Consider the following 280096-nt stretch of genomic DNA (forward strand, 5'->3'; position numbering starts at 1 on the left):
TGTCCCTCTACTGACGCGTAAGTGGCCAATGTAAGTTGACCTATGCCGGCTCTGAATAAATTATAAATATGACTTATTTGTGGAATTTAATGCCGTCTGTTTTTAAATTTGAGCTTCTTGTTACCTTTCCACACCATTTCGCACTACAGGTGGACATCTTTAAGGCATCAAAATACCCTTTTCCAATTTTTTAGTGCGAAAAACACGCGCTGCTTTCGGGTCTGTTACTTGGTCGATACTGATCGGGCACGGCGAGCGCCCACGCTTATATCAGTGCAAATACTAGGAAGGCTGGCGACCGCGAGTCGTCTTGTAATGGATGTCTATAGGGGTTGGTCTGTGATGCGAATGAAAAGTCCCAACGCTGTGTCTCGCTCCAATGTATGACCAACGCTCACCGCTGTCGCGCTTAGACCAATGTCGTGGCTGAGCCGTTAATGTTGTTAGAAAAGGCAAAAAATATGAAATCCAAAGAAAATAATGAAATGTCAATGTCAAGATTTTGAAGTATTTTTTCCATCATGAATATCATAATAGATGTAAGGTAATACTTTGTGGAGGTTCTAATATATTTTGCTTAATAGAGTGTAGAGATTAGGAAAAGAATAGAAGTTTTTGTCTCAACTGGTTGCCATGTAAGAGTAAAAAGTTCCTTAGAGATAATTTCGTCGTATCAATATTAACTTTACTTGATATCCCGCGAGGGCGAATCCAAAAAACCGATCACTGTATATGATATAGAATGAGAGATAGATCATAGATAATCAGATACTATCTACATCACGTTGTTTACTATAGTTGCATATCTTGAAACGTGAGGTAAATTTACTATTCCTATTAACCTGATTCCCATCGGAACAGAAAAATAACAATATCTTCATGTTTGTTTTTACTTACCGCCTTATCGCAGTGACATCTTAGAAGCATAGTTCGAATACGACAGTGTCGGCAATGTACATTATTTGACATGGGACATAAAGCAGATATTGCAAACGAGAGTGATATAGTTTAATCGCAATGACTTGCCGGAGATTCGACTTTATTACTATCCATATTCTTACGCCCCGAGTAAAACACAATGGTATTCATCACTCATGCAAAAATAATATTTAAAAGATTAAAAAAAAAAGATAATTATTGTACCTAAACCTTTCATAACTCCCTAGAAAAAAAAAGCTTTTTCTATAATGCCCCCTACGCCTGCGTGCAATATCAAATGTACAAGGGGCAGTGATAAACAAAAATATTTTATCTTAGCGAACTAAGAATGAAATTCAGGTAGGTAAATAACCTGTAAGTCCAACTGACAGTAATAAAATCCAGCAAATGAATTATTCAGGACTACATCCGAAGTTGCCCTATACCTATTGCGAAGGTTCGTAACATGACCATGTATATTATACAGGATGGCATGCGAAATGTATCTCTTAACTAGACAATAATTTACTTAAAAGTAATTACAAATATTTTTCACCACACCAACTGGTAAAGGCTTTCTTTGCTATTCGAAAACAGATAGCAAAATTGTATTTTGCTATGTGTTTGTGTGTGTTATTGGGGCAAACGACGCAACGGAGCCACGCAGTTACGTCATCGCCCAAATCAATTGTTTAGTTTTAAACTTTATTGTTTGTTTTTTTTTTTCATGTTCTTACATACTGTTTTTTTCTCTTATGTTATCTAAGTTTCGTGACGCATTGGTTTTACTGTAATGTCATGTAAACATGTTTTTACTAATAAATAAATAAATAAATAAATAAATAAATAAATTTTATCCATGCACAAGGGTGCAAAGTAATTTCATACAAATTTTAACTCGATGACTTAATCTGGCTGCTAGATTTTACCTATAAATGATGATTTTGAATCATAAATATTGAATAATTTGATGGATTTGATATATTTTGATGTTTTATAGTCAGTATTTTGTTCGTGATGGTGTCGTGAAAAATTTTGTGTTTCACTCGGTGGCAAAGTTTGTTTAACCTTCGTGCCTTGATACCCTCGTAACGCTCAAGATTCTACTTTTTGAACCACTCGCTGCGCTCGCGGATCAATATTGGAATATTTCGCTTACTCAGGTATCAATATTGGCACAACTACTTTGCCCCCTTGTAAAACAAATAGCTATTATTTATTTTTTATTTGTACCAACCTATTTTTTCGAAATGTTCTCCAAAGAGCCTTTATATGCAAATTTAATAAAAAACAAGTCCTATTGAAGATATTACAGTAACTAGAAGCATCAATAGTAAAACTAGGGCCATTTTCTTCATAAATACCTAATTCTGTCACATTTATTAGATTATTCGTCTTAGGACTAACCATACATTAAATATCTGGCTGTAAATGTAAGAAGCGCCTGGCATCCGTTGGCTCGTTGGGTGGACGACATCCGAAAAACTGCGGGGCACTTCTGGATGAGATTAGCCCAGGACCGGGATGAGTGGCGTACACGAAGGGAGGCCTATGCTCAGCAGTGGGCGATTAATGGCTGAAATGATGATGATGATGATGAAATATCTGGCTTATATCTAACTAGCTCGCTGTATCCCAATGCTGAATGTGTTGTGTGAGGAAGACGCCGGCTCTTCGGTCACCAGGGAACGTAGCCGAATGGCACAAACGCTCACGAAACGCTCACGAAACGAAACGCTCGTAGATATCTATCTCTATCGCTCTTGCGTATTGGTGCGACAGAGCCAGACTACGCGTTTGCGTCGCAGAAATGCCATTCGGCTACGCCAGATACGTCAACCAGACACTTCGCGATTTCTACGAATAACTTGCGCGCTGGGAGTGGGACCCCATGGACCTAGCGTTTCAACGGCAAAAGTTATTATGCTTGTTCTGTCTGTATCTCTATCCCACAATGAACTTTGGAAATTTAAATTGTTAATTACCAATTATAATGCGTGCCACGCGTGAGATAACACCAAATTAAGCTTTGATGAATTTTCCACCGAAAATACCATTTTCATTAGTTTCCAACATATATTAGTTGTGAATTTAATTAAAGCATATGAATGTAATTTTGAATATATGAACTTAATTTTAAACTGGGTTAGTATAACAGTATCTAGACTGTCACGATTATGAGTAAAAGGCGTAGCGCCATCTAGACGACCGTAGGTTTATCTTGATGGTTCCGAAGTACGTTCTTTTCTTAGATTTTCACCTATTAATTTTTGCCTATGTGGTGACGGGTTTAAAATTTCACCATCACCTTTCTTCCCGTGGGTGTCGTAGAAGGCGACTGTGGGATATGGGTTAAATTGTGGCGTAGGCGAGAGGCTGGCAACCTGTCACTGCAATGTCACAGTTTCGTTTTCTTTCAACCCCTTATTTGCCAAGAGTGGCACTGAAGCTTTAGTAGTTTCCTGTGCTCTGGCTACCCCTTTATGGGATACAGGCGTATTATGTATGTATGTATTTTTACCTAGATGTAAGAAAAAATCTATACGGAGTTATATATTATGTCTTTGCTGAAATGAAAACTCATAGAGATCGTAAACCTTAACAATTAATTTATTTCCACATTACTGTTAATAAAGTACAGGGGGGCTACCATGAAGTGCTAAAGCCGTTCAGTTTAGGTTGAGAGAGAGGGACGGAGCTATGGAACTGCTGTAGCTTCGTCCCTTTCTCTCAACGTAAAGTGAATGGCTTTAGCACTTCATGGTAACTCCCCAGGGTCAAGATCATAGCAAGTCTCCTAATTGTGAGAGAACGAATTTTTTATGGACTCGTAAAACGCGTAATAAATCGTGAAAGTTCACTGCTCCGTAATTTGTTAACCAGTTTACGGCTGAACCATATTTTTGGCTTCATTATCGTTGTCGTTAAACGCAGTGTAACAGCTGTGTGTTATTAAACTATGATAGGTTATTGGTAGAGAGAAAATTACGTAGGTTATATTTTTAACCCCCGACGAAAAACCGCCGACGAGGGTGTATTTTGGAAATTACAGTCCAATCTGCAAAGTTCACGGCTCTAATTTCATTGCCTCCATTCCTTATTCATTTCCTTATATAAAATTGCAATTCCACAGATATGCAAAAGGGAACCAGTATTTAAATATTTCCTTCACGCCGCCGACGAATGGGGCCACGTCTTACATCCGCTATATAGGTCTTCTATTACACTGACACCAATTTTTACTGACCTCTACTTTGTTCCAAAGTATTCTTGATAATAGACTAAGATATACTGGATTTTACATACATTTCTAAGAACCGGCTTGATAAACCATTTTGTGTGTGAGCTCTTCCACAGTGTCGCTAGTATGTAATGAAGAGCCAAGCTTTAACTGGTTTGAGGCGGTTGGATAAGGGAATGGTGTTATGCAAAAGCGGCGCCAGCGGGGTAGTACGTGCTGGCGTTTTAATACTAGGCTACTATACATACCATGCAATAATTTATCCATATGCTAGACGTGTGGAAATCTACGTTATTGTTAATGGTATTTGATTTAAAATGTAAAATTTGATACAAAATTTTTGAATAGTTAACGTGATGGCTTTTAAAATTTGAACCATGGTGAATAATTTTGATAGAATTTCGGTTAACACGCACCAGTTAAAGTAACCAGCGCGGAGAGCCTAGCGGGCCTAGAGATGGGTAGGGGTGAGTAAATACTGAGTATTTACCCGTAATTTACTCAAAGCACCGAGTAAATACTCGTATTTACTCATTTGGGTGAGTATAAACTGTTACCTAAAAATAATTTAAAAAATGAGATTTAAGTACTTAGTCGTGTTTATTTTAACTGTGTGGACATGTTTAAATGAGATTTATATTATTAGAAGCTTATGGGAGTCTTAGTTTGTCGAAAAAAAGGTAATCTTTGTGAGAAAAAAATAGTGATAATGTTTAGTTAGCAGTTTTGTTTTAAGAAAGCAGGTATTTACAGTAAAAGTATGAGACTTCAATGAAATTGATGTTCTAGATAACGGCATGACGTTCGGAAGTGATTGTTAATGTGGCACTTACGACCTTTTATTAAGGGTTTTCTAAAGAAAACTCAAAAATGGCTCAGCTGGTGACGTTTAAAGTACTAGTTTTGTGTTTTGTATTATATGGCCAATAATTTGACGGTTTCTGGATATTTTTCCAACAACGAATTCGAAAGTTATAAAGGTATAAACATTATTTCGGCCTTAATTATCGTTTTATTCCAAAACTGTTCATATTATTAAAAAACTTTTTTAGAAACATTCAATTAATTTTTAAAGACCTATCAGATGATGTATAACACACTGGTAATTTCTGAATTTTATTTTTGTGAAAAATAGTTACATGTATGGAGAGCACGTCTTTAAAATAAAATTAATATAAATTTGATTACTTAACTTAGTAGTCGATAACAAAATACACCAATATTTCTAATTTGTATTTCCATTTCAGCACGCGAAATAGTTTATACCCATCAATTTGAGTAAAAACGAGTAAATACGGGTATTTTGAGTAAATACTGAGTATTTACTCGATATTTACTCTTGAGTATTTACTCACTACCCATCTCTAAGCGGGCCTATTAAGCTCATCGCGTCGGTCCTTGCTCCGTCGCACCATCTGTAAGTGCGAAAAGAATGCACCGACGCGATAAGCTATATATCACACTAGCGTGCTAGGCCTGTTGCTTTCCCTTTTCAATAATTATCAGTACGGGGCAGTTTCATGATGATCGTTTTAATATAACCTAACCACAAAATTAAAATTTAAAAAAAAAACCCCCGACCGCGACATAGTAGACCGATTTTGATGAAACATGGCAAAGAACACTCCCGACAAACTCAGATTTCAGACAAAAAAAAACTAAATCTAAATCGGTTCATCCGTTCAGGAGCTACGATGCCACAGACAGACACACACACAGACAGACAGACAAACAGACAGACAGACAGACAGACACGTCAAACTTATAACACCCCGTCGTTTTTGCGTCGGGGGTTAAAAACGCGAGCGTACAAGCCTTTTAGCGAACCCGATATACCTAGTAATTAAATTATTTATTAGGCAATGTTGTGAGTTGCCTAACTATCTCTGATTAAGAACACAAACTTGAAATCCTCATGTTAATATCTCTAATTAGTCTGATATGAGCAAACCTCGTATTTTGCGTATAATAAAATAACATATTAATAAAACACAATTAAACTTAAAAATAGAAAATTTGGCCCAGGTCTTGATCATTTATTATTAGGTAAGTTGCCCAGAAGACTGACCGCATAATTATAATTACTTCTATATATCCAATACTTATTATAAATTTATAACCTTTGTATCACATGTCTACATCAGTTCAGCAGGTTAAGCGTAAAAAGATAATAGTCAGAGTACATTAATGCAAAAGAAGTAAGTCCTTTTTGCTGTGTACTTAACACAGCAAAAGGGAATGTACAAGTTTCTAATGGGGTGGCAACGCGCATGTGACACTGTTTGAGTTGCAGGCGTCCATAGGTTACGGTGACCGCTTTACATCAGGCGGGCCGTATACTTGTTTGCCACCGACGTAGTATTAAAAAAAAAAAAAGACAATATATGAATTTGACTGCGTAGCTGATCAACCTTTTGTCTATTTTTCTCCATATAACAAACTTATTCAAACCAACACATTCACATTTCATCTAAAACATTCCTTAACGCCATTCTCCCGGATCATAATTGTCATTATTCACCCACCATCATAACAAGACCCCTCCTATTCCATTCACCATGCTAATATTCGAAGCCCGAAAAAGAAAAGCGACAGGTCTTCTAAAACTGGTCGGTTATGAACTTGTAGCTATATTTGGCGCGTTTCCAACAGCACAGTGCTGCCACAACACAATCTGGGGGCACGGCAGTGCCCCCGCCAAGTCGAGCGCGAAGCAAACACTGCCGTAACATCCTTTACTGGAACCATTTCGCCGCAGTTTCAGGCCCCTCTTTGAGAATCTCTGGATAAGACCGTAACGCAGAAATTTTCATGATCCAGTAAGCTTAATCACATACTTAAAATCCAAAATTTCAAGTCTGTAGATCATTTAGTTCCGAAGTGAAGCGAAAGCAAAGTTTCTTATTTATGAGAGACACTCACTCACTCACTCATGAATAGAACTAATACTTCCCATAAATTCAGAGTTATTTAGGGTTTAATGGCCACATAAAGGGAAAACTATAAAAAAACTAGGATAATCGAAGATCTGGAATACCTGGTGACCCTGACTAGAAAACACAAGAGCCCAACCAAACTGTTGGAGATCGACATACCGCCTTTAGAAAAAATATTCAACTTGGTGGGCCGCTTCATTTCATGCCCACGTTTCTACACTTTCTACAAGGTAGCGATACTCGCGAAAGATTGGTGCAACAGTGTCATGGAGCACCTGGTTTTGTACCCTTGTGTACCCTTCAGCGACCAATTCACATAACATTTAACTATATAATAAAGAAATCGCAGTAAGGAACCTTAGACTTGGCACGACCTTGTCTAGATTTCATTACTTTTTAGAGATAAACAAGCAGCTCCATCGAAACTTGGCTAGTTTTTTACAGAATGTTTTTGGTGGGATTTATTGTACGGAAAGGAAAGTACCGTCATTTATCCAGTAATTTGATATGATTGTTGGTGAGAAGTTGACAACATTCGTCGGTATTAGTTGGGTCGGTGCAAGGACCTTTTAGCCCGGATACATCTTACTTATTTTGACACAATACATTGACCTTGAAAGTTGCTTATTTTGACCTTGTCGGTAGAAAAGGCGACAAAGTTAAAACAGTAAGCGCAAAGAGTTTCTTGGAGAAAATTTTAACTTAGCGCCTTTTTTACTAAGTAACAAGTTCAATTAGTTAACTTACATTTCTTTTGAGAGGTAAGTACTTATTTTAAAGACCTGAATAAAAAAAATATATATAAATATTCATGATATTGTCTTCGGTTACCGCAATATTTACTCATGAAATAAAACTATGGAAACGGATTAATTCGCGTAAAATGAATTTACAATTCATCACGACGTTTCGAACACTTTACAGCATTTGTGGTCAACGGGTGACAGGAAAAATTACAATGTGCAAAAGCTACCCACATAGGCCACATACAATAAATATTAACGAACCATGACCACAAATAATATAGATTTTAAAGGCAGGTTCACACACTATTAATAAAGCTATTTACAATATTCAAAATATTTACCATTACTATGTTAAAAAAAAAACAATTAATCTACACAAAATTGCCAGAAAAAAAAAGTAGTTTTATTTTATGTACCTATAAATATTTACTTATCTTAGCAGTTTACTGAACCACGATGGATGGATTAGGTAATAGCAGCAGCGGCTGGTCCATAGAAGCCGATTCCCACCGGCTTGCCTAAAATTGATTACTACTAGTAAACTGCTAGTAAAGTATCTAATGTAAAGGTAGGTTTCTTTTTGGTCAGTGTTGCCTAGCAGAAATTTTCACCGTTAGGTAGGTAGGTACTGATATTTGTCTTGAATGTTTGGGTGATCTAGCGTGGTTCCATTTTCGTTTTTTTTTTTTTTAATTTAGCCTTTAATTTAAAAATAATAACTATGTTAGTAGTATGGTTCATTAAAATAAATATTCACTTATTTTCTATCTCTATGCAATTACTGAACTTATTTCTTGCTGAAACAATCTCGCCAAGACTTGGGTTTAAATCCGCCTAATGACCCGAGGGACGGTCTCTGCGTTTATTTTACAGCGCATTAGTTTCATTTTAACATTTATTTTTAAACTTTTTACTACGAATATTTACTTGGTCAAAATAATTATCTTTTTGTATAATATTGTCTTCGGCTTTTTGTAATTTTAGGTACGTATAAGTGTTTCGTATGGTAATTCTATTTTCCAAGTTTTCAAATTTCAATTGACTTTGCTCGCTATCTGGATCTTTCTTATCTTAAATGTGTATATTTCAAATGTCGTGAAATTCGATTAATATCTAGAGGTTGATCACTTTGACACGTTTTGTGTCGACCAACATTTTTTGACAGTGGACGGTACGAAAGCTACTCAGTGTCATTTTACTTGTTACGGTATTTTAAATTGGTAAGAAGCGCTGGTAGCTTAGCGGTAAGTACGTGCGACTTTCGTTCCGGAGGTCGCAGCTCCGAACCCCGGCTCGCACATTGAGTTTTTCGGAATTTATGTGCGAAAACATCGTGAGGAAACCGGACTAATTCCAATAAGATCTAGTTTTTACCCTTCGGGTTGGAAGGTCGAATGGCTGTCGCTTTCGTAAAACCTAGTGCCTACGCCAAATCTTGGGATTAGTTGTCAAAGCGGACCCCAGGCTCCCATGAGTACAGTACACCACGGCTCATAAATTAATTTACTGCACTAGTGAGACTAGTTCTTTACGCCCTTTAGCGAGTTTTCGTTTATAGCCACTCGTTTCGAATTTTCTCTTTCCCGTTCTTTTACCGTAATACACTAACCCCAGGGAGCGTACTTTTCATGCCGATGACATCAATCTGACGTCACGTTCCATATAGGGTGATCCCAAATAGTTTTATTGTAAATTATTAATCATTAGTCGTCAATCATTTTAATCGTGGAGAAATTACTGCAAATACAGTAGTCCATTTACATGTGGCATAAATAATGCCTACTTGAAATGTGAAACTTGAATAAAATTATATGATTTGTTTTTATACATAAATTTAATTAAATAATATTGTTAACAACACATTACAATAAATACGTAGAAAAGAGAATTCCTCTCTAACGTAAAGCACACCATCCTTCTTGCATTCATTACCATGCAAAGAAATTCATAACTTAAAGTGATTGATGACTAATGATTAATAATTTACAATAAAACAATTTGTGATCATCCTATATGGAACGTGACGTCAAATTGATGTCATCGGCACGAAAAGTACGCTCCCTGACTAACCCCCTTAATATCTCAAAAAAGTAAATAAAAGTCAAAAACAATTAAGTATTCAGAAAAAGGCCACATGGGCACTTAAAATTGACACGTCATAATTAAATTTAAAATTACAAACAAGCAAGTGTTTAAGAGTTATGATGCGTATCTAAGCCATCGCCTCCTTCAAGCGTCATTCGGGAAAGTAATTATTACAACAACATAACAACATACAACATACAATCACGCCTGTATCCCGTAAAGGGGTAGGCAGAGCACATGAAACTACTAAAGCTTCAGTGCCACTCTTGGCAAAATAAGGGGTTGAAAGAAAACGAAACTGTGGCATTGCAGTGACAGGTTGCCAGCCTCTCGCCTAGTAATGATTATTATTATTATTAGCCCACATTGTCCCACTGCTGGGCAAAGGCCTCCCTCTTACTCTTCCACGTATCCCTATCCTCGGAAGTCTCCCATCAGTGTGTCTCGAAGGCCTCGAGTTCGTCCCGCCATCTTTGACGTGGTCTACCCCTTGGCCTTGTAATTTGTGGCAACCAACGGGTGGCTGTTTTTGCCCACAGGTCATCCGGCATCCGGCAAACGTGTCCTGCCCAATTCCATATAAAGGGAAAGTAATATATTATTTATATACTAGCTTTTGCCCGCGGCTTCGCTCGCGTTAGAAAGAGACAAAAAGTAGCCTTTGTCACTCTCCATCCCTTCAACTATCTCCACTTAAAAAATCACGTCAATTCGTCGCTCCGTTTTGCCGTGAAAGACGGACAAACAAACAGACACACACACTTTCCAATTTATAATATTAGTATGGATTATATTAACTAATGCAAGTTCGTGTCGTATATTACACCGTAACGTCAAAGCAAAATTAATGAGCCTACATCCCTAATGAGGTATTAATAGATTCTTAGAGGGATATTACCTATTAAAAAGCTAAATTAAATTCGAAATATTTTGATGTTCCTATACTCTATGCTTTAAGGTAAGGTCGGGCAAATCTTGACTGGGGGGCAAATGTAACTGATTCATTATTTCCATTATTACATTATGATGTTGATTTCTACATGTATCCACTGAACACGCCTACCATACATAACCGGTGGACACTCTATTTAATAATGTAAACATAGTCAATAGACCAAATACAAAAAGCAAGCGGGTATGTCACTGAGTGATCTCTTTTTAACCTCCTTATTCGCTCGAGTAATCTTTCCATTTACCTTTTTGTTTACATAGATACAGGTAACCTTTTTATTAGGGTTCCGTAGTCAACTAGGAACCCTTATAGTTTCGCCATGTCTGTCTGTCCGTCCGTCCGTCCGTCCGTCCGCGGATAATCTCAGTAACCGTTAGCACTAGAAAGCTGAAATTTGGTACCAATATGTATATCAATCACGCCAACAAAGTGCAAAAATAAAAAATTGAAAAAAATGTTTTATTAGGGTACCCCCCCTACATGTAAAGTGGGGGCTGATATTTTTTTCATTCCAACCCCAACGTGTGGTATATTGTTGGATAGGTATTTAAAAATGAATAAGGGTTTTCTAAGATCGTTTTTTGATAATATTAATATTTTCGGAAATAATCGCTCCTAAAGGAAAAAAAAGTGCGTCCCCCCCCTCTAACTTTTGAACCATATGTTTAAAAAATATGAAAAAAATCACAAATGTAGAACTTTATAAAGACTTTCTAGGAAAATTGTTTTGAACTTGATAGGTTCAGTAGCTTTTGAGAAAAATACGGAAAACTACGGAACCCCACTGAGCGTGGCCCGACACGCTCTTGGCCGGTTTTTACATAGCTATAGGCTCTTTCCCACCAAAAGGGCTAATCGAGCCTAGGCCAAATTTCACAAGTTTCAAGCCCAAAACAGGTGCTACAGCCGAATGTCATTTCTGCGACGCGAAACGAAAACGAAACGCCGCGAAAAGTAGTCTGGCTCTGTCGCGCCAATACGCAAGAGCGATAGAGATAGATATCTACGATCGTTTCGTTTCGTGAGCATTTGTGCCATTCGGTTACGTAACCAGGACAGAATACTCAACTTTTATTTCGAAATTCTACTACTTAAATGGTAAATTCCAGTGCTAAAACTTTGTATGAGAGTGCGGTTTACCAGTTCTACTTTGTATCAGACCAATTCGTTTAGAGAGGAAACTTAGGCTTTAAACACCTGTTATTAAATTATACTTAAACTGAATATACTAAACCATACACTAAAGAAAAAGCGATCAAGTCCACTGGTGGCGAAGCCGAGAATCGAACCCGGGTCTCCAGCTAACGCGGCTGAACGTGGGCGGTCGGGGTGGTGTAGCGGTTTATCACATGAGTAGAAGCGTGCGACTTTTGATCCGTAGGTCGCGGGTTCGAACCCCGGCTCGTGCCAATGTTTTTCGGAACTTATATGCGAAATGTCATTTGGTATAGCAGTGGCTTTTCGGTGAAGAAAAAAATCGTGAGAAAACCAGACTAATGGTAATAAGGCTCAGTTACCCTTAGGGTTAAAAGGTCAGATGCCAGTCGCTTTCGTACAACTAGTGCCTACGCCAAATCTTGGGATTAGTTGTCAAAGTGGACCCCAGGCTCCCATGAGCCGTGGAAATTGCCAGCATAACGCAAAGAGGATGATAACCTAAAGATACAGATTGAACAGATAGGTACAAAAAATTCAAACAGAAAAAAGATTAGAGTAGTCTTGATTGTGATTGATTCGATCGCAAATCTAAGAATCCTTCACAAAATAAGAAATCTAAAGCTTTCTCTGTAATGCGACCTAAACATTTATCATGAATTGTATCTCCGCCAAAATGTGAGACATTGCCACTCACCGCTTTCTGGCTGGTTCCACTTGATTTCTTTTATTTTCGTTACGAATGCTATCTTCGGAACTGTTCGACATGCTTGACGAGACTTGTTTGCGTAGAATTCTTCTCAGCATATTCACGTCTACTCATCATCATACTCCTTGTCCTCCCGACACTCGCCACGGCACTAATGGGAACAGGAGATCCGCTTGAACAACTAATCTCAAGATTTGGCGTAATCACTAGTTTCACGAAAGCGACTGCCATATGACCTTCCAACCCGAAGGGTAACTAGGCCTTATTGGAATTTGTCCGGTTTCCTCACGATGTTTTCCTTCACCGAAAAGCGACTGGCAAATATCAAATGACATTTCGCACATATGATCCGAAAAACTCTTTGGTACGAGCCGGGGTTCAAACCCGCGACCTCCGGATCGAAAGTCGCACGCTCATACCACTAGGCTACCAGCGCTAATGTCTCTCTAGATAATTTTTAAACTGGTTTGACAGAGGCAAGTAATCCGTACAATAGTAACATCGCAGTTTTATGTATTCTAGGGCTCCAATCGTAAGCCAGGCAACAATTTTGACAATACGCAGTTATTGCTTTCTCTGAAATTGGTATTTTCTGTATCAAATATTTTTTTCAATAAAAACTGATTAAATGAGATTTGAGTCGAGGAATCCGAATTTAATTTGGTTCTATGTTGATTTTCTTCAGCTAAAAATAAGCTTTCTTGAATGAGATTATGATTTTTAATTTATAAGTCTATACGTAGGCACTTACTTTAAAATTACTCCAAACTGATTAATAAGGAAATGATTTGTATTGGCGTCGCATATTCTCACACACATTTGAAAAGGACGACACTACGATGCTGCCATTATTTAATTTCTACTCTTTTTAAGCAGATCTACTCCACAAAAGTTAACTGCCGTGTGGATATCCTCTGAGTCGTACCTACTCCGATGGTTTGTTAAATTTTGGACGAAATTTATGAATTAAGTGGTGGTACTCGACTCTTTATTTGTGAAAGAAACCTAACAAAAAACATAGACCATCTTTAAACAGGATCTAAAATAAACTTTTATCACCAAAGTTCCGAAAAACACCCAGATTACGTAACCAAATGCACAAACACTCACAATAATATCGTTGTCGTAGCTATCTATCTCTCGCTCTTCAGTATTGGCCCGACAGAAACAGACTGCGTTTCGATCGGCGTCTAACGTCAACGATTGCTACTTTAGATAGGCCGGCAGCCATCTAAAAACTTATGTCACCCTACTCGAAGAGCAAGATTCAACGTTCCAACGATTTACCAAGCACTTTAGAAGGAACCGGCGGCATAAAACACATTTTACTGTCCAACTTTCCTTGCTTAATCTAACTATGTGGCAAAGATAATAACTCCATATAAGATATGTAAGAGACTGAGCAAAATGTGGTTTAAGACACATTCTAGATAAATTTATTAGGTTCAAACAAGAATACATGTACAAAAATTACACTTCCAACCTTAAAATAAAACAGTACTTAACACTACTCCCATGCGAACTCCCACGAGACACATTTTATCACATTATATTTGACAATGAGAGAAAAACAAGAGTTTCACGACTTTACATGTGCCGTAGCCGAATGGCATTTCTGCGACGCAAAACTAAAACGCAAGAGCGATATAGGAGCGTTTCGTTTCGTAGGCGTTTCGTGAGCGTTTGTGTCATTCGGTTACGTACCCTGGATAGTATTCGATTAATTTCTGCCAAAATGTCATATGTACAATAGCTGATACAATACTGAACTAGCTAGAACAGAATTTTGAAAACAGACAAAGGAGGCGCTTTCGACTGCCCGAATGTCACCCATCTTTTCAAGATTGGCAGTCAATGCAAGCTACAAAATGTACACAAAGATTCTCTATCTCCATACTCTTTGGACAGTAAAGTATTGTTAATCCCGTCTAGTCACAATGTGTGGTTAGGAAACACCATTTTACTAGAAAGGTCGCAGTAACAATCCTGTTTTGCACTAATGGGTTTTGAGGAATTATGGTAAATAGGTGACTTGGGATACACGTATGGATTACTTATCTAATAAGTTGCCAAGCAGGCAATTATGGTCGCGCGATAAATGATAAAACATCAGGCCATCCCTATCGCACTTACAAATAGTGCGGTAAGGATGGCCCCGATGTTTTATCATTTATCGCGCGACCACGATTGCCCTTCTAGTTAAGGATATAACCTTTGTTAATTCAGTGGCCAAGCTACCAGCATCTTATATACTTAGTTTCTTTTAGCATTAGAGAGACCTGTCAAGAACGAGATATAAGGTTTTTTATCGGGCACACAGAACAGTCAACATAATTAATAAATATTTATCACGTATTTATTATCATGTTTTATTAATACACACATTATTCAGTGTTGTGAACAGATGAGAAACATAATTTGAGGTATATTCTAAGATGAAAAGCTAAGAATTATAATAAATTGTGTTTGCAATTTTTTACGGAAAAGCTGTACATTAAAAAACCTAAAGAGGCAGAGGTCTCAAACAATGATCTATTTTTAAATGTACATACGTTCTGAGAAATTCAGTGCTATTAGCCGAAATCGAAGAATGAAGCTTTATGACCACTGCTTCTTTACTTACCCGTTTGATAGATAATTCTAATCTTAAATGAAACGAAGTATAGATAGGTACTAGACCCTAAATAATCATAAAGTCTTGTTACTATGTACTATCGACCCAACTGATTCATGACCCACTTGGCAGGTAATTCGTTTGAATCTTTCAAACCTGTAAGCTCTATCGCTTAAAATGCACTTAGGTCGTTTTAAATACTAAGTAAATTATGTCGCTACATAGGTACATATCAATGTCTAAAATGGTAACAAGTTCGTAACCAAGGAGCTGAGGGTTATCTGCGAGCGAAGTTCGATTTACTTACATTAAGACGGTTTGGCAAAATGAGCTTATTAGCACGCCTAACGAGCACTTTTAATTGCCCAGGGGAAATAACTCGTGTATAATCGCATACTTTTTTTGTAGAGCATTTTATGAAGATTACTTGTGTTTTAGAAAAAAAAATTCTATGTGATACAGTTTAAAGAGCTATTCTCGAAAAACTAAAAAAGGGACCTTTACCCCCTCCACCCGTTATTTCCACCCCCACTCCTCAGTACTTTGAGTATGTGGATTAACACTTTCGAAACCGGGCTCTACGCGGCGCTACGACATTTTCGCTACATACGGGGAAACCCATGTAATCGGCTACGCTTCTACGAGCGGTGTGCCCGACAGTCGGGTTCTTGGTAGCGAAAGTGTTAAAACATCATTCCCTACAACTATGCCAAAATTCGCTTATACACGAGTTTTTTTCCGTTGAGGTATAGGCTTCGTTGAGTGAGTTATATGGTGGGTTGTTAGTTATTCAGTTGGTTCGATTGTATGATTGCCATAGCTCGACAAAGGCTGGGATCAGACAACGCACATGAAACACTGAAGTTGCGTACATCCCTATTATGCTTCGGTGACTACTTGTCATCAGAGGGCTTAGGACTTTTTATCGCATAACGTGGTTCTAAAATCCAGGGAGTCGCCATAATTATGAAAAATTTTTGAAGTCATCAAGTGGACCGTGTGCTATTTTAAGCTCTTTATTTACATGAACATATATGTACATAATTATATAAGAAACTAATAACTAAAACCGTGTGCTTAAATAGTTACCATAATACGTACTTAATTTTCCTACTGACTAGAATTCAGCTCACGAAAAAATATTTCAAACCGAAAATAGAATTAAATTGAATTGATTCGAATAGAACTGAAAACGTAAAATTAATTCCGAAACGAACTGTCATCTAATTTTATCACTCAACCGAATAACAACCTAACCCCTATCTTATTGAAACGGCCTTACTTATAGGAAAAGTTGTTTTCCAGCCCTAAGGATGGGCGCAGTAAAAAAGGCATAAAACCTGTTGACTTTGATAGGAAGTCAAGGGCGCGCAAGGTCAGCTTGCGGCTGGCAATAAACAGAGAAGACTTAAGGTTTTATGTGGGCAAGGACCCGGGAAATAAGTAATCATTTGGATTGCGAATATAATAAGACCAAAGAGGATCAAGTATATAGAGAATTACTGTAAAATATGTAGTCACAGGGCATACTGCCATCTCTCGACACGTTTGCACGCCCATATTTTTAACTTGATCTTAGCGCCATCTAGCCGAGAATCAAGCAAAGGTAGCATTTTTTTTTTCTCTTTATTTAGAAATTATTAGGGTTTTTTCAACATGACGTCCCTATGTCGCTTTGCGTATTTTGCCAACCCTAAATAGTCTAACGGAATAGTGCTGTAGGTACATTAATAATAACATTTGACCTTGAACCGCTGTCAAACATTGGTTTTGTAGGAAGTGTCCTTTCTGTACGCAAGTACATTATATAGGTTCAGTTCAGTCAGCGACCAAGCAATGTGATTACAAAGTGCCAATATGTACACACACCTTAATTTACAGGCAATAAAGTTCTGTAAACATATTTTTGACACTTCGGCTGTATTCGTAGCTTTGTTGCTGACTGTACTAAAATTTATTCTCTGCTCGTGGAACGTTGATTATTTCAAAATTTATAAAATTCCTTTTTTATTTATACTACGTCTGTGGCAAACAAGCGTACGGCCCGCTTGATGGAAAGCGGTCACCGTAACCTATCATATGGACGCCTGCAACTCAAAGAGTGTCACATGCGCGTTGCCACCCCATTAGAAACTTGTACATTCCCTTTTTCCTTGTTAATTAGAAATACACAGTAAAAAGGAGTGCACAAGTTCCAAGGAGGTTCGGGTTGCGGACGACTCAAAGGACAATTAAATAGACGGAATAAGTTAGTTCCGTAAGTCCTCCCGTCATCAGCACACCGCACCCTCGTTGAGCTCTGGCAGCCTTACTCACCGGCAGGAACACAACACTATGAGTAGGGTCTAGTGCTATTTGGCTGCGGTCTTCTAGAAGTAAGGCGGAGGTACATCCTCAGTTCCTCAATTTATTTTTAAATTAATTAGTAAACCTTGGATGTTGTTTGATCGTTACGACGTGGGCAGAAGTTAATACCTTTTTCTAATTGGATTAAAAACTTTATTTTCGGCCTTCGATTCAGTATCGACATTTTTCAGGAGGCGAAACCAAATATTTTTTTAACTTTATAAACTTACACTGTGCAATACTTAACTTCCGCCCCGCGTTGCGCAATGTACTACTTCTTTTTGCTGGCAGAAATCCGCAGTTTCTACTTAAGACGATACGATACAGGTCGATTCTCCATACAAAGGCTCTTGACTATTTCCTCCCTGGTTTTTGAAGACAGAGCAATGATTTTTTCAACACAGATTTTTTTTTATCTGTGTCGGACCCCGAATTTATAAAAACGGCCTTTTTCAATATGGCTCAAGAAAGGTGTGATACTCAAGATCGGTAACAATTAGCATAAAAATAGAAACGGTACGACACAGATTATTTCATTGTTATTCTGATTCTCAAATTTCGTTCAGTTTAAATAAGTTTTGAAGGAGGAATCTCGATTTTAAACATTTTTTCGCAATATCTTTTCACTGAGTTGTTCATGATATCCATTTTTTTTGGTAAATCTAGTTAATAACCATATAATACCCGCTTTTTATTGTAAGCCCTTTTATAATAATAATGAATAGAACCGTAGGTACTCTTAATAATTGTTACCATTACAATAAATAGTAATTATAATAAAAAATAATGTTTTGTTTTAAGTTTTTGTATTTGCTATATTTAACCCCCGACGCAAAAACGACGGGGTGTTTTAAGTTTGACGTGTCTGTCTGCCTGTCTGTCTCTGTGTGTGTCTGTATGTAGCATAGTAGCTCCCGAACGACTGAACCGAAATAGATTTAGAGATTCGTTTTTTTTTTGTTTAAAAGCTGAGATAGTCAGGAGTGTTATGTGTATTTGCAGAATAAATGATTTCTATTCTATCCTATTCATTGTAAATAATCTTTAACAAACCTTTTTCGAAACTTGAATAGACTCAAACATAAATAATCTCAGGATCACAGTTTTATCGCCACACTACATTACAATCCCTTTTAGGGCTAATAAAATATACATTTTATAACAAGATTACAGCCCTCATAATATCTATAGAGGCGTGTAACAACATGTCTCAAAGACAAAAAGCTTTGTCTCAAATAACATTACTAGAACAATGGCAGTTATTCAAGCTAAGTTGTGTTGTAGTCACTGGTCTCACCAAAAGCGAATGTGCGATAGGGTTGTCTATTGTTTGCCCGACAGTCATTTAAGAGCGCTATGACAAAAAAAGGCGATATATTGTAAAATGCACAATATTTATCGACAAAATTGTACACTTTACTCATACTAAAAGACAGTGAAAGTACTTGTTTCAGTTAGAACATCTTATTAACTGTCGGTTAAATAAAAAACATATGAAAAAAAAAAGCTTTTTCAATTAGTAATGATTGTTTTTCTGATGCTCGTTTAGGAAAAACCGCGTGAAGCACAGAATTCGGAGCTCTTATTATGTACAATTTGATAAGATCACTCTTATAAATGAGGTAAATTTAAGTTCCAAATATCTTGTACTTAAGGCCCATTAAACAATATTTATCATTTAATCCTTTGAAATTGAGAAATTGAAAGTAAAACGAACTCAATTTTGTCTTGAAAATACATCGAAACAAGTGATCATTTCTCCGAAAATCTACATGTTATCGAAGTTATTTTAGTATATAAATAATCTGCACAATGTGCTTAAACTGCTGTTATCCATTTGTCGTTATAATATTTTATCATGATTTTTTGCCAATTTTTTGAAAACTAGCCTTCCTGTCGCTATTTTACCGGCGACGGACGCCTGCGATTTCAGTGCCGCGCCGGAGCTCGAGCAGGTAAGACGTATGTCGCTTTGGTCTCCGAGTTTTCATCGCAAGAATATTTATTGTTGTGTGGGTCGGACGCCTTGTTTCTACACGGGCTATCCTCGCATTGTGTGTGTGTAAACAGCGACCAACGAATTTGATCCTAGATCCGTAAATATTTGCTTTTGTAATACTTTGTTATGTTTGAATGTTAATGTTTGAATGTTAAAGTATTACAACGTTGTGATGATAAAAATGTGAAAATTACAATACGGTCAAGATGATAAGACACATCAAGATGGTACTCGGGATCTGATGATGGAGCCAGAAGGTGGTCACCAGTACCAGTGAACCATGTAAGTAAACGACTTCGTGTTTAGGCTCGTTGGGTTCGTCTCAACAAGACCTTTGACAAGAGGTGGTACTCAGGGTCTGATGATGGAGCCAGATGGTGGTCACCAGTACCAATGAACCATATAACTAAACCCAGAGATGGGGAAATCGTAATCGATTCCGGATTACACGATTACTTGATTTTACTTTGTAATCTGACACTACTGGGTGTCAGATTACTTGTAATGTAATCAAGTGAAACGGTAAATTACCATTACATGTAAAGGAATCACTAATCATCTATACAATCATTACTATTACCAATAACTCGGAATCATAGTCGATTCAAAATAACTGAAATTATTGACTTGATTACTTTCAGATTACGAATATGTAGTACCTCAGATTGCCGACTGTCACTTTGACACAAAAGTCATCATGGGTGTCGTAAAATAGGTTTTAGGGGGTGCTGATTCCAAAATTAATGACCAATGTCCTGACATTGCTGACTGTCACTTTGACACAAAAGTCGTCATGGGTGTCGTAAAATAGGTTTTAGGGGGTGCTGATTCCAAAATTAATGACCAATGTTCAATCTGACATTGCCGACTGTCACTCTGACACAAAAGTCGTCATGGGTGTCGTAAAATAGGTTTTAGGGGGTGCTGATTACAAAATGAATGACCAATTTGGAATCTGACAGTGCTGACTGTCACTTTGACACAAAAGTCGTCATGGGTGTCGTAAAATAGGTTTTAGGGGGTGCTGATTCCAAAATTAATGACCAATGTGGAATCTGACATTGCTGACTGTCACTTTGACACAAAAGTCGTCATGGGTGTCGTAAAATAGGTTTTAGGAGGTGCTGATTCCAAAATTAATGACCAATGTTCAATCTGACATTGCTGACTGTCACTCTGACACAAAAGTCGTCATGGGTGTCGTAAAATAGGTTTTAGGGGGTGCTGATTCCAAAATTAATGACCAATTTGGAATCTGACATTGCTGACTGTCACTTTGACACAAAAGTCGTCATGGGTGTCGTAAAATAGGTTTTAGGGGGTGCTGATTCCAAAATTAATGACCAATGTGGAATCTGACATTGCTGACTGTCACTTTGACACAAAAGTCGTCATGGGTGTCGTAAAATAGGTTTTAGGGGGTGCTGATTCCAAAATTAATGACCAATGTGGAATCTGACATTGCTGACTGTCACTTTGACACAAAAGTCGTCATGGGTGTCGTAAAATAGGTTTTAGGGGTGCTGATTCCAAAATTAATGACCAATGTTCAATCTGACATTGCTGACTGTCACTCTGACACAAAAGTCGTCATGGGTGTCGTAAAATAGGTTTTAGGGGGTGCTGATTCCAAAATTAATGACCAATGTTCAATCTGACATTTCTGACTGTCACTTTGACACAAAATTCGTCATGGGTGTCGTAAAATAGGTTTTAGGGGTGCTGATTCCAAAATTAGTGACCAATTTGGAATCTGACATTGCTGACTGTCACTTTGACACAAAAGTCGTCATGGGTGTCGTAAAATAGGTTTTAGGGGTGCTGATTCCAAAATTAATGACCAATGTGGAATCTGACATTGCTGACTGTCACTTTGACACAAAAGTCGTCATGGGTGTCGTAAAATAGGTTTTAGGGGTGCTGATTCCAAAATTAATGACCAATGTTCAATCTGACATTGCTGACTGTCACTCTGACACAAAAGTCGTCATGGGTGTCGTAAAATAGGTTTTAGGGGTGCTGATTCCAAAATTAATGACCAATGTTCAATCTGACATTGCTGACTGTCACTCTGACACAAAAGTCGTCATGGGTGTCGTAAAATAGGTTTTAGGGGGTGCTGATTCCAAAATTAGTGACCAATTTGGAATCTGACATTGCTGACTGTCACTTTGACACAAAAGTCGTCATGGGTGTCGTAAAATAGGTTTTAGGGGGTGCTGATTCCAAAATTAATGACCAATGTGGAATCTGACATTGCTGACTGTCACTTTGACACAAAAGTCGTCATGGGTGTCGTAAAATAGGTTTTAGGGGGTGCTGATTCCAAAATTAATGACCAATGTTCAATCTGACATTGCTGACTGTCACTCTGACACAAAAGTCGTCATGGGTGTCGTAAAATAGGTTTTAGGGGGTGCTGATTCCAAAATTAATGACCAATGTGGAATCTGACATTGCTGACTGTCACTTTGACACAAAAGTCGTCATGTGTGTCGTAAAATAGGTTTTAGGGGTGCTGATTCCAAAATTAATGACCAATGTTCAATCTGACATTGCTGACTGTCACTCTGACACAAAAGTCGTCATGGGTGTCGTAAAATAGGTTTTAGGGGGTGCTGATTCCAAAATTAATGACCAATGTTCAATCTGACATTTCTGACTGTCACTTTGACACAAAAGTCGTCATGGGTGTCGTAAAATAGGTTTTAGGGGGTGCTGATTCCAAAATTAGTGACCAATTTGGAATCTGACATTGCTGACTGTCACTTTGACACAAAAGTCGTCATGGGTGTCGTCAAATAGGTATCCGGAGGTGTTTGAAAACTAATGACCAATTTGGAATCTGACACTGTTGACTGTCACTTTGACACAAAAGTGATCATGGGTGTCTTCAAATAGGTTTTCATGGGTACTAATCTCAATATTAATGATCAATTTGGAATCTGACATTGCTGACTGTCACTTTGACATAAAAGTCGTTATGGGTGTCGTCAAATAGGTTTCCAGGGGTACTGTGCAATGCAGGTTCCAAATCGGTCATAACTTTTTAAATCATTTCATTAATTTTGGTATCAGTACCCCCTAAAAACTATTTGACTACACCCATGATTCCTTTTGTGTCAAAATGACAATTAGCACTGTGAGATTCCAAAATAGTCGTTAATTTTGGAATCAGCACCCCCGGAAACCTTTTTGACGACACCCATGACGACTTTTGTGTCAAAGTGACAGTCAGCAATGTCAAGATTCCAAATCGGTCATTAATTTTCAAATCAGCACCTCCGAAACCTATTTGACGACACCCATGATGACTTTTGTGTCAAAGTGACAGTCAGCAATGTTAGATTCCACATTAGTCATTATTTTTGGAATCAGCACCCCCTAAAACCTATTTTACGACACCCATGATGACTTTTGTGTCAAAGTGACAGTCAGCAATGTCAGATTCCACATTGTTCATTAATTTTGGAATCAGCACCCCCGCAAACCTATTTGACGACACCCATGACGACTTTTGTGTCAAAGTGACAGTCAGCAATGTCAGATTCCACATTGGTCATTAATTTTGGAATCAGCACCCCTAAAACCTATTTTACGACACCCATGATGACTTTTGTGTCAAAGTGACAGTCAGCAATGTCAGATTCCAAATCGGTCATTAATTTTTAAATCAGCACACCCGAAAACCTATACTCGTGGTATATGCACTTGAAATGTGAAAGTGAAAATGCTAGAATGACATGTAAACCACGAAGTTGTATAGTCATATTGTTCATTGGTATTGGTGACCACCATCTGGCTCCATCATCAGACCCTGAGCACCACCTTGAAGTAATTAGAATTGTATTTGTCTTATTTTATCATCATATTAATACATATACTTTACTCTAATACTTATCATATAACAAAAGCAAATATTTGGGATGGGATCTACTTTTATAATTATTACTTTAATTTTTTAAATAAATTTTAACATAATTGATATTATTTCGCGCTATATTCTCGTATTTTCGTACAAAATAATGTTTATTAGAAACCAAAAGTTTATATCGAGATAGTAGATTGTGGTTGTTATCAAAATTCCATAGAAAGGATCAAGATTGTTTTGTCCATTATTGTAGTGCGAGCGAGTGATAAGACGTGCTAGAAAGGGTCGGCATATTGGGCTCGCGCGGCGGGTAAAATACCTAATTTCGCCCGACGCCGAAATGTTATAACGCTCTTAACATAATATTCATATGCCCGAATCTAACTTGCCTGAATTTCATTTGCCCGAATGATTTGTTTACCATAAAAATTGTATGACATACTGGTTGTTTATCCGAACATTACCTTCCATAATCATACAATGCCATACTATTTGTTAGCCATATTATTAAGTGCAATAATATGGTTTAATATAATATTCAAACGCCATAAGCAATTATTGCCATATTAATTGTTGCCCATATTATTACCTAACCTACTTTCTGATAGCAGTTTCATTTTCCAGGGGGTCATAGTTCTAACCTAACCTAACCTACTTTTCAAGCAGTTTCATTTTCCAGGGGGTCACAGTTCTAACCTAACCTAACCTACTTTCTGATAGCAGTTTCATTTTCCAGGGGGTCACAGTTCTAACCTAACCTAACCTACTTTTCAAGCAGTTTCATTTTCCAGGGGTCACAGTTCTAACCTAACCTAACCTACTTTCTGATAGCAGTTTCATTTTTCAGGGGTCACAGTTCTAACCTAACCTACTTTCTGATAGCAGTTTTATTTTCCAGGGGGTCATAGTTCTAACCTAACCCAACCTACTTTCTGATAGTAGTTTCATTTTCCAGGGGGTCACAGTTCTAACCTAACCTACTTTTCAAGCAGTTTCATTTTCCAGGGGGTCACAGTTCTAACCTAACCTACTTTCTGATAGCAGTTTCATTCTCTAGTGCTTCTAGTAGTGTCGTCGTCTCTGTGATAATTACGAATTTATGATTCATATTGATGATTCTGCCAAATCACATTATGGAAATTGACTTTTCTGGTCGCTAATTTGGATGACAAATGATGGTATGGAATGTGGTAATTACTGATTTCGATGATTCTGACAAATGACATTATGGAAACTGACTTTATGGGAAACAAAGTTTCTGGCACTTGATTAATATAGTAAACAATGATTATGGAATAAGATGTTATGAGAAACAATATTATGATTGTTGAATATGGTGGCAAATAAAATTATGGCAAATGAAATTCTGGCAAATGGGGGTATCCCGTGCGATAGCAATTACTGGAAAATTTCTCGAGAAAATTCCAATGCCAATTGCCAATGAGAACATTATCTTTAAGATTAGGATTTATTAAAGTAGGAAATAATTTACTAAACATGTAAAATCGGGTAACTCACGTAAGATTGTCGAAGGTCGCTTGACATGTTTCGCTCCGTAACGACGAGCATTTTCATTGAGCACGCGTGATGCCGATGGTATCCCGACGCAGACTTCATCCTCGTTACGGAGCGAAATATGTCGAGCGACCTTCGACAATTTTACGCGAGTTACCCGATTTTACATGTTTAATATGTCAGGTAGTTTTATTAGGAAATAATTTGGTTGGTTGATGTTTGTTTTTTTTTCAATCGTCGATAACTCATCGCTTAGAGTTAGCAATTTAGAGAGACTTACGCCGTGTCTTGCGTGGGCGACGGTCGCGCGTCATCTCATCGCATCGCATCGCAACTCATCACATCGTCTACTTCCATATCAATAAGGTTTGATTTCGCGTGACCATGCAAGCCATGGCTTTAGAGAGAGCGAGCGACTTATAGTTAGTTCATCGCTCGGTGACGAACTGTAACTCATCATCAGCGATTGTTACTCATCGTGCTATCATTGTTATAAGTTTTACGTGTCTGTGTCTGTCTGTCAGTCTGTTTCTCTGTCCGTCTGTGTGTGGCATCATAGCTCCCGAACGGATGAACCGATTTAGATTTCGTTTTTTTTCTGTTTGAAAGCTGAGTTAGTCGGGAGTGTTCTTAGCCATGTTTCATGAAAATCGGTCCACTATGTCGCGGACGGGGGTTTTTTCAAAATTTTAATTTTGTGGTTATACTAACTCGGGAGCTACTTTCTTTTGTTCGTTTCTATAAAAAAAAAATTCAAAATTATTTATTTGTATAAATTTTTTTTTTACAAAATCTTACAGTTGCTGGTGTCTCCTTGTAAGTTATTTGCGAAATAACCTGTGCTAGAGGCACCGCTCTTCATAACTATAACGTGAAACATACTTAATATAATTTTATTATCTTGTGACATTCTTATTTTCCAAATCAACATGTGTGTGTGTGTGTGTGTGTGTGTGTGTGTGTGTGTGTGTGTGTGTGTGTGTGTGTGTGTGTGTGTGTGTGTGTGTGTGTGTGTGTGTGTGTGTGTGTGTGTGTGTGTGTGTGTGTGTGTGTGTGTGTGTGTGTGTGTGTGTGTGTGTGTGTGTGTGTGTGTGTGTGTGTGTGTGTGTGTGTGTGAGTGTGTGTGTGTGTGTGTGTGTGTGTGTGTGTGTGTGTGTGTGTGTGTGTGTGTGTGAGTGTGTGTGTGTGTGTGTGTGTGTGTGTGTGTGTGTGTGTGTGTGTGTGTTTCTAAGTCAGGTTAAAATCTTAACAAATTCTCCACTTCATCATAGTTTTTTTCTTGTAACCAAATTGTTATTTTATTTTTATTTTATTTTATTTTTAGATCACCGCTTACTTGCTCTTGGTGGGACCAGTGCCTTATACTGATAGAGCCCTTAGAAACATGTATTGTGTTTATTTAAAAGCCTCTGCCATGTGTTGACATATAAGCTAACCACAAAATTAAAATTTTGAAAAAAACCCCGACCGCGACGTAGTGAATCGATTTTCATGAAACATGGCTAAGAACACTCCCGACTAACTCAGCTTTCAAACGAAAAAAATCTTAATCGAAATCGGTTCATCCGTTCGGGAGTTACAACGCCACAGAAAGACACACACACAGACAGACAGACACGTCAAACTTATAACACCCCGTCGTTTTTGCGTCGGGGGTTAAAAATCATCATTCCCAAAAAGTTTGTACCTACACCTACATTTGGATCATATCTTGGATATTGATAAAGATTGGTAGGCTGAGCAAGATCCACCTGGGGCCCATTTCTCGAAGCTACAAGTTACAATTTACAAGTAATTATTTTTAAATCGGGACTTAATCGCGTATAACTACATATTAAACTGACCTCCAACGTTTCAAGGACGGCGTTGTCCCCGTGGTCTCGGAGAAGACTGGCTTGAAATGACATCAACACCTTCTGACAGCCGCGCGAGTTTTCGAACTACCCGCACTTGGTTTTGATTATCAACTTGAACTGTTTGCGCACTAGGGATGTTACTCTGTCGACATACAACACTGACGAAAAATAATTATGTGTAATAATCGTGAAAGTTTAAATCAGAATTTACAAGTAGTTGTCAATGTCTTATATGACAAGTTGAAAAGAGACTTTCGCTTGTAACTTGTAACTTTCAGTTTTGAGAAATGGGCCCCTGGTTTCCCAAAACGTTCCAGATTGTATGAAAATATTTCCTTTTTCGTTGCCGAAAATGTATAGAAATCTGGTGACAAAAAAGAAAACTTTCATACAAAATTTGACGACCGGTCTGGCTCAGTCAGTATAGTGACCCTGTCTGCTAAGCCGCGGTCCTGGGTTCGAATTCCGATAAGGGCATTTATTTGTGTGATGAGCATATATTTGTTCCTGAGTCATGGATGTTTTCTACGTATATAAGTATGTATGTATTTATCTATAATTATAAGTAAGTATATCGTCGCCTAGTACGTAATACCCATAGTACAAGCATTGCTTAGTTTGGGGATAAGTTGATCTGTGTAAGGTGTCCCCAACATAAAAAAAATCCTGGGATGTTTGGTAAATCTGGATGGATCTATCTCTAAGTGCGTAGTCGACCTATGTAGGTATAATATGGATATACGTCTCTTTGATTAAAGGTTACTTCGGTCCAGACATACCACAGGCGACAATTTAATTCAAATAGTTTATTTATAGACGGGTTAACCCGTGCCTATCGTATACAGGTTGCGGTTAAACCCACAGTAATTATACAGGGTGAAAACCTTTGTACCTTTCAATAGGTGCAAATGGCGTATCTAATAGAAAAGGGGACATTACGTCGGTAGCAAACAAGCATACGGTCCGCCTAATGGAAAGCGGTCACCGTATACTATGGACGCCTGGATTTGTATCATACATATTATTTAGTTATGGTGCACTCTTTTAGTTTTTGACAAATGAGTGTACTACTTTGGGTGCCCGATTGATATTCCGAAATAAAATACGCCGATTTTCGTTACGCCGACAACGATTCGCCGACGTCTGTTTTGGCCGAATAACGATTGGAAGATTCTCATTTCGCATAATATTCGTTCGTAAACGGAGTCGGTAGGCAGAAATTTGATACGCCGATTTACTTTTCGACGAATAATCATTTAGTGATTGTAAAAATTGGCCGACACAAAATTGGTCGAAACACAATAGGTCGAGTGATCATTTGTTTTTTTTTTTAGTGAGTTGACTGGAGCCTGCAATTTGCGTACAAAGTAACGTAACGTTAAAGTGACAGCGATAGTTTGATTATTCGGCTAAATGGCATTCGGCGAATCGTTGTCGGCGAATCAATAATCGGCTAAAAAATTGTCGGAGAATCATTAGGTAGCCACTACTTTGTAATGGATCGGCAACGCGTGTGACACTTCTCAAGTTGCTGGCGTCCAAGAGAATGCACAATAACTTAATAATATTTATGATACAAATTATAGAAACATGATACATTTAAACGTTTAAAACGGTTAAAAATACACAAAAACGACACTCTTTCAAAAATAACACATTTAAATGGATACAACATTGCCCACCTGTTCGCGTTAGTTCATTCATATCTTGGCAATCTTGGCATGAATGAAAATACTATTTCTATTTATATCTATTCTAGTATTTCCGGCAGTCAAGGCAAAGATCGTGGTTAGGATATTTTTGAACTTTGTTACTAATTATAATAGATTCTGCTGCATTTTTTTTCGCGGGCGATGTTTTTTTTAATGATTAATTATATTATATGGGCTTACTGATAGCCACAGACTAGTGGCAGACGTGGCCTACGATGGAGCGAGCTCGCCCAGAAGATGCCTGTTCACCCTTGAAGCGTTGGTTAGGTGGGTTATGAATTAGACTTTTTTTTATCAGAGTGGCTGCAATCGTTTCCATGCATCGATGCAATGTGTTGTCAAACAATAGATGGCACTGAGTCGACGCTGCATATGGCATGTATTTTGTGATATGGCGTTAGTGCGGACGCACGCTACGCTCGCTCAGCCCGCTTGCACGCGTCGCCAATCGAGCGTCCACTCAGTCTGTACTGTGACTATAAACCAAACACATATCGTCACTACTTTGAAAAAATCTCGTATCTCACACTGCTCCTCAAAGTTAAAACGCAGTAAGTCTATATGCATTGCATACATACTTATTACATTTTTCTTTTCATTGACAGAAGAAGATACAAGTTTTTTTTAAAGAGTGACGATATGTAACTCCGTATGTCTATACATAAGAAAAAAAACGTACCTCAAAGCCAAAAGAGCGTTCCCCAAAGGTGTTTCGGGGAACGCTCGGCTAGATAGCGCTAATATTAATATTTGACATTTTATTACATATCAAGCTAAGAATATGGGCCAAACTGTGAGAACTGAGGTTCAAAAGTTCTAAGCTTGTGTCGAGAGATGGCATCAGTCTATGCACGGTGAAGGGGGTGAGAGTGACATAGGCTACTGTTTGTCCCTTTCTAAGGCCGTTTTCACATTATCCGATCCGATATCGGATGTCGGAAAGATTTCAATAGAAAAAATCCAAGATGGCGTCTGTAATGTATGGGATATCGGTCCGACATCCGATATCGGATCGGATAATGTGAAAATGCACTAACACGAGCAAAGTCGCGGGTAAAAGCTAGTATTTAATAAATATGACTGTTCCTCTTTGTATCCCAAAAGCTATACAAACTTACCATTCTTGTCAGCCATATTATTGTCATAAAATAAGTCATGAACATGACAAAGGGGTCATTGACCCCTAATAGTCATGTCAAACGAATGGACGTGGTAACGGCTGTTTTATAGAGTGTGCGAGTGCGTTGCATTCATAATGCTAGTTTTACGACACTCTTTGACCTTTGAGATCATTTTGATTGTTCAATCTGGAATGATTTCTATCTAGATATGCATATACGCTGCGTAGATGGTACGCCAATCGTAAACGCTAGGCTTGTGCCGTTTCGTTCGTTGATCGGAGCGCTCCGATCTCGTTCAATCGCTCCCACGAACTAGTTCGCTCTTTTAGGTCTTTTGCTCATTTAGTTCAGCCAGACCAGCGACCACTGCGGTCAGAAAGATCAGAACGAATGGGACCGAATAGTGTCAAAATGATACGAATAGTCTACAGATAGAAACTTTCCGGGCCGAAAGGTTGTAAGTAACCGAAGTTTAATATGAAAACTTGACTTTTTTTGTTGCTCTGCTAAGTAGCTCTCGCTCTCAGTCGGCGCAGTCACACATTCGTTCTCGATCCAAACCGCTCGCGCTCGCCGATCCTATACTGAACTAAATGAGCAAAGACCGATTCACAGACCACGGAAAGATTCAGTTCATTTCGGTCATTGATGGGATTTTATTCCTAACAGTTCATAGTTCGTGAACGACACAAGCCTAGTAAACGCCGCACGGTACAAGCAAACAGCCCACCTGATGGTAAACAGTCACCGTAGCCTATGTACGCAATTACAGTGTTACATGGGTGAAGTCGCGGGTAAAAGCTAGTAGTAGGCAAAAGCTATAATAACCCTTTTTAATCGAAGTGATGGAAGCAGAGAGTGAGATGTATTAGATTCTAAGACGTTAAAATTGGCTACTTGACCCTTTTTAGGGTTCCGTAGTCAACTAGGAACCCTTATAGTTTCGCCATGTCTGTCTGTCCGTCCGTCCGTCCGCGGATAATCTCAGTAACCGCGTAAGCACTAGAAAGCTGAAATTTGATACCAATAAGTACATCAATCACGCCAACAAAGTGCAAAAAAAAAATGAAAAAAAAAAATGTTTTATTAGGGTACCCCCCCTACATGTAAAGTGGGGGCTGATATTTTTTTTCATTCCTACCCCAACGTGTGATATATTGTTGGATAGGTATTTAAAAATAAATAAGGGTTTACTAAGATCGTTTTTGATAATATTAATATTTTCGGAAATAATCGCTCCTAAAGGAAAAAAAAGTGCGTCCCCCCCCTCTAACTTTTGAACCATATGTTTAAAAAAAATGAAAAAAATCACAAAAGTAGAACTTTATAAAGACTTTCTAGGAAAATTATTTTGAACTTGATAGGTTCAGTAGTTTTTGAGAAAAATACGAAAAACTACGGAACCCTACACTGAGCGTGGCCCGACACGCTCTTGGCCGGTTTTTTTAAAGTCTATCTTACATTATTAATTACTGTCTAGTTAACAAAAAAAAAAAACTACCATGTCCTATGACGTCACTACATGTCTGACAGCGTTTTCGGTGGCCATCAAAGTTAAAAAAAATATTACACACATTTTTAATCGAAAATACGTAGCCACAGTACACATTTAATACCCAAAATATATAGACATTAGTTTCTTATGTCAAATACTACAGGAAACAATCATTTCTTGTGGCAAATTCGATAAGAATCTACTAGCCTATGTATGTATATGGTTGCTTATTTATTTATTTTAATTCCATATTGTACGCTCGTAACGAGCAACTGTTGATACATTTAAAAAAAATATTGAACACCTTTATGTACACAGCTTACAATAAATAAATAACTTGCTTACTTACTTACTAATCCGAAAACTTAAACTATTTTCATGGCAAAAATATGTTCGCTGTTCTCATAAATAACAAGGAAAATGCAACGAAATGCATTAAGCGAGCTTTCTTTTTCGTGTCACCCGCACATTTCCCCTTGACAGTGTATTTTAATGCCGGAAAAGTGTTGATACAGAAAACAATGGAAATAAAATGAAAACACACAAAAATAAACTTTACATGAAGAGTGTAGGGAACTCTTGTCTGCAGATATATTTTGGCGCTCATCGGGAGTTTGATTTGATTTATAATAAAAATAACGTGTATATTATCTTCAATGTGTTTTCTCCGTCAATTCCATCTGTTAAAACGAATATAGTACATTACGATACAAGTGGGGAAAACAGGAAGTTTGGAACGAGTGGAGATAAATTAAAACACGAATGAAGGAAGTTGTAGTGAGAAAGGTGCAGCGCTATCTAGGCGACCATACATTTCTCATGATGGCTCCGAGGTTCTTTTTTCTTAGACTTATACGTAGTTATATTTACATAAATAATAAATATTATAGGATATTCTTACACAAATTGACCGAGTCCCACGGTAAGCTCAAGAAGGCGTTTTGTGAGTACTCATTTCATTTTGTTTATTTGCTTTAATAAGATACAAGTACCTATCGCTAAGGTATCGGTAAGGGCATTTATTTGTGTGATGAGCACAGATATTTGTTCCTGAGTCATGGATGTTTTCTATGTATATAAGTATTTATATATTATATATATCGTTGTCTGAGTACCTGCAACACAAGCCTTCTTGTGCTTACCGTGGGACTTAGTCAATCTGTGTAACAATGTCCTATAATATTTATTTATTATTTATTTATTTATTTTATCATGCAAAATTTTATGCAGTAAAATAAACTTAGCCTAAATCATGCATAACATTCAAAATGAAATCAAGGATATCATGAATTGACAAAAGGGTGACTCAGAAAATTATAGATAATATACAAATACATACAAATACATAGAAAGCATCCATGACTTAGGAACAGATATCTGTGCTCATCACACAAATAAATGCCTTACCGGGATTCGAAACCGGGACCACGGCGTAGCAGGCAGGGTCACTACACGCTAGGCCAGACCGGTCGTCAACATACATAATATCCGTTTTTGGATCTAAAAAGGAGCCCTCCGTTCAGTTTGGGAATTCTAGTTTACTATACTAAAGGTAATAATGGTATTCACATAAAAAGAGAACAACTCCGAAAAAATCTTTAAAATCGAGGGACCGCTCTCGACTGTTTCCTCCTTCAAAACAAAATCAATCGTAACGACATTTGAGAATCTGAATAACAATGAAATAATCTGTGTCGGACCCTTTAGTTTTTTTGGCTAATTGTCACCAATTTTGAACACCACACCTTTTTTTACGCCATAATCAATAACGCCGTTTTTGGATTTTTTTATGGGCTCTATTAGCGTCTGTAAAAATAAGAATATAAAAAAAATCAAAACGGTCCGACACAGATAAAAATAATAATAATCTGTGTTGAAGAAATCATTGCTCTATCTTCAAAAACCAGGGAGGAAATCGTCGAGAGCATTTGTATGGAGAAATAACCCTTCCTGTATCGTTCTAATACCAATATTCTATTCACAGAACTACACAGACTGAAACAGATTGTCTACTGTAACGCCGACGCATAAACACTTATTAAACCGATCGAGACATTCCCTGTAATGGAACATCGAACATGGACAGGAAAAGACAACCACCAATAGATTCCACAAGTACGATCATTGAGAGGCTCAGATGACAATTGAGTAGCTCGAAGGTTCCCAAGTAGCAGAATAACTATAGCTCCGGTCACTTGTTTATACTCTTTACTTTTAGTTACTTACATAAAAAATAATTTGTATATTTACGGGTGGGTAGTTAACTAAAACACTTTAATTTCTCGCGTTTTGTACACATTTTTTAAAGACACACGGGTTAAACGCGATAAAATAACAGTTTTTTCTCAAACATGGTATGAAATATTGATGTTTTGTGCCTTATAATTGGCAGCGAAGTATGACGTTGCAGGTGCGGCTAGGACGATTGATAGATAATGGAATTTCATACAAACCTTGCAGGCCAAGGCCGGCAAAGTCCCCTTTTTTAATTTCCAAACACAGATAATTGTGACATAACATCCAGGTATTTAGCCAATTAAAAAAAAAACTATAAGGGGCTTTATAGACGTGCCGACTGCAACTGGTACGGGCCCTAGACAATATTTGATTTTGGGTGCGTTTTCATACAAAAAAAATTTTTTTTGTTTTTTTTAACTTGTTTTTTATAAGCGTATACGGGGTACCAAAGGGAAACGAAAATTCAATTATTTTTGCGCTACGACGCACCGTTTAGGAGATACAGCCATCCAAAGTTACTATTTTCAGTAGACTTTATTTATTTCATACCATGTTTGAGAAAAGCACTATACATACCTCGGCGGGAAATGGGGTTGGCCGCCTCAGACCTATCCTATATGTCTTCGGCCGGCAACCCCCTTTGTCCCGGCCTCTGTAGTAATGTACTATACCTTTTATCCAACCTTTCAGAAAGGTTAAAAATTTAAAATATTATTTTATCGCGTTCGACCCGTGCGTGTCTTTAAAAAGGTAGTTATTACGTTTAATGGTTAACCAAACCTGCTTTTAACCTCCTTATTTTGTCGTGTAATGTTTTTATTTACATACTCACAACGGGCATAAGGAGCCTTTTGAGGATAGATTTTGATCATTAGCTATAAATTAAGCTTTCAAGATTGATGGTATCGTTTGGAGATGTTAGTACTTATTAAACAAAATTACTTACCATACGAGTAATACCACGTATCGCGAATCTTCTAATTCATCTCACATGTTCCGTCTATTTGTAAGCGATCTCTGAAACGAGCAAAGCATGCATTAGATGACGTCACGGTTGCTGACTAAATTCAAAGGCTATAATACGGCCACATTCCAACTTTAAGATATGTCAATCTAGATAGGATAGGTAAGTCTGAAATTAGAGTGTCAAATGTGTAGTTTTGTTTGAAGAAACGTCATTTTTGAAACTGACATTATCCAATATTAGTACAGATGTAGTGCGAAAAGGGTTACCTTCGATATTATTGCTTAAACGTTCGTATTTGTCATGCTAGTTCAGTCAATGTAAGTATATCTTGTACTGAGACTGACTGAAATAGCATGACACGTTCGTACGTTTCCGTAGCAATACGAAGGCAAATCTTTTCGCACTTCTGTAAATCACTTAAGTGTATAAGGTACGTAGCCGAATGCCACAAACGCTCACGAAACGAAACGCTCGTAGATAGTCTATCTCTATCGCTCTTGCGATTAACTTTCGCGGCGTTTCGTTTTCGTTTCGCGTCGGAGAAATGCGACTGTCCTACGGGGCCTGGGTGGCTAGCCGAATGGCACAATCGCTCACGAAACGCTCACGAAACGAAGCGCTAGTAGATATCTATCTCTATCGCGCTTGCGTATTGGCGCGACAGAGCCAGCGGCGTATCGCTTTCGTTTGGCGTCGGAGAAATGCCATTCGGCTACGGGGCCTGAGCAGCAGAACAACGGCCCAGCTACGACATTGATCTAAGCGCGGCAGCGGCGAGCGGCAGCCATACGTGCGAATGAAAAGTCCCATCGCTGTGTCTCGCTTCAATGTATGGCCGCCGCTCGCCGCTGTCGCGCTTAGACCAATGTCGTGGCTGAGCCGTTAGGCGTGCGTGCAGCGGGGCGGACAAGCGGGCGTACACCTTATGCAGCGTCGACTCAGGACACTTGTATGAGCTTCAATTGTTTGACATGATTGTACGCCGCACGCCCCGCCCCGGTGCACGCAATATGAGCGTGAACTTTAAGATCTTAGAGTTCGAATCAGGCCAACAGTTTTACTATTCTCTCAGAGGCATACTGTCTTCAGTTTACTTTAGACGATATGACGCCGTCAGATGTTCGGTGTACTCCTCAATGTAAGATCTTCTTATGAAGAATGAAGAACTCCAGGATAGTACTATTTTTCTTTTAATTAACTTAATAACTAGGTACAAGTAGTTTAGGTATTTTAATGAATCTATACAGATATATGTGTAGCCGCTTCGGCTGTAAGGTGCAGTCTAATGTAGGTACGCGGCGCGGGAGCCGTGACGTATGTGTGTGACGTCATGTGTCGTCAACCGGTCTTCGTACGAGTACTTGGGTAAACGTATATATATTGTGTTGTGTGAACATCCTCCCGCCTCTTAAAGCTTGGCTTTAAGCTTGGTCTTCATCAAGGAAGGGGCATATCCTGTTGATGGCTCGTCGAATCGTGCCCTTCGCGGTGAGTATGTCTGCGACTCTGCTTGCTCCATCACTACCAGGATACACTGCCTGTATTCGTCCCAATGGCCATTTCAGTGGTGATGTGGCCTCGTCTTTTATAAGGACCATTTGACCGGGCTTAATGTCGGGGCGCCGCTGCTGCCATCGGGTACGTTGCTGCAATTCGCAGATATATTCTTGGCTCCATCTCGACCAAAAGTGTTGCCTTGCCTGTTCAATCCTCGCATATCGATGAAGCCGACTAGGATTGACATCTTGCAAATCTGGTGCCGGTAGCGACACAAGGGGTCTTCCAATGAGGAAATGCCCAGGGGTTAGAGGGACTAAATCACTAGGAGAGGATGACATTGGACAGAGGGGTCTAGAATTAAGGACGGCCTCAATCTGTGCGAACAAAGATGTCAACTCTTCGAATGTTAAGTGAGTATTGCCTAACGCCCTTTTCATATGAAATTTCGCTGAGCGAACAGCTGCTTCGTAAAGGCCTCCAAAATTTGGCGCGTACGCAGGTGAAAAGTGAAAAACTATCTTATCGTCTACAAATGCATCTGACACAGAACTGGAAGCAGCATTGAGAAACTCGCCTATCTCACGATTGGCGCCTACGAAATTTCTCCCATTATCACAAAATATCTCTCGAGGCATTCCTCGTCGAGATATGAAGCGACGCAATGCTAAAATAAAATCTTCTGTGCTCAGAGAACTTACGAGTTCCAAATGAACTGCTTTTATTTTAAAATCTATAAAAACGCACAGGTAACTCTTAAGGAGTTTTGCACCACGGCCTTTCCTGTCACTCACAAGAAATGGACCAGCAAAATCAGTACCTACCACCTCAAACGCATGTCCAGGCGTAACCCGTTGAGCTGGCAAGTTTCCCATGATTTGCTGAGCTACTTCTCCTTTCATTCTTATGCAACGAGTGCAACTATTATAAGTACGTGCAGCAAGTACTCTGCCATTTAAAGGCCAATAATGTTCGCGAATAACTGACAGAAGAAGTTGTGGTGGCGCGTGTAAAAGTTTAAAATGAAAATATCGAAATAATAATTTGGTAAAATGATGTTTAGCATCCAAGAGTATAGGGTGTTTTTTATCGAAATCATAATCAGAATTATCTAATCTTCCCCCTACTCGAATCAACCCCGAGTCATCAATAAAAGGAGTTAATTTACTTGAGCCAACGATAGACTTTCCATTGTTGCTCTCATAATTAGGAAAGCTTTCTTTTTGTGACAAATAAGCTAACTTGGACTCTGCTTGCTCAAGCTCGTCCACGGTTATTGAACTGCTAGCTTCACCATTTTGTTTATGCAGCAAGCTATTGATGAATCGACACACGTATGCAAATATTCTCCTAAGTCTCAGAAAACTAGAATAATTTGACATATCGATTATCGGTTGTGTCGATTTTTCAACTCTTGCCGCACATACACGTAACTCAGGCAAACGCTTTTCTATCGCTTCAGTTTGCTCTGGCCACTGATCAATTGTATCCTGCAGAAATGCAGGTCCCTCCCACCACAGCGACAATGACTGCAGTTCATCTGGAAACACGCCTCGTGAGGCAAGATCGCAGGGGTTTTGAGCGGAAGGGACATACATCCATGCAGCATTCGAACACTTATCATTTATTTCAGCGACTCTGTGTGACACAAAAGTACATAACTTATTTGTAGGAATGCGTAACCAACCCAAAACAACTTTGCTGTCTGACCAAAAATATCTTTTTGTGATATTACAGCGCAAAGCTTGCACAACCTTTTCACATAAACGCGAAACTAGTAAAGCTGCACAAAGTTCCAATTTTGGGATAGTTGTGGCCTTCAAAGGTGTGACTTTGGTTTTAGCACACAAAAGCCGAACAGTACAATTTCCTAACTCATCTACTGATTTTAAATAAATACATCCTGCATATGCCTTTAAAGAGGCATCCGAAAATGCATGGATTTGAATTTCAACTGCGTTTCTACAGCTGGCGTGGCGTGGAATACTTATTTCTTTTAAATAATGAATGCTGTTGATAAATCTGGTCCAGATACAGTTTGGTGCCTGGGGTATCTCTTCATCCCAGTCCAATTTCTGTGACCACAACGATTGCAAAAAGATTTTGCATAGAATAACGCATACACTCAACAGCCCTAAAGGATCAAATATACTTGAAGCTACAGATAGGACGGCCCTTTTAGTGTATTTTACATGGTTATCTATCGCTGGAATTTTAGAGCATTTTATTAATATGCTGTCAGCATTTGGGTTCCACTCTACGCCTAACGTGTTACTTTGGTTAGATATTTTTAAATTATCCTGCTGAGAACTATTTGTCTCCATAACTTCACAAAGAAATCGCTCAGAGTTACTTTTTAACTTTCGCAAGTTAAAGTGAGCTGAACTCAACGTGTTGTTGACCCCTTGATAAAGTGTTAACAGTTGTCCTTCATCATCGGTACCAGTTATTAAATCATCTACGTAAAAATCATGGACAATTACTTGCTTTATCAAAGGATCACTACATTCATATCCCAGTTGGGCTAAACATCTCGTGCTTAAGAATGGCGCGCTTGACGTACCATACGTCAAAGTATTCAGGGCTAGATACTTCATGCGCTCGCCTTCATTTTCACGCCATAATATCATTTGAAGATGTCTCTGCGAAGGTTCCACGATAACTTGACGATACATTTTCTCTATGTCTCCTGTGAATATGAAAACGTGCTGACGAAATCTTATTAGAATAGAGAAAATGTCGTCTTGTACCGTGGCACCAACCATGAGAATGTCATTGAGTGAGTAGCCTGAATCAGTGCGGGCTGACGCGTCAAAAACGACTCTACACTTTGTAGATTCACTTTGCTCTTTTAAAATTGGGTGGTGGGGCAAAAAGTTGGCTTTTTCAGGCTTCTTGCTCTCTGACAAATGATTCAACTGAGCATATTCGTTGATAAAATCTACATACTGTGATTTTACATCAGGCTGCCTTCTAAATCGTTGCTCTAAAGAATCAAACCGTTTTCTTGCTAATCTATATGAATCACCTAGAACATCTGGTTGATCTTTCAAGGGCAGCGTGACGCAAAATCTGCCATCAGCTAAGCGTCGTGTGTTTTGCTTGAAGTGTTCTTCGCACGCCTCCTCTTCTGGGGACAACACTGGTACAGTTGGGACCTCCTCCAACTCCCAAAACTTACTTAGCTGATTGCGTATTTCTCTACTGAAACCACAATGCTCAGTTTTCGTTTTACTTGTGCTAATATTATTATTTAGCATCGTTTGTCCTACTACTAACCATCCAAATACAGAATTTTTCAATAGGGGTTTATTGGGCCCAAGCTTAATCTTGCCATTGGTGATTAAATCCCAAAATATCGCCCCGCCGACTAATATGTCTATTTCAGCAGGTTTGTACCAGCCTGGGTCTGCTAGTGTGATATTCTGAGGAATCTCAATGTTAGAAATATCTACTTCTTCTGCTGGCAAAGGTTTCATTATCCGAGAGAGAATGTAGGCATCAACACGCGCACAAGGTTTTTTGCTGTTACGCGCTTGAATGGCAACCTTGCAATGCTTTTGAACATCAAAGGATATTTCCTTAATAGCTGTAATGTTGGCATCTACATCCTCACCCTGCAAGCCTAACTTCTCCGCCAGCGCCTGAGAGATAAAATTAGATTGAGCACCACAGTCGAGAAAACAACGAGCCTCATGCATTGTATTTGTCTTTTCATTTTTAACTAAAACAATTGCAGTCGACAACAATACCTCAGTATCACTGCAGACTGTTAACGCTACGGGCGCAGACACAAACTCCTTCTCACCTCCGTCCTTCTGTTTATCTGACGTCATAGTCTTGTGCAAAAGGGTATTGTGTCTACGCTTGCAAATAACACATGGACTTGCCTTACACTGATGTGCAAAATGCCCGCCACGGAAACAATTAATGCACACCTTCAAAGTTTTTATCAATGCATTTCGCTCATCGACTGACATTTGATTTAATTTTTCACAGTTATAAATTAAATGATCCCCATTACATACGCGACAAACTCGCGTATTACTTATATTAGAATTGGTCGATGTGTTAGAATCGCTTGCCGCGGCAACAAATGATTTCTGCGCCTTATCCATTCGCTTATAATTAATCTGCTTATTATCTGTTTTCTCGCTAGCAGTAGTCGCCGAAATCATTTCCAACACATCGGCCCTCTGACGTAAAAACTCATAAAAATTGTCCAAAGTAGGATTCTCCGTTAAGCTATTCCTATATTCCTCCCACTTCGTACAAGTAGCAGTATCTAATTTACTTGCAAACATAAATATTATAAGTGTATCCCAGTTATCTGTTTTTTCACCTAAACTATTTAAAGCCCTCAAATGTTTCGAAACATGATCAATTAGAAACCGCAACGACTTATCAGTCTCCTTCCTGACAAAGACACATTAAAAAGTGACTTAAGGTGAGTATGAATAAGCTGGCGCTTGTTATCAAACCTATCGCATACTAATTTCCAAGCCGCGGTATAATTCGCCGCCGATATCTCTAACGATTGGATAACAGACGCTGCGTTTCCTAATAAGGATGCTTTTAAATATTGAAACTTACAAATATCACTGAGATTATCATTGTTGTGTACAATTGATATATACACATCGCGAAACTCTAACCATTTCGTGGTAGAACCATCAAAGCTAGGAAGACGTATAGTAGGCAGTCGCACGCCGCCCGCGTCCGCTCCGCTCCGGGACGAACGCGCGTCGTCGTCCGGGCCCCCGTCCAGCGAGGAGCGAGGCTCATTAGCCGCGATCAATTCCTGCGCCTGACTAATTGCACAAAAGAATAACTTTTCTGTATTTTCACGCTCACTAAAATCTGGCTCGCTGGTCGGTGGTCCGTCCTGCTTAACCTTGGATTCACTCACTTCAATGTTAGTCTGGATCTTATCGTATTCCTCAAACAACAAGTCCGCTTTCCGTAATCTTAATTTAATTTCATTTAAATTTGCCTTAGAAACCTGCTTTAATTTCTTAAACTCATCTATATAATTTCTAAACGTAGTTAATCGACCCTTAATCGATGCTCTCTTTGCCTTCAATTCTGTGTCAGTCATATTGTATACTAATTACAAATATAGGTCAAGCCGTTCAATAAAAGTGCAATAAATACCTTTATGTACGTTTTCCTTATACGAAACAGCTGTACGTCTCACCGGCTGATAACCAGGACAATAGAACTAGGTCAACTCGGCGCAGGCGATGGCAGGCCGGCGCGGGCGCAGGGCGGGTTATCCTGGAATATTCGGCCGAAATACTATAATTTACGTAAACAAACCTATTTGAAATAGCTAAATGAGCTAAGAGATGCAAGATAGTTAAGGATTCTACGATTATTAACTTTAATTTCATAAAATGAATGCAATATTTAAGCACAAAGGCGTAATGTAGGTAGGTATACCTATAACTCGATTTTAAATAGCTAATGCAATTGCAAATTATACCAATAATTTGTATTTCTAAATCTTACTTTTAGTTTACAGCAGATAGCAACGTAAATAAGGAAAATGTGCAATTAAATATGGTTTAACTGTGAGCTAGTGATTATTTTTTGTTGCTAAGTGCGTCGACCTTGAGTAGGTAAGCGAGTTTAATGATACTTTAGCTTTAAAATTATGCACTTAAATATAAATAAATGAGATCTGCTCGCACAAACGAAGCTTTACAGGGCTAACACAACAAATAAATAGGTAGGATAAGGAACGGGCTAACCTCCCTTTGTTCTAGAAGTCGGCTTCAGCACACGTCACTTTAGGTAATACTGGGCACTTAGGTATCACAATTTCTGGTAGGTATTTCACTTCCTCTTCTAGATCTCGGTGGTTACAATGCAGCTCCGTTTCTCCCGTCAATCCTTTGTGAAGTAGATTGCAGATTCGTGCTATGCGCCCGCATAGCAACAGTAACACGGTCGCCAAAATGTTCGATGTACTCCTCAATATAAGGTCTTCTTATGAAGAATGAAGAACTCCAGGATAGTACTATTTTTCTTTTAATTAACTTAATAACTAGGTACAAGTAGTTTAGGTATTTTAATGAATCTATAGAGATATATGTGTAGCCGCTTCGGCTGTAAGGTGCAGTCTAATGTAGGTACGCGGCGCGGGAGCCGTGACGTATGTGTGTGACGTCATGTGTCGTCAACCGGTCTTCGTACGAGTACTTGGGTAAACGTATATATATTGTGTTGTGTGAACAATAAAATGGAGAGAAATAATAATATACCTTTGTGGGCCCCCATCTTGGGGAGTCACAGCATACGCCTGCCGGAAATAGAATTGGTGACGTTTTATTAGACAAGTGTCCGGTTTTTTATCCCATAGCCCAGTATTTTTTTTCAAAGCTTGTACTATGGGTGCATAGCAACAATATACATACTTAAATAGATAAATAGGTACATACTTATATACAAAGAAAAACATCCATGACTCAGGAACAAATATCTGTGCTCATCACGCAAATAAATGCCCTTACCGGGATTCGAACCCACAGGACCGCGGCTTAGCAGGCAGGGTCACTACCGACTGAGCCAGAGCGGTCGTCGAAATTCAATCCATCAATTTAAGTTAACAGATTGTCTTCGGTTACCGCGATAGTTACTCATGAAATAAAACTATAGAAACGGATTAAATCGCGTATAATGAATTTAAACAGACAGTTAACAGATTAATCATTAATCGGACTATTCAGTACAAAAAGTTGTATTTAGAGGATACAGTGGCTGATTTCCGTTACGAGTGAAAATGACACTTGACATTGGTCCAGTTTTGGTCTCACTTTTGATATTGGACACTTCTTCTTAGTTATCCTATAAATCTATGGGTAAAATAGCCCACAGGAAACCAAAATGACCGGTCAACGGACCAGTAAAACTGAAAATCTCTCACAATAAAGTTTCTATGGTCTTACAAGATGAACTTTGGTTTATTGCGTCTTAAAACAGAACGGGAACGTTTCATTTGGTTCGCTTCCATTGCTATTTTTATTGAGTTTTTAAGATTAGTAAATACTTGTTGGTAACCTAGTCGGTAGATTATTGACAAGACATTGCAGTTTAGGACACAAAAATTAAATTGAGACATTTGTTTTTGGGCAATGGGCTTTAATATCACAGTCGCTTTCGTAAAACTAGTGCCTACGCCAAATCTTGGGATTAGCTGTCAAAGCGGACCCCAGGCTCCAATGGGCCGTGGCAAAATGCCAGGATAACGCAAGGAGGACGATGATGGGCTGTAATATCCTACTTCCAACCCCTTAATTTCTTAAACAGGTACTTGAGCATTTTGATGTGTTCTACCTTACCCTTTCGGAAATACATGCGAGTTTAAAGAACATAATAAAATATACCTACTTATCTCGTTTTCGATCGTACGCTGGTTTCAGGCCTAATTCTAATTACTTAAATAATTTCAAGTATCATTTATATTAGGATTCACAATCTTCATCCTAAGAATTGTAGCAAAATCTTTTAGCGCCACCTATAAATACTATCATAACTACACTGATGATGCCTACAATTTTTTTTTCAAAATGTGTAGGTATTGACGTGATATCATGATTTTAAAATAAAGAAATGTGTCATTTGTTCTTGTAAAACATAAAAACATGCAAAAATATTTGGGGAAAATATTATTTTGGCCACTTCCAGGCTGCGAACAGCGCCATCTAGTTCTAGGCCTAAAAGGCCCATTCATTTTTTACGCACAAAAGCTGTATCCATAGCTGGGCATTAACTCGTTAATCCGTTAATCGTTAATTAACGAAGTTAACATTTCGATTAACGGATTAACTTTTAAGTTAACTTTAAAAAATGTTAACGGATTCGTAAACTTCCGTTAAATTTCATAGAGTCCGTTAATCGTTAATCCAGCACCCCAAGCGGCTCGCTGCTCCGCGAAAACCACGTTCTTACTGCTACTGTATATAAAAGCCCGTAGTACGGCAAAACCTAGGTTTTCTCGGTAAAAGCAGATCCGTCGGTTATAAACAGTCTAAAGACCAAGTGGCGACTTATTCGAGATCTTCTAAATCTTATTAGGCGTGCTAGATCGATCACTAACCTGGGAATAGAGTCATCTCAAATCTCAATCTGAAGAACCGACCGTATGAATGACCCAATAATTACCAATCTGAATTCTGAAGTAAAACCTAGGATTTAGAGAACCAACGGCGGTAAAAGCCCGAAGAAATCGTAATTATTACATTTCGGTTTTTTACCAATTGGCGTCACAGGTTTTAATGGTTTTTGGTGGATACTTAGTAAATAGAAATACATGGATACTGTCATGGATGTACTGTGATGGATGGATGGATGGATCATGAGATTCATGAGGGATATGGGTTAAAGTGTGGCGTAGGCGAGAGGCTAGCAACCTGTCACTGCAATGTCACGCTTTCGTTTTCTATCGACCCCTTATTTGCCAAGAGTGGCACTGAAACTTGAGTAGTTTCATGTGCTCTGCCAACCCCTTCATGGGATACAGGCGTGATTGTATGTATGTATGTATGTAGAAATACATAATACCTACAGTGGAGTCCTATTTTTATGACGTGTTAACGGATTATCGATTAACTTTAACTTCCGTTAAATCTACCGAAATGTATCGCTTTAACGACTAACGAAGTTAACTTTTTAAGTAACGGATTAACGATTATCGAAGTTAACTATTTGATTAACGGTGCCCAGCTATGCTTGTATCGTAATGTACTATACTTGTCGGAACTTCTTAACATTACATTAAGTATTTCTTAAGCTTCTGTCAGCAAAAGCTCTGCAATCATGACTCCCCAGTGAGCACTCGGTTAACTAGCTCTTTAACCGCAACATTGTGTTTCATAATATATAAACCCCCTACAGAACGAGAACTGCCAAAGGGCTTAATTTAACTGCTTTGTAGTTTACACTAAACATAGACACACATCCATACTAATATACTAATATGTAAATGGGAAACAGTGTGTTTCTGTTTGTTTGTCCGTCTTTCACGGCAAAACAGAGCGATGAATTGACAGGATCTTTTAAGTGGAGATAGTTAAGGGATGGAGAGTGACGTAGGCTACTTTTTGTCTCTTCACCCCCTTTAATGGGGGGGGGGGAGTTTGAAGTATACTTTTACGTAATCGAGCAAAAACAACACAGTCATGTTAATCTATAGATTATCTATGCATCTGTGCATCAGGTCATTCTACGTTAAAGTTCAATATGTTAGTGATTGTTTTGACATGCAGTAAGGTTTGAATTTGATGACATCACTTCATCGCTGACAGCGTTTTCGGTGGCCAAAATAAATAAAAAAATTCCCACATTTTTAATCGAAAATACGTAGTCATCATACACTTTTAATACCCAAAATCTATAAATATTGTTTTTTATGTAAAATACTACAGAAGACAATCATTTATTGTGAAAAATTCGAATTGTCTAGTAGCCTATTTTAATTGTATGGAGCACGCAATTTCAGAATTTAAGTTAGTATCTTATAGCTATTTATCTATATACATATTTGTTCCTCTTTGATAATAATATAAGCCTCTTCAAAAGGAGAAATAGCAAAATGCTTAATTAAGCAACATAAGTGCTGTAGCCTAGTGTAGTGTAGTGTTTGTAGCCTGTGTGGTGACGGGTTAAGAATTTCACCACCTCCTTTCTTCCCGTGGGTGTCGTAGAAGGCGACTATGGGATATCGGTTAAATTGTGGCGTAGGCGAGAGGCTGGCAACCTGTCACTGCAATGTCACAGTTTCGTTTTCTTTCAACCCCTTATTTGCCAAGAGTGGCACTGAAGCTTTAGTAGTTTCATGTGTTCTGCCTACCCCTTTATGGGATACAGGCGTGATTGTATGTATGTATGTAAGTGCTTTGTAGTTTACAATTCATTGTACCTAATTATCCCATTCCGAGAAATACGTATACCGTGCTTGTTTTATCGGAACTATTACAATAATGATGTTAGATGTATAAAGGCTGTATAATATTGTGCTCGTGTTATTAGGGTGTCCCCTATTTGGGACTTCGAATGAACGTAACATACTTCTGAATCTAAACTGCATCATTAAGAGTTTTGAATGATTCACGGTTATTTTCATTAGACTTATATTGACCGGGATATAGACATCCCGCCTTCGTCAGTTTTCCGTGATCATGATGCATGCAACTGCGTCGAAATATCGGGAGCTCGACAAAAATCAGAAAGGTAATCACGGTGTATATCCCGGTCAATATAAATGCACCATTAAGGCCTATTAAAAGAAAAGAGCAATGAAACAGCCGCACACACACACAATGTAAACTCTTTTTCCACCTTTGATATTGACATTATGGAAAAAAAGTTGATGTATTAACCATATCAAAGACATATGTAACTCCGTATAGACAGTTACAGTCTAAGAAAAAAACGTACCTCAGAACCATAATAGAAATAAGTACGGTGGCCATCTACGTTACACCTTTGGGAAACGCTCGGTTAGATGGCGCTAATATTTATATTTGACATTTTAACACATATCAAGCTAAGAATATTGGCCAAATTGTCAAAACTGAGTTTTAAAAGTTTTAAGCTTGTGCCGAGAGATGGCAGTCTATGCACTGTAATTACATAAGTATTTTACTTTGACAGTAACTCTGTATAATTTTTGATAAACGTACTTACTCAATGGTCACAGACTAGCCTATGCAAATACGTGGCCTACGATGGAGCGAGCTCGCCCAGAAGGTCCTAAGTTCACCCTTCATTTGAGGGTTCCTGCGTGCGTAGCCAATGCACAAACGCTCACGAAACGCTCACGAAACGAAACGCTCGTAAATATCTATCTCTATCGCTCTTGCGTATTGGCGGAAAATATAGACGCGACAAAAAACTATGAACAAGAAATAGTTATCATAATAAAATTTTATTAATGATTTTCAAAACAAAATCAAAGGTATGGCACAGCACAGCGGATATCATCTCGCTCGAATCTAGAGCAGCGTCCAACTCTGGAACTACCTCCGCCTTACAGAAGACCAAAGCCAAATAGGACTAGACCCTACTCATAGTGTTGTGTTCCTGCCGGTGAGTTAGGCTGCCAGAGCTCAACGAGGGTGCGGTGTGCTGATGACGGAAGGACCTACGGGACTAATATGTTCCGTCTATTGTCCTTTGAGTCGTTGGCAACCCATAATAATTAAGGAATATTTTAAGGGAAAACCTTATAAAATGAGAGGCACCCTACTATTTCACATGCATGGCTGATATTGGTTTTCCGCCCTTCAAATAGCGGAATACATTTTACATAATGATGAAAGTGCTCCTTATTGCTAAAATACCTCTATTTTCTTGAATCACTTGAAATGAATGTAGTTACCTATTTTATATAAAACTATGAAACAAAAGTTCAAGAACCATTATAATTATATTAGTAGGTACTTATTTCATAACTTAGAAAGATAGTACGAATAAAGTTAACGAAATATACATTTGGGGGTATGTAACCATTTGGGGGCACTGCGCGCTGTTCATCTCTATACATTAATTGTAATTTTGCGCGATGCTAACCCTATAGAGTAACGTATTCTAAAATGTCAAAGCTCGTAGTAGAAGCTGTGGGGGTAAATTGACAGTTTTTGCGTAGGCGCCTACGCCTGTCAAACGCAGTGGCCATTGTATAAAGATTTCAGCAACATTTGATCGGAAATCGGGTTCAACTACATGGAAACGCCTACTCGGGTGCTAAACTGTATCTAAAACCGTTGACAAAAAAATAAGAAACATAATTATATTATCACAGTCAAGCTATGCGGTCAAGGAATTATTATTGTCCTGTAGCTAGGTAGTAAGTTTTCAACAAAATTTACGTTGTCATATGAAATTGGAATTAATCGTAAAATGGACCGACTAGTCTTATCCCCATATAATCGCTCTTAAATCCGAAGGCCTTTCTCGTGCAGTATAAAAACCTCTCTGATTATTTTTTTATTTATTTCAAATAACGTATTTTGTATTAGAAAGAAGACGCTTAAATAATTTCTAAAAATTAAAAGATAACAACATAGCACAACAAGATTAGTTTTTGCTACCTCATGATTGTGTGATTGAGAAAATAAAAGATTGTATAAAAAACCTTGCAACTAAATGAAAATTCGCACATTGTTTTTAAGTACCTAAGTAATATTTATAAAGCTGAATAGTGAAAATATATTTAAATAAATCTAGCCGTCAGCAAAAACCATCATTGTCCAATCAATCACCTGATATGGGTCCTATTTCACCAAGATAACTCGCGACTCGTGACAGTTTAATCAGTGCTCAAGTAGGCACTTTCCCGAATAAGGGCAAGAAATAAGATTCGAGTGACCTTGAACATTCTTAAGAGTAACGTCGTGGTTAAAGACTTTTCGTGGAAAGTTTCAAGAATGTTTGAATAGCTCTGCTGTGCTGTGAAGGAAATTTTATGTAAAACCTGACTATAAATGTAGGTTTATCATGACTATTGTCAGACGGACGCTGTTATTCTGACGTCACCTAGGCGGTGACAGTTCAGTATAATTTGGCACAATCAAAGAAAAAAACGTACCTCAGTACCATACAGAAAAAGGTACGGTGGCCTATATGGCATTACACCTTTGGGGTACGCTCAGCTAGATGGCGCTAATATTAATATTTTAACATATATCGAGCTAAGAATATGGACCAAATTGTCAAAACTGAGGTTCAAAAGTTTTAAGCCTATGCCTATGTCAAGAGATGGCAGTCTATGCACTGTGATTACACATTTTACTGCGACAGTAACTCTCTATAATCCTCGATCCTCTTTGGTACAATGAAGAAAATATATATTTTATACACGGTGAAATAAAAAGGACCGTACTTTGCATACTTAGTGATTTTTGAGTTCCAAATGAACAACTTTTATTATGGGACCAATACTGAAATCGCGAAAAAAAATTGTCTGTTTCAGAATACATTTTTGACTATCGTGGTGCCGCTCATTTCTATGAAACACTTTTTTTTTCGCGATTTCCTGATATTGTTCTTATAAAAGTTGTTCATTATGACCTCAAAAATCACTATGCAAAGTTTGAGCGGTCTTTTTTATTTCACCCTGTATCGCAAAATGTAGCCGGGCCGTAGCTATAGCCGGGGCAGAGGCAGGCCAAAGAAAAGATGGCGGGATGACCTGCAATGTTAGCACAACTTGCCTTGTCGCGCGCGAGTCCATACTTGAAGTGAAGTCCACGCTTGATGTATGAACTCGCGCGCGACAAGGCAAGTTGCGCTAAAGGGGCTGGACGCATTTTGCAGCGACTGGCCGGAGCAGTCGGCCAATCGTGATGGGTGGCGGAAGAAAGGGGAGACTTTTTCCCAGCAGTGGGACACAATTATAGGCTAGAAAAAAAATGCAAGATATATTTTTTTTCTTATTTTTACAAATCCCTAATTGGGATCAACTTAAACTTACCATCAATACCTTGTATTAATAATAGTTGCAAGCTAAGCTTTCATTAATACTAAATGGCGTCTCAAGTAATTATATTAATACAAAATAAATAGTTGTTATTTCTGCTCAACTTCATAAGCCGATTGTAATACAAATGCTGGGGTACAATTAATCTCGATTTCGCATTATTTTAGGGATCCAATAACAAATAGATCGTTATCCCATTTATTTTCAATTGAGACGTGGAGTTATTACTCAGATTTATCATTTATCACGTTCATAATTTTTGTAAATGGATAACATGTCACAATTTCGATTGGTTGAATAAAATATAATTTTATGAATCGTTACATTAAAATACATGTTCGCTCATCGAAGACGCGATGACGTCTGAGCCTGTTACAGTCAAGTGTAAAAATATGGGTGCGTACAACTTATCAAAAATATGTCCCATAGCACTTTATGTCGGCGGACGGAATAAGGTCTCGGTACATATTTTTGAGCGGATAAAATCGATACGTATTTTTGCACTTAACTGTACATGTTTTTGAGGATCTGGAATATATTTAAATAGGTTACGGATGGACCGAGGTGAGATGTGACAGGGGACAGTTGTGACAACGCCAAATTTTGGGGTCTTATTAACTAAGCTTTTGCCCGCGGCTTCGCTCGCGTTAAATTCTAAAATAGCATAATGCTCCCTACAAATGCCCACCCCCCATTTTATTGAAGTGGGGGATCAGAAAGGGAAAAAGTAGCCTACATCACTCTCCATCCCTTCAACAATCTCTATTTAAAAAATCACGTCAATCCGTCGCTCCGTTTTGCCGTAAAAGACGTACAAACAAACAGACACTTAAACTTTCTCAGTTATATTATACTTATAGATTTGGATCACGTCTTATTCAACGTTTGCACACAAGTGACACCCCTGATGTATAAAAAAAAAATATTATGGGACATTCTTACACAGATTGACTGAGTCCCACGGTAAGCTCAAGAAGGCTTGTGTTATGGCTACTCAAACAACGATATAATTATATATATTATACAAATACTTATAGTATACATAGAAAACATCCATGACTCAGGAACAAATATCTATGCTCATCACATAAATAATTTCCCTTACCGGGATTCGAACCCGGGACCGCGGCGTAGTAGGCAGGGTCACTTACCGACTAGGCTAATGCTAAACCGGTTGTCACGATGTTGCTTATTTCCATGGGCGACTATGACTGCTTTCCATTAGGCGGCTCGTCTGCTCGTTTGCAGCCTACATCATAAGAAATGGGGTGAATGGGGTGGGGAATGGGGGTGGAATCTCACCACCCCTTTTTTCCCGTGGGTGTCGTAGAAGCCGACTGTGGGATATGGGTTAAATTGCAGCGTAGGCGATAGGCTGGACTACCTGTCACCACAGAATATATAATAGTACAAGTACAGAAGGCTCACTCCTTTGATGTTCACAAAATTCCGCCATTCTAAATTCTTACCTACATTAACAAACGAACCGCACGCGAGCAGCCAACATTGAATTTTATTGCGCTGCGCGAAGGTCTTTGCCAATGAATGGGCCGCGAACTCGCGGCCGCTGACATGTACTTGTAGCGCGGCGATAGAATTGCGGAGTGAGCCGCCCCTGCTGTCACTGCAAAGTCACAATTTCATTTTCTTTCAACACTTTTTCGCTAAGAGTGGCACTGAAAGTTGAGCAGTTCATGTGCTCTGCCTACCCCTTTATACGATACAGACGTGATTTTATTGTACGGTCAACCAATTTGAATCATAGGCCACTCTAGAAGTCTGTCTTATTGACACCGTGCATATCCATAGAAGTCACTTTTCACGTTGACTGTGAAAAGGTTCTACGGTGGCCTAGGATACAAATTGGTTGACTGTATGTGTCATAAGAAAAGTAAAGTCGCTATTTAAGAGCGTTATAACATTTCGGCGTCGGGCGAAATTAGGTATTTTACCCGCCGCGCGAGCCCAATATGCCGACCCTTTCTAGCACGTCTTATCACTCGCTCGCACTACAATAATGGACAAAACAATCTTGATCCTTCCTATGGAATTTTGATAACAACCACAATCTACTATCTCGATATAAACTTTTGATTTCTAATAAACATTATTTTGTACGAAAAGATAGAATATAGCGCAAAATAATATTAATTACGTTAAAATTTATTTAAAAATTTAAAGTAATAATTATAAACTGTGATCATATTTAAGTAGATCCCATCCCAAATGTTTGCTTTTGTTATATGATAAGTATTAGAGTAAAGTATATATTAATATGATGATAAAATAAGTCAAATATAATTCTAATTACTTCAAGGTGTTACTCAAGGTCTGATGATGGAGAGAGATTGTGGTCACCAAAAATCAACTCGCATATTTGAATAACATAAAAAAACTAAGTGGTTCAGTTACATGGGTTTATTGGTACCGGTGACCACCATCTGGCTCCAACATCAGACCCTCAGTACCACCTCTTGTCAAAGGTCTTATTAAGAAGAAGTAAGAACCCAATGAGCCTGATTACTAAATGGTTTAGTTACATGGATCACTGGTACTGGTGACCACCATCTGGCTCCATCATCAGACCCTGAGTACCACCTCTTGTCAAAGGTCTTATTGAGACGATCCCAATGAGCCTAAAGACGATGTGGTTTAGTCATATGGTTCATTGGTACTGGTAACCACCATCTGTCTCCATCATCAGATCCCGAGTACCACCTCTTGTCAAAGGTTTTATTGAGACGATCCCATTGAGTGAGGTGTATGCGCCCGCGCCGCCCCCACCACCAGTCAGTAATAAACTAGCTTCGATTCATAACGGTTGTTTGTCATTGCGCACCCCAAGTACTTCCCACTGGCGACGGACGGACGTTTACTCGCGCGTGTGTGTTATTCTTGTTAAAATTTAATCATGTCAAATCTCCTCGGAAGTTTAACCGCATTTGACCACACTACCCAGGAATGGGAGATTTTTAAAAGCAGATTACAGCAATATATTAAGTTAAATGGGGTAGCGGCGGACAATAAGTGTGCTTTGCTCTTAACGCATTTAAGTGATGTGACATATCAGCTGGTGAGGAACTTAGTGCATCCTAAGAAGGTCGAGGATTCTAAGTTCGACGAGCTAGTAGCAGTGTTAGATAAACAATTAGCGCCGAAGCGCTGCGTTTTCGTCGAACGGGCGAAATTCTACGAGGCGACGCGTGACGTTGCAGAAAACATCGAACAATGGGCGGCTCGAATAAGTGGACTTGCGGTACGCTGCGAGTTTGGAGCCTCTATGGATGAGCTGCTGAGGGACAGATTCGTGCTGGGGCTGAGCGTAGGCCCGGAGCGCGACCGGCTGTTCGAGCAGGATGCTGCCACGTTATCGTTCGCGAAGGCCGTGGAGGTGGCCCAGAAGGCTGCGTATGCCAGGAGCGCGCGTACTACATCTGTTCCTACTGCCATCGTGCAAGTGAAGCAGGAGCCGGTGTACCGGGTTGGTACAAGTCGCCCAGGTACCGGGGAGTCCTCCGACTCCCGACGCTGCTCCGTGTGCGGCCTTAAGAGCCACGACGCAGCTAAATGTAAATATAAAAACTACCGCTGCCAGGTGTGTGGACAAAAAGGGCACCTCAAAAAGGTGTGCAACTCTGAGAAGGCGAAACAGTGTCGTGTCAACTGTATTCAAGCTGACCCTGAGGGATCAGCTGAGGTCTCTCAGAGTGCTGAAGGTTGCAAGGAGTGCGAGCTATTTAACTTAAGGTACGTGAATTATGCTCCTATATTATTGGACGTGAACATTAACGGTAAATTTCTATCAATGGAACTTGATTGTGGTTCAGGAAAAAGTGTGATAAGTGATAAATTATATTATAAAACCTTTTCGGACATTAAGTTAAACAAATGCGATATTAAAATGTGTTTTTACAATGGTCATCAAGTCACACCACTCGGCTATTTTACTACAAAAATAACATGTTTTGAACAAACTCACGAGATAGATATTTATGTAATGGAAAATGGTAGTAGCTTAGGTCTATTGGGCCGTGATTTTATGACCAAGTTTAATATGTATTTTGGTATTGGTAAACATAAAATTAATTTTGTTAGTTCGGAATCGTTTCAAACTGAGTTGCCGCGGTTACTTAGCGAATATTCGAGCCTTTTTAACGATGAATTAGGAAAATTTAACAAATTTCAGGTAGACTTGAGATTAAAAGAAAATGTTACACCTAAATTCTTTAAGCCTCGCACGGTTCCTTTTGCAATTAAAAATAGGGTAGAGGAAGAAATTGAGAGGCTCGTCAGTTTAGGTATATTGGTACCTGTAAATTTTTCTAAATATGCGACACCTATAGTGCCAGTCTTAAAGGATAATGGTAAAATAAAGATAGCGGGCGATTTTTCTGTAACGCTCAATAAAGATATGATTATAGATAAGTATCCTATGCCCCGCATTGAGGAGGTATTTGCGCGGCTCGGTGGCGGTAACCGTTATACGAAACTCGACCTTAGCAACGCGTATAACCAATTTGTTTTATCGGACGATTCACAAGAGCTCACAACTATAAACACATCAAAAGGATTGTATAAGTATACAAGACTTGTTTATGGACTAGCCAACGCGCCGGCTATTTTTCAACGTACCATGGAGACGTTACTAGTAGGTATAGAAGGAGTCAGCTGTTGGCTCGATGACGTGTGCGTAACGGGACCTACTGATGAAATACATTTATTACGATTAAAGGAGGTTTTAAAAAGGTTTCATGAGTCAGGTTTACGTTTGCAAAAGAGTAAGTGTGACTTTTTTAAAAACAGTGTAACATACCTAGGTTTTGTTATAGATAAAAATGGTTTACGCGCATGCCCTAAGAAAACCGAGGCTATCTTAAATGCACCTAAACCGGAAAATATTTTAGACGTGCAGCGGTTTTTGGGCATGGTGAATTATTACCGCGCTTTCGTGCCTAACGCGTCAGGCATGCTGAGCCCCCTACACGAATTATTGCGAAATGGGGCAAAATGGGAGTGGGGCCCACGACAACAAGAGGCTTTTGAAAAAGTAAAACTGGAATTGTGTTCCGATAGGGTACTGGGTCATTTTGACCCCGCGGCACAGTTGGTGTTATCGGTAGATGCTGGGCCTGGCCTTGGCGCTGTGCTGAGTCAGCGCGATCCACAAACGGGAGCGGAACGGCCGCTTGCTTTTGCCTCGCGATCGTTAACACCTAGTGAGCGAAATTATAGCCAAATTCAGAAGGAGGCTACTGCCTTAATATTTGGAGTAAAACGTTTTCACCAGTATTTATATGGTAGACAGGAGCCATTTATTTTAAAAACAGACCATCGACCCTTGTTATCAATATTTGGTAAAAAGGTAGGTATTTCAGTAATGGCGGCGTCTCGACTTCAACGTTACGCGATTATACTGTCGGCCTATAATTATGATGTTCAGTACATAAGTGGATCGAAAAATATAGTAGCAGATTTTTTTTCACGCGCGCCGCTTCCTGAATGTGATAATGAAGAGGAAGAGGAAAATATTTCCTTCGTAAAATTTTTAGACGCAAATGTGGCACCGGTAACATTTGACGATTTAAGGAAAGCTACCGAAGCCGATCCGACATTGCAAACTGTAATTAAGTATATGAGCCACGGGTGGCCACGGAAAATCGTGTGCAGTTCAGTTATGCCGTTTTTCAATTGCAAAGCTGATCTGGAAGTAGATAACGGTTGTTTATTCCGAGGTCATCGAGTAGTTATTCCGATGTCGTATCGTAATCAGATTTTACAGGACTTACACTCTGGACACTTAGGTATAGTGAAGACAAAAAGTATCGCGCGTAGTAAATTGTGGTGGCCAAAAATCGATTCCGATATCGAACAATGGATAGGATCATGCGCCGCCTGTGTGGCCGCGCGCCCCTCGCCGCCGCGCGCCGCGCCGCGCCCTGGCCTCGCCCTGTGGCAGCTTGGCATAGGATACATATCGACTATATGTCATTTGAGCAGCGCGTATACTTAATAGTTATAGATGCGTACAGCAAATGGCTCGAATGTTTGTTTATGAAAGCCGGCACGTCTACTCGAGCTCTAATAAACGAGTTGAAAGAATTGTTTTCTAGGTTTGGAGTGCCACATGTTATTGTATCAGATAACGATGTAAAAATTAAGTCAACAGAATTTGAGCATTTTTGTGCGATGAATGGCATTAGGTATATAACATCGCCTATATATCATCCGGCTAGCAATGGCCAAGTTGAAAATTGTGTTAGAACATGTAAGAAGATGTTGAAATGTATATTATCCACTGCCAATTCACATACTGATATACATAATAAGTTATTAGGATATCTATTTGAATATCGGAATACGACGCATTGTTCTACTGGTTTATCTCCCGCGAAAATTATGTTTGGCCGTAGTTTGAGGTCACGCTTAGATCTAGTTTTACCAGAACGGAAAAGATATTCCGATTTAAAAGACTCAAATGAAGGTATGCGTTGTAGACATTTTAAAAAGGGGGATAGAATATGGCTAAAGTGGTTTACAGCACGAAAACAATTTTGGACTTTAGGTTTAATACAAAATATAATTGGTAACAGAATGTATGAAATATATGTTGACGATTACAATGTTTTGTGCAAACGGCACGTTGATCAAATTATGAGATATACGGGGAGCACAAAAGTTGACAGTAGTGTAAAAAAAGGTGAGGACGATGACAAGTATACGTGGTCTACTCCGCCACCGCCTTCGGCATCGCCGCCACCTTCGCCCCCGTTATCACTTGTTCCGCCTCCCTCTCCAGAGACAGTCACTCAGCAGCATGATTCCGTATCCAGTGAATTAGGAAATGATGAGTGTAACACAGACTTACAGATGGAAAAGGAGGCAGACCAAGGTCAAACGCATGTTGAATCTGCACCCCCATCCGTCACGGTTAGCGCCCCCGCGCCTCCGGTACGGACTGGCCCAACCTTGAGGCCTAGAACTAAGAAAATAGATTATGCTGTGTAATACGTAGTAAATAACTTTTAGTTTAATCCTAGTCGTTTTCTTATTGTTGTCAGGTTTCAAAATTAAAGGGGAAGGAGTGAGGTGTATGCGCCCGCGCCGCCCCCACCACCAGTCAGTAATAAACTAGCTTCGATTCATATCGGTTGTTTGTCATTGCGCACCCCAAGTACTTCCCACGCATAACAAAATATTACAAAAGCAAATATTTACGGATCTAGGATCAAATTCGTTGGTCGCTGTTTACACACACACAATGCGAGGATAGCCCGTGTATAAACAAGGCGTCCGACCCACACAACGATAAATATTCTCGACGTTTGCGATGAAAACTCGGAGAGCGAAGCGACATACGTCTCACCTCCTCGAGCTCCGGCGCGGCACTGAAATCGCAGGCGTCCGTCGCCGGTAAAATAGCGACAGGAAGGCTAGTTTTCAAAAAATTGGCAAAAAATCATGATAAAATATTATAACGACAAATGGATAACAGCAATTTAAGCACATTGTGCAGATTATTTATATACTAAAATAACTTCGATAACATGTAGATTTTCGGAGAAATGATCACTTGTTTCGATGTATTTTCAAGACAAAATTGAGTTCGTTTTACTTTCAATTTCTCAATTTCAAAGGATTAAATGATAAATATTGTTTAATGGGCCTAAAGTACAAGATATTAGGAATTTAAATTTACCGCATTTATGAGAGTGAGCTTATCAAATTGTACATAATAAGAGCTCCGAAATCTGTGCTTCGCGCGGTTTTTCCTAAACGAGCATCAGAAAAAATCATTACTAATTGAAAAAGCTTTTTCTTCCATATGTTTTTTAATGAACCGACAGTTAATTAGATTTTCTAACTGAAACAAGTACTTTTACTGTCTTTTAGTATGAGTAAAGTGTACAATTTTGCCGATAAATATTGTACATTTTACAATATATCGCCTTTTTTTGTCATAGCGCTCTTAAAAGAAATGAAAAGTTACATCAAATTCATTTATAGTGTTTTTAATATTATTGCGTACTATTTAACTTAAATTCAAATAAATCCAAGGTAAATTATACCCAATATTATAAAAAAGCATATAATATATGTGTTTATAATAATTATTTATTTATTAATTAGCAACTAAGAAAGCAAGTTGACAGGCAAAACTCGTATGAAAATCGGTTCGCTCCGAGTCGTGCGATAATCGCACGTTCGAGTAAAAATGTCATACGAGAACCGGTTTAGACGAGTCGAGAAATGTTATGGAAATATCTCCCGAAAATTCTAATCTCCGTCTAAACTATTTCGCCTGGTGATTATCGCCTGGCGAGTCTCGCATACGATACTCGTATGCGAGTTTTTATTGCTCGCACTAATGTAAACGTTTTCGTACGATACTCGCCAGGCGATTATCGCATACGATAATGTCATACGAGTTTCTCGACCAAGACGGGCGAGAAACTCGTACCATCTAAATGGGGCTTAAAGCAAGTAAGCGCAACTTAAATCGAGCTAAAAATAATCCAACTACCGTCTTCAACTGAGTCTAAAAATAACTATCTAAACAAAGAAACGATTAAACTACAACGATAGGTCAGTTATATGTTTTCGTTGAGACATATGTCGTTTCAGGTATTAAGACAGCTAAGGAACCAATTTACCGTCTGTCCTAGGGTGTTATTAATGATACGTGGCGAGCTCTTCTAAAAATAGTAAAGTTATAGGTAGTCGGTAGTCACCCTGACTGCTAAGCCGCGGTCCTGGGTTCGAATCCCGGTAAGCCCCGGTATTTGCCACGGATCAAGGGAGCCTGGGGCCCGCTTTGAAAACTAACCCCATGATTTGTCGTGGGCACTAGATTTTACGAAAGTGACCATCCAACTTGACCTTGCCATCTGACCTTCCAACCCGAAGGATAACCTGGGTGGCTAGCCGAATGGCACAATCGCTCACGAAACGCTCACGAAACGAAGCGTTAGTAGATATCTATCTCTATCGCGCTTGCGTATTGGCGCGACAGAGCCAGCGGCGTATCGCTTTCGTTTGGCGTCGGAGAAATGCCATTCGGCTACGGGGCCAGGCCTTTTTGGAATTTGTCCGGTTTCCTCACGATGTTTTCCTTCACCGAAAAGCGACTGGTAAATATCAAATGACATTTCGCACATAAATTTTGAAAAATTCATTGGTGCGAGCCGATGTTCGAACCCGCGACCTCCGGAATGGAAGTCGCACGTAGTTACCGCTAGGCTACCAGCGCTTATCTCCTTCCTTCCTATATCTGTGATAATTCCTAATGATGGTGCAATTCGACTCAAAAAAACAGAGACAATACCTCGCCAAGTTTTCACTACACCGTGACAGCTTAATCTTTATCACTCGTAATTAAATCAGAATCCAATCAGCTTCAGACAGGGATCAATTAGCATTTCGTCCTCACTGACGCAAAGTTCCAACTGGCACACAGAGTGAGGCGCATAGGACCTTGTCACAGTGATTTGTATTGCTCCAGATGTGGCACTGAACAAACAGTGATGTTATGAAGGATTTTGAGAAGTAAATAAAGTTGAAATGTGAGTGTGTTTAGTAAAACGTCCCACTTTGTCGGTTACCATTAAGGCGAGATTTACTTGTACCTTCACTGAGAGAAAATACAACCAGTTTTCATGTTCGTTCAACAAGTTTTTTGGTTAAAATAGCGCCTACGTGCTCTTTGGTTCAAACAACAAGCTACTTGTCATTTGAATCGGCAATATATTTGAATCAACAAGTCGATTTTATAAAAACAACCTGACACATATTGTTTTAAACATACGTTTGGCTGATTCAAACGGATAAACCGCAACAAGTCGAACTTGTTAAATTCACAATGCAAATTTCTCTCAGTGTTTATACACCGTGTTTCACTTAACACTAAAAACCTGAAAACAGTTTGTTCAGAATCGAGAGTAGAATCGATTGAGCTATATCTTGATGGGGGTAATATTTTTATTTAAATTAGTATTATTAGTTATTTTTTACGTGCCCATTCTATTGTACTCGTAATACAACATTGTGTATATCGCATTGCTAGAGGTTGTTTACCTTTTTTCAGTATTTAGGGGTATTAATACTGGCCGGTTACTTGGACGATTATTTTTTCCGCTACTAGTTTGACGTTGTTTGTCAGTTTAATCTTAATGTTTATCATAAGTCATAACAAATTGAACTCGTACCTAATTACAACCTTGTCATTTTGAATATTGAGTTTATTTGCTTACTGCGATTACCTGTCCAACTTGAAGTTTACTGTGACAAAGCTTTAAAGTGTTTTACAGTGACATCTTAGCTGTCTATTGGTAAACCTTATGTCGTTGCAGTAACGTACACAAATAAATAGTCTTATGGTTTATGATGGTAGTTAGCAATTATTTTATTGAGTGTAGAGCTAAAAGTCAAGTAGAGCTGTACAGAAAATTAAAAATTCAATTAAGAAAAAAGTAACGATCAGATTAAAAGATGAATACTCTAGATGAGTTTAAAAAAATAAAAATCAGTTGGGGTGTCTGAGGTTTTGAGTGATACCGGAAACACCGTGTATGAATAAACTGACAAAGCGGCTTTATAGCAATCGACAAAGTGGGACGTTTTCCCGTGCACATTCACAAATAATTTGTTGAGATTGAGAGAAATAATACGTGCAAGCGGAGCAGAATTAAGACGCTACAGGAGCGAAAATGATAAAATGAAAAGCCTCTCTTTCAATTTGGGAATTTTAGTTAAATATTAGTGTTATTAACTAGATTTATCGAAAAAAAATATCCATTCAGAATAACTTAGTTAAAAGATATTGCGAAAAAATCTTTAAAATCGAGGTTCCGCTCTCGACTGTTTCCTCCTTCAAAACTTAATCAATAATAACGAAATTAAATTTGAGAATCTGAATAACAATAAAATAATTTGTGTAGGACCGTTAAGTTTTTTTGACTAATTGTTGCCAATTTTGAATGCCACACCTTTTTTTGCGCCATAATCAATAAGGCCATTTTTGGAAATTTTGGATGGGTTCTAGCGTCTTTAAAAATAAGAATTTCAAAAAAACGAAAACTGTCCGACAAAAATAAAAATAACACTAGGTATATCGACTTAATACGTGAGTAACCCGCTTAAAATATTTTCAAATATGTATGAGTTTCACAGGGAGTTTTATAGTTAAAATAATTCTATAGAACATCAGAATTGAAATATTGTAAACTACTTTACAAAAAATATTTCATGGCCTTAGTCGTTGTCCACAACTTAGTTGGTGTGGATTTATTATCTAAATCTAAAAAAATAATATTAGTATTTAAAAAACATCGTTTACCTTATTACTAAAATATTTAAAAAAATCACATACACCAAATAAGTAATATTATTATAGCGTAGCTCAGTGATATCCCCAATTCCCCATAACCATGAAACTGCGTGTAACAGCCAGTATGCTTATTGCTTACACTTTCGTACCATCGCATTTCAGCCCGCCAGTGATCGCCCGGCTTTCACGCAAGACGCGTCGCGCCAACGGCTGTCTTTTCGAATCTCGAACTTCGCCGTTCGAAATCCTGTTCCAAATTTGAAAATGACAATTCGCCAGTTGTATTTTATTAAGTGTGTAAAGTGATATTAAGTGACTTGGTAAATGTTAGTGATGGGACTTGTGTGAAACTTTTGCGGAAGGCGAAGATTAAAAAAGTTTTGCGAGTGAGTAGCTGGAAGTTTATTGTAGGCTTGATGACTTAGTTTTATTAAAAATGTTTTGCAGGATATTTGAATTACTATTACAGAAATGATAAATGAAGCAGTAATTAATGTTATCAATATTTACTTTAAGTACTTATAATGATATTGTCTTCGGCTACCGCGATAGCTACTCATGAAATAAATAAAAAAACTACAAAATACTACTCATAGTGATTAAAACGTTACTACAAAATAGGTTTTAAAGTTATAAAATTTCTTGTTACAATAGTCCTTGGTATAATTTTTTTTAAACAACTTTACTAAAAAAGGGTAGGTAAGTACCTACTCTTCGTATTTATGAAATTAGTAAATAACAAAATAAAACAGAATTTTTTGGGCCATGATAATCGGATAAGATAGTATATTAAATTTATACATTTTACATTCCATACTTAAACTTTATTGCCACATGTACCTACTCGTTTTAGCTTGACTTTGCCTGAATATAATATCATTTTCCCCTCACTAGCTCGGAAACACGTGTTTTGTCCTTTAATACCAGCGGGTAAAAACGCATTTTGTCCACTAGTGGGTAAAGTAATTTGACCTTGAATAAAGTAAATTTAACTGCTTTTAAATTGATAAAAGTAGGTGAATCTAGTAATAAAGATGATTTACCACCTGTGGAACTACTGGAAGCAGTGATAAACGCATTTTTTGCGTTGTAGTTTCCTCACTATAGTGAGGGGAAAAGTTTTGTGTTACACTCGGGTGCAAATGTATTTTACTTCTCGTGTGTTAAAAAACTCGCAAGTTCAGGATTCTATTCTCGAACCACTCGCTTCGCTCGTGGTTCAACTATAGAATCCTTCCACTTGCTCGTTTTTCAATTCCACACTCGGCGTTAAAATACAACTTTGCCCCCTTGTATAACAAATAACTATTTTGGAATTTTCCAGCCAACTACTTCTCTGTGAAATGATTTTACTCATCAAATATTTATACTTTACCACAGTAACTTATGGAATACCTACCATACTTAAACAGTGGTTTTATTAATATACTGTATTTTTTGGTTTGCTATATTTCCGAGCTCTATAGGTATTGTCTGTCGGTCTCTGTGTATGTTCGTGATAAATCCAAAAACTACTAAACGGATTTTCATAAGGTTGTCGCCTTTCAATAGAATGATTTGCACACTGTCTAAGAGTTTTTCGTCAACTGAAAAAAAATTGAGATAATTATTGATTGAGGTATAACAAAACGGTTTATTCCTCGTGAGAAGCCGGGTCGTATTTTATTAAAATATCTTACTGAAGTCTTACAGCAGTATTTGAAGTACGAGTATGTATTACCTAAAACTACCGCAATTAATTTACCAAATTCGACATGTTTAGTGTTGCTGCGTGGGCGAATGAATGAATGGAAACCACTATTGAGTCGTTCACGAGTGAATGTGCTTCAATCTCGATGGGACCTACGCGTAAATGGAAAACCGTTAGGTCTATCAGTCTGCGAGGGTAAATATGTTAGACATTGGGCGTTGGATGAAAGGCTAGCTTTTGATAAAAATCTGTTTAGTATTTTCTTAAATTCAATTGCATTTGTCTACTATTTCTAGGCTTTTCAGAGCGTTGTTAAGTCCCATAATTTTAGAACTAAACGGGACTTAACCAATCAAACGCCACAAGGCGTCCCAGACAATTTGAACTGTAATTAACAGATTGAAGATTATTAATTCAGTAACAAATTTTTGAAAACGGCGTTCCAGGGGTTAATCGCGTAAACACTTACATACATATATTTTTTGTCAGTACAGATGGTGTTTTTTTACGCACTAGTGCGAGAAGTGGTTCATTATATAACAGGTCGAAACTTCGGATGCTCATCTGTACTGAAAAACGTCGTACGATACACGTGCGAAAACTTCCTTTTTTACGCACTTGTATCGTAATGTACTATTATTATTTGGTCCGATGTTTCGAACATAACATTATGTTCGAGGAATTAATAATAAAATACAATGAACAATTAATGCGATTTACTGTCATGTTTTCGAGTTATGTTATCAATAGTCAATTATTTGTAGGCATCCCGATCCCGTAAAACAACAAACAATTACTAATAAACATACATCTTACGAAATTCTGTATTAAAATATTCTCAAGTTATTTAATACTACTACAACTACACACAAACTATTTCGTGTTGGAAAGCAACCCAATCCGAACTAATGTCGTCAAATTATTAGATTTTGATCAGATATGGATTCGGTAATGTGTCTGTAGTACTAGAGTTCTTAGCCAGCGGGATTTTGTCCGATTCGATTAGCAAATATTGTCATATTTCATCCAATTCATACAAAATCACTCCATCCTCCATCGTAGGCCACGTCTTTGCCTTTGGCTAGTTTGTGGCCAAGAGGAAGTCTATTTATAATAAAAATCTCAACAAATTATATATCTAAACATTTCCCAAGAATCAATTTGTGCCATTATCTGGGTAAAGGGAACTTATTATTGGTGGCATTTACGTCCCGCGGCGTTTATTTATTTATTTATATATTTATAGGTTGAAACCGCATGAAAATCGGTTCAGTAGTTTTGAGTTTATAGCGAACACACACACAGACATACAGACAGACGGGTAGGTCTTAATAAGCCACTCGTTGTAAATTTCTCATTATTACCACTTAAACCTATCATCATCATCATCAGCCCGCTGCAGTCCACTGCTGGACATAGGCCTCCCCCAAGGTACGCCACAGAGCCCGGTCTGCTGCTTTATGCATCCAGCTTCCGCCAGCCCCCCTATGCAAATCATCCCGCCATCTAGCCAGAGGGTGTCCCACACTACGTTTACCAAGACGCGGTCTCCACTCCAGAACACGCTTGCTCCAGCGGTTATCGGTTCTGCGACATATGTGGCCAGCCCATTGCCACTTCAACCTACTAACTTTCAGAGCTATGTCGGTGACCTTGGTTCTCTGGCGGATCACTTCGTTCCGAATTTTGTCCCTCAGAGACACTCCAAGCATAGCTCTTTCCATAGCACGTTGAGCGACTTTAAGCTTGTGGATTAGCCCCACAGTCAGAGTCCACGTCTCGCATCCGTACGTCATAACAGGAAGGACGCACTGGTCGAAAACTTTCGTCTTTAGGCTCTGTGGTATATCCGACGAAAATATGTGGTGTAACTTCCGAAACGCTGCCCAACCCAACTGGACCCTCCTATCGGCTTCCTTTTCGAAGTTGTATCTACCCAACTGCATTAACTGCCCAAGGTATACATATTCCTTGACAACTTCGAGAGGCGTGCCGTCGATGATTACTGGCTCCGGAATGACGAGATCATTAAACATGACCTTCGTCTTGTCCAGGTTCATCCGGAGACCAATTCGTTGGGAGGCTACATTTAGGCTGTGCAGCATTTCTTGGACTTCCTGCAGCGATTCTGCCATGATCACGATATCATCTGCAAACCTCAAGTGCGAGATGTATTCACCATTTATATTTATGCCCCGTCTGTTCCAGTTTAAAGTCTTAAAGATGTCTTCCAATACATTCGTAAACAGTACTTAAACCTATAAATAATTATTATTGAATTCCATTTGGTTGAATCCATTAATATTTCTGGGACTAAGACTAATTTATCCTGTCTGGCGATCAGATCGTAAATTTTACTCAGCTATAACTAACAAGCATAATGTAGAGGCCCCGCAACTAACATTATTTATAATTTACTAGCTTTTGCCCGCGGTTTCGCTCGCGTTAGAAAGAGACAAACAGTAGCCTATGTCATTATTCATCCCTTCAACTATCTCCACTTAAAAAACAAAATTCGTCGCTCCAATTGAAAGGCGGACAAACAAACAGCTCCATTTATAATTAAATGCCGTAAATATTAAGGCGGACAAACAGCTCAAGAAGGCTTGTGTTGTGGGTACTCAGATATACACACTTTATACCCATTTATTAGTAATATACGTAGTATGGATTTATGAGATAGGCAAACGAGCAGACAGATCGCCTGCTGGTAAGCGACCACCGCCGCCCACTGCACTGACACCTAAACACCAAAAAGGTTGACAGAGCGATGATGGCCTGGTGCATTCTTCGATCCAACATTTCAATTAGTTTTTCAAGATTAAATGGCTTCAGTCCATTATTGGGACTATTTCGCCAGTGTCAAGGTGAAATGATCTAATATCAATTAGTGATTTTGGTACGATAAGTACGACAGTGTACGGTGAGTTAGCACGTGAATTGATAGCTAGATTTTACAAGAGCACGTGGACTACCGGCCGTTGACGACAAAAAGAGGCAAAACGCGTTTCGAGATTAATTCTTCATCAGCTTCTCACTACAACATTAGTTTACTGCATAATAGCTATCGATATTACATTTTAAACAACATTAATGAGCAAAATAAAAAGAAATTATTCACGACACGAGAACGGTAAGATGGTGCTCGAACCGGAAGTCCCAACGTTTCAATTTCTAGTTTTTGGTTTAAACCCATTAATATTATAAAAATAAGTTACGTTCGACGATTTTTATTGACCATTTTTTTTTAATTCTGTGGCTCAAAAGAATGCTTTGCAATTGTAATTTAAAATGTCCAAAAGCATATTTCTAACACTTTGTCGTGTTTTTGAACTACCATACTTTTTGCTTCAAATTATACTTTCCCCATTTCGTTACCAACAATGTTTCCAAATAAATTTCAGAACTACGGAACAAGACAATTAAAATCTCATAGTCGAGTCGTTGCCAAAACTACAAAGAATAATAATAAAGACAGATAAGAAAATTATTTTATTACCTTCGAAAATTCACGTTGAGGCAAATATTTCATGAAACTTCATTCTATAGAATCTCTTGGCAACAACATACAGAATTTTGTTGTCAAATGTGAATTTCATTGCAATATTATGTCAATTCAATTCAATGGAGAGGTGGGAAATGAAAGAGATTTGGATGGAAAGATGAAATCACTGCTAGTTTATGAGATAAACTTAAGAAGTCATATTTTTAATTTAAACTGAAAATGATAATATTTGCACCAACCGCACAAATCAAAAGTCCTACTTTTTGGAACACCTATTCTATAATATTTAAAAATTAATCCATACTGTATTAATATTATAAATGGGAAAGTGTGTGTCTCTGTTTATTTGTCCGTCTTTCACGGCAAAACGGAGCGATGAATAACGTGATTTTTTAAGAGGAGATAGTTGAAATGGTGGAGAGTGACATAGGCTACATTTTTGTCTCTTTCTAACCCCCTACTTCCCTAAAATGGGGGGATGCAAATTTGTATGGAGCGTTCCGCAATTTTCGAATTTAACGCGAGCGAAGCCGCGGGCAAATGCTAGTCAATTAATAATTATAGTTTACTAGCGTTTGCCCGCGGCTTCGCACGCTTTAGAAAGAGACAAACAGTGGCTATGTCACTCTCCATCCCTTCAACTATCTCCATTTAAAAAATCAGTCAATTCGTCGCTCCGTTTTTCCGTGAAAGACGGACAAACAAACAGACACACACACATTCCCATTTATAATATTAGTATGGATACACAAACAAAAAACTAAATTCCGAATGTCCAACAACATCCAACACCAATGCAACATTACAGTCTTCGTGCATGACCTTTGTCAGGACGTAAGTATATCTATTACTGGTATGGATCCCAAGCCGGTGACAGAGTAAAGCCATATTCCCTATGAAATCATGGATATTATACATTCTTAGTATGTACCGTTTCTCCTTAACAATACAATGCTGATATCATTCGGTAATGTCAAATACACATTTCAGAATAAAGTTGGAGTGATATTTATTGCCAGCAATTTGGCCGCTGACAAAAGTAGCAAATAATGAAAAGGTAATGACGCAGAATATTGTGATACCCTTTTGTATTGAAAGAAACTGATATATAAAAACCTTTCTCATTTTTGTTCTTGTTAAATTAGATGTTAATGTTTAATGGTTGTTTTATCACAGCGTATAAATTAGACCAAACGTTTTTATTCTTTTTTATTTGAGATTAACTTCTACTTATAACGTACCCTCGTTTTTAGGGTTCAACTAGGAACCCTTATAATTTCACCATGTCTGTCTGTCCGTCCGTCCGTCCGTCCGTCCGTCCGTCCGTCCGTCCGCGGATAATCTCAGTTTTTTTTTCATTTCAAACACGACGATTGTCACAAGGAAGGATCACATGTAATTAAGTAGGTAATTAAACAGCAATATGTCTGACGTAATTATGAACAAGCTCTCTTTGGAGAGTAGGTATTTACCATTTGTTTTCTTTTTCATGAGGTTTGGAGGCAAACGAGCAGATTGCCGGATTTGGTTGGAGATGACCTTTAAGATCGGAGTAGGTATCTGAGATATTTTCTTGAAGGCTTGATAATTGAGGTTTGTCATTGATCAAAGTTTGATATAACTCCGTATAGATGGATAATGTCTATGAAAAAAACGGATCTCGGGACCATCAAGTAAAATGTAGAGTCGTCAGATGGCGCAATTTTTTTTTTAATACTACGTCGGTGGCAAACAAGCATACGGTCCGCCTGATGGAAAGCAGCCACCGTAACCTATGGACGCCTGCAACTCAACGAGTGTCACATGCGCGTTGCCACCCCATTAGAAACTTGTACATTCCCTTTTGCTGTGTTAAGTACACAGAAAAAGGAGTGTACAAGTTCTAAGGAGGGTTCGGGTTGCCGATGACTCAAAGGACAATAGACGGAACAAATTAGTTCCATCAGTCCTCCCGTATCAGCATACCGCACCCTCGTTGAGCTCTGGCAGCCTTACTCACCGGCAGAAACACAACGGCAGAAACACAACAATCACGCCTGTTTCCCAGAGGGGTAGGCAGAGATCACGGATTTCCATTTACTACGATACTTTGCTTCACACACTTTCATAACGTCATACACGCTCGGCAATTAAGCATATTAATTGGGCATAAAGGAGTATAATTCCCATTCCCACAATTTTGAACTTCATAAATATATCATTTACAGGTTTGAAACTTGACTAAATATTGACAATTAAGGGTTTAGAAAGAATAAGTTCCAAATTGTCAAAACTGAGATTCTAAAGTTTTAATAGTTCATCGAGAGATGGCAGTCAATGCATATGCACAGTGACTACACATTTTACTTCCCGTACATCCTTTTTGGAATCATCAAGACCTTCAATTCAATCCATTCGTTTTTAAATTCTATATTTAGTTTATAATTGACAAAAGAAGGTCAGCCCAATCGGCCCTTACTCGTGGTCCTTCAAAGCCTGATCAGCTGTCGGAACCCACTCGCTTTTAATTGTCAATTGGCTTTTCAGGAGAAAATGGGAAATAATTCAACTATACAAATTGGTTTATTGAGTTCCGATAATCGTACTTCGAGGTCAAGTAATATTACTACATCTGTTAAATTGCCGTTTTGTTCAGAATATCCTAGAATATTAAGACAACTACCTATTACTTTAAATTGAAATAAAAATGTTGTTCATACAAAATAATTCGGACCGCAATGGAAAGCAAACACACTCGCATTAAATCTGTCAAAAATATTTACAGTACATGGATTGATGATTGATTTTTTCAAAAAATATTTTTGGTGTGAAAATGAAGACTAGGTTTGTCGAAAACGTCTCTTCATTGATGATAACACTAATTAATTCTATTTCTGGTTTATTTTATCGCCCGAATAAAGCTTATTACACGCTGATAATGATTGTGATTAGAGATGGGCCGAATATTCGGTAAATATTCGGTATTCGGCATATTCGGAAAGTTTTTCAATGTTCGTATTCGGCCGAATAGTTCGGTTACATTGCCGAATATTTACCGAATAAACAAAGTAAATAAATAGCGTAAGTTGTTTCGTTTTTCATCGGATAATGATTAATGACATCCTATTCCAACATTTTAAGGAACCACCAAAGGGAGATAAAATGCGTTAAAATATAATTACCTACAATAATTATGTAAAAAAGTGAAAATTACGTAGTTTAAGAAACCAAAACCAAAATTTTCTTCTGCACTAAATTATAGGAACAATAAGAGCCTTAGTACCCATTAGGTATCAATCATTGAAAAGTTTTTAACTCCAAGCCAGGATTTAAAATATGGCGGAACCGAATATTCGGCCGAATGTTCGGTTCGGTAACAGCTGAACCGAATGTTCGACCGAATATTCGTATTCGGCAAAGTCCGTATTCGGCCCATCTCTAATTGTGATGGAATCACGATGGTAATTACGTAATAAATTTTGGTAGAATAAGTTCCGGTCCTTCCAATTATTCAATTTTTCTTGTAAATTACGCGATTGGTCTAACAACCCTTTAAGATATTCCGATTTAAATTACGCGAGTTATTAACCCCTTTTAAAATATTAAACATTCATATTTTAGAGTTTTCAGGGAGTGTAGTTAGGAAAATCACTCTATTGTCACAAGACTGAAAGTAGTTAAAGACGCTGAAACTTATCAGGGCATTACACTCTTCAACAAGTTGCCTACAGAGTTAAAATCCGTTCTAAACTCAAATTTATTTACAATTAAACTTAAGAAAATCCTGCTAAATCAATGCCTATACGCAGTAGAAGAATTTATGTATGATCCGAATTTATGACTACCAAATTTAGTATGATTATTAATTGTAATGTATTTCTGATTGATTATTAATTATTATAAGTTTCTTTAATTATGTTTTAATTAGGTTAAGTTATTTTTATTTTTATGTTTCCACTAATATATTCAATTTGTAATTTATATTAAATAGTAGGTTAAGGTGTAAATATTCAACACAATCTTGTATTGTTCTATGAATAAATAAATAATAATAAATAATAATAATAAAATTGTAATAATCATTAAAGTAAGGACGACAGGTCTGGCGGAGTCGGGTGTGACCCTGCCTGCCAAGCCGATGATCTTGTGTTCGAATCTCGGTAAGGGCATTTAATTTTGGTAATGAGCACCGATATTTGTTTCTGAATCATGGATGTCTTCTATGTATATGTATATCGTAGCTTAGCATCCATAGAACAAGTTTTGTTTAGTTTGGGTCTGGTTTGATATGTTTAAAGTGTGTCCTGATATTTATTTATTTAAGGAAACATAAAGTAGAACAGAAAATAATCACCTGCCGAACCACATTCTGTAGCTACATTTTACTTTAATATCCTAACCACAAACTTAAAATTTTGAAAAACCCCGACAAAGTGGACCGATTTTCATGAAACATGGCTAAAAACACTCCCGACTAATTCAGCTTTCAAACAAAACAAAAATCTAAATCGGTTCATCCGTTCGGGAGCTACGATACCACACACAGACACACACACACACACACAGAAACAGACAAACAGACAGACACGTCAAACTAACTTATAACACCCCGTCGTTTTTGTCGGAGGCTAAAAATACGAGTTTATAAGGTAAAATAAAATCTAGTCCCAGTTTACTCTGGGACGCGGCGGGCAAGCATTTTTTCTCACGGATTACAGCTTGAAAATAAGAATTTTCCTTGTATATGATATTAATGTCACCCGCTATTGTAAGTGCTTTTCATGGTAAGGCGTAATAATAGAAAATTTAAAAATGCAGGAAGAAAGGAATGTAGTCTATTTTTATTTTGCGCTGCCAGACTCTTGACACATTTTCTCGACAATATTACGTCATAAGTAGGTTCATTGCAAGACTAGATTATTTTTACGACTTTCTTCGAAAATTATAGTTATTTGGTTAAACAACAACTTTACCCGCTTTTTAACCGCACGTGCCAATATTGATTTATATTAGATATGTCTATAAAAACGACGGAGTCTTATAAGTAATAACTTTGACGTGTTTGTCTGTCTGTGGCATCGTAGCTCCCGAACGTTTGAAATGATTTAGATTTTTTTTTTATTAAGTTGAAACCTGAACTAGTCGGCGGTGTTATTTGCCATGTTTGATAGAAATTAGACCACTAACGGCCCAGCCACGACATTGGTCTAAGCGCGACAGCGGTGAGCGGCAGCCATACGTGCGAATGAAAAGTCCCATCGCTGTGTCTCGCTCTAATGTATGGCCGCCGCTCCCCGCTGTCGCGCTTAGCCCAATGTCGTGGCTGAGCCGTAAGTCGGGTTTTTTCCTTTTTTTTCAAAATTTAAATTTTGTGCTTAGGTTATTATAATCTAATCCCCGTGTGAAGCCGAGTGGGCCGCTAGTAATTATGAAAATCGCAAACCTGAATAGCGCTTATAAGCATTTAATCTTAACAGGAAGCTTTCTCTGACCCCGTGTCAAAAATTCTCGCTGAATTTTGACAACTTTTGAAGGTGACGGGAGTTTTGGCGGTCTTATGACATGATCTTCTTAATGGAAGAGATTTGCTTTCATTTTAAAACAGTTTATTGGTCAAAATTTATGCGTTCTCTTGTTTCTAGTCTTAAAAGATATTTTTTGTATCAGACAAAATTTAATTATTAATTTTTAAATCAAAAGAGACAAGAACCTGCAATTGATAGTATTAAGTATTAGGTATATAGACTTGCAAGGATAATCGAGCATATAGAGAAGAAATTACTGTCAAAGTAAAATGTTTAGTCACAGTCACGCCACAGTGCAAAGACCCATCTCTTTACACAGGATTAATTAGTACTTTTGAATCTCAGTTGTGTCAAATTAAGAACATATTCTTAACTTGACATGTCTGACCAGGTTCAACAAATCGTCGTCGTCAAATTGTGGTAGGTATTGGTTTGTATCATTAGCTCTTAGATAAAAGAAAACATTCTGTTTCATATGCGCATCATCGTTTGACGCATTATGACTCATAAGTTTCATAACTTGATTGATTACTACAATGTGAAAAAAGCGTCATTCACGTCTCATTCATTAAATTCACCCTACCTTTATACTACGTTTTCTATAAAACAACATTTGTATCAAATAAATCACGTAACGTTTTCAATGAAACCTGAAATCCCACAAGTCACCACGTCGCCATTAGATCGGGCAATTAATTTCACGCAAGTTGACGTTCCGACCGCACCGGCTAAATGCCAGGGTACAGTCAACCAATGGAACCCTAGGCCACTGTAGAACTATATCATAGTGACATTATAAATCAGATTGTAAGGAATCTCTTACTGCTTGTCATTTTGACATGGTTGTAGAGCGGCCTAGGGTTCCAATTGGTTGACTGTACGTAGCTAACGCTTACGACAATATCGTTGGGTGTGTAATGATTGGTATAACTTTTTTTGGTATAGTAACATTTGATGATAACAACATTTGGTATATATTTCAAGAATATAATCACTCATTTGACATAATTAACATTTGGTATAAGAACAAAATATCTACTTTTATTTTGTATAATTATTAGTTTGTATAACACTTATTTATAAAAACCGTCATATGATTAATTGAGTACAACCGTATTTCAATTAATTATTTGAATATGTCTCACGGAAGTTTAACGTTTATAACCGTCATATGGTATAACTATCTATTGATATACGACTAGTATAATATAACAAGCAAACAGTATAAACCATTTCATGAATTAATTTTATTCTTTTTTAAGGGATCACAGTTCTAACCTAACCTAACCTACTTTTCTGATAACAGTATATGTTTAAGGGTCACAGTTCTAACCTAACCTAACCTATTTTTCTGGTAGCAGTGCGTTGAGTGTAGGGGTCACAGTTCTAAGCTGATCTGATTTTCTGGTAAATGATGGATCTAATTTATTGTACCATTTTATTCTAACTGTGGTTTAGAAAGAATTTGTGTTATACAATTTATTTATTATAGGAAATAAGCATTATACTCAAAGTATGTTATAATAAATGTTATTCGAAAAAATTATCATTATATTAAATAAGAATTATACAATTTGTTAGTATATTATTTGTTGTTATATGATCCAATAATTATATCAAATGATCTTTATAACGACTAATAATATATCAAAAAAAGTTATATCGATCGATACGCACCCAATATCGTTATCGTAGCTAGCTAACTCTATCGCTCTTCTGTATTGGCGCGATCACTAGAAGAAACATGTTTATCTATTTGTATAGGGGCCGAGGGTATCAGATTTTGTACTGAAGTTGTTATTTGCCTGTGATTTTAAATATGTCTCAGGCCCTTGAGTGTTCATATTTTTCGTGTTGTTGCAATTAAATATCACGTAAGGAGGCATGTTTGTGTGAAATAAAAACTCTTTATTTACATGAACGTATTTACATAATTATACAAGAAACTAAGACTAAACTTAAAAGCTAGCTAATGTCTAAATTTGACTTCAACGTACTAAAATTGACGCCCGAAAGCTGCAAGCTCAGAATAGAATAGGTAGACATCTCAGTGGATTTTACTGGGTTAATTTGACACGCTAAGGAGATACGTTTGCTTGATCTAGAGGGCGCGACAAAGCTAGACTGCGTTTCGGTCAGCGGCGTCTAGCGTCCACGATTGTCATTTCATCTAGGCCGGCAGGACGGCTAGCCAAGAGATCGTTGATGCTACGCGGCGATCGAAATGCGTTTCGTTTCGACACTGCGGTGTCGTGGCTTTGTAACGCCGTGTCTTGCGTGGGCGACGGTCGCGCGACCGTCGCCGTCGCGTCTCATCGCATCGTCTACTTCCATATCGATAAGGTTTGATTTCGTATGCGTCGCATCGCCGTCACGCGACCATCGCGCGACCGTCGCCTACGCAAGCCACGGCGTAACGCCACTATACATGATGTAAACCTAGTACGCGCGAATCTCTTAACGGTGGTGAGTATAGGATAAAATAAATAAGATAACTTTTACTTAAAATTGAAATAATAATTTTATTCATACAAAGTAATTCGGCCCGCGATGTAATGCAAACACACTCGCATTAAACGCTCGTTGACAGTTGTCATTCCCTGTCATCGAAAGCAATGTTTACAGTACATTGCAGGTCATCGAATGTTGCGCGTGGATATGGCTCAGGGTTCAGCTCGTAGCCTCAGGAACGGGATCAGCAGCAAATAATGTAGACGACGCCTTTTATGATTTTATATGACTTTAATCTCAAGAAGTACATTAGGTACAGAAAAATATATTTGAAAAAAGAGTAGAATAAAAAAGGCACATATGCGTGCATCTAATTGTGAGGTCAGTAGCGAATGCCTGGCGTGGGGTCCGATCTCTTATCTCCTCTTCGTAGCAACACCCTGGACCAATCACAGGGCGCGTACATGACGTGATATGGGCGCTGATTGGCTCCCGATGATGCGATATGTGTACGGTAGGCTGCATAAGTTGCGCAGGTACACTCTCCCACATAAGTTGCATTGACATACTCCCGGCCTTGGAAACTGGTGGTTTACAAAACGTCTTGAATAGATGGAGCAGCGTGGCTAAGAGTCTGGCTGAAGAAGCGGACACAATTTGGAGAAAGCGCGCCTTACAGTTCCTCCTGAGGGCACCCTTACGTCGGCCACTCTCGAGACGCCGTCCTTGCCCGGATACGTTTTGGCGATGCGGCCTAAACTCCATTTAAGCGGGGAGTGTTGTCTTCTTTTATGATGACGAGCGTGTTTTCTTTGAGGTCATCAGACTGGAACCTCCATTTCGATCGGGTTTGTAACTCCGTCACGTACTCTCGGGACCAACGACTCCAGAAATGCTGGCGAAGCTGCTCGACTCTCTGGTAACGCGTTAGCCGATGCGCAGGAACGTCGCTCAGGCTAGCGCACACAGGTGCGGTTAGCGGACGACCAATCAAGAAATGCCCTGGACTAAGCGGTAAAAAATCGTTGGGATCCGATGACATAGGAGTAAGTGGCCTGGAATTAAGCAAGGCCTCGATTTCGATCAAGGTCGTGCTTAAATATTCGAAGGTCAAATGTGCGTTGCCTACAACGCGTCGCAAATGGTATTTACAACTTTTAATACCTGCTTCGTACATTCCACCAAAATGACTGGCATATGGAGGATTCATGCGAAATTTAATTTTTTGAGATATGGCGTACTCTTGTATATCGCCAGATATACTTGAAAGAAATTTTTCAAAATCATTCATTAGTCCGACAAAGTTTTTTCCGTTATCGCTTATTATTTCAATAGGTTTACCTCTACGCGATATAAAACGCTTTAATGCTAATAAGTAACCATCAGACGTGAGGTCACTGACCAGTTCAATGTGAATCGCGCGCGTCACTAAACATACGAATAAACAAATATATGATTTTATTAATTTCGCGCCCCTACCTTTGCGATTCAAAATAAGCACTGGACCACCGTAGTCCACGCCGCAGTATATGAACGGATACCCTGGTTCCAAACGCTCGCGAGGCAGATTACCCATGATAGGCGTCAACGTTTGACCTTGCATGCGCTTGCACGTGACGCAATCGTGCACAATCTTCCGAGCTAAGTTTCTAGCACCTACTGGCCACCAGGTTTCCTTTATGTTAAACAACAACAGCTGAGGCGGCGCGTGCAACAGTCGCTTGTGTTCATAACGAAATAATAACACGGCTAAATAATGTTTACATGAAATTAAAATGGGGTGTTTTTTCTGATAGGTAAACAGGCTAGCATTATCTAAACGGCCGCCTACTCTTAGCACATTCCTTTTGTCAAGAAATAAATTTAATTTAGTTAGGCTTGCACCGTGTTTATTAGTTAACATCTGTTCACGTAATAAGCAAGTAAACACGTCCCGGTATGACTCATACTGCGCCAGCCTGGCTAGCAACAGAACGGATTCATTCAATTCATCGATACTTAATGACCCAGTTTTTTTGTCAACTTTATTTCGCGCATTATAAATGAATCTCAAAACGTACGCCGCGGTGCGCTGTAAACGATTGAATTGAGAAAATCTATGGAAAGGAAAACATCCCTCATTCTCATTATTTTGTACACAAAAAAGTGTGACATTAGCCTTCAACTCCGGTAAATCGTCATTATTTTGATCACTTAGTGAATCAGAGTTAGGTACAAAATTAATATCGTGAAGAAAATCTGGGCCCTGTCCCCAAAATGTAGAAGACCACAGCGAATTTAATGGCCGAGATCGTGAAATCAAGTCCGCGGGGTTATCCTCACTTCACGTGGTGCCAGGGATGATTTTGCGTTAATTCTTGTATTTCGGCCACCCTATTTTGCACAAACGTTTTAAGTAAGTTAGGTGGAGTGCGTAACCAACCTAACACGATTGTCGAATCGGACCAAAATATGACTTTATTAAACCGACTGCGAAGTGAGCTATCTATTTTTGAATAAAGTCGTGCTCCAACTAGGGCTGCACATAATTCTAATTTTGGCAAGGTCACGGGTTTGATTGGAGTAACTTTCCCCTTCGCGCATAATAACCTGACTGTGACACTGTTGTCGTTATCAATAGTGCGAACATATGCGCAAGCACCGTACGCGGTTATGGAACTATCGCAGAATATATGTAACTCTAAATGCATAGGGTTGTCGCTTAATACGTAACGCGGAATACGAATTGATTTTAAATTCGAAAGATCAGCGACAAACCGTGTCCATTTTTTAGCGATGTCGCTTGGGACCGGGGTGTCCCATTCGACCTTCAAAAGCCACAATTTTTGTAAAAGCATTTTTGCGATCATAATAGTAGGACTGAGCAAGCCGAGCGGGTCATAGACTTGAGACGAAACCGATAAAATAATGCGCTTTGTTATCGGCTTTGAATTTGTTTCGATTCTAGTGTGATAAAATAATTCATCAGAGCGGTTATACCATCCTAACCCTAACGTTTTATTTTGTACGTTATCACCTAACGATAGCTCTTTCGACGAGTCTATCGATTCGGAAAATTCATCAAAATCGAAATTGAAAATCCATTTACGCAATGGAAAACAACCCGACTGCAACACCTTGACGACCTTTGTGCAGATTTGTTTTAATGTATCTTTATTAGGGTTGCCACAAATAAGGTCGTCAACGTAAAAATCTTCATTAATTACGCGGGCTATTTCAGGGTCACCACACTCTGACCCTAACTGCTTAAGGCACCTACAACTTAAAAACGGGGCGGAATTCGTGCCGTAAGTTACAGTTTTTAATTGATATACTTGTAGGGGGTCAGACGGATTTTCTCGCCAAAGAATTAATTGCAAGTCGCGTTGCTTTTCATCGATTAATACCTGGCGGTACATTTTTTCAATGTCCGCGCACGCCACGTACTTGTTTTCCCTAAAGCGCATAAGTATGGATAACAAATCACCCTGTATCGGAGCGCCTACACATTGCAAATCATTTAGTGAAAATCCCGATGTGGAAACACAACTACAGTCAAAAACCACTCTCAGACGTGTAGACTTTTTATAATTCGGATAACGTTCTAACCGTTTCTCTAATGCGTAAAATCTATTTTCGGCTTGTTTGCGCGAATCGCCTAAAATATCAGGTGATTTTTTAAAGGGAATGCATACACAGAACCTACCATCGTCGAGTCGTTTGGTGGTTTGCGTGAATAATTCCTCACAGATACGTTCTTCCTCACTGCGCGGTTTGTTAACCCGTTGACTTATCGGCGCGTCTTCGAGTTCCCAAAACTTACGTAACTGCTCATCTATAGAAACTTGCGGACTGTCTATAGTTTGCAAAAAATTACATACAACGTGAGTGTTATTTGTATTTTTGCGCGTATTGCAAGGATTGTGCGTACGCCCGGATACGAACCAGCCAAAATGCGAATTTTGCATGACCGCGCCGTTACCTAGGCGAATAATACCTTCTTGAACCACGTCCCAATACCTATCTGCACCTATGATTAGGTCTATCGGTTTCTTTTCATGGAAATTGGGATCCGCGAGTACGATTCCGTCCGGTATATCGAATTGTTCTTTGCGCATATTAACGTATGGCCGCGGGGGGGTTACGCGTGGTAATACCAAACACTTAACGCGCGTAGAAAAAGTGCTAGTTAAAGATTTGATGCTAATATCACAGAATCGACCCCATACAAGCTTCGAGTGGACTGTATAACGCGCGTATTTAATTTATCGCATAATGATTGAGATATAATGCACCGTTCGCTTCCATTATCGAGAAGCGCGCATGCCTTCGTAATTATACCTAAATCGTCGACTATTTCAATGAGAGCGGTTGTCAACAAAACCGGTTCATCGAAATCATCGACTGATGCCTGTGCGCATTGGACATCTGTGTTTAAAGATACATGACCGCTGTCAATGTGTGCGTGATTAGTTATGGAATAACTACTCGATTTACCTGTGGAGGTATGGGGCTCATTAGGCTTATTTTGGCTTGCCTTAGACGTGCCAGGACAGCTGTTCGTATTGATAACATTAACTTCGTCGCGATGAATAATTGAGTTATGTTTTTTGTCGCATTTCCTGCACGGCCCATACCTACACAAATCAGCTGTATGACCAGTTCGCAAGCAATTTTCGCAAAGATTTTTATCACTTACTAATTGCAAACGATCTTTCATATTCAGATCCAGAAACGATTGGCATGAATATAAAGGATGTTTCTCACTACACATCGGACATAATTTAAATTGTTTTTTAAATGGTGTTTTCACCTGCGGTTTTTCCGTCGCGACGTTGCAATGCACTTTTGGAGTATAATTGCTATTTGTATACTTTTTTGAGTCTTGCGAATTGGTCTTACTGTGCGTTACGATTAAAGTTTCAAGCATGTCTGCCCTGCCTCTTAAAAATGATAATAAATCGTCGATAGTTAATTTTGACTCAATTGAATCGGCGGACAAGGAACCTTTATGTTGCTCCCACTCTCGCTCAGTGGTGGAATCTAGTTTGGAAACGATCATATAAATTAATAAAGTGTCCCACGAGTCTACAGGCTCCTTTAGGGCTTTAAGAGCGCGAATGTTTTTCAACACGTTATCTATAAGTTTCCGTAGCAACACCGGTGATTCCTTTTGCAACGTTTGCATTGAGAATAAAGCCTTTACGTGATTATGAATAAGCAAGCGGTTATTATTATACCTATTCAACAATAACTCCCATGCGATATTGTAATTGTCGGTTGAAAATTCAATTGAGTCTATAACTAATTGCGCGCTTCCAGTAAGTGACGATTTAAGATAATGAAATTTTTGAATATCTGAAATTTCTTGCGAATTGTGTACTAATGACGAAAATGTATCTCGAAAGGCGATCCAGTGCTCATGTGAACCGTCAAAGCTAGGTAATGAAATTGTAGGTAATTTTACCGATTTTAATGCGTTTGAGGATTTATCGGAATCGATTTTAACCTCGTCTTTCACTAACTTTTCAGCTTGGGCCATTATACTATAATACTCGGCTTCAAACTCGTCTCGCGCGTCGAGTTGAGCGTCTAGATCGGTTTCGGGAAGAACATCTTCGATTTTAGATTGAATATTATTAAATTCCGTATATAAGCCCGTCGCGCCTTGAGTGCGTAGCCTAACTTCGGCCATTTGATTAACGGATAAACCTTTGTCGAACGTTTCTATATATTTTATAAATTTAGTGAGTCTACCTTTAACAGAACCTCTCTTTTTAATAAGATCTTTTAACACCTTATCTTCCGCCATGTCGGTAGAATGTAAGAAGCTAGGTACTTACAGTTATCCGGGTTAGGTGTTCTCGCCGCAGCTGCCAACGATGCAGCTACCAGCCTGGCGACCTTTGCGTGTGTAGGCAGATCACAAAGACGTTCGCGTTTAGGCACTGGAATTATTGAAATACGAACACGTGTATCACAACTATAATGAGACAGGGCCGCTAATCTTGATTGATTCGCCTCACCAGAGCACTGTGTAGCTGCCGATGGCTATCTTGCCGATTGCGTTACTCTGGCCAAGTATCCTGGAGTAGGTATGCCACGTCGCTGGTTGCATCCGGCTCGAAGGACCAAAATATGTTGCGCGTGGATATGGCTCAGGGTTCAGCTCGTAGCCTCAGGAACGGGATCAGCAGCAAATAATGTAGACGACGCCTTTTATGATTTTATATGACTTTAATCTCAAGAAGTACATTAGGTACAGAAAAATATATTTGAAAAAAGAGTAGAATAAAAAAGGCACGTATGCGTGCATCTAATTGTGAGGTCAGTAGCGAATGCCTGGCGTGGGGTCCGATCTCTTATCTCCTCTTCGTAGCAACACCCTGGACCAATCACAGGGCGCGTACATGACGTGATATGGGCGCTGATTGGCTCCCGATGATGCGATATGTGTACGGTAGGCTGCATAAGTTGCGCAGGTACACTCTCCCACATAAGTTGCATTGACATCGAATGTTTACAGTACATTGCAGCTAAGAATATTTTCAAAAATTAATTATGGGGTAAAAATTAAAAGTAACTCAAAAACACTTCTCAATTAATGATAACACTAATGAATTCTATGCCTAGTTTAATTTATCGCCCGTATTACGATAACACGCTATAGAAGAGCGATAAAGAGAGATAATACGATACGAAATGGGGCGTAAACGATTTTAGGTACTCTTGGCTAAATGTCAAGTGTCTGCAAACGCGTTAACCGGTCAATTCTGAGTTCAGTGATATATTGAATGTTGCATAGCAAAAATAACTACTATTGTAGGTATAGTATTAAATATAATTAAGTTGTTGTAGTCCTAAGGCACCCCAGAGGTGCAAAGGGCCTTCACAAGCTCGCGCCACGACTTCCTATCTTCAGCGATCCTTGTGGCCTCGCTCCAGCTCAAACCAGCCGCTCGTATAGCTCGTTTTCGACGGACCGCTTCCATGAGTGGACAGGGCGCCCGGGGCCACGGCTTTCTGCGGTTTCCAGTCGAAAGCAATGCTCGCGTTATTTCTTTCCCCTCTCCGAAGAGTGTGTAATTAAGTACAAGGTAATAAATATAATTGACTATCGTGACTTGACTGTGATAATGTCTTTAAGAACTAACAATAAGTATTTTTCAATTTTAAGTTTTCTAAGCATGCATGTCGCGAAGAGCAGCTCCTAGAGCCACCTAGTAGGCTAAGGTTGTCGATATAAATATTTTTGGCACGATGTCAATATTTTTTTTATACATTTATCTACGAAAAAAATATTAAATAAATTGTAAAATTCCAAAAAAAAATTTATCAATTTCCGCTACCTTAAGGTTGTCTGGAAGAAATCGCTCTTTAGCGATAAGACCGCCTGTTGTTTACCTTTGTTCGTGTTGCTTCCATGTTTTGTATTGTTGTATTTTATCAAGGTGTGCAATAAAGAGTATTGTATTGTATTGTGTAAAAAAAAAAACATTTTTCTACCTTGTTACTTGTGAATCACATTTCTTCTAGTAGTCTAGAAAAACATATCAAACAAAACGTTTAAAAATAATACATTATTTTTTGAGACATACAAAATTTAAAATTTCCAAGGCGATGAGCACCGGTTCTTGCAATTGAGATAAAACTAAGGAAACTTGGCGTATGAAATACATGATTATAATTGGTGAAACAATTGATTCTGATTTACGAGGGTCATGCCAAAAGAAATTAGATACTCAAAATTTACATACTTTATTATTTATTACAGCTATCTATTTTTTCGAAGTATTCACCGTGAACACGTATACACGTTTTCATCCGTCTAAACCACTTAGAAAATACCGATGACCACTCTTCTTTAGACACCTTAGAAATTTCGTAATTATACGCAGCCAACGCATCTTCTTTGTTCTCAAATCGCCTTCCTTTTAATTTTTCTTTAATTTTAAGAAAAAGATAAAAATCACAGGGGGCTAGGTCAGGGGAATATGGGGGGTGGGGCAGAATAGTCACGTTTTTTGAGCTGAAATAGTCAAGTGTTCTAGCGGAAGTGTGCGGGGCAGCGTTGTCGTGGTGCCAGAGCAGGTGCCGGGTTCCTGACTTCGGCCGCTTGTCACACCAAGCTGACAGAACTCTTGGGGACAAACTGTCACATACCATTCTGAATTAACTGTCTTTTGATCTTCTAGCACTATTGTAGCAATATGTCCCGTCTTGCAGAAAAATGAGGCAACCATTTGTTTTTTAACCGACTTCAAAAAAGGAGGAGGTTCTCAATTCGACTGAATTTTTTATTTATTATTTTTTTTTTTGTATGTATGTTACTCGATATCTCCGAGAATCGTGGACCGATTTTCAAAATTTTTTTTTTGATCGAACGGGTATAACCCCGAGATGGTCCCATTGGCACCAAGTCGGGGTCTGATGATGGGATCTTGGAGAAATCGAGGGAACTCTTCAAATGTTATAGGCACATGTAATGTTTTTAGTGTATTTTTCAAAGGTACACCAGTATTTACGCCTGATGGTAATAATTTTATGTGGCTGAGCTGATGATGGAAGGTCAACTCCTCAATGGTTAGGAGTTAAAGGATAATTCTTTCACTACTGTACATATATTCGGACTGATACATATAATATCACTAGGAACCACTAAAAATCAACAAATAAATTAACTTTTTAACAAAAAATAAAACCGTCTTCAAAAAAAGCGTGTTACAAAATACGGAGAAACTAAAAAGTCAAAAATAATAAACCTTCGAATTCAGATTTCTTATCGGATTGCAATAATCTAAACATCCAAATTATAAACAAATCAATTATTTTTGGAGTCGGGGCCAGCCTGCGTATGGTTGGGTGGGGCAAACAGGAAATAGCAAGGCGACGAACAGGTCTGGTACCGACTACAAAAATAATTGATTTGTTTATAATTTGGATGTTTAGATTATTGCAATCCGATAAGAAGTCTGAATTCGAAGGTTTATTATTTTTGACTTTTTAGTTTCTCCGTATTTTGTAACACGCTTTTTTTGAAGACGGTTTTATTTTTTGTGTGCTTCGGGTTCGGCGACATTTTGTTGGCGTCGGCTCATCTTCAAAACACCATACTGTGGACTGTCGCTTTGTTTCGGGATCGTAGTTATATAGCCATGTTTCGTCACCAGTAAGTATATCATATACGTTTTTGTTCTCGCCTGCGTCGAATTTATCTATCATAAATTTGCACCAATCCACGCGATGGTCTTTCTGTAAATCGGTGAGCTTGTGCGGCACCCATCTTGAACAACGCTTATGAAGAGACAGTTTACTATGTATTATAGTTTGCAATGCTGCTGATCCAATGCCCAGTTCACGCTCGAGCTCTACATATGTAATTCGTCGGTTCGAACAAATATTTTTTTCCACAGTCTTTATATTTTCTTCAGTGACTGCGGTTGGCGGCCGTCCGGTCTTCGCCTCATCTTCAAAGCTCTCCCGTCCTCTTTTAAATACAGCAAACCAATTGAAAACAGTTGCACGTGAACACGCAGACTCTCCAAAAGTCGAGACTCAAAGTTCAAAACACTCTTGAGGTGTTAAACCTTTTTTAAAGTCATAATATATCATAACACGAAAATCACGTCGAGTAAGCTCCATTGTTGCGGAAAATTCCCGCCAAAATTATTTAGAAAAAAAATAATTAAAAAAGGAATCCTAAGAATTTCCAAGTGTTCCATTTTTAAATTTATAAGCAGATAACCTACCTTTACATTGGTGTATAACTGGCCAGTATCAATCAAATGACCATGGAGTATCTAACTTCTTTTGGCATGACCCTCGTATTCCCATACAATCGTGGGCCTTGTACAGTCAACAACACAGCTGTGAATACAAAGTGCCAAAAATATGTATACAGAACTTTATTACCTGTATATTAAGGTGTGTATACATATTGGCACTTTATATTTACAGCTGTGTTGTTGACTGTACCTGACGAAATAATGAATGATCATTGTTTCTCGGAACCAATAAAGTTATAAACAACTCTATCCCGAACACATCTCACTAATCAAACAAGATCTCCGGAACTTGCCGCAACTTATCACCAATTAATACTTCTAATTAAGTAACTTACTTACACGTTCCGTAAAATAAGGTATGTACAACAAATTTGAACAATTCAATGTAATTTGCAGGGAAATTGTGGCATGACATAATAGGACACGTGTATCTTATTAGGTGCTCTGTGATACACCAAATTAAAAGATATGTATGTAGCGTATGTTGTGTGTTTTATCAGGGGCAGCTCACTCCGTGATTCTATCGCCGCGCTACAAGTACATGCTGGCGGCCGCGAGTTCGCGGCCTAATCAGGAGTGGCGCGCGTTCTCATGGAACGCACGTTCGCACTTTCAATTGTTACATTACGTAGCGAGTTTTTTTCAAGGTTCGTATGCGATGTCCACGTGTGGAATGGCTAATAATGCTTAGTTAAATAGACATCGTGAATAAAATAGGACAATCTTACACTGATCTTATTGATTAAGTCCCACGGAAAAGTTCAATAAGGCTTGTGATGCAGAAGGCTTAAACAAAAATATATAAATACTGTATATTTACCTAGAAAGTACCCAAGACTTGGATATTATAGTATAACATTTTATCTGAGAATTAATTCGTTTTAATCCATAGGCAACCCTATCATTCGACGCTGCGCACGTGCGGCTCGTTTCTTTGTTAGAATTTTGTAGGCATTTAAAAAGGCGGCATTTCGTGAACATCAAAGCAGTGGGCCTTCTGTACTTGTACTATTATATATTCTGTGGTTTTATGTAGGTACACAGAACATATTTTATTTTGATGACTTTAGCACTTACTATTTAACAGTAGTGGAAAATAATCTATATTATATTTTAACGCCCGACGCAAAAACGACGGAGTGTTATAAGTTTGACGTGTCTGTCTGTGTTTGTGTCTGTCTGTCTGTCTGTGTGCGTGTCTGTGGCATCGTAGCTCCCGAATGGATGAACCGATTTCGATTTATTTTTTTTTGTTTGAAAGCTGAGTTAGTCAGGAGTGTTCTTAGCCATGTTTTATGAAAATCGGTCCACTATGTCGCGGCCGGGGTTTTTTTCAAAATTTTAATTTTGTGTTTACGTTATTTCGGACCCATTTGCATACTTATTTCATTAATTTTTAAAAAACGGGAATTGCGATGTTAATGAAATTTATAATATATGTGCATATGAAATAGTATTTTATGCAACAGGCGTTTAAGTAGGTCAAAAAAGACGAGTAGCGTGGGTAACAATTTGAGGCGAAGCAATTTTAGCGACGCCACGAGTATTTCTTGACTCAGTTAAACGCCGGTGCATACAATACTTTTTCTACGAACATGCACTTAATTTTTAATAGTTTTCTAGAATAGCTCGTGAAATTCACACTGTTTCGCTGTACTTTGACGCAAAGATTTGCACTGTCACCGCAGCTGCCCAAAACCATCCCCCGCCGGCTTCCCGCGCACGCGCGGAGTATCGTTATAACAATGCGTTGCCATGGTTACAGAGCCAAACAATGCGTTTTATTTTTTTTAGTTACTGCGCGCATGCGCGGGAAGCAGGCGGAGGCTGGCTTTGGGGAATAGACTTTTATGTAGGGTTTTAAAGATCTATGCACGAACCTGTCAATGACGAACAGTTCGGGTTCAGTACCCTGCAGAACTCGTATGCCCGAGTTATGCAGGGTAGCCCTGTGGGCCTCAAACAGTAAAATAATGATGTGGTGTAATTTTCATACCATCGACTTCTGTAATTTTTTGCCGCTACTGTAATAGTTTTCTATTATAAAAGTCTTGAAATACATACTGTCTAAGTACTGGATTTTGACAGTTAGAAAGAATTACGTCGTTTATGGTTCAAAATGTTTTTTCTGCGTTGTTAAGTTGGTAGCAATGTAAAGTGGTAAATATTTGTAAACACGCGGTACTTATGTTCAACGATGCCAAAAAGTTTCATTTTTAGGGAATATACTGTAAAGGCTTTTCTTGACATCTATAAGGTAGGATTTTGAAGATGTGTGCACGACCCTGTAAATAACAAAATAAAAGTACGGGAGAACAAATACAAAATCAATGACCTTACCAAAATGGATGGGTAAAGCCAAGAATCATAACTTTTCGCACGTGCCACATACCTACTCGTAACAAAAGGCATTTGATGCGTGTATTTCACCAGAGCTCAATACAAAGCAGTCGGAATATTTATTTTGTAAAACATACATGACTTTTAGGTATCAGTCTTTAGCTGTTGATTTCCAAGTACAAAGCTTAGGTAAATATGATATTTGAATCATGTCATCACGTAGTCATATCAGCACATTTGAGCAAAATGAAATAAATGTCGATCTAATTCTATTGTTTTACCACCATACCTACCTAATTATGTGTCTTGTGCAAAAATGATCGAGCTGTAGTCACAGTGCATTAGAGTTGTGCCATTCCCGAGAACATTCTCCCGTTTGTATGGGAAATGTTCTCTCAAGAGAATATTCTCCATAATAAAATGAGAACGTTCTCGAGAACGGCACAACTCTACAGTGCATAGACTACCATCTCTCGACAGAAGAGATTGCCTATTGGCGCAGCATAGCTATGTCATTTATACATACATAGTTTTGTAGGTACAATATTCCGCCAAATTCATGGTTTAGAAGGCACGCGTTTTAAGGCTATTCTCTCTAGTCTTACTGCGTAGTTTTACCAGTTGAACCACTGGGAATTTTCTCCCCAATAGACTTACTGATAGTAAGGGCTAGGCAATAGGTAGATTAGGTTTGTTAGGTACCTATAGATGCGGGAAAGGCAAACAATCTAGAAATAGAAGCCCCGCGCAGCGGGGCTCCGTCGAAATCAATTGTCGCGTCTGGTTTCGTACAAAAAAGCAAAGTCTTACAATCAGTAAGTCTATTGGGAAGAAAATTCCCAATGGTTCAACTTAGCTGGGGAGTTTATTGAAAAACCTTAAATTTTTTGACCAAAGCATGAAACTTGGCACAGTTGTTCCTTATATCAAAATAAGCCGATTAAGATCGGGAGCCTTCGGGAGCCTCCCCCCTGGGGCCCGGGAAGGGGGGGTCAAAGTACCGCTTCACCCGGCTTGGTTTGAAAAATTCTAACTTACCCCGTTTAGTTAATAGGTCATGTTTGGTATCGTTTTCGAGTAAATCAATAACGTAGAATTCGTTTTTAGTACTAAAATTATCATGTAATGGTAAATAAAATAAAAAAAAAATAAAAAAATTGAAATTTTCATCCATGATTTACAAATTCAAGTCATCATAAATGATAAACTGTTTGCTTTTTCTATAAATAAAAAATATGACATGATAGCCTATTTAATATAGATTATAAAAAATATAACTTTTTTCCACCTTTACTAACGTTAAGTTCCACAAAAAAATTACTTTAAGACGCGCGGCGTCGGTACGCCGCGAGCGTAATTTTAAAATGCCTTTATTTTAGAAACTCTATTAGACCCCGTTTAGCTATTAGGTCATGTTTGATATCGTTTTCGAGTAAATCAATAACGTAGAATTCATTTTTGGTACTAAAATTATAATTTAATGGTAAGTAAAATTTAAAAAAAATTAAAAATTTGAAATTTTCATCCATGATTTACAAATTCAAGTCATCATACATGACAAACTGTTAGCTTTTTCTATAAATAAAAAATATGATATGAAAGCCTATTTAATATAGATTATAAAAAATATAACTTTTATCCACCTTCACAAACGTTAAGTTCCACAAACAAATTACTTTAAGACGCGCGGCGTCTTGACGCCGCGAGCGTAATTTTAAAATACCTCTATTATAAAAACTCTATTAGACCCGGTTTAGCTATTAGGTCATGTTTGATATAGTTTTCGAGTAAATTAATAACAAAGAATTTATTTTTGGTACTAAGGACTGTATCGTTAATTATAGGGACACAACAAACCTCGTCTAAATGTTGACATGTGCATAATTTTGTATTATTATGGTCCGAGAGTATGATCTGAAGGAATTGGTAAGTACTATTTGATATAAGAAGGTCTGATATTTTTTTTATTTTAGGGACTTTATGGTACTTTCATTAAGGTCTAGCAAATACATATCGGACAACCCCTAATCTGGCTTAATTTGAGAATATCTCAAAGACTTTTTGTACGATTTCGACAAACAAAGGTTAATATGCTGCCAAAATATATTTTTTAAGAGTCCTCTTCATGGTTGTTCCATTGGGTACTTGCAGAATAAATGCGGTGAATTTATATAATTAAAAAAAAACGCATTTTTGAGCAACGTTCCGGTTTGCCGTAAATTTTTGATACAAGCAGGATGAGAGAAATAGATAAAAAAAATTAGGCATAGGCCAATGTCTAATAGACATTCATGGTGTTTGAACAGTGCCTAAACCAGATCGATATAAACAGTGTATGATAGTTAAATTCGACATCAAAGTCGGAGTTAGCGTAAGCACCATGCCACATTCTCTAAATGGCCGCCATACACAGATCATGAACTTTATTTTTTTTAAATAACAGTGGCTAGACTATGTCTAGATATTCTGCTTTGTGGATCATGTGTCGTTGAGGTTCGCACTGTACAATTTTTTTTCGCAATTGTGTCGTGTTGTACGCACTTTGTGAATTTTCTAGTAGCATTTGTCCGAAATCGTAATTGGTACTCGGGAGGATTAAGTCAATGCTGTCTAAACCACATGCTTTACGTCGAGTTTCTAAGACAAAATGCGTACCTTATTATGTGCCTTATTAAGCCCATGTCTTGTTATAAGAAAAAAATATAATAGCAAATAAATACGGCTACTCAAAGTTGTCTCCATATTTAACGATACAGTCTTTACTATTATAATTTAATGGTAAATAAATAAAAAAAAACATCTATAATTTGCAAATTCAAGTCAACAAAAATGTCAACTGTTTGCTTTTTCTTTAAATAAAAAATATGATGTAAAAGCCTATGCGTATGTCACCAAACACCCAGACAAGTTTGGTGGAAACTTCCTTCACGAACTGCTTGGTGTCTGATGACCATGGTCCAAATGTTTCAAATGCAATTGCCGCAAATATGTACTTGTTTTTTAAAAATGCATATTTGCGCGTTTAAACTGGGCGTTTTGCAGCAGCAGCCCCTGGTTTCTGGGCCGAGCGTTAGACGTTGGACGGAGCCAAGGTATCCACACAGGTCACGCCCCACGCCAAGGGTCGTCCCAGAAACCAAGGCAAAAGCGAGCAACCATCAGGCCGCTTTCCGTCTGCTGCTGACAAGCCGACAGGTTCGAGGGTTGTCGGTATGTTCGCTGTGCCGAGAGCCTTGCGGATTAAATCGTTAAGTGCAGCGTGTCACAATCTTCGGCCAGCAATAGACTGGCAGTGGAGTCCGTGGTGTCCTAATGCGTCGGCAGCAAGGGTGTGGTTGGCATGTCTTTAGCCCCAGTCTTAGACAAATGGCAGTATATGATGAAGTAAGGCAGCCTCGGAAGGAGGTATGTTCTCCAAGTGTCGATCTTTTCTAGTAAAGAGGTTCTTCCGGCACTCATTCACTGTTGCGTAAGGACCCTTGATCTGAAACAATATGTGCATTGTCATTTTATTTAAACAGATTCTGCAACTATCAAATTACAACATTTTGGTGGATCACCTTCACTATTACACACTTACCTATCATGCAAAATAATTACAAACTTTAGTAGAATCTGATTAGCCTATCTATGATATTGCTCCATCTCGTAATAGTTTGAAGCCTTGAGTGGCCATGTTTCTCCCTTGTTGATCGTTTCAAGCTGCGTTTATCGTACCTATCCCATACTATATCTAATCTAGAAACGTTTTCTTTTGGCTTTGAAGCTTAGCCAGGTCACTCAAGGTGTCAAACTATTACAAGATGGAGCAATATCAGAGGCAAATCAGATTCTACTAAAGTTTGTAATAATTTTGTATGATACGTAACATAAGTGGGTAATACTGAAGGTTACGTGATCAACCAAAAAATTGTAATTTGATAGTTGCAGACTCTAAAATGATAATGCACATATTGTTTCAGACCAAGTCGTTGCGCAACGGTGAGTGAGTGGTCGAAGTACCTACCTCTTTAGGTACCAGAAAAGATCGACAATTGGAGAACATACCTCCTTCAGAGGCTGCCTTGCATCAGCATATACTGCGCACAGTGTACCAGGGGCCCATTTCTCGAAGCTACAAGTTACAATTTTCAACTGGTTGTCAATGTCTAATATGACAAGTTGGAAAGAGACTTCCGCTTGTAACTTGTAACTTTCAGTTTTGAGAAATGGGACTCAGGGCGTTCTTGTTTGGAGTCAGGCGTTGGTGCCACACCAAAATTTGCCAAGTCCGTCTTCTTGGGGATGGAAGGAAGAAGGAGACGAATGGGTACCACACCGGTCAGACAACACTGAAGTGGCCAGTATATGCTTAGAAGTTACAAGATGTAAATGTAAATCAGGTTGCAAAAACCGATGCAACTGCATAAAGAGGGTAGAGCCTTCTTTATGAAGTTCCATATGTACCCAGCTATGTCTCTGTGAAGGGAATGTATAGTATGAGTATGAGTAATCTGTCAATTAGGACACCACAGACTAAACTATAATTGCTAACTTTTCAGTGTTGGATACTCTATGGCAGTTCCGACTCAATTATAATAAGCTCATTATAATTGACTTTAGTTAACTATAATAATTTCAAAAATAGAACTTCATACAATTTCTATACTAATTTGCGATACCTGGCAAATTTTCCTGCACCTGAAACATATTTTTTTTATCTGTCGCGTTATCGGCCAATCAGAGACGGTTATTACAAACAATTGGCTGCTAGGTAATTCGATGTTGATACAACGGTGAACGACTCTATTGACATTAATTTTAACTTGCATGTGATATTTCCGTCCATTGATGATGAGGATGATGACTCGTAGAAAAAGTATTGTATACAATAGTGATATAATTAAGCTTTTCACTCTCGTACCGTACTACACATGGTACTCGACTGAAAAGTTTTGTATTATATCACGATTGTATAAATTACTATTATATAAATTTCTTTCAGGATTCACTACAATGAATAAATAACAGGTACAGTCGGTCTTTAGATCGTGTGGTCCGACCCGAGTGTTGCCGTTGTCGACACCGGAGTCAATAATAATGAATCTTTTTCTATTTATGCATTAACACAGCTCTGACACTGGCGATCAAATATATGAAAGAGGCACGTTCCCCGCACACAGTCTAAGCTCGCGTAGGTGAACGCGTACTATCCTTTGTGAATAGGCTTTAATATCATATTTTTATATTTATAGAAAAAGCAAACCGTTTGACATTTATGGTGACTTGAATTTGCAACTCACAGAAAATTATTTTTTTTTTTAAATTTCATTTAACATTAAATGGTCATTTTAGTACCAAAACTAAATTCTACGTTATTAATTTACTCGAAAACGATACTAAACACGACCTCATAGCTAAACGGGTTTTAATAGAGTTTTTTAAAATAAAGGCATTTTAAAATTACGCTCGCGGCGTCTCGACGCCGCGCGGCTTAATGTTTTTTTTATGAAACTTAACGTTAGTAAAGGTGGGTAAAAGTTATATTATTCGTAATCTATATTAAATAGGCTTTCATATCATATTTTTTATTTGTAGAAAAAGCAAACAGTTTGACATTTATGATGACTTGAATTTGTAAATCATAGATGAAAATTTAAAACTTTTATTTTTTTTATATTTTATTTACCATTAAATTATAATTTTAGTACCAAAAATGAATTCTACGTTATTGATTTACTCGAAAACGATACCAAACATGACCTATGAACTAAACGGGCTATGTTAGAATTTTTCAAAGCAAGCCGGGTGAAGCGGTACTTTGACCCCCCCTCCCGAGCCCCAGGGGGGAGGCTCCCGAAGGCTCCCGATCTTAATCGGCTTATTTTGATATAAGGAACAACTGTGCAAAGTTTCATGCTTTGGTCAAGAAAAAAAAGGTTTGGCCTCTTTTTGTCGATAAACGTCCCCACTAACTGGTAAAACTACGCGGTAAGACTACAGGGAACAGGTCACGTTTTATGAAGGCAATTAGTCGGTGAGCCATACATTTTGGTTGACAAGATTTGGTTGACCGTCTAATATATAATTATTTTTAAAATCGGGACTTAATCGCGTATGACTTACATATTAAACTGACCTCCAACGTTTCAGGGACGGCGTTGTCCCCGTGGTCTCGGAGAAGACTGGCTTGAAATGACATCAACACCTTCTGACAGCCGCGCGAGTTTTTCGAACTACCCGCACTCGGTGTTAATTATCAACTTGAACTGTTTGCGCACAAGGGATGTTACTCTGTCGACACACACACTGACGATATTCGATTTAACGACTGTCGATATTATTTTCCGCTTACACTTATTAATTTATTTATTTAATCAAAAAGTAACACAGCATTACAGTTTACACTAAGGCACTGTGAAACTACAAAATACAAAACAAGACATAAACGATTAGATTTGGGCGACGACGTAACAGCGTGTCTCCATTGCGTCGTCTGACTCGGTGTAGGATATTCCATTAATGACAGGATTCCATGTGGATGAGATCTTAAAACCTTCGTCCCGATTGAAATTGCGATGTTTTTTGAGTCTAATATATTTTTATAGGCTACGCTGTTTTTATCTAAGCTAAGTACACGACACATCATGTGTTGCTTTTTCAGACCCAGCTTTACGTGTTCGGTCTACGTTTTCTCTAAGTCATATCACGTTTAGGCTAAGGCACTACGCCGTACATTGAATAAACGTAACTCGAACGTAATGTAATGACTTTAATGCTTTGGAGAAAATGACATTTTCAATTCAATTATTTGAGAAGAGGTTTTTTTAAAGGCACTTTCTTTGATCAAAAAGTGCTTGCAGTAGAACGAAATGGATGTAAGATAAATGGATGGTGATAAGCAATAATGTGTCAACCCACACGCCAACCATTTTGAGAAAATGGCGTCTAAAGATTTTTTCTCATTTTTTTGTGTTTCTCTTAAAAAACATTGTTTTTTATATAGATTGTTGTGTTTTTCAGCTATAATACGTTCAGTAGTAGTGATTATTGTAGCTTAATTTCAAAACAAACTTCAATTTGACGAAATAATGCCCTTTTCTTTTATTGCGAATTGTTCGACGACGTCAAACTTTTTCAAGACTGTGTTATGATACTTAACCCACTTTTGCTAATTGTTTAAAAATATCTATGAGTCTTAAATAAACATGTTAAAGCACATAAATTGTTATTGTAAAATACTCTACCTATGCATATTTTTAACTTTATAAGTGTTAAGTAACATATATCAGTCATGGTCACTTATGTTATTAGGTATAAATAATAAAATAATAATAAATATTATAGGACATTCTTACACAGATTGACTGAGACCCACGGTAAGCTCAAGAAGGCTTGTGTTGTGGGTACTTAGGCAACGATATATATAATATATAAATACTTATATACATAGAAAACATCCATGACTCAGGAACAAATATCTGTGCTCATCACACAAATAAATGCCCTTACCGGGATTCGAACCCGGGACCGCGGCGTAGCAGGTAGGGTCACTACCGACTGCGCCAGACCGGTCGTCATGTAGGAATCAATACATTATTTATTAATCAAACCTTTTAATGATTTTTCTACTCCCGAACTGTTATTCGTCATTTACAGGATTGTGCGTATCGAAAAAACTGAAAACGCATTGTTTGGTTCTGTAATCATGGCAACGCATTGCATTAACGATACTGCGTGCGTGCGCGGGAAGGCTTTGGGCAGCTGAGCTGACAGTGCAAACCTTTGCAATACAGGAAACAGTGTGAATTTCGCGAGAATTATTTAAAAAAACTATTAAAAACTAAGTGCATGGTCGTTGTAAAAGTATTGTATGCAATGGTGTTTAACTGACTCCAAAATACTCGTGGAAAGTACGCCCCTCATATTTCTTGACCTCCTTTAAACGCCTGTTGAATAAAATACTATGAATTAACTATTAGAGTAATGATCATTTCTAGACACATATTTAAATTATCTGTGCTTTTTCAACAAAAAATCGTTACAAAAACCAAATAATCATCTTTAAAAAAAACAAACTACTTATCTAAAATATACAATAAAATATTTTTTTACGCTAAGAAATAGACTAAGTCATTTAAATTATGAATAACTCATGACTTGTACAAGAACAAAACATAAAATATCTTTAACAAAATAATAAACTACCATTCAGTAAGTATTCAAAAATCAAACAATATTTTTATGCATACATTAACACGTCTTAATGTAATTAGTAATTATAAAAAAATAGTAGCTTATATTAGATTTTTATATAAACACGTACTTGTAAAAAATGTTTGCAAATTATAATAACGAATATGTATATTCATGACTTAAAATGTTCAATTTCGTACTGAATTAACCATTCATGTGCAAAAATATACTAATGGACTAAGTCATAACTTATTTAAACATAAATTAATATGAACAGTTATATTTTACAATATAGTGTCATGGTACTTACACCAAAAACGAACAATTTATGACCCGAATATAATTTAACAATAATGACTTATGTTTTATAACACGGGTCGTAGCATAAAACAACGAATAAAATATCATTTTGCAATAATCATTCAAGTCTCATAGTGGGTAACTATGTCATTTTTTGCGTTTTGCAAGAATGAGTCAAGTGTAAAAAAATCGTTGAGTCAACCCTCATAACACATTATTGTAATTTAAATATGTCTGCTGCCAATTACTATAATAAGTTAAGGTTCTTGACATATTAATGCAAAACAGGCAACACACGATATAGGATTTGTGTTAACCTATTTTTTTACTTTTGGGATAGTAAAAATTTTCAAAATGAAAAGGTAATTTTTGCAAATAGAAGTTTAAAAATCCAGCTATAACATGGCATTAAAATCTCATTTTTTTAGTTTTTGTGGGTTGACACATTATTGCTTATCACCATCCAAATAATCATGGCAACACGTGGTGTCTTCAAAAGCTTTTTTGTTTACTTTCAGTCCCCTTTTCTGTGAAGTATTTTTTGGTTGTGAAGGCGACTGTGGGATATGGGTTAAATTGTGGCGCAGGCGAGAGGCTGGCAACCTGTCACTGCAATGTCACAGTTTCGTTTTCTGCCAACCCCTTATTTGCCAGAAGTGGCACTGAAACTTGGGTAGTTTCATGTGCTCTGCCTACCCCTTCATGGGATACAGGCGTGATTGTATGTGATGTATGTGTGATTTATTGTTTTTTAGCCATGTCAATTGGGTTTCTGATCGGAAAACAAAAATTCGCATCTTTGTGTACATAAGTCACTTCTTAATACAATAATAAATGTAAAATCAAGGACGATATAATACCGGGACAGACAGATCCCATACAAAAAAGCGTAGCCCTGAAATATATGGGCTTAAAACTAGATGGCGCTGTTTTGCAGCCTGGAAGTGGCCCTTTTTTTCCGTGTTTTTATTTTTTATAAGAACAAATGACATGCTTCTTTATTTTAATATCATGATAAATCACGTGTTTAATAGGTGGCGCTAAAAATGGAGGTATGGTTCTTAGTATGAAGCACATACGAAGATTGTAAATCCTATATTAATTTTCCTTGGTATTTATTATCATCAATGTGACTATAGCAGTACTAAAAGCTTAGTAAGCAGTCAGCAGTATTAAGAACCAATATTTTACCAAAAACATATCTCTTGTCGGACCATAACAATAAATCAACATCTCCAAATAGTCATTCCATACATAATAGACACGCGGGAAATGTGTCCCCAAAAAGAACATAAATAATATTTTGTACATACACTTTGATTGAAGTAAGTACTTCACTCTATTAGTTCACTAGTTCAGTTTAGTTCAGTAGCTCAATAAATCCATCTGTATCAACAGTGGTTGGTTTCAATTCTCTCACTCACTCTGTTAAAGTAAAGAACTAAATGAATTCAGCTGAACTAGTATGAAGGAGAATTACATCAAGTGAACTACTTCATTTGAATCCTTCATTCGCGAACTACTCATATCTTATACATCACCGTTTATCACATATCAGCAGTGCCCCAGCAACTCATATTACTTCAAACTGGAAAATCTTAACAATTTCGCTATTTATCCCACGCCATATTTTCCTTGCATCGCAAGCTCCGGGTGAGATGAGATTGCTGGTGAAACGGTACAAATTCTCATATATGACGGAAAAATTTGCATTTGACTTTAGAACTCTTAAGTTAATAATTTGTACCCAAGATTTAAAGTTTAATTTAGTCCAACTTTTTACATGCAGTTTTAATAATTTGTTTACGTTTTTATTCATGGTTGAATAACTTAATTATGAACAAGTTGAAAATGAGTTTAAGAAGTAAAGTACAGCGGGGCAAATCTCGACGGGGGGATAATTGTAACTAATCCATTTTTTTCCATTATTACATTATGATGTTGAGGTCTACATATTTTATCCACTGAACACGCCTATTATATAACCGGTGGATACTCTATTTAATAATGTGAACATTTTAAAACCTAAAAAATGGACTAGTTACACTGTACCTTAATAATAATAAATAAATAGCGAAGAGTCTCGACCAACATCTCGAGAGACTCTCGCTAGGTGGTTGGATCAAGGGTCAGATGCAGAAGGCAGATCTTGGACACGGCGCGGATAGTCCGACGGTTCCTCTCTCTGCAGCCCTAACCACCGGCAGCTTGGGCCCTGCCCCGCTGCTGGCGGCACCCTAGGTTAGGTTTTTTATAATGTGTTTATATATTTTGTATTGTTTTGTATGTGGTTTTGTATTTTACTTTTATAATCATATTATAAAAAACCTAGCCTAAGAATTAAAATGAATAAAGAGAATAAATAAATAGAAATTCTTAACAGACCGAATAAAATACAGCAAGGTTCTGAACCCGTACTGACCTTCATTTGTCATCATCCTCCTTGCGTTATCCCGGCATTTGTCACGGCTCATGGAAGCCAGGGGTCCACTTTGACGACTAATCCCAAGATTTGGCGCAAGCACTAGTTTTTTACGAAAGCGACTGCCATCTGACCTTCCAACCCGAAGGGTAAACTAGACTACAGTATAATAAAGAGTACTATCGTACAGTATGGCCACTCCCGCTCCCCGCTGAAAGTGGCGCCCATCCCCTCTCGGTTACCCCACGTTACCGCCTGTCAAAAACGCGAACATTCGACCTCGATATCTCACTCATACAAGCAAGGTACACGTTCACCTACACGACCTTAGAATGTGTGCTAGGAACGTGCCTCTTTCATATATTTCATAGCCAGTGTTCGAGATGTGATTATTGGAATTAGTCCCGTTTCCTCACGATGTTTTCCTTCACCGAAAAGCGACTGACAAATATCAAATGACATTTCGCACATAAATTCCGAAAAGCTCATTGGTGCGAGCCGGTGTTCGAACCCGCGACCTCCGGAACGAAAGTCGCACGTACTTACCGCTAGGCTTCCAGCGCTTTACTGATTTTTATTTGTAATAGACTGAAAAAAATATCCTAGTATTTACAAGGATAAATTACTTAAAGCGTACGATATAAAATCGCTAGAGTTTGTTAAACTCGTGATGTATCGTAGCGATATGTTAGTAGTGTTGGTTAAGGCGCAAGTTCTTTACGGCCAATAAATTCTTCAAGTCATAACCAGTGGCTTATTTCACCACAGTAAAAATTGTCGCTCGATAGTGACACTTTTTCTCGCTTTGGAACATATTCTTAACTTCTCTTCATTTCTTTATTAGCATTCACACCTATACAGTCTATACATAATATACAAGTACAGCACATGAAACCCCTTGAGGTGTAGTAAATGATAAAATTACAGAATAAATGAGTCAAGTGAGATTAAGTCAAAAAGAGAAGAAAAAAAAAATCATTTTGTGTTAAAATTGTAAATTTGTATATTAGCTTCAATCTAGCAAAGAATCAACCAAAGGTATCGCCATCCAGGCAACGGCACACTTCTTATGTACGGAAGTTAGGTATCTCATATACGGAATCCATACTAATATTATAAATGGGAAAGTGTGTGTGTCTGTTTGTTTGTCTGTCCGTATTTCACGGCAAAATGGAGCGACGAATTGACGTGATTTTTTAAGTGGATATGCCACTGGTCCCACCGCGAGCTAGAAAGCTATGAGCTATCGGCTATAAAAACAAACAAAAGATAATCACATCGGTGTAAATAAAAGAGACACGGCGATGTTTATAGTTACTCGCCCAGCGGTGAGCTATCAAAATCGCCGTGTCTCTTTTGTTTGCACGGGAGTGCTTATCTTTTGTTAGTTTTTATAGCCGATAGCTCATAGCTTACTAGCTCGCGGTGGGACCAGTGCCTATAGTTAAAGGCATACTTTCTCTCCCCACCTCCCTAAAATAGGGGGAGGAAGTTTGTGTGGAGCATTCCACAATCTTCGAATTTAACGCGAGCGAAGCCGCGGGCAAAAGCTAGTTATATATGTATCTTTGCAGGCGACATACAGTCGCAAAAGACAAGAACAATCAAGACTCGAAAATGAAAATAGCTTTGCATTTTTTAACCCCCGACGCAAAAACGAAGGGGTGTTATAAGTTTGACGTGTCGGTCTGTGTGTTTGTCTGTCTGCCTGTGTGTGTGTCTGTCTGTAGCATCGTAGCTTCTGAACGGATGAACCGATTTAGATTTAGTTTTTTTTGTCTGAAAGCTGAGTTAGTCGGGAGTGTTCTTAGCCATGTTTCATGAAAATCGGTCTACTATGTCGCGGTCGGGGGTTTTTACAAAATTTTATTTTATCATAGCAACACTTAACCGTACCAAAGTGCGTGTTCTCATATAAAAGTGTCAGAATAGTTGCCACATGCAAAAATGTTAAGATAGACGGTGGCGCCCCTATAATTTTCAACTCTTTTTTGCCAGACTGTAAAATCAACTCCTTGCTTACCGGGTGGCTCCCTGCCTTATATTATGGTCATGTACTACATATAACATACATACATTTATAATCACGCCTGTAGCCCATAAAGGGGTAGGCAGAGCACGTGAACTACTAAGTTTCAGTGCCACTCTTGGCAAAAAGGGGTTGAAAGAAATCCAAATTGTGACATGAATTGCAGTGAAGGGTTGCCAACCTCTACGCCACAATTTAACCCATATCCCACAGTCGACTTCTTCGACACTCACGCGAAGAAAAGGGGTGGTGAAATTCTTAACCCGTCACCACACGGGGTCACGTAAATACTTAGAGAAATAAATAAATAATGTTCGTATTTTTATTTGTAAGTCGAGTCCTAAATATTCGACTTTTTACTCGAGTCACCACCAACACTATGTGTTAGAAGCCGGCTCAGAAACGAGTTTATTATAAGGATTGCTGGATTACGCTGGAAACTAAGAAGAATTGCACACAACGTACGCGGTGGTATATTTTTTTAGATTACTAGCTCGCTTTGGCTTAACTTGTTTAGTCTAGAAAATGGAATGTTAATACTATTTACTTAACTTTTTACATTTATTCTACCTACTACGTTCACGCAATTTAACGACCGGATTGGCTGTGGTCCTGGGTTTGAATCCCGGAAAAGGCATTTATTTGCATGTCAACATTCTAAGGTTAGCTGGAAGTGATCCCTTAAAGGGATAAGCTCGCCTTTGTACATAACCATTATAATTATTCACTGTACTTGTAATTTGTTCTGTGCAATAAAGTGTTTACTATTACTATTACTACTACTAGTACCACTACTAGTACTACTACTACTACTACTCTGTTTCTGAGTCATGGATGTTTTCTATGTAGGTATTTAAGATATTTGTGTATTTATATATGTCGTTGTCTAAGTACCCACAACAAAAGTCTTCTTGAACACCTTTGGACTCAGTCAATCTGTGTAAGAAGAAGTCTTGTAATATTTATTTAAATTTCAAGATTTAGCCGATTTTCCAATTTGTATTGCAATTCCGTGCCCAACATTTCACATCACAATACCCCAAACGCTTCAAAAATTTGGCAAACACCTTGTCTCTTTTAAGTTCATGGGAAGGAAGGAGACACCAAATAATCGACAAGAATGGCCAAGTTAAGTGCAAAGCTAACAATAGTTGTCTTACATCGGTATTTGGGCATACAAACGCGGGTACCTATTCTCAAAATTAGAGTCGGATCGGGACTATCTGGAGTAGACTCCCCATTCTCTCTTTCGCACATTGTTCATTCTACAGTTCGTTCTATCGCTCACTCGTTCACTCCATTATTTACGTTCCAATCCGCGCATCCTACATCAATATTGAATTAAGTACATAAGTAGTTGCAGTAGTATTGAATTAAATAAGTGATTGTATGATGTTGATGACCTTATTGAATATTATTAAAAATAGGAGAGGAAAGATGATAGGCCACCTGCTACGACACGACCATTTCATCACAAACATAATAGTAGGGAAAGTAAATGGAAAGAGAGGAAGGGGAAGGCCAAGAAAGAGTTATATTAGCCAAGTCATTTAGTAAAGGAACATGTAAGGGCCGCGTCGTACCAGGACACTAATAGGCTGGCTTCGGATCGACCAAAGTGGAGACAACTTCATCAAGCTGCACCGACAAGAGCCCCGCTCTTAAATTGAATTAAATTGAATTGAATTGAATTGAAATTGTATAATGTATGTATGCCGGGATAACGCAAGGAGGAGGATGATGATGATGCATGTATGTACCTACATACCTAACACACCATCCACTTTTAGATGAGAAATTGTCTGTTAAATAGACATACCTAATATATTTTGAATGTTAAGATTTTTTTGCCATGACATTTTTACTTTATTTTTGTTTTGACAAATTGATGTTTGCTAAAAGTTGTATACTTACTGAAAATACTGTTGTAATTATCAGTCCAAAATTTTACATTTTTACAAGCTTACGAGTACTTCCACATGTACTGTTGTCTGTTTGCAATCAAAACTTGTAAGTTAAATTTGAATTTTGATCTACTTCCTGGTTTCGGATGAGCTGAAATTTTTAAATTAATCAATTTAATGTTAATTTAGGGTTTTCCTCTAGTTGGTCAAAATTCCACATATTGAATTACTCGCTACGCCTGCGTTTCAATGTTGGCATGAGAGGTTAAACAACAACTTCGCCCCCTTGTCAAATAAAATAGCTATTTCCGTGACGGTTTTGTTATCGAATAACATTACAAACTCATAATTATGAGGCATTATAGACGGTAGTCAGGAAATGCGTATGGTGGGAACAAGAAAGTCATGAAACAGAAGTTCTCTAAGAAGTCCTTACTTCGCGTTACCAATAATTAACTAACTTTCGGCGAACAAAAGGCATTGAAAAGTTAATTTAAGTTACAATACACACATGCTGCATAATGTGGTCGTATTAATAAAGTTTCACACATTGAGTTCGATTGTATTTAGAACATATACGAGTACAGTCACCGGCATAAATAAGTGATGATTTCTGTACCTTGTCACTTTAACGTCGTGTCTGAAATGTCATACGAAATTGTCAAACTATTTAAAGCGACAAGGTACAAAAATCATCACTAATTGTGTATGCCGGTGACTGTACATATAATATGGTGTCGATCTCGTTTTGTAACGGCCTTGAGTTGGCAAGCATCGCTGAGGTTTGAAAAATGTCCTGTCACGGTCGCCATGATTTTTATTACTAGGTGATAATTGGATGAAAGATATGTGTCCCAAATTAGCGCTACTATTCAAATCAGACTATATAAATGAAATTGCACTCATGTCCCCTACACACAAACGACAACTTTTGAGTAATTGGTTATAATTTATGCTCTTAACTAGGAGTTAAATATTAGTAATTCTCTGGGTTGTGGATCACAAAAATTCATCAGTAGACCAATTAAAGTTTTGAATGATTCACTGTTATTTTCATTAGGCTTCTATTGACCGGGACATAGACTGTAATTACCTTTTTGATGTTTGCCGAGCTCCCGATATTTCGACGCAGTTGCATGCATCATACATACAATCACGACTGTTTCCCAGAGGGGTAGGCAGAGATCACGGATTTCCATTTACTACGATCCTGACAAATCACTTTCGCTTCACACACTTTCATAACGTTTCTCATACGCGCTCGTCGGTTTCGAGTACTTCTGACCTGGCCTTTTTGCAAATCATGATCACGGAAAACAACCATGTCTAGCCTATTAGACCAATTTCCAAAAATAATGATCCAAAAATGTATGTGAGAACAAAACTGTATTTGATATTTGGTCCCGTCCCTCTTCTGTACATTCGTATGTGGGTTCCACGCGGCCGATCCTAATTTCGTGCCTACTGAACCCCGTCGCTCGCATCAACTCGTTTGGGTTGCTGTAATTGATTGTTTCGACTCATATGTGGTTTGTATGTGCGGAATATTGGATGGCTCCTGTTTTGTTTTCGTGGTAACTTATTATATTAAAGGGATAAGTTCGCCTCTGTCTGATCTTTACTGTAATTACTGTATTGTTTGTTCTTAATCCATAATCCATAATAATATTATAAATAGTGAAGTGTGTGTGTCTGTTTGTTTGTCCGTCTTTCACGGCCAAACGGACCGACGAATTGACGGGATTTTTTAAGTGGATACCTACAGGAGATACCTACTTGTTTGCCACCGACGTAGTATAAAAAAAAAGTGGAGATAGCTGAAGGGATGGAGAGTGACATAGGCTACTTTTTGTCTCTTTCTAATGCGTGCGAAGCCGCGCGCAAAAACTAGTTGTACAATAAAGAGTTTACTAAGTACTACTACTACTACTACTATATTACTTTGAATTATACTAAGAAGAAAAGAACTTGTATATCGAAATCCTTAAAGACCATTGATACGCCCAGTACAAGCGGATCCCCTAATTCTAGTGAAGCTACCGAAATTATTAATACTGCCGAAGCGTCTTACACCACTGAATCTTCAAAACCGATCGAACCCACAAATGGGTCTGACATTTCTACCATCGATACATACAATAAAATTGACATCACCACTATTTCTGACGTTAAAAATAATGCAGACGATGGAAATGGATCCGACATTACTACCATCGACACATACAATAAAAATGACATCACTACTATTCCTGACGATACCAATAATGCCAACGATGGAAATGATACTGACATCCTTAATATAAACTTACTAACAAAAGCTCAATCAAAGGAATCCTTACGGGAGTTTGACAGTGATGACGAATCAATCGATTCTCTTATGGAAGATATTTTGTCAAGAAGTGCGGATACGGTGTGCGAACCACCAGCAGCACATGATTTAAAAGCTCAAATGACTGATTTAACTTTAAAGTTTAGTAGCACGGAAAACGAATTAGAAAACGTTATAATAGAAAACAACGACATGAAGAGACAAATAAATAAGTTAACACAAGAGATACAGGCATTAAAAACAATTTGTACATCCCCACCTCTACAGAATCGAAGAACACCAAATAGGAAACGACGTTTAGATAGTCCATCTAGTAATTCAGCTAGTCCCAAGGTAAATGATCTTGAGGAAAGAATACAACTTCTCCAAACAAAACTGAGTGAAGCGAACGACGAAATTATAGTTTTGAATTTAAAGATTAAGGACTTGGAACAAACAATTCAACAAGCACAGTATGTTCCATTAGCAAGATCACAAGAAGAAATTACACACACAAGCCAATCGTCAAGCACCTTAGCCTTAGACATAACAAATAAAAGAAAAATGTACATTTTAAGCGCAAACAACAAAAATAAAATAACAAACATAGCTCTTAATATGTTTAATAATAGTTTCGATTTGTGCCACTTTATCACTCCGGGTGGAGGTGTTAAAGAATTATTAAGAAACATTAAAGAAAGAACCAAAAATCTATCCGATACGGACTATTGTACAATTTTTATAGGAGATAATGATTTCACATCTACATGCAACTACCACAATTTAATTGCATACATTCGCGAAAAACTTCAGGGTCTTACTCATACAAACTTTATTCTATGTGCTCCAACCTATAGGTCTGGAGACTTTTCAAACATTTTCAATACCAGAATTGAAGTTTTCAACAACATGTTACATTTAGATGTGATTACACATAAATATGCTTGGATCTTAGACTCTAACAGAAATCTAGATTACGACCAAACTATGTTTACAAGTCGTTTGGGTCTTATAAATAATAATGGTATGAGGACTATAATGAACGATCTAAGAAATTTCTTACAGGACATCGATATTAATTATTTAGTATATAATGTACATAGCAAGATTGAGGAAATTGAGGAGACGAAAGAACTTAATTTCAATACGAATAATTTAATTGACAACACACATGATGTTTCCTGCAACGCAAACAATCCAAATGATAAAATAAATGATGACACGTTTTTTCGTAACTAATCATATCAACATAATGCATCAAAACATTGATGGACTACTGAATAAATCTGACCTCTTAAGCCTAGCACTAGATGACCTTTCAAAGACTAATAAATCAATTGATGTTATCTGCATTTCTGAGCACAATATGATAAATAATGATCTTAACATGTTACAAATTTCAAATTATAAACTCTCGTCCAACTTTACTAGGGCTGTTCGACATGGAGGTGCCTGCATTTTAGTAAAAAATGGAATTAATTACAAAGTAATAGATACAGCCTCAAAATTTTGCATTTCATGTATATTTGAGTGTTGTGCTATCGAACTCACCGACTTCAACATAACTGTTTTCTGTATTTATAGGCCGCCTAGTAGGATAAGCAAACATTTTGACATATTTTTCAACAATCTTGATGACATTTTTAATCTATATAGCTACGATAAGCAGAAGAAATTAATTTTGTGTGGTGATTTTAATATAAACATTCTTGAAGATACTAAGTATAGTAAGGAATTTAGAAACATGGTACTTAGTTATAATATGAAGTTATCAGTAAATACACCTACACGTCAATGCAGCGGTACTTGCATTGATAATATAATTCATAATGTTCGTGGTTGCACCGTAGGTCTTTACGAATTCGCTTTATCTGATCATAATGCCCAAATATTAAAATGTCCCGTGAAGAAATATTGCAAACTAAAATACTGGTATACTTTTAAACGAGACTACTCTCAAGATAACATAGATAAATTCATTGGTTGTCTAAGCGAACTCCAATTTGGCGAAGTATATTCTGCATCTAATGCTAATGATTCATATAATAGGTTTTTTGAATCTTTTAAACTTTTTTATGATCTTTGTTTTCCCACTGTTAAAATTAAAATCTACACGACTAAAAAGCCGAAATGGATTACTCGTGGTATAAAACTATGTTGTAAGAACAAAAGGAAAATGTTGTGGACATAAAGGTCAACCAAAGAGGAAACACATAAAAATAAATATAAAGTATACTCTAAAAAATTGAGGCAAGTGATTGAACAAACAAAGAAATGCCAAAATAATTATGAAATTTTGACAGCTGAAAACAAAGTTAAAGCCACTTGGAAAATTATAAATAACAATGAGACAAATTTTCCAAAAGAAAATATCTCAGCTATTATTGCAGATGGGCAAAAGGTTTTTAATGCAAGTGAGATTGCTGAAAAATTCAACGACTTTTTTGTTCATCAGGTTAAAAGCAATTGCAACAAACCCATACACACAACCTTATCACGTACCCACAATAAACACAATTCGTTATTCATGAAACCTACCGATCCTTACGAAATTTTTGAAATAATTAGAAATCTTAAAAACACTACTAGCACGGGCTATGATACTGTTACAACAAAAGTATTTAAAGCAGTAGCAAACACAATTTCCCCGGTACTAAGTTTTATACTGAATAGGTGTATAGAAGAAGGATCTTTCCCTGACAGCCTTAAAATTACAATTATTAAGCCGTTATTCAAAAAGGGTGACAAGATGGACATGAATTCGTATAGACCTATAGCTCTGTTGACAATATTTTCTAAAATCTTCGAAAAGGCGATTTACAATCGGTTGTATACTTTTTTCGCATGTAATAAAATTTTGTGTGATGAACAAAAAGGTTTCAGGAAAAATCTGTCCATTACTACTGCCATACATGACTTTTTGCAAAAAATATACACGAGGATGGATGAGAGCCGTCCAGTTTATGCAGTCTATATAGATATGACTAAGGCCTTTGACTATGTTGACCACAAAATACTGCTGGACAAATTATACCTATATGGTGTAAGAGGTAATGTGCATAGTTTGATATAATCATACCTAACCGGTCGAACTCAACGCACAAACATAACCAGAATATCACATCTTACCAAGATTGAATCCGAGCATTTTTCTGATGACAGTTTGGTTACGTATGGAGTGCCCCAAGGCAGCATTTTAGGGCCTTTGCTCTTTTTAGCATATATTAACGACCTCCCAGGAGCTATCCCACATCCAACAGTGTTGTATGCTGATGACTGCACTATTGTGCTTAATGATAGGGATGAAATATCTGGTTGTTTAGATAGATTAGTACACTGGTTGGAAGAGAATAATTTGAAAATTAATTTGCAAAAAACAACAATTATGAGCTTTAGACAAAGAAAAACCGAAGACTTGACTAGTGTGACATTTAGAGATCATAATATAGCTATTACTCATTCTACAAAATTTCTAGGTTTATATATTGACGATAAAATGAATTGGAATACACACACTGACATTCTTTGTAATAAACTAGTTAAATACTCGTACAATTTATTTATGTTTAAATAAAGTCGTTAACCGTACTGCTATTATGTCCGCCTATCATGGCCATATTTCTTCAGCTTTAAGGTATGGAATTATCTTCTGGCCCCGTAGCCGAATGGCTTTTCTCCGACGCCAAACGAAAACGAAACGTAGTCTGGTTCTGTCGCGCCAATACGCAAGAGCGATAGGGATAGATATCTACTAGCGTTTCGTTTCGTGAGCGTTTCGTGAGCGTTTGTGCCATTCGGCTACGCACCCAGGGGGAACTCCAGCCATGCCACTGATGTCCATAAAGCTCAAAAACGGTGTATTAGATCCATTTGTAAGTTGAAACGCACTAACAGCTGTAGACCATATTTTAAGCAACTTAAAGTGTTAACTGTGTTTGATTTATATATTCTAGAAACAGCTATGTTTGTTAAAAGAAATATGCATCTGTTCAGGCACCTTACGGGGGCACGAAATTGTGACAAAATACATCCAGTACCTGGTAAATCGGCTCTTTTTCAAAAAAGTTTCTTTTCAATGGCGCCGAAAATATATAATTGTTTACCGAAATCGCTGAGGTTGACGGATAACGAAGTTGTCTTTAAGAAAAACCTGATTGAGTTTTTAAATGAGCACTGTTTCTACTCAGTAACAGATTTTCTTAACTTTAATAACTGCAATGACTGATCTCATGATCTAATATTAATAAATAAAAACGGTTAACACATGTTTGCTTACTGTTGTGACCATAGACAATCGGATTTTTAAATTTGACTCCCCTATTTAATTTTTTTTATTTCATGTTTCTGTTTTTTTTTTCCAATTCAAATTTTGATTTACCTATATTGTTTTTGTGTTAGTTTTATTTTGACATTGAATGTATAACCGTTCCGTTCTGCCTAGCTTTGTAACCATTAATACCTTTAATGTGAACCTACCCTATTTTTTGACATGATTTAAAATTTATTGTTTTGCAATTTCCGAAGGTAGGTTAGTTACATGTTGACATTTTATAACTTCAATTTTTAATCTGTTTAAGTATCTTTTGCATGCCTGTTGGTCGAATACACTGACGCTTCCCTAGTTTTAAGACCTATTATGTATTTACGTGTATTCTTGCAAAATAAAAAGTTTGAAGTTTGAAGTTTGAAGTTTGATTATACTGAAATTCCTGTACATACACAGATATGCGAGTGGAAATTAAAAGTTTTTTTTTTTCAATGTGCAAGTTTGGTTGCTGAGCGGTCTAATGTCTGAAACGGTCACCTAGAAGATAGGCTTTGCTTAGTGTAGGAATCAGCATAACCTAATGATAATAACGAAATGTTCCTACATAACTGTCACTTAGTTTTCAAGTATACTGTTCAAGTTATATTTTTTGTACTCGTCGACTTTAATCTGTCAATTAGGACACCACAATCTAAACTATAAGTGCTGACTTTTCAGTGTCGAATAGTCTTTGACACTTAGTCAACTATAATAATTATTTCATTACACTTCACTTTAGTTAACTAAAAAAATTTCAAAAATAGAACTTCATACAAGTTCTATACTAATTTGCGAAACCTGGCAAATTTTTCTGCATCTGAAACAATTTTTTTTTAATCTATCGCGTTATCGACCAATCAGAGACGGTTATTACAAACAATTGGTTGCCAGGTAATTCGATACAACGGTGAACGACACTATTAACATTAAATTTAACCTGAATGATGATATTCTTCGTCCATTGATGATGATGATGACTCATAGAAAAAGTATTGTATACAATTGTGATATAATTAAGCTTTTCACTCTCGTACCATACTATTAAACACGGTACTCGACTGAAAAGCTTTGTATTATATCACGATTGTATAAAATACTATTTTGTGTACAGTATGTATGTATGTATGTAAGTATATACCTACTTTTTACTTTACGTTACTTGTGTTACTGTTACTTTAATGTGAAAGTCGACTTCATACCCACCTACAGCTCTATTCTACATAAAAAAAAGTTCAATTTAACCTTACCGTGATATAAAAACTTTTCTCCTTTGGATATGCCTATCAGTCAATGTCAAAAACAGGACTCTTTTGTAGTTAAAGGAACATTTTTCACAGTAACCGACTGTCCTAAAAAAATCAGGTATAAGTTAGACGAAGGCGGATCGGATCACTGAAAGTCAGGTACTTTTATAAAATAATATAAACTGGATTATGTACTATTATTGGTAACTGAAATTTTATGTCGATTTCAGTACTGTAACATTTTGCTTCATCTTCTCGAAATATTTTATAAAATAATATAAACTGGATCATGTACCTACTACTATATCATAAACTGATATAAATGTGAAAATTCTATGAGTCGAGCTTGTTATCTATTTGCGGATTCTCAACGTTATTTCGTAAATTTTGATAGCGGGGCAATTTCGACTGGGGGCAAAATGCAACTGATCCATTTTTTTTTCCATGTTTTACAATGTGTCCACTGCTCGTCCACTGGTTATATACATAGCACGCGTGTTGGATACATGTGGAACTCAAATTAATAGAGTAATAATGGAAAAAACGGATCAGTTACAATTGTCCCCCAGTTGGGATTTGCCCTGCCGCTGTACCTTATCATGGATTTCCTTCCGCGCGTAACGCCTTATACTACCGATTATTTGAGAAAAAAATCATCAACGTTGACCATTTAACCCTTTTTTAGGGTTCCGTAGTCAACTAGGAACCCTTATAGTTTCGCCATGTCTGTCTGTCCGTCCGTCCGTCCGTCCGTCCGTCCGTCCGTCCGTCCGTCCGTCCGTCCGTCCGTCCGTCCGTCCGCGGATAATCTCAGTAACCGTTAGCACTAGAAAGTTGAAATTTGGTACCAATATGTATATCAATCACGCCAACAAAGTGCAAAAATAAAAAATGGAAAAAAATGTTTTATTAGGGTACCCCCCCCTACATGTAAAGTGGGGGCTGATATTTTTTTTAATTCCAACCCCAAGGTGTGATATATTGTTGGATAGGTATTTAAAAATGAATAAGGGTTTACTCAGATCGTTTTTTGATAATATTAATATTTTCGGAAATAATCGCTCCTAAAGGAAAAAAAAGTGCGTCCCCCCCCCTCTAACTTTTGAACCATATGTTTAAAAAATATGAAAAAAAAACACAAAAGTAGATATTTATAAAGACTTTCAAAGAAAATTGTTTTGAACTTGATAGGTTCAGTAGTTTTTGAGAAAAATACGGAAAACTACGGAACCCTACACTGAGCGTGGCCCGACACGCTCTTGGCCGGTTTTTTTTACATTGGGGAAATGCTTTTACGCATAGCATGCCACCCGGTCCGGCGGTACCTGGCGACAACGGACTGACCAGACTAGGACTACCGTTTGTAACAACCAACGAATTCCGTCTCCGGCTTGGGTGTTGTGCCGCAGGGTCACTGTGATCTTAATTTTTAGGGTTCCGTAGTCAACTAGGAACCCTTATAGTTTCGCCATGTCTGTCTGTCCGTCCGTCCGTCCGTCCGTCCGTCCGCGGATAATCTCAGTAACCGTTAGCACTAGAAAGCTGAAATTTGGTACCAATATGTATATCAATCACGCCAACAAAGTGAAAAAATAAAAAATGGAAAAAAATGTTTTATTAGGGTACCCCCCCTACATGTAAAGTGGGGGCTGATATTTTTTTTCATTCCAACCCCAACGTGTGATATATTGTTGGATAGGTATTTAAAAATTAATAAGGGTTTACTAAGATCGTTTTTTGATAGTATTAATATTTTCGGAAATAATCGCTCCTAAAGGAAAAAAAAGTGCGTCCCCCCCCCTCTAACTTTTGAACCATAAGTTTAAAAAATATGAAAAAAATCACAAAAGTAGAACTTTATAAAGACTTTCTAGGAAAATTATTTTGAACTTGATAGGTTCAGTAGTTTTTGAGAAAAATACGGAAAACTACGGAACCCTACACTGAGCGTGGCCCGACACGCTCTTGGCCGGTTTTTTATTTTATTATAGGACATTCTTACACAGATTGACTGAGGCTCACGGTAAGCTCAAGAAGGCTTATATGTTGTGTGTACTCAGACAACGATATATATAATATATAAATACTTATACATAGAAAACATCCATGACTCAGGAACAAATATCTGTGCTCATCACATAAATAAATGCCCTTACCGGGATTCGAACCCGCAGCAGCGCAGCAGCAGGCAGGGTCACTACCGACTGCGCCAGACCGGTCATCAATTCCGGCCAAAAAACTAACTTTTTGCAAAAAACCTTGGCATAAAACCCGACAAGTGTGTCTCTGTGATATATTTAATAACTCCGTGTCGTTTGTACGACTTAAAGCATCTTCGTAATAAGTGTAAATTAAGCCATGAAAGCAAAGCCGGCTGTAACAAGTTTGTAAACTAAAGTCGTTTGTAAGATGTAGTATCACGCTCTAGTAATTTACTTGGCTAAGTGCAATTTTATGTAAAATGAGCGCAGATAAGTACTTAGTTTATTAGTCCGTAAATATAGGGTGGGTGATGCTTATCCGGATATGTGATGTGCTGGTGCGTATTTAGTACTTAGTATGACGTAATGTAACAGTGAAAGCACCCTGTGTTGGTATTTTTTATTGAATAACAGGTATATTTAGGTATACCTATCCTAAATATCACTTGGATCAGTTACACAGAAATATTCCTTACGATTTTGCTTGTTTGTTTTAAAAAAAGTCGTATATCGAACCTTAGAAATCGCCATCCCAAAAGCAGTAAAATATTTTCATAACCTAGTACTTTACGAGAACGTGTATGCATTATTAAAGGCCACTGTTTGAAAATAATCGTACCTACCATTTCACACACGCCCGGCCTAATAACTTCAATGTCTTCAGTCAAAAAACTGTATAAAAAAGTGATCCGTAAAATTATCCGTAGGTACTCGTATCGTCTCTTTGTAGTATTTTTTCTCAAAATTATGATTTTAAACAGTTTTTTTTTTTTTTCATTTTTTGTGTTCAAGTATTCTTTTTACCACGATTTTCTAATACCTTAACCCCTGAGGCGCCTTGTTCCAGATCTGTCCCAGGCAATTTAAACTATAATTAACAGATATTTAAAATTGCAAACGGGGCTTAATCGCGTATTTACTATGTTTTAAACTGCACTAACCTCCAACGAGTCTGCTCCGCTCCGAGACCACGGGAACAATGCCGTCCTTGAAACGTCGGAGGTTAGTGTTTAAAACATAGTAAATACGCGATTAAGCCCCGTTTGCAATTTTAAATATGTGTAAAAATCGTGAAAGTTTAAATCAGTGTTTTGTATTAACAGATTGCAAGTTATTAATTCAGTAGCAAATTTTTGACAACGGCGTTCCAGGGGTTAATAAAGTCACTGTTACAAAATACTCGATATCTTTTCGACGCAGCGAGCTTGAACAAACGCGAATCGTGGCGTAAGTTGTTTCCCCTGAGCTTGTGTGTAAATACCACAATATCCGTAGGTACGTACGTATATTGTATAATTTCTGTTAAGTATTCTTAACATGGGCGGGAATTAGGACAATTCAAAGTTATTTCACTAAATAGGACTGTTTGGGTTTAGATAGTCAGTTTAGGAATAAGAGTTGGTATAGTATGAATTTTCTGAGATGTTTTTTTCCTTTTGCCGTAATCTGTTAAACAAAAGCCTTTGTTTCTATTATTTACGGCGGCTAGCTCCCGTCTCCACGGCACGCGCTAAAGTCTCAGTGTAGTTAAAAATCAACTACCAGACAGAATCACAAATTTCACGACTTTTACTCATTATAACTTACAAGGTCAGTCTTAACTTTATTTTAAGCGATAAAGTCCCGTGTTATAAAATTTTACAGTATCAAAAATAATCTAAGCCATTATCAAACCGTTGACTCACATATTTTGATTGTCTAACATAAGTTGTTGAAGTTGGTAAGCCTAGAGGGAATACTAAAGGAAATTCATAGAAAATTCTGCGCATTTTTTGTGGGAACCTATTTCTTATCTTCATTCCACGTAATGATATTCATAGCTGGTATGTACATGCTGTAAAACATTTTTCTTCTTACTAGTAAACAACGGTACAAAACTATTTTCCTTCAGTACTACATAGGTACTAATATTGTCTTCGGTTACCGCGATAGTTACTCAAGAAATATAACTATGGCCACAGATTAAATCGCGTATAGTGAATTTAAAATTCATCCCGACGTTTCAAACTCTTTACAGCGTTCGTGGTATTTTTCCTCAGTTACCCGTTGACCACGAACGCTGTAAAGAGTTCGAAGAGTAGGGATGAATTTTAAATTCATTATACGCGATTTAATCCGTTTCCATAGTTTTATTACATAGGTACTATTTATAAAATCTCTAAAAACGGCTGTGTAAAATGTATAAATTGCCCACAAACAGGCAAATTTATTTATCAAAGTATTGATTTAAAGCATTGTAAGCCAGCCATCCATCTCAGTAATAACCCGCCCAGATGCGAAGTCTGAAAAATGGCTCTTTAATGGTTCACAATAGAAATATAGACAGGTAGATATTCGCTGGTGTGTAAACAAACAGATAAATCAGATCCGATATCGGATGTCGGTCCGATACATTACAGACGCCATCTAGGATGCTTTCCATTGAAATCCATCCGACATCCAATATCGGATCGGATAATGTGAAAACGGACTAAGGCCGAAATATTTTAGTTTTGTACAGTTCTTTTTTTAGTATATGTACAACAAATCTAAATATATTACACTACAAAATAAAATTAAAGCAAAAACTAAATATAAAAAATGTCACCTAAAGAACCGACTTCTAGAAGAGAACCCAGGATGCTGACGGCTGCTTTAGTTTTTTTTTTCTACTCGGAGTCATGAGCTATTTCATATTGTCTCGTATATTTATTGCATACACCGTGTTTCACTTAACACTAAAAACCTGAAAACCGTTTGTTCAGAATCGAGAGTAGAATCGATTGAGCTATATCTTGATGGGGGTAATATTTTTTGTTTTAATTTGTATTATTAGTTATTGTTTACGTGCCCATTCTACAAATTCGTAATACAACATTGTGCATATCATATTGCTAGAGGTTGTATACCTTTTTCAGTATTTAGGGGTATTAATACTGGCTGGTTACTTGGACGATTATTTTTTCCTCTACGAGTTTGACGTTGTGCGTCACTTTAATTTTAAAGTTTATCATAAGTCATAACAAATTGAACTCTTACCTAATTATAACCTTGTCATTTTGAATGTTAGGTTTAAATTTGCTTACTGCGTCACCTGTCCAATTTGAAGTTACCTGTGACACAGTTTAACTTGCTTTACAGTGACATAGCTGTCTATTGGTAAACCTTATGTCGTTGCAGTAACGTACACAATTAATCAGTTTTAAGGTTTACGATGGTAGCTAGCAATTATTTTATTGAGTGTAGAGTTAAAAGTCGAGTAGAGCTGCACAGAAAATTAAATATTCAATTTAAAAAAATAATAATCATCAAATTAAAAAATTAATATTCTAGATACGTTTAAAAAAATAAAAATCAGTTGGGGTGTCTGAGGTTTTGAGTGATACCGGAAACACGGTGTATAGATATCTTAAAAGCTAATGATATAGTAAATTTCTTAAAAGCTGTCTAAAATTTTTCATCTTTTATGTAGGTACCTACAGAAAAGATAAATCAGATATTTTTTCGGTGTACGTACCCCTTGTAAATATAATTTGTACACGAAATTTAGTATTTTTAGGGTTCCGTACCAAAAAGGTACAACAGGAACCCTTATGGTGCGACTCTGTCCGTCTGTCACATTCCTAAATATCTCGAGAACTACTAATGCTATCAACTTGAAATTTGGAATAGTTGTGAACATTGTAAACCTCTACAAATAGAAAGTATAATTTTTTTAAATATATTAATTTTAATTGTAGAAAATGGCCAAAATGAAAGGGGGGCAAACTGTAAATTTCAAGTTATTTTTCTCTGATTCCTATAAACCTCTTCTATCCACCATACTAATCCATACTATTACATTATAAATGGGAATGTGTGTGTCTGTTTGTTTGTCCGTCCTTCACGGCTAAAAGGAGCGACCAATTAATGTGATTTTTAAGTGGAGATACTTAGATAAAGGGATGCAGAGTGATCGTTTCTTTATAACCCCTACTTCCCTAAAATGGGGGGCGAACGTTTAGAGAACGGTAACCTAGCGGTAAGTACGTGAGACTTTCGTTCCGGAGGTCGCGGATTCGAACCTCGGCTCACAAGGCAAGGAGGGTGATTATGAACGAGCAAATCCGCTGGCAAAAGCTGGTTTACTATAATTAATGTATTCAAATTTATATTAGATATACTTGCGTCTTTGCATTGACTTGCAAATGTACCAAATAAATTACAACTCAATTGGTTCAGTAATTTCCGAACAAACCGGCTGCGCCAGACAAATTGCTTCCTCCTTTCTGCGAACCCCTAACAATAAATAAAATAAATAATTGAGCCAATATAGTAATACGTCCCACTGTTGGGCACAGGCCTCTCACGCGTGAAGTCTCGGGCTACAGTCCCCATGCTACCTCAAAGTGGATATTGGGGATTTGACATACAGTTTTAAATTTCTCAGATTTCCTCACGATTATTTTCATTCACAGTAAAGCCAGTGGTAAATATCATGAAAGTATCATAATTTCTGAAAAATTCATTGATACAAGCCAGGATTTGAACCCGGGCATTTTCGCGAAAAAAGATTCAAAAACTTTTTTTTTTAATAGGTAAATTTAATGTTTTTCCTACTCACAATCACGAGCCCTTTATATCCTACTAGGTGAAAAAAAGCGTTGATTTAGACTAACACGATTTGCACTCATAATTCTAGAACAAAACGGGACTTAATCGCGTAAACATTTACATCTATATTTGGCCCGACGTTTCGAACATCAGAGCAATTCCCGTTTAGTTTGTACATTTGGATCACGTCTCCGATTTGGATAAAAATTGGTAGGCTGATAGAGTCCGTGATGCTGAGCAAGATCCACTAGGTTTCCCAAAATGTCCTATGTAGTTTGTATGAAACCTTCCTTTTTTGTTACCAGATTTCTATACATTTTCGGTAACAAAAAAGGAAAGTTTCATACAATCAACCTAGGACATTTTGGGAAACCTAGTGGATCTTGCTCAGCATCATGGACTCTATCAGCCTACCAATTTTTATCCAAATCGGAGACGTGATCCAAATGTACAAACTAAACTGGAATTGCTGATCACATTATGTTCGTGGTCACGGGTAGACTGGCGAGGAATTGCATCAACATCTTCTAGCCGCGCGAGTTTCTCGAACTACCCGCACTTGTTCTTGATTATTCACTTTTGCGCTAGGGTTGTCACTTTGCCTACACACAACACTCACGACATCAGCCGGTGTGTCCCTCGGTGTTTTTTCACGCTTACATTTGCTAATCACTGGATTCCATGAAGAAGAAGTTCCCTGTCCCTCATTTTGGTTGAAATTTCGATGCTTCCTAATTTCAATCGCTTCACGTACTTTTCTGCTGTAGAACCATTGAGGTATATGTACTACGTACTAGAGGCGACGTTGCCAAGCAAAAACACTGCACATGCTGACAAATGCGCGGGGTGCGGGGAGCGGTTATTTACGCGTAGAGTAGGGCTACCACCAGATGTGACACATTATTATATTCTGCCTAACGGGAATTTTACATTATAGTTAACGGATATTCTAGTCAAACTTATTTATTTATTTACAACTTAAACAATACAAATTAATACAAAATAAATGTGCTGTATTTATCTTCTTCTTTAAAATACACAATGAACATATATATGTGTGGTCAGTTGGTAACCAAGTTTCCTCAGCACGATTTTTTTGGACAAAGCGTATAAATTGTTCCATTTTTTCATGACCAGGCCGAAGAAAACTGCAAAAAGTGAGCTTGCTAAAAATACAATTTTACTCAAACACTATTAACTATATATATTAAAAAAATATTTTTTTTTAAATTATTTTAGTAACATAATTAATGAAATAGTAAGTAGTTACTTATTAATTTTCCAAATAGAAATATTTATATTTCGCAACTCTATTAGAGATGAAACACATTACATATGTAGTAGGAACAGTGTAAATGGCACATCTGCGCGGTTAACTTTTTATAGTCTATGATTGCGTCACCAAAATGGCGGCAGTGTCGCGCCTCGCGCCCGCTCGCGAGTTTGTAGAATATTCAATCTTAAAATATTATAGACGAGTTTTTTGTTTAATTTACCGATGAAATGTCACACCTTGGCTTTTATTTGATTTCCTCGAGTGATTAGTACAATTTTTAAACACACAAGAAGGCATTATTCACGTGGAAAGTAAATGCATCACGGCACGTCACTGCACCGCAAGGACCCGGTAAGGACTGACAACGTTGCGGTCCAGTGGACCGCAGTGCGTTGTGTAAAAATTCTCTTAGCAACGTCGCCTCTAGTACGTAGTACATATACCTCAATGTGTAGCACAGACGTTTCGTTGATAGAATTTTGGGACTATGGAGCTCGATCCAGTGGTTTGGTCCCGACTGTAGCAGATGTTCAGCTACCGCAGACTTATTAATTTGGCGGTTTCGGGCCAAATATAAATGTAAGTGTTTACGCGATTAAGTCCCGTTTTGTTCTAGAATTATTTTTCAAACACTTTGTACAGCCGTTACAAAGTGGAAAGTATGCAAAATAATAGAAAATTTTTGGACCATTTTTTGTCTCTGGTTTTTTGTTCTAGATCGAAAGGGCTCGTGGTTCTGAGTAGGAAAAACATACAAATTACCTGCCTTAGAAAAAATATTTTTTGTGATTCTTCTCGCGATAATGTCTACCCGCAAAATTGAAAGTCCAGTGTCTTTATTATCCACTCGGTCACCAGCGCTTCATTAATAGCAATCAAACAATCGCCCTAGCTTACAGTATCAATCAAATAAAAACTAATAGCCTTCATTCCTGCTTTTCAAATCAGCTTCTTTTTAAGAACTGTCCAAACGAATTTACACGATTTGCTAATATGGAATTTATAAAAAATCGTGTCAAGTGACGTCACAGTCAACTTATTTACTTTATATTATCTTTCTATCCAAATTATTAACATAGAAATTAGATTTAAAAATAACTTCTGTCTATGTTTTTCTTATAATTATCTGATGCTTAATGTCGTGCAGGAAGAACTTGCCTGTACCTACTTGAAGGTAATATTCAAGTAGGTACAGGCAAGTTCTTCCTTATTCAACTAAAAACAAATTGGCAAATAATAACTTAAAGCAAATTGCAAAAGACTTAAAAATAAACCAGGAATCCGACACAATCCCGCTTTTAGAATAGAATAGAATAGAATAGAATAGAATATAATAGAATAGAATAGAATAGAATAGAATAGAAAAGTTTTATTCGTAAACACACACAGACAATAAACAATATTTATGAATGACATAGGAGAATAAAGTGCCACGAAACGGCCTCACCTCAGCATATTGCTGGCGACTTCCAGCGCTGGTCTTCCGGTGAGACCATCACTTTTGAAGTCTTGATTAAATTTCAGGCAAAAATACTTTATTCTCTGGTTTTATCGCCTCTTTTTTATAACACTGTTATTATAATTAGGATTATCTTCGTTAGTTATTAAGGTTTGTATTTGATTATAATTATTATTTCAGTAAAAAAGACATCTGGCTACCCAACGACACAATTGCTAACTTTTCGTAGTTCTCCTAGCTATCGCTCTTCAGAATACGTAGTTAAATGCATAAACGATCACGATAATATAGTTATCGTAGCCACAGTATAATAAAGAGTACTGTCGTACAGTGTGGCCACTCCCGCTCCTCGCTGAAAGTGCCACCCACCCCCTCTCGGTTACCTCACAGTTACCGCCTGTCAAAAACGCCAACAGTCGACCTGTCATATCTCACTCACACAAGCATTGTACGCGTTTACCTACACGAGCTTAGACTGTGTGCTAGGAACGCGCCTCTGTCATATATTTGATCGCCAGTGTCCGAGATGTGTCGTAGCAAGATATCTCTGGCTCTCTTCCGTATTGGCGCGACAGAGCCTAATTGCGATTCGATCGGCATCTAGCGTCAACAATTTCATTCGGCTAGGCCGATTACGCGAGAACTAAACTGTTTCGATCGTCAACGATTGTCACTTCGGCTAGCCTCCTGAGTCCCGGGCCAATTTTTCCGATTTTGAATTTGGAACTTTCTTTTATTTGTTTAAGAGTTCAAAACTCGAATTTAATTTGTACTTGTACAAGTACGCGGGGACTCAGGAGGCTAGACCGGCTAAGATAATTTCAAGCAGGCCGGCGTCTTTTGTTGTTAATTTGTGTAATACTCTTTGCGAGAGGGTCGCGGCCTTGGGGTCTAATGGAGAATAATTAAAAGCACTTTCCGATGGATAGCCAGTAAACACTCACTTGTTTACTCTGTTATTTGTGATATAAATTATTAGTCCTGCACGGGAAGCATGGTCGCGCGATAAATGATAAAACATCTGGCCGTCCCTATCGCACTTACTAATAGTGCCACCATGCTTCCCGTGCTGGATAACCAACCTTCGTTCGGAATTCTATTTTGTTATAAAGGAAAACGCATTTGCGTTTCTTGGAAACTACGACTAAGCTAGATCGTTTTTTCGCCCCCGAAAACTCCTACATGACAAATTTCACCGACATCGTTAAAGCTGTTTCCGAGATCGCCACGCCAAATACTAACAAATAAATAAATAAATATTGGGGACACCTTACACAGATCAACCTAGCCCCAAACTAAGCAAAGCTTGTACTATGGTGCTAAGTGACGATACATATACTTAAATAGATAAATAAATACATAGAAAACATCAGTAATTCAGGAACAAATATCTGTGCTCATCACACAAATAAATTCCCTTACCGGGATTCGAACCCAGGACCGCGGCTTAGCAGGCAGGGTCACTACCGACTGAGCCAGACCGGTTGTCAACTACAAACACGACAAATACGAACGTTTCCGAGGAAATACGATGGAAAACAATTATGCACGGTAACTATAATTATATAGTTTGCTTTTAAGGGGCTCCACACGGTTTTCCTCGATTTTTGACAAGTTTTGTGTTGAAACTCCTACATTTGCACTACAGTAGGCCTAGCACATGATGGCCGCGGGAGTATGTCGCCGCGAGATAGATGCCACGTCTTCTTCTAACTGTATTAATGACATAAGGACGGGTAGTCTATCTCGCGGCGACATACTCCCGCGGCCATCATGTGCTAGGCCTACTGGTAGATAAGACCAACGACCGTCGGTACTTCAATCTTTTATCTCTATTCGTAACAGCCATATTTAAAAAAAAAACTTATTTTTATGAATATTTTAAACACACTTATCGAAATTTGATTTTAGTGAAGGGTGTTACATACATGAAATCGATGTGTTTGGATTAATCTTTGACTTTTCTAAAAATTCAAGAGAGATTTTAATTTTAAACAATAGTTATGACCAAAAAAATAGTTTTTGATCCTAAAATAGTTCAACTTTGATGCCAAATATCACAGAAACAATGAGCTGTAAAGGAATTATGAAATAGTTTTTTGTTTAAAGACGATGCTGTTGATATGATAGGCTTTAGAAACTATCATAATATCAATGGATTCAAATCGAAGGTCATTGGCGCAGGGAACGCCCTTAAGTTGAACCCTGAACGGGAAAACTGAGAACAAAGCCGTCTACCATCGACGTTGAACACAAATAAAGTGTTAAAAGGACATAGGTTTTAATTAAGCAGAGGGTTCCAAGCCGGACTCATTAGGCCGCCTCTCGGCCCATTTACCCGGGACTTATATATATACATTGGCTTCATTATTTACACTCAATATCCGGTAAATAGGACACAAAGACAAAGATAAGATACAGCCTGGTAAAAAAAGAGTAGAAAATAAATGTAGAAGCGCCATCGTCTATGTAAATCGTTTGGCATAAGGTACAGCGGGACAAATCTGGACTGGGGGCAAATATAACTGGTCCATTTTTTCTATGTTTTACAATGTTGGCATTATTAATATTGGTAGGCGTGTTCAGTGGATACATTTGTGATTTTTTTCATATTTTTTAAACATAATATGGTTCAAAAGTTAGAGGGGGGGGGACACAATTTTTTTTTCCTTTAGGAGCGATTATTTCCGAAAATATTAATATAATCAAAAATCGATTGTAGTAAACCCGTATTCATTTTCAAATACCTATCGAACAATATATAACACGTCGGGGTTGGAATGAAAAAAATTATCAGTCCCCACTTTACATGTAGCGGGGGTACCCTAATAAAACATTTTTTTCCACTTTTTATTTTTGCACTTTGTCGGCGTGATTGATATACATATTGGTACCAAATTTCAGCTTTCTAGTGCTAACGGTTACTGAGATTATCCGCGGACGGACGGACGGACGGACAGACACATGGCGAAACTATAAGGGTTCCTAGTTGACTACGGAACCCTAAAAATGGATCAGTTACAATTGTGACACACAGTCGAGATATGCCTCGCTTTACCTTATGGCAAATGGTAATTATTTATTGGACAAAAATAACACTAAATATTTTACAACCCATTATCCGCAACGCAGGCTTCGTCATGAGGTTACAGCCATAAATCAGCAACAGGCGTCGTCCTTACACACAAACAATAAAGCTATCCGCAACAGGCTTCGTCATTTACCCATATGTGGGTTATTGCAACAACAACATACGCGCAAACTAACTAGGACCCGCCCGAGTCGTACCGGGCCCAAAGGTTCCCATCACACTAGTAGCATTTCCACGCTGTATAGCCAATGAAATCCCCTGCACCAGATACGACCCGGAACGCGGATCGCAGCCCCTATCCCTAAGTCGGCGACCAAGTTCCCTAACAAAGGCTTTAGCCTCAGTTCCCCAGGGTCCCGCCGTCTCCACAGCAAGTGGCACAAATTTGTACATTGCTTCCAGGGCGCTGTACTTTGCGTGCTTGAGTCTAGCTGCAAACTCTGCAGCTGACCCAGCAGACTTAATTGTGAGGCCAAGGTGGGACGGAGCAAAAGTACTCACACACGTGGCGTCCCACAATAGGCACTGACCCTTCTGCCACGGAACCAACGTGAGTCCGTCTGGCCTCTTGCCGTCCGTGCGAGATAACCCTGGAGGTTCTAACACGCAAGGAATGTTGGCTGCCACCAAAGCCCGGCGAACCACGTCATTAATCGTGTGATGCCTAGAAAAACGCCCTGCGCACCTTTGGCAACTAAGCCCATGGTGACCATCCTCCTCGACAATGACGCCACAAATGCACCGGTGCGGCTCACACACCTTACAACCCAACCGCAAGGCCACCGCTATTCTCAAAGAATCGTTATCCAGCATGGTGCCTAGCTGAGGGGAAGGTAAAGCGTGGAGCCACGCTCCGGATTCAGGACTCGTTGCAGCTTTGAGACGCGCTAAGTCCGATCCTGCCGCGCTGCCCACCAAAGTTGTACAAACAGTTGTTGTTGTATGGCAAATTGAGTCACTTTTGTAATATTTACTATGAGAACAGTAGGTAAATATTGCCATGATAAAAAAAACTAAAAACTTAGTTGACTGACTGTGCGAGAGGGTCGTTCCGAAAGTTGTTAGCTGCTCAGGCTTAGATACTCATGCGATTTGAATATATGTACTATGTATTCTGTGGGATATTTCAAAAGAGATCTTATCCAAAAGAAATTATGAGACTATTGCAAATAATTAATTTATTATATTTTTTACCAAAAGTTGTTTTGTATGGAATTTTTGACTTCTTAGAAAAAATAGTTTTTTTTTTATAGTTTATCGTATTTGGTATAGAAATAGTTGTACAACATGCTTGCATGCCGCGGGATTGATCAGTTGTGTCTTTCTGCTATTTTCCATACATGCCGGTAGGGTTTATTTGATGTACTTATTTGTAAACATCAGGCCCCATAGCCGAATGGAATTTCTAGGACGTAAAACGAAAACGAAACGCCGCGAAAGGTAGTCTGGCTCCGTCACGCCAGTACGCAAGAGCGACAGAGATAGATATCTACGACTCTACGAGCGTTTCGTTTCGTGAGCGTTTGTGCCATTCGGCTGCGCACGCAGCACTGTTAACGTAATCAAGCGCAATTATACGTAAATAAGTTATAGTAAAGATACTCAATTGGATAGTACCACCTATAAATACAATAAATCTTGAAATAAAAAAATAATGTTAAATCACAGTACTAAAGAGCCTGATGAATTTGATCATAAAATGTTCGCGTTAGTTAGGCGTCGACGCGCTCTATACAAATATAAAAATAAACTAATCTCTTTCTAAACCCAAATCTATATCACCTTAGTCAATAATGCAAAATCCCTCAGATCAGTATAAGAAAAAAAATACAAATCGCATAAATACAACCGGAGAAGCTAAAAACTTTCGGAATAGCCCTCGTATTTACATCCTATCCGTCATGACGCCCAATATATTGTCAATTTATTCAAACGAGTATTTCTACGAAAAACTGAAAATTAAAGTTAAAAGAAATATTTTTTTTTCTTTTGCAAAGATAAGAGGATCAAATCGTTTCCTTTGATGTTTTGAAGGAATACAATGCTCTATAAAATACCGAAGGTTTTTTTCCATCGTAAACGTGTCACGGAGATTTGAAATACTCAAACATACAGTGTGTAAATTTAATAAGGGCGAATTTATTAACAGTGTTTAGTAAAGTAGTAGAGGTATTTGACATTTCACAGACCTCAGGAATTGTGACATCTTCTTCATGGGCTTGAATATTGTATAACTAGATTTATTAACAGTGGTGTGAACCAGCCTTAAAAATCTATATAATTTATGGTTCATTACTATTTCTTGTATGTGGGTAGTTATTGCACATTTTTCCTCAGTCACCAGTCACCACCCGTTGACGACCGCTGTAAAGTGTTCGAAACGTCGGGATCACTTTTATTGTAAATTCATTATACGCGATATAATCCGTTTCCATACTTTTATTTCATCAATATTTTATTGTTCAATATTCCAAAAATATTGTCTTCGGTTATCGCGATAGTTACTCATTAAATAAAACTATGGGAAACGAATTAAATCGCGTATAATGAAACGTTTCGAACACTTTACAGAGTTCGTGGTCAACGGGTGACTGAGGAAAAATTACAGTCACAGAAGCTAGTACATACAAGAAATATTAACGAACCATGACCACAAATAATATAGATGTCGAAGGCAGGTTCATACACTATAAATAAAACTAGTTATACAATATATTATAAAACCAGGGAGGATATAGTCGAGAGCGTTAGGATGGAGAGTTGACCCCTCCTGTATCATCTTAATTCTTGGCCACATTGAGAAATTCTATGCCTGGTTGAATTTATCGCCCGAATCATCAGTTCTCGGTAAGTTTGTGCAAAAAGTTGAATTTGTTTTTATTATTCCTTTCTTGTTATCATGGTTTATTTCAGGAATTGAAATTTTATTGAGTTTTATTTGGTCATTAAGGTTCTCTAGTATCTATATTTTCTTAATTCTAACAACTATCATGTACATAATTATATAAGAAACTAAGACTAAACTTAAAAGCTAGCTAATGTCTAAAATAGGTCCTTGAGGCATTGTACCAAGGATACTGGCGACATTTCCTCGCTGTATCGCAATGCTGATACGTTGTGCGAGGAAGTCGCCAGCTCTTCGGTCACCAGTTACCTCAACCAGACGCTTCGCGATTTCTGTGAACAACTTGTTCGCGCTGGGGCCCCATGGACCTAGAGTTTCTACACCAAAGTTTCCTGTACATACATTAAGAAAGTCAACTTATATCACTAAATGTTAGTAACAAAATAGGATCAATTAAAATTTTCTTACGTGGCTATGTACAAAGTTTACGGGAACTGCTCGTATAAGGCTTACACACTGTATATAAATAGGAATTTAGAAGCATGATTTTCCTGTTGAAACATTTCCTTTGAACCTTATATTATTTTTGTGTACTTTTCCCATTTACATGAATTTTCGTATTTGTTTTTGTTTCAATATAAATAACGGTAACACAAAGCTGTCATCGTCAAAAATCTCATAAACATACAAATTATACGACATGTCTATACATATTAGATTAATTATTTAATATAAATATTATGTCAATTTTAACACAAATTAAGGTGGCTCGCTTTCCATACAAAAAACATCTACCATTTATTTAGTCACCGCACACTACAACTAAATAAAAATATGCGCATACATCTACTATACATTATCCATCGTCGCAGTATTGAACGAAATACATTGTTTCATACAGAAATCATGGACAAATCCATGTGAATTTTTTATTAATTTTACGAAAATGTGTGTGCCAAATTTTGTGTACAGACACAGAGCCGTCATATTTCGCGCATTTTTAGTTGACATTGTCATCAGTGACACTTGGCTCTTGACAAGTAATTATTTAAAGATATTGGTTTACTTAACTCAAGCAGACTCAGAAATAATGACGCATTTTGTCAATAAAGATACATATCGTGTATTTCGACACTGCTAGTGTAAATCGAAATGGCGTCTCGGTCAAATGCATTGACTATGAAACAGGAGATCTCGAGTTCGATTCCGGGCTCTTTTTTAATAATTTGAACTTTTTTTGGATTTATTAAGTTTTATTTTTATTTTTTAATAAAATAAATATTCTATTAAAAAACCGGCCAAGAGCGTGTCGGGCCACGCTCAGTGTAGGGTTCCGTAGTTTTCCGTATTTTTCTCAAAAACTACTGAACCTATCAAGTTCAAAACAATTTTCCTAGAAAGTCTTTATAAAGTTCTACTTTTGTGATTTTTTTCATATTTTTTAAACATATGGTTCAAAAGTTAGAGGGGGGACGCACCTTTTTTTTCCTTTAGGAGCGATTATCTCCGAAAATATTAATATTATCAAAAAACGATCTTAGTAAACCCTTATTCATTTTTAAATACCTATCCAACAATATATCACACGTTGGGGTTGGAATGAAAAAAAATATCAGCCCCCACTTTACATGTAGGGGGGGTACCCTAATAAAACATTTTTTCCATTTTTTATTTTTGCACTTTGTTGGCGTGATTGATATACATATTGGTACCAAATTTCAGCTTTCTGGTGCTAACGGTTACTGAGATTATCCGCGGACGGACGGACGGACGGACGGACGGACGGACGGACGGACGGACAGACAGACATGGCGAAACTATAAGGGTTCCTAGTTGACTACGGAACCCTAAAAAGACTCTTACTATATTTCTTTCCTATTTTTTATTTTCATACAAAAATACATTACAATCTTTATTATGCCTTTGTTGATAAAATAAAATATTACACGTCAGGTCAGGTACATAGGTCATAGTGTGGCATAGTATTAGTATTAGTAATGTGCTGACTTCCTTACATTTACTGAGCTAGTTGACCTATGTTATTGTTGTGTGAATGTTTTTCTTTAACAACTAAATAGTTATATATATGAATATGTATGTAGGTATGTGGGTAGCTTTTGCACATTGTAATTTTTCCTCAGTCACCCGCTGAGCTCAGAGACCACGAACGCTGTAGTGTTCGAAACGTCGGGATAAATTGTAAATTCATTATACACGATTTAATCCGTTTTAATAGTTTTTATTTCATGAGTAACTATCGCGGTAACTGAAGACAATATTAACTAAATGGTTACAAATAATAATTATCATCAATATAATCTGGTCCAGGCAGGCAATTATGGTTGCGCGATAAATGATAAAACATCTGGCCGTCCCTATAATCGCACTTACTAATAGTGCGACAGGGACGGCCTGATATTTTATCGTCTATCGCGCGACCATGCTTCCCGTGCTGTACTAGCTTTAGCCCGCGGCTTCGCTTGCGTTAGAAAGAGACAAAAGTAGCATATGTCACTCTCCATCCCTTCAACTATCTCCACTTAAAAAACATGTCAATCCGTCGCTCCGTTTGGCCGTGAAAGACGGACAAACAAACAAACACAAATTATCGTTGGTGAAACAACGAATTCTTCCACTTCAGATTATAGAGTAACCAGCTTTTCCCATTTATAATAAACTAGCTTTTGACCGCGGCTTCGCTCGCGTAAGAAAGAGACAAAAAGTAGCCTATGTCACTCTCCATCCCTTCAACTAAATCCCCTTAAATAATCACGTCAATTCGTCGCTCCGGTTTTGCCGTGAAAGACGGACAAACAAACAGACACACACCCTTTCCCATTTGTAATATTAGTATGGATTTGACATTATTATTTATATTTAAATAATTATATATGAATAGCCCAATTTCGTCAGTAACAGCGTATGTAATGGCGTCGTTGGGGAACAATCGTCTGTCACGCCGTGAAGGTGCGTTCGATTCCCAGGATTAAGTATATAAACTTTTTGTATTTTTTTGGATATAAATTTCGTTTTTTTTATTGACTGAGCAAGAATGGAGAGCCGAAGGTATCAATTTTGTCTTAGAGAACATATTGATTTTTTTATTGTCATTTTGATTTTCTATTTATTAAGTTGAGATATAAAACACAACTTTTAATACCCTCGCTAAATATAATATTTTATCGAAATCACTCCTTAGATAAAAAACGTCCACTTGAGTTTTTAAAGCATTACGTTACTCAGTTAACTATTGCATTTTCATTTACTAATTTAAGATTTCAAAAGCGATTTGAATACCCTTGCTCCATCAAAAATAAACAATTAGAAAAAAAAATCATTCGGATCGTAGTTTAGAAACTAAAATTTATCTATACTTTTTGGATCTTTTTTTAAATATCAGATTAGGATAATTATGTTAGAAATTCTGAGTTCGACGAACAAAAAATAGTGTCACATAGTGTTGTGTTCCTGCCGGTGAGTAAGGCTGCCAGAGCTCAACGAGGGTGCGGGGTGCTGACGACGGGAGGACTTACGGAACTAATTTGTTCCGTCTATTGTCCTTTGAGTCGTCGGCAACCCAAACCCTCCTTTGAACTTGTACACTCCTTTTTGCTGTGCATACGCAGCAAAGGGGAGTGTACAAGTTTCTAATGGGGCGGCAACGCGCAAGCGACACTCTTCGAGTTGCAGGCGTCCATAGGTTACGGTGACCGCTTTCCATCAGGCGGACCGTATGCTTGTTTGCCACCGACGTAGTATTAAAAAAAAAAAAAGAGAAAAAGTCCTGGATTCGAACCCAGTACTTCCATGCAAATCATGCGATGGCACGTATTTACCGCAAGGCTATTTAAACAAGCTGTCGCCGCGTGAAATTATCGACTAGTCTGTCTAGTCGTACAGGCATTTATATACTTTCAATTATGCTTCGCGAACATTTAATATTAAAATTGACGTATTACAACAAACATTCAACTTCTCATTGTAACGTTAATCCCCTTAATGTAAATAAATTTACTATTTTACACTATTTTTAAATACCACTCACACATACAAACAGTGTTTTTGTATTCCTAAAACACTGTTTGTATGTGTGAGTGGTATTTAAAAATAGTGTAAAATAGTAAATTTATTTACATTAAGGGGATTAACGTTACAATGAGAAGTTGAATGTTTGTTGTAATACGTCAATTTTAATATTAAATGTTCGCGAAGCATAATTGAAAGTATATAAATGCCTGTACGACTCCACAAAAAAAATAAGACTGGTAATTTGCAGATTAACGCCATCTAACGCAGCCTGAGCTTCGGGTAACCTAGGCGAGCCACCTTAAGTTAATAATATGGCCCAAATTGTCAAAACTTAATTTCAAAAGTTTTAATACGAGATCTGGGAAGAGATTATAAATAGCTATTAAAACTGTACATTATACAAGGTGGGGCCTGTAACAAAAGCAAAAAATTAAACTGTAGGCTGTACTCCTTAAACTGACCAACATTTCTTCAGCGACTTTTAAAAATTATGAAGCCTTTAATTTTCTTATTTTTCATACAAAATAAATATTAGCTTCAATGGACGCCATTATTGTTGTCATTGACGTTGTCAGTCACACTTTAGACTTAACAGAATTCGCAATACATTACCTCTTAGGAAAAACTTTCAAGGGTGATAAATAACAAAATACAAGTTATTTTTAAAAGTCGCTGAACAAATGTTGGTCTGTGTAAGGAGTACAGCCTACAGTTTAATTTTTTTGCTTTTGTTACAGGCCCCACCCGGTATGACCTACTATTACATTAACAATGAGCATTAATTTGTTTTTTTTTAAATTTAACCTATGTCTGAGACTAATTAGAACTAATTAGATTCTATGTGGGTGTGTCTGTCATAGCTCTTGAACGGATGAACCGATTTAGATTTAGTTTATTTTTTGTTTGAAAGCTGAGTTAGTCGGGAGTTGTCTTAGCCATGTTTGATGAAAATCGGTCTACTATGTCGGGGTTTTTTTTTTTTTTCAAAATTAAAATTTTGTGGTTAGGTTATATTAAAGTATATTTGAATTTATCGTAAGGGTGAAAGTAAATGTCGGTGACCGAAATTCTACTTGAAGGTCCTAAGGTCTTGCGTTTCAAAGACATTTTCGGTTGAACACAGCTTTGGAATGTAGGCTTTGAGTTACTGTACTAAAGTCGCCGTCAATAGAATTTGTGAACAATGTAAACAAACCTTGTAGTCAAAATGTCTTTAATTTCCATTGTAACTCATCAGATACTGGCTAAATCCAGGTGTTATTTTAATCAATTCATCTCACATTATGATCCTCAACCTTTAAAATAATAAAATTGTGCTAAAATATTGCTACTTTATATGTAGCTTAATTTAGAATATATTTAGTTACTACCTTTTACCCGCGACTTCGCCCGTTTAATTCGAAAATTGCGGAATACTTCATACAAACTTCCACTATACATTTTAAGGAAGTGGGGATTAGGAAGACACAAAAAGTAGCCATGTCACTGTCCATACCTTCAACTAACTCCACTTAAAATATCACGTCAATTCGTAGCTCCGTTTAGCCGTGAAAGACGGACAAACAAACAGACACACACTTGCCCATTTATAATATTCCCATATACTAGTATAATATTTTAAAGAAAATACGAGACTTTTAAAGAAAATACGATCAGGGCCTATTTGGTAAAAATTAGTGTCTTCGCCAACTCCAAGGATTAGTTGCCAAACGTAAACCTATTCACATTCGCGAATTTCTGGTTTTCCCTTTGGTTGACTGGTAGAGAATGCTTTAAGTCCGCCATTGGTATATTGTTTAATTGTCCACTAAATATTAAATAAGTAAACAGATGGTTATAGAAATAACATACTAATATTTGGTTATGTGGCTGTTGCATAATGAGAATCATTAAAACACGTGTTTTTAAAATTATTATATGACATACTAAACTAGAAGAGATTCGCCCGTATTAGTATTACACACTGTATAGCCCAACATTATAAATTCAAAGGCAGAACACATACCCCTATAATTATGCTAATCTAAAAGGCTTTAGAACAGAATTATGTCATTAAGCCATAGCAAATTACCCCTGGAAAAGGCAGGCATTGTGCGCCAAAACGGGATGGTAATGAAGTCTTAATAACATATGTTGAACACCTTTGACACAACACTTCGTCACACAATGAGCTCCCTGTCGAGGTATTCCCGATGAACTACAGTATGGGGTTCTTCAAAATAGGAGTGTACAAGTTTCTAATGGGTCGGCAACGCGCATGTGAGACCCCTTGAGTTGCAGGCGTCCATAGGTTACGGTGACCGCTATCCATCAGGCGGGCCGTATACCTGTTTGCCACCGACGTGGTATAAAAAAAATTGCAGCTACAATTGAGTACATTTTAATAGGTATTTATTTATTTGACATACATACTCGTCATCACCATCAGGTTTATTTATTTATTTATTTATTTAAACTTTATTGCACATAAATAAAAAAAAAATGTACAAATGGCGGACTTAATGCCTAATGGCATTCTCTACCAGTCAACCATCGGGCCAAACAGAGACAAGTAAAAATGGTGCAAAGAGAATGAAAAATAACAGATTAGAATTAATCGAAAACAGCTGAAGTACAATACAAAATAGTGATAAAATACATAAATAAAAATATTATACATATATACTTAATAAACTTATTATATAATTAATACATACAACTATTTAAACTTTATTTAAAAAAAAACATTGTTTCAGGCAGAGCAAATATAATATTAGTACTCATAGTCATACTCACTTATTTGGTAGTATCATAATATACAAGGTGCTCGCGAGGAACCCATATAACTTTAACGGCATATTCTTGGTCACATTTTAAGACTAAAATGTCATATAAACTTTTCTAGATTTCGTCTAGTTTCAGAGTTATTGCCAATTAAAAAAAACATTTCCGTATTGTTACTCAGTAGAGAAGGTCTTCTTAACGGCGCTAATGCGCAATTGTGAAGCATAGTCTCACAGTCGTCATTGATAGATGTCAAAATGTGACAAGAAAAACTTCCAAAAATAGTACATTACATCAGAGGCCGGGAAAATGAGGATTTCCGGCCAAGTGGGTATATACGGCCGAGCGAGCGTGCGAGCGAGGCCGGATAGGGATACGAGGCCGGGAATCCGTTTTCACGCCGAGGCATGTATAGTGCTTTTCTCAAACATACAATGAAATAAAAAAAAAATGCTCTAAAGGACAATATATTTTATAAAAAAAAGTTACTTTGCAGGCCTAGGCCTAAAAAATAATATGAAATCCCTTTACAGTCCTCTCGAGTTGTTGCGCCCAAAAAGCGATACTTCCCAGCCCATTTTAAGGAACGTAAAGACAATATTTCATTGCATGTTTGAGAAAATTTGGTTTTTAGAAAAATAAATTAAGAAACTCATTTTAATTGCCAAATTTATGGATAAAAATTACTTTTTATGTCCAAAACTTTTTATGTCTTTATACGTCCAAAAAAGTAAAAAAAAAAAAACAAAAAAAATTTTATTTTTTTCGCGAAAAAATTTCGAATTCGTATCATTTTTTCTTTCTTTTGGCCTCAGAAACGCGTGGTTCAAGTTATGCGGGTTCCTCGCGAGCATCTTGTATATAACAGTAACAGTAAGCCATATTAGTAGTATATTATTGCACAAAAGAAATATTATAGTACAGATGGTGGACTTAATACCGAAAGGCATTCTCTACCAGTCAACATTAAGGCCAAGCAGAGAGATTAAACTTATTTACTGGGATATAGCCCGTGACCCGTGACTATCGTTTTGATTTTTTGTCGATATTTTGACTCAGTTACACGCATCAGGATCACGGAAAACTGTGTGAAAATCAAATAGCTCCGTATCTTAAAGTTAATATTTTTAAGATTACTAATTTTATTTCAAAAAGTTATTAATATAATTTCACTAAGTAAAGCGTTGGTAGCCTAGCGGTAAGTGCGTGAACAAAGCGCTGGTAGATTAGCGGTAAGTGCATGCGACTTTGGTTCCGGAGGTCGCGGGTTCGAACCCCGGCTCGCACCAATGAGTTTTTCGGAACTTATGTACGAAATGTCATTTGATATTTGCCAGTTGCTATTCGGTGAAGGAAAACATCGTGAGGAAACCGGACTAATTCCAATAATAGACCAGGAAAAATAGCTTGACCTGGACATAATTCGATAACCGTAATTTTCTTTTTCTGTCGTATAAAGTATCATTAGTGATAGTTAAAATACAAATTATTAATCAAATTAGGGTTCTGATTCAATTTAAAAAAAAATAAAAACGAACTTTGAATATTTTTTGATTTTATAACTAAAGTATTAAATGTAATCCGGAAAAAGTGCTTGTATTATGTTGTGACACCTGCATTTCATATAAAAACATCTAATTTTTATAAATAATTCATACAGAACTATCATTTATAAAGAAGGTTTAGTAAGTTACACATTTTCAGGCGTATTTCACTAGAAAATATTGTTAACCGTAATCCTGCAATTTATTATGAATATAATATTACGTGTGTTGATAAATTATTAAAACTTATACCAATACTTTTGGCGCTTGTTCAAAATCTTAAATATTGATAATTTTAGGAAAGGAAAAATACCTAACTAAATTGAAAGATGGTAAATTTTGCCGTTAATATATTCTTAGTACTATACGAAATCAATTAAACAACAAATATGTAAGATTCATTACTTAATTGATATTTTTCTTACTTGCGCTTTAATATGAACGTTATTACCTGCAGAATAAGGTCGTGCACAGAGTAGGTATAGCTAGTATAGTAGTAGCGGGAACGGGCGGCGAGTCGTCAACACGTGTTTCGCTCGGTGATATCAAGGGCGCCGCGTTTTCAAAACGCTTCGATAACAAATATTTCACCGTCCAGTATAAGAGAGCTCCCTTATTACAAGTGACAAAAGTCATACAAATCAATTAGTCCGATAGGTCACGTTAAACTGGTCAAGTCGTTAGCTCAATAATAGTACCTATCGAGCTTGACGAGATGCTTGGATCACAACAACGTAATATGTATGAAAGCTTGCGGCGCTTAAGACTGTATTCTTTCGAGTCGTGTGTAACGTATTTTGGCGAGACAAATTTGAAGCACAGTGCGTGTCTGTCTCACTCACTCTTACGGTAAACCTAATGAACTGTTTCACTTTCAGAGGATTTTTGAAGTAATTTGGGTAATGTGACATTGTCGCGGTGAGGTCTTTCCGGTACAAATTTATCGGTGGATCTTTTCGGATTTCTGGACGATGAGCCGATGCGATGTCGCTTCATTTTGAAGTGTCGACTCTCGCGAGGGAGTTCTTAGAGGACCGCGAGGAGCGCGTGTGACTGTTGAGTTTTTGAATGATTTGAAGTTTGTGAATGATTTTATTTTGTGTGTATTTGTGTGGGCATGAGGTGTTTGTGTTGCGAGAGTCAAATCAATAATATGAGTGGTACAAATTTTATTAGTGGGCCTCATGTGTGAGAAACTCAACACTCGAATGCTGCGTAACAATGCGAGCCGAAATCGCCTAATCGGAAGTGTCCGACTTGGTATCGACTAATCTATACACGTTGTAACATGAGAAACCAGAAATCAAAACCTGGTTTCTGGTATCTGGTACCCGGTAACCGGTAACCGGTAACCGGTATCCGGTATCCTGTATCCTGTATCCGGTATCCGGTATCCGGTAACCGGTATCCGGTAACCGGTATCCGGTAACCGGTAACCGGTAACCGGTATCCGGTAACCGGTAACCGGTAACCGGTAACCGGTATCCGGTAACCGGTATCCGGTAACCGTTAACCGGTGACCGGTGACAGGTCTCCGGTATTCGGTGACCGGTAACCGGTAACCAGTAACCAATGACCGTTAACCGGTATCCGGTAAACGGTGACCGGTAGACGGTAACCGGTATCCGGTAAACGGTAGACAGTAACCGGTAACCAGTATCCGATATACGGTATCCGATATCCGGTTTCCCGTGTTCGGTTTCCCGTTTCTGGTTTGGTTTTGGTTTTGGTTTTAGTTTTAGTTCTGTTAGTTTAAACAAAAACAAAACTGAAAACGAAAACGAAAACCGAAACGGGAATGGAAACGAAAACCGAAATCGAACCCGAAACCGACACCGAAACCTACACCAAAACCGACACCGAAACCAAGACCAAAACCGAAACCGAAAAAAATATTTAAGTTCCTAGAAGTAAAGAGTGACAGAGATAGCACTATAATCATTTAAGTTCCTGGTAGTAAAGAGTGACAGAGATAGCACTCATGTTAGTCAAACTCGTAGTATGTGCACTTCCCGCACACAGTACCTAAAGAGTGACAGAGATAGCACTATAATCATTTAAGTTCCTGGTAGTAAAGAGTGACAGAGATAGCACTGTAATAATAAAATTTATGTTCCTGGTAGTAAAGAGTGACAGAGATAGCACTATCATAATTAAAGTTCCTGGTAGTAAAGAGTGATAGAGATAGCACTCATGTTAGTCAAACTCGTGGTATGTGCACTTCCCGCACACAGTAAAGAGTGACAGAGATAGCACTATAATAATTTAAGGTCCTGGTAGTAAAGAGTGACAGAGATAGCACTATAACAATTTAAGTTCCTGATAGTAAAGAGTGACAGAGAATAGAGATAGCACTATAATAATTTAAGTTCCTGGTAGTAAAGAGTGACAGAGATAGCATTTTTGTTATTTAAATTTCTGTTAGTAAAGAGTGACAGAGATAGCACTATTGTTATTTAAATTTCTGTTAGTAAAGACGTAAAGAGTGACAGAGATATCACTCACGTTGGTCAAAGACGTGGTTTATGGACTACTATTTGGGCCCCCCAATGTCACGCTTTTTTAAGGCTGCTTTAAAAAAAAAACGTCAAAATAATGTAAAATTGATAGTTTTAGTCGGTGAAATACTACACTTTCCGTTATCCAATAGATTTATTTAATTCAAGTTCCAGTTAGAGCATCTTATTATCTTGATTTTTATAAGACTGGATTTTTGAAAACTAACTCACTAAATTAATTATGAATTTTTCTCTAATGCATGTTTAGAAAAACGCACGTATAGAGCTGAATCAGTCGATCTTATTTGTAAAATGTGGACAATTTTGAATATTAAAACGGGTAAATTTATAATTCGTATATCCTGTACCACAATCATTTCAGACTAGATTTTTATTTTAAGTTTTTGAAAAAGAGTAAACTAGCCTAAGGCGAATTCAATTTTTTTCAGAAATTACCTAAAATTAAGTGACAATTTCTTTGAAAATCTACATCACATCGAAGTAAGTTTTGTACTAAATTAATCTGCAACGTTTGCTTAAATTGCTGTTATGCCTTAGTGATTATAAATTGCTATTATTGATTTTTGCCAATTTTTTGAAAACGAGCCTTCACCAGTACAATTATTACCAGTTTTGGACATTTTCTCATATTTTGTTAGACCAAGTAGAAAAAGTCCTATAATGTGATATATTATATTTATAAACTACTCGCAAAGCCCTTTAATTTGATACCACACACGGTATGATCGAGCGCTCGGTTGCGATTTCACTATTTTTAACACGAAAGCCCTCTTAATCCTTTAACATGGATTGTCACATTTAGTATGACGTAATATATGAATGACGCCTAAAGATTGAGAGAGACAGCAATATTGTTCTTCAAATTCGTGGTAGTGAGAACAGGGTGCGTAGCCGAATGGCACAAACGCTCACGAAACGAAACGCTAGTGGATATCTATCTCTATCGCTCTTGCGTATTGGCGCGACAGAGCCAGACTGCGTTTCGTTTTCGTTTCGCGTCGGAGAAATGGCATTCGGCTACGGGGCCTGAACAGAGACAGCACTATGTATCGCGCGGCCGCCGACTACGCAAGTCACCGCGTAATTACGAATAATAACCGTTCGGCTCCTTTTTAGATCGTGTACAGTCAACAACACAGCTGGCAAGACAAAGTGCCAAAAATATGTATAGAGTATTTTATTTCTTGTACAAGTGTTGGTACTTGGTACATTAAGGTGTGTGTATACATATATTTGGCACTTTATCTGTATTCACAGCTGAGTTGCTGACTGTACCAATAACGATCAACTATGAACTTTTGTGGTTTGTTTTAAATAGTTCTATGCAGATATAGATTAGAATACCTATTCTATCGGTACTTTTTGTATAGGTTATTATAATAACTGGACAAAATAATTATAATCAGTGCCGGCGCACTCCGCGATCACGATTCTTTCGCCGAGCTACAAGGCCTTGATATATAGGATGTATTATTTTATCAGCAACAAAAATATGTGATGATATTGAATTAAGGCAAAACAAGACATATAAACGCTCTCCATTATTTCCTCCCTGGTTTATGAAGCTAGAACAATGATTTTTAACGCATACGAAATTCGTACACTGAAACAAAGTGATGATACTATAAATATACTCGACATTCAAAGTCGATAATCTAGTGACGTGAGAAGTTATTGATATAACAGAATTTTGCACAAAATAGGCTCACCCTTTGATGTTGAAAATGCCGCCACTCTATAAAACAAACAGACCGCACACGAGCAGCCGACATTAAATTATATTGCACAGCGCGAAGGTCGAAAGCCGCGCCCGCACCTGGGCGTAGGTAGCGAGATCGGGTGCACGTGCGCTTACCTTTGAAATCGCCGACACGCAGGTGTCGCTGTTCGCCCTCTCTTTTCATTTATGTTTCTGTTTCAATCGGTTAGCCGTTTGCCGGCCGGCAATAAAGGTTGTTTTTTTAACCGACTTCAAAAAAAGTAGGAGGTTCTCAATTCGACTGAATGTTTTTTAGGGTTCCGTAGTCAACTAGGAATCCTTATAGTTTCCCCCTGTCTGTCTGTCTGTCCGTCCGTCCGCGGATAATCTCAGTAACCGTAAGCACTAGAAAGCTGAAATTTGGTACCAATGTATCAATCACGCCAACAAAGTGCAAAAATAAAAAATGGAAAAAAATGTTTTATTAGGGTAAAGTGGGGGCTGATTTTTTTTTTCATTCCAACCCCAACGTATGATATATTGTTGGATAGGTATTTAAAAATGAATAAGGGTTTACTTTTACTAAGATCGTTTTTAGGGTTCCGTAGTCAACTAGGAACCCTTATAGTTTCGCCATGTCTGTCTGTCCGTCCGTCCGTCCGTCCGTCCGCGGATAATCTCAGTAACCGTTAGCACTAGAAAGCTGAAATTTGGTACCAATATGTATATCAATCACGCCAACAAAGTGCAAAAATAAAAAATGGAAAAAAATGTTTTATTAGGGTACCCCCCCTACATGTAAAGTGGGGGCTGATATTTTTTTTCATTCTAACCCCAACATGTGATATATTGTTGGATAGGTATTTAAAAATGAATAAGGGTTTACTGAGATCGTTTTTTGATAATATTAATATTTTCGGAAATAATCGCTCCTAAAGAAAAAAAAGTGCGTCTAACTTTTGAACCATATGTTTAAAAAATATGAAAAAAATCACAAAAGTAGAACTTTATAAAGACTTTCTAGAAAAATTGTTTTGAACTTGATAGGTTCAGTAGTTTTTGAGAAAAATACTGAAAACTACGGAACCCTACACTGAGCGTGGCCCGACACGCTCTTGGCCGGTTTTTGATCATATTAATATTTTCGAAAATAATCGCTCCTAAAGGAAAAAAAGTGCGTCCCCCCCCCCTCTATTTTTTGAACCTTATGTTTAAAAAAATATGAAAAAAGATCAAAAAAGTAGAACTTTATAAAGACTTTCTAGGAAAATTGTTTTGAACTTGATAGGTTCAGTAGTTTTTGAGAAAAATACTGAAAACTACGGAACCCTACACTGAGCGTGGCCCGACACGCTCTTGGCCGGTTTTTGATCATATTAATATTTTCGAAAATAATCGCTCCTAAAGGAAAAAAAGTGCGTCCCCCCCCCCCCTCTATATTTTGAACCTTATGTTTAAAAAAATATGAAAAAAGATCAAAAAAGTAGAACTTTATAAAGACTTTCTAGGAAAATTGTTTTGAGAAAAATACGGAAAACTACGGAACCCTACACTGAGCGTGGACCGACACGCTCTTGGCCGGTTTTTTTGTATGTATGTTACTCGATATCTCCGAGAATCGTGGACCGATTTTCAAATTATTTTTTTTAATCGAACGGGTATAACCCCGAGATGGTCCTATTGGCACCAAGTCGGGGTCTGATGATGGGATCTTGGAGAAATCGAGGGAACTCTTCAAATGTTATAGGCACATGTAATGTTTTTAGTGTATTTTTAATAGGTACACCAATATTTACGATTGATGGTAAAAATTTTAATGTCGCTGAGCTGATGATGGAAGGTCAACTCCTCAATGGTTAGGAGTTAAAGGATAATTCTTTCACTACTGTACGTATATAATATCAATAGGAACCACTAAAATCAATAAATAAATACATTTTTCTTTAATATAAAACCGCCTTCAAAAATAAGCGCGTTACAAAACACGGAGAAACTAAAACGCAAAAAATAATAAACCTTTGAATTCAGATTTCTTATCGTATTGCAATAATCTAAACATCCAAATTATAAACAAATCAATTATTTTTGGAGTCGGGGCCAGCCTGGGTATGGTTGGGTGGGGCAAACAGGCATGAGGGATAAGAAATCTGAATTCAAAGGTTTATTATTTGCATTTTTATTTGACATTTTATAAACTGTACGAAAAAGATCCGGATATTCATGCAACTTTTCCATGGTTTCGAAATATCTGTAATGTTCGGATAATTTTCGCATAGGGTGAACCCAATATCTCCTGTGCCTCTGCATATTGAGAATTTGCAGCAAGGCAAACGCATCTTCATCATCGGACGAGGAAGACGTTTCCGCAACGAAATCAGCCTGTATAATGACGCATCGAGCCGTGTTTTCACCTCTTGTGTGTAATTTAGATTGCGTCCGCGCCCCGTCCGCGCCTCGTCCTCGCCACGCCCGCGCCACGCCACGTCCGTTGTGTTTATTTTAGACGTAAGACGCGCCCCCAGGCGGCGCGGCGCGCGCCACGCCGCCGCCACGCCGCCTGGGGCGCGTCTTACGTCCTTCCTATACAAAATGTACTGAGGAGCCGATTTTTGAATTACACTCAGGTGGCGTGGCGCGGACGTCCGTTGCGCGCCCCGAGACACGCGACGCTCTGGTGTGGCCGGTACCTTACGTCCCTAACCTATTAACCGATCCGCCGCGGTGACGCGGCCGGTGCGCGGCGCGCTCTCCCAGGCCCGCGCCCCGCGCGCTCCCCCGCCCCGCGACAGCCGCTCTACGACAACTTTGCACCCTTTTAAATTACTGACATTTACAGTTTCTTAAGCGCGACCTTCACAGTATTAATTTTGATAAAATCATGATTATAGTACACAAAAACCTGGTCTTAAGCAAAAAAATCTCAGTTACAATTTATACCTACTGAGAAATTCATGTTTATTTAAGCGTTAAAAATATATGTTTAAGATCGGTGTTAAATGTCTATATATACTTAATACAATGCAAATTGATATATATATCATGGTCACCATTTTTACCTACCTAGATATTCACATTAAATGAAAACGGTAAAAAAAAGTACACAATCAGATTTATTTTCTGTGTAATATCGCTAATAACTGATCGCATCTGAGTGCACCACAAAGTTAATCTAACAAAGTTTTCGGTTAACTATTTTGCTGTTAGCGAAAAGTGGGATAATGTACTTTATCTCATGATTTTTATAAGATATGAATACGATCGTCTTTTTTTTTATCTATGTACATAATTACTATTTGATGCTTAATAATAATACCCAATAAAATATCAAAAAGGACGAGTTATTGAATTATGTCCAGGGTACCTTACTTTTACTCCACTATAAGGTCTAGTTACCCTTCGGGTTGGAAGGTCAGATGGCAGTCGCTTTCGTAAAACTAGTGCCTACGCCAAATCTTGGGATAGTTGTCAAAGCGGACCCCAGGCTCCCATGGGCCGTGGCAAATGCCGGGATAACGCAAGAGGATGATGATATTAATATATTTCACTCATTGAGTAACGCTCTTTCGATGTAAAGTGGAAGTTTCTTAATATCAATTATTACGTAATTATCGCCTGACTAGACTCAACTTTTACACCCTGTATATTAATTAATTTTAAACTTCAGACAGTAAAAATCTTGAAAGTATTTGAGAGATGTAAAAGTTAAGTCCTATGATGAAATGGATCGTATTATTCATAATGAACGAAGTTGGAAATCATAATTTTTAACTTTCAGCTGGTCATTATACCTTTGACATTGACTTGTAAGTAAACGCTTATATAAAATTATGTTTTTTTAAAGTTCTTTGAATCTCTTTGAATCTTTAATTGTAAGTAATTTATTAAATATGACGTTACTATGACAATATTATGTGGTAATCAAGTCGACGTCGAAGGCATGGATAAATTCGCACAGATTCAGCAGGCCTCCGTGGCGCAGTTGGGAGCGAGGCTGGCTCCGGCAAAGCCAGAGGTCGCAGGTTCGAATCCTGCCGTAGGTGTGAATTTTTCCATTTCTCCTTTAAGTTAAAAATATGAAATATCGCTTGCAGACGTTTCAGCGTGATAAAAAACATTTTTTTTTATATTGGGCAGCAATGTATTGCGTGCTCCTAAGTATTTTCCATCTCGAAGACGCGAAACTAATTGTGTCGCTTAACTTCATACTGGGGTAAATCCATTCTGCTATAAAGTTGATTCTTTTTCGGATTATATATATTTTTATATTTAAGCAACCTTAAAGCAGAATGGATTTACCCGAGTTTGAAGTTAAGCGACACAATTGACAATTCGTACGTCAAGTCAGCTAACAAAAATATAATTTTCATTACGTGCTGAATTATTTTGTATAAAAAAATAAAAGTATTATTTGTAATTAAATCATATTATTATGAAAATATGTTAGTAGGGCTTATTTTATACTACGTCGGTGGCAAAGAAGCACACGGTCCGCCTGATAAAAAGCGGTCACCGTCACCTATAGACGCCCAATTCACCTATAGAAACCCATTAGATACTTGTGTGTTAAGTACACAAAAAAGGAGTGTACAAGTTCCACGGAGGAGGATACTAATAAACCTTTAAATATGAGGTAATATCAAAAATACAGCCTGTAGCTCTGGTAGCCTAGCGGTAAATACGTGCGACTTTCGTTCCGGAGGTCGCGGGTTCGAACCCCGGCTCACACCAATGAGTTTTTCGGAATTTATGTACGACGAAATGTCATTTGATATTTGCCAGTCGCTTTTCGGTGAAGGAAAACATCGTGAGGAAACCGGACTAATTCCAATAAGGTCTAGTTACCGTTCGGGTTGGGAGGTCAGGATGGCAATTGATTTCGTAAAACTAGTGCCTATGCCTGGGATTGTCAAAGCGGACCCCAATCTTGGGATTAGACGTCCGTCGTAAAACGACCGCGACCGCGACCTATCAGTGTGCACGGCTCAAGGCCACGTCCGCGTCCGTCGACCATGAGCCGTCACGACGGACGTCCGCGTAGTGTGTTCCTAGCTTGAGCCGTGGCAAATGCCGGGATAACGCCAGCCTGTATATCGGGTCGCTACAATAATGAGGAAGTTTCGGCATTCCATATAAATAAATCCTTATTACTCAAGTCTAAGGACCCTTAGTTGGAAAGTCTCAAATTGTTTTATTGACAAACAACATAATTAGATGAACAAACAATCTTAAAGAAGATCCATACTATACACCCTGTTTTTATTGAATTCCGTTAACTTTGAGGGAAGGTTCTTTAGATCAAATACAATTAATTTCTCTAAGAAACGATCGTAGTGGTCATATACATTAATATAAATCTTAAACATCCACCATATTCATATACATATGAAAGTCAACATTCCATCATAATATTTCCTACACCGGTGAATTTATCGTCAAAATAAATTTAAAACATTTTCTAGAAAATGAACTATATGAATCTTTCATTTATCGGAACTACGAATAGGTGAATTTTTCAATAAATCGCATTATTTCCTCGATATATAACCTTTATTGGACCTCCCGTGCCAACTGCGGACTAATGTTCGGAAAATGCAAATATATTGGACGCAGCTGCTGCAGACATTAAAAGTCGATTTCTAAAAAAACTGGTGAAGTTCGAGTTCGATTCGCGACTTACGGCTCAGCCACGACATTGGTCTAAGCGCGACAGCGGCGAGCGGCGGCCATACATTGAAGCGAGACACAGCGATGGGACTTTTCATTCGCACGTATGGCTGTCGCTCGCCGCTGCCGCGCTTAGACCAATGTCGTGGCTGGGCCGTTAGTATTAGGCCTGAGTGGACGCTCGAAGCGTAGCGTTCGGCGTGGCGTGCAGCGGGGCGAGCGAGCGTGCGTCCACCTATGCGTCGACTCAGGACACTTGTACGAGCTTCAATAGTTTGACATGCACGCTACACGCCCATTATGAGCGTGCACTCATATTAGGCGTGCAGCGTGCGTGGGATTTCCAATACGTGAGACGACTAAAAAAAACTATTTAGTCCGTCAGATAGATTATCAAAAAATTTGGGACACCTATCATTTCAAAAAGGAAATTCGTAATTCAACGCTAATCGCCACTCGTTTCGAAAATCCTCTTTCCCGCACTTGTATCGTACGACGTTTTTCAGTAGGTACATATGGCCCTTTTAAGTTTATGTTGAACCACTTCTCACACTAGTGCGTAAATAACCTAACCACAAAATTAAAATTTTGAAAAAACCCGCGACCGCGACATAGTGGACCGATTTTCATGAAACATGGCTAAGAACACTCCCGACTAACTCAGCTTTCAGACAAAAAAAACTAAATCAAAATCGGTTCATCCGTTCGAGAGCTACGATGCCACAGACAGACACACACACACAGACAGACAGACAGACAGACAGACAGACAGTCGGACGGACGGACGGACGGACGGACGGACGGACGGACGGACGGACGGACGGACGGACGGACGGACGGACGGACGGACGGACGGACGGACGGACGGACGGACGGACGGATGGACGGACGGACGGACGGACGGACGGACGGACGGACGGACGGACGGACGGACGGATGGACGGACGAACGGACGGACGGACGGACGGACAGACGGACAGACGGACAGACAGACAGACAGACACGTCAAACTTATAACACCCCGTCGTTTTTGCGTCGGGGGTTAAAAAGCACCATTGTTTTAACATAAAAAGGAAATATTTTATTTAACTGTGACTATTTTGATTTTCATATTTAACTTTCATTTTAAACTTTCTCTTTCTCTCTCTCTCTCTTTATTCATTTAAAGTCTTAACTTACATACTTATTATTACGGCTAGATTGTTCTCTAAAACTTAAAGAAAAATGATAGGGTTCCGTTTATCATCCTCCTCCTACGGAACCATAAGAAGCGCACCGTACGTGACTTGTAAATTTAAATTCTAGACTCCACTGAGAACCAATTGATGTGGAAAATTTAATAATACCGACTTAAGTTCACGTCGTTTTTACCCGATACGCTTTTGTTTTTATTTACTAGTTTCGTGCTCATCCAAGTGTTTTGAGATAAGGAGTCTTTAGATTCTGTTTGGATCACAGAACTATATTAAGAAATCCAAACTAAGTAATGTAACAAATTGGAAAGTGTGTGTGTCTGTTTGTTTGTCCGTCTTTCACGGCAAAACGGAGCGACGAATTGACGTGATTTTTTAAGTGGAGATAGTTGAAGGGATGTAGAGTGACATAGGCTACTTTTTGTCTCTTTCTAACGCGAGCGAAGCCGCGGGCAAAAGCTTGTGAGTTTATATAATATTTGTATAGGGGCCAAGCGTGTCATGTTTTAACTAGGTACCTAATAGTTAGGTAACTACTAGTAGTTTACCTTTGGTAAAATTTTTGATTTACTTATTCTTAAATCAACTTCACAAATACAACTTCTGCCTAAATCAAAAATTTTTGAAGTACTCTTTTTGAAGGAACAATTAAAAGCATTTTTTCTCAAACATGCAATGAAATATTGTCTTTACGTTCCTTAAAATGGGCTGGGAAGTATCGCTTTTTGGGCGCAACAACTCGAGAGGACTGTAAAGGGATTTCATATTACTTTTTAGGCCTAGGCCTGCAAAGTAACTTTTTTAAGTAAGCTGTCAGTACTGTCATGTCACTTTTTTTTTAATTTTTGTGTGACCTGGATACTTGTCACACTTGACGTTTGAGTGTATTTGTATTTTGTCACTTAATAAATAAAATATTGTCCTTCAGATCATTTTTTTTTATTTCATTGTATGTTTGAGAAAAGCACTATACATGTATACCTAAAATGCCTCGGCGTGAAAACGGATTCCCGGCCTCGTATCCTTATCCGGCCTCGCTCGCACGCTCGCTCGGCCGTATATACCCACTTGGCCGGAAATCCTCATTTTCCCGGCCTCTGATGTAATGTACTATTGTTCAGAACTTGCAAGATATGAAACGACTTTCCCTTGCACTATGATAAGGGGTTTTTCATAAAGTAGGTATTTGGGCCATTTTTTTCAAAGTTGTTCACCCCACTTTTTTTGTAACATGGGTATTCTTTTTTACGCGATTCTTACTCATGTAATGTGGTAATTAACCACTTTCATTGTTTAACAGTAACACTTTGGTTTACTGTAACATAAATGCATATTGCTTGTATCAGCGATAAAATCATATGTATATATAGGCATCTATTATTGAATAAATGGGATTATTCCAACTGAATTCGTTGCACTCTCATTCTGCTCCGCTCCAGACACCCGTAATATCCACTAATATTACATGGCGACCCTTGCCTTAACGAACCAGTAAAGAAACTTCGAATCGCGAGCTCTTTCGATCCTGATAAGAGAAAAAATGTCCCAAGATTTCTATACATTTTTCATACCTTCCATTCCGTTACCGCCATACAAAATGTATGAAAAAATGGTAACGGAATGGGAAAAATCCTTGGGACACTTTTTTAAAGTTCTCAAACTCATTCTAAATAATTTTTATTTTTTTTAAAGTTCTCACTCATTTAAAGTTCTCTAAGTTCGACAACGCATAAGTGGCTCCCCTGATGTTGCTAATATCCATGGGCTGTCATGACTGTTTCCCATCAGGCGGCTATTCTGCTGCCGATTATAAAAAAAATCTTAATCAAAATCGAGTAGGTATCTATCTTAACCGATAGTTTTTCACCAACCTTCCAGACGTATAAAATCAGGTGTGAACTTTAAGCAAACTTCATTTACTTACGTGCCATAGATTGTCACCGGCGAATGGTCGATCCCGACGTCTGATAACGCTCGAGGGTCTCATCTCATCTGTGAAAACCGATTCCGATTTAGAAATTTGTCATACTTTTAACCTGGTTTTGATACGAAGTTGGTAATTGACTTTTTGAGTGGCTTAGTTTTTGCAGAACTTTATTTGAATGTGAAATTAGATTATAATAATTGTTACTTTGCTTACGTACCGCGAAAATAAAACAATACATGTTAGTAAATGAGTATTATAGCTTGTATCTTTAGATAGGTATTTAATTAAATAAATGTAAACACTTGACGGTAAATGAAAACATCACTCGACCCAATAAGAAGGTTATTTAACAGGTCGCTCAGTGACAGATCCACTTGTGTCGCTTAACTTCAAACCTGGGTAAATCCATTCTGCTTTAAGGTTAAATATATTAAAAAAAAAATATGATCTGAAAGATAATCAACCTTATAGCAGAATGGATTTACCCAGTTTTGAAGTTAAGCGACACACTTGGTTTTGTATTTGATTTGATAACCGATAAAATGTTGCAACTACACATAAATGTACAAATTATTAGTTTACCTTTTTTAAAAATTAAATTATTCTCTCATAGATAATATTATAATTTGTATTTTTTTTAAGTAGTCCCACTACTATTATACTATAATTATGTAAACATAAATTATTTTATCCGTCCAGCTCAGATAATTATTAAGAAAATAATTATAGCATCCAACAATAATACAAAACTCGACACGTGTTTCGTAATAGGAATCCTCAGGAGATGTTGGAGATGACGGCCTGACGTCCCACGACTGATTTCAATCAAACGGGGCCGCTGTGGGTTGAATCGGTATATAAAAGAATATTACTAACGAGAGTAAGTTAAATCGCGACGGCTTGCCGAAGCGATATAAAGACTCGAGTTAGTAATATTCATACTCCCCGAGTAACATACAATGTTTTTCATCACACTCGCAATGTAAAAAATATGTAAATATATGTAAAAAAGTTAAGTACGGTACAAGAAATTTCATTATTCCCTTGAGAGAACGATTTTTCTATAACTCACGCTCCGCCTGCGTGCAATTGCACATTTAAAGTGCGGATGTGATGAAAAATATATTATTACCAAGTCTTTAATTAGACAGTTCTTGAGTACAGTCAGGGTATTCAAATATAGATTCCCAAAGTGCTAAAAGTTTTGTATACACGACTATTTAATTGCTTTTACATACGTTAAGGTTGATATATATTTTTAGCACTTAGTCTGTATCTATATTTCATAGCTTGACTGGACATTTTTTTTAGTTTGATTATGTTTATATAGTTATGTTTTTATTTAGACTACTTCCAATAAGGTCTAGTTACCCTTCGGGTTGGAAGGTCAGATGGCAGTCGCTTTCGTAAAACTAGTGCCTACGCAAAAACTTGGAATTGCTCCCATGAGCCGTGGCAAATGCGGGGATAACGCAAGAAGGATGATGAATTATGTTTATATTATACAGTTTCTAGAACATATAATAAAACTTAAGCCGTTTCATTAAAAAAATCTGCAAAATCTATCGTCACACGTCATTAATTTAGTCGCAGATGCGACTTCTCATTTACTACAAAAGTGTCATTTTTCTCAAGAAATATATCATAATTTGTTCATCAAATATATTTTCTTCAAAGAGGTCTTGACAAGTTAGCTTAGGGCTTCATCTATCTCGAAATTGATGTTACTTTATGAGAGAAACTTGAAGCCCGATTCATTATTTAGCTGTCATTTTACTAGAATCCATTTAATTGTTATTACGGCTTTTCTAAATCGGTTAAGAAATTATTGAGTAATAAAAATATCCGCTGAAGTAAGATTATAAAATTAACGTCTTAAGCAAATTACTTTAATAATAATATTGCTTTTACATAAAAAGGGGAAACTGTTTCATAATAGTCTGTATGGATAAAAACTCAATCTTTCTAGAGGGTTTTATTGAGATAAATATAATATAACCTAACCACAAAATTAAAATTTTTAAAAAAACCCCCGACCGCGACATAGTATGCCGCTTTTCATGAAACATGGCTAAGAACACTCCCGACTAACTCAGCTTTCAAACAAAAAAAATCGATATCGGTTCATCCGTTCGGGAGCTACGATGCCACAGACAGACACACACACAGACAGACAGACAAACATACAAAAACAGACAGACAGACAGACAGACAGAAAGACACGTCAAACTTATAACACCCCGTCGTTTTTGCGTCGGGGGTTAAAAACAAAAATCAATTTCAAATTTATAACAATTAGTATATTCAAATCAGACTATCACGACCTCTGCTCCGATACTACATTGACAATGCCGTCCTTGAAACTTCGGTGATTGATAGTTTCTAATTTTAAGTAAAATCCCTGGATTGACGGGCGTATCAAAACCGTACCAAATTATAAAATTTGAATAAATCTCTTTATGTTCTGTGTTGTGTTAATAATGTTAGTCTAATAAGCACGCCTTGTTGCAGATACACTGACAAGATGTGACATCGCCATGGAGGAGTGGGATTGTACGGAATGCGCCTTCAATGGCTCGGTCAACAATGGCACCAATGTCACGTTTATCAACAAATTCTATTTCTATCAGGTAAGTTCATAAAATTAATTCATCCTATAAAACGGTGGTCACACCTAAGTAACATCACAGAATTATAATACTTAGTACAAGTACAGAAGGCCCACTGCTTTGATGTTCATGAAAGGCCGCCTTTTTAATTGCCTACAAAATTCTTACAAAGAAACGAGCCGCACGTGTGCGGCGTCCGGTGATAGGGTAGCCTAGCCTAGGGATTAAAACGAATTAATACTCAGATAAATGTTATACTATTATATTCAAGTCTTGGGTAATTTCTAGGTATATAATATAGTATATTTATATATTTTGTTTAAGTTCCAACATCACAAACCTTATTGAATTTTTCTCTGGGACTTAATCAATAGTAGATCTGTGTAAGAATGTCCTATGGTATTTATTTTATTCGTGATGTCTATATAACTAAGCATTATTAGCCATTCCACACGCGGGCATCGCATATGAACCTTAAAAAAATCTCGACGAAAAGTAACAATAGAAAGTGCAAACGTGCGCTCCGTGACAACGCGCGCCACCCCTTGATTAGGCCGATGCTGGATAAGGTGGACGCACGCTCGCCCGCCACGCTCCACGCCCCGCCGAACGCTCTGCTCCGAACGTCCACTCAGGCCTTACGAGTACCTTATCTTAGTGTAACGGCCCAGCCACGACATTGGTCTAAGCGCGACAGCGGTGAGCGGCAGCCATACGTGCGAATGAAAAGTCCCATCGCTGTGTCTCGCTCCAATGTATGGCCGCCGCTCACCGCTGTCGCGCTTAGACCAATGTCGTGGCTGGGCCGTAAAGCCTGAGTGCACGCTCATATTGGGCGATCGAAATATCATTTGATATTTGCCAGTGGCTTTTCGGTGAAGGAAAACATCGTACGGAAACCGGACTAATCCCAATATAGCCTAGTTACCATTCGAGTAGGAAGGTCAGATAACAATCGCTTTCGTAAAACTAGTGTCTACGCCAAATCCTGGAATAAGTTATCAAAACGAACCTCAAGCTCTTCAACTGTAGCAAATGCCGGGACAACGCAAGGAGGATAAAGCTCATATAAGTGTCCTGAGTCGACGCTGCATAGAATTTTCGCACGTTTGCCCGGCCCGCTGCACGCTCCACCGAACGCTCCGCTCCTACCGTCCACTCAGGCCTTACACAGTGCTTGTAACTCACTCAAAAACTCATCAGTAACAGTTGCTTATTTATATTCTTTATACGCCTCTGGAAACATGCGTAAGCCTCGTTCAGACCCAGTTAAGTATACATTACGCGCCAGTGATTAAGCCACGAGGATTATACACGGTGACATGAGGAAACCGAATAATATTAACATTCGTGTTAAATTTACTTAAAAAATAAACAACTTAATTATTCCTTAGTACGAAATGTTATTTTGGGGTGCTATGAAAATGACGACATTATGGGGTAATCTAACTATCCTGGTTGACAGATATCTAAAAGTGACAAGTATCAAACAAAAACAATACTTAATACTTACCTACTTACTTTGTTGGCGCGACGACCCAAAGTGAGTCTTGGCCTCCAACACAAGAGCACGCCACTTACGCGGTCCAGAGCGACATCACGCCAGCCCTCGCCGACGCCGACTTCACGGAGATCTGCCTCTACTCTATCTGTCCAACGATATTTAAGACAAAAAATGATCGAAAGCAACTTAAAATGTAAAACAATTTTTTTGGAAAATGAACTATGTATTTTATTTTTCTACCTATTTTTTATTTTTACCTCTGAAATATGTGACTCTTTCGGTTTTCTCATGTAACACCGTGTATATTAGCCAGACAGCCTAGTATAAGTAATGATATCTAATATGGAGCTTAACGATGAATAATAATTGAGGGATTAAAACGACAAAATAATTTTGTCACGTCGCAACTTAGGCATAATTATATATGCTTTTGAAGGCACATCATTTATTTAAAGGCGGGATAGTATGTAAGAGGTAATATTCTGTGGGAGGTAAAATAAATCCTAATTTAAATACAAGCGGTCCTCACTTTAAGTATTTAATTAACCATGTAGTATTTACAGTTTTATATCATTTATATTCCTATCCTATCATTTTAACTAGAAGTCCTCCATCCTTTTTTAAACGTTTTATAGTACTTAGTCGTTTAAAAATTATACATTTTTAGACATTATTTTTCAACAAAGCAGTAAGAACGTTCAACTACCATTTTTTAAATAGAAAAAGCATATTCTTTTTTAACCGACTTCAAAAAAGGAGGAGGTTCTCAATTCGACTGAATGTTTTTTTTTTTTTTTTTGTATGTATGTTACTCGATATCTCCGAGAATCGTGGACCGATTTTCAAAATTTTTTTTTTGATCGAACCGGTATAACCCCGAGATGGTCCCATTGGCACCAAGTCAGGGTCTGATGATGGGATCCTGGAGAAATCGAGGGAACTCTTCAAATGTTATAGGCACATGTAATGTTTTTAGTCTATTTTTCAAAGGTACACCAGTATTTACGTCTGATGGTAATAATTTTATGTGGCTGAGCTGATGATGGAAGGTCAACTCCTCAATGGTTAGGAGTTTAAGGATAATTCTTTCACTACTGTACATGTATTCGGACTGATACATATAATATCACTAGGAACCACTAAAAATCAACTGAGCTGATGATGGAAGGTCAACTCCTCAATGGTTAGGAGTTAAAGGATAATTCTTTCACTACTGTACATGTATTCGGACTGATACATATAATATCACTAGGAACCACTAAAAATCAATAAATAAATAAACTTTTTAACAAAAAATAAAACCGCCTTCAAAAATAAGCGCGTTACAAAACACGGAGAAACTAAAAAGCCAAAAATAATAAACCTTTCAATTCAGATTTCTTATCGTATTGCAATCAGCTAAACATCCAAATTATAAACAAATCAATTATTTTTGGAGTCGGTACCAGCCTGTGTATGGTTGGGTGGGGCAAACAGGCAATAGCAAGGCGACGAACAGGTCTGGTACCGACTACAAAAATAATTGATTTGTTTATAATTTGGATGTTTAGCTGATTGCAATACGATAAGAAATCTGAATTGAAAGGTTTATTATTTTTGGCTTTTTAGTTTCTCCGTGTTTTGTAACGCGCTTATTTTTGAAGGCGGTTTTATTTTTTAACAGAAAACTCGTCTCATCTAAGTCATTTTCCACAATATTTTAGTCACGTTCTTCAAACCAAACTAAAAATCACATCTCATGAAAGCCGCGTTTACCTTTAGGCTTTTCTAGTACTTACCCATCTATTCGGTAGCTTTACACAAAAGGTCCTAAGCGCCTGGCTTGGCTGAAGAAGTTAGGTCCTTTTTAAATCAGTCTATCTTTGAATTGGCCACACGGGTATCCTTTATCCTTTATTAGTCCTTTATTAGTTTGGGTCTTCATTTACCTATGAAGGGAATTCTATCGGTGTTGCTGAGGTAATATTGAGTGTCGGCTTACAGGGAGAATGTCCAGCGTTGGACAGTCCGTAACTCCATAGTATCAAATTAAATACCGGACAAAATATAAAGCTTCATAATTTGATACTTATACATGGTGCTCGTGAACATTGCGAGAGATTATAACCACGCATGTCTGAGACCAAAAGAAAGTTTTTTTTTAAATACAGCATAGGAAATTTTGCCAAAAATTTTTTTTTGTATTTTTGAATGTATTTTCACATAAAAAGTAAATGTTATTCATAAAACTGGCACTTAAAAAGAGTTTAACGTTTATTTTTCTAAAAACCTCACCTTTGAAAGGTTTTATTTGTCACTTTTTGACTTCTATCAATGAGGATAGTGAGACTATTCTCCATAATGACATCAACACCGTTAAAAAAGCCTTTTGTATTAAGCAACAAAAAAAAAAGTATATTTTTTTCAATTGGTAATAACTTTGAAACCAGACGAAATCCAAAAAAGTTTATATGACATTTTAGTCTTAAAATGAGATCAGGAATATGCTATTAAAATCTCTTGCAATGCTCACGAACACCGTGTATAGTTAGCAACAGTAGTGGATGAAACGTCGCACTAAAAGTATCTGATAAACTAAATATTTTTTTCAAAATGTAGACAAATCAGGTGCCGTAGCCGAAATGCATCGCATTTCTATGACGCGAAACAAAAACGAAACGCTGCGAAAGGTAGTCTGGCTCTGTCCCGCGAATACGCAAGAGCGATAGAGATAGATATCTACGACCGTTTCGTTTCGTGAGCGTTTGTGCCATTCGGTTACACTACCCTGTGCAGTTAATGGTCAGAAGTGTGATTGTCTAATATACAATAGATTCACGTATATTTCTGATTCATCATCGTCCTTGCGTTATCCCGGCATTTGCCACGGCTCATGGGAGCCTGGGGTCCGCTGTGACAACTAATCCCAAGATTTGGCGTAGGCCTTGACCTTCCAACCTCAAGGGTAACTAGGCCTTATCGGAATTAGTCCGGTTTCCTCACGATGTTTTCCTTCACCGAAAAGCGACTGGCAGATATCAAATGACATTTCGACCATACATTCCGAAAAACTCATTGGTACGAGCCGGGGTTCGAACCCGCGACCTCCGGATTGAAAGCCGCACTGTTACCGTTAGGCCACCAGCGCTTCTCTAGGCCACCAGCGCAAGTAGGCTGCCGGAGGTGTGAATTTTTAAATCTTTCCTTTGAAATTAAACTATGGAAACGGATTAAATCGCGTATAATGAACCCCCGTCACCCGTTGACCACGAACGCTGTAAAGTGTTCGAAACGTCGGGATGAATTTTAAATTCATTATACGCGATTTAATCCGTTTCCGTAGTTTTATTTCATGAGTAACTATCGCGGTAACCGAAGACAATCCTTCCTTTGATTTAAAAATATGTATGATCGCTCGCAGACGTTTCTGCATGATAAATAAGAATCATATTTTTTTTGTTTCAGACTGCACAAGTGGCCGTCCTCTGGATCCTGCTAGTGGCGATAGTGGCCGGCAACGCCACGGTGGTTCTCGCCCTCCTGCTCACTAAGTCCAGAAAGAGCAGGATGAACTTCTTCATCATGCAGCTTGCTATAGCTGGTAAGTTCATAATCATTATCCTTACCATCATGACATATATGGCCTATTTACAAAACAAGGTGGTGCAGTGTCACCTAGCTGTATGCATTGAGTTCAACATTATCAAATATCAAATATTTAATAATTCTATGAATTAATTTGTGAATGATAATGTGTACCAACCTATATTTCTGACGATCATAATATGTATTCATTTTAATATTCGGTTGTAATAAAAAACATGTAATACTTATTAAGAAATAAATGAATCTGAATCTCAGATCTGAATCTGATTGCTGTTTCTATAGCTGCTGGTAAAAATAGTTACTGGCCACGCCATGTTATTTTTTGGTCTCTTACTTTAAAAATCTAGCAGGACGGACATTTTTTATAATGCAGCTGGCTATTGCTGGTAAGTTCACAAAGAAAGTGATTACAGTCTCCCCCCAATTTAGAACATAAGGGAGAGGCGTATAGGAGTTCACGCGACGGCTAGACTCCGCAAACTGAATCCGTATGTCGGCGAGACTGGAAGGAATGTCTCCACGAGGTTGTCGGAACACATACGAAGCGTGAAGAACATGGACACCAGGAATTCCGCAGTGGCAGAGCACGCGTACGATACCGGCGCGTCCCATTTTATACGCTTCGATAGAGCAAGGTTGTTGGTACGGGAGAAATGTTTTGTACCACGCAAAGTTCTCGAGCCCATTGAAATCGGACGCCGCCCTAATTTCAATCGGGACGGAGGCTGGATGTTGCCACCAGCATGGAAACCGGTTATACCTAATGTGAAGCAGAAAATGTGTTTTGACAATCGTGTGGACACAGTGAGTGCAGTGTGCTTACCTCCATCGGTCGACACAGCCGCGCTACCAGAACTCTACACAACAACTACAGCAGCAGACTGCTCTGCGCCCCCCTCCCCCGTCCTATCAGCGCGCGCGCAGCGGGCGGAGCGGCGAGCGGCGCGTTCAGTTTGCGGAATCTAGCCGTCGCGTATACGCCTGAAGAGGGGCCTCCAAATTGGCCCGAAACATGTCGCAGCAATAGCGATATAATAACGTGAGTACAACCGTATTTCAATTAATTATTTGAATATGTCTCACGGAAGTTTAACGTGTATAAGGGAGAGGGGCTGCGATCCTCGTTCTGGGTCGTATCTGGTCCAACAGGTCTCCATTGCCGTCCAGCGAGGTAATGCAGCGGGAATAATGGGGACTTTTGAGCCAGGTACGATCCAGGGAGGAATATTTTAGTTTTAGTGTATGACCTACCTGATTTATATTGATTTAATTTAATTTTACATTTTAATTTAATTTGATTGTATATATTATAAATTGATTTCGAACATTCATGGCATGTTAACAAAAGAAGGTGTCCTCTCTGTCTGGATTGACTTCAACATTGATTACTGCTTCTATGGCTGCTAGTAGCTATAATTGCTGGCAACGCCTCTTCTTGGTCTCTTACTTTAAAAATCCAGGAATAACACAAACAAAGGTGTTACAGCTGGACCGCTTCCATGAGTGGACAGGGCGCCCGGGGCCACGGCTTGCATTTTGCGGTTTCCAGCCGAAAGCAATGTTTGCGTTATTTTTTCCCCTCTCCAAAGAGTGTGTCCAATCAATCTCCATGGTCTTATACTGTGCCAAAGCCTTCTAAAGCCAGTGTACTTACAGTTAAGTTTAATTGTTAGAATCCCTCGAATTAGACTTTTTCCTTAAGTAGGTACTGAACTTTTATTCTCGCGTGTAAGGTTTGGATCGGATTCAGATTTCAACAGTATTACTGTATAAATATAAAAAAAAAACAAGGAATTATTCCAATATTTCTTTTTTCACTACCCCTTTCCTCCCGTGGTCGTAGGAGTCGACTGTGGGATATGGGTTAAATTGCAGCGTATTGAGAGGTCAACCTTTCTCTGCAATGTCACAATTTTGTATACTTTCGACCCCTTGATTGCAAAGAGTGGCACTTGAGCACCCCTATTATGGGTTACAGGCTTGTTTGTAGATATAATATGTATTAAATTTCTGTCTTGAGCAACAATTTCGGCCATAACTCGGCCCAGTCATGTTTCAGTCTTCTGACAATCCAGCCCTTTAGAAAACGTAAAAAGATCATTTTAACACATTTACCTATCTATAGTAATTTTGCCATTTGTGCATTTTCACGAAAAAAGATTCAAAAACTTTTTTTTTCTAAAATAGGTAAATTTTATGTTTTTCCTACTCAGAATCACCAGCCCTTTCCATCCTACTTAGGCGAAAAACAGCGTCCCAAATTAAATTTTTCCACTTTGTTACTATTTTTCAAACACTTTTTACAGCAGTTACAAAGTGGAAAGTATGCAAAATAATAGAAAATTTTGGGACCATTTTTTTGTCTCTTGTTTTTTATCCTAGATCGAAAGGGCTCGTAATTTTGAGTAGGAAAAAGATAAAATTTACCTACCTTAGGAAAAAAAAAATTGTGATTGTTCTCGCGAAAATGCAATTTAATGCAGTAATGCAGCCGGCTACAGGAGCACGACTTTTTACTACTATTCGAAATGCAAAAGGTAAAAGGTTTTCAGCCAGATATTTGACATTTGGATCAGCAGCTACTCATACTACTCATACTCATAGTGTTGTGTTCCTGCCGGCGAGTAAGGCTGCCAGAGCTCAACGAGGGTGCGGTGTGCTGATGACGGGAGGACTTACGGAACTGACTTTTTCCGTCTAGAGTCGTTCAGTCCAGTTATATTCCATGACATTTGCCACCGACGTAGTATAAAAAAAAAGCAGCAGTGCTATATTCAACCAAAAATGCTGTTGCAGTCTAAATCCGGTGGGTACCTTAAGAGGTTTTCCTGTAGAAAGTTTTATTCTCCCGAGTGAGGTTTGGGCGAGCGTGACAAGATTAACAATTTGGATGCAAAGTGTTTTGTCCAGTTGTTTTTGTGCAAATGAGGCGAAAGTTGAGTTTTTATAATATTATCATTACATTTTTAAGAGAATTTCATAATGTACGAGTAACTGGAAGTAAATAAATATTGTAGTTATTTATTTCAGTACAGATGGTGAGTTTTACCCGCACTAGTACGCAAAGTGGTCATTTTTTGTAAGGTCGAAACTTCAGACTAGGGCCAATCCATCTGCACTGAAAAACGTCGTACGATACAAGTGCAAAAAGGAAATTCGTATATTGTGTCGATTTAAAACATTCCCTTCGGGCGCGTTTTTAACCCCCGACGCAAAAACGACGGGGTGTTATAAGTTTGACGTATCTGTCTGTCGGTCCGTCTGTCTGTCTGTTTGTCTGTCTGTCTGTGTGTGTGTCTGTCTGTGGCATCGTAGCTCCCGAATGGATGAACCTATTTAGATTTAGTTTTTTTGTCTGAAAGCTGACTTAGTCGGGAGTGTTCTTAGCTATGTTTCATAAAAATCGGTCTACTATATCGCGGTCGGGGGTTTTTTCAAAATTTTGATTTTGTTGTTAAGTTATTATTTATCGCCACTCATTTCGACCTTCCTCTTTGCCGTAACGTAATATTTATGTGACTGGTGCATAATGAAAGGCAATTAAAACACGAGTGTCGTTTTATGAATTGAGCCGAAAGGCGAGTATGCCCGAAGTTAATTTTAGCGACTTTTTCCTGTCTGTAACCAATCATTTTTGTTCCAGATTTATGGGTGGGCCTAATAAGCGTGTTGCCAGACCTGGTGCAGAGGATGACCATCTCGTGGCTGGCGGGCTCGGTGGCTTGCAAACTGGTCAAATATTTACAGGTGAATCACATTTTATACTTCTGTGAGAAAGACTCAATCGCGTATAACTTTTATAACTAACCTTTGACGTTTCAAGGTCGGCATTGTCCTATGATCTTGGAGCAGATTGATCTATTATCTGATCAGGGTTCGTAGCCAAATGCACAAATGCTCACGAAACACTCACGATAATATCTCTTTCAGTATTCAGTATTCAGTTCTTTATTTGCTAATATAGACACGAAAGCCATGCAAATACAATTATACATTATAAATAGTCAACAATAAAAAGGTAAGTAACAAAACAATAACAACAAACAAAGAGATAATGAAATAATAATTTAATAAAATTTCGTAGCTATCAAGAGCCAGATTGCATTTCTGCGGCGTATGGCGTCGCAGAAATGCCATTCGGCTACGGAGTCAGAGTACGTAGCCAAATGCACAAACGCTTATGATAAAGTTGTTATCTATCTCCACCGCTCTTCCGTATTAGCGCGACAGAGCCAGACTGCGTTTCGTTCGGCGTCTAGCGTCAACGATTGTCATTGGGCTAGGGGACAATGCCGTCCTTAGAAACGTTTTCAAGCATTCGGCTCGGCGTGCAGCGGGGTGGGCTCGCCCGCGCGTACGCTACGCAGCGTCGACTCAGGACACTTGTATGAGCTTCAATTGTTTGATATGCACGCCCCGCTCCGCTGCACGCCCATAATGAGCGTGCACTCAGGCCTTATAACGTGTGTGTTTACTTAAAATATTAAACGTGTATACGTTTTAAGTAGTCAAATAGAAGCGCTGGTGGGCGTTTTCCAAATTAAATCTCGAATATCGAATTTCACCAGATACGGACGTGTTTGGACTCATTCTTCTCAGAATAACGAGCTGATTCGATCCCGATGATAAACAAATGTGTCCCAAATTTTCCATACAAAATTCGAGCTTCCAATACGCCACGCTCGTAGTAAGTTCATAATAAAATCGTGACGTAAAAAACAAAAATAGGACACATTTTTTTATCGTCGGGATCGAATCAGCTCGTGATTCTGAGAAGAATGAGCCCAGACACGTCCAGATCTGGTGAAATTCGATTTTCGATATTTATTTTGGAAAATGCCCTGGTAGCCTAGCGGTAAGTGCGTGCAACTTTCGTTCTGGAGGTCGTGGGTTCGGACCCCGGCTCGCACCAATGAGTTTTTCACTTCTGTGCAAAATGTCATTTTATATTTGCCAGTCGCTTTTCGGTGAAGGAAAACATCGTGAGGAAACCGGACTAATTCCAATAAGGTCTAGTTACCAGTAGTTGGCAGTCGCTTTTGTAAAACTAGTGCCTACGCCCAATGTTGGGATTAGTTGTCAAAGCGGACCCCAGGCTCCCGTGAGCCGTGGCAAATGCCGGGATAACGCAAGGAGGATGATGATGTTTTAAGTAGTCAAATGTAACATAATCATAGCTACTTACTTCCCAGAAATCAGACTCACAAGTTAACTTTTCTGTTAACAATCACAAAGGAAAATTGAAATTATATAACAAACAGACTTAGTTGAATGAAATTGAAATACTAAATACAAATACGAACTTATTGCATTCCGCGAAAATCCGCTAAACATACAAAGGTCGTATTGTACAGTTGCGACAAATTAAAATATATTTTTGAAATAACACTAGGGAAACGGATTAAATCGAGTATAATGAATTTACAATTCATCCCGACGTGACCACCCACCCGTTGACCACGAACGCTGTAAAGTGTTCGAAACGTCGGGATGAATTGTAAATTCATTAAGTATACGCGATTTAATCCATTTCCATAATTTTATATCATGAGTAACTATCGCGGTAACCGAAGAAAATATATTTTTCAGTACAGATCTTATTTTTTACGCACGAGATGCGAGATGTGCACACAAGCATTATATGACAGGTCGAAACTTGGAGGGCCATCTGTACTGTAAAAACGTCGTTCGATACACGTGCGAAGAGGAAATTCGTCTAAAAATTCGTGTCGATTTAAAACCGTTCCCTTCGGTCGAAATGTTTTAATCTATCGCCACTCGTTTAGAACTTCCTCTTTTACGCAAACATATCGAAATGTACTATTTTATTAAATCTTATGACCAAGGCTCTTAGAGACGAAAATGTGCACACATAGATATTTGTGTTGCTGTACGAAACTCAAATTTAGACTCCAAATTTAATCAGTTTCTAAAATAATATATTTGTTTGTACCGTTGTCAAGCAAAGGCATTTGAAACAGAAACGTAACGACGCTTTAACAGGGTTTTCGAAGAACTTCTAATTCGACTTCCAACTGATAGCGTTAAACGCGTTAAACGCGGCGGGGCGTGAAGCGGGCCGGGTGAGCGTACTCCCCTATGCGTCCTATAGCGTCGACTCCGAACACTTGTACGAACTTCAATTGTTTGATATACACGTCGCACGCCCCGCTCCGCTGCACGCCTAATATAAGCATGCACTCAGGCCTTACACTAATGGAACACGCGGGCCATTTTTTTTCAAAGTTGTCCACCCCACTTTTTTTGTAACATGGGTATTTTTTACGCGAGTATGAATATACTCAGAATCGAGAGCTCTTTCGATCCTGGTAGGAGAAAAAAAATGTCCCATTATTTCCATACATTTTTTCGACCCTTCCATTCACCAAAGCTGTTCAATCTATACATGAACGAGCTAATCGAGGGACTCAGCAGTACTTATGTCGGATGTCACGTGGACGGGGTATGTGTTAATAACCTCAGTTACGCAGATGACATGGTGTTGCTGAGCCCTTCGGTTGGCGCACTACAGAGATTAGTGGGAATATGTGAAACATATGCAATTGCCCATGGGTTAAGATACAATACTTCAAAAAGCGAGGTAATGCAATTTAAAGCTGGGACAAAATCATACAAAATGACACCTGTTACGCTTTGTGGTACTGCTTTAAAAGTTGTACAAAAGTTTAAGTATCTTGGCCACTGGGTAACCGAAAACATGTCAGATAATGATGATATCGAGAGGGAGCGCAGGGCGTTGTGTGTTCGGAGCAACATGTTGGCTCGCAGATTTGCTCGTTGCAGTAATGAAGTAAAGCTAACGCTTTTTAAAGCATACTGCCAAACATTCTACACGTGCAATCTGTGGGTAAATTTTACGCAACGGGCATACAGCGCACTGCGTGTGCAATATAATAACGCGTTTAGGGTGTTGTTTGGGCTGCCGCGGTACTGTGGTGCGTCAACTATGTTTGCTGAGGCGCGCACTGATGGTTTTGACGCAATAGTTAGAAAAAGGTGCGCGTCACTGCTCAGTCGTCTCCGTGACAGCCCAAACAGTATCCTAAGTGTGCTGGCGCAGCGCTGGGACTCGCCTTTGTTTGCGCGGTGGGTCCGGCTGCACGCGCCGCCAATCGCCACTCCACGTCGTTATTAAATTTATTTATATATAAGGTCCTAATTTATTAGTTGCAGATATTTTTACAGCTGATAGTACTCGGTCTCTGGAGTATATTAAACCGTGAAATATTATAGCTTTTACGATGTTTTTTTGGAGAAAACGGAAAAACAAATTTGCTACGTAAAAACACCCTGTTTAATGTGATTATTAAATGAAAACTCATTGAACAGATTCTAGTACCTCTTTTACGTACCACTTAACTGTAACTGGCCACTTCAATGACATGTGCAGTTTTCCCGCCGAACCTTTACGAGTTACGACATTTACAACAAACAATTGTTGACATGATAGACAGTGTTATTGTGACATGTGATAATGCACATGATGATTTTTTTTAGACGAAATTATAATTATTTTTTTGTTAGGAAAATGAAATCAAAAAAGTTACATGAAAAGATTTCTTAATTTATATTTAAAGTTAATTATTTTAATGTAAAGTATCATGTGTTAAAATATCTGCAACTAATAAATTTGGACCTTATATAGTCAATAGGTATTAAGTTAGTTTTAGTACTAACATAGTTTTAAGGATTTGTGATATTTACTAACACTCTATGGATTTTTAATTTTCGAAATAAATATATTGAATTGAATTGAATTGAATTCCGTTACCGCCATACAAAATGTATGAAAATATGGTAACGGAATGGGAAAAAAAATCTTGGGACACTTTTTTTCTCCTATCAGGATTGAAAGAGCTCGCGATTCTGAATGAAAAAACACATAAAAATTTCCAAATCCAAAAAAAGTGGGGTGGACAACTTTGAAAAAAAAATGGCCCACGCATGCGAGTTCTCGCACTGTGTAAATGGGCCCCTAATCTGTCTTAAGGAAGTGTAAATAGACATTGTCCTATATGTAGTTAGAACTGTGTCGAACAAGGAAAACCTCCACGGAGCTTTGTTATAGCGAACACTAAGTAAATTGTTTGATGATAAATGTACTTTTGGAAGTTTCGGTTAAGGAAAATAAAGATTGTCAATCAATTATACGGCATTAATTATGTACTTAGAATAAGGGAGTTACAAAAGTAATTAAGGTAAACTTTATAAATTTCCAATTAATCGTTAAAACTACTCTCATGTATATAATAAGTTTTTTACAACAGATTATAGTACTTTTCGACTGGGATGAGCTCTGTGACACTTGAAACTTTCCGAATTACCTACGCGTACGTACTATGTTCGTAAAATATTTTTGAAAAAATACTTAGATAAATATTTGGCAGAATTTCCGATCCCTGGTCATGTGTCATTCCACGCGTAAAAGCCCTTACAGAGGTAGGCCGTTTTCACATTATCCGGTCCGATATCGGATGTCGGACCGATATCCCATACATTACAGGCGCCATCTTGGATTTTTTCTATTGATATCTTCCGACATCCGATATCGGATCGGATAATGTGAAAACGGCCGTAGGCGGTACTTACGACATCGCTACTCGATGTAGGCGCCAACCGTCGAAATGTATCTTTAGCGTGATATGATACTTAAGTGTAAGGCCTGAGTGGACGCTCAGAGCGGAGCGTTCGGCGTGGCGTGCAGCGGGGCGGGTGAGCGTGCGTCCACTCTATGCAGCGTCGACTCAGGACACTTGTATGAGCTTCAATTGTTTACATGCACGCCGCACGCCCCGCCCCGTTGAACGCCCAATATCAGCGTGCACCACAGATGTCATATATACCATAGATCAAGCAAACGCATCTTCTTAGCGTGTCAAATGAACTCAGTGAAATCCACTGAGTTGTCCGTCTTTACTCGCAGCTTGCAGCTTTCGGGCGTCAATTTTTGTAAGTTGAAGTCAACCAAAACAAAAAATGCCTCGTTACGTAATATTCAATTGCAACAACACAAAAATTATGAACAATCAAGAGCCTGAGACATATTTAAAATTACAGGCCCCGTAGCCGAATGGCATTTCTCCGACGCCAAACGAAAGCGATACGCCGCTGGCTCTGTCGCGCCAATACGCAAGCGCGATAGAGATAGATATCTACTAGCGCTTCGTTTCGTGAGCGTTTCGTGAGCGATTGTGACATTCGGCTAGCCACCCAGGCTAGAATCAACTTCAGTACAAAATTTGACACGTTCGGCCCCTATACAAATATATGAATTTGTTTCTTCTATCTAAATTAAGTTCTGTGGCGTGCACTTACTCAGGACTTACACTTAGGATAATCTCATTTTTAACCCCCGACGCAAAAAAGATGGGGTGTTATAAGTTTGACGTGTCTGTCTGTGACATCCCAGCTTTCGAATGGATGAACCGATTTAGATTCGTTTTTTTGTTTGAAAGCTGAATTTATCAGGAGTATTCTTAGCCATGTACCAAATTAAACGACGAATTTGACGACCAGTCTGGCGCAGTCGGTAGTGACCCTGCCTGCTGCGCCGCGGTCCCGGGTTCGAATCCCGGTAAGGGCATTCATTTGTGTGATGAGCACAGATATTTGTTCCTGAGTCATGGATGTCTTCTATGTATATAAGTATTTATATATTATATATGTCGCAGTAAGATAGATAAAGCCGTTATATAGTTATAACCCTAGGAATATAATTATACGTCGTAACATAGTTAAACGAAAGCGATTAATTGCTATCTTACTAGGAATGTAACTATAATACTAAACTAGTTTAGTCATATAGTTATATGACTGGATCCAGTTTAGTGAAATGATTGTAGGCAGGAGTGCGGCGGTGCGGCGGAGGTATAGTTATAACCCTAGGGATATAATTATATGCCGTAACATAGCTAAACGAAAGCGATTCCTTACCATCTTACTAGGAATATAATTATAATACGTTACTAGTTTAGTTATATAATTATATCACTGGATTAAACTTAGTCTAGGGATATAATTATAATACGTCTCTAGTTAAGTAATATAGTTATACACCGTGTTTCACTTAACACTAAAAACCTGAAATCAGTTTGTTCAGAATCGAGAGTAGAATCGATTGAGCTATATCTTGAAGGGGATAATATTTTTTGTTTAATTTGTATTATTAGTTATTTTTTACGTGCCCATTCTATTGTATTCGTAATGCGACATTGTGTATATCGCATTGCTAGAGGTTGCTTACCTTTTTCAGTATTTAGGGGTATTAATACTGGCTGGTTACTTAGACGATACTTTTTCCGTTACGAGTTTGACGTTGTTTGTCGTCATAACAAATTGAACTCGTAACTAATTACAACCTTGTCATTTTGAATGTTGGGTTTAAATTTGCTTACCGCGATTAAATTACCGGGATTTCCCGGGAAATCAAGAACCGGGAAATACCGGGAGCATGCCCTAACTGTTACGTTTTAACTAATATAGCTTGGATTCGTTTGTTTAGTAACCAAACCTTGTGTACTATATTCGGATCGATACAAAATAAACTTTGTTCTAACGTCAGTGACGGTGTTGTTATTCCAAATCGTCCCGCTATACGTATTATAAAACACTGATTTAAACTTTCACGATTTTTACACATATTTAAAATTGCAAACGGGACTTAATACATAGTACCTAATACGCGATTAAGTCCCGTTTGCAATTTTAAATACCGTATTATAATTATATTCCTAGTAAGATGGTTCTGAATCGCTCCCTTATATCCCTAGGGTTATAACTATACCTCCGCCGCATCGCTGCACTCCTGCCTACAATCATTTCACTAAACTGAATCCAGTCATATAACTATATGACTAAACTAGTTTAGTATTATAGTTATATTCCTAGTAAGATAGCAATTAATCGCTTTCGTTTAACTATGTTACGACGTATAATTATATTCCTAGGGTTATAACTATATAACGGCTTTATCTATCTTACTGCGACATATATATCGTTGTCTGAGTACCCATAACACAAGCCTTCTTGAGCTTACCGTGGGGCTCAGTCAATCTGTGTAAGAATGTCCTATAATATTTATTATTGGGATGGGGATGTTATAAGTTTGACGTGTCTGTCTGTCGCATCCCAGCTTTCGAACGGATGAACCGATTTAGATTCGTTTTTTTGTTTGAAAGCTGAATTTGTCAGGAGTGTTCTTAGCCATTTTTGATGATAAACCTAACTACAAAATGAAAATTTTGGATAAACCCCCGACATAGTGGGCTGATTTTCATGAAACATGAAAAAAAAAAAAAAATTGAAATATTTATTTTTCAAGTAGGCATATTACAATGCGCATATGAACGTCAAATAAAAATGAAATATTTATCAAACAAAAAAAAAACACATTTTCAAGTAGGCATATTACAATGCGCTATAGTGAACGTCAAATAAGGGGTTGAAAGAAAAGCTACAGTAATTCAGCTATAACCCAAACAAACAAAAAAAAAAAAAAAAAAAATCGGTTCATACGTTCGGGAGCACAGACAGACAGACAGACAGACAGACAGACGTCAAACTTATAACACCCCGTCGTTTTTGCGTCGTGGGTTCAAAATGTAAATTTTGCATCGTGGTTATAAGAAATGTTTTGTCCACAGGGTGTAGTAACATATTCCTCAACCTACGTGTTGGTGGCGCTGAGTATAGACAGATGTGACGCCATTACGCATCCCATGAATTTCACAGGGAGCTGTAAGTATTCATTCGTCCATACTATAGTTATTTGTTATACAAGGGGGCAAAGTTGTATTTTAACGCCGAGTGTTGAATTTAAAATCGAGCAAGTGAAAGGATTCTATTGTTGAACCACGAGCCAAGCGAGTGGTTCGAGAATAGAATCCTAAACTTGCGAGTTTTTTAACACACGAGAAGTAAAATACATTTGCACCCGAGTGTAACACAAAACTTTTCCCCTCACTATAGCGAGGAAACTACAATGCAAAAAATGCGTTTATCACTACTTCCAGTAGTTCCACAGGTGGTAAATCATCTTTATTACTAGATTCACCTACTTTTATCAATTTTAAAGCAGTTAATTTCATTTCATTCAAGGTCAAACTACTTTACCTACTAGTGGATTAAATGCGTTTTTACCCGCTGGTATTAAAGTACAAAACACGTGTTTCCGAGCTAGTGAGGGGAAAAGATTATAAATGAAAGTGTATGTCTGTTTATTTGTCTATCTTTCACGGCAAAACGGAGCGACGAATTGACGTGATTCTTTAGGTGAAGATAGTTGAAGGGATGGAGAGTGACATAGGCTACTTTTTGTGTCTTTCTAACGCGAGCGAAGCCGTAAGCAAAAGCTAGTACATTAGAATGAGAAGAGGAAATTCGAAATGAGTGGCGATAATGCCGATAAAAACACGAGCGAAGAATCAGGCAGCAACAGGATCTAGTTTCATGTGCTCTGTCGCTCTGCGTGATAGTTACGGTATGTTTATATGTGTATGGATCGCATCTCATGCGTTCAACACTGTAAACAGCTCGCGCTTAAATTGGCGCAATTTTTCACGTTAATCTAATTCCGTCATCAGGGAACGTAGCCAAATGCACAAACGCTCACGATAATATCTGTTTCGTAGCTATGTGTCTCTATCGTTCTTGCATATTGGCGCGACAGAGCCAGACTGCGGTATTAGAAACTGTCAGATGTTCCCACGATGTTCCGCTTCAATTTAATTCAATTCAATTTTAACTTTTTTCCGCTACGATTTATCGAGCAGGTACCTACACATAAACTGCATTTCAACAAATTATATAATATATTACTTTCAGAAAATGGGATTTATTTCGAAATAAATTATCAATGTTGGACTTATTGGAACGTATTAGAATTTTCGGGAAAATCTTGCGGACTGGAACATAGTCAAGATTTTCTCAATTTAGGACATAGTTTTAGTTTGTTTTGAATCTATATGACGTTATTTCCCTCTCTCTCATCAATAGGATCGTTTCCCAAAAACTGAAAAATAATAATAAAATATTGGTGGTGTATAAGGCCGTGTACTTCACGCAAAATTCAAAACTCTACACATTTTTTTCATGCTCAGAATCGCGCATCATGAACAAAATAAATAGAAATCCAAATCGGGGGTGGACAATACTTAGGAAATGGTTAGCTCCATCCTTAGGCCTCGTCTTTGCCTCGACAACTAGCCTGTAGCAATTCGGCATTCGTAGTAATAAAAAACTGGAATGAAGTTGTTTAGCATGCATGCATTTAGTTCGCAACATCATAATAAATAGACCTAAACTTATATTATGTAAATAAATCGTGTTTTCTTTTTTGCCAGGGAGAAGAGCGCGGGCCCTAATAATAGGAGCCTGGCTGGTCAGCTTCCTCTTTTGCATTCCAATGCTCATCCTATTCGACGAAGACGAAATACAAGGTAATAATACACCGCGTTGTTTTTGGTTCTCCGTTAAATTCGACAAGTCGTTAGGTTATTAGCAGAGATCGGACAACTGGGCATCATTCTAACAACATTTAAGGTGCATTACCTATTCCGAAAACGTCATACATATTTATGACTGCCCGTCCTCTGGTTATCAGGAACCATCTGATAAATAAGACTCGTAAGTATTCAAATACATATTTGTAATGATGATCCAATAGTTGTTTACTTTTTTTATTTTTTTATGAATGGGCTTACTCTTGACCACCGACTAAGCCAAAGGCAAAGACGTGGCCTACGATGGAGTGAGCTCGCCCAGAAGATGAATGTTCACCCTTGATTTTAAGGTTGCTTACTTGATACAAAAGTCTAATTTTAATAATATTCGACTTATTGTTTTCGCAAGTTTTCGATCAATAATCAGTATGATAGATTTTCCGCTACTGTATCTCATTAATTATTACATTTATGGACTTTATGGTTGAGATACAAAGCTAATAATTGGTTATTAATTATTAAGTTAACATGTTTCTATCTCAAACGCCCAGCCTCTCTAATTAATCAACTAAGGACGTCAGGAAGGGTTCTGACGATGATAAATGTTACTTAATTTTGAATCTCAAGTTCAAGAGCATAAGATATAAGCATAATATATTTGTAAGAAGTAGTTATTCCCCGATTATGGGTTTAGGCCGAATACCCAATGTTCGGCTTTTTCGTTCGCCGAATATTTGGATTATCATTCGGATATTTTGTACCATATTTATTAGGAAAACTGCTCAGAAGTAAGGAACGTAGCTAGCAGCAGCGGCTGATCCATACAAGCCGATTCCCACCGGCTTGCCTAAAATCGGTTACTAGTAAAGTACCCAATGTAAAAGTAGGTTTCTTTTTGCTCAGTGTTGCCTAGCAGAAATGTTCACCAGCCGCCACTGGTAGCTAGAGTAGGATAAATCAAATAGAACCTATGATAAAAATATAATTAAGTGTTTCAAATCAATAATTGCTCATGAGTTTTCGTATACAACTTTCCAAAAATACGATGATTTTTGTACCTTGTCACTTAAACGTCTTGTTTGAAATGTCATACGAAATTGTCAAACGATTAAAAGTGACAAGGTACACAAATCATCACTTATTTATGCCGGTGGCTGTACTGTCTTAAGGTAACAGTAATTTATCTGGTTACAGATGTAGTGCATAAAAGTTTTCCACCGTAGGTATTTTCTCGGAAACGATCGTATGCTGGTTTAGACATGGCCAGTAAGTCTTGTACTGAGTCTGACTGAAATAGCATGACACGTTCGTGCGTAGCCGAATGTAACAAATTATAATAATTTGGCACAAACGCTCACGAAACGCTCACGAAACGAAACGCTAGTAGATATCTATCTCTATCGCTCTTGCGTATTGGCACGACGGAGCCAGACTACCTTTCGCGGCGTTTCGTTTTCGTTTCGCGTCGAAGAAATGCGGGGCTACGTAAGTAAGCAGTACGGCAGTAAGCATTAAGCAAATATGCGGCCGAATAGCGAACGATTCGACATTTGGCAAAACTGCCGAATAATTTATCGCCGGATATTCGTAGCATCTCTAGTGAAAAGGCACCTGATTGTGAAAGATAATAACGGGCCGGCAGTTCTGCATTTTGTTTGGATGATAAACGAGGAACCAAACCTTTGAGTATCCCTTAAGATTAATGAAGTTTTAAACTCATAGATTTTGTATCGAGTCCGTAGAAGGGTCATTTGGACAATGTCTGTCAAGTTTTTGTTCAGTGATTGGGGTAAAGGTTAGTCTATTTTCAACCACTATTTTGTTACCTAAGAACGAATGAAATAATTTACTATTGAGATATTTTAAAATGCTTTAAAAGTGGTCTCACTGCTTTATAAAATCTTACCTTGCTAAGGCACTGGTCCCACCGCGAGCTAATAAACTATGAGCTATCCGCTGTAAAAACGATCAAAAGATAAGCACTCCGGTGCAAATAAAAGAGACACGGCGATATTGATAGTTCTCCGCTGGGCGAGTAACTATAAACATCGCCGTGTGTCTTTTATTTACACAGAAGTGATTATCTTTTGTTTCATTTTTAACCCCCGACGCAAAAAACGACGGGGTGTTATAAGTTTGACGTGTCTGTCTGTCGGTCTGTTTGTTTGTATGTCTTTCTGTCTGTGTGTGTGTGTGTGTGTGTGTGTGTGTGTGTGTGTGTGTGTGTGTGTGTGTGTGTGTGTGTGTTTGTGGCATCGTAGCTCCCGAACGCATGAACCGATTTAGATTTAGTTTTTTTTTGTTTGAAAGCTGAATTAGTCGGGAGTGTTCTTAGCCATGGTTCATGAAAATCGGTCCACTATGTCGAGGGTTTTTCAAAATTTTAATTTTGTGCTTAGGCACAGTATAAAGCAGTAATAACTCTTCTAACAAACTTCACTCCGCGCGGTGTGTCGAAAACTACTCTCCATATGCACCGAATACATGCGAAACTGGTAAGTATTGGGCTGGACAGTCGGGGCCGCGTTCGCGCGCTGTGTTGACGTGTTGAGTTCGGGAGAAAATGACGTCAGCACCGAAGACATATTTTCGTTACTGTAGTGCTTATGGGTGTATGGAGAACAGTTCTCAAAATGCGGAAATGTCAGAATGTTCTTTAGAATTCCTAGACACCCAGAAAAATAAGTGGTTGTTATATTTTTGCAGTGTTAGGTACATTATTGCTTACGTAAATGGCGTAAAAGTGAGATTTAAAGCTAGAATGACACATTAAAATCAATAAGGATTTATCTGTAACGACATTTAGGTAGATGCTGCGATCTATCTAGCTCGAAAGTTTGGTACCTACTTAAATATTGTGCAAACATATATTCAAACATTTTATGTAAATACGATTTCGTCAGTATTTAAGAAAGAAACACGTACTTGAATCTTTATTAGATAAAAAGGTAGAAAGAGCGTTGGTACTAGCATAGCGCCATACACAGTTACTACGAGTAGGACAGTAGCACAGGTACAACCCTGCGTGACCTTGCGCAGTAGTAACGACCGCGTCGCCGCTGCCGGAGATTAACTACTGATTTATCCTTATACTGTGGCTTAGGTTATTATAGCCGATAGCTCATAGTTTACTAGCTCGCAGTCGGACCAGTGCCTACGTTTGGTGGATTGGGGCGCCAAAGCCTTTATAAAATTGACATGATTCTTGGAAGTTTCAATACATGTCACCTTGAATTGATCATAGATGGCTGAGCGGCCTAGGTATCAGTCGCGTAAATGTAAGGTCTGAGTGGACGCTTAGAGCGGGGCATTCAGCGGGACGTGGAGCGGTGCGGGCGAGCGCGCGTCCAGCCTATGCGTCGACTCAGGACACTTGTATGAGCTTCAATTGTTTGACATGCACGCCTCACGCCCCGCCCCGCTATACGCCAGTATGAACATGCACTCAGGCCTTACACAAAAAAATTACACTAAAAGCCTTGAAACGTTTTCCTTTGTATATATAGTATGAATTTTTTGAAACGAACGTTTCTAAACAAAGGTATTGTTCCTTTTGTGTTGAGCGGGAGCTTCTGTATTTGCACGCGCTAAGACAACAAGAAGCAACTGTATCCTGATAATTGTAAGGTTCAAATCTGTACAGCAGCAAATTTGAGATAGATTATTTTGGAAATGCGAAGCGATAGACCACACCGCTATAGGTGCGAAAATACAGCGCTTCTAATACTTTGATACTTGATGGTGTAAGTATAGTACATATAGTTATAATAATCATCGGTAATATGTCAGTCTGTATAATAAAAATAACACGTTTAAACAGCGAAACTGCCAGATTAAAAGGTTGATAAGCACCTGGCACCTTAAGGTGTCATCGCAAAGTGACAATAAACACTGATAAGGTTTTTCAATCTGACCGCCATTGTTATGTTTTGTTATAAATACGGTTTACGGTTTGTTTAGTTATTTATGTTATTTTATATATCAAGACTTGTACCTAATATTTATGTAATTACTATTTATATATTGCTATATACAATTGGTGATTGTTAACAAAATCATTAATAAAAAATAACAGTGATAATATACGTGTTTCATTACTTACAGCACCACCACCAAGTATCAAAGTATTAGAAGCGCTGTATTTTCGCACCTATAGCGGTGTGGTCTATCGCTTCACATTTCCAAAATAATCTATCTCAAATTTGCTGCTGTACAGATTTGAACCTTACAATTATGAGGATACAGTCGCTTCTTGTTGTCTTAGCGCGTGCAAATACAGAAGCTCCCGCTCAACACAAAAGGAACAATACCTTTGTTTAGAAACGTTCGTTTCAAAAAATTCATACTATAACATACAGGGTGTTTCGATGAATGTAATACAAAACATGTTTTTCAAACACGACTTCCTATTGTTAAAATACCCTGTTAGGTCGCGTGTTGTTAAACTAGTTAATAATCATTAATAACAAATCAACCTTAAAACACGTATTCGGTCACTTTTACTGAATACTAAAAACTAAACTGCGACAATTGACAGATAAAACACACATGAACATAACAGACAGACACAACCGCATATGCACATACACTACCTACATACACTTCACATACACGCACACACACGCGCACACACTCACACATTACATTATGCAAGCCAACAAGCCATACCTAGATTTATGTACTTTAGTATTGCCTAAGTGCCTACTTCATAAGCAGCAGCGTTTTTTGTTTTTGTTTTTTTTTTGTCTTCATTCCTTACTAAATTTGTATTTTTCTTTTGTTACCACTTAGTTTTTGCATGTTTATTGTAGGTATACCTACTTGTAGACATCTGTTATTGGCTATGTTAATGGTTCCTTATGCCATAATTTTTTTTTAATTGGCTAAATACCTGGATGTTATGTCACAATTATCTGTGTTTAGAAATTAAAAAACTGGCCAAGAGCGTGTCGGGCCACGCTCAGTGTAGGGTTCCGTAGTTTTCCGTATTTTTCTCATAAAATAATGAACCTATCAAGTTCAAAACAATTTTCCTAGAAAGTCTTTATAAAGTTCTACTTTTGTGATTTTTTTCATATTTTTTAAACATTATGGTTCAAAAGTTAGAGGGGGGGGGACGCACTTTTTTTTCCTTTAGGAGCGATTATTTCCGAAAATATTAATATTATCAAAAAACGATCTTAGTAAACCCTTATTCATTTTTAAATACCTATCCAACAATATATCACATGTTGGGGTTGGAATGAGAAAAAATATCAGCCCCCACTTTACATGTAGGGGGGTACCCTAATAAAACATTTTTTTCCATTTTTTATTTTTGCACTTTGTTGGCGTGATTGATATACATATTGGTACCAAATTTCAGCTTTCTAGTGCTAACGGTTACTGAGATTATCCGCGGACGGACGGACGGACGGACGGACGGACGGACGGACGGACGGACGGACGGACGGACGGACGGACGGACGGACGGACGGACGGACGGACGGACGGACGGACGGACGGACGGACGGACGGACGGACAGACAGACATGGCGAAACTATAAGGGTTCCTAGTTGACTACGGAACCCTAAAAAGAGGACTTTGCCGGCCTTGGCCTGCAAGGTTTGTATGAAATTCCATTATCTATCAATCGTCCTAGCCGCACCTGCAACGTCATACTTCGCTGCCAATTATAAGGCACATAACATCAATATTTCATACCATGTTTGAGAAAATTTATTTTTTGTATTGCTGTTGATGACCCAAAAAAAACATTGTTTTCCTAAATCCTGTTATTATGGTCACAACATGCTTGCACTACCTGGGTTGTAAAGAGAAAATAGTTCGAATCTAGTTTTACCTGTCACAATAATCAACACCTTGATAACTGATAAGACACCTACAACTGACGTCATGCCTTCATCATCATCATCATCATCATCATCTGAGGCATTACAGCCGCGGGTGGGCCTTAGCCTGGTCAAGCAGGTCTCTCCAGTCCGATCTATTTGTGGCCTTCCTTCTCCAACTTTTCACTCCTAGGGTCCTGATGTCCTGGTATACGCCGTCTAACCATCTGAGCTTGGGCTTGCCTCTACCTCTGCTGCCCTCCGGTCGGCCATCTAAAAGGCGTTTGGGTACTCTGGCCTCGTCCATTCTAATCACGTGTCCTGCCCATCGCAGGCGTCCGATTTTTATGGTCTTAATGACGTTAGGCTCATTGTACATTTGATATAGCTCATGATTATAACGCGTTCTCCATCTCTCATCCTCCATCACAGCTCCGAAAATGCGTCTTAGGATTTTGCGCTCCAATACCAACAAGGAATTTTGACGTCACAATCAACACCGTGATAACTGATAAGACACCTACAACTGACGTCATGCCTTGACGTCACAATTAGTGACCACACTTCAAGAATTATATCTATTTATTATGTTAGAAAATTAGCAAAATTTAATTACGTAGAATTTTAAGACCTGGAACGTGCATTACATTCTTTGTCGTTAATAGAGCTGGAATCACTTATTTTGTATTACTTCCATTGAAACACCCTGTATATTTTGAATCACTCGCCTGTATAAGATAAGTGATAAGGATCCTTTTGCATTTCAATAAGGTTTTTACGGCTCCATTCGGGATCGAGGTTTTGTGGGGTTTTTATTTTACCACATGCTCAAAAATTATAAATGCACATAAAATTAAAACTTCCAGTGATTTAATTCTATCGGAATATTCAACAAAAAATAAAATGGAACTCTTATCAATATTTATTCATTCATATTTCGACGACCGCTCTGGCCTAGTGGTTAGTAATCCTGCCTGCAAAACCGCGGTCCTTTCGTTTGAATCCCGGTAAGGCAGCCATACTCAAAGTGTGCTCCGCGGATCCCTAGGGCTCCGCAAAGCCTCTCTAGGGGCTCCGTGTGAATTTTGGTTACCTGATATGCAACTTCAACTCTCTTCCATAAAACCAAATAGTCACCAATTGTTAAAAATAAAAAACAGTTTCATGTACTTAATCAGATATTTTGCTTTCTGAAAGGGTTCCATGGGAAAATAAGTTTGAGAACCGCTGCGGTAAGGGTATTTATTTGTGTAATGAGAAGTTGAGCACAGATACTTGTTCCTGAGTCGTGCATGTTTTGTATCTGTAAGTACATTTAATAAGCAGATTAAAACACTCCTGTTACCTTCTTATGAATTCCTCGCCTTTCGGCTCGTCTCATAATACAGCACTTGTGTTTTAATACCATTCTTTATGCATCAGTCACATATAATTATGTAAAAATCATAAAATATCAAGCGTTTTCTAGAGAAACGGTTCCGGGCTCGGGCTCGCAAATATAGGATTTGCGTTTTATTTTAAAATAGTACGTATGTAACAGAACTTTCATCACACCTATACAGATAAACAAACAAACAATTCTCCCCCAGGAACCCTCCAATGCTGGTCCAGCATCAGCAAGCTCCAATGGCGGATATGGATGACCAGCGTGTTCGTCTCCCTCTTCGTGGCTCCAGCCTTAACCATCTCCGCCTGTTACGGAGTCATCGTCATCACTATACGGCAGAAGAGCACAAGAGTTTTAGGAAAAAGAACTACTGCGTGTAGACAAAGTAAGGTCCTGTTTTCCTCCATCTCTTTCTAAGCATAACAGAAATCTTGTCATCACCTTACGACAGAAGGTAGCTAGAACTTATGCTAATAAAAGGAGGGCAACAGCTCCCTTTGTTTTTTTTTATACTACGTCGGTGGCAAACAGGTTTACGGTCTGCTTGATGGAAAGCGGTCACCGTAACCTATGGACGCCTGCAACTCAAGGAGTGTTACATGCGCGTTGCCAACCCATTAGAAACCTGTACACTCCCTTTTGCTGTGTTAAGTTCCGTAGGTTCTTTTACTTTTAATTCTTCATCGTCATCACTTTACCGCAAGATAACTCTCCTGTTCTTGGCAAGAGAGAAACTGCTTGTAGAAAATTTACCAACTTGTTTTCTGTATTTCCTGTTTTGGTCAGAAACCTTAGTTTCGTTTGTTCTATCTTTTTATTCTAAATGGCATCTTCATGAATACTTGCTAGTGTGTTTGTCTCCTCTTCGTGGCACCAGCCCTGACCATCTCCGCCTGCTATGGATTAATCGTCATCAGAGCATAACGCAAGAGCAGGAGAGTTCTTAGGAAAAAAGCTACTAGAAAAAATACGTTAAAATTTCTTTTTTAGGGTTCCGTAGTCAACTAGGAACCCTTATAGTTTCGCCATATCTGTCTGTCCGTCCGTCCGCGGATAAGCTCAGTAACCGTTAGCACTAGAAAGCTGAAATTTGGTACCAATATGTATATCAATCATGCCAACAAAGTGCAAAAATAAAAAATAGAAAAAAATGTGTTATTAGGGACCCCCCCTACATTTAAAGTGGGAGCTGATATTTTTTTTCATTCTAACCCCATGTATCACATACATTGTTGGATAGGTATTTAAAAATGAATAAGGGTTTACTAAGATCGTTTTTTGATAATATTAATATTTTCGGAAATAATCGCTCCTAAAGGAAGAAAAAGTGCGTCCCCCCCTCTAACTTTTGAACCATATATTTAAAAAATATGAAAGTAGAACTTTATAAAGACTCTCTAGGAAAATTATTTTGAACTTGATAGGTTCAGTAGTTTTTGAGAAAAATACGGAGAACTACGGAACCCTACACTGAGCGTGGGCCGACACGCTCTTGGCCGGTTTTTTTTTTATCTGGTTACCATCGTCCGTACCCGTACCTAATGGTATCAGCTTGCTACCTAGTAATTATTATCATTACTATACCGGTCATTACGATACGACAAAGAACAGGCCCCGTAGCCGAATGGCATTTCTGCGACGCGAAACGAAATCAAAACGCCGCAGAAAGGTAGTCAGCGTGCGTCGGCTACGCAATGCACAAACGCTCACGAAACGAAACGCTCGTAGATATCTATCTCTAACGCTCTTGCGTATTGGCGCGACAGAGTCAGACTACCTTTCGCGGCGTTTCGTTTTCGTTTCGCGTCGTAGAAATGCCATTCGGCCTGGAAAATGGCATTGGGGCCTGGCTCTGTCGCGCCAATACGCAAGAGCGATAGAGATAGATAGCTACGAAAGAGATATTGTCATGAGCGTTTCGTGAGCGGTTATGCATTCGGCTCCGCACACAGGAGAGTTTTCAAAAAGATAGGCATTGCCTGAAGTACATTACTTTACTTGTGTTTATTTATTTCGTGCTTTGTCGTCAAAAGCTTTAGTTCTTTTTCCGCCGTGCGTCGTTTCTTCGTCATCGCGTAACGGCAGCAAAGTAATCGAAAGAGCTATGGTAAGCAAACAGTGCTGTACGTATCTACCGTCATCAAAACAAAGTATCGTTTAATATATCTATGTTTAGTAACAAAATATTTTTAGTTTCATAAATTTCCATGAAACTCTTACGCAAGTGAACCAAATTGTTTCTCATGAAATCCACAACTGACTTAAAGCCTAATTTATGTTTACCCGGTCAACATCAAAGAATCGTAAAACTCCCGTAATAACCAACAATCAGTTTTCAGATACTAAAGCATGAAGTACGCAGTAAAAATGGTAAAAAACATAAACAAAAGACGGGAAAACAACCACGTCATACAATGAGGAAGAGTTTTAAGAATAGTTTGGTGATTATTTTATTTTGGGAAATTATATCGTCACTACTTTGAAAATACTTGTATCTTCTTCTGTCAATGAAAAGAAAAATGTAATAAGTATGTATGCAATGCATATAGACATACTGCGTTTTAACTTTGAGAAGCAGTGTGAGATACGAGATTTTTTCAAAGTAGTGACGATATGGGTCAGTGAAATCTAATATCGTGTCGATGATGAAGTAAAATAAAATACCGACGTTTTAAATAATATTTTGGGCTTGTATGTTTTGGCTCAATACTTACATTTGAAACAATGAAAAACGAAATTAACACACTTAACTTTTACTGTTTGACGACCGTTTGGCTCAGTCGGTAGTGACCCTGCCTGCTAAACCGCGGTCCTGGGTTCGAATCCCGGTAAGGGCCTTTATTTGTGTGATGAGCACAGATATTTGTTCCCGAGTCATGGATGTTTTCTATGTATATATGTATGTACTTATCTATTTAAGTTAATATTGTACAAATGTAAACGGAGTTAAGTGTGAAAATATTAACATAACCGTCATATTTTCATATAAATAAAACATTAATTTCATTATGCAACAAGTTGTCAACTAGTCAGGTTTTCATTGCATTGAAATAGGAATGAAAGACATCGCATTAAACAGATGCAAAGGCAAATAAATATATTCGTTATTCGCATACAAACATGGTTCAAATGTCAGACAAATGGAAAACAAACACAGACGTTAGTATTGACAGCTTTGCGAAGAAAACTAATATTTGTTGGCATAGTGGAGTGCAGATTGTATCGTGGCCTTTCAATATACGAAAATAGACATCGTAAATATAAATGTCATAAATGATAATGTATGTCTAGTCCTTAATATATGACATTATAGTGTGTACAGTTAGTTGAAATAATGAATGAATTCATAAAGTCACCATGCACTTTTGCAGCTCACTTTACTTACCGTGTAGGGGCTTTTTTGTAAAAAAATAATCGTAGTAATATTTAAAATTTGCCACGACCTCAATATACAAAAAACAAATGAAAAATTACACAATTTTTCGGTAGTGTAGAGTAAAAAACTAAAACTACAGAGATATTTCTTAATAAATATATATTTTTACGCTAGATTATTTAAAAATGGACCAATGGTAATTTTTACTACGACTCCAACCTCTAAATTACAAAACAAAACTCTTTTCCATGAAACGGTAACAAAATGATATATAAAACTAAAAAAAAATTCGGGAGTGATTCCATAATAAAAGTTGTTGAGATTGGACCTTAAATTATTGCAGGTACGAGCACCTAAAAACGCCTGTTTTCAAAACGTTCGCAACTTTATAATGTTCGTGATCCCGTATCAAATCCATTGTTGGAAGTGCTTTTCTCAAACCGTATGAAATAAATAAAGTCTACTGGTAACTTTGGAATCTCCTAAACGGTGCGTCGTAGCGCAAAAATAATCGGATTTTCGTTCCCCTTCAGCTTTACACAAAGTATAACTGACATGATTTAGCTCAAATGTTAATATTTGACCGCTCCGTCCAAACATAACGCAATATTAAAAGAAAATACTTCTCTCGACTCGCAACGTCAACGAAATTGATGGGGAGAAAAACTAAAACGGGAATCAGAGAAAATTAAATGAAACGTGCCTCGAGACGACGGCTGTTCGGGTGAAATATGAGTAGATTAGGAAGCTGCGATTTTATGTGGAGACGTGGGGAAAATTTCTATGAGAGCATGGGTTTTTTAAGACGATACGGTAGGGGTCAATTCTCCATACAAACGCTCTCGACTATTTCCTCCCTGGTTTTTGATCGTAGAGCAATGATTTTTTCAACACAGATTGTTATTATTTTTATCTGTGTCGGACCGTTTTGATTTTTTTGATATTCTGCTTTTTAAAGATTCTAGAGCCAATCAAAAATTTCCAAAACCGGCCTTTTTCATTGTGGCGCAAAAAAAGGTGTGATACTCAAGATTGGTAACAATTAACCAAAAAAGCTAAACGGTCCGACATAGATTATTTCATTGTTATTCAGATTCTCAAATTTCGTTCCGATTGAGTAAGTTTTGAAGGAGGAAAGAGTCGAGAGCGGAACCTCGATTTTAAAGATTTTTTTGAAATATCTTTTTACTGAGTTGTTCTTAATGGACAATTTTTTTTCGATAAATCTAGTTAATAACACTTGTATATTTAACTAAAATTCCCAAGTTGAAAGGGGGGCTCCTTTCCATTTTAGCATTTTCGCTACCGTATCCTCTTAAGAGTCGTGCTTTGTTTGTATATTGAAGCAAGCGCTGGTGGCCTAGCGGTAGGAGCACGGTAAGAGCGTGTGACTTTGAAGTTTTTCAGAATTACCAATGAGTTTTTCGGAACTTATTATGCGAAATGTCATTTGATATTTTGCCTTTCGCTTTTCAGTGAATCTGGACTAATCTCAATAAGGCCTAGTTACCCTTCGGGTTGGAAGGTCAGATGGCAGTTTATATATATTATATATATATTTTTAAATTTTTGCTGAATTATGTTTTTAACTTTTTGGCAAGCAAAAACGTCTGCAATCGATTTTATTGACCTATTATGGTGGAAAATTTCGCTGACTTGGTTGAAGTCTTGGTGGCTCAGTTGGCAGAGGACTGGAACATCGATCCTGAGGCCGTGAGTTCAAGACTCAAGACAGATAATGATTTTTAAATTTATTCTAGAACGATAATAACAAATGTAGATAAAAACAATGTTCTAGCTAGATATACTTAGCACAACAACGAAATTTTTAATACGAACATGATATTTTCGAAGATCAAGTTACGCGACATTAAATGTGACAAACTTGATCTAAGAAAGCGGACAGGCGTCCTTTCGTTCTTTCAATGTGTCCCCTTCTTCACGAACCGTGTCGAGTTGGCTTCGGTCAAGCCACTTACGTATGTGGGTCATGCATCGGCGGGCTAAAAATCAAAGTTTGCTCTTTTCCCGAAGTTGGGGATAGGGTTGAATTCTGGCTTTGACGTGTAAATAGAACCCTTGATTATGTGTTTGTGCATACTCATGGATATACCTACATACATATAACTGTAGGATCTGAGTGGACATTCGGAGCGGAGCGTTCGGCGTGGCGTGCAGCGGGGCGGGCGAGCGTGCGTCCACGCTATGCAGCGTCGACTCAGGACACTTGTACGAGCTTCAATAGTTTGACATGCACGCTGCACGCCCAATATTATATGAGCGTGCACTAGGGTGGAGCGAAAAAACACTTTTCTGGAATTAGCAAATCTAATAGTTATCAATCAATGCCCCTTAGTCTATGAAGCCTTTGTGCAAATTTTCAGCTTTTTAAATCAACATCTTCAGCCTCCGCATTAGGTTTGAAATTTTGAAAAACTCATACAAACCTGAAAATTCAACTTTCAGATAAAAAAAATTTTTCGACAGTATTATGTTCAGTATACATTATTGATACATATTATTACAAGAAATTACCAAAAGTTGCGAAAATAGCGTCAAAAATCGCCAAAGTTTGCCTAGTTTCAGTACATTGGCCAAAATAGCCGCTAAAATACTGAAAATTGGCGATTTTTAACGCTATTTTCGCAACTTTTGGTAGTTTCTTGTAATAATATGTATCAATAATGTATACTGAACATAATGTTGCCGAAAAAAAATTTTTATCTGGAAGTTGAATTTTCAGGTTTGTATGAGATTTTCAAAATTTCAAACCTAATGCGGAGGCTGAAGATGTTGATTTAAAAAGCAGAAATTTTGCACATAGGTTTCATAGACTAAGGGGCATTGAATGATAACTATTAGGTTTGCTAATTCCAGAAAAGTGTTTTTTCGCTCCACCCTAGCGTGCACTCAGACCTTACACACACGAGTTTAGCGATGGATGTCTATCAATAGGCCTAGCACATGATGGCCGCGAGAGTATGTCGCCGCGAGATAGATGACACCTCTTCTTCTAACTGTATTAATGACATAAGGACGGGTAGTCTGTCTCGCGGCGACATACTCTCGCGGCCATCATGTACTAGGCCTACTGTTCACTGGACATCGAAGTTTTTATTTCTATCTGACAGATATTTCACTTTCGCCGGACAACAAGGCTAGCACATGATTGGCGCGACATTATCGTCGCGATTACCCGTTCTTATGTCATCATACGCCCCGAGTCAAGGTTTCCATAACTAATCGCCTCCCGCACGATACTTCGTATAGTGGTTAAAGTGTCTTCTGTGTTTTATAACTCGATTGTACAAAAACCAAACAGCAAGAATCACCTGCCAGCAAGTTCTGAATAAGTTTTGTTTCTATTTTATCGACGAATAGGAACTGCTCTCACCTTAACGTTCGAATGTGAAATGAACGCGAGACGAAAGGCACGCGGGGCGTCGTGCTACGCAGCTCCGGACGGAAGTGCGTAAAAAACTCGGACGTTGGTGCGTTTTCCCCGCATGCGAGTCCGTCTGTCAACCGTCTTAGTAGGGGTTGCGTTGACTTTTGTCGCGGTGAGATACTTTCGCGCAAATCATATGCTATTTAGCCCCGATAGTCAGCCGCCCCTCGAAATACTGAAAACCATATAAATGTAAAATGAGACACTAAACAAACTAAAATGTTAGGACCTTTAGAAGATAGAAATCGATAGGGTATCTGAGGATACATTACGAGTAAAGGCCAGTTTAAATATTTATCAAAGTTTTGGGTCCATCCGATGAATATTAACTATTATAGGTGATTTAGTTACACAAATAATACGGGACTAAACATTTTTTGTATATTTTAACGACCGGTTTGACCTATTGGATAGGGGCATTATATGCCCGCTAAGGCAATGTTCCTAAGTTCAAAAAGTCCTATAAAACTTACTTATTAAATTGTAACTTTTAAATTCTCGCATTTTGTATACATTTTTAAAGTAACACATAGTTCGGACGCGATAAAATAACGATAAGTTATTTTTCCCCTCACTAGCTCGGAAACACGTGTTTTGTCCTTTAATACCAGCGAATAAAAACGCATTTTATCCACTAGTGGGTAAAGTAATTTGACCTTGAATAAAGTCAAATTAACTGCTTTAAAATTTATAAAAATAGGTGAATCTAGTATGAAGATGATTTACCACCTGTGGAACTACTGGAAGCAGTGATAAACACATTTTTTGCGTTGTAGTTTCCTCGCTATAGTGAGGGAAAAAGTTTTGTGTTACACTCGGGTGCAAATGTATTTTACTTCTCGTGTGTTAAAAAACTCACAGGTTCAAGATTCTATTCTAGAACCACTCGCTTCGATCGTGGTTCAACTACAGAATCCTTTCGCTTGCTCGTTTTTCAATTCCACACTCGGCGTTAAAATACAACTTTGCCCCCTTGTATAACAAATAACTATTACATTTTTTCGGTGTTTCGGCCTAGTTGCACTAGCCGTGGTCGCAGAAGACTGGGTACGTAGCCGAATGGCACAAACGCTCACGAAAGGAAACGCTCGTAGATATCTATCTCTATCGCTCTTGCATATTGGCGCGACAGAGCCAGACTACCTTTCGTGGCGTTTCGTTTTCGTTTCACGTCGCAGAAGTGACATTCGGCTACGGCACCTGATCTCCAACAAAGTGTCAACGGAGATGCAAACAATTCGGAGACTAATAAAATTGATCAACCCGTATTTGTTCAATGTCTGATCTCTGAAATAACCAAAAATATTTATGTATTTACTTGACAGACTATCCTAACCTATGTTTTTTTTTTCAGACAGCGATGACTTGGACTCCCGGCGCGCGAGCAGCCGCGGCATCATTCCCAAGGCGAAGATCAAAACTGTCAAAATGACATTTGTCATCGTCTTTGGTAAGTGTAAAGTGACAAGTGACAAGTGCAAAGTACCTGGGCGGCCGAGCTTCGCTCGGAGTTCTTCTTTATTATATCTGCTTTATTTTTAGATAATCCATACTAATATTATAAATGGGAAAGTGTGTGTCTGATTGTTTGTCTGTCTTTCACGGCAAAACGGAGCGACGAATCGACGTGATTTTTTAAGTGGAGGTAGTTGAAGGCATGGAGAGTGACATAGGCTACCTTTTGTCTCATTGTAACCCCTCCACTTTCCCAAAATGGGGGATGAAAGTTTGTATGGAAAATTCCGCAATTTTCGAATTTAACGCGAGCGAAGCCGCGGGCAAAAGCTAATATATAATATATAATGCAAATTTTATGTTTAATAATGCGAAAAAAGGCATAAAAACTCAAATATTCTCGTTTCCGCAGACAAAATAATTACGGGAGTGTAAAAAATATAGTTATCGATATAACCATAAATTAAATATAACAAGATCATACCATCCCATTACATTAAAATGCGACCGCCTAAGACCGCGCTTACACTCCACCACACATAGATGGCGCCACAAAAAAAATGTCTTGTAGCTTTCATTTATACTTGTAGATGGCGTTAAGTGTCATTTTTGACATAGATTTACGGCTCGGAATTGACACTTAATGCCAATCTACAAATAATCGGTGGCAACATAGTACATTACATCAGAGGCCGGGAAAATGAGGATTTCCGGCCTAGTGGGTATATACGGCCGAGCGAGCGTGCGAGCGAGGCCGGATAGGGATACGAGGCCGGGAATCCGTTTTCACGCCGAGGCATGTATAGTGCTTTTCTCAAACATACAATGAAATAAAAAAAAAAATGCTACTAATACTTTGCAGGCCTAGGCCTAAAAAATAATATGAAATCCCTTTACAGTCCTCTCGAGTTGTTGCGCCCAAAAAGCGATACTTCCCAGCCCATTTTAAGGAACGTAAAGACAATATTTCATTGCATGTTTGAGAAAAGGTATTTTTTTGTGGCGCCATCTATGTGTGGTGGAGTGTAAGCGCGTTCATAGGCGGTCGCATTTTAATGTATGGGATAGTATGATCTTTATATTTAATTTATGATATAACTTAAAATTTCCCAGATGTCCTGTCCTTAAAACTGTCTTGCCATTTCTCAAATACCTGGTCTGTTTGCGTCAATAAAAATGTTAAATTTTCCTATATTTCTAAAACCCCGTCTCTTGCCAACTTTTCGGACAAGCTTTTAGCGGTGACATGTTTTTCCTTGATTTAAAACTTGCCAAAGAAAACAAGAGCAAAATGTCGTGTTAGAATTTTGGAGATGTTAATCCATTCCTGAAATATATTGAAAAAAGATGGATTAGGACACAAAAAGTTAAAATCACTTTTGCTTTCGCTGACAGTGTATTTGCTGTCACTGATAATAGTTGTAGGTAATAGATAATTACAGATGTAGTAGATTTTCCTTCGTATTTTTCCGAAAACGTTCGTATTTATTACGCTAGTTCAAACAGTGTCAGTACATCAAGATGTACATTAAGATGTACTGACACTGTTTGATCTGATGCACTGACAAATACTTACGTCGACAGGCAAAACCTTGTACTGAGACTGACTGAAATAGCGTGACACGTTCGTGACACGTTCGTACGTTTCCGTAAGAATACAAAGGAAACTCTTTTCGCACTACATATGTATACGTGTATGTCTTTTCGGTGGCAGTCCTTCGACTATCGATGTATGTCAGCGAGTGGGTTAAAAAAGTACATTTTCTCAAACATGCAATGAAATATTGTCTTTACGTTTCTAAAATGGGCTGGGAAGTATCGCTTTTTGGGCGCAACAACTCGAGAGGACTGTAAAGGGATTTCATATTATTTTTTAGGCCTAGGCCTGCAAAGTGACTTTTTTTTGTAAAATATTGTCCTTTAGAGCATTTTTTTTTATTTCATTGTATGTTTGAGAAAAGCAGTATACATGCCTCGGCGTGAAAACGGATTCCCGGCCTCGTATCCCTATCTATACCTTTATACGATTTAAAATGACATGAAGATTAATGGTAATAAAGATTTATCGCGACCTGCCACGATGGAAGTTAATTTCGGTGTTTAGGCATATGATTAATCGAGTGACATGCAATAATGTTGAGTTGAGTATTATTTATTGTGAATTAATACGGTTTATGATTTTGCTAGTTATTTTAATTTTTATTTCGTTGGCAAATTGGTAAATTGACAAACTAAGTTTGAAAAAATTTCACTCTTTCTCAGAGGAATTAAAAATAATTTACAAAACAATAAAAAAAACTAGGTATGTTTTTATGACATCCGTTTAGTATGACGTCATAATGAACTACTTTAATTACCTATGGGACTAAAGCTGAAATCGGGAAAAAAATATGGCTTCATACATTTTTGTTAGGTTCATTCTTAGGTTCCATACATTTTTGACTTCAAAAGTCACTGTGCAATGTGTGGCTGGTCTTCTTTATTACACCCTGCATAAAATTAAAATTTTGGACTGCCAAAATATTAATGGTCTTGCTAATTTTAGATTATTAAGATGTTGATTTATGTTAAAATTGACGGCGCTTTTGCACTTTACTGTGATTTTACGGCATTTTCCTTATTTTTAAAGAGGGGAACGTAAGCCCCTGGATACGAGCCATGGTAATAAAATATGTTATATACCTACGTGTATGCAAATCAATCCATTCAGAAATATGGATCGACCCAGTGGCCTCTTTCACCATAGTGACAATGTCGCCAGACACTGACAGTTTGCCGTTCATTGCCTGTTCAACAAAAAAATATTGACGCTCTGAGCAATAATATAAATAATATTAAGATAGAGAGGCCAAGGCGGTGGTTCAAGAAAGGCGTGAAAGGATCTTGTGGGGGCCCTATAGGGGAAAGAAACAAAAAGTAGTCTATTTCACTCTCCATCCCTTCAACTATCTCCACTTCAAAAATCACGACAATTTGTCGCTCCGTTTTGCCGTAAAAGACGGACAAACAAACAGACACACAGACTTTCCTATTTATAATATTAGTATGCTTACCGTGGTGCTCAGTCAATCTGTGTAAGAATGCCCAGTATAATATTTATATTTATTAAGGGAGGAATAACCCAACTATTTGATACTAAATAGGCTTATAAAAAGACCGTCGCAATATATATTAAGTTGACTGTACTAGACGTCCCATAACGGTGTCGTTGACCGAACTTTGAATGGAAGTCCCATGAAACTTTATCGGATGGGCCATAAACACTGTTTAGATAAAAGGTTAGACGCGTTAAAACGTCGGGTTTGCTCAAATCTGTCAGCTTTGCATAAATAGAGGCGACCTTTTTGGTGAGATTTTAGACTATAAATTGAAATAGATATCATACAGAAAAGAAAAACCGGCCAAGAGCGTGTCGGCTCGGGCCACGATCAGTGTAGGGTTCCATATGGTTAAAAAGTTAAAGGGGGGGACACCCTTTTTTTTCCTTTAGGAGCGATTATTTCCGAAAATATTAATATTATCAAATAACGAATTTAGTAAACCCTTATTCATTTTTAAATACCTATCCAACAATATATCACACGTTAAGGTTAGAATGAAAAAAAAATCAGTCCCCACTTTACATGTAGGGAGGATAGGTACCTTAACAAAACATTTTTTTTTCACTTTTTATTTTACCACTTTGTCGGCGTGATTGATATACATATTGGTACCAAATTTTAGCTTTCTAGTGCAAACAGTTACTGAGATTATCCGCGGACGGACGGACGGACGGATAGACAGACATGGCGAAACTATAAGGGTTCCTAGTTGACTACGGAACTCTAAAAACGACAAGGCCCATTGATGGCCCAGCCGAGAATCGAACCCGGGTCTTCAGCTTACGCGGCTTACGTCATTACCACTAGACCACACGCCCGCCGTGATCCCGATGAAATTTCTTTAGTGTATGTTATCTCTGATAAGGCTAGCCGTCTTTTTGACCAACTCTAAGGGCGAGTTAGAGGATTCCGGTAGGTATAGCAAGAGCGAGAGAGATGGTGCTGCCATCTATAATTTAACTAGGGAACATATCAAATTATTTTATTGAATATTTTTTGATTTGTTGTTTTTCAAGTAGTCACACTACTATATATAAGTTATAAATTGAAATAGATACACGAAAGAAAAAATATTCAATAAAATATATGCAACAATAGTTTGATTGATGTATTCCCTTTTTGTAGATTTTAGAGTTTTATTAAGAACCATATTAATATATCTTAAACACACGTTTACAAAAGCCAACGCAACCCTGTATAATAAAGAGTACTATCGTACAGTATGGCCACTCCCGCTCCCCCCTAAAAGCGCCGCCCACCCCCTCTCGGTTACCTCACAGTTACCGCCTGTCAAAAACGCGAACAGTCGACCTGTCATATTTCACTCATACAAGCATGGTACGCGTTCACCTACACGAGCTTAGAATGTGTGCTAGGAACGCGCCTCTTTCATATATTTGATCGCTAGTGTCCGAGGTGTGACTAACTCCTATTTCAGGGATAGTACATCGTAATGTTTCACCCGGTATAACTCCGTATCAGACAGATGAAGTCTAAGAAAAAACGTATCTTAGAACCAATAAGAAAAATGTGATAGCGCTATTATTAATATTACACAATTTTAACACATACCAAGTTAAGAATATAGGCCCAATGGTCAGAACAGGACTGAATTTTAACAATTTTAATCCTGTATTGCTGTAACTAGGCCATTTTTTTTTTCAAAGTGGCCATTTTTTTTTGTAACATGGGTAGTGGATTCATACTCAAAAAAATGTCCCAAGATTTCGATTCGAATTCTTTCCATTTCGTTACCGGCGTACAAAATGTATGGAAAATGGTAACGGAATGGGAAAACCTTAGGACACTTTTTTTCTCCTATTAAGATTAAAAGAGCTCGCGATTCTGATTGGAAACCTCATACAACGCAAAAAAAAACTTAAAAAAAAAATGGCCCAACTACACATTTTACTTTGATAATAATTAATTCTCCATATACCCAATCCTCTGTGTACGTACCTATACCTACTAATGTCATGTAATAAATGAAACGTCCGAAAAACTAAATGGGTGTCTTGTCCAGGTAATTTATGGTTTCCCATTTAGTATTCTAGCTCAGTTGGTATTTTCGTTCGTCCAAATAGTGGTTAGTGTAATTGCTGAGAGAAATCTAAGATGGCGAACATAACAATATATTTACGAGAAAAATAATGTCGAAGGGTCATTTATTATGATTTTTATGGTTTCGGGACTTGACTCATGGAAATATCGACGTACTTAATATATTTTGCTGTTAGATGGAAAAATAATAATGCATGCAATGTTTTATTATAAAAATACATGCGTTGTCAAGTAAACTTTCTTGCAGCGGAAACATAGTCTCATTTTTAGGGTTCCGTAGTCAACTAGGAACCCTTATAGTTTCGCCATGTCTGTCTGTCTGTCCGTCCGTCCGTCCGTCCGTCCGTCCGTCCGTCCGTCCGTCCGTCCGTCCGTCCGTCCGCGGATAATGTCAGTAACCGTAAGCACTACTAGAAAGCTGAAATTTGGTATTAATATGTATGTCAATCACGCCAACAAAGTACAAAAATAAAAAATGGAAAAAATGTTTTTATGAGGTACCCCCCTACATGTAAAGTGGGGGCTGATTTTTTTTTTCATTCTAACCCCAACGTGTGATATATTGTTGGATAGGTATTTAAAAATGAATAAGGGTTTACTGAGATCGTTTTTTGATAATATTAATATTTTCGGAAATAATCGCTCCTAAAGGAAAAAAAAGTGCGTCCCCCCCCTCTAACTTTTGAACCATAAAAAATATGAAAAAAATCACAAATAATGTAGAACTTTATAAAGATTTTCTAGGAAAATTGTTTTGAACTTGATAGGTTCAGTAGTTTTTGAGAAAAATACGGAAAACTACGGAACCCTACACTGAGCGTGGCCCGACACGCTCTTGGCCGGTTTTTGTCACCTGTCTCGTCATTCGTTACTTCCCCATCACTTTTACAAACTGTTGCTTACTATGATCAAAAATACATAGGTAGGTACAATATCCGTAACATTTACGCTATTCTAATACTTAAAAGCCGAATATCTTAACCCTACTGTTTTTTGATTCGAGTTAAAAACAAACTTCATCGGCAAACACAAACAGGCTCATCTCAAAATGCATTTAGTAACAATAAATTGTTAACTTTTGACAGTTATGACTCTAAACTTGAAAACCTTCATAGTTTGTGCACCTTTCATGCCTCATAGAACTTATAGTTAATATTTCACGTTAAACTTGGATGGGACGGGATGTATTGCTATTGCTAAAGTATCACGATTATTATCAATATAACATTACTGAATCTTAGTCGAGTAGTTGTATCGAGCAATCGTGAAGAAAATAATATCACAATATACAGAAATATGGTTTCATAGAAAGCGCGGAAGCGCCAGTTTGTCTCTACGGAGTTATATATAAATAAATAAATAAAATAAATAAATAAATAAATATTGGGGACACCTTACACAGATCAACTTAGCCCCAAACTAAGCAAAGCTTGTACTATGGGTGCTAAGCGACGATATACATACTTAAATAGATAAATACATACTTATATACATAGAAAACATCCATGACTCAGGAACAAATATCAGTGCTCATCACACAAATAAATGCCCTTACCGGGATTCGAACCCAGGACCGCGGCTTAGCAGGCAGGGTCACTACCGAGTTATCGAGGAGTGAGTACCTACCTTATCATTATTTAATTGATTTAGCCTACACGTAAGTTCCTATAGTATGTATGTAATTATGTAAATAGGTTAAGATATACAATTTAAGATTGTTTAAAAAATGAGCGCATCTTGCCATTAAACGTAACAGTTTGGCAAGTTAATTCATGTACAAAATTAGTTTAAGTTGTTTTTTTTTTTTTCAATAAAAAAAAAAAAAAAAACCGACTGAGCCAGACCGGTCGTCTTTGTTAATAACTAATCTAAGAATATTTCCTCAGTGTTCGTGCTCTGCTGGTCTCCATACATGATCTTTGACCTGCTGCAAGTGTATGACTACGTGCCCGACACGCAGGCCAACGTGGCCATCGCGTCGCTCATCCAGAGTCTGGCGCCGCTCAACTCCGCAGCCAACCCCGTCATCTACTTCATATTCTCCAACAGGATATTCCTCAGTTTAAGGTAAGTTTTTTCTATACTTGTCTTGTTTTTCAATAATAGTATCATTACTATTATATCTGTTCATAGCTGCACCGTTATCATCCAAAGTTTTTCGCCACTCAACTCCGCGGCCAACCTCGTCATCTACTTACTTCATATTCTCCGATAGGATATTCCTCAGTTTAAGGTGACGAATAGAAAATCATCTATACTTTCTATCATTACTATTATAATTATTACAAAATCTCTCTCTCTCTGTCTCTGTGGCTAACTTCGTCATCTACTTGATAGTCTACAACAGAATATTTTATCGTTTAAGAACTTTATTCTCAAAAATAATTTACATAAATTCGCTTACTTGAGAACACAATAATTGTTTCAATATATCTTACAACTAACGTGCAGGCAGTGATAAATAAATTATCATAACAAAATATTAACTACATATTTACAAAGTGGGTAGAAGTAGGTATGTTACTTATTTTGTGGTAGAAGTATGCTATTTTTCAGTTAAAGATAAATTACCTCTTCTATTAGAACTTTTATTAATAGTTCCTAGAAAACCTACTTTTATATTTTTGTTATCTGTTTCATCTTTTGAGAGACCGTTTAATTTGTATGTCTATTTGATGAGTTATACATGTATATGTCTTTGTTTTTACTATTACAGTGGTAAAGGTCATTTGTACATGTCGTCCACACACGCCCAACTTAATTGGTCTTGACGTCACAAAGAGCAAAAACGATTTGCAGTTTATAAAGCCTTATGACAAAAACTGTGGAACTGAATTTATACAGCGTGGCTTAATTTTTGACCGCATTCCAACGAATTAGGTCATAACACTTAAACACATTTTGCATTGGGGACAACTTAACCAAGGGTGTAAATCATTTATGTTCTTTTATTAAAGATGAAAAAACCATTTTATGCCAGGTTTAATATTAATATTTACGTCTAAATTGAAAATAAATAAAAAAAAAAACAATAAAAAGTTTTTGGCGAAATTTACTTTAATTATAACGTAACATATTTTATTTTCTTTTTACCTCAGAGCTGCATGGGAAGAGTATTTCGGGTTACATAGTGTATTAACTTTTGACGTCAGTTAAAGTTGTCCCAGATTAACCTATTTATATCAAACATTATGAACAAACTCACAGAGTACGCGCATAATTACACGTAACAAAATTATTCTGTTTCATAACACGTGACGTAAACCTCAACTTGGAAGCACCCTTTGAGTAATTAGCGATCCAGCAGTTATCCATAATTCATGATTATTCGTTTAAGAATATTAATGATACCAGAGACTAGTGAATATTCAGGACTAACAACCTTTTGAATACGGCACTGATGGCATAACTTTTTAATGTTTTTTTTTCTTCAATTTTAGCTGACTTCTAAATGTAATATTATACCTATACATTGCATGTACATATAAAAAGTACTAGGAAAGAAGTAAAAACGGAAAATAATAATTTCACAGTAAACACTTGCCAAACCATTACGTTTAATGGGAAAAATTTGGTCATTTGATTTACTCGCATGAACAAATTTATATTGAATCTGAACCTATTTAAATAGGTTATTTTGTACTTTTCTTAAGATCTCTTTAAACTCCTTATTAATGTTTGCCTTAATTCTAAATGCTGTCAGAAATCCTGAGCAACAATTTTTCTACAAAAATTACTGGGAACAAAGAATTATAATTATATTTTAATTTTAAACCTACAATATTGTTTTATTTAGTCTGCTTTTCTTCTTCCGCTGTAATTTACAAATGAATTATTAATTCAAGATTTAACCCCTGAAACGACTAGCTCTTTCCGCTTTCTCTAGAAGTTGCTAAACATTTTGTTTTGCAATTTCATTAATTATGACTTTAAATTTATTGACTTGAATACAAAATATTAATAACGCTTTTAGAATTTATCTGATAAACAACTCCATTTAAACAAACTTGGAATAATTCAGTTGATCCGGAATTTATCAACAAATGTATACCTAAAGAGAATTTCGTTTCCTTACAATTCTTGTTTGCCACGAGTGGCACTGAAACTTGAGTAGTTTCATGTGTTCTGCCTAACCCTTTACGGGGTACCGGCGTGATTGTATGTAATGTAAAATACCTTATAATGGACGGTGATACCATTATGGACAAAAAAAACACAAATCCTTGAAAATAAGTATCTAAAATTATTTTCTTAAAACTGACGGCATTGTACCATAAACAAGATTCATAGAGCTGCTTAATTTTGAAGTATCATTTAATTCAGTTATTTCTGAAGGATTTGGCGGCAAGACAAAAGCCATTTGTTTACTGAAGAAATATCAGTACAAATACTTAAGTAGTACTGTTGCTGTTGTTAAGAGAGTCGAGTTCTATGTATAAAATAATAAATAAATAATACTCGGTGTAAACTTGAATGAGTTTTACTTACTGCATTAACCATGAGATAAGGTATAAAACATACTAGTTTGTTGGTCCAAAGATATAAATAAATAGTGTTATTTTGCGAGTGTCCCTGGAACCGGAAAACTGCATAACTCCTATGATGGACAAGGAACAGTTTACAATAACAAAATATACAAGAAAAATCCTATGTTAAAATAACGCAAACTATGTTTATTTGGGGTATATAAAATTGACTCAGTTGGCTTTAAAAGTAAAATTTCAAATTTATTTCACTGTCCATAATGGAAGATCCATTACTGGAGAACTGACGTCCAAGACGAAAAAAAACACCTCGTTTTAATTTGTCAACTATGATGAGACCAATAGCAGTATCTATTCTGCAATACACTTGAAATTTAAAAGAAGGACAGGACTTTCAATTTTTAACACGCTTAGCGGAAGAATTTTTACATGTATCAGTGAAATATCAAAAAGAGGCAATATTTCATCTTAAGCTGTCCATGATTGGGTCCGTTACCTTATGTATTTATTTTTTGAACGTCTGGGAAGATTTTACCTGCATGTTGCCGAACCTTTTTTACAAAGAGGTACGTCACAGATCTGTGGATACATGACTAAACTCTTTTACCACGATTGGCGTATCATTTAAGAATGATGAATAGGGTACCATTTGCCCTATTACACACATTATCGCTTTGCTCGTGACCCGAAATATATATTTAATGGGTTATCTTCAGCTATTCGGTCCCTATAATTAATCATTTCGTCTCATTTATGCCACAAATGCTTTAATATTGTATGATGTTATGTTCTGTAGTAAGACCTTAATAACTTTTAATATTTTGGATACAAATTATTATTTATTAAGGTTTTCTTTTAAATTATTGTCCCTTATGATGTTAAAAATCGTCTCTCTTCCTACTAGAAAGAATGATTGAGGCAGCGCTTGTTAATTGATGTGACCGTTTTGCTCAAATTGTTATTGCCTTTTTATTTCATCAGGCGTTACCTAAAGTACTAATTCTACATGTCCCCGTGTGTTGACGTTGACGGGTTTAGAATTTTCCATCCCCTTTCTTGCTGTGGGTGTCGTAGAAGTCGACTGTGGGATATGTGTATGGGCTAAACTGTGGCGTAGACGAGAGGCCGGCAATTTGTTACCACTGTTTCGTGTTCTTTCAATATCTTAATTACCAAGAGTGGCACTGACACTTGAGTAGTTTCATGGTGCTCTGCCTACCCCTTTATAGGATATATGTAATTCTTTAACATACAAAGTCGCAGGTAAAAGCTATAATTGAAGTGAGTAACGTAACATGTATTATTAATGAAATAAAACTATGGAAACGGATTATATCGCTTATAATGAATTTACACTTCATTTGACGACCGGTTTGGCTCAGTCGGCAGTGACCCTGCCTGCTGAGCTGCGGTCCTGGGTTTGAATCCCGGTAAGGTCATTTATTTGTGTGATACGCACAGATATTTGTTCCTGAGTCATGGACGTTTTCTATGTCAGTATAATATAAGTATTTGTATATTATATATATCGTTGTCTGAGTACCCACAATACAAGCCTTCTTGAGTTTACCGTGGGGCTCAGTAAATCTGTGTAAGAATGTCCTATAATATTTATTTATTTTATTGTATGTGGGTAGCTTTTGAACATTGTAATTTTTTTCCTCATTCACCCGTTGACCACGAATGCTGTAAAGTGTTCGAAACGTCGGGATGAATTGTAAATTCATTATACGCAATATAATCCTTTTCCATAGTTTTATTTCATGAGAAACTATCGCGGTAACCGAAGACAATATATTATTATGTAGTGAGTGTATGAGAACGAAACTTGTTGAACACTAATTTGACTTAAGAGGATACGGTAGCGAAAATGCTAAAATGGAAAGGAGCCCCCCTTTCAACTTGGGAATTTTAGTTAAATATACAAGTCTTATTAACTAGATTTATCGAAAAAAAATTGTCCATTAAGAACAACTCAGTCAAAAGATATTTCAAAAAAATCTTTAAAATCGAGGTTCCGCTCTCGACTCTTTCCTCTTTCAAAACTTAATCAATCGAAACGAAGTTTGAGAATCTGAATAACAATGAAATAATCTATATCGGACCGTTTAGCTTTTTTTGTTAATTGTTACCAATTTTGAGTATCACACCTTTTTTTGCGCCACAATGAAAAAGGCCGTTTTTGCAGCAGAATATTAAAAAAATCAAAACGGTCCGACACAGATAAAAATAATAACAATCTGTGTTGAAAAAATCATTGCTCTATCTTCAAAAACCAGGAGGAAATAGTCGAGAGCGTTTGTATGGAGAATTGACCCCTACCGTATCGTCTTAAGGGGCTGACAACACCCAATTGCGCAAAATTGGTGTTACTTGCGCAGTTTTTTACTAACTATTAGTTTTAGTAAAGCAAGTAAATTATATGTTATTATTCATTATAATTTCAACGAACATAGACGTACTCGATACACGATTTAATGAAATCGGCTCGATAGAAAAAAAATTGCAAAGATTGGTCTCGAGTTCGTCATTAAACGGTTCTATGTCGTTCAATTATTCACTTAGTTGTCTTTAATTAAAATCACAATAACAGAAATATACACATCTAAAACACTAACGAAACATATTACACAAATAATGCATTCTTTCTATTTTATTTTAATATTTTTCCGTACTTTTCGTACCTAGCCGCCCTCTTTTAGTGACATCGCGCTCTCACTTACTCCCATACGAATAGACAGTGTACGCTAGCGTCAAGGTCATTGGCTGTTGTCAGCGTCTTAATGAAAGTCTAATTAGTATTCAACAAGTTTCGTTCTTACATTCAGATATTTATAATCTTTCTCAGATGAAAAAGTTTTTGAATAAAGTTGTTGTCATACGTGTCTCCGGTTACTTAGTAACTTTAAATTGTCGAATACGTTATAATGGAATGAAATTTGTTCTTCTTTGAAGAGTTTCTCAAAATTTCCATGCTTCTCGTTAACGTGCACAAAGTTAGTAAGCAGGTAAATAACACTTTTTATTGGAGATTTTTCTCTTTTCACTTTCGGAAAAGTTCATCAAAGGAGAGGAGAAGGAGAGGATTCTTCGTCTGAATGCTTTGAAGATTAAAATGTACCTATCTAAAAATAACTTCTGACATACGTTTTTATTCATTTAAAACATGTTTTTCTTTTCGTTGAAATAATTTCAAGAAAATACACATCGTGAGTAGTATCGTATTAGTATATTTCATAATTCTTGTTGTAAAAAAAATGATCCGTGATTTTATAAATATTTTTGTTATTCGGCTGTGGTTCCGACGATCTACAGCTCAGAGAGCCACTTACCAGTATTACAATAATCCAGTATATACCTTGGTGGCCTTGTAGTGATCCTGCCTGCTAAGCCGCGGTCCTTGGGTTCGAATCGTGGTGAATCCCTTTATTTGTGATAATCGCAGATAAATGTGTACCTGCCCCTCTAGCACAACTTGCCTTGTCGCGGGCGAGTTTATAATTGAAGTCGCGCTTGATGTATGGACTCGCGCGCGACAAGACAAGTTGTGCTAAAGGGTCTGAGTGATGGATGTCTTCTATGCATATAAGTCATTATCATCCTCCTTGCGTTATCCACTTTGCCACGGCTCTTGCGAGCCTGGGGTCCGCCTTGAGAACTAATCCCAAAATTTAGTGTAGGCGCTATTTTTTACGAAAGCAACAGTATGTAAGTATTTGTATATTATATATGAATATCGTTGTCTGAGTACCTACCTACCAACACACCTTAAGATTACCATGTGACAATCTGTGTAAGAATGACAAGAATGTTATATATTGTTAATGTTCCTCGGAGCCCCATATAAACGCCAGTAAAAGTATTCTAGTAAGGAGATAAGTAAGAGCTGGTTTATGATCCTTGAAGTGCCTCATAGCTAAAGTGCTTAATACTGCCGAGCTGCCCTAGGGACCGCAATTAGTGCGAGAACAGCGTTTTTAGTGGCAAAGTTCACTTTTCTATCGCTATTTTAATCTTATGTACACTTGTACAGCATTTAAACCTATCGGAGCGGCCATGATGCTCACATATATCAAGACACACCATGATCCGAACCGTCCAGTAATCTGGTAATAATATGGAGATGCAACTGATCATTTCATTGAAATGAAAGACTTTTGTTTTTCCTTGTGTAATTTACCATGTAGATGGTAAATTGGATGGCATAAATGCGTCCAAATTTACCATCAAATCACTATCAGATAAAATTCTGACTAAATCACAGGTCAAAAAAAGATGGCTAAAAAACTAGATAACATAAAAATATGAAAAATATGGAGTAAGCGGCGTGTGCCAGCAACAGTGGATATTTGTTAATGTATTGTAACTGTGTGTGTGTTCCCCGTGTGGTGAGGTTGGCAACCTGTCACGTGGGTGCAGTGTCGACTGTGGGAATGTGTTTTCAACCTGTCACAATTTTTTTTTTCAACCCCTTTTTGCCAAGACTAAAACTTGAGTAGGTACCTAGTTCATCTGCTCTGCCTATCCTTTTATGGGATACATACGTATGTAAAGTCAGCGGCATAAATAAGTGATGATTTCTGTACCTTGTCACTTTAACGTCGTGTCTTAAATGCCATACGAAATTGTCAAACGATTTAAAGCGACAAGGTACAAAAATCATCACTTATTTATGCGTGACTGTACTACTGTAAAAATAAGGTCTTAAAATAATGATTGTTTCAGAAACATCCCCCCATACAAATGGTTGTGGTGCTGGGTCCGAGCCAGCGACAGTCCAATTGGCAACGAGTCTCGCGCACACACGGAGCTGCTCACGTCATCACACAGGCGGACCAGGCGTGACCTCACTGTCAGGGTACGTGTATACTGTTAGTGGGCATTTCTATTTAAACTTGTACCATGACTCATTTGAGAAGTTGAAAATAAAATTGGCATTATTTGGTATTTTGTCGTGTTATCCTGTTAGAAAATATATTCTAGTTTACGAAACACTGAAGAGAATCGCAATATTTTTAGGATAAACTAGTTAAAATGAATTTTTATTATGATGGGAGAGGTTTTTTGTGGTCCGTTTGGTTACAAATGTTTTTTAGTGTAGGAAATAAAAGACATACTTGAACCAAAGGTTTTAATGTTTAATAGATATAATTCGTATTAAACAAAGTAAAAACAATCATCATTTAATAATACTAATGAAACTTTTTTTATAAAACCGTATTTTAGGTGGTTTGGTTACGGCATGGTCCCAAACCGTACCTTATTTTTAGTTTTATTAAGTAACTACGGGCATTATTGACATATAATGTATAACAATCAATAGAATTAACGAAACTTGTAATTATTAGCATTAAAACCTAAGAGTTATAGCTTCTATACTTTAATTAAACAATAAAAAACACTTTTTTAACAAGGGGACAATTTCCAAATGGACACCTATGTAACTTAACGGACAAAGTAAGGACGAGATCACAATAAGCAAAAATTTCACTCAAATGCTTGCTCAGTAAAAAAACACAGTACGTAGGTACTTGAAATATCAGAACTTATAATATCAATACTTATTAAAAATATATATCACTATTATAATGGCTTTTTATGAAATATACCTAATATCTAATCTCACTTTGGGTAGAGTTTAGTTCTACTAAACATCTGTGGTATCAAATGCGTATTAATCACAGTTAAAAATAATAATATTAAAATTAATATTTCTTATCAAAATGAATTTAAGTAATAGTATATTAAGTAGAAAACACATTAAAACGGAGTATTTTCTTAAGTAATGGGAAATATCTTCTATTTAGTAACAAAAATTATCTTATTATTATATAAGGTCATATTTTGTGTCCATGAGATCTGCAAATTAGTATGAATATTACCAAAAACTAAGCATGGACAAAGTCACGGCAAAAAACTAGCTATTCTCAATGTGCACGCAACTTTACCGTGTCAGTTTGGTTACATTTGACTGTCCGGCAATATGTTACGCTGCAAATTGTTTCCAAACGGACGTAACGATTTGTCTAGACCAGAATTAAATCGATTGAAAATAATACAAAACTAACAGCAATATTTAACTTATTTACTTGAGAAATAACTGTATGAGGCATTGATTCATTTAACATCAACAGTTCTTTACTTACCTAACAGTTTAGTTACGTAAAAATTAGAACAAAACGGACCAAACATAGTGGTAAACTTACCTGTCACATGCCAGCACTCCTTGTCGGTCGCGGTTTGGCTGTTTTATTAACCAAAGTGAAGTTAGACAAGGTTTGTCTATGGTCACAGGTTTGCCAGGATTAAAATAAACCTTAAATGTTGGTAAAAAATATTTTGCTACTTAGTTAAAACTGCGTAACCAAACGGACGATCTCGAAACTGGACATTTCGAGGGGACAACGTTTTTATCGAAATTATACCCTGTTACTGTTGATTTTAAAGTTCTTTTTCGTCAAAAATACGTTTTCTACTACTTAAACTATGTAAAAAACCGGCCAAGTGCGAGTCGGACTCGCCCACCGAGGGTTCCGTACAAACTTTCAATGGTTAAAATAATCATACTACACTCATACTCATATTCATTTATTCATATTTGTAACGCCATTTTACACGTCAGAATTGATTTAAAAAAATAATATTCATACAACCATAATACTTATTAGAGAATAAATAGACAGAAGATTGAAATTACAAAAAGTTAGGCAATATTCACATAAAAAATGCACAAAAATATTTTTCTAATTAGGTAATATAAAAATTGTCATAAGTGTAGAACGGGTGCTCGACCAGCTAATTTTTTTAAGCGATAGGTACTTAAAGTTCGACACACTAGGCGCTTCAACCACATATTGCGGCAATTTATTACAGACGGCAGGGTCCATCACATGTGTTAATTTGACCGTAAATTGGATTTCGCCAATTTACGGTCGATACCTACTAACTTTCCGGCATTTCGAATGTTGTACTTGGAACACATGTTGTTAGTTTTGTCACAGAATATATGTATAATAGTACAAGTACAGAAGGCTCACTCCTTTGATGTTCACAAAATGACGCCATTCTAAATTCTTACCTACATTAACAAACGGACCGCACGCGAGCAGCCAACATTGAATTTTTCCCCTCACTAGCTCGGTAACACGTGTTTTGTCCTTTAATACCAGCGGGTAAAAACGCATTTTATCCACTAGTGGGTAAAGTAATTTGACCTTGAATAAAGTCAAATTAATTGCTTTAAAATTGATAAAAGTAGGTGAATCTAGTAATAAAGATCATTTACCACCTGTGGAACTACTGGAAGCAGTGATAAACGCATTTTTTGCGTTATAGTTTCCTCGCTACAGTGAGGGGAAAAGTTTTGTGTTACACTCGGGTGCAAAAATGTATTTTACTTCTCGTGTGTTAAAAAACTCGCAAGTTCAGGATTCTATAAATAACTCGCAAGTTCATGATTCTATAAATAACTATTATACAAATAAATATTATTGCGCCGCGCGAAGGTCGTCGCCAATGAATGGGCCGCGAACTCGCGGCCGCTGACATGTACTTGTAGCGCGGCGATAGAATCGCGGAGTGAGCCGCCCCTGGTTTTGTATGCTGCCAAGTTCTCTCTTACATAAATGGCTACCTGCATGATAACTATTGCAGGCAGTGTAATGAGTGTAAGGATTCTTATTTTTTAAAGAGTTCTTTGGCCGGAGTGTCTACTGTCTACAGGTTCCTGAGCAACGATCCTGACAGCTCGTTTCTGAAAGCGAAAGACCCTCTCCCATTCAGCACAACGTCCCCAGAGCTCCGCACCGTACTGTATTAATGAATGGACAGTGGCGAAATAGCATGTCCGGGCTACTACTGGAGCCACAGACTTTGCAACTCGACCTAAGGCAAAGCACGCACTGCCCCGACTACCACACGGTTTATCTACTTGCTGGTCCCATTTTAAGCCCTGATCAATCTTTAAACCTAGGAAAGTAGTCGTGGATGCCTGTTCAAGTATTTTCCCATTAATTATGAACTATCAACGGCGTGGTCATGCGGCCCGAAAGATTAAAATGCACAAAGTGAGTCTTTTTGAGATTTAAAGCTAAGCCATTCCATGCGAACCATTGAGACAGCTGAGTTGTCGTTTCATTCAAGGCTCGCTGAAGACTTTCAGACGTTGGTGCAGTAACTATGGCAGCAACATCATCGGCGTACATTAAAATGTTGGCAGCCTGTATCGCAACCGGTAGGTCGTTAAGGAGAAGTGAAAAAAGTATGTTAAATACTGACGATTTCTTGCGCTACGCCCATATTACTTGCCTCTGAAGGGATCTGATCTTATTTTTTCACTATCCCCTACCACAATTGGTACTCATATAAGACTTGTCTAGAAGCACAGTATAATAAAGAGTACTATCGTACAGTATGGCCACCCCCACTCCCCGCTGAAAGTGCCGCCAACCCCCTCTCGGTTACCTCACAGTTACCGCCTGTCAATAACACGAACAGTCGACCTGTCATATTAAATTTCACGCATACAAGCATAGTACGTTCACCTACACGATCTAAGACTGTGTGCTAGGAATGCGCCTCTTTCAAATATTTGATCCCCAGTGTCCGAGGTGTGCTAAGAAGCAAAGAAGATCGAGTATTATAGAGTTAGAATCAAAGTAAAATGTGTAATCACAGTGCATAGACTGCCATCTCTCGACGTAGGCTTAAGACTTTTGAACCTCAGTTTTGACAATTTGGCCCATATTCTTAGCTTAATATGTTTTAAAATTTCAAATATTAATATTAGCGCCATCTAGCTGAGCCCTTCTTCTGTGTGGTACTGAGGTAAGTAAGTTTTATTCTTAGACTTTATCTGTCTATACGGAGTTATATATGTCTTTGACTAGAAGTATAGGTACTCTAATGAGTATTATTGTATTTAGCGCCGTCTCTCGGCAAAATTTACTAAGTAATTTACGCGACTTGAGACTTGTGCGAACCTTTAGGCATGGAAAGTCACATGAAAAGTTGTCGAAACTAATAATAGATGGCGCTGCATTTGAATTTCTTGACTGATAACTCTAATACTAAATTGAATATACTCTAAGGTAGAGCAGAGTCTAACTGGGGAATTACCTCCGCTTTACAAAAGACCGCAGTCAAGTAGCACTAGACTTTACTCATTGTTGTGTTCCTGCCGGTGAGTAAGGCAGCCAGAGCTCAACGAGGGTGCGGTATGCTGACGACTGGAGGACCTACGGAAGTAATTAGGACAATAGATCCTTCCTCCTTCCTCCTTCCTTCCTTCCTTCCTCCTCCTTCCTTCGGTCCTTTGAGTCGTCAGCACCCAGGCCCCTTCTAAGTACAGGTTTGTACAAGTTTCTAATGAGTCGAGTCGGCAACGCACATGTGCCACTCCTTGAGTGGCAGGCGTCCATATGTAACAGTGACCGCTTTCCATCAGGCGGACCGTATGCATGTTTGCCACCTACGTGGTACAAAAAAAAACTCTCGACGAATTCACCTTAAACATTAAAAACTAAATCAAAATCGATTGATTCGTTCGGGAGTATGATGCCAGACAGACATGTCAAGCGTCAAACCTATTATTATTATAACACTCCGTCGTTTTTGCGTTGGTAGTTAAAAACATGAAACCTCCTTCAAAACTATAATAAAACACAACTTTCTATGAAAATCGGTCAAGTGCGAGTCGGATTTCGACATTTCCATACAAAAAGGTCATGAGCGCCTGACGACATGTGATAGCAACGTACACTAGATTTGTACTTTCAAAAATTTGCGTACATTTTGGAAACTATAAGAGATAGAGCAAATAGACTTCAGATTTTGGTTGTCGGTGGCACAATTTTTTTGTTTTCGTATATATACACCATTTTTGGACCTATTAGGGCAATATTATGGTCAGTGCAGTTCTAAACAGTCTTAAGCGCCTCTTTTTTACTAGGAACTTAAGTCATTTTGGCAAATGATTAAAATTTTTAACAATTTCTAAACAGAAATGAATTTCTTTCTATCTGTCCATGGCGCTCACAAAATTTCAAAACATTTAGTAAGTACTTGCAGCGGCAGTGAGTGAAAATCTCAATTTGAGTTTTTTTCTCTTAAGTCCGACTTACGCTTGACTGTAGATTTCTAATAGGTTTTCCTGTAATCTACAGGTAGAGGGCTATCTCGTGTATTTTTTTGAAAATTTTACGCTAAGTAGTTTCGGAGATAAGGGGGGGGGAATGGTCATTTTTTGCTTATTTTCTTAAATTACTTCTAAATTACCAAAATAAAAACTATAAAAAAAATATATTTTAGATGCTTATAAAATGCTCTTTCATTTGATATGTAACACAATATAGTTCTAATAACTTTGATCTTTAATTTTCAATTTTACCCCCCAAAAGTGCCCCCTATGATTAAATTTCGTTTAATTTCATTTAATTATATTACATGTCCGTCTTTGGGCCACAGGTTTACATACGTGTGCCAAATTTCAAGTAAATCGGTAGTTTCGGAGAAATCGGCTGTGACAGAGGGACAGACAGACACGCGAGTGATCCTATAAGGGTTCCGTTTTTCCTCTTTGAGGTACGGAACCCTAAAAATGGATTTATTATGCATTTTACTTGATAAATGATGCGTCTACTTAATATATTTCAATAAAAACCAACATTTACCCAGTTAAAACTTCAATCTTAAGAGTAAATCGCAAAAAATGTTTGTACAACGACCGGTAGTAAACACTGGCAGTGTTTGACGACCGGTCTGGCCTAGTCGGTAGTGACCCTGCCTGCTACGCCGCGGTCCCGGGTTCGAATCCCGGTAAAGGCATTTATTTGTGTGATGAACACAGATATTTGTTCCCGAGTCATGGATGTCTTCTATGTACGAGTATATAAGTATGTATTTATCTATTTAAGTATGTATATCGTCGCTTAGCACCCATAGTACAAGCTTTGCTTAGTTTGGGGCTAGGTTGATCTGTGTAAGGTGTTCCCCAATATATTTTTTTTATTAAAATTTCCTTGTTGATCAGGAGAAGTGTCACTGTCCGGCAACAAATGTCACTATTGTGAATTAGGCTACTGAATATCAAATATTACTCATTTTTAACTCCCGACGTATGTCTGTCTGTTTGTGTGTGTGTCTGTCTGTGGCATCGTAGCTCCCGAACAGATGAACCGATTTAGATTTAGTTTGTTTTTGTCTGAAAGCTGAGTTAGTCGGGGGTGTTCTTAGCCATGATTCATGAAAATCGGTCTACTATGTCGCAGTCGGGGTTTTTTCAAAATTTTAATTTTTATATTTATTTCACTGAGCATGCGTAGTTATCATATTCATAAAATAAATTAACCAAACACTAAAAAGTGCAAAGTACAAAAACTTCGTATCTGGCGTCAGGGTGTCGCGAATACTCTCCATTATTTTACATACGGAAAATAAATCGCAGAGAGTGCTCACTGGAAGGTCATTCATCCAGCTAAGCACGTATCTACTAAATAAATCAAGGCATTGGCAAGCTGTGGAATGCAACGTTTTGTGTTTTATGGCTAGTTAGTTCGCAAACTGACTTTTTTTTTTTAATAAAACTGCAACTATTTTTGTCATGTATGTCTTTTTTTGAAACTGTAGATCCTAAACGTAAACAATTCGGAAATTGTCAGGTAGTTTAAATATTTGTCAGTTAACCAGTCAAACACAAAACTAAGTGGATCTGTCGAACTTCCGTTTCGAGCGCCATCATAGCGGTCTCGTATCTTCAATAATTTCTTTTTCTTTTGCTAAATTAGTGTTGTTTGGAAATTAATATCGATAGCTTATTATCAGTAAATAATTTGTGAGAAGCTGATGAAGAATTAATTGAAAATCCCTTTTTTAGTCAACGGCCGAACACTTGTAAAAAGCTATCAATTTACAAGTGGACCGTCCACTGCTTCACGTGCAAAATACACCTCGGAAAAAAGACCAAGGAGTAAAAGCCATTAAAAAAAGTGGATTTGTCATCTGGCGACCTGTTTTTAACCTTATTATTTGGTCATCTTTTTTTTTTACTTAATTTGAGAGTTTTTATTTAATTAAAGATTCATACTAACAATCCACCTTTTCCCCAGGTAAAGGAAGACAGCCTAAAGTTCCCTAAACACCGTCTCAACCAGTGCAGCACCCGCAAGGTGAGGCTCCATCTACCGGAGCATCAGAACAACAACTGCCACCCACGGCGAGAGGACACCTTCTTATAGACTTAACTCGTAATAAGATTCAGTATAGTTGTACAATTTGCATATGTTTTGCAACTGAGTGTACGCTTATTCAGCAGGGTTAGCACGTGTTTGACGCGAGAGTATGTGGCCGCGAGAAATACTACCCATCCTTACGTCACTAATACATCATCATCATCCTCCTTGCGTTATCACGGCATTTGCCACGGCTCACGGGGGTCTGGGGTTCGCTTTGACAACTATTTTACAACTAATCCCAAGATTTGGCGTAGGCACTAGTTTTTACGAAAGCGACTGCCATCTGCCCTACCAACCCGAAGGGTAAACTACCTAGACCTTATTGGAATTAGTTCGGTTTCCTCACGATGTTTTCCTTCGCCGAATACAATCAGAAGATGTCGTGTCATCTATCTCGCGGCGACAAAATCTCGCGCTAATCATGTACTAACCCTTCTGAGCGTGCCGCACGGGTTCGGCGTGCAAGTCAAACAATTGACAACATTTCATATTTTTGAGTAGTACATTTTTTTTTTGTATGAATAGGTATACGTTTGACCACGCACCTGATCAAACAATTGACAACATTGAGATCTATTTACTCTCGCTTTAAAGAGACCTGGACTGTACTCATGCGGAAACACAGATTTATTGATTGGTTTGAAAGAACTCAATATTAAAAGATACACGTATTTTTTTATTTTTCAAAAAACACTGATATTTGAATGCAAAAATCCTCTTTTAGTACTACTTCGAGCAGAAAGAGCGTAAGTTACAAACATCAAGAATTAACTAAATGACTTCACATGTGTTGTTTCATACACCTAATAAAATGACAAAATCATTCCTAAAAAAAGTTTTAACAGTCAGCTTAAACAGTCCGAGATGTCTAACTGTCAACTGTCACTGTCAACAAATATTGAATAACTACGAGCCATAGACTAAGACATGAAATTCTATTATCTTTGCTACATGCGGTGATAAGTGTCGCTGCCAAAATCAAGTGTCATTCCAACCGGAAGATTCTGAATCAGCTATGTGACGTCACTTCCCCTTTAAACTATTTTAAAGATTTAAAAAAAAAAGTATGGCAAAAAAAATATTAAAAAATATATTTTTGTGATCTACAGGCGTATATCTCGAATAGATTTTCGATTTAGGGACATTGAAAATTTTGAAACGTTGTCAATTGAAGGTCATACAATTGTCCTGAGTCGACGTATCATAGGGTGGACGCACGCTCGCCCGCCTCGTTGAACGCTTCGCTCCGGAGCGTCCACTCAGGTGGCTAGCCGAATGGCACAATCGCTCACGAAACGCTCACGAAACGAAGCGCTAGTAGATATCTACCACCTCATCGCACTTGCGTATTGGCGCGACAGAGCCAGCGGCGTATCGCTTTCGTTTGGTGTCGGAGAAATGCCATTCGGCTACGGGGCCAGGTCTTAGGCCGTTTTCACATTATCCGATCCGATATCGGACCTTTTTTGAGTAAATAAATTAAAAAAAAAATAGACAAAATCCAAGATGGCCCCTGTAATGTATGGGATATTGGTCTGACATCCGATATCGGATCGGATAATGTGAAAACGCACTTACACTTAAAGGAAGGACACACAAATGGGCCAACCCCTTTTTTTGGATTTGGAAATTTTTATGTGGATTCCACTCAGAATCGCGAGCTATTTCAATCCTAATAGGAGGAAAAAAAGTGTCCCAAGGTTTTTTTCCTATTCCGTAATCATATTTTCATACTTTTGTATGGCGGTAACGGAATAGAATGGAAATCTTGGGACATTTTTTTTGCTCCTGTCAGGATCGAAAGACCTCGCGATTCTGAGTATGAATGGCGTAAAAAATATCCATGTTACAAAAAAGTGGGGTGGATAACTTTGAAAAAAAAAAAAAAGCCCCAAATATTGTGTGAATTGAAGATGATATTTTAGTTTCTTTCTCCTGTTACGGAGGACACCTTTTAGACTTATTAGCAATGCAATAAGGTTCAGTTTATGTTGCTGATATTTTGTTACTTAAGGGAAGGACATACAAAATTTTGTGAATTGACGATGACATTCAAGTTTCTACAGTTACCAACAGAGAACACCTTCTTAAAGACTTAACTCCTAATACCATTATGATAAGGTCCAATTTCTCCAAATACCGCCTTAAGACGCTACAGGAGCGATAATGCTAAAATGGAAAGGCCCCCTTTCAATTTGGGAATTTTAGTTCAATATAGTGTGTATTAATTAGATTTATAGAAAAAAATTGACCATTCAGAACGACTCAGTTAAAAGATGTTGCGAAAGTCTTTAAAATCGAGGTTTCGCTCTCGACTGTTTCCTCCTTCAAAACTTAATCAATCGTAACAAAATTTGAGAATCTGAATAACAATGAAATAATTTGTCGAACCGTTTAGTTTTTTTTTGATAATTGTTACCAATGTTGAATACCACACCTTTTTTTGCGCCATAATCAATAAGGCCCTTTTTGGTTTTCGATGGGCTCTAGCGTCTTTAAAAATAAGAATGTCAAAAAAATCAAAACAGTCCGGCACAGATGAAAATAATAATAATCTGTGTTTAAAAATCATTGCTCTAAAATTTCAATAAGGTTTGTCTCGATACCTATTCCATTCCGCGGTAGATGTTATACAATGCAACAATCATATAATTTAAATCATATATTTAAAAACCAGGGAGGAAATAGTCGAGAGCGTTTGTATGGAAAATTGACCCCTCCTGTATCGTCTTAACATTTACCAGTGCAGCATAACAAAACTGAAAACCAATCATTTATAAAAGTCTTACAAAGAATTAGAAATACGGAAAAGCCAAAAAGTTTTTATATTACCTACGTGAATGCCGCAGTAATAATGTCGTGAAGCCATTATTGTGATTGAAGCCACATAACGTTATTGATCAAATATTTTTCCTTTGTTGACAAAGTAATAATTGAAATCATGATGATGCATTTTTAATAACAATAATTGCATCAATTTTTAATATACACAGAAATATATTACACTTCGACGACCGGTCTGGCGCAGTCGGTAGTGACTCTGCCTGCTACGCCGCGGTCCCGGGTTCGAATCCCGGTAAGGGAATTTATTTGTGTGATGAGCACAGGATATTGAAAATGAAAATGAAAATGATTTATTTTTTGCATATTTGCGCTGTCAAATAAAGTAAGCTATTTGTTCCTGGATGGATTTTTCTATGTATATAAGTATTTATATATTATATATATCGTTTTCTGAGTACCCACAATACAAGCCTTCTTTGAGCTTACCGTGGGACTCAGTCAATCTGTGTAAGAATGTCCTATAATATTTATTATTTATTATATTATTTATACAGTACTAGCTTTTGCCCGCGGCTTCGCTCGCGTTAGAAAGAGACAAAAAGTAGCCTATGTCACTCTCCATCCCTTCAACTATCTCCACTTAAAAAATCATGTCAATTCGTCGCTGCGTTTTGCCGTGAAAGACGGACAAACAAACAGACACACACACTTTCCCATTTATAATATTAGTATGGATGTTACCACCATACAGGCAATTATAAAAATTGATAACAATTATTTGAATAACTATTATGATCCGTTACCAATATTTTGCGTATAATATTATCAGCACATCATAGTTATTTAAATTAACTGCAACATCAATTTTCGAAATACGCACCTTCATATTTACTACGTGCACTAATTGGTATTTTTTGCTTATAAGGGAAGAAATAAAAATGAGGCGGCATCGCGTTAGTCGGAATGTAGATAGATAGATAGATGATTTATTTCACGAAAAAAATTACAATATAAGTTATTGTACAAAAATATAACATGCATGATCGTCATAAAATTAAAAACTTAGAGATAACAGGAATAATATTAATAATAAATCATCATATTGTGTCCCCCAATAAGGATCGTCATTTTCCAAAATTTAACAATAAAAACAAATTAATTGTAAGTAACAACTTTTTTTTTGGCGATTTCTTCATTGGTCGTTAACACATACACCCTGTTTTTATTGAATTCCGTTAATTAAAACCGAAATAAATTACACATATGAAAGAAAAAGTGACCAAGTCCTCTGGTGCCTGAGGCTGGAATCGAACCAGCGTACTTTCCAATCGCGGCTAGCGGCGAGCTGTGTCGAAACCAACCTGAGTTTGGTTTACACGGGGGGCAAGAACCATACCGTTCTGCCCTAGGGGTGGACAGAGGGCGCTACGAGTCCTTGTATAGATTACTCATATGAGAGATAATTTCGACCTCGACAGCTGTGACCTGGGTGGCCGAGCGGATTAAGAGGCATTTCCCGCGATTGGAAAGTACGCTGGTTCGATTCCAGCCTCAGGCACCAGAGGACTTGGTCACTTTTTCTTTCATATGTGTAATTTATTTCGGTTTTAATTTATATACATAGTAGTGTGACTACTTTAAGACAGCACAAGTTGAAATATTTTCAATAGATTATAATTTAACTTGTGTTCATTAGAATTCCGTTAAATTCAAGGGAAGATTCTTTAGTTCAAATACAATCAATTTCTCTAAGAAACTAGCCTCTTAACTCTTACGGTTATCGAATGATTAAAAATAATAATTTAATTACTGAACACGTGTGTGGCATCCCTTACCACTTCCTAATGTTATTTGTTTTGACATGTGCCGTCAAACACTTGACAATGACTTCAATATTATGATTAAGGTCCTCTCACACTAATTACTTCATTTATTATGTATGGAAACGAAATTTTTTATTTTTATTTAACAAAAAGCGATATACAGGGTGGTTCCTGATGATGAACCTAACTGCGTGACGAATTTAACGGAAAACAAAAAAACACTATGTATATTAAAAGTTGTTCATTTTGACCTTAAAAAAGTCACTATGCGAAGTATGACTGGTCCTTTTTATTTCAACGTCTTTCTTATCACGGAAACCATAGAGTATTCCGGACTGAGAGGCCTGCACGGAGCCGAAGCCAACACGTAGAGGCACTTTTGACACTTTAAATAAATGTAAGGGATACACGGGATACACCCAGAGGCTAGTGCCCTTGCCTGTGACATGGGACGCATGCAGGCAACCTGTAAGATACAGCGGTGCAACTCTCGACTGGGGGGCAATTGCAACTAATCCATTTTTTCCATTATTACACTATAACGTTGAGTTCTACATGTATCTACTGAATACGCCTACCATTTATATAACCGGTGGACACTCTATTTAATAATGCAAACATTGTAAAACATGGAAAAAAATGGACTAGTTACATTTGCCCCCCAGTCGAGATTTGCCCCTATGTACCTTATATATAATTATTATGTATCATTCTCAATAAAATCATAAATACCCGTATCAATAAAATCATAAAATCATAAATAATAAAGATACGACCCGGTTTCTGTCTTTTGAAAATAATTGAAGAAAATTGTGTTCAACATTCACATTTTGTAATCGATGAATTTTTCGCTTTCCAGCTTAATTTTTCCTGAATAGAATTTCATCAAGAGAAAGTTTTCCTTGAACACGAATGAAGAAATGTAATGTTCATTAATAAATACTTTTTTGTATCGTTTTTGTGTCGTAATTTAGATGGGTGGAAAATTGGGTAATTCGCTTGGGTAATTTCGCTGAATTGAATTTTATTAATAATCTGTTTTCCTTGTACACAATATAGTATTTTATGCAACAGGCGTTTAAAGGAGGTCAAAAAAGACGAGTGGCGTGGGTAACAATTTGAGGCGAAGCCGAAAATTGTTATTAAGACGCCACGAGTATTTTTTGACTCAGTTAAACACCGTTGCATACAATACTTTTTCTACGACCATGCACATACTTTTGAATAGTTTTCTAGAATAACTTTCGTGAAATTCGCACTGTTTCCTACAAGTATTTTGACTTGTCCTCTGCAATGTTTCTGCACTCAACCTGTCGCTCGCACTCCCCCGCGCCGCCGCCCGCCCCCGGCCGGCGCCCCGCGGCCCGCTATATCCCTTAACGGCTACCTAACAATGCTGTAAGAGCTATATCGTATGCGTGGGTACGCGGGGCGCCGGCCGGGGGCGGGCATCTTTTATGTAGGGTTTTAACGATCTATGCACGACACGGTAAATGACGAATAACAACACGGGAGTAGAAAAAGGAAATTAATGACTAAAAACTCTTTTTGATCATTTGGCGATCAAATGAAGCACAAGGCAGAACCGAGCAAACCAAGTTGAAGTACAATCGTGTTGGATTTATTACACAATTATGATCAACAAATGATTAGTCGAAGACTTAAATTATTGAAACAAAGCAACAAATTCTAGAAACAAATAAGATGACGCATAAAAAACTCAAAAAATGAGACAAAATGGCAATACCTCTCGTAACCTCTTCCACTGTATTGAAAGACAAAGATAATTTTTGTTTAAGACCTGAGTTATTTGTGACAGAGGCGAGTTGAGACAACGTCGATTTTTGACAACTATCAACGAGTTCGCAATAGTACGCATTTGCTAGCCCAAGATTTGTACTAAGTACTGTTGCTAATCTAAATATATAAAAGAAGAAGCTGACTGACTGACTGACTGACATATCAACGCACAGCCGAAACCGCTGATCCTAGAGATTTCAAATTTGGCACGTAGGTTCCTTATGTAGTGTAGAGGAGCACTAAGAAAGGATTTTCCAAAATTCACCTCCTAAGGGGGTCAAATGGGGGTTCAAAGTTTGTATGGGGAAACAAGATTAGTTTGACTATTTTATTCGAAACTTCACAGGAAGATTCCTTAAGACATATGACTGAATACGTGTTTCAGGTTTTTTGAAAATTTAACCCTTAAAAGGGTGAAAAGGGGGTGATAAAGTCAAAAAATCAATATGGGTATCGTTTTTATGGTTTATCGGGTCGCTGATCACGATAAATACAACGTTTTTAAAATCTAACGAGGCGGAAGTGAAATACCCTCTCCCCTGTTGTGGTGCAATGGGGTTTAAATATCAAAAATATATATAAAAGAAGATATTAACTGACTGACTGACATATCAACGCACAGCCGAAACCGCTGGCCCTAAGAGATGTCAAATTTGGCACATAGGTTCCTTATATAGTGTAGAGGAGCACTAAGAAAGGATTTTTCAAAATTCGCCTCCTAAGGGGCTCAAATGGGGGTTTGGGGGTTCAAAGTTTGTATGGGGAAACAAGATTAGTTTGACTATTTTATACGAAACTTCACAGGAGGATTCCTAAAGACATATGACTAAATACATGTTTCAGGTTTTTGAAAATTTGACCCCTAAAGGGGTGCAAAGGGGGTAAAGTCAAAAACACAATATGGGTATCGTTTTTATGGTTTATCGAGTCGCTGATCGCGATAAATACAACGATTTTAAAATCTAATGAGGTGGAAAAGAAATTTTCTCCCCTGTTGTAGTGCAATAGGGTTAAAATATCCAAAATAGCCATAAGAGGAGCACTAAGAAAGGATTTTTCAAAGTTCACCTCCTAGCATGATAATTTGACAGGGGCAAGGACAGGGACAGGGATAGGGACAGGGACAGGAACGGGATAGGGTTACGGTTAGGGTTAGGGATAGGGATAGGGATAGAAATAGGAATAGGGGACGGGGACGGGGATAGGGATAGGGGAGGGACGGGGATAGGGATAGGGATAGAAATAGGGATAGGAATAGGGGACGGAGACGGGGATAGGGATAGGGGAGGGACGGGGATAGGGATAGGGATAGAAATAGGGATAGAAATAGGAATAGGGGACGGGGACGGGGATAGAGATAGGGACGGGGATAAGAATAGGGATTGGGGTCGGAATAATCGGTCGGCAATCGATATCTAGGCAGTGTAAAATGCAGGTGGCTCAGTGGTAAGGGATTAAGTACGTAGGCATCGGCGAGTATCCTGCATCCGTGATAACTATTATATTCAATGTGCCGTAAGAAGATCGTTGTTTGCTTGCCTTTTATATGTTTACGTTTGCAATAAATATAAGCAAAATGGAAAAAATTGTAAGCGATAATGCAAGGAAGTACTTTTTACCCTACCGACCATAGCGTCGAGATACTGGCTATGTGGGTTGTATGAAGTTTCCCCAGTATAAATATTTATATAGGTAAAATACATACATATTCGTACCTACTACCTACGCTGTGGTCGCTGTGTAACAATTCTACAATCATTGCAAGAATTTCTTTTAAAACAATAGTAATATGTGTAAGGTACAGTCAGCCAAAAAGCAGTATAAGGTTCTTGGCTGACCGTACAGCAAATAGATCAGTTACAATGGCCCCCCAGTCGAGAATTGCCCCGCTTTACCTTAATCGAAATAATCGCGGACAGATGTACCTACAAAGAAACCTACGGATCCAAATGAAAATCTTATTTTTTGTAAACGTTTCAATAAGAATACTTTTATTACGCGGGCGAAGCCGCGGGTTAAAGCTAGTAGTTAATAAGTTCACAAAAATCAATGTTGTTACAATTCTCCTCTGTCACAACTCACCTCGCTCTCATTTTAGACACACCATGCCGATAGCATGGTCAAGTCACAAACATCAGGCCGTCCCTATCGCTCTAACTAATAATACGAAAGGGACGGCCTGATGTTATATCATTTATCGCAAGACCATGATTGCCTGCCTGGGTGCGAAAGCTCACGAAACGAAATGCTCGTAGATATCTATCCCTATCGCTCGCGCGTATTGACGTGACAGAGCCAGACTACCTTTCGTTTTCGTTTTGCTTCGCAGATATGCCATTCGACTACGGCATCAGGTCTCATTCCTTTACCAAGAAAAGGTTCAAATTAGGGTAATTTACCACCATCGCAAGACAAACAAAACAGTATCGCATTCCTGCCAGGAGCACATTTGCATCGCTATTTGGGGGGACGTTTAATAAAGTGACAGTCATCCGTTTTGTGCCAAGGGATAGGAAGATACAGGGTAAACTGTTAAAAGGGCCAAATTATAAGACATATGGAACAGCTTTGAACATAATAATACTAATCTAAATAATACTAATCTGACCTTAGATACTTGTATTGAAATAAGTGATTGAAACAGTAATCAAATACTTGTAATTGCCTGAAAGTGGGAGGTTGTTTATTTAAGAAGTTTGCAGAAAATTATTATTTTCTGTTGTTTAGTGTTTATTTGACCAACAACGGATTGTTTACTTTTAGTCCAAATGTATAGTTCTGTAGGTATTATTTCGTTTTTACGTTTTAACAAGAGATTTGTTCATTGATTCCTAAACGTTCACTAAATTCAATATTATTTTAAAACATGATTTCTTCATAATTTTATTCCTTGCTGGCAAATACCCAGTCTGCGATTGGGATAGGTAAAAAAAACTCACTGACTGGGTATTTGCCAATCCTGGGTATCCCAATCGCAAAATAGTTGGTTTTGAAACTTGCTTTTATCAATTATTCTTGTAACTCTGACGTGGCATCTAAAAATGAATAACCTACTTATTCACAGCTTACTTCCCAGGTACAGTCTGGCAAAAAAAGAGTAAAAATTAATGGGGACGCGTCTGTGTAAATAACCTAACCAAAAAATTAAAATTTTGAAAAAACGTGGCTAAGAATTACACTCCCGACTAACTCAGCTTTCAGACAAAAAAACTAAATCTAAATCGGTTCATCCGTTCGGGAGCTACGACGCCACAGACAGACACACACACAGACAGACAGACAGACAGACAAACAGACCGACAGACACGTCAAACTTATAACACCCCGTCGTTTTTGCGTCGGGGGTTAAAAAACGCTTTGAATGTGGCAACTATTGAGCCACTGTTGTAAGAAAAGAGTAAAATTAGACTTATATTGACCGGGATATAGACCGTGATTACCTTTTTGATTTTTGTCGAGCTCCCGATATTTCGACGCCCACCCTTAACATCCACCCGCCTTCGTCAGTTTTCCGTGATCATGATGCATGCAACTGCGTCGAAAATAGTTCCATATCAATTATTTTTTGTCAGGCTGTTCTGTACCTGCTGCTTTTTTCACCCTGTATAAAAGTGGCCATTTGTAATTTTCCTGTTTGTTCGTCATGTGATGAAATAGACAATGCCATTAGGCTACCGAGTCCGACAATGGCGCCCATAAAAGTTTTGCAGTTACATAAACGTGTGATATATTGTTGGATTGGTATTTAAAAATGAATAAGGGTTTACTAAGATCGTTTTTTGATAATATTGATATTTTCGGAAATATTCGCTCCTAATGGAAAAAAAAGCGCGTCCCTCCCCCTCTAACTTTTGAACCATATATTTAAAAAATATGAAAAAAATCACAAAAATAGAACTTTATAAAGACTTTCTAGGAAAATTATTTTGAACTTGATAGGTTTAGTAGTTTTTGAGAAAAATACGGAAAACTACGGAATCCTACACTGCGTGGCCCGACACGCTCTTGGCCGGTTTTTTAATGACGATGAATATTTTAAGGTTCCGAGTATTTATCACATTTAGGGCTGATTTAGAAAATAACGGATGATAACAAACAAATGAGAATGATAAATTTGCAGCACTAAAAAAATCAGGATTTAATTTACGATTACGATCACCATTACCCTGTTACTTATTTGCAGTACAAAATAATACACAAAAGAACCTGTTACATAACTTTTTCGTCTGCTAATAAATACATCAAGGTCAGTGCGGGCAAGACCGGCATACTTTATTTGAAATAAAGTTTGAGTGGATAAAACTAGACAATTAAAGTAGTCTGAAGTAATCACTAGCTCGGAAACACGTGTTTTGTCCTTTAATACCAGCGGGTAAAAACGCATTTTATCCACTAGTGGATAAAGTAATTTGACCTTGAATAAAATCAAATTAACTGCTTTAAAATTGATAAAAGTAAGTGAATCTAGTAATTAAGATGATTTACCACCTGTGGAACTACTGGAAGCAATGATAAACCCATTTTTTTGCGTTGTAGTTTCCTCGTTATAGTGAGGGGAAAAGTTTTGTGTTACACTCGGGTTTTACTTCTCGTGTGTTAAAAAACTCGCAAGTTCAGGATTCTATTCTTCAACTATAGAATCGTTTCACTTGCTCGTTTTTCAATTCCACACTCGGCGTTAAAATACAACTTTGCCCCCTTGTATAACAAATAACTATTTTTGAGGCTCGGCGAGTTCACCGTCCCCCCGCGCTTAGTAAGGCAAGACCGTCTAGTGCTCGTTGTCGCGTAATTTCATATGGGTTCTAAAATGAATACTGGCAACATTGAAAAAAAAATGTGAACTAGAAGTTCTGAGGAAGAAAAAAAAAATCCATAAAGAAAAAAAAATCGAAATTTACAAAATAAAAACACGAATATGTAGTTTCCTGCTTTCCGCACTTGTATCGCACTTTCCGGCCTGTATTGAATTTACAATCAGTATCAATGTCAGTCTATTCCAATCCCAAAATTGAGTGGTTACACTCCACTTGAGTGGATACTCAATATGATAAGGTTAAAACACTGATATTTTTCGTAAAAGCTATTGATAACTCAGCCAAGATTATAAACGTTTTATCATGTACAGTGGGCTGCAAAAGTCCATTGCGAATTTATCAATGAATTCATGCATAATTTGTCCATGCAATTTTGCAGCCCACAGTACATACAATTGTTTAGTAATGAGTCTCGTACATTGACGACCGGTCTGGCCTAGCGCGTAGTAACCCTGCCTGCTACGCCGCGGTCCCGGATTCGAATACCGGTAAGTGCATTTCTTTGTGTGATGAACACAGATATTTGTTTCTGAGTCATGGATGTTTTCAATGTATTTGTATACGAGTATTATATAATATATCGTTGTCTGAGTACCTGGAACACAGCCTTGAGCTTACCGTGGGACTCAGTCAATCTGTGTAAGAATGTCCTATAATATTTATATTTTATTTATTATTTTATTTTCTATTTTATTGTGAACGGAAATTGAACAGTAAGTTAAATTGTGACGGCCCGCCGGAGCGATACAAATATCGACGAACGTGTCATGCGATTTCAGTCAGTCTCAGTACAAGATGTACTGACATTGACTGAACTAGCATGACAAATACGAACGTTACCGGAAAAGTACGAAGGAAACCCTGTTCGCACTACATCTGTACTGTGTATGAGTGTACCGCGTAGCGCTACGAATACGTTGACAGTGATATTATTGAGTTCGCCCCGTCCGTACATACCATGCTACGAAATAACCCTGTATGTAGAGTATCGCTACGCCGCCGTAGCAGAGTGAGGTTTGTAAACTAAATCTTATCCCAATAATTCGCTATACATTTTTGCGATTCGATTCGCCGAGCCTAGTGGACGTTAGCGTTAAGAATAAAATCAGAAAAACAAAAGAAACTTTTTGTTAACATTACTTTTATATTAGACTTAGATAGTCAAACTTATATAATTTTGAGCGAAACTTCTTAAAGTGAGATGATTATTCAGTGTCCAACTGTCAAGAAAAACTAAAAACAAAAATGATGTTATTAAATGTTTCGAATTCTTAGACACTTAAAGCAATAAATTTAGCCAATGTGGCATACAATGCCGTCAGTTAGTTGATCGGAAAAAATAGCATTGTATTTTATTTTATTTATTTTATTTTATTTATTTATTTAAACTTTATTGCACAAAAGAACAACTTAATGTACAAAAGGCGAACTTAATGCCATGAGGCATTCTCTACCAGTCAACCTTTGGGCAAAGCAGAGAAGATTGTAGGCGGTGCATTAAGAGACCAATTTTGAAATATCAATCAAAAGCTTAGACATATAATATATTAACGTACATACAATTACATACTATTTTACATAAATAACGATAGGTTATATAATACATAGGTACTCATATATATAAATTATATATATATATATATATATATATAAATATTACTAACCTGTCAGAAAAATAACATTCAATTCTACCTTAAGCTGCCAGCAAAGAAGTCGCGCACAGATTTTTTAAAAACGTATTTGTTGGGTAATTTCCTAATGTTAGGTGGTAGACCGTTCCAGAGGCGGATGACCTGAATGGCGAAAGAGTATGACATGAAGCCCGTACGGTGAAGAGGAATAGAAAGAGTGAGATTGCCGGTAGAGCGAAACTGACGGACCCGCGAAGCATCAGAAAAATTAAAAAGAGATTTTAGATATCCAGGGGAGTGTGGATCATTAAGAATAGAATAAAGAGTGCAGAGCATGCGAATATTACGCCGTTGACGAATGGGAAGCCAGCCGAGCTGTGAGCGAAATGCGGACACGTGATCAAATTTTCGAAGACAGAAGATGAATCGGATACAATTGTTAAGGAGTCGGTCCAATTTGTCAAGAAGCTCCTCGTTCAAGTCAGGACAGCATACATCACCATAGTCGATAATGGGTAAAATCAGGGTGTTAACTAGCAGTGTTTTAGTTTTGACTGGCAAGAAGTGTTTGAGCTTGTTGAGTGCGTGAAGAGTGCCCGTAACCTTCCGACTGATTTCGGCAATCTGCGGTCTCCAGCTTAAAGTGCTATCCAAGTGCACTCCCAGATCCTTAACGCACGAGCTGAAAGGAATAGGAGTGCCATTGAAGTGCACTGGACCTATCGTCTGTAGATCTAGCTTGGCAAGTTGTTTAGAGCTACCGATGATAATGGCCTGGCACTTTGCGGGATTTACAAACAGGCCAAACTTTCCCGACCATTGCTGTATATGAGAGAGGTCCCCGTTTAACTTCTCTATGGTAGCCAACACATCGGTCACTTTGCACTGGTCGTAGAGCTGTAGATCATCGGCGTAAAGATGGTATGCGCAACGAAACTCTGGGGTAATAAAGTTAATAAAAGTGGAGAATAGAAGTGGAGAGAGAATACCTCCTTGGGGTACACCAGTGGCCAGATCGCACCAGTCTGACGAAGTCCGACCGACACGCACCGCTTGCTTGCGGCCCCCAAGATATGCAGAGAACCAACTAAGAGCTGAAGACGATATGTTAAGGTGATTCAAAAGAGCAAGGAGGATGTCATGATCGACAGTATTAAAAGCATTTGTGAAATCGATCAAGACAAGTACTGTGACCAATTGATCCGCCATGCCACGTCTGATGTCTTCAGTAACTTTGATTAATGCAGTGCAAGTACTGTGGCTTGGTCGAAAACCAGACTGAAACGGGCTCAACAGTTTGTTGGAGAAAATAAAATCAGAAAGTTGTCTGTGGGCAACAGCTTCAGCGATTTTCGACAAGAAAGGGAGAATTGAGATGGGTCTAAAATTACTAAGTAGAGTGGGGTTATTAGTTTTCGGAAGAGGTATTACAAAAGCTTTCCGCCAGAGTGCAGGAAATTCGCCATTTACTAAAGAGAAATTGATGATATGAGTAATCACAGGAAGCGCAGAATCAAGAATCGAGGCTATCATGTAACGACTCACATCATCACACCCAACGGCTTTTGACTTGATGGCTCGAACAATATTTTTTATTTCTGTTTGAGAAGTTGGAAAAAAAGAGAAAAAAACAGATAAAGATGAGGGTAAGGACGAAATAAATGAGAGGGTATTTGTCTTAATATCGTCAGTTACGGAAAGAGCAGAAGAAAAGTGTTTATTGAGCTCATCAAGTGTAAAGGGAGTGCCATCGTATCCTTTTGTTTGTTTTCCTAGGCCCAGTGTTTTGAGGAATTTCCAAACGTCGGCCATAGAGGAAGAAGAAACATTGTGGTGAATGAACCGACGCTTCGCTGCACGCACCATCTGATTACACCGATTGCGGGCTCGCTTAAACAATAAAAAGTTATTTTCGGTACGGTCGCGCTTATACACTCTGAAGGCTCGGTCCCTTCTCCTCATGGCCATACGAACGCCTTCGGTGATCCAAGGTGCCGGGGGTCGCCTGACACGAACAGTACGCATTGGTGCATGTTTATCAAAAAGTCCTAATACGGCGGCGTTAAAAAGTGAAACCTTATCGTCAACAGAGGAAGCCGAAAACACTGGTGCCCAGTCAATAGCTGCTGCATCACGGGACAGAGCATCGGGGTCTAATTTGGTGAAACAGCGCATAGTTATGAGTGCAGGCTTGCATTTTGGTGGTTTAATTTTATAACATGCATATATCAAATCGTGATGAGAAAAACCAGGAGCCAGATGCTGCCCGTGCTTTACGACGAGGTCAGGACAGGACACCAAAATGACATCCAACCAAGTGTCAGAAGAGCTAGTGTGATGAGTTGGGGCCAGTGGAAGAAGAGAGAAATTAACAGATTGGAGAAGTGTTTTCAATTTACGGCTGTGAAGCGAGTCTTTACACAGGTCAGTATTGAGGTCACCCATTATCAAGTGATGTGAGTACTCCGTGCTCAAGGACTCAAGAATTTGTTCTAAGTTTGAAAAATAGTCAATTGTTGGAGGACAGTAAATTACCCCCAGAACGGCCTTGACCCCTTTAACATTCACCTCAAGAAAAATCCACTCCGCAGACCCGGTGTAGTGAGAATTTGTACAGTTTAAGATTCTATACGGAATGGTGCTCCTGAGGTAAATTGCCACACCGCCGCCACCCTTTCCAGTACGGTCATTTCGTATTAAAACATATCCAGGTAGGGCGTAAGAAGTCGAGTCGAGTGAAGGCTTTAGCCAGCTCTCAGAAACCAGAACTGCATGTATATGATCTGTTTGAAATGTGTCAATTAGGTCTGTATAATGGGACGGGATGCTTTGGGCGTTGATGTGGCAAACGTTAAAGGAACAAGAATCGAGATCCTTAGTTAAAATTTGGTTTAAAGAGTATGAATTGTTAAGTGAATTAATTGATAGAAAAGCCGAACTATCATTGCTGGCAGAATAAAATGTATCATCTTCGGACATGAAATACAGTAAATATAGATAAATATATCAAATACTAAAAAATCCTATAATAACAGCACAATATAAATACATTAACAGCACAAAACAGTCATACAATCCTTGCTTATCCTGCCGGTTCACCTGTTAGAGATTACAAATAATGCAGTACAGAGTAGAAAAAATCGCAATTAAACATGACAACCAGTCAATTAAACATAGTGAAATAAAAATAAAAAAACAAAACAAGTGATTTAAAATAAAACAAAACAAGTGATTTAAAATATGTCTCAAACAATATCATTGCAAACTGTGACTCAAATGAATGACAGTAGTAAGATTTGACAGCTGACACTGACAGTTTGACGTTAAAAGAAACGTGACGTGTTTTATTATATTAAATAAAAGTAAATTTAGAGGGTAATGAAATATTGAGCCAAAGTTAAGAAATTGCGATATGAGACTGCAAAGTTTGCAGTGCAAATATATGTAAACAGAAATTTTGGACCTACAGAATCTACACATTAAGTTTCGATACGTTTACCTAGTAACAGAAACACTATAACATACTAGTAATGCGACACTGGTTTAACTGCACGTCGAGCTCGGCCAAGCTGGCCGCTGGGGTCAGCAGCAGCAGCGGCGTCCTCCTCTCCAATTGGCTCCGGTGTAGACGTCAATTGCGGCCGGCCCTCGCCTTCTGCAGACTTCAGCCGAATGATGTCGTCCTCGGACTCAATGAGTTCGCGTTTACCAGTACGCAGCTTGGTTGGGGTGTAGGAAAGGGTGGCCGTACCTGGGACTTAGAAAAATTTTGACCAAAATTTTTTTTATTTATTTTCCATTGTAATCATATTTTATATGTCGAAAAAACCATATTATTTCAAATAAACTTTTTTCTACGAGCCACCATTACGAAGTTATCACAGTATGAAGGGCGCAGGACTTAGAAAAAATTTGATGTATGTGGTGTCATTATGACCATTAGGGCCCCAGAGTAAGGTTAGGTTAGGTTGGTTAGGTTTCTTCCAAAATGCGCGAAGCGCATAACCACCCAGAATAGAAGCCCCCGCGCAGCGGGGGCTTCGTCGACCCTGTCACGGAATTTACTATCGGGTTCTATTGACAATTTTCCGATAGATTACAATCTGACTAGTAAAATTATAATCTAACGGTTTTTACAATCTTGCGGTGACATATATATTTCATTCATCCAAAATAGGTGTTATAATGACACCGTTCAGCGTGAAAATTTTCTAAGTGTTGAAATGTATAAAACTTTGTGTCGCTATATTTCGGCCATTTCTCAATTTAGAGAAAAAAAGTTCCAGTAAAAGATGCTTATTTTTACATATTCTTTAATGTTCTGATCAAAAAAGTAGTAAAAACGAGCAAAAAAAAAAAATTAAAATTTTTCTAAGTCCTATATATGGGCCACCCTTTGCTACACTCTGACCCGCAGCTTGACGTGAATGTTGCCGTCCAGAGACCAACAGTTCCTCATGCCAAACGCCTTACGTCCCTCAATAAAAAGAGCCTGCCGCTGCGGAGTCAGGAACTCGGCAAGAGAGTATGGGGATCCCTTGAAGGCCGTCTTCTTTTTCCAGACTGATGTTTTTAGTCTGATGTCGGCGAAACGCACCAGAACTGGTCTGCAACGACCTTCAGCGGCCTTACCTAGCCTATGACATACCCTGAGACTAGGCGATGAGACATCCTGGATTTTCAGATGTTCGCAGATGATACTGGAGACTTTGTCGCTTACATTTTCAGCGGCTTCCTCTGGTATACCGTTGAATAACAGAAACTTTCGCCTGTGCCTCATCTCCAACATCTCCTGGGTTTTACTGAGTGCATTGATTTGCTCTCCCATGATTTTGAGCAATGCCAGCGTCTGCTCCTTAAACACCGAAAGTTCCTGGCTGACACTGACAATCGTCGCCTTGGCAGCTGGGGAAACGTTAAGCTTCTGCTCAAAACCAGAGAGCATCCTGCGGACACTGCTCTCCAGGCTCTTTTGCGACTCAATAATTTTCATGAAGTTAGACATAGTGTTTCTTTGTTGAATTTGGAGGTTATCTTTAAGTGTCAAATCACCAGCAGGATTAAGCAGTTAAAATTTACTGTGATTTAGTTCATCTACAGTGCTGCTAGTATTGATTCCTAATATTTTGTAGAAGAATGGAATTTTGATAGTGCCAAATGTAAATATTGTAAGTAATGTATTTTCTAATTTATTACATATATTCTACAAGAGTGATGTCTTACTGTTTTTAATTCTACCGCCCAAAAAAAAGCTTTTATGTTGTAGGAGGCAAACTAGTAAACTGACAGTAAGAGAACACTGCCATCCATGGATACCCGAAACACCAGAAGGGTTGTAGGTGCGTTACAGTGTGTTGGGTTTAATGTTTCCAAATCGCTACCAAAGCGCACCTCGGACACTGGGGATCAAATATATGAAAGAGGCGCGTTCCTAGCACACAGTCTAAGCTCGTGTAGGTGACGCGTGTTGGAAAAATCAGCATGCTTTGTAAACCAAAGAAAATGTTAGGTAACCACATAAACGCACTTAGAACATAATTTAAATATTTGAATAAAAAGTCAGATGAATGTTCTGGTGCGTTGGGAATTCATTCTTGTTTCGATCCTACTACTATTAACATCCTAAATTGTATCAGTGTCTTCCGTTCTCCGTTCATGTAATAAACCATCTTCATAACCATGTCATCGTTTCCTTCTATCAGGTTATGGGCCCAGAACCCTTCCACTACTATGCTTGTTTTAGTGAAATATGACAGGTCGACTGTTCACGTTTTTGACAGGCGGTAACTGTGAGGTAACCGAGAGGGGGTGGAGGACACTTTCAGCGGGGAGCGGGACTATTTATTATACTGTGACCAAAGGGTCAGATCTAAGATGAGACGTGTTTATAACTACATAACTATAAAAATAATATAACCTTTACAGTATTAAAGGGTATACGTAACCTTCAACAGAACCCATGCCGAATGTGACCGACGCCAATTCTGTTTCGAAAGAATTGACAACATTTCATATTTTTGAGTACTACTTTTTAGGGTTCCGTAGTCAACTAGGAACCCTTATAGTTTCGCCATGTCTGTCTGTCCGTCCGTCCGTCCGTCCGTCCGTCCGTCCGTCCGTCCGCGGATAATCTTAGTAACCGTTAGCACTAGAAAGCTGAAATTTGGTACCAATATGTATATCAATCACGCCAACAAAGTGCAAAAATAAAAAATCGAAAAAAATGTTTTATTAGGGTACCCCCCCTACATGTAAAGTGGGGGCTGATATTTTTTTTAATTCCAACCCCAACGTGTGATATTCTTTTATTCTTTATTCGTATTGCAGTCATGTTCATAATACATTAGGTGTTACACATTAAAGAGGTAGGTACATGACACCCTGTAAGGGTATTCAATATTTCTTAGGTCTAGGTGCATGCATTTTTTACTTAATAAATATAGCTAATTATAGCAATAAGTATATAAAGTTAATTGGAAACATTAGAACAATTTTGAATAAATATTATGGTTATGTCAAGGTTAATTCCAAGGTCAGATATTTTAGGAAGAGTATGTTCGTCACTAATTATTACAGGAGCGATAACAATATAGGTAGGTTTTAAAAGGAGGGACAATTTAATTCATGTATGTAGAGGTACTATAGGTAATATTATTCCAGTGTTTGGTCATTTAGGAATTCGTCTATTGTATAGTACGCTTTCTCTAAAAGAAGTTTTTTAAGATTATTTTTAAATTTTGTATCATTCGGTTCTTGTTTTAATCTATCTGGGAGTTTATTTGTAATTTTGATACATTGGTAATGAGGACCCTTTCTGCACATAGCTAGTTTAGTATTTGGTACGGATAGCTGGTTTTTTGATCTACTATTAGTGTTACATACTTCTCCTTTGGTTTTGAATAATTCCGAATGGTTTCTAACAAAAAGTGCCGATTCCAGTATATATATACACGGTAATGTAAGTAATTTATATTTTACAAAATGAGGACGGGAGCTGTTCGGTATTTGAGTATTTGTCAAAATGCGTACACATTTCTTTTGCATAATAAATAGATCATCGGCGTCAGTACTTGAGCACCACAAGATCACACCATATCGGAGCCATGCGTGGGCATATGCATAGTATGCTGTTAGCGCAGTCTCAAAACTATAATTTCGTTTTTATGTTTTGGATATGGTTTTTCCAGTTAACACTAGTATCTACTGTTATGCCTAATAGTTTGAACTCGTCAACTTCTTCTATAGACTGACCGTTTATTTCTAGTTTAAGATCCAAAGGTTGTTTTTGATGTGGTTTAATCAATCAATCAATCAATCAATCAAATATTTTATTTCTTAGAATGTGGTACATTGTAGGTTGGTAATACATTTTTGATCAGCACATCCTGCCACATACGGCATAGAAATATTGATGCATGCATGTCATAAAATCAAGTCACTTGCTTATATAAAAATTATTCTTTAAATATCATAATTATTAATTTTAAATAAAGTGTAATTATATTCAGGTTTCATAAAAAAAAAAAAAAAAAAAAAAAAACATTTATAATTAGTTCATATTCATATTATTTACAATTAGGCGGCATCTAAGAACTCTTTAATGGAGTAAAAACGTTTTTCAATTAAATATGCAACCAATTGCTTTTTAAATTGATGAAATTGAAGGTTTCTTATTTCAGACGGTATTTTATTGAATATCCTGGGTGCCATTCCAAAGAAGCTATTTCGCATTAATGCTGTTTTCATGAGTGGAACATACAACTGACCCTCATATTGAGGACGTATAAATTGAATGATTTTAGTTTTTTTTAGATTCATCTGTAAATTGTGGTCTTTAAGCCAATTTGTGACATTTTCAAGTGTTTTCCGTAGTTGGTCGGTGCATTCCGTACTGTTTGAAGCCTTTAACAGTATTGACACGTCGTCAGCAAACATAATACATGTTGTATCTATAATTTTTGGCAGGTCATTAATATATGCAATAAACAACAGACAAGAAATTACTGATCCTTGAGGGACAGAACAAGTGGTTCGTCGCAATTCCGATTTAATTAAGCGGACTTCGTTCGATTCTCTATGGTAGTGTTCAATCTGCACTTGTTGGTATCGGTTGTGTAAGTACGACTTTATCCACTGAACCCCTGATTCCCATAGCGTACAATTTGTCTAATAGGATAGGGTGGGACACCCTATCATACGCCTTGGACATATATTTTTGGATAGGTATTTAAAAATGAATAAGGGTTTACTAAGATCGTTTTTTGATAATATTAATATTTTCGGAAATAATCGCTCCTAAAGGAAAAAAAAGTGCGTCCCCCCCCTCTAACTTTTGAACCATATGTTTAAAAAATATGAAAAAAATCACAAAAGTAGAACTTTATAAAGACTTTCTAGGAAAATTGTTTTGAACTTGATGGGTTTAGTAGTTTTTGAGAAAAATATGAAAAACTACGGAACCCTACACTGAGCGTGGCCCGACACGCTCTTGGCCGGTTTTTATTGTTTGGTTTGAAAGAACTCAATATTAAATTTTTCAAAACAACTACTATTTTAATGCGAAAATCCCTTTTTATTATAAGTACTACTTCGAGCAGAAAGAACGCAAGTTACAAACATCAAGAATCAACTTAAGTGACGTCACATGTGTTGTTTCATACACCTAAAAAAACGACAAAATCATTCCTAAAAAAAAGTCAGCTTAAATAGTCCGAAATACTGAATAACTACGAGCTAAGGAATGTAGAAATATAAGAAAAGAAATCTGTCGAAGTAGAACAGTCGAAAAATAGACTCTCAAACTGACTAAATCATATCGAAACGTAAAGTAAGTTGAAATCTGAATCGTGCTCCACACTTGTTACTTTTGTATTATATATGGGAATGTGGAAATCTTTTGAGGTCTTTGTATTGTGAGATGTGAAGATACTCAACAAAACACACTATTGTATGTTTTCCCTTACCTTTTAGAACACGGTGGATGTTGATGGAATTTTTTTACGTTCTGTTTGTTTAAATTTACTATTTGATAAAATAGGTGTAAGGAATATTTTCTGTACTGTTTTTGTTTCTGCTTGACATACTTATCGTCACTACTTTTAAAAAATCTCGTATCTCACGCTGTTCCTCAAAGTTAAAACGCAGTAAGTCTATATGCATTCAATACATACTTACTACAATTTTCTTTTCATTGACAGACGAAGATACAAGTTTTTTTAAAAGTAGTGACGTTATGTTTGTTTTAATAGGGATGACGGTTACATAAAAAAATGGCATTCTGTTTAGTACGTCAGTTAGATCGTCCAAAAATACTGAACACTATTTTTGGCTTTATCTAATTAATGAAAAAATACAAAGATAATATAGAACCTCAAAGTTCCGGAGTGGGGGCTTGTGACGTCACTTCTAAGTAAAAATTGTACCTAGGCGTGACGTCACGCGAAACTTCAACACACTGTACAGTCGCCATTTTTCGTTTACGAGAAAAAAATGCGTGTCTAAAATTCTTCGATAATCTAACTGACGGACTAATTAGTTTTTTTTAGTCGTCTCGCCTATTGCCAAAAATATTTACTTTGTTTTCTTTGTACATATCTTTTATCAATACATATACATACATATAATCACGCTTGCATCCCATAAAGGGGTAGCCAGAGCACATGAACTCTCTTTTATCAATATTTCAACGAATCTAAATTGTAAAGGCCGATTTACACTGTGTAAGAACTCGCATGCGAGTTTCATTACATTGAGGTTTTTACCTTTCGTACGCGTCTGACAAAAATTGTCATTCAATGAAAATGAAAATGAAATATTTATTTTTCAAGTAGGCATATTACAATGCGCATATGAACGTCAAATAAAGCTACAGCTGCTCAAGTATCCAATACCTAAATACATGTTAAAGTTGAAATACATGAAACGAATGCTTCTAAGCATGCGAAAGGTTAATTGGTGTGCTAAATTGTATATAACCTCAAGAGTCCGCAATGTAATTAAAATCGCATGCGAGTTTGATGCGCCGTGTAAATGGCCCTTAAACAGTATTAGGGAAAATATAACATAATTTTGTAAATTTCTAATATCTGTTAAACCAGAATTTTGTAATAGAATCTTGGTAGCAATTCTCAAAATTATACCGCTTAGGAAAATATCCCAATGCACCTCGGGTTTTTTTATATATTTTTTATAACTGATTTAGGCAACGTAAGTATGTATATACATAATATAAAATTAATCTGTACTTAATGGATATGATAATGTAATATTGTCACTGAAGTTACGACATGAACTATGAGAACAAGGACGTTTTTCTGATTAACCATAGATGTCCCTGTTTTCATTATTTAAGGCTATATTAATATTTTTTTATTAAAATAGCGATGAAGATTTCATTTTAAATAATTGAACACTACACATTTTTAAAAATTAAAAGGTAAAACGATTACGTTATTTTTTTCCAAGAATAAAATTATGATATACCATTTCTTTAAAACAAAGAAAAAAATCATACAAAATTATCATGAACATTTAGTTCCTAGTATTCCTCTATATGAAATCATATTATATTTTCGTAATTTGTATGACTTCGAGAACTTTTTTATTAAAATTGGAACGTGTCGTGATTCTAAGTAAAAAAGTACAGTCTGGCAAACAGAGTAAAAGTTAATAGGGGCGCCACCGTCTATGCAAACCGTTATGCATGTGGCGACTATTGAGTCACTTTTGTGTGAGAACAGGTAAGTGTTACTATGATAAAAAATATAGTTTCATGTCTACCTTTTTTGCCAGGTTGTAAATAAAAATGGTGTAGTGTACAATTTGAAGTAAAATGGACCTAATACGAAATACAGGGATTATTTAGATGGCTGCTTTGTAAGTCTACATTTTGTACGGATAGATCTCTTAACTTACCAAATATAGTAGATAGCGTTGGTTTCTTATATATCTGAAAAAGAATAAAAGTAAGTTAAGTTATTCATAAGTGAACATTTAAACTTATTGTTAAAAGTTTGTACTTGTTATTAAAGTTAATCAAACATTGCATAAGGGCTTATTTACACGATGCTTGAGCTCCTATAATTAATATGAGTCCGTAATGTACCTAACTGAAATCTTATGCGAGTTCGCGCGCGTGTAAATAAGCCATAAATAAATGTTAACTTTAATTATCGTCATATTTTATAAGATATTTATTTTACAACTGTTTGGATTTTTGGCGTTCAAAAAGCTAGAAAGAGAAAAAAAATAGTACGTAGGGATTATGTTTGTATGAATTAAAGTGTAATAGACCACATTTCTTTTAGGCGCCTGTCTGAGTTGGCCACGTGTTTTCTCGGATACTAAAATGCTTGTTTGGTCGGACCATTGGAGTCAGAAAAAAATTGTCCAGTTTTTCTATCATTTTTTCTTAAAATTACAGATTGGTTAGATAAATTGAGGCAATTGTGTTTTAATTCAAGTATTATAGGATAAAAATAAAAAATGTATTTTGTTAAACAGAATGACACAAAAACCCAAACTATTTTTTTTATTTTAATGTCTGTTACATTACAAAATATGCTCCCTATCGACAGTGTGTCACAGTAAAAAAGTGTCCCATTAATTAACTTTTTAGTGCCAAAAAGCCAAGGTCAAACCTTGACTAAATTTTAATAATAGAATTATTTCAGTTTAATGCTACTTAATTTAACTATATAATAATTATAATGTGTAGTATTTATGTGTAAATTGTAATATCAATATCAAATGAGATTAAATAAAATGTGCAATGAAAAGTTTTTTTTTATTTATCTTACAATGTTTTCAATGGTAATTTTGTAAATATTTGAATTGTTTACATTGACTTTGTTTCATTTTGCATTGGTCAAGTAAATTTTATAAATTAAAAAAAAAAGTACTAAATAACTTATCCAAAGGCAAGATCATAATTGACTATTTAATTTTGACGGACCAGTAAGTTATTTAATAAAAAAATATGACTACTAGCCACTGACTGATTTAGGGTCTCCCCAAAAACCAACCATTTTAATTATAAACTTGGACTAAAAGTTCCATTAGACACAGTTGGGCCCATAATTAATGATCTGTCCGCTGACCAAATTACACTTCTTTGAAAACTTGGCCCCAGAGTACACTTCCTTATTCGGATTTAGAATATGCACTGCTAAAGTAAAGCCTGGCGTATAAGCATGGTCGCGCGGTAAATGATAAAACATCAGGCCAGGCCCCGTAGCCGAATGGCATTTCTCCGACGCCAAACGAAAGCGATACGCCGCTGGCTCTGTCGCGCCAATACGCAAGCGCGATAGAGATAGATATCTACTAGCGCTTCGTTTCGTGAGCGTTTCGTGAGCGATTGTGCCATTCGGCTAGCCACCCAGGCAGGCAAGTAGGTACTTACAAATAGTACGCTAGAGAAAAAATAATATATAATTATGATCGCAAAATATATGATTCTAAACGCGAATGTTATAAATTATCTAGATTTTTTGTGAAGTTTGTGAAATTTTTATTTAGCTACATGCTATGTAAGTATCTACCTACCCTACATTTTACACTAAATATTAAAATTATTTAACAGTACAAAATAGTTGATACCTAATTACAAAAGTTTATGTTCGTACCGTCAGCTGATCACGTTTGGTTAAATATTTGAATAGATCTTGAGTTCGTCTAGGATTATAATTATCACTCGTGTCTCGGTGTCTAAAAGAATTATTATGGAGGTACTTTTTTTAATAATGTTATTACAATCCGGGAATACATAAAATATAGTATTTATTTAGACGACATAACTTTTTCGTCCGTTTTAAATTCAAAGAAAAATATTTTTTTGCATTAACAAACAATACCTATTTTCAAACATTTTTCCAACCTCGGATAAAGAAAAACCGACTTCCTTTACCTAAGATTAATGACGAATTCCTCGTTTTTGGCAATTAATTCCCGTCATCCGCAAAGATATGAAAAATGCCAAGTCTTCGCGATAACGTTACAAATTTTTGCAATTATTTCTGTCGGCTCATAATTGAGTTGTGAAGAATGCGGTCTAGACGAAGTTGTTAATTTTATTGAGCCTAAATAATTTCATAATAATTGGTTTAAACTACTGATGTGCCGACGGAAACTTTCCAAAATTCTGAAATTTTCACATAGGAAAACTTCGGAAACTTTCCATACGTTGTATGGACAATTGTATGAATCGAAATTTTCCATTTCATAAATTTAAATTCCCTTTATTTTTCGTGAAACTTTCGTGAATTTTTCTTGAAATTTAAGATTTTTTGGAAAGTTTCCGCAACTTGCACATCACTAGTTTAAACTTTCACGATAATTACAAATAATTACTTTTCAACCGGGACTTAATCGCGTATGAACCTACATGTTGAACTGACCTCCAAAGTTTCAGGGACGGCGTTGTCCTCGTGGTCTGAGGTCTGAGGCCACCATCCATAATAATTATTATTGTTTCGACGTTAAATGCAAAATTTCTATCTAGGGGTCAGCAATTCCCGTCAACTTTGTACAATGCCACGTCAGCAAATTTTAATTGATCCTATTTTGTTACGACTTTCGTAAGATATATACAGGATAATTGTTATAATTAAGAAAATATAGATACTAGAGAACCTTAATGACGAAATAAAACTTAATAAAATCTCAATTCATCAACAAAATCTTGGTAACAAAATAGGAATTAATAAAAACAAATTTAACTTTTCCCTTAATTTTTGTACAAAGTTGACGGGAATTGCTGGGGTACAGTTGCAGTAGTGCCCCCGACAAGACTAGCCAAGCTAAACTCAACTGCACTACTTACCTTTTCTCGAAGTGATTCGTCGTTGTTTTAACCCCCGACGCAAAAACGACGGGGTGTTATAAGTTTGACGTGTCTGTCTGTCTGTTTGTCTGTCTGTCTGTGTGTGTCTGTCTGTGGCATCGTAGCTTCCGAACGGATGAACCAATTTCGATTTAGTTTTTTTGTTCGAAAGCTGAGTTAGTCGGGAGTGTTCTTAGCCATGTTTCATGAAAATCGGTCCACTATGTCGCGGTAGGGGGTTCTTTCAAAAATTTAATTTTGTGGTTATGAATGAATTTGACCGGCTAGAGCTTTTTGAAGCAGATCTGTAACGGAATTGTCACGTTTTAGTTATATGTCGTCACTTACGTAGACATTACATAGGTACAAATATACATACAATATACTTAGTAGATATTACGCACAGTTGCTTGATAGCACTATTAAAATAATAATTATTCATTTCATTTCATTTCATTTTCATTTATTTATTTAAATCAAGCAACATGGCTCATACAATGGGTGACAAAATAACTAAGTACCTATACAATTTAGAAATTAAAATAAACATCAAATAACGCACAATAACAATAAAGCATTAATTAAATTATGGGAAACATGTCAAAAATTATAAAAAATAAGTAAATTATTTAATAATAAAATAATAATAATTATGAAGAGCGATAATAAAACTTCCATTTCCTAACGATTTTAATGAAATTTTCTAACCTCTTTTCTTTTGAGGGAGAATATTTTATATTCGCTCAAAGGTTGAATGGAAGAGATCCCTTATAGGGATAAGTTCGCCTTTGTACACCATAACTATACTGTATTTCTATGTCCTAACTTGTCTTATGTACAATAAAGTGTTTACATACATACATTTTTTTTGTTATTTTTGAGTTACTAACCCAGTTTCAATATTTTAATAGACTGTTAAATGTGTATCTTGGGTGCGTTTATTTTGAAATGAGATACATAAATTGACTCATGATCCTCCTATGTAAGGAAATAATACATAGGTAATTTAGCTTTTAAGATACAGAACTTCCACGTGTATGCCTCTCCACCTTATCACGAGTAACCTGAATTCTTAAGTGTTTATATACTTATATTATATCCGTTTTAATGAAATAAACGTCTGAGCGAAAACCGAACGTCCTGTGTTTTACTACTTTCCCCGGGTTCCAACAATACTCGTACAATTTATGAGGGCTTTCATGTGAAAAACAGTGAAATCGCAACCGAGCGCTTGGTCATACCGTGTGTGGTATCAAATTAAAGGGCTTTGCGAGAAGTTTACAAATATATAATCACATTATCGGACTTTTTCTACTTGGTCTAACAAAATATGAGAAAATGTCCAAAAGTGGTAATAATTGTACCGGTGAAGGCTCGTTTTCAAAAAATTGCCAAAAATAAATAATAGCAATTTATAATCACTAAGGTAAAACAGAAATTTAAGAGAACGTTACAGATTAATTAAGTACAAAAATTACTTCGATGTAATGTAGATTTTCAAAGAAATTGTCACTTAATTTTAAGTTATTTCTGAAAAAAATTGAATTCGTCTTAGCCTCGTTTACTCCTTTTCCAAACCTTATAATAAAAATGTAGTCTTAGAAAATTGTAGTACAGGATATACGAATTATAAATTTACCTGTTTTAGTATTCAAAATTGTCAAAATTTTACAAATATGATCGACTAATTCAGCTCTATACGTGAGTTTTTCTAAACGTGCATTAGAGAAAAATACATAATTAATTCAGTGAGTTAGTTTTTAAAAATCCAGTCTTATAACAATTAAGATAATAAGATGCTCTAACTGAAACTTGAATTAAATAAATCTATTGGATAACGGAAAGTGTAGTATTTCACCGAGTAAAACTATCAATTTTACATTCTTTTGACGTTTTTGTTTGAAAGCACCAATACAATACAATGCGATCAGTTTTCCGTGATCATGATGCATGCAACTGCGTCGAAATATCGGGAGCTCGACAAAAGTCAAAAAGGTAATCACGGTCTATATCCCGGTCAATATAAGTCTAATGAAAATAACCGTGAATCATTCAAAACTCTTAATACAATACAATCCCTTAAGTGTAAACCTGAGTGGATGCTCCGAGCGAGCGTGCGTCCACCCTAGCAAAGTCGACTCAAGACACTTAGTATCAGCTTCAATTTTATTGTTTGACATGCACGCCCCGCTGCACGTACAAATATGAGCGTGCACCTTCGCACGGAAGGCACAGCAAATCAAGGTCAACTTTCTAAAGGTCAACACTCTCAGATAAAAAGACAACAGCGTCCCTCGGGCCGCCACATATCAGCAGCCATTACTCAACGCCCCCGCATATATCATATCCTGCAGACTACACCGCGTAAATCATGCTACTTCCACAATATCTCACTTTACATGCTCATGTGCAGCTCAGGACAACATTTTGGCAACCATTCTATATTACAAAGAGGTTAATTTTTTTTAAAACTTATTTAATAGACGATGGGCCGACGAAAACTAACCTAACCACAAAATTAAAACTTTGAAAAAACCCCCGACCGCGTCATAGTAGACCGATTTTCATGAAACATAGCTCTAGAACACTCCCGATTAACTCAGCTTTCAGACAAAAAAAATGAAATCTAAATCGGTTCATCCGTTTGGGAGCTACGATGCCACAGACAGACACACACACACACAGACAGACAGACACGTCAAACTTATAACACCCCGTCGTTTTTGCGTCGGGGGTTAAAAATGAAGTTGAATACCTACAAAAAAAATTAGTACAACAGTGTATCCATAAATTTGTCCTGAAGTGTATCAGCAATAGATAACTGCTCAACATTGAATCTTATGTCACCTCAATAGAGTGTTCGAAACGTCAACTGACAGGCTCAATGGTCGATGTAACACCAACTCTTTTATAGAGAGATAAGATCGTTTTTACCTCACTAGTTTTGAAGAGAGAAAAATAGTGATTTATGCGTTAGTTTTGTTTATGTGATTGTGGTGTCGAGTGCGCAAGTTTAGTTGTATGGAAACGTGAATATTGAATGTGTTTTTCACCACACCAACTGGTAAAGGCTTGATACTTCAACGAATGACAAAGTTGCATTTTATCCACAGGAGTGTGAAATTTCAGACAAGGTACAATTGACGTTTTAATAATGATTTATCAATGATTGATGATGATTATCTAAGTGTGGTGGCGGGTCCCCCGTGTGGTGACGGGTTAAGAATTTCACTACCCCCTTTCTTCTCGTGGGTGTCGTAGAATTCGACTGTGGGATATGGGTTAAATTATGGCGTAGGCGAGAGGCTGGCAACCTGTCACTGCAATGTCACAATTTGGATTTCTTTCAACCCCTTTTTGCTAAGAGTGGCACTGAAACTTAGTAGTTCCCGTGCTCTGCCTATTCCTTTATGGGATACAGGCGTGATTATATGTATATGTGTGTATGTATCTAAACTCTACATAAAACAGGCCCGTTCCAGCATTACCGACCAAGAATGCTGGCGACGTTTCGTTGAATCGCAATTCTGATACGTCGTTGTCCGATAAAGTCGCAAAGTTACAATTCCTCAAGGGCCTGTTTTAGATATAAGCTAGCTATCAATAAAACCTACTTTAAAAATACAATTTAATATGCTTGATTTACATAATTATATAAGAAACTATATAATTATATGATTATATAACCTCCTTAGTTTTTTAAGCCCCGACGCAAAAACGAAGGGGTGTTATAAGTTTGACGTGTCTGTCTGTCTGTCTGTCTATCTGTCCATCTGTCCATCTGTCTGTCTGTCTGTCTGTCTGTCTGTCTGTCTGTCTGTCTGTCTGCCTGTCTGTTTGTCTGTTTGTCTGTGGGTGTGTTTGTCTGTGGCATCGTAGCTAACGAACGGATGAACCGATTTAGATTTAGTTTTTTTTGTCTGAAAGCTGAGTTTGTCGGGAGTGTTCTTAGCCATGTTTCATGAAAATCGGTCTAACTATGTCGCGGTCGGGGGTTTTTTCAAAATTTTAATTTTGTGATTAAATATTACATGTAAACTTGTTCTCATAAATAAATTCTCAAACCAGACTACATTGTAAGTAGTATACAAGCTACTTATGTAAACAGAATGCACTTTTATAAAACTCCAGCAATAGCCAAGAACAACAGCTATAACGCGCAATTTGACACATTGCCGGCCCGTTCCGTTCCGGTCCCGTATCGGAAATACATAACTGCCGTATAAAGGCGAGTTCACACACGCGGTTCAGCTACCACGAGTCACTGACGCTGTCTGTGGCTTGCGTGGACGACGACGGGACGTGCATTTTTCTCGTACTAATGTAAGCGAGATGTATGTACCTACCAGTAATTATGTTCACTTATTTCAGCATCAAAAATATTAGGCTATATTGTTTATAAAGTGGAGGTTGACCTCCGTGAGCTCGGCGTCGGCGAAAGCTGGCGCGATACCGCCCAAGATCGAGTAAAGTGGCGTGCTCTTGTGTTGGAGGCCAAAACTCATTTTGGGTTATCGCGCCAGCCAAGTAAGTCGCCGTGTGCCTGCTATACGGTCACAATTCAAAAAACCATTTTTTCGAGAAATCGCGTCTCAAAGTTTTGAGAGTATAGTTCAGGCTGTTAAATAGGATCTTACTTCTTGAGTTTTAGGTCTATGAATTTGAAATTTAGCTTTATTTACTCAGAATGATATAACCCTTCATAATATCACGCCACTTTTCACTAAAAAAAAATTTTTTTTAAGATACAAGGCCTGAAAGACAGGTATTTAGAGTTATGGCTGTATTGCAGAAACATTTTTTAAGATTTTGAGATGCGTCCAAAATTAAACGAGATTATTGGATAAAGGTATCATGCAAATATATATGAAAAAACACCATATAGTTAAAATAATTTTATTTATGAACTTTTCCAGTACCGATAGTAATAATTATGTGTAACTAGCTTATATTCATCAACATTATATTACGTCATTACCAAATATTATTAATAATTTAAAATTGAAACAAATAAAACTTTGTAGCTTACGTATCTTGGTGTCACCCTGGATAGAAGCCTGAATTTCAAGGAACACCTGACCAGCCTATCTGCGAAGCTCAAGACCCGGAACAGCATCATTCAGAAGCTTACTGGAACTACCTGGGGTGCCAACGCAGCAACATTTCGGACAACCGCGCTATCCCTAGTCTACTCCTCTGCCGAGTACTGCTCAGCGTGGTTAAACAGCACCCATACTGCCGCGGTAACGCCCAGCTGAACCACACTATGCGACTCATCAGCGGCTGCCTAAAACCAACTCCCACACACTGGTTGCCGGTGCTGAGTCATATTTTACCTCCAAACTTCCGCCGAGAAAATTCCCTTTTTCGTAAAATCGCCAAGATTCGGAGCAGACACAAGTTTACCCATCCACCGAGACCTCGACGCGCTAAAGTCTCTTAGACTGAAGTCTCGACTACCCCCGATATTGAATTCCACTAAAGTGGGTCACAAGTAAGCCCCTTAGAGGCATGGATAATGGACTGGGTAGCCAGAGCTCTTCCTACAGAGCTGTTAGAATTCGATACTGGGACCCGACCAGTGGGATTTAAGGAGCCTCGACAGGTTTGGTGTCGGCTGAGCCGTATCAGGACAGGCATCGGCACTGCTCAACTCTGTGGTGCAGATGGGGATGGCGCGAGTCAGCGGAGTGACAATGTGGCCACCCAGATCCGACGGTGCACGTTTAGCGGAAAAAGGGCAGATCTTAAGACACTTTCGACAAATGCCGTTGAATATCTTAAGTCTAGTTTTTCAATAATTTAAGTAGAGAACAACGTGTAACTCGTGCAAACCATACGATAAATAAATTCAGACTGGAAAAATAATTATGATAGTAATGAGCCATATTAGTCAACTCAACTTTGTTTTCTTACAAGTACAGTTCACTTGTAAAAAAACAAAGTTGAGATTTGTTTAATCATTTTGTGTAGTAGTTTCGGCGTCGGGCTGGTAATTTTGTAATAATAAGTGTGATACTGACTGCTGTGACACAATATTTAAAGGGATTTATCGCAATTATCACTCAAATTTTTAGGACGCAACTCAAAACTTACATTTAAAACGTGTGCTATACAGCCACAACTCAAAACGGCCGTCGGTTTACATGCGAACAGACTGGCAAGTGGCCGTATTGCAGGGAATCTTCTGACAATTTATGGTCAATTCCATACGGCCACTTGTGAGAAAAAGGCTTTTAAGGACCTTTTTTGCTATGGCTCTCGAAATAAGGTCGTAAATTGAACGATTTTGAATACGAATCTGCAATAATCCAGAAAATTAAAAATTTTGAGTTGTGGCCGTATAGCAGGCACACGGCGAAGTAAGTAAATTTATACAAAACTAAAAACTAATTTTTCAACTTAAAAAAAAAACTTATCAATAGTATCACTAATACTATTTATCAACTTACTGGAACCCCAGTAGCTGTTTAACGACTGCATACAACGTCATGGTCGTATTTTTGTCACTTGTCACATCATGCGTCACTTTCGCACTTACATACTAGTTAAAATGTGACAGACATTTTGTTTATTTTAATTTTGCTAATGATAGACAGCCACCCATCTTACGCCGTGGATTGCATGGATGCGTAACTTCGATATGACGCGACGCGGCGCAAAGAAATCAAACCCACGGAAGTGTCTTAGGTGGGGCGATGTATCGATGATAGGCGATGCGATGCGACACCACAGCGACGGTCGCGCGATCGTCATCGACGCAAGCCATAACGTTACGCCGTGGCTTGCGTGGGCGACGGTCGCGCGATGGTCGCGCGACGGCGATGCGACGCATACGAAACCTAACCTTATCGATATGGAAGTAGACGATGCGATGAGACGCGACGGCGACGATCGCGCGACGATCGCGCGACCGTCGCCCATGCAAGACACGGCGTTAGCCCTACAGTGTGTCCGATACCTTACTTACTCAGTACCACTGATTGTTTGTCGGTTCAGCTCGCGACGCTTTCTGCGAACGATATTGTTTTCTTGCAATATTCAGGGCAATGGCGGGTGCAGCTTAGCTGTAAAAGCTTGAGCTATAACTCCAATATCCAGATATACGCTGGATTGAAGTTATAGCCACGAACTATTGCCAAAGGTCACATTGGAATGATAAAACTAAATTGGACTTATATTGACCGGGATATAGACCGTGATTACCTTTTTGATTTTTGTCGAGCTCCCGATATTTCGACGCAGTTGCATGCATCATGATCACGGAAAACTGACGAAAGCGGGTGGATGTTAAAGTTGTATAGACAGCGCGCGATCTACCCTCCTTCGCGCGCGTCGGCTGCGTTCACTTTCAGCGTTACCACTGGTCGCGTTCACACTCGATGGTCTGTCCAAACACACTACACTCACACAGGCTTTCGTCAGTTTTCCGTGATCATGATGCATGCAACTGCGTCGAAATATCGGGAGCTCGACAAAAATCAAAAAGGTAATCACGGTCTATATCCCGGTCAATATAAGTCTAATGAAAATAACCGTGAATCATTCAAAACTCTTAAAACTAAATTGATACAATGTTGTATTTACACCGTGTTTCACTTAACACTAAAAACCTGAAAACAGTTTGTTCAGAATCGAGAGTAGAATCGATTGAGCTATATCTTGATGGGGGTAATATTTTTATTTGAATTAGTATTATTAGTTATTTTTTACGTGCCCATTCTATTGTACTCGTAATACAACATTGTGTATATCGCATTGCTAGAGGTTGTTTACCTTTTTTCAGTATTTAGGAGTATTAATACTGGCCGCTTACTTGGACTATTATTTTTTCCGCTACTAGTTTGACGTTGTTTGTCAGTTTAATCTTAATGTTTATCATAAGTCATAACAAATTGAACTCGTACCTAATTACAACCTTGTCATTTTGAATATTGAGTTTATTTGCTTACTGCGATTACCTGTCCAATTTGAAGTTTACTGTGACAAAGCTTTAAAGTGTTTTACAGTGACATCTTAGCTGTCTATTGGTAAACCTTATGTCGTTGCAGTAACGTACACAAATAAATAGTCTTATGGTTTATGATGGTAGTTAGCAATTATTTTATTGAGTGTAGAGCTAAAAGTCAAGTAGAGCTGTACAGAAAATTAAAAATTCAATTAAAAAAAAAGTAACGATCAGAATAAAAGATGAATACTCTAGATGAGTTTAAAAAAATAAAAATCAGTTGGGGTGTCTGAGGTTTTGAATGATACCGGAAACACCGTGTATAAAGTAGTTATGGAGAGGAAATATATGGCACGTAAGAGCATAAAAAAGTAGTAATAAGGGCGTAGAGATCTAGTCATTTTACCTCACCGACAAAAAAATTAAAACAACCCCCGAAATATTGGACCAGTTTCCATTAAACATGATTAAGAGAGCACTCCCAACTAATTCAGCTTTCAGACAAAAAAAACGAAATCTAATCGGTTCATCCGTTCGGGAGCTACGATGCCACAGACAGACTCGTCAAATTTATATTTAACACCCCGTCGTTTTTGCGTCCAGGCACATCTCGAACACTGGCGATCAAGTTTATATGAAAGGTGCACGTTCCTAAGACACATTCTAAGCTAGTGTAGGTGAACGCGTATCATGCTTGTATGAGTAAGATATGACAGGTTGACTGTTCGCTTTTTTGACAGGCGGTAACTGTGAGGTAACCGAGAGAGGGTGGGTGGCACTTTCAGCGGAGAGCGGGAGTGGCCATACTGTACGATAGCACTCTTTATTATACTGTGGTCTAGGGTTAAAAACACAACACTTATGAATAATGTCGCGAACTACAAATACCGTACCTATTGTGCCAATAATAGGTGAAAACCTACTAATTTACTAACATTCGTACAACTATGCTCGTAACCGTTAACGGCAAAACCACTAAAGGGTACGGGACTAGAAAATTACATACCTCAGATCAATTCCCATTGGTTACCACTTACCAACTCGTCTCATAGTAACCATATAAGTAAGACCTTCCATCACATACACTTAATATAAAATAATAGTTTTTTTACTATTAATAGGGTTTCCAGTGCAAAGGCCGAGGTAGACTAAAAATGAGAAGGCGCAAAAACCTGGACTCATTTTGTGGCGGCTGGCGAGAGCATGCACAGAGCCGTGACGTGTAGCGGAAAACAGAGGAGACTTGCCAAGCAATGGGACACAATACAGTCTAATAAAAAACATGGGTTTACTCATAGCCACAGGCTAGCTGAAGCGAAGACGTGGCCTAAGATGTAGCTCGCCCAGAAGTTGCCTGTTCACCCTTGCTTTGAAAGTTGCTGGGTAATATGAGCTGGGAAATATAGACACTGGCAAGGACCACTCCTTGGCAGTGCATATAAGAAAAGAAGCGAAACGCTTCGCGCGAATTAGTGGAATGGCCTTATGGTTTGCAATATGCTGAGGCGGGACCATTTCGTGGTAAACATTATTTATACTGTATTTTTTATAACCATTTGTTTGTATTTTTGTCTGTTTATCATGAATAATTATTGTTTGTATTGTATTGTATTGGAATATAGGCACATCTCGGACACTGGCGATCAAATATATGTATGAAAGAGGCGCATTCCTAGCACACATTATAAGCTCGTGTAGGTGAACGCGTACCATGCTTGTGTGAGTGAGATATGACAGACTGTTCGCGTTTTTGACAGGCGGTAACTGTGAGGTAACCGAGAGGGGGTGGGCAGCACTTCCAGCGGGGAGCGGGAGTGGCCATACTGTACGAAAGTACTCTTTATTATACTGTGCTATAGGTATTCAATTGAGGATAGGAACCGGCCGATTCAACTTATACTGGTCATAGAGTATGTGTTGGGAGCCGAGGTGAACGAGGTGTGCTAGGAATCTAATTGCCAAATATTTTAATGGCAGTTGAAAGTGGAACTATCGAATTATAAAGGATCGAGTTTCACTCCCATCAGTTATCAGAAATGTTGTAAACGGGGATGTATCTTAATTTTCATAAATAAATTGAAAACCTTTACAAGGAAACGATTTTCAGTAAAATCAAGATCAAAGATATTTTTGGGCTTTCAATTGTAATTTAATTGACAATGAATTAAGATTAAATTGTGAGTCACGTCGTGGTCTCATTTAATTTCGTAGAAGTCAATCCTTTTGAAGTGTCTTAAGCTGAATTTGATTGGTCGGTCCTATAAGATCACTAAAATTGCGAAAAGTTTTTGACGTTGGACGAATTTTATTAAAATTAGGGTAAACTCGCCTCATTCGGTGAAACGCCTAATTCGGTGAAACAACCAAAAATCGTCTTTCAGAATAGTGCTTCAAAGCTTGTATCACTGAATTAGGCGTGTCACCGAATGAGGCGAGTTTACCCTACCAAATTTTATGAAATATTTGCTTTTGTAAATAACAGACTCCATTCGAAACGTATGACGTAAACGTTTATGCGAAAGGAGGCAAATGAGAAGACAGGTCGCCCAATGATGACGTCGAAGTAGGTTAAAAAAAATTGCCACCATGTGAATGAAACACAACATTTTTCACCACACCAACATGAGGAAAATATTAAGTACCCAACTGTAAAAGTTGTAAAACATCACTCTAAAACGAGTTCATTAATTTATGATAAGTACCTAAATTCTAGCAGATAGCTTTGGGCATCGTTTTAGGTGCCCATACTGCGCGTTACTTTTGAAGTTCTAAAGTAGTAAAGAAGAAATGTACTTGTGAACTACAAATTACAATCTGAAAAATATTTTTTTATTTGTCTACTAGTCAAAAGTCAAAACAAAAGAAATTTTTTTTTATCGTTCAATATTGAACAAAAATCTGAAATGTGTTCATTTTCAATTCTATTCATGAGAAATCCCTAGCAAAACAATTTTTTGCTTTTTTGCTTGTTGATTTTATATCACGAAATTTACATTATATTGCCTTTTTGGACAGTAATATTGGTAATATGGAGATTGGCAAAAAATGTATATGTATTCTATACATTTTAAGGATCTGGGGAAAGTTGAAAACAGATTTTCGTATTCTGTTTTGTAATATTTTTTCGAGATCTAAATGTGAATTTAAACTTAAATAAATAAATGTCATATAGAAAAAAAACGTGAGCAAGGCCCCCAAGTGTTCAAAGCTGGATTTGAACCAGCGTCCTCCGTTATCGCGACAGAAATAGTAGTGTGTCTACTAAAAATACGAATTAAAATATTTTCTATGAATATGATTTAATTTGTTCTAACATTAGAACTCCTTTTTTCTTTATTTTTTATGGATTTGCAGAAATTTTAAAGAACAATTATCAATGTACATCAGGGCTCAGCACAAATGATTGGCGCAACAGTATCTCGGCACGACATAAAGCACACGTATTTTTTAAATTGTTGAGATAAGGACGGGTACATGCATTATTATTTAAAAAAAAAAAAACAGAATCACTGCCGAAAAGATCATAAACATGCGGAGTTTCAAAATAAACGCCAATATTTGTCCAAAATCGAATATTTTCAAATAAGGGCTAGGCTGTCAAGAACCGGAAATAAATCAAACCTGAAATGCGTTTAAGGGGCAAAAGCAAAACAAAAGGCAAGCAATTAAAATCAACAAATCGATGGGAGGGCCTTGCAATAATTTTTGCTGGGCTGTAGATCACCTTGCTAAATAATAGACACCGCACTCTCTCTTAAATAAACCTACTTAGCTTTTTGTACCGCGAAATTGACTTTCCGCATGACATAAATTAAAAAAAAAATCTTTCTGTATGTGTCTAGTCTGTATTGATCGACATAAAAACTAATCAATTAATATAAAACGACTTACCGTTTATCTTATCTTAAATCCTCGGGGCTTATACACTGCGACCCAATGGGATCTTTTGTGCAATAACCCCCTAAGATCCTAAGATCCTTCAGCTATTCAGGAGCTTCTCGACCATCTCCGCGTATTGGATAATGAGGCTCATGGGTAGCTCTCTGATGTCCTTTGGTTCCAGGTATCCTGCTTCAAAGTTCTTCACTCTTTGTCTGGCGAGAGCATGACATTCACACATTAGATGTCTGACGGTATCTTCCTTTCACCACACATACGACAGTCAGTGTTGTCAGCGTGTCCCATCTTGGCCAAGATTTCTTTGACCCCGTAATGGCCCGTGAACAGTCACCAGCTTAAAGAAGTGACGATTTCTGTACCTTGTCGCTTTTAATCGTTTGACAATTTCGTATGACATTTGAAACAAGACGTTAAAATGACAAGGTACAGAAATCATCACTTCTTTATGCCGGTAGCTGAACATCCCCGTTATAATTTGGAGCTGTCTTTTGCTTAGTTTCTCTAGCTTACCCTAGAGTCTACCCTCCGCATAAAGATCTTTGAATGTTTTTTTTTATTTTTTATCAGGAACAGGTAAAACATTTGACCACAATCTCACCTGATGGAAAGTGCCGATGCAGTCTAGGATGAAGCATGTTTACCCAAAAAATGTCTATTCAGTCTTGATTTAAAAAGATCCAAATTATAGTGGGTTGGAAATAGACATGCAGGAAGTGAGTTCCACTCCTTAGCCGTTCGCATGATAAAGCTAGATGCAAATCGTTTAGTGCGAATCAGTGGTAAAGAAACGACGTAAGAAACGCAAGTCCGCGCCTAGTCCCACGTTGACAGAAAGGAGACGGGGGGATTAGATTATGTAAGTCCATCGCACACTCCCCAAAATGTATCCTGTAGAAAACCGATAAGCATGCCACCTTTCTACGATGTTCAAGGCTCTGCAGTCTAGAATCAGTTCCTCCTTCATCTTTATTACTTACCGTTATGAAGTCAATACATTTTCAATATAAATCCATGGCAAATGAGAATAAGTCCCAGTAATGGGGATTTACGCGAACAATAAAAGTCGCAAGTCGCAACGGATGTTTGGAGTTCCTGTTTTTGTTATTAACGTCTTTAATTGTTTTCGCATAACATGACACAACTTTAACAACCTCTTATCTCATGAAAAGGAGTCTAAGCGATTTTCAGCTTTATGTGTAGTTATATAAAGTTGTAAATATTATGGTGATTGAGATGGGGATACGAGGAGTAGTAGTTGGAGGACGAGAAATGTGGGCGAGTCCGGATAAGGAACGTTAGTCTGAACGCGGAGAATGTGGAATGGAAGCGTACAAAGAGGGGTGTAGACGAGGCTACAGTCTAGTTCATAAATATCTCTACATTTTTCACCTTATTGCAAAGAGTTGAAGCGGAGAAATGTACACATATTTATGAACACGACTGTACAAGTGATGTTTAATCCATACTAATATTATAAATAGGAAAGTGTGTGTGTCTGTTTGTTTGTCCGTCTTTCACGGCAAAACGGAGCGACGAATTAACGTGATTTTTTAAGTGGAGGTAGTTGAAGGGATGGAGACGTTTTACTAAACACACTCACATTTATAGGTAAAATCTACCAGTCAGCTTAAGACATTAAGTTAAATTTTGTATGAAATTACTTTGCACTTTTGTGGATAAAACGCAATTTTGCTATCTGTTTTCGAATAGAAAAGAAAGCCTTTACCAGTTGGTGTGGTGAAAAATTAATTACACTTTATACTCGTGACTGCTAAGTTTAAAATAAACTTGGTTCCGTTTGGTGTTGAACTTTTAATTGATTTGACAAAGTGTGAACGGCAAGAAGTTTTAAAGTCCTATAATATTAGTTATTTGTTTTACAAAGGGCCAAAGTTGTTCAACCGAACGTGCCTAAGATATCCTTACACGAGCAAGAAAATGATTCCAACATTTGTGGTTTCAAGATAATAATCTATCTAGGAAACTCTTACACAAATTGGCTAAGACCCACGGTAAGCTCAAGAAAGGATTGTGTTGTGGGTACCTACTCTGACAAAGATATGTTATATACGAGTACATAGTATAAATGCGTATGTACTTACATAGAAAACGTCAGTGACTCAGGAACAAATTATTTGTGCTCATCACACAAACAAGTGTCCTTACCGGGATTCGAACCCAATACCGAGGATTAGCAGGCAGAGACACTACCCGCTAGTCCAGACCGATAGTCAGAAAGTGAAACGTAACGATTGCATCATGTATCAATGTTAAAATACCATACTCGTAGTTTGTTGATTATATCGCGTTAGAAAAAGACAAAAAGTAGCCTATGTCACTCTCCATCCCTTCAATTATCTCCACTTGTCTTAAAAAAAACCTGTAAAATACCGTAAAAACTGACCTTCTTTTCATATCCTTTAGAAAGAAATGAAAAAGACCCATCAAATCAGATTCCCCGTAAAATATCTGATCAAAGTTGAAAGAAGATTCATGCATAAGAATAACTCAATCAATTTTACATCATACCCAAGTTCCCAGTTTGTCGAAACTCGATACTGGACGGAAACTTGCGGGCCCCTATTCTACAACTGCCGGTAAAATCAAATTCGTATAAGTAGGGTCAATTATAAAGAGAACTAACTTTTTCCCGGCTTCACTCGCGTTTAATTCTAAGATACTCCATACAAACTCCCCCCCTCTCCCTTTACGAACTTGGGAGTTAGAAAGAGACAAAAAATTACTAGTCTCCATCTCCATCCCTTTAACTATCTCCACTTAAAAAATCAAGTCATTTCGTCGCACCGTTTTGCCGTGAAAGACGGACAAACAAACACACACTTTCCTATTTATGATATAGTATGGATTACTGTCAAAGTAAAATATCTATTTCTCGACACATGCTTAAAACTATGTGTTAAAATTGTAAAAATATTAACATTAGCACCATCTAGCCGAGAGTCAACCAAGGTGTAGCGCCATCTAGGAGACGGTACATAAACTAACAAAATCTGACCAATCCAATTCAAATTAAAAAGCATGACGAGAATAGGAGCCCTCGGAACCGTAAACTTGTAGATTGAAGCATTGAACGGAAAACTTTTGGTGTCGCCACCGGCCAATCTGAATGCAAAGACGCCATAGTAGGCGCTCCAAGGAAAATAGACCGAAGAGAAGATTGTGAGTCAAAATTTTAATTATTAAAATGGTCAAGCAAATCTTCTCACCAAAACAAATCCCTAGTAAGAGTAAGTACTAAGGGTAGCACTGATCGACTTGGGCGTTATCTATTTGTAGATTAGCAAAGGAATTTTCTAGATTTTGATTCGAAAAAGGCGACGAATTTGACAAATATATGTAGAGCTGACCGGTCCACTGTCTTCATAATGTGCGTACCTTTCTAAACGTTGACGTTGGCAGAATCATCGACGAGCCATACCAGTTAAAAAATAGAAAATGTAGGGGCGAAAGATTAATTCCCATAGAAAATTTGAAATTCGCGCCTTTTTAGTGCCAAGATTTGGTTTTATCTCTCACTTTATTTAAATAAATAAATAAAAATAAATACATTTTATTTCAGATGTTTAAATAATAGTAAAATTTAAAAATTTACACCTCTGGCAAGACTCGAACCTGCGACCTCCTGTTCTGCCAGAGCAGTTGCCATAACCAACTTAGCTGCATGATAAAAAGTATACAATCATACAAAAATTATACTGCACCGCGTCACGTCCCTTTTTCCCAGGAGCCACCAATAATTCGGGGCCATTCGAGAAATTCCCAGATGCTTCCAGAAGTTTGTCGCCAAGTGACCCAGTTCTCGACACACGAAGTACGCGAGGAATGTCGCCTTGGCTAAGGGACTGAGATTTTGATGTCGGCTACTTAAATTTGTGGAGATTAATACGGATGGTGTACGAAGAAAAAGGATTAAATAGGCTACAATATAATGTAATACCTATTTTGATTCAGTAAAAAATTGCTACAGTTAAACTGTATAGGCCAAAATTGTCACAAATTACATATAAATATCATACTCATTTCAGTATTTTAGTATCAAAAACCTTTAATTATTTTTAAATTGGAGACTGAAATGAATACAAGTAGTCCCTAAGAGTTTGAAGAAATATTTAGACGACCGGTCTGGCCTAGCGCGTAGTGACCCTGCCTGCTACGCCGCGGTCCCGGGTTCGAATCCCGGTAAGGGCATTTATTTGTGTGATGAGCACAGATATTTGTTCCTGAGTCATGGATGTTTTCTATGTATTTGTATATTATGTATATCGTTGTCTGAGTACCTGCAACACAAGCCATGTTGAGCTTACCGTGGGGCTCAGTCAATTTGTGTAAGAATGTCCTATAATATTTATTTATTTATTTATTTTAGTAGTATTTAGTAGGTAGTCAAATTATAGCTCTGGTTGAATTTCTAATGGAATTTCAATATTATGAATGTCATCTTCGAAATTTCGTTTTCCTTCCTCCCTGAGTGGCATTTGGATTTACAGGCATGAGTACTGTCACATCTCGGACACTGGCGATAAAAATAAATATATGAAAGAGGCGCGTTCCTAGCACACAGTCTAAGCTCGTGTAGGTGAACGCGTACCATGCTTGTGTGAGTGAGATATGATCGACTGTTCGCGTTATCGATAGGCGGTAACTGTGAGGTAACCGAGAAAGGGTGAGCGGCACTTTCAGCGGGGAGCGGGAGTGGCCATACTGTACGACAGCACTCTTTATTATACTGTGGTACTGTAAAAATTTCATGACTATCATGACATGAGTGTTCGCCCAAATGTTTGTTTTTGAAAGAGCTTCAGAATATTTCACTTTTGAATTCTATAAGTGACCTTGTAAATAATGATGTTATTGTACAAACAAACAACTCGTAATACACGGTGGGAATGAGTATACCGACAGATTTTAACTAACGCTTCTAGGGCCCATTTCGACTCAAAAAGTTCATATAAACATTGCTAGTTAAAGCCTTAGTTTTCGAGATATTAAAATATTTCAGTAATTCGCATGCTGAAAAATGTCCATGGTACCACGCCTTTATAATGTGACGTAACCATCCGCACAAGGATGCACACACGAAGTTTAAATACGGTAATAGCAAACTTGCCTGCCAGTCCTAATAATTTTGTGAAACTTTTTGTTAATAGTTGAGTTTCAACAGCAAAGAGTTTTAATTATTTAGGATTATGTCGTCCCATTAATGCAAATACCGACTAAGTGACTTTTTGACGAAATCGAGTTTTTAGCACCTATAGAATAAGGTTTTCAAGGGCTACAATATGTTAAAACCCATGTATTGATACGACGCTGCATTCAAAAGATAGCTTCCGCATAAAGTTACTTAATGGTCAATTTGTTGCATTATAAACTGCCAGAATGTAATATGAATATTTAATATAAACTTTTATGCTTTATCCGCCAAGTAGAACCTTTTAATGGTGTATAGTGTTTTTTTGCATTTAAACATTTTGTTAAAGTAGCCATCTTATGTTCTACAAAAAAGTTTAATGTGTACATATTTGATTTTTGCAAATAAAACTATCAACAAAATTCTTTATTTTAAGCCAGGCTAAATACACCAAATGTCTTTAAGATGTTTTTCCAGAAGATGTTTGTTTACAAACATCAGCAATTTCATTCTACCAAAAAGTTGTATAGGGACTATAATTGGTTTTGCATGTGATGTGACGAAGGAAAGGATAACGGTCTATTACTGCAAATACCGACTATGTGTAAATAGGCGATTTTGAGATAATGCGGTTTGAAAGTTTGAAGGCACGTTTTATATGAAAACATGAAGAAATTTACGTTATGTGTATGGCATTTTAAACCCTATATTTTTTTGTTTACTACTTTGTCGTATATATATTCAGAATGTATTTAGTTGACGATCAAATACGATTTAATGAAACAGTCGAATACCTACTTAGTTGGTTTTTCCTGTAGAAATAAATGTTTGCATATTTCTCTTCTTTATACATAATTATAACCCATTGTTTGTCTTAAATAAAGCTTCGTTTTTCATACGATGTTCTACAACCTAAATGAGTTTTTTCTGAAATATACCGGGTAATAATTATAAGTTAGCCAGTAAGCTAATATAGTCAGTAGTTTTTAAGAATATTGTACGCTCGAAATGGGCACTGTTGATACTGTATTTCCTGTATATCATACCATCTTATGTACACAGTTAACAATGAATAAACTTTACTTTACTTTACTTACTAGCATACCTACGGTACGAGTAGACTTCAGATGTCACAACTGTGTACCACTTCACCAACTGCAGTATTAAGTGGTTGAAACCACTCATGGTACCCTTTAGGTATTAAATCTCTGTCACAAAGGCTGAATAAAGTCTTGAGGACACTTAGGTGGAGTCGAGGCACGTCGAATCGAGCCCTGCATACATTTACAATGAACGATGAATCCGATTCGACGCGTCGCTAATGGACGTAGTTTCATAAGAAATGCAGAAGGCGAATTAATGAGATTCGACTCGGCGAGCTTAGTGGTCACTAGGCTTAAGTTCATATCGAGATCTGGACGTAGCACAAGGCAAGAAAATCAACGCCACAAATTAAACTCCAGTTCAGTAGAACCACCTCAAACCTCTTAATGTATCATATCATATTTCTATCTCGGTCTAAAGCTCGATAAACAACTAGCTATCTCTGCGTTCAAGAAAATGGACTTACGCAGACTTTTTGACAAAGGTATCGTAACTAAATAGTACCATGAGTGCTTCCAATCACTTAATACCTAGTTAGTCTAGCATTGTCAGCCGTGTTACGGACGTGTTTGTATCGAATTCCACCAGCGATGAAGATGTTGTTTAATAACTTTTTATCACTCTTGCGCAGTAAGTGTGCAATCGCACGAAGGCGTATCAGGAGTAAAAGAAAAACTTTTTCCCAAAACAGTGTTTAAATTTGTATTTTGGACTACCATAAATACTTTTTTATCTTTTTATTGCAAGTGTGATGAAAAACACTGCGTGTAACTGGGGGCGTAAGAATATTGCAAACATGATTGCTTTAAATCGCCCCAGAAACCTATGTAATTACCGTTACACATTACTTTTTCTTACTTATTACCTCATCTACGCCTACATTTTAGTGACTTTGGCGTAAATACTACAAAACTTTAAATAAACTATTACTTCAGGTTATTGAGCGTACAAAAACTATTTACCTATACTAAATGTAACAGTGTAGATAGTGAAATTTCGAACATAAATTATGGCGGACTTCGGATTGCTGAGACAGTGAACTAGTATGTAGTAAGTACCTATGCATATTATGCTATTACCCAAAAACGCATTAACCGATTTGTAAAATTCTTTTTGTGATTTCAAGGGAATGCTATTGCGTTACTTCTTGTTAAATTTTACTGAAATCGGTTAAAGTGTTTTGTGAAAAATCTCCTAAAACCGGTTGAAGAGGATTTTTTTCAAAATTTTTTTTTTGAGAATAACTCTTCAAAACCATAAATAAAGTATTATTAATGGTTAGTAATGTTAAAAAACTTTTTATTACAAATGCACCAGTTAAATTAACAATGATAAGTGAAGTTTTGTAACATAAAATTAGAGCAGCTATATTTCCTGCAACTAAAACCGCCTATGTCATTGAGAATATTTAATATATTTTGAAATAAGTTCAAAACTTTTGTATATTTTTTCTTTTTTTGCAAATCATAAGTAAAGTGTATTAAAAGCAAAGCTTAATCAAAGGGAAACACTGCTTTATATGTATTAATAAGAGAAATATACAAATTTTTATTTCTACAGGAAAAACCAACTAAGTTTGCTACTATTTTTTTTAAATCGTAGTTTTATCGGCAATCAAATCAAGCCTGGATATTGTTTACGATTAAGTATTAAACAACACAATACGGGCTGTAGAATGCTGTATACAAATAGTAATTTTTTTCATGTTTTCATATGAAATCGTACCTTCAAACATTAAAATCGCATTATCTCAAAATCACTTTTTTGCACATAGTCGGTATTTGCAGTAAGGGGACGATGTGTTAAGTACTTATGGCTGCCATAACTTAGCACTCGAACGTAACGATTGCTCTGTATGAACGTAGCTGTCCTCAAAATATCCTTAAAAGCTAGAATAATATTATCACTATTAGTTTAGTCTTATGTTTTACTACCTGTTCTCAACGATATGCAGACTTTTCTGGTCGTGTACGTTTACTGGCCTTTAATCAGTTAGGAAACGTTCTTGACATATTATGACAATAAAATCATAACCGATTGTCACCAAAGTCAAGGGCGGATATTCATTTTGTATATGGATTCTGTAACGGAAATGGACGCAGATCCGTTGCCGAATATAGGAGACGATTTCCTAATCGTCGCACTCCGCACCATACTACTTTTGCAAGTATTCATAGACAAATTCGTGAAAAGGGCTTAAAAGCGGGGCATGCAGAAAGAGCAATTAATTTAGACTTGCGTACAGAAAACCGGATCATGAATTTAATTGTCGAAGATCCCACGTTGTCTTCTAGAGCAGTAGCGAGAATTGTGAATGTGAACTACAGAGTTGTCTTACTTGTATGGAAAAGGTATGGCCTTCGTCCATATCACTACAGAAAAGTTCAAGGACTAATACCTGGTGATGGGCTAGCCAGGGTGGCTTACTGTCAAATAATACACCAAAAGCTTTTGGAAGATCCGGATTTTACAAGAAAAATACTATGGACAGATGAAGCCCTCTTTACCAGGGAAGGAATATTCAATTCGCATAATATGCATATGTGGCTTGAAGAAAATCCAAAGGCAAAGTGGGTACATTCTTACCAGCACAAATTTTCCATTAATTTGTGGGCTGGGATCATTGATAATGTTCTGATCGGCCCAATTGAGATTCCACCACGCTTGAATTCCGCAAATTATTTAAATTTTTTGAGGCATGAATGTTTTGCTAGAAGACATCGATTGAAATGAAATGAAATGAAATGAAATGAAATGAAATATTTATTTTTCAAGTAGGCATATTACAATGCGCATATGAACGTCAAATAAAGCTACGCCGGCTCTAACCCTACGCCTCAGCCTCGAGAAGATTTCAGTCCCCCCTCAGTTGGGAGGGGGGTATCCACTATGGGACCGGCAAGAAACTCGGCGGGCAACTTCTTTTCAAAACATTACATCTTATAATTAACATGCATTAAATAACAACATACAATTTAACATGCAAAAGTATTCATCAAAGAATATGAACAGACTAGGTACTCTATGGAAATCAATTTCAATAAATTATATTATTGCTTAATAATACGTCGTTCTTCTTCAGAGAAAACATATCAAATTGTCATAGAAGAAAAAGATAATATGAATCTCAATATCATTAAATATGTAATTTACCTACACAACATAAAATATAAAATATTTGATGTGCTTTCTTATCTGAACTGTGTCCTCTATACATAATACAATTATTTTAATTGCTATTCGTTTTTTGTAGTTTCTGGTTCGGGCCATGCATGTTTGTCTGTCAAATAGTCCTCAACTCTGTAATAAGCCTTTAACATCAATGATTTTTTTAAGTAGTTCTTAAGAGCTGGGAGGGGTAATCTCAAAGCAGTGTCAGGTAACTTATTATAAAAATGAATGCATTGCCCAACAAATGACTTCTGTACTTTACGGACACGAAACTTCTTTATGGCAAGCTTATTTTTGTTTCTAGTGTTATAATTATGGATATCAGAATTCTTAGTGAAACAGTCTAAATTCTTAACAACATAAATTATACTATCATAAATGTATTGGGAAGCTACAGTTAAGATATTAATTTCTTTGAAGAGTTCTCTTACTGATTCACGTGTTCCTAAGTTGTAAATAGCACGAATGGCTCTCTTTTGTAATACAAAGATAGTCTGTATGTCAGCTGCTTTGCCCCAAACCAGAATACCGTATGACATTACACTGTGAAAATAACTATGATACACTAGGCGAGCTGTCTCAACATTAGTCAGTTGCCTGATTCTCCTAACGGCGTATGCGGCTGAACTTAATTTGCTTGCTAGTTTCTTTATATGAGGACTCCATTGTAGATTTTTGTCCAATGTTAAACCAAGAAACAGTGTTGTATCTACCATCTCTAAGCATTCATCATTCAAAAGTATTTTTGTATCGATTGGTTTAACATTCGGCAGAGAAAATCGAATACATTTGGTTTTCTTAGAATTAAGAAGTAAATTGTTGACAGTAAACCACTGCAGTACATCAGCTAACGTGCTATTAATTACATTGTAATCCGTAGATTTTCGGTCAACATTAAAAAGCAGTGATGTATCATCAGCAAAAAGTACTATTTCACAAAAGTTTTTCACTATACATGGCAAATCATTTATATAAACCAAAAACAGGAATGGACCTAAAATTGAGCCTTGTGGCACTCCTAATTGGACTACAGTCCCGCTAGAGCGAGTTTTGTTAACAACTACTGTTTGTGTTCTATTGCTAAGGTAAGAAGACATAAAGTTTAGGGCATTTATAGACAAACCATAGTGTTCTAATTTCAAAATGAGCGTTCCATGATCCACACAATCAAAGGCTTTTGAAAGATCACAAAATATGCCAATTGCATCACAAGAATTTTCCCAAAAATTATATATATGTTTAATGAGTACCGAAGCAGCATCGGTCGTGGAACGGCCCCTTGTGAAACCGAACTGTTTGCTTGTAAGTAATCTATGTCTGTTGAAGTGTCCCAGTAGATCATTTAACATTAGCTTCTCAAAGACTTTACTTAGTACAGGAAGTATTGATATGGGACGGAAATTGGTTATATCACTCGAATCACCCGCACGCATTTCGAAAATTTATTATAATAAAAAGTATGTGGTATTTAACCGTATTTTTTTCCTAACTCATAGTAGTCTAGTTATCTTGCGTTACGACTAATGTGTCGATTTTGAACTCAAATTTTGATAGTCGTACCAAGCTATAAGCTGGTAGTGATTTTGACAGCCCCGCCGGTGCAAATGATATTTCAAATAGGTATTCTATGGTATTGGTTGGTAGTGGAAGACCTAGGCGAACTTTTCTTGATCAAATCGGGGAAATATTGCAAAGAGGCCAGGTCAGAAGTACTCGAAACCGACGAGCGTGTATGAGAAATGTTATGAAAGTGTGTGAAGCGAAAGTGGTTTGTCAGGATCGTAGTAAATGGAAATCCGTGATCTCTGCCTACCCCTCTGGGAAACAGGCGTGATTGTATGTATGTATGTATGTATTTTATGAAACTATTACGTTTACACATGCGGGTCTGGTAAAATCTTTGCCAACTTATCTTGGACTGACTCTAATTGACAAAAAGGACATAGTTTTTAGTTATTTGTAAATTACAATAATCCCATTAAATAATAATAATAACAAAAAATACCAAATCCAACCTTTGGTAAAAATAATTTAAATTTCTTATTTTGATAAAATAGTAATACCAAAATTAAGTCATAGGTAAAAAATATCAACAAAACATTTTAATCCCGCCGTCTATCTATTATAACTGGATGCTAGATGAGGTCCTTTTATTGAACTTACATAGTCTCATTTTTTCTTATGTACCATCCCGACCAAACTACGTAGGTTCTTGTCTGCTGTCAGGAACATTCTACATACTCCAAACGTATTTTTAATTTCGTCGTATTGTCTAAGTCTATGGATCACACTTATGGCGGCGAAAGTCGACGTTTGTTGTCTTAAACGCTTGAACTCGTAAAAAATCAAGTGTCATACTGAAGTTCACTCGTCTCTTATCTCGTATCTTGTCGGAGCCGTTCGTGAAGTGTATAGTTTTCTTTATCACTCCTTAGACTTAGGATTTGTTCACAAGGAAGACCATCGTTAATTGATTTTTTTTGTTCCTAAAATTAACTAAGTTAAAATGTCGGTATTGGACCAATGTTGATATAACAATATTTACTTGTAATGTCACCAGGAAGCTGTTGTAAAAGTCTGTCGGTATACTCGTTCCCACCGTGTATAATACTTGTTTACACTGTCAACATGTCTGGGCTGGATAAATAGGACGTTTATCGATAATATGTATTTCGATTCCGATGGTATATAAGTTAGGTATTACCAAAGTAATTAGGAAATAAGTAGTAAATCTCTAAGGGCCAGTTTCATCAACCACAAAATGTGGTCTGTCAAATGACAGACACATCACAATGTTAAAGTAAGAGCGAATTGACTAGCATGGTATAGACATGTAATGCGGAGGGATGAAAGGCATGACGAGAAAGATATTACGAATGAATGTGGAAGGTGGTGGAAGTAACGGGAGGGGAAAACCGAAGAAGAGGTGGATGGACTGTGTGAGACATGATATGGAACTTAAACAAGTTAATGATGAGATGACGAGTGATAGAGATGTATGGAAGAGAAAGACATGCTGCGCCGACCCCAAGTGACTGGGATAAGGGCAAGAGAATGATGATGATTTGACAGACACATCATCGTCACAGCAGACGTCTTGGAACTCTCCATACAATATAATTTCACGAAAGCTTTAACGGTGACAGACGGTTTGGTGCAACCGAACCTAAGTGCGTTTTCACATTATCCGTATCGGATGTCGGACCGATATCCCATACATGACAGGCGCCATCTTGGATTTTTTCCATTGAAATCCTTCCGACATCCGATATCGGATCGGATAATATGAAAACGGAGGCAAAGTATTGTCAGTGTCAAATGTCAATTTCACTACTATGAAATAGGCTGCTGATGGCACTGATCATATTTATGCCACACCTCGGACAATGGCGATCAAATATTGAAAGAACCTCGTGTAGGCGAACGCATGCATATATTAGTGAAATAAGACAGGTCGACTGGTCGCGTTCTTGACAGGCGGTAACTGTAAGGTAACCGAGAGCGGGTGGACGGCACTTTCAACGGGAAGCAGGGAGTGGCCATATACTGACCTAACCACAAAATGAAAATTTTGAAAAATCCTACGACCGCGACATAGTAGACCGATGTTCATGAAACATGGCTAAGAACACTCCCGACTAACTCAGCTTTCAGACAAAAAAACTAAATCTAAATCGGGTCATCCGTTCGGGAGCTACGATGCCACAGACAGACACACACACATACAGAAAGACAGATAGACAGACAGACACGTTAAACTTATAACACCCGTGTTTGCGTCGGGGGTTAAAAATGATTTAATTTGTAACCTAAGTGCCACAGTTACACTACTCGTTTTACTATGGCAGTCTCATAAATCATGAAAGCCCAGCAAATATATCGATACAAGTTGTCCAATAAATACTGATCTGTTACTCGGAGTCCAGGCACTAAGATATTAGATACGTTGGCACATTATTGGCACAAATACCCATTGGTATTTACTTATTAGTTTGGGCGTGTTACTTAACAGTAACAGAAACTATTAATAAGATGTTGGAACAGTAACATAACCCTTTTTATACTTATCCATAGTTGTTGATATGGCAACATAGACTAATAAATCATGAAAGCCTTTAAAACCTAAAGAAATTAATTATAAAATTTATAAATTGTTAATCATTATACAGGGTGGCCCATTCAAATCGGTCAGTATGGGAAAGTCTGAAACTATAGGACATACGAAGATTTGTTCTTAGGAACCATGTCACCGATTTTGATAAAAAGAAAAACTGCATTCATACAATTAAAAAAAAAAGTGTACCCAGCTGGGGAATCGAACCCGGTTGTTTTGAAAAAATAAACTTACACTATTTCTATTCAGATATCGTTTGTGTAGGTCTTAAGCAGTAAATATCTCTAAGAAACATAATGTCTAAAATGAATAAAATGCATTTTTTCACATACTTTAATTTATCATAGTAGGTGTTCAAAGTGACCACCGTCTTTTTCAATACAATATTCAACACGTCTAGGTAACGATCTTACTATTGCATTTTGTATCTTCATGTGGTGAATCTGCGTTAAAGTTGACTCTATGGCTACTTTTAGGTCTTCAACGGTGTTATAGCTATTTTTGTACACTGTTGTAAAGATGAAGTGAACTTGCTGAATATTGTAACGGTGGTCACTTTGAACACCTACTATGATAAATTAAAGTATGTGAAAAAAATGCATTTTATTCATTTTAGACATTATGTTTCTTAGAGATATTTACTGCTTAAGACCTACACAAACGATATCTGAATAGAAATAGTGTAAGTTTATTTTTTCAAAACAACCGGGTTCGATTCCCCAGCTGGGTACACTTTTTTTTTTAATTGTATGAATGCAGTTTTTCTTTTTATCAAAATCGGTGACATGGTTCCTAAGAAAAAATCTTTGTATGTCTTACAGTATAACCACTATTTTTACTATTATATACTTATAATATATTCTGTGATATGACTCCGTATTAGACAAATGAAATCTAAGGAAAAATATGGGTACCTGCCCTTTTAGCACAACTTGCCTTGTCGCGCGCGAGTCCATACATCAAGCGCGACTTCAAGTATGGACTCGCGCGCGACAAGGCAAGTTGTGCTAGAGGGACTGGGAGCAATTTAGAAATCTCTAATATTATTCCCACCTTATTCATAAAGGTACACTAAAGTTATCAAGCCGATAAAGTTCATTTGTCCTTTTCCGACGTATTGGTGTGATAGAAAGGGATAAAAGTACATTACGATACAAGTGCGTAAAAAAGGAAGTTCGAAACGAGTGGCGATAAATTAAAACACGACCGAAGGAAGTTTTTTAAATCGACACGAGTTACGAATTTCCTTTTCGCACGTGTATCGTACGACGTTTTTCAGTACAGATGATCCTCCGAAGTTTTGACCTGGCATATAATGAACCACTTCTCGCACTAGTGCGTAAAAAAAACAACATCTGTACTGAAAACGAACTTTATCGGCTTGATAACTTTATTGTACATAGGTATATGAATAAGGGAGTTAATATTTGAACATTTGATTTGAACACAAATCAAGCTAAGAATATGGATGGGCCAAATTGTCAAAACCGAGGTTTAAAAGTTTTAATCCTGTGTCGAGAGATGGCAGTGTATGAACTGAGACAACACATTTTACTTTTACAGTAACTCTCTATTTACTCGATCCTAGTCTTTGGGTTATATTATAGACGACATAAGGTAATATTTGTATTCTATGGGCATTTTAATATAAAACGGGTAACCCATTTTCACTGTTTATTTATTTTTTGACACGACCCTCTAAGGGTTACCTATTTCACAGACAACGGTGCAGAATTGATTTCAAACCATCTACAATCTTGAAACGTGCTTTGAATCAGATATGTATTCCAACCCGATAATATGTATACTGTTTTTGCCCTATTACTTTGATGTTAGGTACAAATTTGTATATTTATTATTGACGTTTTCGTAACGCAGTAGATACTATGGACCCTTGTCAATATAGGAAGTTGAACAATTCTGAAAGCTTGTGTGTCAGTAACATGAAAGAGGATCTAGTATTATAGAGAGTGACTGTAAGTATAACTCGGTAGTCTAAAAGCCAAAGGAGGTTTTGAGGCGCAAGTTACCTATGATGGAAGGGAATACCAGGGGAGGGAGGCGGCACAAGCTTTTGCAGATTTTTTCTCGTCTGTATTCTTGCCTAATGAACCTAGTTTGGACTATCGGAGTGCTATTCATGAGGATCGCAGTCACGATTCTCAATATATCCATATTGCTCGGTTTACCCCGCTAGATATAGAAATGTCAATTAAACATTTAAAGCCTCAGAGCTCTCCGGGGCCGGACAACCTCCCGGCTTATGTATTAAAAGGTTGCAAGGAATGGCTCATTGCTCCTCTAGTGCACATATTTAACTTAGCCTATACTTTAGGGGAGTATCCAAGTCAATGGAAAGTTACGAGAGTGCGACCTATTCCGAAAGTGAGTAATTCAACTCGTGTCGAGGACCATCGACCTATTGCCATCCTGTCTTCGATAGCCAAGCTGTATGAGTCTACCATAAATAGACTAGTAGCTCCGCAAATTAAGCCTTTTCTCTGTGACTCTCAGCACGGCTTTAGGGCTCGCCGGTCGGTTGAAACGAATTTATTAACCCTGACTGACACCATCTCAGATCATTTGGATAAAGGCATACAGGTAGATGTGCTGTATTTTGACTTTAAAAAAGCCTTCGACCGAGTAGATAACGATGTGTTACTGAGTAAGCTGTGTAAAATTGGATTTTCCCCCAGCTGCTCCGCTTTTTCGCTAGCTATTTGCGTGACAGGCTACAGTACGTACAGCATGGATGCTTTGTATCAAAGACCTATCAGACTCTATCTGGCGTCAGTCAGGGATCGATTCTTGGGCCATTGCTTTTTGGAATTATGGTCAACGATTTACCATCTGTTCTTAGGTCTGCGAGAAGTTTGCTTTACGCTGACGACCTCAAAATTATTTACGGCGTGCAAAACATCTCTGACTGTTTATCTCTCCAGGATGACGTAGACCGAGTTCACTTATGGAGTGTAAAAAATAGGCTGACTTTTAATTCATCAAAATGTGCAGTCCTTACATTTAGCCGAGCTCGTAATCCCCTTGTCTGTGAATATTTTCTGGATTCTGAGACTATTACTCGTGTCAATTCCATACGAGATTTAGGCGTAATCTTAGACTCCAGCCTCAACTTTCATGATCACATTACCTCATTGGTGCGCGACTGTTATAAGAGGTTGGGGTTTATTATTAGGAATTCTAGGGATTTTAATGACCCCGATACATTAAAGATCCTTTACAATTCACTAGTGAGAAGCAAAGTCGAGTCGGCCTTCGTCGTTTGGAACCCTTACGAAGCATCTTACGTCTTACTTCTAGAGAGAGTGCAAAAAGTGTTCTCACGATCCCTTTATAAAAAAATGTATGGGTACTACCCGTTTTTATATCCCACCAAATTCTTGCTGGGTGTGCTGGGTTTTCTCTCTCTGGAGGTAAGACGTAATCATGCACTTCTCACTACTGCCTGTAGCGTCCTGCGTGGGGAGTCGGACTGCCCCGAACTGGTGGAGCAAATGGTGCGTCTGTACGTCCCCTCAAAGACCAGAATTGATTTCAGACCTCGGGACCATTGCCTACTGGCAGTCCCGGCTTCACGTACTGTAGCGCGCAGGAATTCCCCTCTGGTGCGTTCCTTGGTCCTCCTGAATGCGTTCCTCGCATCAGCCCCTCAGTGCGACTTATTTGCAAGCAGACAGGTTGTTGTGCGTGATGAGTGTCTGAAGTTCTGTGAGAGGATTGATGCAAGGCCTACTACAGTTAAAATGTAGGTAAGATAAATTGTGTTTAGATATCTTTTGTTGTTATTTACTGTTGCTGTGTTGTATGTTTTATTCTATGTAGTTAGCAGTGATTTAGTTTCGACTGTTATGCTGTTAACATGTTTTGTAAATAAATAAATAAATAAATAAATAACCGACCGCGACATAGTTGACCGATTTTCATGAAACATGGCTAAAAACACTCCCGACTAAGTCAACTTTCAGACAAAAAAAAACTAAATCTAAATCGGTTCATTCGTTCGGGAGCTACGATGCCACAGACAGACACACACATAGACAGACAGACAGACAAACAGACCGACAAACAGACACGTCAAACTTATAAAACCAAGTCTTTTTTGCGTCGGGGGTTAAAAATGTGTAATCATTGTAATCAATCACAGTGCATAGACTGCCATCTCTCGACGCAAGCTTTTGAACCTCAGCCCATATTCTTAGGTTGATATGTGTTAAAATTGTATGGGAAAAGGTTTTCGCGATTTGTGATTTTTCTAGCCGGAATTTTTTTTGGTCCCATACAAGCTTTTGATCTTGTATAGGAATGGGATCGATGGGCGCCAAAAAATTTTTTTGGCAAAAATGCCCTTTTTCACGGATCCTGTATGTTTCATCCAAAATCTGTAAATGTTAGTTTTCATCAATTTGAAATCGAGGAAAAGTCTTCTTAGATCATTTTCGCGGGCCACGGGATCTTATCTATAGCTGCCCTTATTGACCCGCTATCAAAATACACCCTGTATAACTGACGGGCAAACAATAGACAACCATGAATTTATACGTAATATCACAGAATATATAAAAGTACAAGTAATAATATTCAAACGCGTTCTCACAAGTTCATGAGATTTGGTAACTACTTGCAGCGGCAGTGAGTGAAATTCGTAATTTGAGTTTTTTTTCTTTTAATCCGACTTACGCTTGACGGTAAATTTCTAATAGGTTTTAAGTATCTTTTTGACAATTTTACGCTAAGTAGTTTCGGAGATAAATGGGGAATGGTAATTTTTTGCCTATTTTCTTAAATTACTTCAAAATTTGAGTTGACTAAAAGTTATAAAAAAAATGATTGAAATACGTATAAAAAGCTCTTTGATTTCATATGTAACATAATATAGTTAAAAAAATGCTACAGGAAAATATGCTAGGTATACAGTAATAAACCAAATGGGAAAAACCACGTTTGCAAACAAATACGACCATGTTAAAAATAGTTTTAGGGAAATAATGCGAGAAAAAAATATAAGTACTAAAAAATAATAAAACAAATGTGAAAAAATCCGTTTGTGAACAAATGCGATCATAGAAGTCACTACCAAGAAATAGTAAATAAATAATAATAAATAATAAATAAATATTTTAGGACATTCTTACACAGATTGACTGAGGCCCACGGTAAGCTCAAGAAGGCTTGTGTTGTGGGTACTCAGACAACGATATATATAATATATAAATACTTATATATGTCGCAGTAAGATAGATAAAGCCGTTATATAGTTATAACCCTAGGGATATAATTATATGTCGTGACATAGTTAAACGAAAGCGATTAATTGCTATCTTACTAGGAATATAACTATAATACGTTACTAGTTTAGTGATATAATTATATGACTGGATTTAGTTTAGTGAAATGATTGTAGGCAGGAGTGCGGCCGTGCGGCGGAGGTATAGTTATAACCCTAGTGATATAATTATATGCCGTAACATAACGATATCACAGAAAAAGTGGCGAAAATTCAATAAATAATTATGCACGAAAACTCAACCGTGACGTGAACGACAACTGATGCCGAACGACTGCCTTGTGGTAGCGGGTAAGCTCCCGCCCCGTCTCCACTGCATCCCCGCACTACACTGCTACAATTATACTACTGAACTTAATCCAGTAATGTAACTATATTACTTAACTAGAGACGTATTATAATTATAATATATTATTCCTAATATATTATCCCTAGTAAGATGGTAAGGAATCGCTTTCGTTTAGCTATGTTACGGCATAAATAATTATATCCCTAGGGTTAATACCTCCGCCGCACCGCCGTAATCCTGGCTACAATCATTTCACTAAACTGAATCCAGTCATATAATTATATCACTAAACTAGTAACGTATTATAGTTATATTCCTAGTAAGATAGCAATTAATCGCTTTCGTTTAACTATGTTACGACATATAACTATATCCCTAGGGTTATAACTATATAACGGCTTTATCTATCTTACTGCGACATATACATAGAAAACATCCATGACTCAGGAACAAATATCTGTGCTCATCACACAAATAAATGCCCTTACCGAGATTCGAACCCGGGACCGCGGCGTAGCAGGCAGGGTCACTACCGACTGCGCCAGACCGGTCGTCAAAAGTAACACAGGGCAATTAAAAAAGTGGGAAATTTTGCGACTGAATAATGGCGAAAAGAAAATTAGCTGCAGGGAATACCTGCGTTTGGGAAGCCCGTCTAACAAATCACATTGTATATGTATATGTTATTGACACATCAAGAGTTTTGAATGATTCTCGGTTATTTTTAACCCCCGACGCAACAACGACGGGGTGTTATAAGTTTGACGTGTCTGTCTGTCTGTTTGTCTGTCTGTCTATCTGTGTGTGTGTGTCTATCTGTGGCATCGTAGCTCCTGAACGGTTGAACCGATTTAGATCTAGTTTTTTTTGTCTGAAAGCTGAGTTAGTCGGGAGTGTTCTTAATTATGTTTCATGAAAATCGGTCTACTATGTCGCGGAAATGTATGCTCGCCTAGATGGCGCTAATTTTGGTTGATTCTCGGCGAGATGGCGCTAATAACTATTAACATTTGAGAATTTTAACATTCTTCTTCTTCTGGTGCCATGTCCATCTAATGGGCGTCGGCGGTCAGCATGGCATTAAGCTTTCTGGTCTTTGCCAACATCGTGAGGGTGGCTGCGTCTTTCGTATGCGTCCAGTCTTTAACACTTTCGAAACCGGGCTCTACGCGGCGCTACGACATTTTCGCTACATACGGGTTTCCCCATGTAATCGGCTACGCTTCTACGAGCGGTGTGCCCGACAGTCGGGTTCTTGGTAGCGAAAGTGTTAATGTTATCTATCCATTTATATCTAGGTCTACCTCTCCCTCTTCTTCCCTTGAATTTTCCTTCGATAATTGTCTGTAATAATATAAGTTGTATTTCTTGTTTCTGTATATGTGACCCAGGTATGCTGTTTTTCGTCTCTTAATGATGTTGAGTATTTCTGGAGACTTCTTCATTCTACGCAAAACTTCTTTGTTCGTAACGTGTTCGGTCCATGATATTTTTAACATCCTTCGGTAGAGCCACATCTCGAAGGCAGCAAGTCTATCTGTTGTGAATTTATTCAGTGTCCATGCCTCCATGCCATATAACAGGGTAGATATAACATAGCATTTGACGAGTCTCCACCTCAGTTTGATATTTATGCTTCTATTGTTGAATAGCGATTTCATTGACACAAACGTGTTCCTTGCGATTTCTATTCTTGTTTTAATTTCCTGATCTGGGTCCCATTTCTCATTGAACCACGCTCCTAGATACCTATATTGCTTAACTTTTTCTATTGTTTGATCTTCAATTTTAAGGGTTGTTGATCTTACTCTATCAGGAAATTTCGAAACTACCATGTACTTCGTCTTCTGAACATTCATTTTCAATCCTAGGCTCTTTAGCGAGGTACTTAGTTTATTGATTAGTATTTGCAGATCTCTTGAGCTATTTGCCAAAATGGCTGTATCATCGGCAAATCTTAGATTGTTAATAATTCTGCCATTGACTTTTATACCTTCCTCTGCTCCATCGAATGCCTCTTTGAATGCGTATTCTGAGTACAAGTTAAAAAGTGACGGGGATAATACACAGCCTTGACGGACTCCTTTAAGTATGTGTATGTTGTTTGTACTACTATGATCTTACTTTATATTTGCTGTTTGATTCCAATAAAGATGTTTTATAATTCTCTTATCCTTGCTATCTATTTCGGTTCTATCTATTAATTGCATCAATGTATCGTGTTTAACGTTGTCGAAAGCCTTTTCAAAATCGATAAAGCAGATGTAGACATTTTGGTTACTTTCTAAACATTTCTGAGTTAAAACCTGGATTGAAGTTAGAGCTTCTCTGGTACCAACACCATTTCGAAAGCCGAATTGTGTGTCACTAATTTCTGTATCAATTTTGTGATGTATTCTGGTTAATACTACTTTTAAAAATATTTTTAGGGCGTGGCTCATTAAACTTATTAGTCTGTATTCGTTACAAGTTTTTGCATTGGTTTTCTTCGGGAGTGTTATGAAGGTCGAGTGTAGCCAGTCAGCTGGCATTCTGCCAGTTTCATATATTAAGTTAAATAATTTATTTAAAACTTTGATATTGAATATATTAATTTAATAAGTTCGACGTATACACCATCAGGGCCTGGCGCTTTACCTGATTTCATATTTCTGATGGCTCTTTCTATTTCCTGGCTAAGCATAGATGGTCCTTCGTAAGTACCAATCTCTTCTGGGCTTGATTCTGTTCTGTTGTCTTCAAAAAGTTTTTCAACATATATTTCCCATGTCTTGTTTATTTCTTCTATATCAGTTACAAGTTTGTTCTGATCGTTAAATAATTTTGCTACTGTTTTTTTCCTGTTTGTTTTTGTGAATTCCTTTACTTTTTTATGTAAATTGAAACTATCATGTTTCTTTTCTAAATCTTCAATTTCGCAGCACTTATTCTCTAACCAGTTATTTCTAAGTTGATGTATTTGTTGTTTGATGCGGTTGTCTATTTCTCTGTATTTCCTGATATCTGTATTTTTGTGGACTCTTCGCTCCTTCATGAGATCAAGGACTTCGTTTGTTATCCATGGTGTCTTCTGAATGTTCTTTTTTTTTACATGAGTATCAATTTAAGAATTTGGGCCAATTTTTCAAATCTGGGGTTCAAAACTGTCGAGAGATGGCAGTTTCTCACTGTGGCTACACGTTTCACTTTGACAGTAGTTCTCTAAACTCCCGATCATCTTTGGCTTTGCTTAGATAACAAACACTCTTTAGATTCAGAAAATAAGCAGATCCAAATAAACTTTTCAATTAGGACTTCGTTAAAGTTTTTAGTGAAAAGGTTAGAATCAATTAATTCAATTAGTTCTCAATCAAAACTTTTAATAACGAAACCTCTCTAATGCAGTGGTTTTTAAACGAATTTCAAATCCATTTTGAAATAAAAGTAGTTCTCTTATTTGCTAATACTAAATTAAAACTTTTGGATATGGTTATGTTCGTTGATAAATTGTTTAGAATTTGTCATGATTTATCATAACATATATTGTGGGCATTAGTTGTTTCTTTCTAAATTATATTCAATAAATTTAAACTACCTCTCAATTAAAAACCGGCCAAGAGCGTGTCGGGCCACGCTCAGTGTAGGGTTCCGTAGTAGTTTAGTTACAATTTATACAATAAACACCTGCTTATTAAATTACAAACTTGCTTCGGAAATAGTTATATACTTTTCAATCAAATTAAAACTGTTCAACCAATCAAGTTCAAAATAATTTTCCTAAAAAGGGTTTATAAATTTCTACTTCATAGATTTTTTAATTTTTTTTTTAACTTATGGTTGAAACATTAGAGGGGGGAGGGGGAGGATTATGTAGAAATGTGTAGGTATTTTTTTTAAACTGCTATTAATACTTTAATTGTTTGATGGTTGCCATGCCACAAATGAATATATACGTATACCGTTAAGCTAAAAAAATGAAGCTTGCCAAAATTTTACTTGAAAACTCAATATTCTTAACAAACATAACTAAATAAATGTCACTGTTCTGAACTTAAATGCATGCTATTATTATAAAAATACCAAAGTCACTATAAGCGTGCCGTTCAGATTTGAGGAGTTCCGTTCTGACCATCATCAGCAGTTCCACGCACGGTGTGTTCAGTCAAAGGAAATAGTAAATCCGATGTACTTTGGATATGTTTAGGAAAATTAACGATAGAGGGCGTGAAAAACAATTATATAACGTAGTGTAAGTTGTTCGCTAGATGTCACTGTTACCCCCGCAAACTGGGTAATGACTTGTTGTCTTAAAATGTATAAGTATTTTTGATGTCCAAAACTTTCGCTAGATGTCGCTGTATCACTCGCAAACTAGCGAACGGCATTCTATGACTAATTAAATTGTAAATTTTGTTAATGTCAACTTATGTGACAAATAAGTTAGCGTTCAAATACTTATTATTGTGACTAGTTGATGGATGACCTATTTAGAAATCCCGCCATAAATATGTGGCGTTCCACGTTTAAAGGGTCTTTAAAAGGGTAATTTAAAAGGAACCTTTAGGCATGGAAAGTCACATGAAGAGTGGTCGTAACTTAATAATAGATGGCGCTACATTCGAAAATCTTAACTGATAACTCTATACCATATTATTTCAATATTATGGTTCCACTGCACCAAATGTCACTGTCAAAAAACACAAAAATAACCATATGTGTGCTTTCAGATTTGAGGAGTTCCCTCGATTTCTCCAGGATGCCATCATCAGAACTGGGTTCTGAGAAAAATGGGACCAATATGTATGCAATTGCATATACATTCAATCAAAAATGTTTTTTCCAAATCGGTCCAGTAACGACGGAGATATCGTAGAACAAACATTAAAAAAAAAACAGACGAATTGAAAACCACTTTCCTTGAGAGATTAGAGGCGGCGGTTGAAAAAAACATGAATTTGAAATGAATATGTTACAGACCGCGAGCCAGGCGAAAATACGGGTTATCGTCGCTTTCCATGCAATATTTCGTCCCGGAATAATGAACCTTTGTGAAAGTCAGCTGTCATTTCTGGCTTTCTAGCAATATGCTGAGACTAGACCATTTCATAGCAGTGTGTGTGTCTGTTTGTTTGTCCGTCTTTCACGCCGAAACGGTGCGACTAATTGGCGTGACTTTTTAAGTGGAGATAGTTGACGGGATGGAGAGTGACATAGGCTTTTTGTCTCTTTCTAATCCATTTTCAAATTTAACGCGAGCGAAGCCGTGAGCAAAAGCTAGTATCATATAATGCTAAAGATACCTCAAATACTCTGGATATAAATAAATAAGTTTAAATAAGTATTGGGGACACCTTACACAGATCAAGTTCTCGGTGGCTAGCCGAATGGCACAATCGCTCACGAAACGCTCACGAAACGAAGCGCTAGTAGATATCTATCTCTATCGCGCTTGCGTATTGGCGCGACAGAGCCAGCGGCGTATCGCTTTCGTTTGGCGTCGGAGAAATGCCATTCGGCTACGGGGCCTGTAGTTATTGGTTTCCTGTATCCGATAGCTGGCGTAGAATTACTCTGGATTGCTCGGGCGTATAGGTTTCTGAAATAATAAAGCATATTTTAATAACTTTAAAAATAAAAAATAAAAATATTGGGGACACCTTAGCCCCAAACTAAGCAAAGCTTGTATACATAGAAAACATCCATGACTCAAGAACAAATATCTGTGCTCATCACACAAATAAATGCCCTTACCGGGATTCGAACCCAGGACCGCGGCTTAGCAGGCAGTGTCACTACCGACTGAGCCAGACCGGTATGGATCGAATATTTCAATATCTGATTTTTTGTTTGAAAAAGAAGTTTATATAATATGACAGCGATTTTTAACGACGGGCTTATATTTCTCTCAAATTATATTCACCGAATTTCACCTCAGCAACCGAACTTTTAGTTTTATTACTAAGTTTATAGCGCATGAAACGAGATTGTAAAGTAAGCACTACCCTGTTAAAACGAAAAGGTAGTATAATTTTAGGAGTTTTAGTTTAGCTTACGTCGTTTTAAATTTATTAAAATAGTTGACGTTACATTGGAGGACTTCAATGGACATAGTTATGAGAAGAATATTTACGACAAGTGGCTGAGAGTATCCAGAGAACGCGGGACTGATGTTATAGAAGTATAGATCATGCAACAGGATATGACCTAGCTAACCTGACCTATAGTCAAAAACCGGCCAAGAGCGTGTCGGGCCACGCTCAGTGTAGGTTTCCGTAGTTTTCCGTATTTTTCTCAAAAACCTATCAAGTTCAAAACATATTTCCTAGAAAGTTCTACTTTCGTGATTTTTTTCATATTTTTTAAACATTTTTTTCTTTAGGAGCGATTATTATCGAAAATATTAATACCACCACCACCACCACCGCCGCCGCACCGACCACCGCGCGACCGTCGCCCACGAAAGCCACGGCGTAACACAAGAATTCCGTTCTTTATAAGAACGCTTGCTATGACGACGACCAAGCCGTTAGATTTGACGACCGATCGGCCCCTAGCGAACAGTATTATTGCTTTGACTAGTTTCTATTCAAGTCTGACTGAAGTTAGTAGGGTGGCCATATTGTTGAATAAGAATAATAAATGTCCTTTTACTACGGAATACTAAAAAAAAAATGAAATAAATAAATGTTTATTCAAAACTAAAACTTAAAACTAAACTTTAACTTCTGCCAAACCAGAGTATGGTTTGTTGGCAGACGAGCCAAACTCTGGCGAAGGAACTATTATTTAAGTAATCATTTTGGTTTTTTGATTATGGAACCCTAAATAGATCAAGAGCCCAGGCCCGCCAGACCTTCCTCAAATTCTCAAGGATGAAACTTTGGGACAATGTAGAGTTCACATCGGCGTTTAATGTGTGCATATTTTCTAGTTCGGCCCATCGGCCAATTTTTTGCTATCAAGTGATGAAGGTGAAAAAAAAAGTGCTTACTTTCCTTAAATTCTCAAGGCTGATTTTTATATACGTGTTAGAGCACGTTGTTAGAAATTGGTTATCATCAATGCCAGACCGTTTCCGCCGGCCATAACTTTTACCAGACGCGACAAAGTTGGCAAAAAACGACTCTAACTTACCTCATTTTCTCAAGCCTGATTTTGATATATGATACGCAGGGACCTGTAACTAGACCGTTTGTAAGCAGCCAGACCAATCGGATGGACCCAACCATCCGCCAGACCGACTTAAAGTTTCTATATGAGCATTAGTAGAATTTAAATATTCCGGGTCTATAAAAGTTAAAAACTTGAATTTTCTACATTAAGCTACGTGTATATTGTATACTTGACGTAATAAGCGACTTTCAAAAATTTTACTTCTAAGGAAATAAAAAAATGAAAGTTTATATGTGGTGCAAGATTAATTTTAAGCTATGAATTTTATTTACACTGCGTAAGTACATGTGTATTTTATTATAAATATAACTTTTACCAGACGCGACAAAGTTGGCAAAAAACGACTCTAACTTACCTCATTTTCTCAAGCCTGATTTTGATATATGATACGCAGGGACCTGTAACTAGACCGTTTGTAAGCAGCCGTCGGTCTGGCGGATGGTTGGGTCCATCCGATTGGTCTGGCTGCTTACAAACGGTCTAGTTACAGGTCCCTGCGTATCATATATCAAAATCAGGCTTGAGAAAATGAGGTAAGTTAGAGTCGTTTTTTTCCAACTTTGTAGCGTCTGGTAAAAGTTATATTTATAATAAAATACACATGTACTTACGCAGTGTAAATAAAATTCATAGCTTAAAATTAATCTTGCACCACATATAAACTTTCATTTTTTTCATTTAGAAGTAAAATTTTTAAAAGTCGGCTATTACGTCAAGTATACAATATACACGTAGCTTAATGTAGAAAATTCAAGTTTTTAGCTTTTATAGACCCGGAATATTTAAATTCTACTAATGCTCATATCGAAACTTTAAGTCGGTCTGGCGGATGGTTGGGTCCATCCGATTGGTCTGGCTGCTTACAAACGGTCTAGTTACAGGTCCCTGCGTATCATATATCAAAATCAGGCTTGAGAAAATGAGGTAAGTTAGAGTCGTTTTTTGCCAACTTTGTCGCGTCTGGTAAAAGTTATGACCGGCGGAAACGGTCTGGCATTGATGATAACCAATTTCTAACAACGTGCTCTAACACATATATAAAAATCAGCCTTGAGAATTTAAGGAAAGTAAGCACTTTTTTTTTCACCTTCATCACTTGATAGCAAAAAATTGGCCGATGGGCCGAACTAGAAAATATGCACACATTAACCGCCGATATGAACTCTACATTGTCCCAATGTTTCATCCTTGAGAATTTGAGGAAGGTCTGGCGGGCCTGGGCTCTGGGTCTAAAACATGCTTCGAAATTCATAAAACTTTTTGTAAGTTCACTTTGATCGCAGAGCATGTCCGATTGATTTTGGAAAGTATTTTCTTCTTTCTGTGTATTTATTTATAAACTGTTTTAATAGTAAAGAAACATATTTGAATTGATTTGACAAATGTAAAATAAATATTATAAGCAGCCACTGCCAACATTAGACTTCTATCAAAGTATTTCTGGGAAATCACAAGGTTTTTCTGTCTGGAAAAGTCCTGTATTTGGTAGAACAGCGTCAGTGTGGCCACCCTACTATCCCAAGTCACCAATAGAACCTAGACAGTTACACCAAGCTGTGAGTCGCATAAATCTGTTTTCTTAACTATCTGATCGCTGATCACAGAAAAAATATTGCAGTACTTCAACTCTATACATCTACATACAGTAATAGAAACTACATCACAACACTGAGCCTCGCTTTTTGTATGCCACGACACATGGTTTTACATACATTAACATATAATCACGCCTGTATCCCATAAATAAATAGGCAGAGCACATGAACTACTCAGTGACTCACCCACTCTTGGCAAAAAGCGGTAAAGCGGTTGAAAACGAAATTGTGACATTGCAGTGACAGGTTGCCAGCCTCTCGTTTACGCCACAATTACCCACAGTCGACTACGACACCCACGGGAAGAAAGGGGGTGGTGAAATTATTAACCTGTCACCACACGGGGAAAGCACATGGTTTTAAACTAATTATACGTTTTAATTTTTAGTTTTAAAGTCGTGCACTCATAAACATATGTGTACTACTGTAGACTAAAAAGAGATGTATCCACTTTTTCACCTAAAAAATGGATACATCTCTTTGTAGTCGACTGTACATATGATTTTTTGTCAAGTACGTACCTATTGTTTAAGCCATGTATGTTGTAGGTGAAAATAAATAAATAATTTATCCTTCTATCTTCTATCTATCTTCTATCTAGAAAAAAATCATGTCTGTTGATCAGTCGTCACAGCAAAAAAAAAATACTGGTCGTTGCTCGACTTTTTGTTTTTATAAAGTCAAAGTTTAGCATCAATTTATTTGGTTTAAAAACTTTCCCTTATAGTTAACGTAAATCAATAAAAACACACTGAGAGAAATTTGCATTGTGAATTTAACAAGTTCGACTTGTTGCGGTTTATCCGTTTGAATCAGCCAAACGTATGTTTAAAACAATATGTGTCAGGTTGTTTTTATAAAATCGACTTGTTGATTTAAATATATTGCCAATTCAAATGACAAGTAGCTTGTTGTTTGAACCAAAGAGCACGTAGGCGCTATTTTAACCAAAAAACTTGTTGAACGAACATGAAAACTGGTTGTATTTTCTCTCAGTGCAGGTTGTGTGTAATAAACTAAACTTATTTGTATATTAGACTAAGTAAAAATTTGTTCCTAAGTCGTGGATGTTTTCTATATTTATATGTATGTATGTAGTATATATGTATGTATAGTGTATAAGTATGTGTATGTCATCGCCTAGCAGCCACGGTACAAGCTTTGCTTAGTTTGGGGCTTGATTGGTCTGTGTGATGTGTCTCCCAATATTAATTTATTTATTATTCATTTTTTAGTATTAGTGACCCTGCCTGCTAAGCCGCTGTCCTGGGTTCGAATCCCGATAAGGGCATTTATTTCTGTGATGAGCACAGATATTTGTTCTCGAGTCATGGATGTTTTCTAGTATAATATATGTATGTATTTATCTATTTAAGTATGTATTCGTCGCTTAGCACCCATAGTAGAATCTTTGCTTAATTTGGGGCTATGTTGATCTGTGTAAGGTGTCCCCAATATTTATTTATTTATTATACTTAACCACTTAAAGGTTAGTAAAATTATGTTGTCAAGTTAAAGTTTTTATTTATTTTCATTTCATGTTAAACTAATATTATTAACTCGTTTATTATTGACCAGTCACCAGTCAATGTCCGTGTATGTAAACATCACGAAGAAACTGACCTAGTCACAATAGTGTAAGGCCTGAGTAGACGCTCGGAGCGAAGCGTTCGGCGGAGCGAGCAGCGGGGCGGGAGCGCGCCTCCACGCTATGCAGCGTCGTCTCAGGTCAGGACACATGTATGAGCTTAGATTCCTGTTTATCATATACCTATATGTGTACAAGAGCATAATACTGATACACAATGCAAGTTAATACAAAAGCTTTATACGTTACACGCCGTATTGCGGAATTTATTAGAACATATGTCACATCAGAATAACTGCGCCCTCTTTTCAAAATTGTCTTTGCCAGCAATTATCCATAGGTACTATTAGAGTAAAAACACCAGGTCACCACTATTAATCACACAGTTTATTGAACGGAATCTCAAAATACAAGCTCAGTGACAAATGCTCCCAATGGAAGCTTCCAGTCCGTCTGACGCCATTTTTGACAGCGATGCTAGTGATGGGGACCTTCAACTAGTGATGTCCTTATAATACTAATCCATACTAATATTATAAATGGGAAAGTGTGTGTGTCTGTTTGTTTGTCCGTCCTTCACAGCAAAACGTAGCGACGAATTGTCGTGAATTTTTAAGAGGAGATAGTTGAAGGGATGGAGAGTGACATAGGCTACTTTTTACACGACTGCCCCAAAAAAGAGTGTATTGTCTTCAGCGTTCATGTTTGTAATTTTTGTATCTTTCTGACTTTTTTTGTAACTTTAAGTGAATTTAACCGGGAAAAGGTACATTAATTGTAACCGTAAAATAAACTTTGCTGTTATGCTGAGATGTAGCATATAACAATGAACTGAATGTAAATTATTGTTCCTATTACAATAAATATAATAATAACCACAGGGATGACCCTCCTGGCCCGCAGGACTTCATAAGGATTGAGCGAGGAATATTCCAGGGTGACAGTTTGAGTCCATTATGGTTCTGCCTAGCTCTGAATCCCCTCAGCACGCTGCTGAAGGATTCTGGGCTAGGTTGCCGGCTTCGGAGAGAGGGTGAAGTCATCTCTCACCTTCTGTACATGGACGATCTCAAACTATTTGCACCGAACACCCAAGACCTGATGGTGCTATTGAAAACCACAGAAGTTTTCAGTACCGCCATCAGAATGGAGTTTGGTGTCGATAAGTGTGCGGTTATGCATGTACAGCGGGGGAGGTTGTAAATTCAGAAAATTTACAACTTTCTGAGACGATGTCGTTCAGATCTATCTCTGAATCAGAAACCTATAAGTACCTTGGTATGTCACAGTCGTTGGGTATTGAGGATGTTGGCATTAGACGGTCGGTGAAGGAGCGCTTTTTCAGTCGGCTCACAAAAGTCCTTAACAGTCTTTTGTCAGGAGGCAACAAAGTGCGCGCCTTTAACGCCTGGGTAATGCCTCTACTCACATACTCCTTTGGCATACTACGGTGGACCCAGACTGAACTGGACGCCCTGGATCGGAGGGTCCGCTCACTGCTTACCACACATCGTATGTTACACCCGCGCTCGTCTGTTATGAGATTGTACATCCCACGGAAGTGCGGAGGTCGAGGCTTCCTAAACGCCAAAGATCTTCACAACCGTGAGGTGTACAATCTCAGGAATTACTTCCTTAACAACGAGTGTGGGATACATCGTGATGTGGTGGCAGTGGACGGAAACCTCACGCCGCTCTCCTTGGCGAAACAGAACTGGCGCAAACCTGTGGTACTAAGTACTGCGGACCGCAAGGCGGTATGGGAGAGCAAGCAGCTACACGGGCGGTTCTACAAGGCCCTCACGGGACCCGATGTAGATCTGCTCGCATCGGTGAACTGGTTACGATTCGGGGACCTCTTCGGAGAAACCGAGGGTTTTGCCTGTGCAATTGCGGACGAAGTTATGATGACGAACAACTACCGGAAATATATCCTGAAGGACGGTACGGTCGACATTTGTCGGGCATGCCGCCGTCCCGGAGAGTCACTCAGGCATATCATTTCCGGTTGTTCTCACCTAGCTAACGGCGAGTACTTGCACAGACATAATCTCGTAGCCAGGATCATTCACCAGCAACTTGCTCTTCAATACGGCCTTGTGGACCGCGAAGTACCGTACTACAAGTACTTACCTGCGCCAGTTCTCGAAAATGGTCGTGCCACGCTCTATTGGGATCGATCTATTATCACTGACAGGACTATTGTAGCCAATAAGCCTGACATTGTGATAATAGATCGACTGCAACGCCGGGCAGTGCTCGTTGACATCACCATCCCCCATGATGAGAATCTCGTGAAAGCCGAGAAGGACAAGTCCAGTAAGTACCTAGACTTGGCTCACGAGATAACCGCCATGTGGGATGTTGAATCAACGATCATTGTTCCGATAGTCGTTTCAGCGAACGGTCTCATAGCGAAGAGTCTCGACCAACATCTTAAGAGACTCTCGCTAGGTGGCTGGATCAAGGGCCAGATGCAGAAGGCGGTGATCTTAGACACAGCGCGGATAGTTCGACGGTTCCTCTCTCTGCAGCCCTAACCACCGGCAGCTTGGGCCCTGCCCCGCTGCTGGCGGCACCCTAGGTTAGGTTTTTTATAATATGTTTATATGTTTTTATATTGTTTTGTAAGTGTTTTTTTATTTTACTTTTATACTCATATTGTAAAAAACCTAGCATAAGAAAAAAAGATAAATAAAGGAATAATAATAATAAAATAATAAAATAAAAAAAAAAAAAAAAAAAGACGCTGTCAACGTCAGACGTGTTTTTGTAAATTCTCTTGTATTTTTTTCAAATTTTTGCGTTTACATGTTGATTTTATAATTGTTTTTGTGGAAAATATTGCCCACGATACGAGAATTCTATCATGAATACATGGGCAAGAAGCTAACATGACAAATAAGTACAACATGTGTCGACAACAAAAATGATAACAAGAAGCAAAGCACGCGGACAATCAGCGGTTCTACAAAGCGCACGCCCACCACCCTCGCCCGCCTCGTCCGTCTCCTCGCAACCGCCGTCGAGTGACGAGTTCGCCACCGCCGCGGCTGACACCAGCGAGTCGAGCGACGAGAACGGGCCGCCGCCACCGCCGCCACGACCACCTGCGCGACGAGGGCGGCCACCGCTGCCGGCACGCTTGGGGCCTGCGGGACATCCTGCCCCGCCCACGGCTCCCGCTGCCGGTGGTGTAGTGCGCCGCATGAGATGGTCTCAGTTGATGAACGAGAACGTCATGCGAGCGTACTATGGGGCTACAGAGGGGGGAACTAGGCTGTCAGCGTATCGTCCAAGAATGCTGCTTCTGTTTCAGGCGCTTGAACCCACCACCACCGTATCGGAGCAGCGACTATCGGATCAGGTGCGCGTCATTCAGCGGTCAAGGCGGTTGGATGACGCCACACTTGATCGGCTTCGCCAGGAGGCTCTCGCTGCTCGCGCGGACCCCGCCTCGGGGCGGAATTTGCCCGCCATGTCGCCGGACCCGGTGCCCGAACCCGACCTGACACCGGATGCGCCGCGGGTTGATTCCGGTAACGACGGCGGGGACTTCGCGAGTCAGAGCGTGAGTGAGCCTGCTAATGAGCAACTGAGGAGGTCTTTGGAAGAGGCGATTACGCAGTATCGCTCCACAAACAATCCTAGGCCACGATTACCACGTCTGCCTATGAATAGACGCAATCTAGCGTTAATGGGAGCCTTAAACGCTTTACTAGAGCCATTTATACGGACTAGTAAAGATCTAGATGATACACACTCGATCATGTACTGCGGAGCCATCGCGGCGTGCCGTGTTGCTCGAGTCAAGTTTCCGGACGCTGACCGTGCAACTAGGACCGCCGGAGGTGTCCCTGCTTGGCAAGTACGGATCGAGCGTCGTATCAACTCGTTTAGGACTCTCATTGCAAAGCTGATCTGCTTCAGAGGGGTAATAATCGCCCTCGAGTAATGCGTTTTGTGAACCAGGCATTCGCGGGGACGGACATCAGGCCCCGCGACTATTTGGCCAATGTCACAGAGCGCATCGACTTCCTGAAGCAGAAAGTCTATGCATGGGCAAGCCGTATTCGCCGCTACAGAAAGCGTGTGGACCGATTCCAGCAGAATCGTCTTTTTCAAAGCGACCAAAGGAAAGTATACCGAAGGTGGGAGGAAACCGACCCTCGTGTGTCTGACGTGCGGCTGCCGGATGCTACTGCCATGTCTGATTTCTGGCGTAGCATCTGGTCGGTGCCCGTCGAACACACGGAGAGTGAGTGGATGACCGTTGTCGAACGCGAGTGCGAGAACATCGAACCTATGGGGGCTATCACCATCAGCCCCGACGACGTAAGTTGTGCTACCCGTACGGCCCAGAACTGGAAAAGTCCTGGACCGGACGGATTGCACAACTTCTGGCTAAAATGGTTTCGATGCTCGCACTCGCGTTTGGCAACGCAATTTCAACAAGCCCTCGATCTTGGTTCTCTCCCACCTTCCCTAACAACTGGTGTTACTTTCCTGCTCTATAAGTCCGGTAGTACCACGGAAGCAAAAAACTACAGACCCATTACGTGCTTGCCTACACTTTACAAGCTCCTTACATCCATTTTGAGAGCAAAAATTAACGCGCATATTGTCGCTAACAACATTCTGGCTCCCGCTCAAAATGGATGTAGGGTTGGGTCCCGTGGTACTAAAGAGCTCCTCCTCATAGACATGACCATCTGCCAACAAGTTCGGCGGAACAAGGGAGCCATCTCGGCCGCTTGGATTGACTATAAGAAGGCCTATGATTCGGTGCCTCATTCATGGCTGAGAAGGGTATTGGAGCTGTATAAACTTGATGCAGCTTTAATATCCTTCCTGGCTGCATGTATGAGGCAGTGGACCACAGTCCTTCGTCAACCAGGAGGCAGGGATGGCCCCCTGGCCCGCAGGACTTCATAAGGATTGAGCGAGGAATATTCCAGGGTGACAGTTTGAGTCCATTATGGTTCTGCCTAGCTCTGAATCCCCTCAGCACGCTGCTGAAGGATTCTGGGCTAGGTTGCCGGCTTCGGAGAGAGGGTGAAGTCATCTCTCACCTTCTGTACATGGACGATCTCAAACTATTTGCACCGAACACCCAAGACCTGATGGTGCTATTGAAAACCACAGAAGTTTTCAGTACCGCCATCAGAATGGAGTTTGGTGTCGATAAGTGTGCGGTCATGCATGTACAGCGGGGGAGGTTGTAAATTCAGAACATTTTCAACTTTCTGAGACGATGTCGTTCAGATCTATCTCTGAATCAGAAACCTATAAGTACCTTGGTATGTCACAGTCGTTGGGTATTGAGGATGTTGGCATTAGACGGTCGGTGAAGGAGCGCTTTTTCAGTCGGCTCACAAAAGTCCTTAACAGTCTTTTGTCAGGAGGCAACAAAGTGCGCGCCTTTAACGCCTGGGTAATGCCTCTACTCACATACTCCTTTGGCATACTACGGTGGACCCAGACTGAGCTGGACGCCCTGGATCGGAGGGTCCGTTCACTGCTTACCACACATCGTATGTTACACCCGCGCTCGTCTGTTATGAGATTGTACATCCCACGGAAGTGCGGAGGTCGAGGCTTCCTAAACGCCAAAGATCTCCACAACCGTGAGGTGTACAATCTCAGGAATTACTTCCTTAACAACGAGTGTGGGATGCATCGTGATGTGGTGGCAGTTGACGGAAACCTCACGCCGCTCTCCTTGGCGAAAGAGAACTGGCGCAAACCTGTGGTACTAAGTACTGCGGACCGCAGGGCGGTATGGGAGAGCAAGCAGCTACACGGGCGGTTCTACAAGGCCCTCACGGGACCCGATGTAGACCTACTCGCATCGGTGAACTGGTTACGATTCGGGGACCTCTTCGGAGAAACCGAGGGTTTTGCCTGTGCAATTGCGGACGAAGTTATGATGACGAACAACTACCGGAAATATATCCTGAAGGACGGTACGGTCGACATTTGTCGGGCATGCCGCCGTCCCGGAGAGTCACTCAGGCATATCATTTCCGGTTGTTCTCATCTTGCTAACGGCGAGTACTTGCACAGACATAATCTCGTAGCCAGGATTATTCACCAGCAACTTGCTCTTCAATACGGCCTTGTGGACCGCGAAGTACCGTACTACAAGTACTTACCTGCGCCAGTTCTTGAAAATGGTCGTGCCACGCTCTATTGGGATCGATCTATTATCACTGACAGGACTATTGTAGCCAATAAGCCTGACATTGTGATAATAGATCGACTGCAACGCCGGGCAGCGCTCGTTGACATCACCATCCCCCATGATGAGAATCTCGTGAAAGCCGAGAAGGACAAGTCCAGTAAGTACCTAGACTTGGCTCACGAGATAACCGCCATGTGGGATGTTGATTCAACGATCATTGTTCCGATAGTCGTTTCAACGAACGGTCTCATAGCGAAGAGTCTCGACCAACATCTTAAGAGACTCTCGCTAGGTGGCTGGATCAAGGGCCAGATGCAGAAGGCGGTGATCTTGGACACGGCGCGGATAGTCCGACGGTTCCTCTCTCTGCAGCCCTAACCACCGGCAGCTTGGGCCCTACCCCGCTGCTGGCGGCACCCTAGGTTAGGTTTTTTATAATGTGTTTATATGTTTTTTTATATTGTTTTGTATGTGTTTTTGTATTTTACTTTTATATCCATATTATAAACAGCCTAGCCTAAGATAGAAAATAAATACTGGGAATAATAATAAACCGGCCGTCCAGAGTGGGGTGCCAGAGCTATATGCTCGCAGGGTGGAAGTGAAATATGCATAAGACGCGAGTTGGCACAGTGACTGTTTCGTACAGACTGGGTAGAAAGCGGCGCACACCTCTCCACACCCTGAGCCGCTCACGCTATGTTGTCCCCTTGTCGCTCCGTGCGAGCGGCCGTTTTCGGGGACCCATATAGTGAGTTGGCGAGTCACCGCCTGCCTATTTTTTCGTGTTTTTAAAACATATGATCAAGGCAGGTGCCATAGACCTTTCCATAGACCGGTCACTAGCACACTAACATTTCAACCCAATAGCCCAGTATAATTTGTTTCTTTTCATTGCAATAGTTTTACACTAACCGGGGCTTGTCCTTGGGTGCATTCTATAGTGCGGACAGGGACAATCGCCGGCTAGTGTCACATTACTTTAAATTAAACTGTCTTAAAGGGCCTCTGCGCTGTTGGCTTCGGCCCCACGCACGCCTCCCAAAAGTCCGGGACCCCATGGTCCCGAGAACTGGAAAAGACAAACAAATAATAATAATAATAATAATAATAGTTACTTTTTATGGAAACCAGAACCCAAGTCAGTTCTACATGTGACCAAACTTGTATTGGGTATATTTCATAAAAATTATCGACATGTACGACAAGACAAATATCACGGAATGATCACAAGAAGCAAAACACGCGGACAATCAGCGGTTCTACAAAGCGCACGCCCACCACCCTCGCCCGCCTCGTCCGTCTCCTCGCAACCGCCGTCGAGCGACGAGTTCGCTACCGCGGCCGACACCAGCGAGTCGAGCGACGAGAGCGGGCCGCCGCCGCCGCCGCCACGACCACCAGCGCGACGAGGGCGGCCACCGCTGCCGGCACGCTTGGGGCCTGCGGGACATCCTGCCCCGCCCACGGCTCCCGCTGCCGGTGGTGTAGTGCGCCGCATGAGATGGTCTCAGTTGATGAACGAGAATGTCATGCGAGCGTACTATGGGGCTACAGAGGGGGGAACTAGGCTGTCCGCGTATCGTTCAAGAATGCTGCTTCTGTTTCAGACGCTTGAACCCACCACCACCGTATCGGAGCAGCGACTGTCGGATCAGGTGCGTGTCATTCAGCGGTCAAAGCGGTTGGATGACGCCACACTTGATCGGCTTCGCCAGGAGGCTCTCGCTACTCGCGCGGACCCCGCCTCGGGGCGGGATTTGCCCGCCATGTCGCCGGACCCGGTGCCCGAACCCGACCTGGCACCGGAGGCGCCGCGGGTTGATTCCGGTAACGACGGCGGGGACTTCGCGAGTCAGAGCGAGAGTGAGCCTGCCAATGAGCAACT

At 37.9% G+C, this 280096-nt stretch overlaps 3 protein-coding genes across 3 annotated transcripts; 2 read left to right on the forward strand and 1 right to left on the reverse strand.

Moving 5' to 3' along the window:
- The first annotated feature begins 52282 nt into the window (after positions 1–52282).
- Positions 52283–56600, forward strand: LOC125226697. The gene is made up of 2 exons (XM_048130759.1): positions 52283–53203; positions 56515–56600. The coding sequence occupies exons 1-2, from the start codon at positions 52368–52370 to the stop codon at positions 56525–56527; spliced, it is 849 nt and encodes a 282-aa protein (XP_047986716.1). The 5' UTR covers positions 52283–52367; the 3' UTR covers positions 56528–56600.
- A 4367-nt stretch (positions 56601–60967) lies between these two features.
- On the forward strand, positions 60968–204246 carry LOC125226097 (cardioacceleratory peptide receptor-like). The gene is made up of 11 exons (XM_048129956.1): positions 60968–61165; positions 148015–148133; positions 153061–153196; positions 156845–156948; positions 164865–164958; positions 166563–166658; positions 174083–174265; positions 182059–182154; positions 189208–189388; positions 196531–196663; positions 203910–204246. The coding sequence occupies exons 2-11, from the start codon at positions 148041–148043 to the stop codon at positions 204036–204038; spliced, it is 1245 nt and encodes a 414-aa protein (XP_047985913.1). The 5' UTR covers positions 60968–61165; positions 148015–148040; the 3' UTR covers positions 204039–204246.
- On the reverse strand, positions 78098–80414 carry LOC125225976. Its single transcript, XM_048129791.1, has 2 exons — positions 79935–80414; positions 78098–79856 (listed from the first exon to the last, which is right to left on the reverse strand). The coding sequence occupies exon 2, from the start codon at positions 79718–79720 to the stop codon at positions 78098–78100; it is 1623 nt and encodes a 540-aa protein (XP_047985748.1). The 5' UTR covers positions 79721–79856; positions 79935–80414.
- Positions 204247–280096: the final 75850 nt, after the last annotated feature.

The sequence above is a fragment of the Leguminivora glycinivorella genome, chromosome 5 (genome assembly GCF_023078275.1).
Source record: "Leguminivora glycinivorella isolate SPB_JAAS2020 chromosome 5, LegGlyc_1.1, whole genome shotgun sequence".
Taxonomy (NCBI): Eukaryota; Metazoa; Arthropoda; class Insecta; order Lepidoptera; family Tortricidae; genus Leguminivora; species Leguminivora glycinivorella.

Coding starts and splice junctions, on each gene's coding strand:
- LOC125225976 (XM_048129791.1), bottom strand. CDS start 79,720: ATGGCGGAAGATAAGGTGTTAAAAGATCTTATTAAAAAGAGAGGTTCT.
- LOC125226097 (XM_048129956.1), top strand. CDS start 148,041: ATGGAGGAGTGGGATTGTACGGAATGCGCCTTCAATGGCTCGGTCAAC. Junction 153,197..156,844: donor CATGCAGCTTGCTATAGCTG/GTAAGTTCATAA, acceptor TTTTTGTTCCAG/ATTTATGGGTGGGCCTAATA. Junction 166,659..174,082: donor CGACGAAGACGAAATACAAG/GTAATAATACAC, acceptor ATTCTCCCCCAG/GAACCCTCCAATGCTGGTCC.
- LOC125226697 (XM_048130759.1), top strand. CDS start 52,368: ATGTCAAATCTCCTCGGAAGTTTAACCGCATTTGACCACACTACCCAG.